The following is a 288,358-nucleotide window of genomic DNA, read 5'->3' as shown; positions in this document are numbered from 1 at the left end:
ATATTCAAAAACCTCTTCATATTTGCAGTCGTCGCCGAAAATATTGGGAAGGAACAACACAAAATTGTATTATGGATTTCGTTAATCTTGGTCGCACTTTTCATACGATTGAAATTCTGGCAATACACACTCATTTCTGTTCCTAACTGTGTTCGAAGTGAAGTATTGGCTGGATTGTGTCAGTCGGGAGATTTAAATTTTTAAAACTAATTACCTCTCGTTCAAATCGTGGATGACGTCGGGTTCTGCACAATCGTTGTCTTCCTCGAAGGAGTTCGTCATATAAAACTGATATACGGCTAATATAAAACTTGGAAGCACTATATTAACCTTATATTACAAAAAATCCTTTTCTTGCTATTAGCGGGTTTCGTGGCTACTTGGGTGCTTTGAAGAAATTTACATGGAATTTTAATGCGCTGTGTATTAGGCTGATGCAAAATTTGACATTTTTGCCCCACAGTACTCAAACGGTTTCAAATTGAGTCCTGATTAGCCTCCTAAAATGTGTTTATTAATTTATTTGATAAGACTCAACCGAATTAACTTTGCAGAGCCGAAGATTCTTGTTCACTATACAATACATCTTAAAACTATAGTCAATTGGTACAACACAATAAACATTTTATCTTCCGCTATCCAATAAGCCTCCTCCATCAGAACGGGAGCCACTTCCAGTGGTTTCATTGTATGGCAGATTCACCAACGGGAGTCAGAGCGCTTCCATTGCAGCAATGGATGCAAAACGAGGTCAGCACTCACACATTCATCATGAAACGGTTGCTTTCCAAAGTCGACGACGCATCGACTGAAAGAACTGCTGATGAAGAACAATGAGGAAGAGCACACAATGGTTGCTGCCGAGTAAACAGACGATCGTGTGACACACATTGAGAGTGGTCTGCTTCTGTCGACAGCCGAGTGAACACTGTCCTAATATGTGAAGTCATTTAATAAAATACTAACTTGGCCCAAACAATTTGAAGTTTATATGGAAATTACTATGAAAAAAAAAAGAAAAAAAAAAAAAAAAAAAAAAAAAAAAAAAAAACATGTTTTGTTCATATCTATCAATTCAACGATGCACTTAAAAAAAAAGTAGAAGGGTCTGTGCCTAGGGGCACGAACGGAAGCTTGACGTAGGACCGCTAGGGGACGGAATAAATGTGAAGAGCATTTAGTTCTTTTAATTGATCAATTATCTATTATCTCCGTTTTTGAATTGTAGGCGTACCAAATTTGTAGTATTTTTTTTTTCAAAGAGAAAGTTGATTAAGAGAATCAATCAAGATCACTTGCACCCCTGCTTCCAAGTTTGGTTACAAGATTACAACTCTGGAAAGCTTTTTGTACGGTCGTTGGGGGCTTGTGGTTCTGAATATGGACAAACAAGCACAGATAAATTCTATTCCAACTCTTTCAGTCCGCATCGTGCTCTCTTGCCGTGCGGATCTATTTGCTTTTTGCTGAAGGAAGTGTTACTACTACCTAAAGCTACAACAAATTTAAACAGCACTTTTCAGTGCTCAACCTGTAAAAATTTTCTACCTTGTTCCAACTCTTATTCCTCTTCGATCCTTGTTTGGACCCTACCCGAGGTAATCCTTCTTGGATATCGATTTGGAAAATTCCTCTTCGATCCTTCAGATTCTTATAGTAATCTGCTTGGAAGTCGAATTGGATAAAAATTTACTGCCGCCATGGCGCCTAAACGCAAAAGAAAGGGGCAAACTCTTGACCCCCCTTCTGATGAAATTAATTTGAGTAATCAATTTGATTTGCTCACGGATGATGAGAATGATCCATCATCCAAGAAAAATTCTAGTAAACTTTCCCGGCTTAATGCCAAGAAGGAAAAGATTCCCCCTATTGTGATAACCCCTACCGATTTCCATGCTCTTCGCATGGAACTTTTGAATTTCGTGAAAGTTAAGTTTTCACTACAAATTGGACGTCGGGGTGAATGCCGTGTATTGGCTGAAACCTTGGACGGATTTAAATGTCTTCTCAAGTATCTTACTGAGAAGAAGCACAAATTTTTTACTTACGACACCAAAACTGAACGTGTGTTCAAGGTTGTCATGAAAGGACTGCCCAGTGGTGAATCCCTGGATCAGATCAAAGATGAACTGGCAAAATTACTTGGAGTTGTGCCACTCCAAGTAATCAAAATGAAAATGAAATCCCGTCCTGGCGATTCGCGCAACGGGATTTCTAATGATTTTTATTTAGTTCACTTCAAGTCTAGTGAACTAAACAACCTTAAGGCCTTAGAAAAAGCTAGCCTTATGCTCCATGTCCGAGTGAAGTGGGAACACTTCAGGAAGACTGGAGGAAATTTCCAAAACCTCACCCAGTGCCGTAAGTGCCAGGGATGGGGTCACGGAACTAAAAATTGCTACATGCCAGCTAAATGCATGAATTGTGGTGATTCCTCTCACGCAAAGGACGACTGTCCTGTGAAGGAAGATCCTAAGAAATTTAAATGTTCAAATTGTGGTGAAAACCACAAATCCAATTTTTGGGAATGTAAGACTCGCAAAGCGATCCTACAATCTCGTTCTAACCGTCAGGTAGGAAACGCTCCACGTTTCCGACCAGGTACAAATTCCTCTGCTGTTAACAACGGTCAGCGAGGAACAAATTCTACATTCGTACCCGTAGGTACAAATATCACCCCTGCTTCAAATTTGTCATCTGTACCTACTCCCCTCGCTGCTAACAATGTTCAGCGAGTTAATGGAGCTACCTATGCTGCTATTGCAGCGGGTAGAAATCAAAATACTAACCAAAGTAATTCTAATGGAAATTTTGACAATTTTGACTTAGGAAGCATTACTGCCCCTAAAATGGAATTTTTACAGAAATCATTAATTGACATGATTTCTGATATGCTTAAATCTAACTCCATGTTTGATGCTATTCAAACTGGGGTAACATTTGCAAATAATATTGTCATGACTTTAAAATTCAGTAATGGATTTTAAAGCATTAAATATTGTAAATTGGAATGCTCGATCTCTTAAAGATAATGAAGACGAGCTATTTAACTTTTTAAGAGTTCATAACGTGCATATTGCCGTTATAACTGAAACGTTCCTTAAACCTGCCCATAAGGTTAAGAAGGACGCAAACTACTTGATTTATAGAAATGATCGTCTTGATGGACCCTGTGGTGGCGTTGCCATCATTATTCATAGACGAATCAAACATAAAATTCTTTCTTCATTTGAAACCAAAATTTTTTGAAACTTTGGGGGTTTCTGTTGAAACAAAATTTGGACAACTTACGTTTATAGCTGCCTATTTGCCATTCCAATGCGTAGGCCAGCAAAAGAATTTTCTCAAGGGTGACCTCCAGAAACTTACCCGTCATAGGTCTAAATTCTTCATTATTGGTGATTTTAATGCAAAACACCGCTCATGGAATAATGCTCAAAGCAATTCCAATGGTAATATTCTGTTTGATGATTGTTCTGCAGGTTATTACACTATTCAATATCCAAACAGCCCAACATGCTTTTCTTCTATAAGAAATCCCTCCACTATTGATTTGGTCTTAACTGATTCATGTCAACTTTGTAGCCAATTGGTTACCCATGCTGACTTCGGTTCTGATCACCTTCCAGTAACTTTTGAAATATCCCAAGAAATAATTTGTAATCCCAACAGCTCTACTTTCAATTACCATAGAGCTGATTGGGAGCAGTATCGAACATTTATGGAATATAACTTCGATCCAAACATTCCTTTGCAAACCAAAGATGAAATTAATTATGCTCTTGAATCTCTGACTACTTCTATAGTTGAAGCAAGAGCTGCCTCAGTACCAAAATGCGAGGTTAAATTCGATTCAATTATAATAGACGATGATCTTCAGCTCTTGATCCGTCTTAAAAATGTCCGTAGGAGACAATATCAAAGAACACGCGATCCTGCCATGAAAGTTATCTGGCGGGATTTGCAAAAACAAATTAAAAAGCGATTCTCTGCCCTGAGGAACAAAACTTTTGAAAATAATATTTCTAAATTAGACCCGAGTTCCAAACCCTTTTGGAAACTCACAAAAATTTTGAAAAAACCTCAAAAGCCTATTCCAGCGCTTAAAGAAGGTGGTAAAATTTTGATCACAAATTTGGAAAAAGCTCAGAAACTTGCTAAGCAATTCGAGAGTTCCCATAATTTCAGTTTGGGTCTTACTAGTCCTATTGAGAATCAGGTTGCTCGGGATTTTCGGAATATTTTCTCTCGGGAAAATATTTTTGATGATTCCTGGGGGACTGATTTGGACGAAGTAAGGTCTATAACTAAAAAATTTCAAAATATGAAAGCTCCAGGTGATGATGGAATTTTCTATATCCTCATCAAAAAACTCCCAGAGAGTAACTTGTCTTTCTTGGTAAAATTATTTAACAGATGTTTCCATTTGGCATACTTTCCTGATAAATGGAAAAATGCAAAAGTTGTTCCAATTTTGAAGCCGGATAAAAATCCAGCTGAAGCTTCTAGCTACCGTCCAATAAGTTTGCTTTCTTCAATAAGTAAACTTTTTGAAAAGATAATTTTGAATAGAATGATGCTTCACATCAATACGAACTCAATTTTTGCAGATGAGCAGTTTGGATTTCGCCATGGGCATTCAACTACTCATCAACTCTTAAGAGTTAACAATTTAATTCGTTCAAACAAATCTGAAGGCCACTCAACTGGAGTTGCTCTTCTAGACATAGAAAAAGCATTCGACAGTGTTTGGCATGAAGGTTTGATTGCTAAATTGAAAACGTTTAATTTTCCACTTTATATTATGAAATTAGTTCAAAATTATTTAACTGACAGAACTCTTCAAGTAAATTATCAAAATTCCAAATCTAATCGACTACCTGTTAGGGCAGGAGTTCCTCAGGGTAGCATTCTTGGGCCTATATTGTATAACATTTTCACTTCGGACCTCCCTGATTTGCCTCAGGGTTGCCACAAATCTTTGTTCGCTGATGACACAGGCATTTCCGCTAAAGGAAGAAGTCTTCGTGTTATTTGCAGCAGACTGCAGAAAAGTTTAGATATTTTCTCTTCTTATTTACAAAAATGGAAGATTTCTCCCAACGCTTCCAAAACTCAACTTATAATATTTCCACATAAGCCTAGAGCTTCGTTTTTGAAACCTAGTAGTAGTCACATAGTCACTATGAACGGAGTTCCAATTTCCTGGTCAAACCAAGTGAAATATCTTGGATTAATACTTGACCAAAAATTAACTTTTAAAGATCACATTGAGGGCATTCAAGCCAAATGTAACAAATATATAAAATGTTTGTATCCTCTTATAAACAGGAAATCCAAACTTTGCCTGACGAATAAACTTCTAATATTTAAACAAGTTTTTAGACCGGCCATGCTTTACGCTGTGCCAATATGGTCTAGTTGCTGCACTACCAGGAAAAAAGCACTTCAAAGGATTCAGAACAAAATTCTGAAAATGATTTTGAAGTTGCCTCCCTGGTACAGTACAACCGAAGTACATAGAATTTCGAATGTTGAGACTTTAGCACAAATGTCCAACAAAATAATTAATAATTTCAGGCAAAAATCGTTGCAATCCTCAATTGCAACGATTAATTCCCTTTATACTTAGATAAGATTTAGTTTTAGTTTTTAGTTTTAAGATATCAATTGTTATACTGACATGCAGGTTAAAAAACCTGTTTAAAATACTGAATTGCCAAGACATGAACAATGTAAAAACACTTAGATATATATCATAACAATTAAGGCTGGTACGTTACTGCAGTAACTGGAGCACCTAGGTTAAAATGAAATGTAATTTATTTTGAATTTGGAACAAATAAAGAGTTAAAAAAAAAAAAAAAAAAAAAAAAATTCCAACTCTTTACTGATGTAAGCTTGATGGCCCTGAAAAGGGCTGTTTTATTGAAAAGGACATCCATGGCCACTTACGCTTGGCGTGTTTAGTGTAGGTGACAGCATCACGGACCTCATTTTCCAGGAACACTTTCAGCACACCTCGTAGATCAGACCGGAAAAAAAACGTTTGACACCACCACGGCGAGCCAGACGACCGATGGCGGTTATCTCGAAGAACTTTGCGATGACGCTTGGCGCCTCCTTTTCCTCCTTTGTCACGACCAGTCAATTGTTGCTTGTTAGGTGTGAAGGAGTGGACTAGCCACCACCTTCCTACTGCTGCTATTGCTGTTCACCACGCCGTCCGAAGCGAAAATTCGCCGTGATATCACCTTGAAAGATATCGGCGCCGGTGGTTAGCGTGATTACCTCTCACCCCTGCAGGCCTGGGTCCAATCTCAGTCGGCGCCACCGGCATGTTCTAAGGCATAACATCTCTGATCACGCCTTTCTTCGGGAAGTAAAGCCGTTAGTCCCCGGTTGAGTTGATGGGTCGATTAGTAGGGTCCAGGTGTGGGAGCTGCCTCCCTGGCGTCGGTAGCATTGGAGCTCAGTACGGAAAACAAATCTCTCAATAGGTCCTATCTACATTGATCGATTATCTTCATCGACACTCTCTTTCGTAAAAAAAAACTCGGCTTCACAAATGTTTCCTGCCGTCTTCCTCCAAATAGATGCTAGATTGTTGCTTCTTCCACCGAAAATATCTGGCCGTGGCGATTCAAAGTTGATCAAAATAATTTATACCCCTGCTTCCAGTTTGATTACATGAGCATTTTGTGTGATCGTTGGTTCTGAATATGGACAAACAGGCAGATGAATTCGTTTCCTACTCTTTACTCTAATAAGCTTGGTGGCCCTGAAAAGAGCCGTTTTGTTGTCAAAGTTGGTGATGATTTAATCTTAGAAACCAAACAGAGTGCGTCTCTGTCACTTCAAAACGTAGATGACATCCATGGTCGCTTACGCTTGGCGTGTTTAGTGTAGGTGACAGCATCACGGATCTCACTTTTTAGGAACACCTTCAGCACACCTCGTAAATCAGACCGGAGATACGTCAGACACCGCCACGGCGAGCCAGACAACGGATGGTGGTTATCTCGAAGAATTTGCGTTTGGTTCTGAATATGGCGATGAGCGTGCAAAATATTACGCAATTCCATCCTCCCTATTCGCACGCGCCCGAGGATCAGAGGCGAATGCCACTTCAACTTGTTTCGTCTACTTACTACTCTCTGACGACTGTGCTGGGGAAGCAGCATATGCATGTAGGTAATTGGTGGATTTGTTAGTTAATTCGACGCTTTTGGACAATGCTGGACATTTACCAGTTTTTCAATAGTTTCTTGTTGAAAATCAACATTCGGAAGCACTGTTATCGATGCGTAGCCATATATCTGATCGATTGGTGATAAACTTATTGAAATTGGACCAGGGGCAGCTGAGTTATTAACGTTCAAAATCTTTCTTAATTTGTTACATGTTCCATTTTCGGTTTTCACAAAGTGTACCCCCATATAGAAATCAAAGACGTAGTCCTACGTCAAAATCAGCTTCAACTTCGTTCGAGACCGCTTTTCAATCAAACGGAAGAGACTTAAGTTATTGATGATTCGAGTCACTCAGGTCTTATGATTATGCTCAATCAACAGTTCAGCAGGCAACATTGGTATTTCTGGCGCTTGGAATAGAACATAAACAATATGGCTACTATGCCATACTGCTGAATACAGTGTTTCTCACAAAACAGCTGCTTTATCATGCCATAATATTATCAATGTCTTACACTATTAAGTATCGTAACATAGGTATTTGAATCCGATTTCACACGTCTTGCCACAAGCTATCTCACCTGTATAAAACATTCCCAATCGATAGAACTCTGCTCGATCTGGGTCGACAGTTTGATTACGACATCGTAGAATCAAATTGAATATGAAAAATCGACCCAGCAAAATGAAATTTGCTGATGTTTATATGTGCATCTGTGGACGCGTTTCATCTAGGCAAGCTTTTTTCGAGATTGCTTATCCGATCAATATCCTAAGTAGCAATTTGGGTTTTATGAGGGTTCTAAAGACCATGATTTAGACTTGTAGAACACTTTAAAACCACAATAAAACTTTAAATGTTACTTGGGTATGGATGATATCTCGTTTGAAAGGCCCCATTGCGCCATTGATCGCTATTGAATTTTTTCTCGATCTGACTTCCGATTCCGGAGATATGTCGGGCAGCATGATTTTTAAAAATCAACGGTACATCTCATCAACATGAAATTTGCATCAGTGGAAAGACCTCACCTATTACTACCAGTAGAAAAAAATTCATACCGATCTGACGTTTGGTGTAGTTTGTTACTATCGTAGGTGTGGGAGCTGCCTCCCTGGCATTGGTAGCATAGGTGCTCAGCACGGAAAACAATATCGACGGAAAACAAATCAAAGAAAAAGAAAATAGCTGGAATGTCTATACATGGCTGCAGCGAGACTTACCTTACCAACCAGACTAAGGCCTTGATGTATCCACTTTACTCGATCCATGGTCACATGACGCCAGCCTCGTCGTCTGCAAAGGGTCAGTAGGTCGCCTTCAACTTGGTCGATCCACTTTGCCCGCAGCGCGCCTCTTCTTGCTTGTTCCTGTTGCTTTCGAGAACCATTTTCACTTACGACGTGCCAGCCCACCGTAGTCGCCCAATTTTTGCAGTGTGGACGATGGATGGCTTTCCTAGAAGCTGATGCAATTCTTGGTTCATTCGCCTCCCCCACGTTCCGTCATCCATCTACACTTCACCGTACTAAGATGGTACGCAACACCTTCCGTTTGAAAACACGAGCATAGTCTATGTCTCGTGGCCGTAGAGGACCACTGGTCTAAACAGCGTCTTGTAGATAGTTCGCTTCATGCGGCGGCGAATTGTATTCGACCTGAGCGTCCTCCGGAGGGCAATGTAGGCACGATTCCCTGCCGTAATGCGTCTTTGAATTTCTCTGCTGGTATCATTTTCGGGGGTCACCAGTGAGCCCTAATACACGAACTCATCGACTACCTCGATTTCGTCACCGTCAATCTGATCTCGGGGTGGGAGGCTAACACTGTCTTCCCTAGAACCTCTTCCTTTCATGTATTTTGTCTTTGATGTGTTGATGGCAAGTGCAATCCACCTAGCTTCAGCCTTCAATCATATGTACGTTCCCGCCATCGTCTCAAAGTTCCGTGCCATGATGTCGATGTCATCGGCAAAGCCAAGAAGCTGGATGGACTTCCTGAAGATCGTGCCACTCGTGTCTATCCCAGCTCTTCTGATCACACATTCTAACGTGATGTTAAAGTAGACACGAAAGTTCATCACTTTGCCGTAAACCCCTTCGAGATTCAAAGGGACTCGAGAGTGTCCCTGATGCTCGAACAATGCACATCACTCGATCCGTTGTCGCCTTAACCTATCACGTCAGTTTATCCGGAAATCCGTACTCGTGCATAATCTGCCATAGCTGATCTTGATCGATTGTAAAATATAAACCTCGTTTTCATTTTAAGTAAGCAGGATATCACATTGGCGATCCTGCCAGGTATGTAAATCTTGAAGAAGCATGAAATTAGATATGTATTCCCTGGGATAAGTCATGTTTAATTGACTTGTAGCTCGTAATGTTCATGAACTAGATCCGTCGAATCAAAACAAAAAACCTCACACGCACTGAGTCTTCTATCTAGGAATAATATCAAAAAAGAGATTATACTGTGTAACAAAGGTTCTATTCACCTGCCCGGTGGATCAATATGGGTTTTTATATTGACGTTTGGTTGAACAACGGCCTTATGCGAAGTTGATGAAAATTTCCCATACGAATAGCTACAGAACTTCTTAACAATGCAATCTGGAAAAAGACTAATAGTCAATGAGCAAAAAATTTGGATTTCCCATACTAATTTCCATATAAACCAAATGAGTTCAAATTGTGGGAGGCTAATCAGGACCCAATTTAAAACCATCAGTCTAGTGTGTATTCGAATAACATTGGAAGGATTTCATCAAATATGTCCTTGGTAATTTGAACTGAATGTTAATAAACTTAGTATTTATAACCATCATTTACTCTCAATCCGAATTAAATCTCATAAAATTAATCAAACCCATGATAATTCACTCATAAATCTTCGCGCTTTCACACCATCAATCTTCTAATCCTTCTGCCTTCTGAATGTTATGCGTAAATGAGTTGTCTACGGTGCAGTATCACATCTATTTAATACGTGCTCAGCACAGCGAATAGACCCACAAGCCTTCATTCAAGGCCATACGGCAACTCGTTTGAGCTTTAACCTCCAGCGAGCCGCCGCAGAATCCTTGTGGAATTCCCTTCTTCGCTGCGATTCTACTATTTCTTTGAAAACGTGTACCAATCAACTAGTTGAGCAAAAGTTTGTTTCTTTGAAAAACTCGAACAGCTGGTACAATTTGGATCTTTTGCGTCTTAAACGGAAAAGGGACAAATTGTACAAAAAGTTTTGTAGATCTAATAATGACAATCATTGGGCTAGGTACACAATCGCGCGTAATAAGTATTCACAATCGATAAAGAAAACTCGTTGTGAATATGTTCAAAGGAAGATTGATCAGCATCAAAACAACAGCAAAGAGTTATGGAAAATTTTGAAATCTTTATTAAAACCTAGTAATTGCAAACCGCGGTCCATAACTTTTAATGGCACATTAGAACAGTCAGAACAAGTAATTGCAGCTAAGTTTAATGATTATTTCGTAGATAGCGTTTCATTGATTAATCAATCTATTGAATTGGTCGATGAACCTGACGAAATAAAACAGCCAGTTAATAGTAGTTGTAGATTTGAAGTTTTTCACCCAATCACATTAGATGAACTTAGAGTTATTTGTTTTTCATTAGGAAAATCGGCTGGAGTAGATAATGTTAATGCTAGAGTTATTCAAGATTGCTTTCATGTCATTGGCCACATCTTGCTGGACCTTATTAATGAATCATTACAAACTGGACATGTGCCACAAATTTGGAAGGAATCCTTAGTGGTCCCTATTCAAAAAGTTGCTGGAACGATTAAAGCCGAAGAGTTTCGTCCCATCAACATGTTGCACACATTAGAGAAAATTTTAGAACTTGTTGTTAAAGGCCAGCTGTTGGAGTATTTAAATAGTAATAGTTTGTTGATACCAGAACAATCGGGATATCGGGAAGGTCATTCTTGTGAAACCGCGTTGAATTTGGTATTAGCGAAGTGGAAAAATAACTTGGAGTGTAAAGATACGATTGTTGCTGTTTTTTTGGATCTTAAACGCGCTTTTGAAACAATTTCTAGGCCCTTATTGTTAAGATCAATCAAGCGCTTTGGAATTACGAGTACTGCATATAAATGGTTTGAAAGCTATTTGTCTGACAGAACTCAACGGACTGTTTTTAATGATTCTGTTTCCAGTCCCGTGGGGAATAACCTTGGAGTGCCCCAGGGAAGTGTATTAGGGCCCCTGTTATTTATTATGTATATTAATGACTTGCGACGTGTTTTACGATTTTGCGACATTAATCTTTTTGCAGATGATACTGTGTTATTCATTGCAGCTAAGGATTTAGATGATGCCGTTTTACACTTGAATGAAGATTTGCGTTCTCTAAGTAGATGGTTGAAGTATAAGCAGTTAAAATTGAATACAAGTAAAACTAAATTTATGGTAATTTCGCGAAATCGAGTAAATGAGAACGTCTCTGTTGTAATTGATGATGAGACTATTGATCGCGTTCGGGAGATTAAATATCTTGGCGTGATTATTGATGACACACTTAAGTTCAACTCTCACATTGACAATGTCATCAAGAAAATTGCCAAGAAGTATGGAATTCTATGTCGACTGAAAAACGATTTAACTATTGCCAGTAAAATACAGCTATACAAATCAATCATCTCTCCTCATCTTGACTTTTGCCCTTCCATTTTATTTCTGGCCAATGCAACACAAATATCGAGATTACAGCGCTTGCAGAATAAAATAATGCGTTTGATTTTGAGATGTAATAGATTCACTTCCTCAACTTTGATGTTAGACGCCTTACAATGGTTGTCGGTGAAGCAAAGAATTGTATATTTGACTATGGTGTTCATTTTTAAAGTAGTTAACGGTTTGCTGCCTCGATATTTGTGTGATCGAATTGAAAGAGGAAGTGACTTTCATAGATATAATACTAGAAACGCGGTTGAAATAAGAACACCACATTTCTTGACTTGTGCTTCACAAAATTCATTATATTATAAAGGAATAAATGTTTTCAATTCGATGCCTAGACATATCAAACGTTTAGCAACACTTACAGAATTTAAAAGACACTGCATTTCACACGTTAAAACTGTCTTTTGAACAGTTATCCAGTGATTTTTTTATGAATTGACAAATTATGTATCTTGACGAAGTTATCTCTAACGGATTATTTTATATGGATAGCTGTCATAACGACTTTTTAATAATTATTGTAGCACTGCAAAAACTATTTCTGTTCGCCACGAGGGTGATGATGGATTTTTAATATATGATTTTATAGTAGATTAATTAAAAAAAAAAAGTAGTCTACAAAGGTTTGAGCCTCGCGCGCGTATTACGGATATAGAGGACTGAATTTAACATTTGATAAAAAAAAATGCAATTTTGAAGCTTATTTGGAAGATACTTTGAGTTAGTAGTAAGTTTTCTGGCAAATGTTGGGGGTTCGTGAGCATTCCTGACATTGCTGAAAATTATGATAGCATCAAATTGCGGGGTTACTAGTGTAATAGGATGCTTTGTTGATTGTTCATTAACTCTTGATTGCTTGTAATACTTATGAATATTTTAGGTGGACAAAAAGGCGAACTAAGAGGTGGACGCCTGAGCTTTTCCACATTTATATCGCTGTGAAGCAACTGTAAACTTTAGAGGGAATCTATATCTGTAACTGAAACCAGTTCGATTTTGTTTGCCAACCTGGTTAAAATGTCATATTCAATTATCTTAAAGATAAATCGTCCAGCTCAAACCTTTGTAGGGGTAAGAGGTGGGACCATCATCATCATCATCATCATCAATTCCCAGCATCAGCTCCCATAAATCATATGCTTTATTAAACCAAACATCCATTCTCTCCTCTTTCCAGGTAAGCACTCGTCAACCGGACCAAGGAATCCGGCTTGTAGATGATGGTGACCCCTTTGTTCGATCCGGAACAAAAACAGGTAAAACCTCCAGACAAGGTTCTTCAATTTCACTTTCGTTCGACGATTGAATAACCGCACGTGGGTAAGATCAGTCTCTCGATTCTCGAGTAGGTAAGAGCAGCAATATGAAAAAAAATGAAGACCCAACCAGCTAAAAGTTTGACTCATCTTCGATTTTCCTTTGGCATTTTTGTTTTGTTCATTCAAATCTAGGGAGATGGGTTTTGCTTTAAGGGTCTCAGTGGAATGCAAACTCAAACGAGAAAGATAAATATGCAGCAATTTTCGATTCCACTTGGTTTGTTTTGGGCTTCTTCAAATCAATCATTTTGAGGATGATGATTGCTTTTACTTGCGCTGCTCGTTTTGAGTGAAGATGGGGTTTGAAACAAAAAACGGTGCTTGAGCAGATAAGTGCGTTATTATCGTGAGACTGTAGGCATTTAAAAAAATCGGATAAAATTTGGGGAGATGATGATGATGATGATGATGATGGTCCCACCTCTTACCCCTACAAAGGTTTGAGCTGGACGATGTATCTTTAAGATAATTAAATATGACAATTTAACCAGATTTGCAAACATAATCGAACTGGTCACAGTTACAGATATAAATTCTCTCTAGAGTTTACAGTTGCTTCACAGCGATATACATGTGGAAAAGCTCAGGCGTCCATCTTTTAGTTCGCCTTTTTGTACACCTAAAATATTCATAAGTATTACAAGCAATCAAGAGTTAATGAACAATCAACAAAGCATCCTATTACACTAGCGACGTCGCAATCTGATGCTATCATAATTTTAAGCAATGTCAGTAATGCTCACGAACCCCCAACATTTGCCAGAAAACTTATCACTAGCTCAAGGTATCTTCCAAATAAGCTTCAAAATTGCATTTTTTATCAAATGTTAAATTCAGTCCTCTATATCCGTAATTCGCGCGCGAGACTCAAATCTTTGTAGACTACTCTTTTTTTTTAATTAATCTACTATTAATTCAAATATTAAAAATCCATCATCACCATCGTGGTGTACAGAAATAATTTTTGCAGTGCTACAATAATTATTAAAAAGTCGTTATGACAGCTATCCATATAAAATAATCCATTAGAGATAACTTCGTCAAGATACATAATTTGGCAATTCATTATAAAAAAATCACTGGATAACTGTTCAAAAGACAGTTTTAACTTGTAAAATGCAGTGTCTTTTAAATTCTGTAAATGTTGCTGAACGATTTATTGTCAAGGCATCAAACTGAAAACATTTATTCCTTTAAAATATAATGAATTTTCTGAAGCACAAGTCAAAAAATGTGGTGCTCTTATTTCAACCGCGTTTCTAGTATTATATCTATGAAAATCACTTCCTCTTTCAATTCGATCACACAAATATCGAGGCAGCAAACCGTTAACTACTTTAAAAATGAACACCATAGTCAAATATGCAATCATTTGCTTCACCGACGACCATTGTAAGGCGTCTTGGATCAAAGTTGAGGAAGTGAATCTATTACATCTCAAAATGAAACGCATTATTTTATTCTGCAAGCGCTGTAATCTCGTTATTTGTGTTTCATTGGCCAGAAATAAAATGGAAGGGCAAAAGTGTAGATCAGGAGCGATGATTGATTTGTATAGCTGTATTTTACTGGCAATAGTTAAATCGTTTTTCAGTCGACATAGAATTCCATACTTCTTGACAATTTTCTTGATGACATTGTCAATGTGAGAGTTGAACTTAAGTTTGTCATCAATAATCACGCCAGATATTTAATCTCCCGAACGCGACCGATAGTCTCATCATCAATTACAACAGAGACGTTCTCATTTACTCGATTCCGCAAAATTACCATAAATTTAGTTTTACTTGTATTCAATTTTAACTGCTTATACTTCAACCATCTACTTAGAGAAAGCAAATCTTCATTCAAGTGTAAAACAGCATCATCTAAATCCTTAGCTGTAATGAATTAAACAGTATCATCTGCAAAAAGATTGATGTCGCAAAGTCGTAAAACACGTCGCAAGTCATTAATATACATAATAAATAAAAGGGGCCCTAATACACTTCCCTGGGGCACTCCAAGGTTATTCCCCACGGGACTGGAAACAGAATCATTAAAAACAGTCCGTTAAGTTCTGTCAGACAAATAGCTTTCAAACCATTTATATGCAGTACTCGTCTTTCCAAAGCGCTTGATTGATCTTAACAATAAGGGCCTAGAAATTGTTTCAAAAGCGCGTTTTAGATCCAAAAAAACAGCAACAATCGTATCTTTACACTCCAAGTTATTTTTCCACTTCGCTAATACCAAATTCAATGCGGTTTCACAAGAATGACCTTCCCGATATCCCGATTGTGCTGGTATCAACAAACTATTACTATTTAAATACTCCAACAGCTGGCCTTTAACAACAAGTTCTGAAATTTTCTCGAATGTGTGCAACATGTAGGTGGGACAAAACTCTTCGGCTTTAATCGTTCCAGCAACTTTTTGAATAGGGACCACCAAGGATTCCTTCCAAATTTGTGGCACATGTCCAGTTTGTAATGATTCAATAATAAGGTCCAGCAAGGTGTGGGCAATGACATGAAAGAAATCTTGAATAACTCTAGCATTAACATAATCTACTCCATCCAATTTTCCTAATGAAAAAAAAAATAACTCTAAGTTCATCTAATTGGGTGAAAACCTTCAAATCTACAACTACTATTAACTGGCTGTTTTATTCATCAGGTTCATGGACCAATTCAATTGATTGGTTAATCAATGAAACACTGTCGACAAAATAATCAACTTGTTCTTACTGTTCTAATGTGCCATTAAAATTTATGGACGACGGTTTGCAATTACTAGGTTTTAATAAAGATTTCAAAATTTTCCATAACTCTTTGCTGTAGTTTTCTTCTGGGGGGATCTTTTGATCACGAATCCACAATATTATGTTCAGTAAGCAAAATCGGTCGCTGCTAAGCCACCGAGCTCCTTTCATCACATCAAACCATGACGACTAACGATCTCTACACATTTAGATTTTTTTGCCGAGATGGGCACCACCGAGCAGCTCGGAATTTTATTTTGCTGGATTTCAGTGAAAAACTTGCCGTGTGTAAAACCTAGTAGCATGAAGCTATTTAAATGGAATCGATTTTTACCGGATGCCCATAATTTTTTTTTTTTGGTTTTATATAAACAGCAAACTTTGATAGAGCATGATTGATTCCAGCACTAAATGTCACGAGAAATACAATTACGTCATTTTTTAAAGACAGAAAACCGGAAAACGCCTCATTTGAAAAAAAAGATCAGGATGTGGAAAATGGTTTATTCTCCAATATTGCAATAGATTGTCAAATTTAATTCTATAATTAAGCTAAATTTTTGAAGTCCAAAATTTCAAATGTTTTTACTGTCTTAGAATTTTGAATATTAAACTGTTCATGGTGAGTGGGTAATAGAATACACTCAGAAATTCTAATAATTAGAAGAAAAAAATTGAATTCTTATGAAATCCTATTCCGTATAATATTTTTGAGATCCCGGGCAAAGATTTTTTTTAAATCACAAGATAAAATTTTCAAGATGTTGAGGCTAAGCCAGTTTTTAAAATTACTAAACTTTTCAAAACTTCAGACTTCAAAATTCTCAAATTAAAAAAAATAAGACCTTAGATATCAAAAACATTACACGCAAACCAACAATTTATTACATTACAATGAATGTTATTTCCATTTCCTATCATCCTTTTAGGCTATCTATATTCAGAAACATGGAGAAAGCAGTGAAAAAAGCGTAGGTCTGAAAGTCGCAACGTTCGTGGTTCGAGTCCTGTCGGCAACCTTTTTCCTATTTTTTCGACATAACTAATTTCACTCACAACTACACTCCACATTTTTCGGTCTCAAATTTTCTTGCATTGGACCGCAGCTAAGTATATCGCATCCTCGGTTCATGCAGTCTCCGCTCACATCCTCTGATGATGAATCCCACATAATTGTAAGCGAATATTACATCCCCCGGTTGGGTGTAAGATTATGAGCAGAAGTCCAGAGAATTCTGAAGCAACTCTGAAGGATTGATTGAATTAACCCTACTAAAAATTAAAAACTAAAAAAATACCCCTACTAAAAACTTAATTATGATATGGAAAAAAAACTGACACTACTCCTAATGATCACTTAGGGCCTCGACAGCGGCGCCGGTAGTGTAGTGGTAAGCGTGATTACCTCTCACCCCAGCAGGCCTGGGTTCAATCCCAGTCGACGCCACCGGGATGTTCTGAGGCATAACATCTCTGGCCTGGGAAGTAAAGCCGTTGGTTCCCGGTTCATGAGTTGATGGGTCTATAGGTAGGGTCCAGGTGTGGGCGTCGGTAGCATTGGTGCATTGGACCCTACCTATCGACCCATCAACTCGTATCATAGACCAGCAGAGACCAACGGCATTACGATCAGAGATGTTATGCCTCAGAACATCCCGGCGGCGCCGACTGGGATTGAACCTAGACCTGTTGGGGTGAGAGGTAATCACGCTTACCACTACACCACCGGCGCCGCTATTCTCAAATGTCATTTTGATCATATCAATAGTTTTCATGATGATCCACAATGATGATTATAAACAGTCGTCATCTGATTTACCGGTCAAAATTTAGCGTATTTGGTCCGATGGCGATCTTCTGCAAACAAGTGTCGATTGCGTAATTGTCGGGAAGGTACATACAAATTTAATTTTGACAATAGATCCGTTAAGTCAATGCGTTGCGAAATGATATTGTTTAATAAAGAAATCTCGACGTTCTTTCAATGTTTGAATGCTGATCAACAAGCAACTGCTTCATATGACGGGAGAGGAAAAGCCGTCCAACCTAACTTACGTAGCGCATGTAATAAAAACTGCTTTTGGATTTTCTTTCTTTCCCATATTTAACCCGTAAAGTACCAGGACGACTGTACTTTTTTAATCAGTTTGACCAATTTTTTTAAATTTTCATGCGAATCGGTTGTCTGGTGCAGCAAATGATATCAGATAGATGAAATATGATTAATAAGACTGAATTTAGATATTTCCATAATGTTTGGTTACGATATTATCGGCTCCGGGAGTCTCGGAAATCGGTTCTGTAGGACATAGTAATATCTCAGGCAAAAATATCTTGTGGCCTGTCAAATCATGTCAAATAGGTAGAACCAAGTGAATGAAGATGATTTGAGATGATTTTGGCCAGTTTGGCATCGGTTCCGGAACGCGGAGTTGTAAATTCCGGCGAACGGTTTGTTGGAATATAATTACATTGAGGTTATGATATCATATTACGCCAAAATGACAACCTATGATCAATGAAATCAGGTTGTACACACCAAATTTTGGAATCGAGTTCCAGCAAAACAAATTGCTGAATGGCTACCAGCAAAACTATTTCTTGCTGCTCATGTTCAGTAATTTGAGATATTTTGCTGGATGCTCAGTAACTTGTATGAAACGTCAAAATCATCACCGTTCACTCTCCCGCGTATTCTGTTTTTCTATTGACGAGAGCAACTAATCATGAATTACAGGTGAAATATAATTAAAGGGTGATACGGTCAAAATTTGGTCAAGGGAAAACGCGTGTAAATCGGTGAAATCGTTTATTTAAAAAATCAAATTAAATTTCTTTTTCAAGTTCAATTAGTATAAAATTCAGGAAAAATATTCAGTTAGGCTTCCGCTTTTCCAAATCCGAATTGCCGGGCCTTACGCTTGACCCCTGCCATCAGATTTTGTACAGCCACCTTGTCCACCTTCTTCGCCGCAGAAAGCCAGTTTGCCTTGAACTGCTGCTCGCCCTTAGCAGTTTTTTTGGTCTTCTTTAGGTTCCGCTTGACAATAGCCCAGTATTTCTCAATTGGGCGGAGCTCTGGCGTGTTGGGAGGGTTCTTGTCCTTGGGAACCACCTGCACGTTGTTGGCGGCGTACCACTCCATGGCCTTTTTACCGTAATGGCAAGATGCCAAATCCGGCCAAAACAGTACGGAACAACCGTGTTTCTTCAGGAAAGGCAGCAGACGTTTATTCAAACACTCTTTCACGTAAATTTCTTGGTTGACAGTCCCGGAAGCTATGAAAATCCTGCTTTTCAAGCCACAGGTACAGATGGCTTGCCAAACCAGATATTTCTTTGCGAACTTTGACAGTTTCATGTGCTTGAAAACATCTGCTACCTTTCCCCTTCCTTTTGCCGTATAAAACTCCTGTCCCGGAAGCTGCTTGTAGTCGGCTTTGACGTAGGTTTCGTCGTCCATTACCACGCAGTCAAACTTCGTCAGCATCGTCGTGTACAGCCTCCGGGATCGCGCTTTGGCCGTCGTATTTTGTTTATCATCGCGATTTGGAGTCACTACCTTCTTGTAAGTCGATAGTCCGGCTCGTTTTTTGGCTCGATGCACGGTTGTAGACGATACACCCAGCTTATTTGCGGCATCTCGGAGAGAGAGGTTAGGGTTTCGCTTGAAACTACCGGCAACTCTCTTTGTCGTCTCAGCGGCTTCCGGTTTTCGATTTCCCCCCGATCCAGACTTCCTGGCTGTCGACAAACGTTCCCCAAACACTTTAATTACATTTGTAACGGTTGATTTGGCAACTTTTAGCGATTTTTCCAACTTTGCGTGCGAGTAGCTCGGATTTTCGCGATGCGCGAGCAAAATTTTGATACGCTGCTCTTCTTGCTTGGACGGCATTTTGACAACTGAAGAGTGAATTCCAAAATCAAAATAGGAGCAACATTCTACACACACACACCTTCAAAATGAGGGGTGTTCAGGTTTTTTAAATGCAAAATTGAAAGAAATACGTCAAGTTGATATTGACCAAATTTTGACCGTATCACCCTTTAGAATATTCGCAAATGTATAGTGAACTCAATATTTATATGGATTACACCGATTCTCTGTATATCTGTAGCTGCAAAGCTCGCTGCAAAGATTGCCGGGTTGAACATCAAATGAGTTTAAAAACCATCGATAAATCCAACGAAATTATGAATCACTTTGGAATTAATTCAACGCCTAAAAGTGAATGATCAATGTGATTGATATGTGAAATGTTCATGCGTGTTATAAAATACCAAATACGATTGAGTTTTATATCAGTTTGAAAACCAATTCCAATCCAATTGTTTCGTATCAAATACCTGGTCTTTCAGCAATATCATTGCCACTCTAATTTGCTGGATATCCAGTACGTGTTGCTGAATTTCCAGTAAATAGCTGTCACGTTTATGTAGGGTCGATTTGCTGGTCGTTCAGCAAAAATATTTTGCTGGAAGAATTGCTCGTTTTACTTACTTGGTTTCCAGCGATATAAAAATAGTGTGTAGTGTATCTGATGACATATGGGCACATTGGCATCGGTTCCGGAAAATCCGTGGAATCCGGTTTCATACCCCATAGTAACATTCGTGGTATAATAATCATGTTGAATATCAAATCATGTTAGCATGATAAGATAAGGTCAATAAAGATTATTTGTAGTGATTCCTTTGGCATATGGCCACATTGACATCAGTTCCTGTGATCCTGAAACCCAGTTCTTTAGGCCATAGTCATATTTGAGGCAAATGAATCATACTGCACATCAAATCATAGGATATGGCCATGAACGATTATTTCAAATAATTGGCATCTGTTCCAATGCCTCCAATATCTGGTTCCGTAAATTCTGAATTATGACTTAGAATGATATATTTGAAGCTACTATATCGCGTGGTACGTAAAATCATGCATGTTCAAACGAGGTGAATATTATAAGGCAAACAAAACATAAGGATGAGGACAGTTGCCACCATCCAGAATCTGACCCTGGGGCTCCGGAAGTAATTATAAACTAACGGTCCTAGCTGCCCCGTAACGTGGGTAGATTACCTTTTCGTGGTACGTTACGGGATGTCAGATCTACCACCGATTCCTAGTCCTGACTACTTTAAACTAGGGGAACAGGATTTTTCAGTAATCCAAGGAACACATCTTAGTCCTTGTTACTTTTTATGCCTTGTTGATAGTGACAAGACTCGGCTTTGTCCACCGAGGATGATCTTGAAACAAGGAAAAAATGAGTTAGCTAGTTTTCATCTATGTGATTCCTAATCTTCTATTCGTTGTTCCCTAGTTTGAAGTGGTTATGGCTAAGGTTCTGATGTATGGTCATTACCACATTTGTTGCTAAGGAATCCAATTTTGACTGACAAAGGGGCGCTTTGAAGGGTATTCCAACATGTTATTGGATTGGAAATTTATGTTTTGCTGTGTATAAATAGTGAGACCTTTCGGATCCTAGTCGGATCCTTGCGATAATTGCAAGAATGACAACTGTAAAAAAATCGAATACTTCATCATCTCTCAATAGTGATGGAGTAATAGGACATTCACTAAAGTCTAAAGGGATATACTACAATACATCAAATTCTGAAAAAAGTAAGAGGTTGTATCCAAGACCCGACCGTAGGTTTGACGCAGGATTACGAAAGGTAGTTATGATGGCATAGCAAAAGTATAGTAAATATTAAATTGATTTCTTAATTCGTTATCACTGAAAATTTTCGATAGGTTGAAATTCGGAAGCAATTTGAGTGTTCCGTTTGTGAGGTGTTCTGTCGATGTTCATGTAGTACAAGCCAATACTGGACGATATGTCTTGGATTCAAGCTCTTACTCTTTAGTTTACTCTTTTATTAGTCATTTGTGGTCCTGAAAAAGACCGATGGGTTGGAAGATTGGAAGCTAGTTAAGAACAATACTGTAGAAACTTTTCATCGATGTTTTTGGAAATGATAGCGGTGCGGAAATTAAATATGTAAGGGAAATGGATGTAATGTCGGCATAAATGTCCCTAACTTGGGCCCATATAGCAATCGAGTAAATTTTCAATAACGACCAAAAATATCCATTAGTACCGTCCCAATGACGCGTTCATCTAGATAAAATTGAAAATAGCAAATTTTAAGCGATGAGCCCAATCTTCGATCCATAACCTTAGAGCCATTTCCCCATATTAGGGAAAACATATCAATCACAGAATATGAGCCTACCGGACGGTACCTACGTTTATTCTTTTGATGCAAATTTTAAGCCCCTTCTATTAAGAGAATTCGGCTAGGTTATTTTTCGGCATAATGCTCTTAATAGGAGGGGCTTAAAATTTGCACCTAAAGGCATGAACATCGGTACCGTCTGGCATGCTCAGTGTTGGGGAAACCATTTTTCCCATCACGGAAACGCCTCGTTTTCTGATGACAAAATTACGATTTACGTGCACAAAACGCACTAAATTTTTGTTTTATTCAATAGATTACGGTCATTGCGAGAATTTGTATGTAGGTACACAGTTCGAAAAAGTAGTGTAAATTTCTGTTCAATATGATGCACATAAATGGAGCGTTACATATCATATACGCTTACATTATATATCATTTAAAGTTCTGACGCGTTTCATGCAATGTAGCAAATATTGTATGCAAAAGCCCATCTTTGTAAACAATATTGTTTGCAAGTTGCTCGGTAGCGTGAAATGAAATTCAAGTCTACGTAGATTGAATGTTTAAATCACAATTAAAATTCAGAATTTTCATCTGTGTACCACTTCAATACTTGACGCATTTGACCACAAACATTTGGTTGCTGGGTACATTATCAAAGAGCTTTGGGAGTGATGTGGCTGGCAGAAAGTCGAGCGAACGTTCAATGAAAATTAACTCTAAAACAACAATAATTTATGGTGATCCTAAAAAGGACCGTCTTGTCGTAATGGTTGAGTAATGCTGAGCTATTTGGGTGTTCAACGCGGATGAGGCTGACGAGCTGTATGTTGTTTGAAGTAAGGGTGACGCGCTTGGCATAGATGACCCACAGCGACTCACGAAGAAACTGATTTCGATCCATAGCGGTGCGGCTTCTTCCTCCTTGTGTTGCTTATGTGCTCCTGTGTACTGGAGAACAATGTTAACGCCACACGCTGAAAGCACTGCTGCTGATGCTACTGCTGCTGATGCTGCTGCTGATACTGCTGACACCGACGACCGGACACGACCACACACGGTGATTGAATGAGCACCGTTCAGTGAGAAAGGATCGAATTCGATTTTTAAATCTGTGTTAGGGAATGCGCTGTTTGCAGGCAAAAGGTGATAATTTTGATCACCATTGCAACAGATGGACATTTGTGAATTTTTCAATAGAAACCTATTGAAAATTAATAAAGTGTTCAGTTTAGCAGATTGGTAGATACATTTCTAATCGATTGGCTTGCTTAGAATTGAAATTCATCTGCTATTGACAGAGTTATTTGTGGTCAAAACCTGACCTCTTTTCGTAATGCAGTCGATTTTGGTTTTTTGAAATTGCACCCCCAATATGTTGCCGAAAGACGTAATCCTACGTCAAAACGTCATTGAATATTGGAGAAAATTAAGCATACTACCTGCTCTATGTATTATTGTAAATATCAGCAAACCTGGGAAGCTCACTCATCAGTATAAGAACAACCAAAGGATGTCCGCAAGGAGGCGTGTTATCACCTCTATTGTGGTCTTTAATAGTTGATGATCTTCTCAAAAATTTAATAGCCCAAGGCTTCGAAATAATCGGCTTCGCAGTCTTCGCATATAGTCATAATTGTACGTGGCAAATATGATTGTATTATCGCTAACAGCATGCAAATTGCTTAAAATTTTGTCTCATCGTGGTGTGATAAGGAAGGATTAAACATAAATCATTCTAAAACTATTATCGTGCCATTTACGCGAAGGAAGAAATTTTCATTAGACAACATAAGATTGAAAGGCACACTTTTGGAACTTTCTAATGCTGTCAAATATCTTGGAGTAATCCTTGATAGTAAACTTAATTGGAACATGCATCTAGAGCAGGCAATAAACAAAGCTACTTATGCTCTATGGATATGAAAAAGAACATTCGGTAAACAATGGGGACTGAAACCTAAAATGATCCATTGGATTTACTCGGAAATTGTGATACGCAGGATTACTTATGGTGCATTGGTCTGGTGGCCAAAAACAAAAGAGAGTGTTGCTCAGAGAAAGTTAGAAAAACTCCAAAGGTTAGCAACTCTCACAATAACAGGTGCAATGAGAAGTACACCATCGAAGGCATTGGAGGCTTTGCTTTGCATGCTACCATTGCATCAATTTGTAAATTAGAAGCCGAAAAGTGTGCTCTAAGGATTACAAGGTCAGTGGAAGTCTTTAAAGGAGACCTTAGAGGACATCTTAGGAACTGTTAGTATCAACTCTCTAGTAAGGAACACCGAAGACTGGATGGAGAAAAGATACAAATTCAATCGACTTTTTCAAGTATTTGACCCTGGGCGTAATTCATGGCAAATTGGTGGCCCGGTTCTTCGTCCAGGATCGATTGTTTTTTATACAGATGGTTCAAGATTGAACAATCAAGTGGGAGCAGGAGTAACTGGTCCAAGGATTGACATATCGGTTCCTATGGGCACATGGCCACCTGTGTTCCAAGCTGAAATCCAAGAAATTTTAGAGTGTTCCATTACATGTTTGCGTAGAAACTATAAGAGTTCAAATATATGCGTCATGATCGACAGTCAAGCTGGTTTAAATGCTTTAAAGTCGGTGACATATACATCAAAACTTGTCTGGGAGTGTGTTCAATCCCTTCAAAAATTGTCTAGTCATAATCAAGCCAACTTATGTTGGGTTCCTGGTCATTGCGGGATTGACGGAAATGAAAGAGCTGATGCACTAGCAAGACTCGGATCTTCGCATAAGTTCATAGGGCCAGAGCCCTTTTGGTGCTTATCGGCTGCATCTCTTAGAATGGAGCTTAAAGCGTGGGAATCTTCAAAAGTGGAGGAAAACTGGAAGAACACTTCCATTGCTAGGCAGTCGAAGCGATTCATTAATCCAAACATTTCTGTGACCCACAAAATCCTGGAACTTTCTAAGAAAGATCTTAGTATAAAGGGTGATACGGTCAAAATTTGGTCAATATCAACTTGACGTATTTCTTTCAATTTTGCATTTAAAAAACCTGAACACCCCTCATTTTGAAGGTGTGTGTGTGTAGAATGTTGCTCCTATTTTGATTTTGGAATTCACTCTTCAGTTGTCAAAATGCCGTCCAAGCAAGAAGAGCAGCGTATCAAAATTTTGCTCGCGCATCGCGAAAATCCGAGCTACTCACACGCAAAGTTGGCAAAATCGCTAAAAGTTGCCAAATCAACCGTTACAAATGTAATTAAAGTGTTTGGGGAACGTTTGTCGACAGCCAGGAAGTCTGGATCGGGGGGAAATCGAAAACCGGAAGCCGCTGAGAAGACAAAGAGAGTTGCCGGTAGTTTCAAGCGAAACCCTAACCTCTCTCTCCGAGATGCCGCAAATAAGCTGGGTGTATCGTCTACAACCGTGCATCGAGCCAAAAAACGAGCCGGACTATCGACTTACAAGAAGGTAGTGACTCCAAATCGCGATGATAAACAAAATACGACGGCCAAAGCGCGATCCCGGAGGCTGTACACGACGATGCTGACGAAGTTTGACTGCGTGGTAATGGACGACGAAACCTACGTCAAAGCCGACTACAAGCAGCTTCCGGGACAGGAGTTTTATACGGCAAAAGGAAGGGGAAAGGTAGCAGATGTTTTCAAGCACATGAAACTGTCAAAGTTCGCAAAGAAATATCTGGTTTGGCAAGCCATCTGTACCTGTGGCTTGAAAAGCAGGATTTTCATAGCTTCCGGGACTGTCAACCAAGAAATTTACGTGAAAGAGTGTTTGAATAAACGTCTGCTGCCTTTCCTGAAGAAACACGGTTGTTCCGTACTGTTTTGGCCGGATTTGGCATCTTGCCATTACGGTAAAAAGGCCATGGAGTGGTACGCCGCCAACAACGTGCAGGTGGTTCCCAAGGACAAGAACCCTCCCAACACGCCAGAGCTCCGCCCAATTGAGAAATACTGGGCTATTGTCAAGCGGAACCTAAAGAAGACCAAAAAAACTGCTAAGGGCGAGCAGCAGTTCAAGGCAAACTGGCTTTCTGCGGCGAAGAAGGTGGACAAGGTGGCTGTACAAAATCTGATGGCAGGGGTCAAGCGTAAGGCCCGGCAATTCGGATTTGGAAAAGCGGAAGCCTAACTGAGTATTTTTCCTGAATTTTATACTAATTGAACTTGAAAAAGAAATTTAATTTGATTTTTTAAATAAACGATTTCACCGATTTACACGCGTTTTCCCTTGACCAAATTTTGACCGTATCACCCTTTATATACAGGTCTTATAACAGGTCATTGTCCGAGCCGTTATCACTTGAAGCTGATTGAAAAACTTCAAGATGATGTATGTCGCTTCTGTGGCATAGAAAAGGAAGACTCGGAACATTTGCTATGCAATTGTCCGGTAATTTTCAATAAAAGGCGTAAGTTCTAAGCACTCATGTTCAACCGGTTTGTGTTTTGGGCCGGAAATGCTCCATATCGTTTTGCTATGAAATGGCGGTATTATTAAAATAATTTCAAATATGTGTTTCGGGATTTGTCTAAAGTAAACCTCTATTTAGAGTAATAATAACACAGACCATTAGAAATATAGTTGAAAAGTCGTGGGATGGGTCTAAAAGTGTTATAAAAGACACATCAGCGTTGTAAAGCGTCACCGTGAATTCTTATGCGACCGTTATAGCCACTGAACTTCTCGTTATCGGTAGATACTGAAGTTCGAGACCATAACCTTATCAGAATGTATTACAGGTAAATGAACTTCCAATTTAAGCTATCGGAGTGTCGTTCCTCTTCTACGTTCCTTCCTTCCTCAATGTTGACATTGTATATTAAATAGAAAACAAACTGATACCACGATGAAGGTTCCCATCCAAAGCACCTCTTCCGCCGGTTGTCATGATATGGCTGTTCGATCGTCAAACCAACTTCATTACAGTGGAAGTTGGCGTGGAGGATAAAATGAGGCCGACCTTGTATTATTTCCCACTGGATGTAGCATAAATATGCACACGCTATGCTATGCCATAAACAGCACTTGGTAGGAGGTGCCATATGCGTACTCAAATATCGATTGCCACTCTGTTATGGATGCGCGGATGGTTCTCATAAATTAGCACGCATTCTGGGTTTCAGCACGACCGCCGTCGATCGATTTCAATTGCGATTAATGGGTTATTTATAAATATGAGCTTCCTGCATGGCAGCACAGGGTTAACGAGACTGTTTATTTAAAAGAAGTTTAATCGTTATTCATCTAAATAAATTTCCAGAAAATTCACGCCGATATGATGACCGGGGTCTTCCGTAGTTCAGTTGGTAAAGGCGCAGTCTTTAAAGCAATATCATACTGGAAGCCGCTGGGTTGCATTCCCGGTCCGGCCTAGGAATGCAAAAATGGTACTGGCTTAGAAAGCTCTCAATAACCAACTGTGGAAGTGCTCAAAGAACACTAAGATGAGAGCTGGCATAACGTCCCAGTAGGGACGTAATAAAGCCAAAGAAGGTGTTGAACGGAATTTCATTCAATGTAGAAGTGCAAAGCTTTCAACAATCTAATTTGGTTCTGTCATTGACCATTTGCAACCTCTAAAAACCAGACATGAATTACCAACGGACGAAATAGAGGTCCACTTGTTTACCAAAGCTCCCGTCAGACACGCGCCTATCATGTTAATTTGATAGACGACGTGTTCGGTGACAACAATAGCACTGGCATTCGAATATGTACCGACACGTGCACGACAGCATAGACGTTTATAGCGAGCTGTTGGCGTTGTTGAGCTGAACGCCGAAGCTGTGAAGTGTGATTAATCAATCATTTTGGTGTGCGTACACATTCGATGGTCATTTACGGCCCGAGCTGTCATTTCGTCGAGAGTACCAGAGGAGATGCGATCGAAGGCGATAATCATTTGAGACATGTCTGACTAATTAATTTGAAATTGAACCTCGAATGTATCAATTAGGCGATGTATGGATTCTAAATATGTGTACAATGTGCATTACCATAAATGCCATTAAATGCCAGACCAGCTAGAAGACGACATGCTGAGTTCTTCACGTTCTTTTGTGCTTTCATTTTTTCATTCCATTTATTTAAATTTGACAGTAGTTTTACTTACCTTAAAATGTCACGACATTTTTACCCCATACTTTATTTTTGGTCGATTTAATGGTTAAAATATCAAAATTGACAGCAAAAAAAAATCTTCCTGTGATATCACATTGAAAAATATTTCTGCTATCAGTGAGAGCAAACTGAAAACTCAATTTGATATCAATTTTTCCTGTTGATAACAAAACAAGCATTCAATTTGATGGCAATGAAAACAAACCCGCAACAACAGCTCTAGACTAATCTAGAACCACACTACCCTTCATACTGGCGACATCGCTCTGACGAGACAACGAAACCCTACCCCCAAGCTCCTCCCCTTTTCCTATCCTTTGACAATGTACCCCTCTAACCTCGGGTAAGCCACGAGTATTCGGCCCAACTCCTACTAGACATAGAATTAAGTGAATTTTGTTACAAGCAAAGAACAATGAATTATCGGCTCCGTAAAGCTAACGTGATTGAGCCTTGCAAATAAACGAACTAGATAAAAATCAAACCTGCAACAACATATTTTTGAGGAGCAAATGTACAGCAAAATGAAAACAACATTTGGTATCAAATTTGTCAATTGCGTAAACTGAAATCAAATTATGATTTCAGTTTGATGTTGACATCAAAACTTGATTTCAATTAGCTGTCATTTTGATGCTGGACTTATCTCGGGTAGCTGTCATAACGAGTTTTAATAATTATTGTAGAATAAGCAGAGAACTAACAGATGATGTTTGTGACTAACATTCAACAACTGGAGATCTGCCGAATGCAGGTCAAATAGGGAATGGGAAGGAATGTGTGGACGTGATACTCACTGTGAAGGGATCTGTAGCGGGGATCGTTTTGGTAAACTAATGTTGATAATGACGTACCTTAACCACGTATGGATATGAAGCATAAATAGATAAAAAGGAAAGATCTTACCGAAGAAATCAAGCTGCCTCGTAGTGTTTTCATATACTGTCCTCAAATCATCCCTCTTCTTGACGTAATAGTACCAGCCGTAGACGGTCCACGCGGATCAACATGAACTGGTCCAGACTCTTGTTCTTGACCTCCGCAGCTCCAACTCCATACTGCGTGTACAATTTGGAACGCAGGTTCAACACACTATTAAAAGCACTTTTATGGAAAATGCAAGGGGTAATCTCAAGCGGTAAAACTCTGCACACTGTGCCGAAACACATCACGGCACACTGCTCGGCACGCTAGGGCACAAATTGACAAGAATGACACAGAATATATTATAAAAAAAACTTCAAGGGACAGCCCTATGGGGTTGTACGCAATAGTGACGTAGGACTACGTGGTCTTATACAATAAATCTTATTTGTTAACTGCAGTAGGAACTTGTGTTTTGTGTAGGAATAGGAATTTAAGCGGGGTTCTCTCTGTGTATACTCTTTAGTATGACACGCTTCACATGGATGGCCCACAGCGACTCACGAAGAGCTACTGATTCCAATCAATAGCTGTGCGGCTTCTTCCTCCTTCTATGGATGGTCATGTGGGCTGCATCTCGCTGCTTGCAGGCAGCCTTTCGTTGTGTACTGGAGAACACCACCACTCGCCCCGCGGTGATTGAATATGCACCGGATGGAATTCAACTTTGAAATCTGTGTTAGGGAAATCGCTTTTCACAGGCAATCGGTGATTATTTTAATTATCATAGCAACAGTTGCACATTCGTGCAATTTTCAATAGTGACAATTTGAAAAATGATAAAGTCTTAATTTTAAAAGATTCGTAGTAAAAATTCCTATCGATTGGCGTATTTAGAATTAAAATCCATCATCTCTGGATCAAAATCAAACCACTTTCATGCCGCGACCGACTTTGATTTTTGAAATTGCACCCTCAATGTTTCCTTAAAGTACATGGTATGTTAGATTTAAACATATCTAGATAGAGCTGGAATAAGGCGTAACAGCTTTTGTAAACAATGACTCCTCTTGATGATTTTTAGGAAGTCAAGGCAAGCCCACGTAAACCAACATTACCGTCGGTTAGAGGAAGTCTTACCCTTCCTGATGGTGATGTTGATTTGCGTGAGCGATCCTTGACTTTCAAGACATCATCGAAAGAAGTCATTGTTTACAAAAGCTGTTACGCCCTAATTCCAGCTCTATCTTGAAATGGGAACTGACATCCGATTGATGACCTTGAAAAATGTCCAAAAAATACTCTTTTGCAAATTTAAGGTGGTCCTGAAAAGGACCGTTTTGTCTTGATGGTTGAGTAATGCTAAGCTATTAGGGTGTTAAACACAGATGAGGCTGTTGAGCTGTATGTTGTTTGGAATGAGGGTGACGCACTTACATAGATGACCCACAGCGACTCACGAAGAGCTACTGATTCCGATCAATAGCAGTGTGGCTTCTTCCTCCTTCTATGGATGCTCATGTGGGCTCTAGCTAGCTGCTTGCAGGCAGCCTTTCGTTGTGTACTAGAAAACAATGTTCAACGCCACGTGCCAAAAACCCTGATGCTGACGACCGGACACCACCACACACGGTGATGGAACTGAATCCGATCAACGGTTGAGGCCAGCCTTTATAGCTAGCTGCTTGCGGGGAGCCTTTCGGTGTGTACTGGAGAACACCACCACTCATCACACGGTTATTGAATAAACACCGTTTGATGAGACCAGATGGAATTCAACTTTGAAATCTGTGTTAGGGAAATCGCTTTTTGCAGGCAATCGGTGATAATTTTAACTATCGTAACAACAGTTGCACATCCGTGAAATTTTCAATAGTGAAATTTTGAAAAATGATAAAGTCTTAACATTAACAGATACGTAGGAATATTTCTGATCGATTAGTGAAATTGGTCCAGGGGCAGCTAAGTTATTAACTTTCAAAATCTTTCATAATTTTGTTACATGTTCCATTTTCGGTTTTCACAAAGTGTACCTCCATAAAGAAATTGCAGACGTAGTCCTACGTCAAAAGGCATCACTGTTTTTGCTGACGATTTTTCAATAGTTGCTAAGGTTTCGCCCTTTGTTGACAGTCGCTGATCTTCGCTTCAGGATGAATTTAATAAATTTAATAAATAAAAATCAGACTAGACGATCGTATCCCGGAAGTCAAACCTATAAGACTGCTCGGATCTCTCCTGCAGCCAGTACTTCGTCTAATTCCCTGCAAGAGTTGTTAACCAACAACAACAATAACTAGATCACCCTCAGGGTCATCCACTTTTGTAACCAATGCGATTGCAATAATTGCTTGCCGTTTCCGTTAGCACCAATATCGGAAATCACGGTTTACATGGGTCAATTCCACAAGCACGGTGGTCAAATACATAGCGTCATACACATCATCCTCCTCGGATGAGCGATCTTCATAGCCACCGGTAGTTCATCCTGTTTATGATACCCTATTGTGCAGTCTTCGACATATTAGATAGGCTTTCTTTAAACATTGTTTTATGTTTTATTCGTCTAACAATACAGGTATACCTCAATATAAAGTAACTGTTACTTTTGACTTCCACAAATAACAGTTCACTTATTCAAATAGCTGGAGGATTGTCTCATTGTTGGATTGTTCAAATAGATGGAGGATTGTCTCATATCTTCGATTGTGTTATTACATTGCTTGATTTAATGGTTGTAAGCTCGAAATCAGCGATGGAAGTAAAAAGTGACAGTTACGTTCGATCAAGATATACCATAGACGAGTGCACGGATGGATTTGAGTTCACTCACTCGATTAAAAGTGACACAACAGCGGGCTCTGTTTACTAAAAATGAACACATGAATAATGCTCGTATAACATTTGAAAATGGATTATCAATTTTTCTAAACAACATGCAAGGTCCTTTTCACGAGAACCGAAGTATGCTTACGTAAACCAAGAGCACTATCGGGAAGGGGAGAATTTCTCCTACCCGATGGTGTTGTTAGTTTTCGTGGGCGTATTCGGTTCGCGCGAAAAGGGCTTAACAAGTTTTGTGTACAAAAGTTGATAGGCCCGTTTCAAATGTTACGCGAGTATTATTCATGTGTTCATTTTTAGTAAACAGGGCCCCGCTGTTGTGTCACTTTTTGTCGAGCGAGTGAACTCAAATCCATCCGTGCACTCGTCTATTTCAACAACCTAAACCCGATCCTTAACCCCTTCGAACGTTCCCCTTGGCATACAACAGAATCATATTCGACACCTCAAAATTGTTTACCTCGAGGAAATCGATAAACTTTTTCTTCAAATCCCCCGCTAATCTTTATGTAGCCATCTTCCGCTTGCAGCCGATTGAACAGTTCCACCTCCATCTCGCAGTTGTTATCCTTGGTGTACTGTTTCATAGTCAACGCCACGGATGAAGAACCACAACCAGCTTTCCGGAATCCATCCAATGGAGTATAACTTAGGAACCGGCATGTACAGGGCTTCAATCAGTCTTCTTGGAATAAATTTGGTTTGGTTTGCTTAATCTGGTGAAATTTTCGTGCAGCAGCAGTGATTTTGGGCTGCATACATGAGTTTATTTTTATCACGCTTCGTTTGCTTGCACAATCACAAAAGTGAAGGTTAAGGGTTGCCATGGGATACTTGATTGACACGATTCGGCACAGCGTTTGGCATAACTTTTGGCACAGCGAAAACTATCGGCACAGATTGACGTGCGCAGAGTTCTAGATAGAGCTGGAATTAGGGCGTAACAGCCTTTGTAAACAATGACTTCTCTCGTCGATTCCTCGGAATTCAAGGCACGCCTACACAAACCATCATATCCATCGGGTATGAGAAGTCTTGCTCTACTCGATAGTGATGTCGATTTGCCAGGGAGAGCCATGGATTCCGATAAATCATCAAGAGAAGTTGTTTACAAAAGCTGTTACGCCCTAATTCCAGCTCTATCTAGAGTTAATTCCCCCTTGGGGAAACGTTAAATTAGAGGAGAACAAATATGCAGGAAAAAATAAAACGTCTATTTTCAACCACAGCCTACTGCGATCTTTTTCTAGATCGTTGATGGAATTCTCAACTTTTAATAATTATTGTAGCACTTCAAAAACTATTTTGTTTGCCACCATGGTGATGATGAATTTTTTAAATTTGATTTAATCGTAGTTGTTATTAAAAAAATATTGTGAATAGTCTACAAATGTTTGTGCCTCGCGTGCGTATTACGGATATAGAGGATTGAATTGGACATTTGATTAAAAAAATGCAACATTTAAGCTTATTTGGAAGATGCTTTGAATTAGTAGTAAGTTTTTTGGCTGAGCATTCCTGACATTGCTGAAAATTATGATAGCATCAGATTGCGGAGTTGCTAGTGTTATAGAATGATTTTTTGATTATTCATGAACTCTTTTTCGCTGGGAATGCTTGTAAATATTTGAGGTGGACAAAAGGGTTGACAAAGAGGTGAACGCCCAAGCTTTTTCACAGTTGTATCGCTGTGAAGCAACTGGAAATTGTTGAGGGAATTTATATCTGTATATGTAACCAATCCGATTTGTTTGCTTATCTGGTTAAGATATCATACTTAATTATCTTAAAGATAAATCGTCCAACCTTTGTAGTGCTAAACCTTTGTAGTGGTAAAAGGTGGGACCATCATCATCAAAAGTCTCGTTACCACCTCTGATCCTGACTAAGGCATTATCAAGACAAAGAAATCATCAAAAAAAAATACTTAAGTTGTTCATCTCCATTCTACCTATCTGATGTCATCCCAAGAATCCTGTGCATATTCACCGTTCAGCACACTCTTGTGTTTATCGTAATGGGTTTTCTCAATCGACCGAAAGAGCATCCACACCGCGGTTCATCCCACATGCTTCCAATCCTACCTACAGTCCGACATTGTGTGCACCGTATACTTTATTCGCTCTCCTTTTGCCCTTAACCGACGCCAAACAAGGGACGGCCACCAACGTGACAACCATCCCGCGAATACATGATAGCTCTACGACGTGAAAGAAAAAAAAATGCACGCAGCAAAATGAAACAGTGCCCACAAAGTGGTCAATAAACATTATTTATAATAGAATTTCGCTATCCATGCATACATTGTCGTTGGCTGCAACCCATACCACCCAGTGTGTAGCAACAATATTTTCCCGATTCGAACAGATCATTGATATTTTCGGATTTCAGACAGAATCGAGCAGATGATTCAATACGCTACCAAACTGGCGGCACTGGACGGAGAGTTCTCAATTTTAGTCGAGACATGAACACTTTAGGGAGGAGTTTGTTGAATACACGGCCGTTCAAACTACCTTAGATAGAGAGAAACTTCTACTCAAATGAAAGAGTAATTTCTAAAAACGTAGGCTACTAAGCGCTGAGAAGAAGTTACTCTCTTACTCTGAGCGAGATTGAACAGTCATGTAGGCACATAGATGACAGTGCTGGTTGTATTCAGGAAAATTTAATCATGGCTGAGTTCCTGCACTTAATGTGATTTATGAGTAAGCTAAACTCAAATTCGGTCGTTCTCATTCGCCGTATAAGCTTAGCTTAGTGGGAGAACTACTTTTACTCAGTTTTTTTTTTCTGGGGAAAATCCTAAAAACCGAATTTACTCAGTGCTGACGGTGGGCTACTTCGGCCCTATCGATTCTTCCCGTACAACTGAGTTAATGTGCCAAGAAATTAAAGCAAGTAAAACTTTACGATCGCATAGAGGAGTTAAATTAAAATACATAAAAGCACATCTCAATAGTTCAAGAGGATGTCACATTCAATTCTTATTAATAAGAGCAGTTATTAATGCGTAAAACATATGCTTTAGAAAATAGATTTTTTTTTAAATTAAGGGGAAATGGATGTAATGTCTGCCTAAATGTCCCTAATTGGGGCCCATACATAAATTCTGAAATCGACTAAATTTTCAATAGCGGCCAAAAATATCCATTAGTACCGTCTCAATGACGCGTTCATCTAGATAAAATTGATAAATACTAGATTTTTAGTGACGGGCCCAATCTTAGATCCATAGGCCAACATTAGAGCAATTTCCCCTATATGTATTATACAGGATTCATGCTCCCTAACTTTATAGAACGACGAGATTAGCGATTAAAAAAGTAGGTGAACAAACGTTACGAATTTCTGTAAATAGCCCAAATGTTGACAACTTTCCAAAGTTAAATCAAGCAACGTCCACGACTACTGAGGCTTACTCAGTGAACGGGTTTTTTACTCAGTGCTGAATGTACCATACAACAGATTAAAATATACTTTCTCACTGAAGTAGTCTCAGTGGCTGTGCGTTGCCCGAATTTTGAGTTCCCATTCCAATTGCGCACGGTCGTTCAGCGTCACAGCGAGTATAATACTAAACGATCGTGCACACGGCCAATGAGAGTAACTCAAACTTGAGTCGAACTTTACTCAAGATTACAAATACAGAAATTACTCTGTGAATGACTAAAATTATATTCGATTTTCCAGGAATAACTTTTTGAATATGAAGGAAAATCAATGGATATTTCACTCAGTATTAGCTTTCGGATCTATTAGCATACTCCTACACTGAGTAAAATGTTTAATGATATTCCTCATATTCAACTAGTTTTTCCAGGAGAAGTGAGGGAAATTTTACTCTATCACTGAGTCACGGCCTATAAGATCAACCAAAATTTGGGTTTAACTAGTGTACTCATAAATCGCGTAAAGTGCAGTAGATAAGTAAATTTGCCTCATGTTTATCCAGGTTTTTTTTTCAGGTTTTCCTGGGAAAAAAATCCCGAATATGAGAAAAGTAAAGATTGGATGCTCTCAGTCTATTGATACAACTTAGATTGAGTATAATTTCCGGCAGATTTTTGAGGTTTTCCACAGGAAAACATGGGGCAAGTTTACTCATCGCTAAGTTCCTGTACTTTCGACGATGAACTCAAATTTGGGTTGATCTAATTGGCCGTATAGAACTTTGTAATTTTGCGATGAATTCGTCTCAATAACTGCGTTACTCTCATCGGCCGTGCACGACATGGATCGCAGTCGCTGAATTCCAATCAAAGAGCTCTGGTGGTAGAAACATGAAACAGCCTTTCAACTTGGCAAGCACTCAAACCATCAGTTGGTTGCTCGATTCCCAATTTTAAGATGCGGTCACTGAAAACGAATCCCACTCAGATAATGAGTCACTTTTACTCATTCGTATGGAGAAATTTCTAGAAGCGTAGGTTACTTATGCGCTGGGAAGTAAAGCCGTTGGTCCCCGGTTCATGAGTTGATGGGTCGAAAGGTAGGGTCCAGGTGTGGGAGCTGTCTTCTTGGCATTGGTAGCATTGGTACTCAGTAGGGAAAACAAAATCGACGGAAAACAAATCAAGGGAATAAAAAATCAACATTCAATGTTTTAAAATCGTAAATTTAAGATGAAATTTTCAAAATTCAAAATCCTGTTCCTAGGTATTTCATTCAAAATTAAGTTCGAAACATGTTGAATTGATTATCTTTCGGTAGGTGAATAATGATTATTTGACAATAACAGGAGCGGCGATCATATACATGCCTGTAAAACCAAATACAAAGTGCGTCGGACAGCACAAAATGATTCTCATCTGTGTTAAATAAAACAACATGGCATAGGGCTGTATTTAAATTAGCATACACTGTAGTACCATTTTGCTGCAGTATGCCATGAAAATTGCATAACGTATACTGACAAATCTCGCGTCACTTTTCAAAAGGTCCTAAGTAACAAATGTAGACAAATCGATTTTAGCGATACAAACTATTGCTCTTATATCATTGTATGTGATACAAAAACATCCATCCAAATTTACTTTCATTTATTTAAGATAATCATTGATCAAAAATTGTCCAATGTACAGCTTGACATGATTGTTACTTCGGTCATTCGGCCTAACATGATTGGTGCACATTTCCCAATGGCGGGGCCAATCTAAAGTTAGGTACTCTACTCTGAAATCTGTGAAAGGGAATCTAGTATCATGTAGACAAAACGTCCAATGTAACACTCATTGATTATGTCATTGAGAAAAATCGTCCAATGTAACATGTCCGATGTACAACTCGACTTGTCAAAACGTCCTATGTTGTAACATGAAATTCAAAGTAAAATTGTGATTTTACCGTTTCTTATGAATTTTCAACGTTATTAATCACTGACTACATTAAAAATAGTATTGCAAAATGTATTGTTTTTATACAGTTACAATAATAATCTGTCGAACTTCAACTTCAATTTTCTCAAAATGGTGGATATGTTACATTGGTCTATTTGAAAAGTGACGCGAGAAATCAATACGTTACAAGCCGAAACGTTTCATTTGCAGGGCTGTTACAACAGGAGTGGATTTCGCAAATTTCGAGGATTTCGCGAATTTCGCGGATTTTGCGATTTTCGCAGATGTGTTGTGGATTTGAACTTTCAGTCGCGAAAATCTCGAAAACATTAAATGATGCCGCGAAAATCACGAAGGGACTGATGTGCTGTCACAAAAATTATGGAATTCATGTAACCTTTCCGTCCCGGATTATTGGATCACATCATTCGAGCAGTTTAAAATGACGTTTCCTACCACTCGAACTTTAACGTGGAACAATAACCTCGAGAAAATAGAGTCTTATTTGTAAAATGCTTGAAAAATCTGAAATTGATTGTTTCATTTCCGTAAAATCGCTGGTAGAAGGTCGTCCCAAAACTGCTCGACAATATGATTAAATTAATCATATTATCGAGCAGTTTTGGGACGACCTTCTACCAGCGATTTTACGGAAATGAAACAATCAATTTCAGATTTTGTTCATTTGGCTCTCAATTTTTTACAGGTTCAAACCAAACACCCTGCAAATAATCGAGACATGATCTCAATTCCAAAAGTCACACCAGATTTACACGTTTGTCCAATGTCAGACATTTTCATTGTTTTTTATTTCCAATATGAACATAACATTTTTCGTTATTAAATCATAAACGAATCGTATATATGTGAGTAATTGCCATGTATACCGGATATTCTAGGTTCTCTAAATCGTACTGGAGTTCAGTTGATTTGTTCTACTATACCAACCAGGACTGCAATAACGTCTGTAGCATCGAAATATGTCCAAACAGATTCAAAGTGTCTATGTGGATCGTGTCCGGCCTATTGCTACGTATACAAGATGTTATAGGTTCTGAAATCATTCTGGAGATCAGATTATTTTTCTACTAGATCACCCAAGACTAATTCAAAATCTGTAGTATTGAAATATGCCCAAACGAATTTGCAGTGGCTATGTGGATCATGCAAACCTATTTCCGTGTATGCCAAATGTTCTAGGATTTCCAAATCGATATTTCGATACTACCAATATTATCCCAGTTTTTGTTGATCTAGTAAAACAGATCATCTGAACTGCAGGACGATTTGAAGAACCTAGATCGTCTGATATACGTGGAAATAATTAAACATTATCCATATAGACACTAAGGAACTGTTTGGATATATGTCGATACTACAGACTTTATCCCAGTCATGGTTGATCTAGTAGAATAGATCATCTGAAATCCAGAACGATTTGGAGAACTTAAAATATCTGGTATACAATAGTTCATACATGATCCACATAGACACTGTGCATCTGTCTGGAAATATTTCGATGCTAAAGACATTGTCTCAATCTCGGTTGATGTAGTAGATCAAATTATCTGAACTCCAGGATGATTTGAAGAACCTTGAACATCTGGATTACTCGGAAATAGATCATGCATGATCCACATTGACACTTTGTATCTGATTGTACATTTTGCGATACTACAGACATTATTGCAGTCTTGGTTGATCTAGTAGAACAAATCAACTGATGTCCTGGACGATTTGGAAAACCTATAATTTCCGGTATACATAGTAATAAGTCGTGCATGATCCACAAAGCCACGTATATACGATTCGGTTATGATTTGGCAACGAAAAAGTGCTAGGTTCATATTAGAATAAAAAAATATCATGAAAATGTCTCACCATTGGACGAACCCCAAGGAATATCCGTGTAAATACAGAACCGCGGCGTGAACAACAAGTGTCACTTATGAAATTCTGGTAATCTCCCGATTATGTGCAGGGTGTTTGGTTTGAATCGGTAAAAAATTGAGAAAAATTAAGCCAAATTAACTAGGGTAACTGATGATGGTTGGACCTATTTAGGCCGGTTTCACACGACGTCAACATTCATGTCGTATTTTTTTTATGAATTCAACATATAATTATGAAAAATGCGTGATTAGGGGAAAGATCTACCTTTCTTGTTTCTAATAATAACATAAAAAGTTAAATATTATGAACAAATGATTTTATAAAACGTTTTTATTCAGCAAAGAATTATGATGTTGGTTGGACCTATACTGATCTTGGTTGGACCTAAAAAATGATGATGGACCTATTTTTGCAAATGCTAGTTTAGCCCATATTTGTTCAAAAACTTTGTTTAGAGCTTATTGGTATCATGGAAAAACCCTTTTTATGCAGTTTTTATGAATCAGCTATTAAAAAAAAAATCAAGAAATTTGAGTTTAACTTCGTTTTTAAAAAAGTTCACTTTCCACGCGTTAGCTATTCATAATGTCTAATTTTCTCGGAAATCATTGACCCGATTTGGAAATTTTTTAACGTCAAAATATAGGTATTTCGGTCTCATTGAAAGCTATCAAATATTTTTGGAGTCGGTCAACTGGTTCCGGAAATATGGCCGGAACAAGTTCCAGGGTATATGGAACATGGACCTAAATTTGACATGGAAGGAATAAAACCTATCATGCGACACTTCACATTACTTCCAAATTCGATAACAAGATCAATAACAATATTGAGTGCCTTGGACCACATTGGCCACTTCCGGGCATGTTCTGGGTGCCCCTGGGAAATTTAGAAGCTTAAAATGACAGAATATCAGAGCTTAATTCCGGTTTTATAGTTCTTTTTCTCCTAGAAGTTTTTTTTTTTGGAAATAAGTTTCAGTTAGCAATTTTTTTCACACACAGAAGGTGTATGAGAAATGCTTAGTGTAAATTCATATTAACAGATTCTTTCGGCGCTTTCGTGGTAGTTCGGAAATCCGTGGTTACCCTTTCAGCCAACCTGACGATGGAATTCCTCCTTTAAATTTACGCAAGGTCTGTAGCAGCTTCCAAGATCTTTTTGGTCGTCTTGGGACTGCCAGAAGCAGCGCACATACAAACCCAATCCGCTAGCTGGTTCTCCGAATCAACACTCAACACTATTTCCCATCCATATTTCTTGCCGCGGATTCTCTTAATTTTTGCGTGAAGTGTCGTTTTCGGAATATTGTACCTTTTCTGTGCCTGATACGCGGTAAGTGATTTATTTCTTACTAAAAGAACAGCCTCTTGAAGATTTTCGACCGTATAACTCTTTGAATGGCTAAAGAACATTTTTTCAATCGAAGAAACTGATCACTCGGCCAAAACGAAATCGAATTTCAAATCAGCTGCGACTGAAGGATGTAAACAAACCGAAGCGCACCTAGTGGCCGTCTTAGGAAACACATAGGTCCAACCATCATCATGCGTAGGTCCAACCATGATCATATTTATCTATTCGAATTTCGTCAATTATTCAAACATTTTAGTGAATTCAATGGATAAATGGCATACTAACGTGTTGTTTACACCTTAAAGCAGTATTTTACTGCATGAAAATAAAGATAAATGTAAAAAATATTCCTTTTTTGTATGTTTGAAAGTAAGGCATGATGACGAGCGTGGAAAGTGCACTGTTTTGAAAACACATTGAAACTCAATTGACCACTTTGTCAAGCAGTTTTGGCGTGACTTTCTACCAGCGATTTCACAAAACTGGACCAAGAGATCGAAGTGTGCTGTGCTCGTGAACGGACGCGATTTTTGAGTTCCTCTCGTCATTTTTTTCAATTTTGTTCAATGTGAAATGATTCTACATTTTGACTCGAGTAATTTTCAACTACGAACTTGCAGTGGCGGATGCGCGGGTCGGATGCGCGGTTTATCAAGTGTTGAAATAATGAAATTCCGAATTTGGGCCGAACGCGAGCGAAGGGTGCAAAACGCGTTCCGCTGGTCAGCCGGCAGCAAGAAAGAAGCACTCGCAGCAGTAGCACCACCGGGTGAAAAACTGCAGCCGGAATCAGAGGACTAACGCTGGAGGAGCACGAGGATATTTCCAGCTTCCCGTCGGCGCAGTGGAGCTCCCTGGATCAAGCAGGAAGAAGAGAAGTCTTTTACCCACGGCCAATAGTGTGTTGATGTATCTGTGTGCAATGTGAACACCATCAACACATCTCAAACTGCCTTTAGGTTCAATTGGCTAAACTTGGTGAGTTCGTTCCTTTTTGTTCATTTTATCTTTTCAATCCAGTAACGCTGGTAGATCACCTTTTCGTGTTGTGTTACTGGAACAAGATTTTCACCGAACTCTAGTCCTGAACAGGAGGGGCCTTATTACGGGTGTCACTACACGGTGATAAGGAAGTAATACTCAGAATAAGAGCCGTGAATGAAATGGGAATCACTTCTCCGTGACTACCAGTGTCAAGTTTTCACCGTGAAGTGACATCCGTAATAAGCCCCGAGTTTTCAGTGAGCAGGGGAACACACTTTGGACCTTGTTATTTTTAATGTCTTGCTAATAGTGACAAGACTCGAGTATGTAGTTGTTGGTGCTACCATGGTGATTGTATTTGGTGAGCTTGTTCCAGTTAAAAACAACCCGTTTGTTTCCTGCCGGGATAACCTTAATCGCGCGTGATCTATTTTGCGAGTGCAAGAACATAGTTGAGTCTTGTGGGAGGGAAGACGTTAGGATTTATCCCAGGCTACTATTGCAGAAAATCGTAATTGATAGATGTTGGGCGGAACGCGTCGGAATGTTTAGAAGGGAGGGCGCACGCTTGATCCAGTTTGCTTTCGGGAACGTGATTTAACTTGTTCTGATTCATATTACGAACACGCTCAAATTCTGAGCACTTGTGTTTTTGTATGGGACGGATTTTGAAAATTTTTCTTTTAAGATGTCCATATTACGATAAGTCGTGAGTTTAAATACATTCTGAGCGGATCAGCAATATTTTAGGTAAAAAGGTGTTTTTCAAAGGATGATTTTAACGCACTGTTCGGAATTTGAATCAATACGGTAAATCGCGCGATGATCGAGACGTTTCCGTCGGATAAGATTATTTTGCGGCCGAGTGTCTAGGAAGCTATGGAAACCGAAATGGCTCTTCGTGAGTTGCCCCAATAGAACCCTTGCTTTTGGTTTGAATCAGTACAAATTCGTTCTATTATATAAAAAAAAAGAAGTATACATATTCATTTTCTTCCGAACTAAATAAACCACCATCACACTTTGTGAGTGGCCCCAACAGTATCCTTGCTGTTGGTCTAAATCGGGTCAAATCGGTTCTAATAATTATTTTATATTCAATCAAGTAAACCACCATCACACTTTGTGAGTGGCCCCAACAGCATCCTTGCTGTTGGTTTAAATCGGTTCAAACCGCTTATAATTAATTATTTTGGTCATTGATAAAATAAAATAAACCATCATCACACTTTGTGAGTGGCCCCAACAGTATCCTTATTGTTGGTTTAAATCGGTATACACACATCTAATAATGATCTACATCTCTAGACAGCCGGCTGTTTAGAGCATAAATCGAAAACACTTATAAATAACTACACAAAACAAAAGATCGCATCACTTATCAAGGTGAATCCTGATCCAACGAACCTAACCCACTAACAAAACCTCCTTCCTGTGACTTTTGTGGGATGCAGAGGTAAACACGGTCCCAAAACAACAAAAGTCACACACTAACATTCCTTCCCTCTCCCACCTGATTGCAAGGACGTGGCCGGTGACGTTATTGATCTTTAAAGGTAGGAGTCACTGGAACATGTACACTGAGAATGGCAGGTTACTCCCAAGCCCCATTCAGTTGATTCTTTGTACAATTTCACTGGTTCAGATCAATCACGGAGTGCAACTATCGATACGTGCAGTCAGACTAAGCTAAGCTAAGCTAAGCGATTTCACAAAACTGGACCAACTAATTTCTATTTTTTTTATGAAACGCACAAATGTTGGCTACTTTTCTCGAGGTTCTAGAAGAAAAAATCTCAAAATAATGTCTCATTTCAAAGTTCGAGTGGTAGTAAACGTCATTTTATCTGCGCGAATGAAGTGGTTAATTGTTTTGAAGTTTTTTCAATGAAACACCCATGAAAATTGAAGAAAAAGAGTTTTTTATGATAGTAAAGTGATCTTTGAAAAAAAAAAAATAGCGAAGATTGACTAAACTAGCGATTGAAAAAAAAAATAGGTCCAACCATCATCAGTTTTTGGATCGGTCCAACCAAAATCAATTACCCTACAACATTTAGGACAGCCAAATACGTAAGAGACGCAAAGGTAAATTTTAAAGAAAATTTGCATTTCAAATGAAAATGCATTATTATTTTTTAAATAATGTTTCATCAAATCTAGGCCGGTATTATTCAATAGAATCTCATAATGTTAGGGTGTTTTAGTATGTTCACTAATTACTTAGAGTTGATACTATATATATATTACTAGCTGAGTGTGCCCGGTCTTGCTCGGGATTCAATATTAGCTTGAGTTTATGCGCCGATTTAAAAAAAAAGCATGCTATATTGTACGTAGTCTCCCCCCCCCCTATTATCTAAGGGGCTACCCCCTATTATTATCTCCTTATACCCCCACACTCGCCCCCACATGCCTAATTTGGTTCCATTTGCTTGATTAGTTCTCGAGTTATGCAGAAATTTCTGTTTCATTTGTATGGGAGCCCCCCTTACAGAAGGGAGAGGGGTCTCGAACCATCATAAGAACCTTCCACGGCCCCAAAAACCCCTGTATACAAATTTTCACGCCAATCGGTTCAGTAGTTTCCGAGTCTATAAGGGTCAGACAGACAGACAGACAGACAGAAATTCATTTTTATATATATAGAGATAGAAGAAGAAGATTATCATGGATGATTTCTACGTGGTATTTAAGTATTTAATATCTTCTAGATATTTTTAACGGATTTTTTGAATATTATTCCTTGGATTTCATGGACTTATTTCCCTTGACTTCGTGGAGATGTTTCTCAGAGTCCAAATTCTAGTCAAAACCCCGAATTAATTGTAATAAGACGTCTATGAAAGGTTTCGTAAAAAAAACATGGGGCTCTAGGATCAGTTTCATGAATTGACCACTTTTACGGATGTTCCGGATCTTTCGGTGAACCATCCCGTGGTCCCTAGGGCTCATATTCCGGTCACAACTCCGAATTCATTCTGATAATACGTTTATGAGTGGTTTCGAAAAATCAGCGGAGCTCTAGGATCAGTTTCATGAATTTACCACACGGGAAAAAATCCGATCTCCGAAATGAAACAAATGACTCATGATTTCATGAACGCAGCGTGTTTCCATGTTATGAAAATACACCATGAATAATATTCATGATATCATGAGCAACTTTTCCGTAACGCAGCAAACATTCTCAAAATCATGAATCAACCGAGTTGAAATCATGAGCTAAATTCCCAAAAAATGTAAAAAGAATAAAATAAAGCATCAGACTGGATTCGAACCAAGAACCTTGAGATCATTAAAATCAAAATTTGACCAGTAGAATATCAGTACTTGTATAAAATGGAAGACAAAAGGCTTATAAGAGATACCTATGTAGTGCGGTTTATGAAAACGGTTTGCCAAGTATGTGTAACGCTTGTAGCGGTCTTGATTCCACTGCATTATGAAATCATGAATTTCCATGACGAAATCATGAATCATGGTTACGATTTCATGGGATGGCGAGGTTTTTCATTTCATGATTTTTTATTCATGAAAATCGAATCGGATTTGTTTCCGTGCACTTTTACGGATGTTCCGGATCTTGCAATGAACCATCCCGTGGTCCCCAGGGCCCATATTCCAGTTAGAACTCCGAATACATTCTGATAAGACATCTATGAGTGGATCAGTTTGATGAATTGACCACTTTTCAGGATGTTCCGGATCTTCCCGTGACCCATGCCGTGGTGCCCAAGGTTCATATTCTGGTCAACACTCAGAATTTATTTTGATAAGACGTTTATGAGTGGTTTAGAAACATCCGCCTAGCTCTAGGATCAGTTTCATGAATTGACAACTTTTACGGATGTTCCGGATATTATAGTGGATCATTCCGTAGTCCCCAGTGTAAATTTTTTGGTCATAGCTCCGAATTAATTCTGATAAGACGTTTATGAGTGGTTTCGAAAAATCCGTGGAGCTCTATGATCAGTTTCATAAATTGACCACTTTTACGGATGTTCCAGATCTTCCGATGAACCATCCCGTGGTCCCCAGGGCCCATATTCCAGTCACAACTCCGAATACATTCTGATAAGACGTTTATGAGTGGTTTAAAAAAACACTGCGGAGCTCTAGGATCAGTTTAATAAATTGACCACTGTTACGGATGTTCCAAATCTTCCGATGAACCATCCCGTGGTGCCCAGAGTCCATATTCCGAACACAACTCCGAATAATTCTGATAAGACGTTTATGAGTGGTTTCGAAAAATCCGTACAGCTCTAGGATTAGTTTCATGAATTGGCCACTTTTACGGATATTCCGGATCTTCCACAGGATCAGACTTGTGTCCTACCGGAAACCAAATCGTTCCAAAAGGTGGCCAACTTTCTGCTTAACAACTTCTCAAAAGCCATCAGGAAGTTATCTCTTCAAATCGCCGTACAATCAGTGTTTGGTCCCAATTGCTCTAATCCCATATGCTACGTGTATTTGTTAATGCCGGATCGACCGTACTATAGGAATCCAGTGGCAACCGTACTGTAGGAATCCGGCAAGAACGAATCCATACTATAGGAATCTTGAATGTACGTCATTTTTAAAAATAAGGCACAAGTCATTCCTTTATTTAACGTCGGTCTCTGTTCCGCAATCTAATGCCAATCACCGACGGACATCGATTGCCATCCATTGACGGCAATCGAATGTGCAGGAAGGCAGCTTCCACACCTGCGTAGGATACCGCACCCATTCAAACACACATGGGCCGGGACCAACGGCTTTACTTCCCTTCCGAAGGAAGACGTGACCAGAGATTTTTATGCCTCAGAAAAATCCCACCGACCTCGGCTGGGATTGAACCCAGACCAATTGGGGTGTTAGAAAGCAGTCACGCTTACCACTACACCACCGGCGCCGGCAAGGCACAAGTCAAAAAGGTCAAATTTTAGCACAAATTTGAAGGATTGCCCAATCAAAGTTTCATGGAAATTGGAGAAGGTTGTGACTGATAGAATCGTCAGTTTGCGTGGAAAGGCTCTATGTAGACTGAAAATCACAGAGGGTCACGTGGTGTATTTTGGATCACTACGGTTAAATTCTCCAAAAATGTTAAAAGGAACCTCCCATGGATATTCACGCCTCTTCAAATCGATCATAACATTCAAGGTCAATCCAATTTGAAAGAATCAAAACCCACTCGGTCAAATATGACAGTCATCCATATTCATAAACATCTAAATCTTCTATCCCCGACGAAAGCAAAGCTGTCAAAAACCTTAAACCGATAATGATATCCATTTCCGACCGTTTAACGATCACCATGTCATCAAAGTTGTAATCCGTAAGCATGCGTGCACCGTTTCTGGTGCTGATGTGCGGGGGTGCAAAAAAGCGCTGTGCCATCAGCTGATCCACCTTGATCGATCGGCTACCTACATACGAAACTCTACGATTAGCGATCTCCGGTCATCTGTGAGTTGTTTCGAAAGCAAATTACTACCAACCTCCACAAGCACACTGTTACGGTTACGGTCGGTTCTGAGACTTGACCGCGATCCCGGGGCAACTATGTATAGAAACTAGTGCCATGCAAGTCCTAAGGAGGTTGATAATTAGCAACGCTTTGTTTTATTAGTTTGTTTTCAAGCAGATTTGAGTGGCACTCGAGGCAACGTTGCATCGGTTATGAGACACTTTGTGACGAAACAGGTGTAATTATATGCTCGTCGGTAGGGAGTTCCAATGTATCGACTGTTATGTTTTTTTTTCGAGAGTCTAAATTTGCAATTGATTCAAGGTTCAAGCTGGTTGCTAGTTGAGCTACGATGCTTATATGATTAGACAATCATGAAGTTCGTGACAGCTGAAGAACCAACCATCTCCGGTTTATGATGATGATGATGATGAAGCAGGCAAAGGGTTTCTTCTCCGTAGAACATCGGTAATGGCTCTCGAAGGTTACCCGCACAATAGTTGTTGAGAAGATATGTTTGCCGTAGGCGATGGTGGGCTTGGGACAGCTTCTTCACATATTCCATTGACGTATTCATATCTGAGAGAGGTCGTCAATAGTGGGTCAGCAGCTGCGATGCGGATTCCTGTGCCATAGATCGTGACTAATTATGACAAAGCTACCCACTTGCTGTGCTGGTGCTTGAGGAGCGATAGATCAGCTTGCATCTCATCCGATCTTCAATGGACCACATGGTATGAAGGCAACATGCCCAAAGATCATGGTCATTTTCAATCGGAAAAAATTGGACCAATTCAGGCCGATGATCCCACAAACGGCTGTTGCCCCAATGCAAACCGTCCATCGTCGTCCCAAAGACCCACAATCAGCGGTCTTTCCTCCGCGTGACCCACAAACCTATCCGAAAGACATTATCACTCACTGACAATCGCACCCCTCTTTCACACCGTTTAAGAAGCGATTATGTAACGCGCTCCGCAGCACTGGCCCCACTTGTTGGCCACTTCCATTTAAAAAGAGCTCCCTACGTGCGACCGTTTACCATGTTCGGAACATAAAATTCAATTTTACAACCACACAGACACACACACACACACAACACCCCTAAGCCGACGACCGTAGACCATTTGAGGCTGCTCCACAGCTAAATGTTTGTCTTTGACCAAACCCGGTCTGGTGCCGTTTGGGTGGCTGGTTGGGAATAGAGCCGACTCGCCGGCGGCCCTCAGCTGACTGAGGAGACCCCCAGCTGATTGCGATGACAACCAAGCACACAGCAGCACCAATACAAACAAACAATTACGATCGCTTGCCCGGTCGGTCGGCGTCGTCGCGGTGTGGCAAGGTGGAAAGGGAATTGTCGCCTTTTACGGTTGCAAAGTGCACACACAATTCATTCATTGGTTTGCATAACCTGAGTGCGGGTTTCGATGAGGGATCAACTTTGTCACCGAAGGCATAAAAAGAAAAAAAAAAAAGCGTGTGGATTTAATGTGAACTGATTTTGACACTCTTAGGAGGAGAAGGTAGCTACTTTGCGAGTTACGCATGGAATTGTTGCTAGTTTTCCGTAGAAAATTGTTTTATAGGTATTACGTTGTTTTTCCTTTAAATTCTACTACTATTGTATCACTTTCACTTTCACTATTTACTTTCACTATCACTTAAAAAAGAACTATAACAGATACGTATTTCGTTTACTATTTGCAAATTTCTTCAATGTCTAGTCAAAGACTTAAATACGTATATTTTATAGTTTCTTTAAGTGATAGTGAAAATAAACAGTGAAAGTGAATAGTGAAAGTTTAAGAGATACAGTAGTAGTAGAATTCAAAGGAAAAAGTACATAATAAGGTATACAATTATTCTACTTAAACGCTCATCAATCAATTTAGATGTATCTGGTTGCTAAACAAAAAGCCGACCGGCTAAGGTCCCTCAGAAGTTAGAACATTGTTGCAAATTGAGGATACCATCAGTACTGGGAGGCTTTAAAAATTAGATGATTTTGATAATCTCTGAAAATTTAAATATAAGCTATTATTTTTTTTTCAAGTGGGTTTAAGTTAGTTTAGTCGTTAGACGAAAAATATTCAATAAATATAGATTCCCTGAAAATAAAAGTACGACGCTGTATCCAAGACACGACCGTAGATTTGACGTAGGATTACGAAAAGTAGTTTTGATGTCACAGCAAAAGTATAGCAAATTTTAAATTGACTTTTTTAAGCGTTATCACTGAAAAAGTTCGATAGGTTGAAATTCTGAAGCAATTTGAGAGTTCTGTTTTTGAGGTACTCTGTCGGTGTCCATGTAGTCAATCCTGAACAATGTGTCTTGGATACAAGCTCTTACTTGAACTCTTTACTTTACTCTTTTATTCGTGGTCCTGAAAAGGACCGAAGGGTTGAAAGCTTGGATGCCAGTTTAGAACAATGCTGTGGAATTATACCCTCGATGTTTTTGGAGATGATAACGGTGCTCATTAGACTGAGGCAATATTTGAAATTTTTGCTCCACAGTGTTCAAACGGTTACAAATCGGGTCCTAATTAGCCTTGGAAAGTTTAAACTCATTTGATAAGAAACTGACTTGGCACAAACCATTTGAAGTTTATATTGAAATTACTATGGGAAAACCAAACTTTTTGTTCATTGTCTTCTAGCCTTTTTTCTATATTGTACTGTTAACAAGTTCTATTACTATTCTTCGTGTTTCAGCCAAACGTCAAATTAAATAGTTATTAATTGTTTAAGAGATTGATAATCTTATGGCAAGATTAAGCAACTGTATTGTGGGCAACACTGTATTCTGCAGTGTAACATAGTAGCCATGAGTTTTGTCCTCTATTCTACGCGCCATAAACACCAATGTTGCCTGCTGAACAGTTGATTGAGCATAATCATAAGATATCAGAGACTTGAATCATTATTAATTTTTGTTCCTTACATTTGATTGAAAAGTGGTCTTCAACAAAGTTGTAGCTGAGAAAATATTCAACAAGCTCAGCTACCATTTTCTAAAGTAGAGTGAACTGGTTAATTTCGAGATTGATATGAACCGAAATTATGGTTTCCCCATAGTAATTTCCATATAAAATTTTGGGAGGATAATCAGGACCCAATTTGGAACCGTTTGAACACTGTGGAGCGAAAATTTCAAATTTTGCATCAGTCTAGTGCTCATGCGTTGCACCTGGATCAATTGGTGTACATTTTGGTGAAGGGCGATGGCATAGTAGGTTGTGTTGTGTTACCAAATACTGCGACATGGCTATATAAATATACTCACAAACAATTTCTCAAATTCACTTACTTCGCACTACAATTGTAGAAATTTGAAGAGATTGAAGTGCCTTATAATTTGGGTAATCGGAAATTAAATCTGTGTTAGGGAAAACACATCAATCAGAATCTGAGCATACCGGACGGTACCTACGTTTATGCTTTTTTATGCAAATTTTAAGCTCCTCGTATTAAGAACATTGATGATTATTTCAATTACCGTAGTAACAGTTACACATTCGTGCAATTTTCAATAATGTCCTTTTGAAAATTGATATGCTTAATTTTAACATTTCCTATAAGGAATTAAAATTCATCATCTCTGGATCAAAATCAGACCACTTTCATGCCGCGACCGATTTTGGTTTTTGAAATTGCACCCCCAATGTTGTTTTAAAAATACATCGTATGTTATACTTATGGGAATTAACATCCGATTAATGACCTTGACAAGTTTTGCGTCACTTTACAAATAGACCAATCTACATTGATCGATTCTCTTCATCAACTCTCTCTCTCTCTCTCTCGTTTAAAACTTAGCTGCATTCATATGTCGGGATAATTTTTGTACATAGTCTATTAAAAGAAACTATTATTAAGTTTATTAGAGATAATGACAGCTGAACATGTTTTTGGAGCCGAGGTATTTACGAAAGAGAGAGAGAGAGAGTCGATGAATAGAATCGATCAATGTATATTGGTCTATTTGAAAGGTAACGCGAGAAGTGTCCAGAAAATACTCTTTAACAAATTTTCGGTGGTCCTGAAAATGACCGTTTTGTCGTGATGGTTGAGTAATGCTGAGCTATTAAGGTGTTAAACACAGATAAGGCAGGCGAGCTGTATTTTGTTTGGAACAGTGACGCGCTTGGCATAGATGGCCAACAACGGCTCATAACAAGAAACTGAAAACCGATCAGTAGCGGTGCAACGTCTTTCTCATTCTTCGGCGAAAGGACCGCTCAGTGGGCTGCAGCTCACACAGGTCGTGTACTGGAGAACAATCTACAACGCCACGTGCCTAAAGCACTGCTGCTGCTGCTGATGATGATGATGATCACTGGACATCACCACTCACCACACGCGGTGATTGAATAAACACCGTTCGGTGAGACCGGAGTGAATTCGATTTTTAAAGCTGTGTTAGGGAAAGCGCTTTTCGCAGTCAATCGGTGATAATTTTCATTATTATAGCAAAATTCGAGAAATTTTCAATAGTGATCTTTTGAAAATTGATGTAAAGTTCATTTTAGCAGATTCGTAGATGACATTCCAATCAATTGGGTTGTTTAGAATTCATATCCATCCGCTATTGACAGAGTTATAAGTGGTCAAAACCTGACCACTTTTCGTAACGCGGTCGATTTTAGTTTATTGAAATTGCACCCCCAATATGTTCCCGAAAGACGTAATCCTACGTCAAAATAACAATACCATTACCATAGACAAACTGACATAACACAATTGATATTTCTCACTGTAAAACATCGCCGCTAAAACATTACCGCCATCTGTTGGGGACACTGTGGTGGGTAGTACACTGAACAGATGGCGGTAGTGTGTAAACGTGAAACGCAAGGGAATTGACTATGCGCGCCACAGGTGACTGTACTACCAACTATGATACTTTTAAACTTATCGTTAAATGCTTGTTTGATGAACAATTTGCGAGGAGTTATGTCTATTTGTCTGTGCAATTATTATAAAATAAAATACAATTCCATCAAAATCTATTGCAAACAATCGATCTTATTGTATGTATATCATCCAACTAAATTTAAAATATTGTTATTACATTAGATCTACAATGCGTCCCATATAGTAAGAGTTTACAACAATAGAAAAACAATAAGTTATTATTTGTACGGTAATACCCCGTTCACATTACAGTGTATATCACGTGATATACGCTGTCTTGCAATGAGCACTCATACATCTAGTTTTGTTTTATTGTGCATTTCCCCATTTCTCATTGATTCTATTGTTGAAACAATACATTTTTCTACAACTCCTTCTGACAAGTTTCGTGTTTCTGAACAACACTTCTTTGATTTAGGTAGAGGTTTACAACACTTGAAATTGTTACCCATGGTCAAAAAATAACTTGCTTTTTAACTTGAAACACTAAGAGAGATGAACTGAATGGACCTGACCTGATGAAGGACTTCCCAATATGTAGCAGAATAATTACAATGTTGACATTATGCCTATCTTTATTAGGTTCAATTGATTATAGCAAACTTTTTAAGTGTGAGTGTAAGAAACCTCCACGGGGTGCCTCTTTAAGTAGTTGTGATATCGCGGGATACCTGACGCGGTCTTCTTATTCGCAGGGTGGCCAGACCTACCGATTTATCGATAGTTCTACCGATTTTTCGGGGATCCTGTCGATTCACAGACGAAAGGTTCAAAACTACCGATTTTTTTCTTTCCTACCGAGAATCACAGATTTTTAGATTAGAATTAGAAAAATTGATTTCTACACGTTTAAAGCAGAAGAACTTAAGGACAGTGTATTGTTCTGGAGCAGTCACACCCCCGCTCAAAAAAGTTTCAAGTATCGGGAAAGCCTTCTTAAGTCGACCTACCGATAACTACCGATAAAAGTTTTAAGGAGCTACCGATAATGAAAAAAAATATCTGGCCACTCTGCATAGACGTTGGACTTTAGTGTTGGAGAGATTTTACTAGGAGATCTCTATGGGATGAGCTCCTTAGGCACAATATGGTAAACGTCAGAGAAGTACCTACTCGGAAAAAAAATCCGTTCCCGAAAACGGGAACGGACCGTGAACTTAAAATCACGGCCAACTATCCAGAACAAAATTTTCTCAAATATACACCGTGAACTATGGTTCACGGCTGTGGTTCACGAATATGGGAACTCTTTTTTTCCCGTGTAGAGAATTTATCTCAAATGTAATTAATGTAATATTAGTTTACCAGGTTATATTTTTTGCCTGTGTTATGACATACACAATTCTACCTAGGTATACAACTAATAGAGAACTGAAAAAAGGAACGTTATGGGTTTGTTGACTATTTGGGTATATTGGAGAGTATTTTCTTATAAACTTGTTTCTCTTCCGCTGTGTATTAAATAGAAACGGATAAGTCTGACAGCTACCATATCTGAGAATAAATTGTTTGATTTTAATATACAAGCATGGAAAGAAAAACATCTCGTTGCTGGACATCACGACTAACATTTGAAAATGGTCTAAAATGTTGAAAACTATTATTACTACAGCACTTTCCCGATTTTGTCAGCCCGAGGATGTTGCTGAACTTTTTGGTTTTTAAGCATTTCGCTCCAAATGACTTTTGTCGCAACAATAACAGAGGTAACTCAAATAAACCTCAATTATTGCGACACTGCACAGCTGAATCGAGTCCCTCCCTTATAAAGGTAACTAGGTGACGGATAGAGCTGGGATGGCTGCAATACAAGTTATGGGTAGATACCCCATTCAAAAAGAAGGTTTCGTGATCGTTAAAATTAACGGAATATTCATATGCAGTTGCCACGCACCCGATGGACGATGGAGCAGTTCCACGAGACGCTGGTTGGACTTACCGAAGAGCTGATCGGACGAAGACTTCAATGTTTAGGTAGTGGACTGGGGAAACAGATGTACCAACGTAAGAGGGCACATTCTACTGGAAGCTCTGGCGAAGCTGGAAGTTAGGCTGTTCAATAAAGGAACCACCAGCACTTTTCGCAGAGATGGCCGGGAATCCATTATCAACGTCACTTAATGCGGACTGCAGTCCGTCGCTGATGGAAAAAATGAATTGCAGAGTGTGTGAAGGATATACCCATAGTGACCTTCAGGCAATCCGATATGGCATCGGTCAACGGAATCCTGTGGCAGTACAGAGGACGAGAACTTGCGACCTGAAGTGGAAGACAAGTTGACAGAATTGTTAGGGAGAGCATGTGACACGACCATGCCGAGGAAACTGGAGTTAATAACAGACGGCTTCCAGCTTACTGCTACACCGAGGCAATTAACACCCTCCGCGCTAGTTGTCTCAGAGCCAGAAGACGTATTTAGAGAGCAAGATCAGACGCAGACAAAGTGGAACGTAGAATAATGTTCCGAGCACATAAACGAGCGATAAAGCAGAGCAAGTCAAACTGTCAACTGGAGCTGGGTCGAGACGCTGCTGCATGCTTGGCATACACAGTTTTGGTCACGAACTGCTCATTTACTAATAACTTTGCACACATTTGACGGAACATAGCTATTTTTTAAGCAGTAGATAGAACTGAGTGTAAGCTTGTTATAGATACATATGTAAAACAAAGTAGATTTTAATTCTAATAATAAATTGTATTTGCTTTGGCGTTGTAAAAATGAGGTGAGAAATGGTTACTGAACATCTCGGAAATTAAGTGTTAAATTGATTGGTGTGGATTCAAATGTTAAGCTTTACCTAATCTTCGCATATCTATAGTAAACTGTGAGCCTAATCTATCAATTACTTTAAAGACAAATAAATTTCAACATCTGAGTGAAAAGTTATTACCAAATGAGCAGTTGGTGTGTACAACTGTGCATGCCAAGCATGGCTGCTGCCAACAACGCACACCGTGTGATGATGACGAAGATCAGATGTCAAGTCATGCCTGCTGAAATGTGCCTAGAGAGCTTAATGCTGGGTTTGGACTAGGCAAGTCAAATGATCAACTCAGTTGAATTCAATTGGCTTGAAAAGTTGAGCACGGTTCAACTTTTTTCAATTCAAGTGAGTTGATCAAGTCAGTTGAATGGCATGGTTTACACGTTCAATTCGCGTTGAATTCAACTGACTTGATCAATTGACTTGCCCTGTCTAAACCCAGCTTAAAAGTCATCGTGGAAGGACTTTTCTCGGAGCACGATCCAACGACCTGGCCACCTAAATCGTACGGAGATGGAGAGCGAGATAACGACGAAGTCACCAACGAGAAACTCGTAGCAGTGCCTGCTGGATACACTCGGAAAACTCTTGAAGAAAATCATCCTAAACAGGCTGACGAAATGCACGGAGAGTGAGCAAGGATTGTCGGAGAGGCAGTTCGGATTTAGAAAAGGAAGAGCAAAAGTGGATGCAATTCGGACAGTTGTCGAGAGAGCCGAGAAGACATCGAAACAGAAGTGGAGAGGATATCGATACTACGTCGTGATAACGATCGACGTCAAGAATGCGTTCAACAGCTCCAGTTGGGAGGCCGACGCTTTTTCCAGAACCGGGTTCCGATCTACGAGCCAAATATGGAATAGAGATCGATTAGGATCACGGAAGGAATTTCACAACGGAACGTGATATAAAATGGCGGTCTAACGGTCGATTGTTCCAATTTTGACATGTCATCTCTTTATAAATTCAGCCTCTTTAGTATTGATCAGTAAGTTCAAAGCGCTGCAGCGGTCAGAAATTACCATTGGGGAGCACGCAATAAACTAGAACTGCGTGTTGAAATGCCTGGGAGTGATGGTCGACGACCGTTTGGCTTCAATAGCCACGTAGAGTACGCCTCCCGAGTAGCACATTTCCTTTGGTTTGTTTTTTCCGTCGATCTTGTTTTCCGTGCTGAGCACCAATGCTACCGACGTGCCAGGAAGGCAGCTCCCACACCTGGACCCTACCTATCGACCCATCAACTCATGAACCGGGGTCCAACTTCCCATCCGAAGGAAGGCGTGATCAGAGATGTTATGCCTCAGAACATCCCGGCGGCGCCGACTGGGATTGAACCCAGGCCTGCTGGAGTGAGAGGTAATCACGCCTACCACTACACCACCGGCGCCGTTTAGTAGCACATTTCCGTCACAATAAGTTGCAGCAACTTGTTTATGACTGATATAAGTTGTATTTGTGACAAGCGTGCTACTAGGGCTACGAAAAGGCAACGAAGGCCATCAACGTGGAAGCCAGAATCACACCGAACATCTCAGGACCAAGCAGTAGCAAGAGACGGCTCCTGGCTAGTGTATTTACGTTGATACTGAGATATGGAGGCTCAACCTTGGTTGCAGCGCTGAAAGCCAAGCGAAATTTAAGGAAACCGAACAGTACACACCGGCTCAACAAACCGTCTGCAAACTTTTCGAGACATTTGGTATACCATTTGTTGTAAGAATAGTAAATATTTATCAGTAATTCCATTAATAGTGGATACATAATGGTTAAACTTGATTTCAAAGCCTAAAATTTCAGATGGTGCTGACAAAAACGGGAAAGAACTGTATTATAATTAATTTGCATTAACTTGAGAATGGCTAAAAATAGGAAAAAAGTTAATGTATAAAAAGGTATTGAAAATTATACGCAAACTCAAATAAATTATTATTTTACTGATATTCAATACAGCAATTTTCACAAACTAAACAAATTAACAAAAAATAAATAAAATAAAAAATATAGATTTTTTTCAGAGCAAGTTACCAGCCTACACCAAGTCAAGAAAATTTCTTCAGTTTTCTAGATTTTTTTTTATTTTGATATAATGGGGGGTGTTTACGTTTTACGTTTTTTTAGTATGGATTTACTAAGTTTTTTATTCCAGTATATTTTTTCCTTAAAGATAATTTAACTACCTACAACATATTTTCAGATGTCATCTTGGTCAGATCAATAGTTTTCATGTTATGATTTTTTGAAAAAATATAAACTTTTTTTTTAATATGCCTTTTTTTAAAGTTACTATGAAGAAAAAAAATCATATTTAAATGAAACTTGCAACCATTGGTAGCAGCAAACATATGAGTAATGTTTCATTCAAATTGGAAACAGTCATGTCCAACCGGTATGCGTTTTGGGCTGGAAATGCTCAATACGCCCTTTCAAATGCCGTCAAAAAACTTTTGTTTTGCCCCAACCACAGATATTAACATTTGAAAAGGGTATATTTTTAGAAGAAAATCGTCAATAGCTCTTGATCGGCAAAAGATATGGACAAGCTCTATGTAGCAAAAATGTGCACCTTCTAAAGATCTAAATGTTATTTAAAGACACTTTTGCTGAGAAATTTGAAATAAGGAAGCTAGAGGAAAACAACTGTGTTTAATTTTTTTTAGATACCCTAACTCAATTCAAGAAAATAGCTCTAAATCGGTCAATTTAAGAGATACCAAAAAGTTCATTCAAACAAAGTTGCTTTAAATTAGCTCAGCTATAACGTTGCCGAAAAAATGTATACCTTTTTTTCTTCAAACATAAAGTTAGATTATTGATTTCAGTGATAAGAAAAACCACCCTGGAATTCATTGTCTTTCAAATGAGGGCCTAACTATAAAGAACAACTTTGTAGAAGAGACTTTTAGTCTAAAGCTTAAATTTCAGTCTCAAAACATATCTTTCCACCTAAATCTGCATTCTGGACCACTGTGCAGTGTAGAAAAACGTGAAAGTCTACTTCCCAATGATACACATAATATCAAAATTGGACGATTAATCAATGTTTAGTTAATTTAGTTTAAGATACTTTATCCTGAACGTTTGGATCGAAGTGTGCTCTGCTTTTGTAAGGATGTGAAAAATGTCCTAGTGTCAAATATTAGGCTTCATTTTTTTTCTGTGATTGATTTTTTCATCGCGTTCTAGCCCGAAACAATGTGCCACTCGATAACATAGTTCTAGAAAAGAACTTTAGTGCAAAGAAAGTACAAGTGATCGGGTGAAATGCATTTCACAGTGTTTTTTTTATCAGCATCCTTTTCGTCAAAGCTGCTACGAGGTGATTGGCAAGCTAGCCCGATGATTCTGATTGGAGGCGGATTGTGCAAGAGTTTCTTTGAAGATCCGATGGAATGGTTTGATGTGTTGAGCTAGAACTAGGAGATGCAACAGTCTTCCAAGTTTTTGCTTCACGGGCAAACCATCTTTCATTTGGTGAGATCGTTCTGTGAGATTGTCTGAGACATAATTTCGAAGAGCCGTTTTCGTGATGTATTTTGATGAGAAATCAAATTTCAAGTGCGCTATTGTCAAAGGTTGGAAACGAGTGGGTATGGCCAAGTTCCAACATAGATTTGCCAATTGGTTCATTCGGCAAGAGAGTCGTCCTACTGTTTTTTTTTCTTGTTTTAAACGTTTGATGTTTTGTACTTGAAAGTTCTCTTTTTGTGATCATGATTTGCCTGAAGAATTTTTAACTTGTTTGGTAATAACCCGGAAAAGTCTTGGAAGTGCCTTTGGTTCAACAGTAGTGCAGCAGGACATTAAGAGAACAAAATTAATGAAACTGGCTGAAATCTTCCCTTATTTTTGTTCTATTACTCTCTACTAAAATCTAGCTCTCACCTGTTCGTGTTCAGCGTTGGAAAATATTGCGAGGTTTTATGAAGCACACAAAAGGAAAAGTTCGCGAGTCATGGCCCTTATTACCGATGTCACTTTACGGTGAAGTGACTACTTGTCACTCACGGTGAAGTGATGCCTTTTTGATTTACAAGACAATCACTTCACCGTGAGTGACAACTGGTCACTTCATTTCGTTTTCACCGTGAAGTGATACCCGTAGTAAGGGAAGATAGAACTAGGGTTCCTTCCTCCATTTCCTTTCTCCTACGGCCTTTTATTCCATTTTCCCTTTTCAGAAAGCGAGTAATGGTGCTATAACCATAAGCCATATGGGCTAGGACAAGAGTTAGTGCTCATGTCCCAACCACTCGAGGAAAATTGAGCATCACTTAACTTTTTTAGATAAGATGCTCCCAACGACCAATCATTTATAAATAACAATACAGCGGAACGTACGGTACGAGATGTCCACGTTTCATCCATTTATTGGATTCTGAAGCATCGTATTTTAATCTTTGATTTTAACAGGCCCGATGTTTCTGAATCATCTTGCCCCTTAAATGCTGCACAGTAGGCCTGACCGTTTTGATATATTTTGCGCATCTCTGATGTTAAAAATATACCAAATAGACTAGAAAAAGAATGGAGGTATATCTATCATTTTTCAGGATGCTTTCATGAACTGGTGTTGGTGTTAGATTAAATTAGATTAGATATTTTATCCTGAAAGTTTGAACTTTTTAATTGTTTGCTTTAAGATTAGATAATACTCGATGGACATATAAGTATAAGCGACATATAAATTTAAATTGTTTCGATTGATGGTGAAAATGTTGAAAAGCTCTGCTAGCAAAGCTTAATGTCCAATTTTTTTAACCTGAAACTAGCTTTCAATCTTACCATATAAGGGGAAAATCCGAATATCTTGTTTAAAATATAATGTTTATTTTTCGTAATCAAAACCTTTGAAGCATTCAAATAAGGAGAAATCTGATTGAATTACATTGATTGATTGATTTATTTATTTATTTCGTCAACCAACGTAGACTAGTACATATTCAAATACAGTTTTGTTTCTTAAATTTATTTATTTATTTCGTCAACTTTGGACGAAAGATTAAAAGTATATTTTTTTCTTTAATAAAAATTAAGAAGTGTCAGCTTTCCTATTTTTTATGAGTTATAATGCCTTATGGAGTAAAAATATTGTTTTAGTTTATGACGAGACATTGTAAAGTCAATGGTTTCGCAGTATTGATTGTAAGAGGCCATCATGCGGTTTAATGGCCCACATTTTGCATAATTTGTGCGATGATGTTTTATGGCAAATAAATTTCGATTTCGGAGTTGCTGAGTAGGTGCATGGAAATTTAATTTTGATAAAAGTTCTGTGGAGTCAATGCGCTGCGAAACGATATCGTTTACGAATGAAACCATTGCATATTCACGACGCTCTTTTAATGTTTGTATGTTTATAAGCATGCAGCCTGCTTCATATGATGCAAGAGGAAATGATGTCCAACCTAATTTACGAAGAGCGTAAAATTGAAATTGTTTTTGTACGGATTCTAATCTTTCTTCGTGCGTGATTGAAAAAGGAGACCATACAATGCTGTAATATTCCAGTATTGACCTCACATAGGCAATATATAGTGTTTTAATTGTGTATTGGTCCTGAAAGTTATAGCAAAAGCGCTTGATAAAGCCTAGCATGTTATTTGCCCTGTGAATAATCGTATTAACCAACAAATTTTCACAAAGAGACGAACCAGCTACAGGCTGAAAATCTCTATAATAAAGCAAACAAAAAAACAAATTTTCACTTCCGAAGAACCCAATATTTAGTACACTTACCCTACATCGATTACATTTTCCTAATTTATCCGCCATACTACGATATCTTCGATCGTCCCTTCAATATCGAGTTCATGCAGGGCAGTTTTCCGGGTGTTGCATAAAAACTGATCTGAAAATTAAGATGATTATCTCCAGCTATTTTCAAAACCTCAAGCTTGATTGTTGCTGTTTGATTGATTAAGTGAATGTTCATAATTTACTGACTGCATTTCATATCACTTGCATGAGTATATGGAAAAAAAATCGCAGTTATTGCCCAGACGACGTCCCCAATCAACAACTGCATCATGCACTACAATTACACTACAATTAGTGCCCTAGCCAGCTCACGCAGAGCCAGCGCGTGGAAAACTCAACCCATTTCACACCGTAAAGCCATCCCCCTCGCAGTCAGTGGTCCAAAATTTCAGTTCGTCTAATTTTCATTAAGGTGTACTGTGTCGGTAGTCAAGCACAAAAAAAAAGACTGACAGCGGCAATAAAACCAAATGAAAAATTCGCATTACAATTTCAATTCAACGTTAAGCATCAACAACAAAAAAAAAAAGACAAAAACCAGAACTGAAACGAAAGCGAAAACAAAAGTGAAAATTAATAGTTAGGTAGGTACACTGCACTGCTGACTGCTGACTGCTCTCCGCGCAGCAGCGGGGCGCGTTTTTCACGGCGAGTCACTGTCGCACCACTCTGCCTGTTGTTGAAGTTCAATCTGCATCCATCCATCAACCAACGGCTCCAGCTGCGAAAGTAGACGCATAGTTTGGTGGAAACAATCTCGTTTTATATTAGTCAGAGCCATTATTGTGCACGGAGGCAACCCCCGGGTAGCTTCGGCCACCTTAAGTGAAAGATGTTAAACAATGCCGGTGGCGGCGGCGGTGGCGGCGGCGGCGGCGGCGCTGATGCTGATGGTGGTCTGCAATGATGCGGCAAATTGAATGTTGTGCATTTGAAATCTATGTTTGGTGGCTGCAAACGATGAACGGGCGGGGATTTTAAATTAATCAAATGGTAACGGATTAAATCGGCATTGCATTGGCAGGTTTTCACTATTGTAGTTCAACTTTGAATGAAAAAAAAATGCGTTTCTTTCTGTACTATGTAGGAGAAGCACAACATTGATCACCATCTTTTGATGTTTTTAAATATGAGTTTGTCATTCAATGTTACACTCCAATCATTTACAATATTTTAATATATTCATTTTTCCTCCAGTTTACTTCCTTCATTGACTCTATTAATTTCAACATAATTTTCTTTTTCGCATGATCCACTTGCTCACCAAAAAATCTACCATCTTCAGCATCTATATCCATTCATCGGAAAGATAGCCGTAGCCCATAATTTTCCACTTTCCTTCATTTCACCACGCGGGTAGGTTGTAGCGTAATATCTGGTTTATGCTTCCACCGACTGCCACAAAAACCCTGTATCATCTTTTCAGGTTATTATGTAGAGACCCATTCAAGCGTAGGATTCACGAGCTGCGGAAACGATGCCGACGTTAATGTCAGTCTGTGTCACCGTTTGAACTTTCGCAGTCTCCGCTCGTGAACTTTCGTTTTCTCCGCTCGAATTGCCTCTCAAAAGTCCCATTTAAATTTACCTGAATTCCATGCTAAATAGCCAACTTATTGCGATACAACACAAACGACTTTGACCCGTGCCATTACAATTATCTATACCGAAGTTCGGTCATAAGTGTTTCTAATTTCGAGCCGAAATTAACACAAATGTTTGATCATCCCTTCATCGATCAGTTCGAAACACAGGCGATTTAAATTTTCCGGAGGGTAATTTTCCACCGAAATCAAATTTCGTTCGCACCTTGAGCTCTCCTAATAATCGCGGTCTCTCTAAATGCGCGTAATCACTCAATCTGATCGTTGCGAAAATTGGCCTCTGGGGAATTTAATCGTTACATATCGCGTAAGCTTTGGCCCTCCCTCCTTCTCTTTGTCGCTAGCCGCTGGCAAACTAACTAACTTGGCGTACCAACGTCAAATGAGTCCAATCATCATCGTCTTCGTCGTAGCTTGATGCTGCGATTGTTGCCCATTCCCAGGGCTAAGTAATTTCATCACTTCCGTTGAGTAGTCGGCTTAGACATAAGCTCAAGTTGAGTGCCGGTGGTCCGATGGCGTTCAGATTCCGAAAAAATTAGCGATTCACCACAATGAAGAAAGTGGAGATTATGTGCCAGTATGCTAAAAAATTAAGACCGATAAAAGTAGTCTAATTATTCAGGCCAATACATCATTACTCATCATATAAATCCTATATTTCATAGGCCTGCAGATTGGGACATGCATAGCCATCCCTACAGTGCTCTGCAGTGCTGCGGTGGTTAGGGTTATTTAACCGGTTTTACCGGTAATACTGTGCCATTCTGCAATACTGAAATACCTGCTTTTTACCTTCTGATAATCGGTTATTTCGGTAATTATATATTCAATGGTTGATTTTGTTGAACCTTTTTGAAAATGTTTGTGAGCTTCCAAAAGGGTTTAGAACTAGGGTCCTTTTTCGAAAATTTATTTTCAAAAGTTTTGTTCCTCAGGGAAGAGAATCGCTTTTTAATTTGTTTTTTGCAAATCCCGCCAGATAACTTTCATGACAGGATCGTGTGTTCTTTGATATTGCATCCTACGGACATTTTTCAAAAGGATCAAGAGCTGAAAATCGTCGTCTATTATAATTTAATCGAATTTAACCTCGCAATTTGGTACTGAGGCAGTTCTTGCTTCAACTGTAGCAGTCGTCAGAGATTCAAGAGCATAATAAACATCATCTTTGGTTTGTAAAACTGTTGGGATTAGAAATTATTTTTTGGGATAATTCAAAAGCTACTGGAAGGTGATCAGAACCGAAGCATGAATCAGTTAAGACCAAATCAATAGTTGAGGGATGTCTTGCTGAAGAAAATCATTGTGGGCTGTTTGGATATTGAATAGTGTAATAACTTGCAGAACAATCATCAAGCAGAACATTCCCATTAGAATTGCTTTGAGCAATATTACATGAGCAGTGTTTTGCATTAAAATCACCAATAATAAAGAATTTAGACCAAGGTTGCAAATACTCATTTCAGCTTAAACAATGTTTTTCTAATTTATGAAATAATTAGATGCCATGATCAAATTTTGAATTGGTAGGATACAAGAAGAGGTTGCAAAGAATGTGTTTGACATATTAAACCTGTTTATTTCACTTCATGAGAGTCACAATCAGCGATTTTTCACTAACTCACTCACTCACTCACTCACTCACTCAGCGATCAGAAAATCGCTGATTGTGACTCATAGAAAGCAAAATTTACAGGTTTTATTTTTCAAACGCATACTTTGTAACGTCTTCTTGTATGTTACAAGTTAAACATGCCATCATACCATCTTTTGGTTTTATTATTCCGAAAAACATTATTTTAGCTGAAATGAGTATTTGCAACCTTGATTTAGACCTATGACGGGTAAGTTTCTGAAGGTCACCCTTGATAAAATTAGTTTGCTGGCCTACGCAGTGGAATGGCAAAAAGGCAGCGTAAGTTGTTCAAACTTCTATAGGATAGGAAACTCCATTGATGAACATTGTTAGCAGCAAGTATAGATGAAGGATTTGAAGCTTGTGAGTTGTTTGTTAGGGGCCTCATAGCCTAGTCAGTAAAGGCACGGTATTACCAAGTCGGAGGCGGCGGGTTCGATTCCCGGTCCGGTCGAGGGAATCTTTCGGGTTGGAAATTTTCTCGACTTCCCTGGGCATAGAGTATCATTGTGCTTGCCACACAATACACAAATTCATGCATTGGTATTGGCATCGAAAGCTCTCAATTAATAACTGTGGAAGTGCATTTAGAACACTAAGTTGAGAGCACGCAATAAGCTTGAAATGCGAACAAGAAGAAGAAGAAGAAGAAGAAGTAGAGTTGGGTACGAATGTAGAACTTGTTCCTCGATGACCCTTGTTAACAACAGTGGAATTTGTACCTGGTTGGAAACGTGGAGCGTTTCCTACCTGTCGCTTGGAACGAGATTGTAGGATTGCTTTGCGAGTCTTACATTCCCAAAAATTGGATTTGTGGTTTTCACCACAATTTGAACATTTAAATTTCTTAGGATCTTCCTTCACAGGACAGTCATCCTTTGCGTGAGAAGAATCACCACAATTCATGCATTTAGCTGGCATGTAGCAATTTGTTGTTCCATGACCCCATCCTTGGCACTTACGGCACTGGGTGAGGTTTTGAAAATTCCCTTCAGTCTTCCTGAAGTGTTCCCACTTCACTCGGACATGGAGCATAAGACTAGCTTTTTCCAAGGCCTTAAGGTGATACTCTAAGGAAGCCTTAGCGTGAAACTTTAAAGGCACAAATGTCAGCTTCCACAAAACATACAAATATAGAATTGCTACTCCTTGTTTGCTGTGCAACTACAAACAGAGAGTAGCAATTTCAAATTTGTATGTTTTGTGGACGCTGACATTTGTGCCTTTGAAGTTTCACGCTAAGGCTTCCTGAGAGTATGCCAGGGGCCAGATTCGACTTAACCCAAAACATTTATTCAACACCTCCAATCACATGCCAATTGGTGAGAATTTGTCTAAAGTTGTTGGAGCTTCTATAAAATCTTCGGACTTACGGGATCATTTTCTTGAAATACTTGGAACAGTAAGGATTGTTAAGCTAATGGAACTTACTATCGACTTATCAATGCTATCTGGATTTCTCAGAAATTCATTCAACTTTCCTGAAGTTTTTTGGACTTGTCAAAAGTTCTCTGGACTTCCCAGGAATTCTCAGAACTTGAAAGACTTTCTTAAATTCGCTGAACTTCCAGAAGTTCTCTGGACTTCCCTAAAATTCTCTGGACTTTCCAGAAGTTCTCTGGTTTTTCCTGAAATTCGCTGGACTATCCAGAAGATCTCTGGACTTCCCAGAAGTTCTCTGGACTTCCAGAGGTTATCTATTTCCCACAAGTTCTCAGTACTTTGCCCTAGCTGCACATTTGTCATTTAACTGTTGTGGTTACATGTATGCACCTTATTTCAGTCACAATCAAGTTGCAGCAACCTATTCTGATGGATGTGTGTTGCTTGGGTGCAGAAGTTCACTGAAGATCCCAGCAATTCTCTACTTTTCAGACGTTTTCAGTTCTCTGCACTTCCCAGAAGTTCTTTGTAAGTCCCAAAAATTATCTGGACTTCCCAGTAGTTCTCTGGGCTTCCCAGAAGTTTTCTGGACTTTCCAGAAGTTCTATGCACTTCCTAGAAGTTCTCTTTACTTCCCAAAAGTTCTCTGGACTTCCAAAAAGCTCTCTGGACTTCCAAAAAGTTCTCTTTACTTCCCAGAGGTTCTCTGAACTTCGTGAAGTTCTCTGGACTTCCCATAAGTTCAGTGGACTTTTCATAAGTTTGCTGGACTTCCCAGACGTTCTGTGGAGTTCCTAGAAGTTCTCTGAACTTCCCAGAAGTTCTTTGGGCTTCCCAGAAGTTCTATGGACTTCCAAAAAGTTCTCTGGACTTTCAAAAAGTTCTCTGGACTTCCCAGAATTTCCTTTCTTCCAGAAGTTATCTGGACTTCCATGAACTATTTTGCACTTCTCAGAAGTTCTCTGGACTTCTCAGAAACTCTCTGGACTTCCAAAAAGTTCTCTGGACTTCCCAGAAGTTCTCTGCTTCCCAGAAGTTCTCTACTTCCCAGAAGTTCTCTACTTCCCATAAGTTCTCTACTTCCCAGTTCTCTGGAAGTCCCAAACATTCTCTGAACTTTCCAGAAGTTCTCTAGGCTTTCCAGAAGTTTTGTAGACATTGCAGAAGTTTTCTGGACTTCTCAGAAGTTATTTTTACTTCCCACAAGTTCTCTGAACTTTGTGAAGTTCTCTGGACTTCCCTGAATTTCAGTGAACTTTCCAGAGGTTTTCTGGACTTCTCAGAAGTTCTCTGGACTTTCGAGACGTTCTATGGACTTCCCAGAAAATCTGGATTTCCCAGAAGTTCTCTGCACTTCCCCGAAGTTCTTTGTAAGTCCCAAAAATTATTTGGACTTCCCAGTAGTTCTCTGTGCTTCCCAGAAGTTTTCTGGACTTCCCATAAGTTCAGTGGACTGTTCAGAAGTTTTCTGGACTTCCCAGAAGTTCTCTGGACTTCCAAAAAGTTCTCTGGACTTCCAAAAAGTTCTCTGGACTTCCAAAAATTCTCTGGACTTCCCAGATGTTCTCTGCTTCTCAGAAATTCTCTACTTCCCAGAAGTTCCCTACTTCCGACTTCTCTGGAAGTCCCAAAAATTCTCTGGACTTTCCAGAAGTTCTCTAGGCTTCCCAGAAGTTTTGTGGACATTCCAGAAATTTTGTGGACATTCCATAAATTTTGTGGACTTCCCACAAGTTCTCAGGACTTTGCCTCTAGCAGCACATTTGTCATTTAACTGTTGTGGTTACTTGTATGCACCTTATTTCAGTTGCAATCAAGTTGCAGCAACCTATTTTGATTGATGTGTGTTACTTTGGTGCAGCAGTTCGCTGAAGATCCCAGCAATTATTTACTTTTCAGACGTTTTTCGCTCTTCTCACAAGTTTTCTGGACTTCCCAGAAGTTCTCTGCACTTCCCAAAAGTTCTTTGGAAGTCCCAAAAATTATCTGGACTTCCCAGATGTTCTCTGGGCTTCCCAGAAGTTTTCTGGACTTTGCAGAAGTTTTCTGGACTTTGCAAATGTTTTCTGGATTTCCCAGAAGTTCTCTGAACTTCGTGAAGTTTTCTGGACTTCCCATAAGTTTAATGGAGTTTCCAGAAGTTTTCTGGACTTCCCAGACGTTCTGTAGACTTTCCAGAAGTTCTTTGGGCTTCCCAGAAGTTTTCTGGACATATTACAAGTTCTCTGGACTTTCAAAAAGTTCTCTGGACTTTCAAAAAGTTCTCTAGACTTCCCAGAAGTTCTCTACTTCCCAGAAGTTTTCTGGACTTCCCAGAAGTTCTCTGCACTTTCCAGAAGTTCTCTGGACTTCCAAAAGTTCTCTGGGCTTCCCAGAAGTTCTCTGCTTCCCAGAAGTTCTCTGAATATCCCACTAATCTTCATAATTCTCTGCTTCCCACTTCCCAGAAGTTCGCTGAAGATCCCACCAATTATCTACTTTTCAGACGTTTTTCGCTCCAGAAGTTCAGTGGACTTTCGAGGGGTTTTCTGGACTTCCCAGAAGTTCTCTGAACTTTCCAGACGTTCTCTGGACTTCCCAGAAGTTTTTTTGACTTCCAAAAAGTTTTCTGGGCTTCCCAGAAGTTTTGTGGACATCCCAGAAGTTTTGTTTATTACCCAGAAGTTCTCTGGACTTCGTGAAGTTCTACGAACTTCCCAGAAATTATTTGGACCTCCCAGCAGTTCTCTGGACTCTATATGTTCTCAGCATTTCTCTTACGCTACAGTGATTTTCCTAATATTCATGAATCCTCACTGACGTTCCCGTCTTTTTTCTGGAATTCTCGTAACTTCCTTGTAGTTGCCTTAATTTTACAGGAATTCTCGGATCTTTTTTAAAGTTCTCTGGACTACTGTGAAATTCCCTAATATTTTCTGATTTTTTCATAAATTCTTTGAAGTTCTTTGGACTTCCCTGAAATTATCAGGACTTCTCTAAGGTAATCCAAATAATGTTCGCGGTTCCAAGATTGTCAGTGAAGTTCTGGATGTTTTATTTAAATTTATAGGAACAATTTCTCCAAGATCTTGCAACTACCCTGAAAGAATAGATAATAAAAATGAAGCTTCCGTGAAGTTATTGTAACCACCCTAAAGATCTGAACTATCCCTTCTTCTCTCTTCAAAATCTCTAGGCTTCCGTGAACTTTTCTGGACTTCCCTGTAGTTTTAAGAACTTGTCTCATGTCCTGGAAATCATCCTGGAATTTATGGAATATTCCTGAAAAATCTTAACACTTAACTTAACAAATAAGATTGCACAGAGAATCACATAGATGGCGCTTATCCATTAGCCTATCCAACTTCAAAGGACATGCAGAAAGTAAATTAGAAGTAAATCTAAATCTTGGACACTATTGTGGTTTCAAGCATGAAATTTGCTTCTCCTTGTTAGATCGCAGCAACCAATAAGTATGTTTTTTTTCTGGTAGGTGATCTTGTAAAGAATTGGCCCCCTAACAACGCTAAAATAAACATACCATCTCCAACATAGCTCAATAGTAAAAACAACCCTAAACATGACCACAACAACAACAACCAAGAAATCATCAAAATGGCACGACAATTTCTATACGGTTTAGAGGTGAAATAGTTGCGAATGGAGCGCCCTCCCAACCTTCCCCACCTACCCCCCCTTCCCCCGCACCAATAAATATAAATATCCATTAAGTATAAAATTTCTTTAATTAGTTAATTTATATAGGGGAAATGGATGTAATGTCGGCCTAAATGCCCCTAATTTGGGCCCATACATAAATTCAGCAATCGACTTAATTTTTAATAGCGTCCAAAAATATCCATTAGCACCGTCCCAATGACGCGTTCATCTAGATAAAATTGATAAATAGCAGATTTTTAGCGATGGTCCCAAGAAAAATGCTTTTGTCGTAGTCATGTTCCATTTATCAAAGCATTTTTTTCAACCGAAAAATTACAAAACTCCTGGAATAAATCGAGGAAAGACCAAAAAACTGAAATCGACATTTGTTTTGTATGGCTCTCACGAAAAAAAAAATGCTGATCAAACCGAGAATATACCTCACCATTGGTTACTAGGCTATTGAGAGGCCCCGATCCGAACACCTTCCGCATTTTCACCATTCCAAGTTGCTCTAATCTCTTCCATCGCACTGGAATTCACCCCGGTCAATGTGTCAACAGAGGCCCGCAGCTACCGCACGAAATACGACTTTCAATTGCAATATCTCCGCTCCGGCCTGTCTGGTTCGCAGTCAACGATCCCTGCGAGCAGACAAATTGCACCAGAACCAGACGAGGTCATATTCGGAGCAATTATGCACACCACCTCAGTCGCTCGATCAACCGACCGACGGCGATTGGGCTCTGGTGCAACCGTGTCGTCGAGAAAAAGATTAGACCTCACGATCAAACAACTATCAGCGCAACTCTGACTGCCCGAGTCGAATGCAATAGGTAGGTATACCTCTAGGTAGGTACGGTGGGTACTCGTTTGGAGATTTATTGCCTCACTTCCGCTCAGTGACCGCATTCGTGCCAGTAGCAGCAGCAGCAGGCCACGGGGATTTGACATTTTGCGCCTACTCTTTGATTCGGATACCTATAGCGAATTTCAGCACATGCAGCGTAATTTGGTCACCTCATTTACGGTGCTAAACGACGCGTCAACGGCACCTAGCGCCGTTGAATTATTCATGCGATGATCTAACTCAGAGCAGGAGGAGATTTGCATGTTGTCGGTTCCTAGTTTGTTTTTATTCCGACGACGACGACGACGACGACTACGGAAGAAAGCATCAACTCGGTTTTGGGGTAATTGAAATGTGGTTCAATTACCGAAAAAATAAGACTGCCTCAAAACAGCGGGGGTGTTTCATATAAAGACAAACGTATCGTTTCGATAGCTTATCAGTAGTTTGTGTTTCCTCAACCCGGGTAGAGAGTCCACTTGGCATTGTTTCAATATGATGTTCAGATTGGTGAGTTTTTTTGTTTGGCAAGCGGTTTACAGAAGTTGCAGGATTCTAGAATGTTGGTTTTCTTTTTCAGACGATTTTGGCTTGTCTGGCAATTAGCAGTGCCACAGCAGAGCCTGGTCTAGAACATGCCTCGTTCGGATATGGAGCACACATGTTCGGTGGGATCAACCCCGAACTGTACACCACAGCCAGAGCCATAGCACCGCTACAGTACGGATCCAGTGGGCCGATGGTGTATGCAGGTCAGCTGTATGCGAGTCCAATGCACAAAACCTTCAGACCAATGGGCAGTGCTCCGCTGCAGTACGCAGCCTCCCTACCGGTAAGCTACGCCGCTCCGGCTTCTCTAGCTTACAGCAGCCCGTATGCTTCCCATCCCCATGCTCATATGAGCTACGGAGGGCACACTTCGCTGGCAGCTAGCTATGCGGCTGCTGCTCCGCCTACGACTCCATTTCACAACCCATCCCAATACGCTTCGTACGCAGCCGCTCCTGTACACACCGGACACGTTCTGGGCTCCACCGGTGCATCCTCACCATCATCACTCGATTATGCCGCTGCTCTCGCCAACAGTCAAGCTTACGGAGGGAGTTCTGCCTATGCACAGCAGCAGCATTTTCAGCAACAATATCATCAGCAGCAGCAGCAGCAACAGCAACAGCATCAACAACAACATCAACAACAACAGTCCTACCAGCAACTTCTGGATGCCGCATATGGCCGGTCTGCCTCTGAGCTCTACAGTCGAGGAGTACCATTTGCATATCCCAGCCAGGTGGCGGCGAGTAGTGCGGGCCAGGAGGTTGCTCGCCAAGTGGCCGTTCAACTTTCTTCGGGTTACCACCAACAACCGGCGGCATCGGCTTTCGGGGAAGCACGCGCGCACGCTCGGTCAGATAGTCAGTAGGATCCGTTGGTTGGAGAAGTACCTGCACGTGGTCCACTACCACCGGAAGCACTAGCTGATGGCCTTGAAGAGAGCCAGAGTAGCGTTAGTCATGTGTCTATAATTATTTATTTTTACACTAAAATAAATCAATTTAAGTTATATTAGGGAATGTAATAAAGCATGTGTACAAATAAGTATCCTAAAAGTGGAAGAATCATACATTATTCAATACTGCGAAATATCCGAATCAGAATTTCAAGGTCGCTACAGTAGATTTCACTCACTCATGAGTTGTGGGCACATTTAGTGATGCAAAGGGCCAACCGTGTTCGTTGTTTTGCACTAAAAGTCGCTGCCGTTAGTTCGTAGTATTCGATTGCTATTTTCTTTGTTTATCGAGTTCGTTTATTTGGAAGGCTCAATCGCATTAGCTTTACGGAGCCGATAATTCATTGTTCACTGTTTGTAACAAAATTCACTTAATTCTATGTCTAGTAGTAGTTGGGCCGAATACTCGCGGCTTACTCGAGGTTAGAAGGGTGCATTGTCGAAGGATATGATCAGGGGAGGAGCTTAGGGGTGGGTTTTTGTTGTCTCAGAGCGTTGTCGCCAGTATGAATGGTAGGTCGGTTCTAGATTCGTCTGGAGTTCGACCGGCTATGGTGGGTGACCAGTGTAATTTTCTGTAACGGTTATAATTTTCGGGCTGCCATCATTGAAGACATGTTTATGAATGGACAGACTTGTCATTTTAATTGCAGACAATGACAAATTTTTGGGTAGTTCTAAAAGATTTGCTAATACCTAAACCTTTTTTTCCAATTTGAATGATGTATACTTTAATCATTAGTTTAGTTATATAGTTATATTTTAACAATCTTATTCGAAAGATCTGTTGAATATCTGACTGGCATCACTATAAATTAGTTTCATGTAAGTCAGGCAAATTTTTGTTTTCCTTGACCTGTTTTCCATCGAGCTTGTTTTCCGTACTGAGTGCCAATGCTACTGACGCCAGTGAGGCAGCTCTCACACCTGGACCCTACTTATCGATTCATCAATTCATGGACCGGGGTCCAACGGTTTTACTTTTCACACAATCATACTTATGCAAAAATGGAACAGGCATCGAAAGCTGTCAGTTAATAACTATGGAAATGCATCTAGAACACTAAGTTGAGAGCAGGCAATGTTAGCGATATGCAATAAGCTTGAAATGCAAATAAGAAGAAGGAAGATATGTGTCCCCAATAAAGAAACAACAACAACAACAACTTATTTAAGTCGAAGTTTAAGTTAAGATGAAAATCTCCTCGATGATGAGATATCTTTAGATTCATTTTCTTCAGCCTTCGGTCAGGATGGGTTTTTATTTTTTCAGTCCTTCGATGATGGAAAGTCTTTGGTTGTATACTATAATGATTTAATTTTTCAGCCGTCGTTCTTTATGATATTTTGAATTAAGTTATTTAAGTTTATTATCAGCTCGACGATGGTCGAACCAAAGAGGTACCTCTAAAACCAGAAGGTCCCGAAGAAACGTGCTCAACTGTTTGGCTCTACTCTGGTACACTCTTCGGTCCCAAGCTAATCGATACACCCCTAGAAACATAGGAAAATCCACGAACCCCTCATTTTATCTGTCAAATTTTCATAGCGAATCAGTGGAACCTCTTTAGATTCAGTTTTTTTTTCAACCTTCGTCCAGGTTGAGTTTATTGATTAAAATTTATTTTCAGCCCTGCGATGATGGGAAATCTTTAGATTTCTAATCACCCGTATTCTCGTTTTCGTTCTAGCCGTGTTTAATTGCGTTTATCTCTTTAATTGAGGCTTTAATCTCAATTCGAGGGGTTGGGGGGGGGGGGTTGAAATCTTTAATCGCGTTTATCTCTAAATCGCGATTTGAGGGTTGTTCAGGAATTCGAAATCTTGAATCACATTTATCTTTTTAGTTAAGGCCTAAATCACGGTTTTTAAATCGAGTAGAAGAGTGGAAGTTTTTGTGCTTGATTTTTTTTTAAAATCTTGGCTTTTATTCAATATGTATACATATTTTTAAGCGGTGAACTGGGAAGAGCGAATGATTTTAAGCTTAAGAAACATATAGGGCGGAATCTTTACCAAATAACGTCTCAAAAGTTAATTGAGGAGCTCGGCTAGCTTGATGGCTGTCACTTTTGCTAACTGAATAGAACGTTCGTTTAAGACGTGTTGATCGGAAATCTCAAATCCTTCTCAAGATCAGTTATTGTCGTCGTCTGTGAGATCGCCGCCGGGACCGAAATATTGTAACAGCAAGTTGAACGGGAACTCGTAATTTATTTGTGATATAAGGGGCTCGGTGACTTAGTGGCAACGGATTTTGCTTGTTGAGCAGAAAATTATGGGTTCAATCTCAAACCGCTTCACATTATAGAGTTTTAGTGTGAATCGTATTTATTCTTAATATGCGACACAGCGTTCGGTTGGAGGAACGAGTACATAACATAAATAATATTCGAGTTTGAAGACGTGTTGATCGGAAATCTATAACATATCCTTCTCAAAAGTAGTTTTTATCGGAGTAACAGCGCCCCGTAACGTGGCTGGTAAACGGCTGGACAATGCGTACCATTGATACTTCCCGTATCTGCAGGTATAAAATAGACCCCACTAGCGGTCCTTAGCCTCTTGTCAAGTTACTCCTATCCCTACCTCACCGCGGTGCCTACTGGGGTACGAGTAACCATAGGGAAGATCGGGTAACCAACCCTGGTGGGATCTTGGTCGTATGCTGACAGGGAAGGGGACTCATCTCTCCGGAGAGTGCAATCTTCGAGCGTCTGTTCATCATGGAGGTGTGGCTCAAAACGAAGTCTGTTCTCCATGTTAGGAGCGGCTGATCAACGTCCTGGTGCCAACAGAAACGGACTAACGATTAGAAACTCGGAACATGGAACTGCAAGTCTCTCAATGTCTTGCAAAGTACCCGCATTATTTCGGATTTATTGAGTGGTGGCCAATCGATAGCAGGGTGCAGGGATAGCAGAGCGTAATTGGGTGGTGGCCAATCGATAGCAGAATGTGCAAATTGAGGATAAAAGGCCGTTTCTTCAATGTCAGCATAATCAACCTGCACAGCCCTCACGTAGCAAGTGACAATGACGATAAAGACTCTTTTTACGCGCAGCTGGAACGGGAATACGACAGCTGCCCAAGCCATGACGTCAAAATCGTCATCGGTGATCTTAACGCTCAGGTCGGCCAGGAGGAGCAATTCAGACCGGTTATAGTAAAGTTCAGCGCTCACCAGCTAACGAACGCCAACGGCCTTAGACTCATCGATTTCGCCGCCTCTAAGAACATGGCCATACGTAGTACCTACTTTCAGCATAGCCTCCCATATCGGTACACCTGGAGATCACCGCAGCGGACAGAATCGCAAATCGACCACGTTTAGATCGACGGAAGGCACTTCTCGGACATTATCGACGTCAGGACCTATCGCGGCGCGAATATCGATTCGAACCACTACCTTCTAATGGTCAAGGTGCGCCAAAAACTTTCCGTTGCCAACAGGGCAAAATCAGAAATCAATTGATATTTTTCCGCTCTCATGCGCTCGCAATATTGGAACAAAATATCATGCTTGTTATTGATTTTACAAGCTCCTTTGATATTGCGAGACTAGTCAAAACATGCAAAAATCAAGCTGAGAGTTGACTCGACACAAAAATGATTCCATTCCACATCGTTTTCTTAGAAAGAGAAAGCATAGTTTGCTATCTCTTTTTAATCTTCACCGATGGCAGACGCGAAGGGACTGCTGCAAGCCGTTATGGAAGATTTGGTTGCATTCGGGTGTAAAGCAAAAATCATTAAAGTCAATCTCACCACAGTTTGGTGAGATTTGCAGTTGGTGAGTTTTGTTAGCTTGATATTCCGAGCTGCGATATCGCAGCTTGCAAAATCAACCGCAGTTGTTTGATTGTTGATTTTTGCTTACGAAAATCAAGCGTGATCTTAGGCGTTGGTGAGCTTTGATTTTTTTTTTTTTAATATTTTCCCAACACTGGTTGCCAACAACATTCGGTACCGACGCCCGCCACGGTACAATCTGCAGTGACTGAAGCTGCCCGAAGTCGCAACTGAGTACGTGCAATGAGGACTGCTCTCTTGAGGACTGCTGGAGCAACGTGAAAGCAGTCATTAAGAGCGCTGCTGAAGGCGCCGTTGGGTTCGTGAAGCGGAATCGACGGAAGACGAAGAGTGTCAGACGGTTTTGGACGAGAAGAACGCAGTGCGGGCGGTGATGCTGCAGCATGGAACCCGTCATAATGTGGAGCGATATAAACAGAAGCGAAGACAGAAAACCCATCTTTTCCGGGATAAGAAACGCCGCCTGGAAGAGCTGGAGTGCGAAGAAATGGAGCAGCTGTATCGTTCTCAAGAAACACGCAAGTTTTACAAGAAACTCAACGCATCCCACCAAGGCTTTGTGCCGCGAGCCGAAATGTGCCGGGATAAGGAAGGGGGTATCTTAACGGATGAACGTGAGGTGATTGAAAGGTGGAAGCAGCACTACGATGAACATCTGAACGGCGCAGAGGCGGAGGACCAAGGCGCCAGTAGGAATGGCTTCGTCGATACAGCGGATGAGGGAGACATGCCAGCTCCCACGATAGGTGAAGTTTAGGATGCTATCCGACAGCTTAAGAACAACAAAGCAGCTGGGAAAGATGGTATCGGAGCGGATCTTATCAAAATGGACCCGGATAAGTTGGCCACTTGTCTGCACCGACTGATAGTCACGATCTGGGATACAGAACAGCTACCGGAGGAGTGGAAAGAGGGAGTAATATGTGCCTAGTATATAAAAAAGGCAACAAACTAGAATGTGAGAACTATCGAGCGATCAATATTCTTAACGCGGCCTTTGTTGATAAGCGGACAATGGACCAAATCTTTACGTTGCGGCAGATCCTCCAAAAGTGTCGTGAATATCAAGTCCCTACGCACCACCTATTCATCGATTTCAATGCCGCTTATGATTTTCCCGGGAAGCTGACCAGACTGATCAGGGCTACGATGAATGGTGTACAGTGCTGCGTGAAGATATCGGGTGCGTTATCGAACTCGTTTGAAACTCGCAAAGGACTTCGACAAGGCGATGGTCTTTCCTGCCTCCTGTTCAACATTGCGCTAGAAGGTGTTATGAAACGTGCGGGCTTCAACATGCGGGGCACGATCTTCAATAAGCCCAGCCAGTTCATCTGCTTCGCTGACGACGTGGACATTGTCGGAAGAACGTTTCAGGCCGTGGTGGAGCAGTACACCAGGCTGAAACGTGAAGCAGACAAGGTTGGATTAAAGGTTAATACGTCGAAGACAAAGTATCTGTTAGCTGGAGGAACCGCGCGGGATAGGGCTCGCATCGACGGAGATGAGTTCGAGGTGGTGGATGAATTTGTGTACCTCGGATCATTGGTGACGTCGGATAACAACTGCAGCAGAGAAATTCGTCGGCGTATTATTGCCGGAAGTCTTGCTTACTACGGACTCCACAAAACCCTGAGGTCGGGTAAACTTCACCTCCATACTGAATGTACCATGTACAAGACGCTGATAAGACCGGTAGTTCTATACGGGCACGAGACGTGGACGATGCTCGAAGAGGACCTGCAAGCACTGGGTTTTTTTTTTTCGAACGACGAGTGCTTAGGACCATCTTTGGCGGGGTATGTGAAAACGGTGTATAAAGGCGAAGGATGAACCACGATCTGGCGCAACTCTATGGCGAACCCAGTATCCAGAAAGTTGCGAAAGCTGGACGGGTACGATGGGCGGGACACGTTTCAAGAATGCCGGACAACAATCCCGCAAAAATGGTGTTTTCCTCGAATCCGGCCGGTACAAGACGAAGAGGAGCACAGCGAGCAAGGTGGTTAGACCAAGTGGAGCAGGATCTTGGAAGTGTTGGACGGTCAAGAAATTGGAGACAAGCAGCCACGGACCGAGTGAATTGGCGTAACATTGTGATGCAGGTGCAATCCTGAGGGATTTTGCACCAGGATAAGTAAGTAAGCGCCCCGTAACGTGGATAGATCACCTTTTCGTGGTACGTTACGAGATGTAAAATCTACCACCGATTCCTAGTCCTGACCAGGCATGGAAAATCATTTGCATTCATTTTGTGCATTCATTTTGTGCATTCATTCACATTCATTTGTCCCTAACTTTTTTCATCAACATAATTACGCACGGAATGTACGGAAGTTTTGTAGGCTTTAGTATTAACTACAACTTTTGCTAACAACTCAAATCCGTTTCTCTTATGCACGACGTACCAGAGCGAACAGAAGCCACTACTGTTTTTCAGTGAATGTATTTTGTAGTTGTAGCTAATAATAAAACCTACAAAAGCTCAATACATCATTTTGAAGAATGCGGTTGATGAAAAAAGTAGAGGCAAATGAATATAAATGAATGCATGAAATGAATGTAAATGATTTTCCATGCCTGGTCCTGACTACTTCAAACTAGGCGAACAAGATTTTTCAGTAATCAAAGGAACACAGCTTAGTCCTTGTCATTTTTTATGCCTTGTTGATAGTGACTTACAGAGCAGAAGAACTTAGGTTCAATCCCATGCTCCTTCGCGCTATTGAATCGTTAGGACATCAATTCAGCATATCGCTTACCAAAACGAATCCTGCTGCAATCCCAACCCTTTTATCCATCGTCCCAGTGATTTCTCGTAGAAGCGCAGAGGTGTTCTCGGCTTTCATTAAAGCGAGGATTATGTCAACATATTCCTACACATTCCTTTCTTGACCAGCATGCGAACGTGATTGGCGCTGGTATTGCCTAGATTTAGATCATTTAGATAAGTATTTGCACATTGAGTATCATTGCTAGTCCCAAGCAACGTCTATTGGTTCACTGTGTAATTACAGCTGATCTGGCAATAACGGTGTTGTATCCACGCATGAAATTGTGGAAATCGAAAAACAAATTTTAGCCAAATGGCTTTAAAATGCATGAAACGTCGGGATTTTTGTCAAAAATCGACTTTCTGGGACCTAGGATTTTTCATGAATTGTATGCGAGATTTTAAATATTGATGGATTGGCTTCTAAAACTGTTCACAGCTGTCTCCCAAACTACTTGTATATCGATTTAAATCACAATTTGTCTCTAATACGAGATGCTTCACTAGGGTGGTTCAATTATTTTTCATTAGGGTGGTGCACCAAAATCAACCCGAACAGGAACCGATAGCTAATCCATAACAAATGAATATCTTAATGTGGTATGATACCAGATTTTAGTATGCTTGTGGTATAAAACCTTGTTTTGATATTATTCAGTTATCGAAATATTTTGTAAAATATCAAATGAATACCAAAATAACAAAAATGTGTTATTTCTGTTTGTAGACAATTACACCTAAAAGAGTTATAAAATTGGTATTAGAAGACCTTCAAAATAACAAACTATGGTATTCTGGCATCTAAAAAAGCGTCTGTTATCCGTTTGTTATTGTAATAACTAAATTATTTATTAGTTCGTTATTCGTAGAATATTTTTGAGGTATTATTTTTGGTATTTTACCTCTTACGTCAGCCTCACTAATACCATATTTAGGTTGCCAGTTATGCTATTTTCATACCTGAATTTGGTATTAATAAGTTATTTTTTCCTGCTCGAGAAACTACATGAAAAGTCATAAATTTTGACCAAAATCTAAAAGTAATTTTGAAAATTTCACTGTATTGCAAACATTCCACTGTTAATGGAGCGTTTACACTTGTGCTGATTCACGTACTGGTGAGCCTGTCGTTTGCAAACCCATAATGTAAATAGTTTTTCGGTGCTGATTAACATTGGCGCATCTATTTCTGACACTAACTTGTTAGGATTCCCCAAATTTTGGTTAATCAGCATTATGAGCCAGCACAGGCCTCCCTTAGCTCAGTTGGTAAAGGCGCAGCTACAAAGCAAAACCATGCTGGAGGTGGTTGGGTTCAATTTCCGGTCCGGTCTAGGAATTTTTCGGGTTGGAAAATGTCGCGACTTCCCTGGGCATAGAAGTATGATTGGACTTGCCTTGCCACACAATTAAACCAATGCAAAAATGGTACAGGCATCGAAAAGCTCTCAATTAATAACTGTGGAAATGCATCTAGAACACTAAGTTGAGAGCACACAATAAGCTAATATGCGATGTGCAATAAGCTTGAAATGCGAAGAAGAAGAAAAAGAACCAGCACATATGTAAACAGGCCATAAACCATGGCCCACTTAGTAATGGAACAAACATTTTTTTGCTTATTACAGCGCTCCTAGTGGACGTTTTCGGAAGCTTTTGATGTCTATTTGTTGACAACATCAATAACAATAACAGTGTATTTTTTAAGTTCATAAAACGCTCTTGTTTTGGAGACAGTCACCATGCAAGATTTACCCGGAAAATCCATCGTGGTCCGCCTCCAAGCTGGCAAAAGTGTTGGATTTTTCTCCGTGCATTCAGATCGTTAAATTCAAAATCAATCTATCAAATTTGATGATAAGATCCATGTTTCCGGGATTTGATTGAGCAATGGCTGCAAAAGCGAAGAATGACATTTCAATAGTTTCGTAGGTATAGTTGTATATCTTTGAAAAGAATCTAGTTTCTAAAAATTTCATCAAAATAAGCATTGTAACATTTTCAGAAGACATTTTTATTTCATATTCATTTCATTTCAAAATCGTATTTACATCATCTATACCATATGCATGTAATCAACAGTGATTAAAAATTCCACGATCTAAAGTACTACCGGAAATACTCTAAACCTGGTGACATTCAATGAAAGCATTGCGCAGTATTCAAAACCCCACATTTTCCGCCACGTCGCGTCCCCAATCCAATATGTCAATCTTAGGCCTCCATCTTCCTCATGCCCTTGCGAGCCCAGCGAGTCGCATCTTTGTGGATGTGGAAGAAATTTGCCCCTGAGCATCTAATTTGCAATTTCACGGTCCTGCGAATGTCGTCGTTAGGTATTTACCACAACAAATCACGATGGCAGCTAGGCGCAGCCATCATGCCATTTGTCGTCGCCAATCGTCATCATCATTAAGCAGCTCCACCAGCAACAACAACAACAGCAGTAATGTTTGTAGGACCAAACGTGTTACATAAGTCATAATTGCGTCTCTAGATTTCAGGCAATGTCTCAAATTTCTTGCACAGATTTATGACTTCATCCAATCGAATTCAGAATGCCTAATTGAAGTGATCTCTTCGGGTTAGTTTCTCAACTAGCGGCAGTAATTGAGTAGTAGTAACAACCTTCGCATTTTCATACCAACAATGGTACTAAGCCATTGCCGATGGAACAAGATCGGATTAAACAGCGAGTCTGGGTAACGACCATTAACCTATCCGATTGGGTATCGTAAAACATTTCCCCCGTATGCCAAAACCATTAATTTTCGTTCGACCAAAGTCTGGATCTTTGGTCCAAACAGTATGGAATTAACCGCTTCGCCAAGTACAAAGGAAAAGTGCACTCTTGCGCTGCATTCGATTTTATTTCTAACGATTATGCTACTCGCTGCTGCACTGCATTGGGGCTTATGCGATGTATTGGATTCGACGGTGGTCCAAGAAACTTTCACTTCCAACTCATGCATTTCAATACGAAAAGGTTCCACCAATCCAATCCATTCGGTGACGGTAGTAGCAATTTCATTTGTCACATTTCTTTCCCTTATGGACGGCTATGGGATTGAATGCTCTTGTGGCATTATCAACTATTTGACTGTAATCGCTGCCCGTCGGACTGTTGCTGGATTGCCGCGGGAAGAGACAACAAAGATGACAGATGCTTGTTTTCTACCAGCGATTACTGAACGTCCGATTCCGTGATTGATGAGGCAAACGAGTGGCGTCTTTGTACGTTGTCGTCGGAAAGTGATAAGAGAAATTGTGTATTTTGTTGCTCTGCTTGAGATGAGCCTTCCCGTTGCGACGGATTTGTTATCGATGAAAGGACAATCAGACCACCGAAACAAGCACAATCTTAATAATTTGCTTGACTTTCCCCGGAATTGAAATATGGCTAATATAGAGTTTATGAGCTTCAATATAGGTAATATCGATCGCTTAGATTCGCTCGAAGCGAACGCAGAGAAGCTTGATAACGTTTTACGACACCCTACCTTTTCAACAACCGCTCACAGCGATTCCCTCCTTTATTTATGACTTTATGACACTTCGCTGCGCTTCTTGCACTCATAAATCTCTATCGGTATCTCCACGAAGATTTCCCACGATTATTATACTAGATTTAGACTGCTTTTTCCCACTTTGCTTATGTTTTTGAAAAGTCTTATCGATCGGCTCTTCGGTAATTATTAGATAATGTTTGTGACTGATCAAAGCAGCGGCTCTCTCGTTCGCCCAAATCCAGCTCGGCATTATCATTTTTTAAGGTTGACAACCACCTGATAGTTGAATAACGCTGTCCTATTGTTTATAATATAGGCAGCGAAAATCCGCTTTATAAATTCATGACACGCATCCGCACACTACTGTGCTCATTTAACTATACTGACCGAAGAACCGATGCATCACGTAACTCACTGATAGGTACCTTCTATCGGCAACTGAAGCAAAACAAAAACTCCAAGTCAACTGGGAAAGCAACGAAAAACAAGTCAGTCAGTGGGACACGAAATGGGGCTTTTGCATAAAACGGATACCGTGCGATCTCGATTTTGGCAACACAGCTGCTTCATCTATGTTGACAATATTACCAACCGGTGAAAACTAACGATTTTAAATTGGCTCACTACTTGACTAGCCTATTGGTCCAAGCAAATCGATTAACGTACCCTATTCTAGTTGAAATTCTAGTACTACACTATGTTTGTTTTGATTCGCTATGAAAGTTTGACAGATAAAATGAGGGGTTAGTGGATTTTCCTATGTTTCGACGGATGCATCCATTAGCTTAGGACCGAAGATAGTACCAGAGCTGAGTCAAAAAGTTGAGCACGTTTCTTCGGGACCTACTAGTCTTAGAGTTACCTCTATGATATTACTGTGTTACCTAACTTATAACAAATATGAAAATTTACATATTCTAGTCAATCTATAGCAAACGCAAATGTTTAAATTTATCTACTGCTTACTTCTCTATCCATTCCAATCGACAGAATTGTCCAAAATTGTTTGAAAGTCTCTTTTTCTTCGGCAACCCTTCCATTTGAACTGTATCCCAGCTGTTCTATTGTCGGCAACTCGTAAACAGCCACATTTTTGAGTGCGTATATATCATTTAAAAAAAATCTGGCATAACAGGATTGCTCAGCCGTCAAAATGTAATCAGATTAAATCTGAAGGACTTAGGAGCCATGTGAATACATTCAGCGAAGTGTTTTGATGGAGAAATACAGTGAAATTAACGTTTAAATTTTGGTTGCCGAAAACAGTCAATAGGTGCCGAAGCCGACATTTACCCTATCTAATGTTAAGTTCATTAGAATATGTTAAATTAGACGACCATTTCCTATAGCCGCACCACAATTTAACACACTTAGCAATGTTTTCGGTACAATCAATATAAATAACGATGTGCGCCTGTTAGTATTAGTGAAACATAACACATAGTTGTTAACGGAATGCTTTAAATAAAACAGCAGAAAAGATTGTCTTCCATTTAATTCCACTTAATTACTGTTGGTATCCATATTTTATTTTGATCATGTCGTTTGTTGACATGTCAATCACACGTATTTTCAATAAATTGAGTGTCAATTTTCTATGACCGTGTAGCAGGCATCAAAATTATCCCTATCAATTATCATTTTCATATCTATCTTTATCACCTATCTCTATCCCTATCACAATTACTTCTATCAATGATGCTACGAGTGATAGAAAAAAAATGATAGATAGATGATAAAGGGTATTATCCCTATCATTGATAGGAGTGAGAGTGATATTATCAGCAGAGAACCTATCAATGATGGAGATGTTACTATCCATCCCTATCTTTTGAGAGAACGTTCGTGATATTATCATTATCAATTAAACGGCGTATATTATCTCCATCACATTCATTTATCTTATCTTGCATACTGAAAAACCTGGCATAGTGGGAAAAATGGTTTGTATCAGAAAAGAATCTGCCAAACTTGTTCAACAAACTATACAAAACAAATGGATATTTTAGGAATGGTGGTGATATCTAGCGACCGGAAAACGATGTCCGACGCCATTTTGAAATCCAATATGGTGGCTTTTGGTTAAGGTTACAAAATGGTGAGTTGATAACCTGGAAGGAGCGAATACCTAGCCCTGGTCCTCACAAGTTCCTACTTCACGCCTCCTCGAGTCATATGATAACAAAAGACTACCAGCTGAAACATGGACACAGCTGGGTGGCGTAGCCTGGGCAATGTTGCCAGTCCGGCAATAGCAAAGTGAAGAGGTGCGACGCGAACATTGGCGCGGTAACCATAGTACGGTGATAGAGGAAATGCTTCACCAAACCTGGGCGTCTGTTCATCATGGAGGTGCGGCTCAAAACGGCGTCTGTTCTCCATGTTAGGAGCGGCTGAACACCGTCCTAGTGCCAGCGTGGGACTCTAAACAGAGCTGTGCACGATGGTCCCCCGGCGAGACAGGGGGTTGGGGCAGGCCCAACAAGCCACCCTGAAAAAAAAAACAAAGTTGCAAATACTGAAGAAAGAAATACGGATCGGAACAATCGACACAGACCTACGCGACGAAATAAGGACTACGATTGGAAACTCGGAACATGGAACTGCAAATCGCTCGGCTTCCCGGGTTGCGATAGGTTAATCTATGACGAACTTCAACCACGCAAATTCGAAGTCGTAGAACTGCAGGAACTTTGCTGGACGGGACAAAAGGTATGGAAAAGCGGGCATCGTGCGGCTACTTTCTACCAGAGCTGTGGCACTCCCAACGAGCTGGGAACCGGCTTTGTAGTGCTGGGTAAGATGCGCCAACGCGTGATTGGTTGGCAGCCGATCAACGCGAGGATGTGCAAGTTGAGGATTAAGGGCCGTTTCTTCAACTACAGCATCATCAACGTGCACTGCCCACACGAAGGGAGACCCGACGACGAGAAAGAAGCGTTCTATGCGCAGCTGGAGCAGGTGTACGACGGCTGTTCGCAACGGGACGTCAAAATCGTCATCGGCGACATGAACGCTCAGGTAGGACGGGAGGCAATGTATAGACCGGCAATCGGGCCAAACAGCCTGCATGCCGTAACGAACGACAACGGCCAACGATGCGTGAACTTTGCAGCCTATGGTATGGTAGTTCGAAGTACCTATTTTCCCCCGCAAGGATATCCACAAAGCCACCTGGAGATCACCTGACCAGCATACAGAAAACCAAATCGATCACGTTTTAATCGACGGGAAATTCTTCTCCGACATTATCAACGTCCACACGTACCGCAGTGCGAACATAGATTCGGACCACTACCTAGTTGCAGTATGCATGCGCTCAAAACTCTCGACGTTGCATAACACCCGTCGAAGTCAAACGCCGTGACCCAACATTGAGCAACTACGGGACGCCGGAGTTGCCCAGGACTACGCGCAGCAGCTGGAAGTTGCACTACCCACGGAAGAGCAGCTTGGCGCAGCTTCTCTTGAAGATGGCTGGAGGGACATCCGTTCAGTCATAGGTAGTACTGCTGCAGCGGCACTAGGTACTGCAATCCCGGACCGAAGAAATTACTGGTTTGACGGCGAATGCAAACTGTTAGTAGAGAAGAAGAATGCAGCACGGGCGAGAATGCTGCAACACCGCACGAGATTGAATGTGGAGCGATACAGACAAAACTCGGTTTTCCGAAGGAAGAAGCGTCAGCAGGAAGACCGAGATCGCGAGACGATGGAAAATCTGTACCGCGTAAGCGACTCACGGAAGTTCTATGAGAAACTAAATAGTTCGCGCAAAGGCTACGTGCCGCAAGCCGATATGTGCAAGGACTTGGACGGTAACCTTCTCACGAACGAGTGTGAGGTGATTGAGAGGTGGAAGCAGTACTATGACGAGCACCTCAACGATGAAGCAGCAGAAAACGAAGGTGGCACGGCAACATACCTTGGAGCACGCGCAGAAGACGACAGGCTACCGGCCCCTGATTTTCAAGAAGTTGAGGAGGAGATCGGTCGGTTGAAGAACAACAAAGCAACTGGTGTAGATCAACTACCAAGTGAGCTATTAAAATACGGTGGTGAAGCACTGGCTAGAGCGCTGCACTGGGTAATTGCCAAGATTTGGGAGGAGGAGATATTACCGGAGGAGTGGATGGAAGGTGTCGTATGCCCAATCTACAAAAAGGGCGACAAGTTGGATTGCTGCAACTACCGCGCGATCACACTGCTGAGCGCCGCCTACAAGGTACTCTCCCAAATTCTATGCCGCCGTCTGTCACCATATGCAAGAGAGTTCGTGGGGCAATACCAGGCGGGATTCATGGGTGCCCGCGCTACCACGGACTAAATTTTCGCGATTCGGCAGGTTCTGCAGAAATGCCGTGAATACAACGTGCCCACACATCATTTGTTCATCGATTTCAAATCCACATACGACACAATCGATCAAGATCAGCTATGGCATATTATGCACGAATACGGATTTCCGGACAAACTGACGCGATTGGTCAAGGCGACGATGGATCGAGTGATGTGCGTTGTTCGAGTATCGGGGACACTCTCGAGTCCCTTTGAATCTCGAAGGGGGTTACGGCAAGGTGATGGACTTTCGTGCCTGCTGTTCAACATCACGTTAGAAGGTGTGATCAGAAGAGCTGGGATAGACACGAGCGGCACGATATTCAGGAAGTCCATCCAGCTCCTTGGCTTTGCCGATGACATTGACATTATGGCAAGGCACTTTGAGATGATGGCGGAAACGTACATCAGACTGAAGGCTGAAGCTAGGTGGATTGGACTTGCCATCAACGCATCGAAGACAAAATACATGAAAGGAAGAGGTTCTAGGGAAGACAATGTTAGCCTCCCACCCCGAATTCAGATTGACGGTGACGAAATCGAGGTGGTCGATGAGTTCGTGTATTTGGGCTCACTGGTGACCGCCGAAAATGATACCAGCAGAGAAATTCAAAGACGCATTATGGCAGGGAATCGTGCCTACTTTAGACTCCGGAGGACGCTCCGGTCGAATAAAATTCGCCGCCGCACGAAGTTGACTGTCTACAAGACGCTGATTAGACCGGTGGTCCTTTACGGCCACGAGACCTGGACTATGCTCGTGGAGGACCAACGCGCCCTTGGTGTTTTCGAACGGAAGGTGTACCATCTACGATGGAGTGCAGATGGATGACGGAACGTAGAGGAGGTGAATGAACCACGAATTGCATCAGCAACTGGGAGAACCATCCATCGTCCACATTGCAAAAATTGGGCGACTACGGTGGGCTGGGCACGTCGTAAGAATGCCGCACGACGACCAAGTGAAAATGGTTCTAGAAAGCGACCCAACAGGAACAAGAAGAAGCGGCAAGGTGGATCGACCAAGTAGAAGGTGACCTGCGGACCCTTCGCAGACTACGAGGCTGGCGAACTGTGGCCATGGATCGAGTAGAATGGAGACGACTTCTTCGGACAGCAGAGGACAACTAGGCCTTAGCCTGATTGGTAAGGTAAGTAAGGCTTTTGGTTATACAAAATCCAGAAAACATTGTCAAATACCCTTCTATATGGGATTTTTTTGGAATCATGGTGACGTCTAGAGACCGGAAATCGATGCCCGACGCCATTTTGAAATCCAAGATGGTGGCTTCTGGTTGTATTAAAGTCTGGGAAACATTATCAAATACTTGTAAATAAGGGTATTTTAGGAATCGTGGTGACTTTTAGAGACCGGAAAACCGCTTCTGGTTATAATAAAATCTGGGAAACATTATCAAATACCCTTCAATATGGGTATTTTGCCTGACGCCATTTTGAAACCCAATATGGTTGCTTCTGGTTGTATTAAAGTCTGGGAAACATTATCAAACACATTCAGATATGGATATGTTTGCAATAGTGGTGACGTATAGGGACCGGAAATTGATGCCCGACGCCATTTTCAAATCCAAGATGGCGGGATGGCGGCTTTCGGTTATACAAAATCTATAAATCATGGTCCCTTCAATATGTGTATTTTTTTAATCGTGGTGACGTATAGAGACCGAAAATCAACGTCCGACTCCATTGTGAAAGCCTCTGGTAATCCTAAAATCTGGGAAACATTATCAAATACCCTTCAATATGGGTATTTTTGGAATTGTGGTGACGTCTAGAGACCGAAAATTAATGCCCGACGCCATTTTAAAATCCAAGATGTCGGCTTCTGGTTGTATTAAAGTCCCACATTGTTTATACAAGGAAGCCGCCATATTGGATTTAAAAATGGCGTCGGACATCGACGTCCGGTCTCTAGACGTCACCCCGATTCCAAAAATACTCATATAAGGGTATTTCATAATGTCTCCCAGATTGTTTATACCCGGAAGCCGCCATCTTGGATTTCAGAAAAGGCGTCGAAAATTGATTTCCGGTCTCTAGACGTCACCACGATTCCTAAAATACCCATATTGAAGTGTATTTGACAATGTCTCCCAGATTGTTTTTATAATGAAGGGAATTTGACAATGTTTCCCAGACTTTAATATAACCAGAAGCCGCCATCTTGGATTTCAAAATGGCGTCGGGCATCGATGTTCGGTCTCTAGACGTCACACAGTGGTGCCAATGTTATCAAAACACGCGCTTTTTTATTTACACTGAAATGGTTGATTAAAGGTACTAGGTGTCTTCTGAGAAGTTTCTTGAGTTACAACACTCCTTCTTATGGTAAAATAAAATTAAAGATTAATCCACTTTAAAGTGAGATGCAATTTTTTTTTTTTTTTAATATGATGAGATACAAAATAATTATGCTCCAAAGATGTAGAGAACATTACTGTGAACAACGTTGTTGAAGACTATAACTTTCTAGCACTTATAACTGCTGAGATATAAAGGTTTTTTTTTGTGGAGACATCGTTCAAATCATATCGTTCTAAATTTCTTACTTTTTTTCAGGTGTGTTGCCAAAATAAACAATGTGTTTACACACTGAGCGAAAATTTACAATTTTTCGTTACGTTTCAACGCTAAACCATTGATACACAGGTGTCCACTTTCTTTAATGAACAGTGCTTATGTGTTCTGAAAATTCTAATTTATCAAAACCGAATGAATATAGATTCATGAATTTGGATGAAGGTTGATTAATGTCGTTAAATGTTGATTAATATTTAATTAAAGTTGATGAATGTTGCTTACTCTTGATGAATGTTGTTTAATGTTGAAGAAAGTTTATGACTGTTTACTATTGATGATGAATCATGATGAATTTGTATCGATGTTGATGAATACATATGAATTTTGATGAATGGCGTCGACATTGAATGACAATGACATTGAAGTAAATTGAATACCTTCCAAAAATTCAAATTTATCAAAATCGAATGAATTTGGATGAATGTTGATTAATATGGCAAAATTTTTATGCATTTTGATGAATTTTGATGCATGTTGACTAATGTATACACGCGAAAAAATTGATTTTTGTTTCAGGGCCTAATGTATTTTGTTATTGATTCAAACATATTGTATCACTATTTCAATAAAACATATTGTTGAATCATTAAAATGGTTTCTAGAATCAACAAACAGATTATTGACTCTACAACCGGTTTGTTGTTTAAAAAATATTTTGTTTTGAATTAACCAAATAATATATTTGAATCGATACCAAATATATATTAGGCCGTGAGCCAACAATATATCCATTTAAATTTAAAAATCATTTCTCTGCGTGAATGAATGTTTTTTTTTCTGTTGACTATTGTTGATGAAACATGATGAATTTTTATGAATTTTGATGAATTTTGATGTATATTTATGAATTGTGATGAATTTTAATAAATGATACTGAATTTTGAATTATTAATTCTAGGTATTTGATACTTTCAACAAATACAAATTTATCAAAATCGAATGAATGTTGATTTATGAATTTGGTTGAAGGTTGATGAATGTCGCTAATTATTGTATTGATTAATTTTGATGAATGTTGATCAATGTTGATTAATGTTGTTTAAAGTTGAATAAAGTTTATGACTTTCTACTATTGGTGATATGATCAAGATGAATTTTTATGAATATTGATGAATGTTGATGGATATATATGAATTTTGAAGAATTTCAATGAATGATACTTTCAGAAAATACAAATTTATCGAAATCGAATGAATATTGATTTATGAATTTGGATTAAAGTTGATGAATGTTGATGTTGAATGTTGAACATTGATTAACGTTGTTGGTTATCGGCTCTTACCTCCTTCGATTGGCAGTGGATATCATCCGCCGACTCCAACACTGCTTGGGGGGCGAGACCGGTTGGTTAATTACCGCCTGTGTTCTGGTTGGCTGCTGGTAGTTTTCCTTGGGGGAGTGAGGTGCGGGGATACTGGACGTAATGGCGATTGGATTTCCTCTGGTCTCTTCGGAACCATCCGGTTGATGTTTCTCCCAAATTAGTACACTGGGCAATCACTTGGTTTGGCAAACTCGCGACACAAGTATAAAACTACATTTATTCCCTTTACTACATTTACTACACAGAACAACAACTTAACTCTAACAATTTAAAATGTTCGTCCCCGATGGGAGCATCGACCGTCTTCAACGGCTACCGAAACCAACTAAATTCAAACTCGCTATCTGGTCATCGCTTGACCCATGATCGCGTAGACCAAATCTCCCTCTCGCGCTGTACAAATCTCCGTCCATTCGGTCCATCCTCGCTTCGAACAGTTTTCGCTCGTCTCATCTGCCGCTCTCGATGCCGACCGACCGTAGGTAGCTGGATGATGATGTTGGCTGCTATCCCTTACGTCTGCGCTGCGGAGACCGGACAATAGACCCATCTCGACTCGTAGTCCATTCCCTTTGTTGCCTGCAGATCAGCTGTAGCAGCGACGGTGGTTAACAGCCAGGGATGTAGTGCTCTGGGTGGTTCAGTATCGGACATCCTCACCCACCCAGAAATTCGTAAAAATTTCTGAAAAGAAATAAGAAAACCTCTTCGGAAGGATGGGAGATTGGAAGGGATTTGGATTGGGATTTACAGCGCGACATTCTGGGTGACGTGTTCTTCTTCATCGGTTGGAATAGGAAGAATACAAATCCTTTCCACCGGACGCCTCAGCTCACCGGTGGCAGTCTTAACGGTCACGACTCTGGTAATGTTGTCATCGCCAGGGTGTAGAGCAATGATTCTTCCCATCTTCCAACGGATCGGAGGGAGGTTTTCATCCTTGATGATAACTAGTTTTCCTGGTTCTATGGGAATTGCAGGCTTCCATCTTTTGGTTCTGGCCTGCAGTTGGCTCAAATATTCCCGTCGCCAACGGACCCAGAAATGCTGCAGTTTCTGCTGGATCACTTGGAACTGATTCAGGCGGTTCACCGGGACGGTGAGATGTTCGACATCAGGAAGAGCTTGAAGCGACGAGCCCACAAGGAAGTGCGCCGGTGTCAACGGCTCCAAGTCATCTGGGTCATCCGACATTGGGGTTAACGGACGGGAATTCAGGCAGGCCTCAACCTGCGTTAGCAGCGTGGTATAATCTTCCAATGAAAATACCGCTTCTCCGATAACATTCAGCAAGTGTTTCTTGGCCGACCGGACAGCTGCCTCCCAGAGGCCTCCGAAGTGTGGAGCACTCGGGGGATTGAAGTGCCATTGAATACTGTCCGTGGCGAGCTCGGTAGCGATTCGTTCGTTGTGTTCTCGATCCTTCAGCAAACGGAAGAGTTCGGTCAATTGGTTCCTAGCGCCGACGAAATTTGTGCCATTATCTGAATAGATATCTGAGCATTTTCCTCGCCGCGACACAAATCGTCGCAACGCTTGCATGAATCGCTCTGTTGAAAGGTCAGAAACGAGTTCCAAGTGTACTGCCTTTGTACCGAGACAGATAAACACTGCCACGTAGGCCTTCACGGCCGCGCGTCTCGGAGCTGGTCGTATATAGACGGGGCCAAAGTAGTCCACGCCTGTTTTCGTAAACGGTCGGGATACTGTTACACGAGGTGATGGCAACTCTCCCATGAATTGCTGGACAGTAGACGGTTTAGTACGGTAGCATCTCAAGCACCGATGTGCTACCTCTCTTGCTACGTTCCTCCCACCAAGAGGCCAGAATTGCAGCCGAATCGCTCCCAATAGTAGTTGGGGTCCGGCATGTAACAGTCGCTCATGAAAATGTTTCATTATCATACGGGTTAACTGATGACGTGCTGGTAATACTGCGGGATGTTTGGTACCTTCCAGTTCATCGGAATTCTTCAGACGACCTCCTACTCTGATGATTCCATCCTTGCAGATGAACGGATGAAACCACCTCAACGGTGACTTCCTCGATACGTACTCTCCTTTCGATAAAACCCTCCATTCTTCTGCGAAGACTTCTCGTTGGACGTTCCGCAGAATAGCATTTTCAGCAGCCTTCAGCTCCGCTGTGGTTAGGAATCCGTTTGGAGAACGATTTGCTGCTGGGATTTGTAGAAGATTCATCAGCCGTAGCCAATAAGCTGTTCGTCGAATCAGGTCAGCGTACGATCCAAATTTGCTGAGGTACATTTCATTGAATTCCGCTACGGATGATCCGGTACACGCAACTACGGCGCGGCGCCTTTCTTCCTCTCCTGCTTCTAGGTTTTCTTCAACAGCACCAGGCCATGATTCTGGAGCTTGCTTCAACCAATACGGACCTTCCCACCAGAGTTCGTTGTGGACGATGTCTTCAGGTGACACTCCACGTGATATTAGGTCCGCTGGGTTGTCTGTACCGGGTACGTGTCTCCATTGCCATCCTTCCGTTAGCGTTTGAATTTTTGCCACCCTGTTGGCAACGAACGTGGTCCAAGTTGCTGGTGTAGATTCGATCCAACGCAGCACACATGTGGAATCCGTCCAGAAGTACGTCTGAGCCGCCAACCGAATAGAGTTTTTGACCTTCTCGTATAGCTGGGACAATAAGAGCACACCACAGAGCTCTAATCGAGGGATAGACTGACAACGGAGTGGAGCCACCTTGGATCGGGATGATAAGAGTCGAACCTTGATTGCTCCGCTGGAATCCTGACTTCGTAGGTAGATGCAACCACCATACGCCCTTTCAGAAGCATCCGAGAAGCAGTGCATCTCCACGGCCGTGGCATAGGGTATGATAACACAACGATCGACACGAATTTGGTTCAGAAGTGGAAGTTTTTCGTGGAATTTCCGCCAGTTCTCACCCACCGTTGGAGGTACTGGTTGATCCCAATCCAACCGGTTACCGTTTCTGTCCTCTAGCGTCCACAGGTGCTGCATCAAGATTTTGGCAGATGCTGTCGTAGCTCCGATCAGGCCAAGAGGATCAAATAACGTAGCGATGAGTGATAGGATACGGCGCTTCGTTAGTGGGATATGAGGATCTAACTGCGGGACTTCGAACTGGAATCGTAGGGTATCGGTGTTGGGCATCCATGTCAGGCCCAACGTTTTGACCGATTGGTTCGGATCTAGGTTGATTCCGGTACTATTGGGAATAGCCAGATTCTCCGTGGGTACGCCTTCCAAAACTGCGGGAATATTGCAGGACCATTTCCTGAGCTTGAAACCACCGCTTTCCATAATCTCCGTTAGTTGGGATCTGAGGGAGATAGCTGTTTCTAGCTCATCCGTGCCAGTGATTACGTCGTCCATGTAGACGTCCTCACGAATTGCCTTTGCTGCGAGCGGGAAACGGGTTTCTTCGTCAGCTGCCAGCTGCTGAAGAGTACGAGTTGCTAGAAAGGGAGCGGGTTTGGTTCCATACGTGACGGTTTCTAGCTCGTATACCGTAACGTCCTCGTCGGGTGAAAACCGGAAGAGTATCGACTGTAGTGGTCGATCCACTGACGAAGTAAGGATCTGCCGAAACATTTTCTCAACATCCGATACGAGGAGAATCTGCTTTGTCCGGCTCCGTAGAATGATTGCTCTCATATCCTCCTGCACAACTGGTCCCACCAGAAGCACATCGTTCAAGGACACTCCGGATGATGTCTTGCATGAGGCGTCGAAGACAACCCTGACCTTGGTGGTGGTACTCGCCTCCTTGACCACCGGATGATGAGGTAGATAACACCGTTTGGTTGACTCCGTTGCGACGTCTTCGACCCTTCGCATGTGCCCCAATTTCAGGTATTCATCCATGAACGCGACGTACTGTTCCCGTAAATTGGAATCCCTTGCCAACCGTCGTTCTGTTCCAAGAAGACGTCGGAATGCGATGTCCCGTGACTCGCCAAGAGTTGGAAGAACCTCTTCATTTTTTGGTAAGGGAACAGTGTACCGACCGTCCGAACCTCTTTGGACCCCACGTTGGAACAGCTCCTCACAGAGTTTTTCTTCTGGAGAAAAGGAATTGGAGAATTCTACTTCTTCGCATAACCAGAACCGTTCCATCAGCTTCTCCAGTTCCATAGTGGCTGAGAAATGGCAGCTGATTTGAGTGGATCTTCTTGGTGTTGAGCAGCCACCATTGGCTACCCATCCGAATACCGATTCCGCGAGGTTTGGGAGATGGTTCTCGATAGAAAGTCTTCGCCCAGTTTCGAAGAACTCGAAGAAATTCTCGATGCCTAGGATGATGTCGACTCCCTTGGATTGGAAGAAAGCTGGATCCGCCAATTGGATTCCATCCGGTAACTTCCATCCTTCCATGTTGATTGGGGTTGTGGGCAAATTCACGGTAACCTTGGGTAATACTAGGAAGCTCATATCCCGCGAATATTCCGAAACTCGCGAGCGAACCATCATTTGAACCTGGTACTTGGCTTTGCTGGTTGTCTGCCCTATACCAAGAACTGAAATGTCGACCCTTTCTCTGGATAATTTCATTCGTTGGCTCAGTCGCTCCGAAACGAAGTTACTTTCAGCGCCAGAGTCCAGAAGAGCTCTAGCGTTGAACCTTGTACCAAAGTCGTCCTCGACGATGACCACCGCAGTCGCTAGTAGGACTGGCGATGAAATCTTCTGAGCCACATTGCATGTCGTGGTGTTCGTGGTCGCCCCGCTAGCCGGTTGATTCGAATTGGAGCTCTTGGAACCTTGAGAGTTTGAGAGATTATTCCTCCCAGCAGCTGCTGCGGCCATGGTAGCGCCCTTCTCCGGTTGGAAGCACACTAGGGTATGGTGCCGACGATTACACTTCCGACAGGAGAACTTGGATTGGCAATCCTTTGCCTGATGACCGGATCGGAAGCAATTTCGGCAGAGTCCGTTGGATTTCAATAGTGAGTCCCTGTCCGCCACGGATAGTCGTTGGAATGCGGAGCATTGATATAGAAGGTGGTTGTCCTCACAAGCCACACATCTTCCCCCGCTCGATTGAACGGAATTGTAACTGGCCTTCAGCGCTGGAAATTTGGGTTTTGGAGCCGTTTGTTGGTTGTGGACGCCCTTGGAGTCTGCTTGCCTTGGAGGGAGTGATTCCAGTACTTGGATCCGCTTACGAAGGAATTCCGTGAGCTCCTCCAGCGAATCTTGTTCCTTGGAGGCCGAACATTCTTCCCAGGCACGACGGGTGTATGGATCCAACCGCATGGTGATGAGATTTACCAGCAACAGGTTCTTGTAGTCCGCTGGTTCGATGATCTGATCGAGGGTTTGAATGTTACGTTCGAAGCTTTCAACAAAGTTGCGCAGTTCGGATACGGATTCCTTACTTAGGGTCGGAAGCTTCAATAATGATTGGACTTGCTTCTTCTTCAGCAACTTGTTGTTGTTATATCGCTTCAATAGCGTGTCCCAAGCGATCTGGTAATTCGCCTTGGTGATCTTCAACGAGTCGATCAGGCTTTTCGGCTCCCCTTGAAGACACCCTTTAAGGTAATGCAGCTTCTCCACCTCGGGCAAGTCGGTTCTCCAATGAATCAACGAGGTGAATAGATCCCGAAAACTCAACCAATCGTCGATGTCCCCGCTGAACGTCTGGAGATTGATTTGTGGTAATCGGACATGATCAACCACACCTTGCATTTTCGGCTCATGGGTAGACTTTTCCAGTTCAGACGGTTCCCGAAGCAGCTTACTCTTGTCCAATAGGAAAGTTTTGGATTCATAGTACCGATCGCTCAACTGTTTGCGAAGCTTTGCATAATAACCCTCTTCATCCTCAAAATCATCCTGAGATTTTAGCTCAACCAAGTTCTCGCTAAATCTCTCCCACAATTCTTCAATTTTTGATAACCGAACTTCTACCTGAGTGGCGGTTGTTTCATCAGAGAACTTCTGAATGAAAGACGAAATGTCATCGAACGAAGATTTCAAATCGTCCAATTGAATCTTCAGCTGCTTCAGGGTTGCTGATCCTTTCCGGGTGATGGGCGGCATGATGATGTGATGTCGAGCAATCGGTAAAAGAAGTAGTGGTGTAGTATACCGCGTATAGTCTCCGCTTCGGCGGACATATACTGCTCGCTTTTACTGACCTGACAGAACAGGTAACTGTTCTACTGCAAATCCAAGTTGAACCAAAAGTAGCAAAAGGTCCGGTGACGTCACATCAATCTTGCCTCGGTAGGGATCGCTCAGTTCAGGTTGAAGTTCAAAGAAGAGGAGAAAGCGGGGGTGTAATATCCAACGAAAGCCTGGCCTCGGCTGGGCATATACTGTGGCAACCTACCTGGAGGTACCAACAGCAGTACCAATACAAATTGCCCAAATTCGGTGGATTCGGCGGATCGGTGGATAATGCGACTCCAGAACGTAGGTGTGTATAGGTTGTAGTACGAAGAGGAAAATCGATATGTAGCAATCGTATGGCTAGCTTCGGTAGGACATATACCGTAGAACTAACCTGGAGGACTAACGGCTTCACCAACCGAAACGAAAAACCAGTCGAGGATGCAAATTGGGATTATCAGCAGACTTGCTCTAACGAGCAGTTCAAATTGCAGGGCTTGCGTGGCGTTAATTGAAGAGGTTTTTACGGGAATTCCAATTAAAATGGTGTATTTCTGTATAGCCTAGCTCGGCAGTAACATATACAAAAAGGTTCACTCACCGGGGAGGGAGTAAATGGCCGCTCCCTCTTCTGCCACCGTTCACAGCAATCGTCCTTCAGGTCCAACGGCTTATGCGGAATGCACAACCGTTTCGTAGTCGAACTGTCCGTTGATAGCCGGCTGGATAGCCGTCCTCAGCTCTCGGTACCACCGAATAGAGCTCCGTTCATGTAACGAATCCAATAGCATGCGTCGAAAGGTTTGCGTTAGAATCATGCAGTCAATGCTTCGGCTAGACATACACCGAACTTGTGAATATTTACCTGGGCAAGCAGATATTCCTGCTGATTCGGTACTCCAGCTCAGCAAGGGATAGCCAGGGGTTGATCCAAAATCGGCCGATGTTGACTGCATGCAACGAAAGTCCTCCAAAGATTCACAGCATCCACCAGCATGTATTCGCACTCCAAATCCAATAATCCAAAATGGGTTCGATTTTCCATCCAGTTTCCTGATCGGTGATGGCGCAATGTGTCTCCGAACAAAGCTGACAATTGTCCTATTATCACCGACTGGCAATGGCGATCCACCAAAGGAGCCTGGGATCCGCGATGGCGATGTGTCGATTGTGCACTTGCCTCGCGATGGCGATTTTCCGCGGGTGCGATAGCGCTCACAGTTCGGCGCTGTTGGTTTCGGCGTGGCGCACAATTATTCCGTCCAACTGGTCCCCGGGTTAGGGATCCGGCTCGAAGGACCAAATGTTGGTTATCGGCTCTTACCTCCTTCGATTGGCAGTGGATATCATCCGCCGACTCCAACACTGCTTGGGGGGCGAGACCGGTTGGTTAATTACCGCCTGTGTTCTGGTTGGCTGCTGGTAGTTTTCCTTGGGGGAGTGAGGTGCGGGGATACTGGACGTAATGGCGATTGGATTTCCTCTGGTCTCTTCGGAACCATCCGGTTGATGTTTCTCCCAAATTAGTACACTGGGCAATCACTTGGTTTGGCAAACTCGCGACACAAGTATAAAACTACATTTATTCCCTTTACTACATTTACTACACAGAACAACAACTTAACTCTAACAATTTAAAATGTTCGTCCCCGATGGGAGCATCGACCGTCTTCAACGGCTACCGAAACCAACTAAATTCAAACTCGCTATCTGGTCATCGCTTGACCCATGATCGCGTAGACCAAATCTCCCTCTCGCGCTGTACAAATCTCCGTCCATTCGGTCCATCCTCGCTTCGAACAGTTTTCGCTCGTCTCATCTGCCGCTCTCGATGCCGACCGACCGTAGGTAGCTGGATGATGATGTTGGCTGCTATCCCTTACGTCTGCGCTGCGGAGACCGGACAATAGACCCATCTCGACTCGTAGTCCATTCCCTTTGTTGCCTGCAGATCAGCTGTAGCAGCGACGGTGGTTAACAGCCAGGGATGTAGTGCTCTGGGTGGTTCAGTATCGGACAAACGTTGTTTAATGTTGAATAAAGTTTATGATTGTGTACTATTGGTGCTGAATCATGATAAATGTTGATGAATTTTTATAGATGTTGAAGAATTTTGAAGAATGACGTTGACTTTGAATGTTGATGAATGATAAGTTTTAAATTTTTAATTCAATTAATACATTCAGAAAATTCAAATTAATCAAAATCGAACGAATTAGGATTCATGAATTTGGATGCATTTTGATGAATGTTGATTAATATTGATGAATATCGATGAATATTGACTAATGTCGATGAAAGTTTTGACTGATGTTTTGATGAAACATGATGAATTTTTATGAACCGAAATCCGTACACCTAAGAAATGAATCAAAATCCGTACATGTCATACGAAACGCCTACTTTTTGTCGATGCTGTACGGATTTCGGTCCCCCACGGTACTCTTGATGAATGTTGTTTAATGTTGAAGAAAGTTTATGACTGTTTCCTATCGTTGATGAATCATGATAAATTTGTATGAATGTTGATGAATATTTATGAACTTTGATGAATGACGTTGACATTGAATGTTGATGCATGATTATGAATTTAAAATTTTGAATTCAACTGAATACTTTCTGAAAATTTAAATTTATCAAAATCGAATGAAGGAAGATTCATGAATTTGGATGATGGTTGATGAATGTCGCTATATGTTTATGAATTTTGATTAATTTCGATGAATATTGATGAATGTTGACTAATGTCGATGAAAGTTTTGGATTGTTGACTATTGTTGATTAATCATGATTAATTTTGATGAACGTTGATGAATATTTATGAATTTTTATGAATGTCGATGAATATTGATGAATCAATGCTGAACTCTTTCGATGCTTTCAGAAATTTCAAGTTTATCAAATAATTTTGAAAATATTTGAAATTCTGTGAAGAAGTGTCATTATCTCAATATAATACTGAATGCACCTTTTCATTTTTCAAGACAAGGACTCATTTGAACTCATTTTGAAAATCCATGGATATCTACTATGTTTTCTAAAACTAAAAAGATTCAGTAATTGAATTCCATGAACTCAAATACAGCTCCCGGAACTTCTTTACAATCCACTGTTCCCGGCAATTTGACCAGGATTTCAGAACATCATGTTGAACTCCTTCAATATTCCCATCTACAAAACTTCTTAAATTCCACGAAATTTCTGAAAATTTAGCCGAGCTTCTATGAAGTTCCCTGAACTTCTACATAACTCCTTACTCTTCAAAGAAGTTTTCCGAAGTTGCTTGTATCTAATTTGCTCATCTTCTACAAAGATAGCTGAACAACTATAAATTCGTTGCTCTTCTATGAAACTTCCCGAACTTTATAGGATTTTGTTTATTTTCTGTTCCCTGCTCGTAAAAAATTTAAATTCTGTTTAATTTCCTAAACCATTCTTTTTTTAAAGAAGTACTGAAGACAAAAGAAGGTCCCGGAATTTGAATAGAGTGTCCTGCAATTGAACAAAATTTCACTAACTTCAATGAAGTTTCCCAAACTTGTACATGTTCCCCAATTGTACGAAGTTTTCCAAAAAAAATGAAACCCTCCGAATTTCAAGGGCGTCCACGATGAAATTGCCACACTATGAAATTGCTCTAACTTTTTAACCGTTGGGTAGAATTTAATGAAAATTTGGGTGGATTTAGTTCATAGTGCATTATTTACATCCTGCAAGTTTTAAAGTCCTGTGATCAAAACTCACGGAAATGGAGTCGAAAGAACAGCTCGTGCGTGATAAAATATTGCGCATTCATCACGAGAACAAGGATCTCTCGCATCGTTCCATCGCTAAAACGTTGGGAATCGCGAATTCCACGGTGTCGCGAGTGATTAAGCGGTTCGATTAAGCATTGCTAAGATTTCACTTCAACATCTCCACTAAAGTTTAATAAATCTCAATGAAGGAAATGAAAAATGTCAAAACTTCAACGAGCTTCCCTGATTTTTAATAAAGTATGATGAAGTTCTACTAAATAGTTTGCATCTCTACGAAGTTCATTGAAGTTTTACAAAGTTCACTAGATTTCTATGAAGCTCACTGAGCTTTTGCAATCAAAAACTGAACTCCTATATAATTTGAAACACTTCTTTAAAATGTCCAGAACTTCTACGTAGTTATAAAAAGTTTACTAAGGTGCTATGACATGTTTGTAGATTTATAAGATTTCTTGAAGTTTTATAACATTCCCTAAACTTTTAAACAAATAGGGGAACATATCTACGAAGATCCCTGAAATAAATCATATAAGTCATAGCTTCTTTAAATTTTCATTGATTTCTAAGAGGTCCCTATACGTCGGTAAAAACTCAGTTTAAAAAATCTGAAAGAGTGTTCATCTTTCGCCACCCGTAATTTTTAAATGTAGAAAACATTGTGTCGATCCCCTCCCCCCCCCCCCCATGCTACCGATGGTTTATGGATTATGTATTGTCAGCTAGGGCCAAGGCCCTCCCCCCTCCCCTAGCCGAACATCTTAGTTAAGTCTATCTCTGCTTTAATTGCTGTTAGTCAACTTTTCGAATTGGTGATCTTCGACCCAATCTTCAATAAGTATAGTATATGCAATACATCCCCCATACACAGATTTGATTCATGCCCATTCTGCCTGTTTCTGTAGCAGTCAATTGGACAACAGTTCAAGAAAGATAAAAGTGTGAAAGTAGTGTAAATGTTAAGTTTAAAATATGCCTGACAACAATACCAATGTCAACACATTAACGACAGGCTTGTTTGTCGTTGTCATAGCAACCACATTTTCAATTTTGATAGCATTCGAACAGCTTGAACTAAAGGTAGACCGATAGTAGTGAAATTCTAAAATTTCCCATAGTAATTTGCCAGAATTTTCAAACAAACGTAATCTCTAAACCTTCATCAATCTTTATCATTTTTTACACAGGGTTATATTTTGGGGGTATGAATCAAAGTGGAGAGTGTTCTATTAGATTGCAAACACTGCCTTCAAAACGAAGCACCTAATAATCATCGATCGTCTCGTTCACAAGTAAGAAAAAATATATCATGTTCGTGTGAAACCTCCTGAAAGGATAATAAGATAATTTTGTGTCAAGAATCTAGACCATAGGGGAATTTACGTATTCTCGTCAATCTAAGCAGCTTCCGCACTACTATTAGCATTTTCTCAGTGTCACGCACACATATGACGTGTCTGTTTGTTTACATTCATCTGCTGCTAGCTATTCTATCCATTCCAATCAACAAAACTGTCCAAAACGGTTTGAAACCGTTTTTAAGGCGCTCCAAACTTCTCAGGTGAGTGTGACTATTGTCGGCAGCCTCTTTTACTTCGGCAACCTTTCCGTTTAAACTGCGTGTTAACCAGCTGTTCTATTATCGGCAACTCGAAATCAGCCGTATTTTGATGTGCTTATGTTTCTTTTGAAGAAACACCTAGCATAACAGGTTTGCTCAGTCATAAAAATGTATTAGGATTGAAGCTGAAAGACTAAGGAATCGTTTAAATACATTCAGCGAAGTGTTTAAGTGAGAAAATACATCGAAATTAACGTTTAAATTGTGGTTGCCGAAAACAGTCAATGGCTGCCGAAGCCATCATTTACCCTATTAGATTTACTGTTTCCAAAGCTTGTGGTTATCTAGGTTATATCATAAGAATGGCTATGGAGATTCCATTGAAGTGTATTACTTGAAAAGCCTTTATTGTTTTTCAGTACGCTCAACGTTGGAATATTGCTCTGTGGTGTGGAATGGGTGTCAATAAGATTGAGGCAGTTCAACGAAGGTTTGTGCGGTTCGTTCTCCGTTGTCTACCATGGGACAATCCACATCAGTTTCCCAGTTAGGAAAATCATGCTCAGTTCATTGGCCTCACCACACTGCACGTACGGAGAGATCTATCACGTGTCATATAGATTTCCGACATCTTGATGGCAAACACCTACTGTCCAATGCTTCTTAGTCACATCAACATTCATGGGAATGCCGCGCACTTCACAACAGCGCTTTGCTCACAAACCATTTCGCCGCACGAACTATGGAGTCAATAGAGATGTCGTAGGGTATCTTCTGGATTTGACCTTCCACACATTGGAATGAGGACTAACTTTATACATTTGTTAAGAAACTATCACTTGAAGCAGATTGTATCTGTGGATATAGGATAAGTGTACCATTTATGGCACTAGTGGTTTTCTAATTGGGCACATGGCCTAAAACATAAAAATTTTCATTAAATTCAAAATTTATTTCACAGGATGTTAGTTTCAATGCTATTCTGCATGCATTGAAAAAAATGGAAAAACTTATTTTGAACAAGATTTTGGCCAACTGGGGGCACTAGTGCTATAACTGGCACACTTCCTTACGCTCAAATTAAGGCTAAAAAACTACAATATCGTAAAGCTTCAAGAGCACAAGACAGACGGGACTACTAGTCAAACGACACTGAAAATTCTACTCAATGTTTGCTGCAGATAATCAAGTGCGGAAGATGCGATTCATGCTCCTAAAAATACGAAGTGGTGTAGCAAAGATAATTTCGATGAACCTTATCCTTAAAAACAAAATACGATTACAACTTAATCTAACTCCAATATTTTGTATCTTCTTCACAGGTACGTCACCATTTTAAAATACTTCATCCCAAACAAGCACTAGAGTCTACAAGATCTATAAAATCAGTAAGTACTGCTAAAAATTAAAACCCCAGACACGTGTCCGCCGAAACATAACCCATTAATCACCCGAAGAAACTGAGGACAATTAAATCGTTCACTCCCAAGCTCGGCAACAAGTTTCGTAAGCAAAAATCAAACCTTTCCACTGACTTCCCTTAAAATGGCATGCACGCTTGTCAAAAACGTGCATCTGGTGGAGTTTTGCACGAGTCACGCACACTCCCAAACGTGACCGTCATCGTAGTCGAAGCCTACTACTAGATTATCATCCACACTAGCGTTCCAGTGCAATCGATCGATCACCAAGGCAGCACCGAACAAAGCCAGAAAAAAACGGCGAAAACTTGTCGCCAAGCCGATGCCATATTTATTTATCAACATCGTCGGCATCGTGACGCAACACCGACAATCAAAGTGGCTAACCGTGCGCGATTTATTTGCACCGCTTGTCGGCGATGGTCGTCGCATGCGATCTGTGAATTAGCAATGTCAACAGCAACAACAGTGTGTTTACCGTGACGTTTGCCTCACGGTTGGCGATCGATCACAAGTTTCGATTTTGGGTTTTTAGATCATGATTTAGACCTGTAGTTTGCTTGAAAAACCTCGATAAAACTTGCAATGGTAGTTGGGATGTGACGGACGACAGATTGGTAAAAGAATATTCAAGACAGAAGGAAGGTTCGTCGTTTGTTGCCAAAAACAGTCTCGAGCCGGACGCACAGCACTGAGCTGGCTTGATTGGAATACAATAATGGACGAAGAAAAGAGTATCATTTGAGCGAGTTCCATTGTTCTGATACTTTGATGGCCGGAAATACGCCAAATGGTGGTCCTATTCACGGGTTAGGTGGAACTACTCTCCCTAAGAACTGTATACGTTTAACATGCTGGTCTGCTTGAAAACAAAAAACAATCGCAACAGTAGGTTACTTTGATTACAAAATGACGGTGTGTCAGCGGCTACTTCAAACTTTTTTCACACTTGTCAAAATTTTGGGCAATCGATTTGATCTTTGGCAAGGGGCAAGACATCTTAAATATGTTTCAAAATATCATAAACTATTTAAATATTTTCAAAAAATAATACATGTTATACTTTTTTGTGCTGAACAATTTTTGTTCTAAGGATATTTTTGTTTTCAAGGGTAAGTCAAGAAAAATAGAATATCAAACATATTTTGATATATTCAGCCTTGGTGTCCCTGATGGGACCACAATAGGAACCCATAGGCCCAACATAGATGCCGTTACCCCTAGTAGTTGCGTAACAACAATTCCTGTTTATCAAAGAAAAACCTGTGCTACTGGCGACAGCAACCGCTTCAAACGTGACAATGCGCTAAAGTTTGACAGCTGATAAGCGGTGAAGCAGGGTACGAAATCTCCCGACAGTCACGTTCCATGCCTTACGATGATAGAGGCAAAGGAGCCTCGACAAATTATTACCCTAAGCCCAGGTGGTCTGATATTGAAAGCATCACAAAGAAGTGTTTCCTCTATAACTACAGGAAAAAAAATATCTACGTTACTTTGTACAGAATAAGCAAGAGTAAAACAAAGCGCTTCAACTTCAGACAAGTGGAAAAATCCCTTCGCCTAGATTGTTTTGTTTTTTTTTTTTTTTTGTAGTTAGCTGATATATCTGCTAAAACACACCACGCTAGCCAACGTTACAGGTTTGTTTATGTTCCGGAGTTTTCGCTGTGAACCGAGTGCTTCAAAAGCTAGAACCTTGTTCGGCCTGTGCGAAGAATTACGTAAACCGTTTGCTATGTTTGCCGGAATGTAAATATAATCCATCTGACGGGATTAGTCATGGTGCCGTAGAGTTGGATTAAGATGGATAAAATATGGATTTTGAAGTGTTGAATGATAATGAAGCAAGGGTCAATGAAATGATTAAAATTTCAGAGTCAAAGACTTATCAGTTAACAACTGGATTTTGTATTCAACATTCCGTGAATCGTCAAGCTGGTTTTCGCAAAAACCCTTTCCCCCTTTTCAAAACCACATTAAATTGTCAACTAATTTTCCATTTCGTAATTTTCCATCACAGTCAAAACAACAACAAAATCTCTTATATGGAAATACTAAACCGCAGAGAGCTCACTTTTTTAGAAGAGTTTGAAGAGTAAAAATAGAAACGTGGAAAAACATATCCACCACATGCAGACGTGGGCAGTGATAATAATAGAAGAGGCAATAAAATAAAAACCTACTGCGAAGAGAAGCAAAACCACGCACACACACACACGCGAATCAATGTGGAGGAGGGGACACCAGCAGAAATGCATCGCGGAATATTTTCAATAATAGTGGAGGCCCTTCTGTTACCGAGTTTACGATCTGCTGGCCACAGCTGTCGTCTACTCTTCTCTGCTCTCCGCTGGTGCACGGCCGATGAAATCGACTTAAAATTGGTTGCTGTTTCACTCACTGTTTTCGCTAAAAACCTAGGTTACTCATGATTGAGTAAAATTTTCCTCGTTTTTCCTCAATAATCTGTTCGAATATGAGGAAAATCGACGAAACTTTTACTCAGTCTAGGAGCATACTAATAGACTGAGTGAAACCTGCCTCGTTTTTCCGCATATTCCTGGAAAATAGATGAAAATTTAACTCAGTGAACTTGAGTGAACTAAAATCAAATTTGAGTTGGTTTAATCGGTCTTGCGTTGGGTGATTACTTCGATGGGTGGAAAACTCGGAGAGAGAAGTGGAGAAGAGCGGAAAAGTGAGAGTAAGCGCTGTCGCGCGCTCCAGCGGGGTTTCCATATTCTCTCATCGATTTTTCCACTCAGCTCTTCGTTGGAGAAGCTGCGATCAAAACAAACATCAAGGGGGAGAGCTAAAATGGGAGAAATTGACCGATTTCTCTCAGCGCATGATCTTTGCAGCAAGAGTGGCTCAGCTGATCGTTGTTCTGTGATCGTAGTAATAGAGTTGTTTACAGTAAATTAATGGGGAAATTCAAAACTATCAACTATTTGTTTTAAAACTATCCGGTTGTCAGAACAATGTCAATTTTACAATTGATAAAAACCTGATTCCACCACGTAAACATAAATGAAGCATCAATTAAATTAAGTCCCTTGGTCTTAATTCAATAAATTTTAAATGTTGGATTTTTGTTGATCATTTCAAACCAAAATCTCATTCAGTAAAATTCACATGAAGCCTGAAATGGACTTGATAAATTTAAATTGATCTGCATTTGATATTTTAAGATAGATTCACAGAACATTGTAGATAAGCTTCAATGCTTTGATAGTCTCGAAAGTCTCGAAAGTTGGGCCAGCCTGGTCAGTATTTAACAAGGCAGAGGATTTCGAAGATGAGCTTCCCTGTACACAATAATATAATACAAAAGAAATGTGTATTGTTTGCTCTTCGCAAATTAGGTGGGAAAAAATTCCTCTTGCATCTTATGAAGCCCGCTGCATGATCATCAGCATCCAAACATTAAAAGAGCGGCGTGTGTTTGCAATGTTCTCATTTGTAAACTATATCGTTTTGCATAGTATTGATTCAGACGAACTCAAATTTGGACCTTAAACGCGAAACTTGCAGCAGCCATTGGGTGAAAAATAAAATTGTAAGGTATATTTCATACCCCGCTTTTTAACATCACTTAAATCCGTATTCTTGCATATTTTTTCATAGCTGGATTCGATCGATTGTATCTTATGCTAATTTATGAAATTAATAAATAAATTATGTTTGGACCAGTTTCCTTTACGGTATTTCTCCATTTCTGGTGCGCCCAGCATATGCATGTACGTTATTGGTGGATTTGTTAGTTATTTCGACGCTTTTGGACAATGCTTGACTTTTACCACTTTTTCAATAGTTTCTTTTTAAAAATCAACATTCGAAATTGCGTAGAAATGTTTCTGATCGATTGGTGATAAAATTATTGAAATTGGTCCAGGGGCAGTTGAGTTATTAACGTTCAAAATCTTTCATAATTTCGTTACATGTTCCATTTTCGGTTTTCACAAAGTGTACCCCCATATAGAAATCACAGACGTAGTCCTACGGCAAAAACTCGTTTCCATCGCCGAAAAGAGCAGGACAAGCCTGTCGGTCACAATGTTTGTACTGATGGCGACGACGATAGATGGAAGGTTGATGCATAACGTGATAGTGTGGCGGGAGGTGTTCAATTGAGGCGGTGCAGCTGTTCTAAAAACCCTATTCACTCAAGTGAGCTTATGCCCACGATTCATTTTTTTTAGGAACCGCAGCTCATCAGCTCACTGATATCACAAGTTTTAACCTAAGAGGAAGAGGTGACAATTGGCTTCTTCCTCTTTTATTTCTATCTCTATCTCTATCTTTATCCATCTCTATTTCTATCTTACGCACATGAAATCGGCCAATCAGTTGGTTCACGTTTGACAGAAAAGTGGATCATTTTCGCCCCCGTATTGTCACCTCTTCTCTTAGGTCTTAACCATTCAATGTGTCACTTATAGCAGAACTTTTTTAAAAAAAGGGCCCATTACTTCACTTTCTTCTAATGTTAAGGTGAGCGATACTTCACGCGCGAAGAGATTTTGCGAAGGTAAGAGAGGAAGAAAAGTATTAGTTGCCTCACTCATGCCAACGCAGATTTTGCTCCGCTCCGCTAATGCACGCTAAGACCTGAATACACCATTATTCTTCCAGCATATGTGCTCTCACCTCTTCTCCAATCCAGTGCTGCAGCGTTTTCTTTTGTCAGCTCGGGGAAATACTTCCCAAATTGTTTTTCCAGTGCAGTGTTGACAAAAATCAGACCCCCTTCACTCTTTGGACTTTTTAGAGACAGATAACAGCGCCAAACGGTTTGTGACGAGACAACGTTGAACTGCAGCGTCGGAAGAAAACACGCACACCAACATTTATACATGTACGAACCCACACAACTGAGCGGACGGTACAGCGCTATTCAAAACACGAAGCGGTGTCATCACTCATTGTCTTCATTCAGCTTCGGCTACTTCCGTTTGCGTTTGCTTTCAAAGCGTTGACAAATACTTCCTACGTTATAAAATAGGAAAGTAATGATTATTCCAATGTAATTTTCTGAATAGAATGCGTGCTGCATTGGCCAAAGAAGACGGCATATTTAATTACGTTTAGCAATGATTTCGATACTTTGCATTTCCAGTGACTGGGGTGTTGGAATAATTCTTTAGAGAAAGTGAATGCTTTTCCCTTGTTTACTTCTATGCTTATTAAGATTCTTTTGAGCACCAGCTCCCCAAATCATCAATTACTATTAGAGATTTGCATCTTACTGATACCGGTGGTATATTGGAAACTCTTTCGCTCGAAAGCAAAACATATTACAAGCACATCTTGATGCGCGCTTGGATGTGTGATTGTTTTCTCAAGTGTTTCTGTTGCGTATAAAGTGGTAATAATTGAAAATCGGAACAATCACAAACAAGTAAAAATTTTGCTATCGCAATATAATGATGATGACTTCGAGGATGATATCGTCCTCTTTCCTCGGCTGATCATCAACGTCCGCATTGACATCTATCATGCTGACACCTGTCAGTTATTGAGCCCAGGTGGTGAAGTTGGCGGGGAACTCCCAACAGTTTCAATGTGCCTTCAACAGATGGCACTGTGATCACATACGGGTGGTAATTATATGCCTTGTATGAGAAATTGATTGGTGGGATATCTTATTATTTAGATATCTTTGCTAAAATCAAGATCATAAAATCAAAATGAGCTATCTTTCAAGATCAATATCAGCTAAAATCAAAGGCACCAATATCACAAGTCAAAATCACCACGAAAATCACACGTGATTTTTGACCAATATCAGCCGTGATTTTTCATTCCCAAAATCAACCAGCATCAATATCAACCAAGATCAAAATCATCGAAAATCATAGGATTAGAAGATATGGTAAACTCTAGAGTTTGGGGCGTTTCAAAATTCAAGTCAAACAGCGTATATGCATCTAAACCCATGCAATAGGGGTATCTACGGGATGGGCTCGATAAGTGTAAGTGGAAAATTGACATCCTCCGCCATTTTGTAATCCAAGATGGTGGACCAAAATCCAATATGGCAGCGATCGGACAGCGTATATTAGACTGATGCAAAATTTGAAATTTTCGCTCCACAGTGTTCAAACGGTTTCAAATCGGGTCCTGATTAGCATCCGAAAGTTTAAATTCATTTGATAAGAACCTGACTTGGCACAAACCATTTGAAGTTTACATGGAAATTACTATGGAAAAACCAAACTTTTTGTTCATTGTATCCTAGCCTTTTCCATATTGTACTGTTAACAAGTTCTATTGCTTTTATCATGGGAAATTTTTATCAGCTACAACTTTGCATTTAACGCTATTACAGTTACTTGTACCGAGCAAATCTTAATAAGATATTCACTCTACGGTTGTTTGCTTAAATTCATCTAAATCATTTAGAAATGTTGATGTCAAAACCGCATAAGAATTATTGTCATCCCAAGCAACATTGCAAGTTTTATTGAGGTTTTATAGCATACTATAAGTCTAAATCATGGTTTACAGAACCCTCATAAAACCCAAATTGTTACTTGGGATGAGTGCTTGATCATTGAAAAATGACAAGAAAGCTAATGATAGGTAGTCTCGTCTCGTGATAGTGAGAGGACCTGTTTTCTCATCGTCTTATGACGGTCGTTATATTTACCATTTCTGGTTCTGACAACATCTAAAACGTCTAGAGCTATGGGGAAGTTTAAAGATCTTTAATGGTAAGTAACGATAGCTTCAGGACACTTCCAATGATTTCGGAAAATTCACTTCTGTGAAGACCAACTACATGAACTTTTCAGTAAACGGTTTCGAAAACTTCAGGACAGCTCTATGAAGATCAGAAAAAAAAGTGGGAATTTGAGGTAAATTTCGAGTGCTGTAGGGCAGTTCCAGTAATTTTAAGAAAACGGTAAATGTATGGATGATCCAAAGAACTACAGAGTACTTATAACCAAATTCGGGAACTTCACAGAATACCCAGATATTCACAGAAGTTCATAGATATTCAGGGATGTTAAAGGATCTTCAGAGCACCCGCTTCTATTTCTGAGCAATTCCAGGAACATGATCAGGAGAATTTCAAAAACTTCAGAACACTCCCAATAACTTCACAGAACTTGTAGGAAACTTTATAAAAGTTCTGAGCAATGAATGGAAATTTCGAGAAATCTAGGAATGTTTCATATACAAACTGTGGGAACAGAAGGGAAGATCCAGATCCTTTAAAATTTTCTGGAACCTTCGTGAAGCATCAAGAATTTTAAGGTGGTTTTATTAGCTTAATGAAAATTTCAGTATCTTTTAAGAACTTTTGAGAACTTCACGAAAGTCAACAGAATTTCAGAAAAGTTGAAAAATCTTGAGGAAAATTTGCCAAAACTTTAAAGATGTTCCAAATATTCAGTGAAGCTTAGTCTAGAAGGCTTCGGATTATTTCTATTTCAGGAAAGTTCACCGACTAAATTCCGAGAATTTCAGGGAAGTCCAGAGGTCTCTAGGGAACCTAACAAATTATCCTTAAAATTTCGGAAACTTCACAAAAATTCAAATAATTCACTTCCATTTATTTTAGTTCCAAGAACTTCAGGGGAACATGTCAAGGTAGTAGGTTGATGGAAACTAACGATTTTCAATTGGCTCACTACTTGACAAGCCTATTAATCCCAAGCAAATCGATTAACGTACCCCATTCTAGTCAAAATTCTAGTACTACACGATGTTTGTTTTGATTCGCTATGAAAGTTTGACAGAAAAAATGAGGGGTTCGTGGATTTTCCTATTTTTTGAGGAGTGCATCGATTCCCAAGTAACAATTTGGGTTTTATGAGAGTTCTGATTTAGACTTGTAAAGTGATTTAAACCCTCAATAAAACTTGCAATGTTACTTGGGTTAGCTTGAGACCGAAGATAGTACCAGAGCTGAGCCAAAAAGTTGAGCACGTTTCTTCGGGACCATCTGGTCTTAGAGTTACCTCTATGGTAGTACTGAGAACATCTGATAAGTTTTAAGATCTGTAAGGTTAAGTAACGATAGCTTCTGGACACTCCCAATGTGAAGACAAATATTATAAATTAATTTAAAATATTTGGTGAAGACCAACTACATACGCTTTTTAGAGAACTTAGAAGTGGTTCTGAAAATTTTTGGGCAGTTCTATGAAAATCAGAAAATTTGCTGGAATTTCAGGTAAATTTCGATAGCTTAAAGGCAGGTCCAGTAATTTCAGGAAGACATAAATTTTATGGATGGTCCAAAGAACCACAGCAATCTTGTAAAAAAAACTCTGGAATTTCACAAAAGACCCTGATATTCACAGAAATCCAATGATATTAAGGGATGTGAAAAGAACTTTAAGGAAGCCCCATCTATTTCAGGAATATTCCAGGAACATGATCAGGAGAATTTTAAAAACATTATGGAAGTTCCATAAACTTCAGAACACTCCCATTGACATCACAAAACTTGTAGGAAAATTTATGACAGTTCTGATAAATTAATAGAAATTTCGAGAAATTTAAGAATGTTTCATAAACAAACTATGGGAACATAAGGGAAGATTTGGATCTTATTGAAATTGCCGAATCTTTTTAGAACTTCAGAGAACTTCATGAAAATGAGCAGAACTTCAGATTTAGTTTATTTGAGTTGAAAGATCTTGAGGAAACTTCCCAAAACTTTATAGATATTCCACGTTTTCAGTGAAGCTTGGGCTAGAGGTATTTAGGGTTTTCAAAGATCTTGAGGAGGATCGCAATAATTTCAGGAAAATACCTTTAATAAGTTTCGAGAATTTTTGGGAAGTCCAGAGATCTCCAGGGAACTTAAGAAAACATCTTAAATATTTCGGAAATTTCACAGAAGTTCAAATAACAGAACACTTCCATTTATTTCAAGACAGTTCCTGTGAATTGAGAGATGCTTCGCAAACATCAAAACCGATCAGAGAAAGTTTAATTATTTTGAAATAAATTCTGATGAATGTGGGCGTCTATAGTCGAATACCTGCATAAAGACGTTACTTACCCTTGACAGATCCGCGTAATTCATCGTCGTATATCGTCGAATATAAGTACGAGACACTAAAGAAATCTGCACATCGTGGAAAAAATACGCGTATCTTTCAAGGATAAGCAACTAAGGAAGTGAAATTTAGTGGAAATTACTAATCCTTCTCTCTTTCTTTATATTATGAAATAAATTGCTGAATCTATTTAGGAGTTCCGAGAAACTCAAGGATTTTCGGAAGAATCAGCAATGTTGTGAAAGATTAGATTTTATATGAAAGAAATACGTCAAGTTGATATTGACCAAATTTTGACCGTATCACCCTTTAGCCATGATTTTTGTCCTCTATTCTACGCGTCATAAACACCAAAGTTGCCTGCTGAACAGTTGATTTAGCATAATCAGAAGACATCAGTCATAATTTTTGTTCCTTACATTTGATCGAAAAGTAGTCTTCAACAAACTTGCAGCTGAGAAAATTTTCAACAAGCTCAGTTTTCATTTTCTAAAGTAGAGTGATCTGGTGAATTTTGAGATAGATATGAACCGAAATTATGGTTTCCCCATAGTAGTTTCGAAATAAACTTCAAATGGTTTGTGCCAAGTCAGGCTTTTACTAAATGAGTTCAAATTTTAGGAGGATAATCAGGACCCAATTTGGGACCGTTTTAGCACTGTGGAGTGAAAATTTCAAATTTTGCATCAGTCTAGCGTATATGCATCTAAATCCTTGCAATATGGGTATCTACAAAATTTGAACAATTAGTGGAAGTGGATAATTGACATCTGCCGCCATGTTGGAATCCAAGATGGCGGACCAAAATCCAATAAGGTGGCCCCCCGACAGGGAATATGCATCTAAAACCCGTGCAATATAGGTATCTACGGAATGCGCTCGATGAGTAGAAGCGGAAAATCAACGTTCGCGGCAATTAATAGGGTGAAAATGTGAGACGTGATGGATTTTATGATGACACGTGAGGAATTTTACTTTCATGTTTTATTTAGTGTTGCGCTAGAAAAGAGTATTTATAAAGGATTCAAAAGCCCATTCCATAGATACCCAGATTGCATGGGTTAAGATTCATACACACTGTCCGTAGGCCGCCATATTAAATGCTGGTCCGTCATTTTGGATTCTCCACTTCTACTCATCGAGGCCATTCCATATATGGTATGGGTTTAAATGCATATACACTGTCTGTAGGCCGCCATATTGGATTTTGGACAACCATCTTGGATTTCAAAATGGCGGTGGATGTCGATTTTCCACTTCTACTCATTGAGCCCATTCAATAGATACTAGAGATGGTCGGGTACGGGTATTTTTACCCGAAACCCGACCCGTACCCGTACACGACGGGTTCGGGTCGGGTCCGGGTATTCAAAAAAATAAATTTTCGGGTTCGAGTCGGGTACGGGTATCTAAAAAATTTATATGTAGGGTTCGGGTCGGGTACGGGTTCTTGAAAATTCAATGAATCGGGTACGGGTCAGGTTCGGGTATTGAAATTTCCATACCCGACCATCTCTAGTCTGAACTTGGTGTGTCTCGAATGGCAGAATTTGTAGCAGAAGATTTCGATATGGCTAAATTTTGGTGAAAGCAAAGTAAACCTACCTGCGTATCTCAAAGCTTGCTTTGTGCCCTAATAAAAAATAACCATAAAAGAAAACTTAACGACGTGTTCGGGGTATCATCCAAACCATTTGTGGGATAGTTTACCTATCCGGAATACAGTTCGTTTATGGTACTTGTTTATCAGGGTGGTTACTTGCTATTCCAGCTTCATCCACTTCAGATGAGCGAACTTTTTCAGTAACAGGAGCAACATTAGACGCTAGAAGAACAAACCTCTCACCGGAAACTTTCTACTTCTTCTTCTTCTTCTTCTTCTTCTTCTTTCCTTTATTTAACGTCGGTCTCTGTTCCGCAATCTAGTGCCAATCACTGACGGACATCGATTGCCATCCATTGACGACAATCGAATGTGCAGGAAGGCAGCTTCCACACCTGCGTAGGATATCGCACTCATTCATCACACATGGGCCGGGACCAACGGCTTTACTTGCCTTCCGAAGGAAGACGTGACCAGAGATTTTTATGCCTCAGAAAAATCCCACCGACCTCGGCTGGGATTGAACCCAGACCCATTGGGGTAGGAAAGCAGTCATGCTTACCAGTACACGACCGGCGCCGGCTTACCGGAAACTTTGAGAACATTGACATTCGTTTACATGAATAAGCGTTTTTGGCCTACCGGTAATTAATGTTTACTCTCATATTTACTCCTTTATTCTGTAAAATACTGAAGACGATCGATGACTCGAAAATAAATATGTTGTTAAATAGTTTTAAATTTTGAATAGCATTTCGAAAATTTCAGTTTTAGCTGGATATTTTGGATCGGGTTCGTGTCGGGTACGGACGGGTATTGAGATTTATGATTTGTCGGGTTCGGGTCGGGTACGGGTTGTTGAAAATTGAAATTTCCATACCCGACCATCTCTTATAGATACCCATATTGCATGGGTTTAAATGCATATACACTGTCCGGAGGCCGCCATATTGGATCTTGGTTCACCATCTTGGATTCCAAAATGGCGATGGATGTCGGTTTTTTACTTTGACTGTAATACCAAGCTATTGATTTTCCGTTTGGTTATTTTGTTACCTCAAGATCAGCTAAGGTTAAAATAAGTCTTGATTTTCAGCTTTGTGATTTTGCTACTCTCAAGAGCGGAGACGAACCAGCGTTCGGCTGAAAGTCTCTTTAATAAATATAACTAACTAAGTAACTACTTTGAAGATCAGCTAAGGTAAAATCAGCCTGGATTTTCGGTTTGTGATTTTGCTGATCTCAAGAGCAGTGATTTTCGACCGTTACTGATTTTGGATTTATTTTTAATTTTTTCCATCACTGATCCAGTGAATCAAGATCGGCATATATTTCTAATTTAAGATCCGAATTCAGCTTGTCCGCTCCTTTGTCAGTCATACTGTTCAATACTAACCTTTTGGGGCCAGTGTTTTTATTATTTTCACCACACACTTAGAAATAACTAATTTTACACGTGACGGAATCCATCTTTGACCTAAAGGATCAGACGTAAACAAATATTTCATGTATAATTAAGTGCTCCGAGACTGAAAAGTTCGTTACTCTACGAAAAGTACGTTTGATTGAGTTGAATTGTGCGTCTGTTATGACTCAATTTTATGTCAAAATTGACGCTCGTATATGTCAGTCTCAGAGCACCTAAATTTACATTGTTTTTTTCTAACTGTGCACGAATGCTTGGAACTGAACAAGATTGAACAGACAAAAATTTTGAATTTTAACTATCGCGAAAAATCTCCCTTCGTTTAATTTTGAGCTAAAGGTGGCATAAACAACGAAATCGTTTACAAGCTTGCATACAATAGTGCTAATTTATGCCATATTGCGCTTAAATTTATACTAAATATCGCGTAAATTCTAGACATATCTATAGTTAATTTTATTTGCACTATATCTCGCAGAAATTAACATGAATTTTTCAAACGGTGTGGTTTGTTTGCCCAAATATCAGCTATTTAGGTAAGGGAGACGCTTCTTCCAGCCTTCCTCATTAAAATTAGTAATAATCGATTCAAATTTTGAACGCCAAGCGTACGGAATGAAATCTTTCAGGATGCTAATCACCAAACAGCGGGATAGGGAGGGTACTAATTTTATATTTGCTCTCATTTTAATTCACAATAATTTCAATATATATTTAGTTTTATTCTAATCGTCCCTATCTTATCTGATCGTGTCTATACCTTCTCGGTCCGGACCATTGTCTGTCACCGAAACAAAAGTGCTTGCAAACTATAGCCCGCATGCGAGTAGATGACGCCGATATCGATCTAGGCGTTCATTCAGGACGACGCTACTCAGTAGACTGATGCAAAATTTGAAATTTTTGCTCCACTGTGTTCAAACGGTTTCAAATCGGGTCCTGATTAGCCTCCGAAAGTTTAAACTCATTTGATAAGAAACTGACTTGGCACAAACCATTTGAAGTTTATATGGAAATTACTATGGGAAAACAAAACTTTTTGTTCATTGTCTTTTGGCCTTTTTACATATTTTACTGTTAACAATTTCTATTGCTATTCTTATGGGAATTTTTATCAGCTACAACTTTGCAGAAAATCGTTTTTCAGCCAAACGTCAAATTAAATAGTTATTAATTGTTTCAGAGCTTGATAATCTTATGGCAAGATTAAACAACTGTATTGTGGGCAACACTGTATTCTGCAGTGTGACATAGTAGCCATGATTTTGGTCCTCTATTCTACGCGCCATAAACACCAATGTTGCCTGCTGAACAGTTGAATGAGCATAATCATAAGACACCAGTGACTTAAATCATTGATAACTTTTGTTCCTTACATTTGATCGAAAAGTGGTTTTTAACAAAGTTGTAGCTGAGAAAATTTTCAACCAGCTTAGCTATCATTTTTTAAAGTAGAGTGAACTGGTGAATTTTGAGATAGGTATGAACCGAAATTATGGTTTCTCCATAGTAATTCCGATATAAACTTCAAATGGTTTGTGCCAAGTCAGTTTCTCACTAAATGAGTTCAAATTTTGGGAGGCTAATCAGGGCCCGATTTAGAACCATTTGAGCACTGTGGAGTGAAAATTTCAAATTTTGCATCAGTCTACTACTCAGTCATCGGTCGCATGTGCACACGGACAATATAAAAAAGAGCTCTTTGTACTTACATGCCTGTTGTCGTACTTCTTACTGCTGCGCGCATTGCCTACTGCAAGGGTTTTCACCTAGCAGGGCGAAGATTATCCCGGGAGAATGCTGTTTGTTGATCTCGTTCGGTTTGGGTGACGGCGCGGCCCCTTCTGACCGAGGTGACGATTGGCCAGGGTATTTGCGCAAAGGAGGACTCAACGGAAGAATGCGGCGACGTTTGGTCGAATGGTTTCCTAAACTGGCGACTGACAGCCGTCGAACGGCTGTTCGACTATGATTAAGACAAGCACATTTTCCTACACGCACAGAGTTTTTTACCTTTCTTCTTTCACACAACTGTAACAATCCTAGCTACAAAAAAGGTACCTTACTGATTTTTGGCTATCAGTCTAACTGAAAAGAATCACGGTAAATTAGCACTTGAAAGATTTTAAAATTTTAAAACTGACCCTACTTCGACCACCGTGGTTACAGGCAAGGCCACACTTCCGACACTTAATCGAGTTTCCAGGCAAATGGACGAGAAAGTCTCGAGTCCTCAGATAAATACATTTAGAGCGTTTAATTACAGGAAAAGCGTCACACCCGAACGCTTTTGGAAAAGTCGTCGATTATGGTTCGTTAGATTGAAATGCATCTCACTCTTACAAGTTTCATCATATCTCGCCTTCCCGCTTTCCCATCAAATTCAAGGACACGAAGTGAAAATGACCTTTGGACCAAGATCCGAATGTCTAATCTTATGACCGTTAAAAAAAGAGCATTTCTCTCCTTGATCTCGCGAGTCGCATGCGTCCAAGGTGTTGCTTATTTAAAGGTGCAGTTTGTTCGACAAATTTTCTAGCAGTCATGTAAAACAATTCAAATGATGATTTACTGTTTTAAAGTTATATTGCAAATTATCCATTTAAAAGCTATCCTTATTTCCTAATAATTCAGTTCAAATAATATACTATATACAAACAAGAAAAGTAACGTATGCTTCACGTACCTGTTACAGGGTGTTCAGAGCTCCAGATTTAATAGAGTTAGCAATTTTTATAACTGAATCCAGTACTTTCAACAACTGTTCTGGCAGAGTCTTGCTGGCAAGGGCATATGGATGAATCATGCAATGAACAACAGTGGCGTGTGGAGCAAGCTCTTTAACCTTTTTTCTGAAACCCTGATGTATTACCAAGCATTGCTGGAGCGCCATCGGTACAAACTCCACCGACTTTTTCCCACGCTAAGCCACCCGATTCAAAACATGTTTTGATTTTGTCCATGATATCATCACTTTTGGTAGTAGTTTCCAAATCACTACAGAAAAGAAACTCTTCCTTTAAATCGCCAAAGTAAACTTACTTCAGAAATATCAACAGTTGCGCACAGGAGTTGTCATTCGTATATTCGTCGAGCTGGATTGCAAATAGAGGGGATTGCTTGATTTCTTCCAAAATTTGCACTTTAACATCTTCGGACATATTTCCAATGCTACTTCATTTGACGCCTGTACTACTGCGGTGTTCAGTTGTTGGATTCTGCCTATAGCCAAGGTTGCAAAGACTCATTTCAGCTAAAACAATGTTTTTCTAAATTATGAAATAATTAGATGCCATGATCAAATTTTGAATTGGTAGGATACAAGAAGAGGTTGCAAAGAATGTGTTTGACATATTAAACCTGTTTATTTCACTTCATGAGAGTCACAATCAGCGATTTTTCACAAACTCACTCACTCACTCACTCACTCACTCAGCGATCAGCAAATCGCTGATTGTGACTCATAGAAAGCAAAATTTACAGGTTTTATGTTTCCAACGCATACTTTGTAACCTCTTCTTGTAAGTTACAAGTAAAACATGCCATCAAACCATCTTTTGGTTTTATTATTCCGAAAAACATTATTTTAGCTGAAATGAGTCTTTGCAACCTTGCCTATAGCATCGAATCTTGGTCGTTTAAGGCGTTGGAAACATGTCTCATCCTTTGCGATATGCTCAGAATATTTCGTGTTCAAATGCCGTTTCAATTTTGATGACTTCATAGCTTCCACACTCAACACAACGCAGCACAATATACACTATGGCTTATCGGCACCATTAACGAGTATAGCCATGAGTTAGTATCGTATATATTGATCGGAATACTTTCGTTTCTTCTCCATGTCTGCGGTGGTCTGCAATTAACAATTTAATCTTAGTTCTTTTATGTTACCCTTTTCTATTTTGACTTTACCGATTAAAATTGATAGCATTTGTAAGGATAATCATCAGACTTATTTCTGACAAGAATAAAAAAAAATACCTTCTTGAAAATGGGACGATCAACAACAGAGCGATTTTCGAACATTATAATTTATTTTCGAAGTCCAATGGCCAGCCTTTTTTGCTATGTTAGCGGAAATGGATGTAATGTCGGCCTACATGCCCCTAAATTCAGCAATCGTCTAAATTTTCAATAGTAACCAAAAATATCCATTTGTACCGTCCCAATGACACGTTCATCTAGATAAAACTGATAAATATTGCGCCCTCTGTATACAATCCATGAAAACCATACAAATAATAAATACAATCAATGTTTTTCATTGCAAAATCTCAATTTTTCAAAATTATTATAATTTTTCTAAAAAGTATTTTTAATTACTTTTCATTTGATATTTTGATCTATAAAGTCGGACCAGTGGTTCAAAGGTTATGATTTTTTGAAAAAAGTAATTCTTGAAAAAAATCTATTTTTTGACCACTTTAACATGGTCACCCTAATGACAAAAAAAATACGGGTCTAATTATGTTGCGATAATTTACGAAACTACAATTTTTTACGAAATTCCAAGAACCACGATTGCTATGGAATGGCAAATATACTTATTACACAAACAAATAAAATCCAACTGCTACCCAACCCTATCAACAAACCTCCCCCTCAGAGCCGGAGCAGTATAGATCTATCGATCGCGACCTCTCACTCCGTGGAAAAGCAACCAGCTACGCTCTCACTCTCCTGCTGCTCGCGAAAACGTTCTCCCTCTCTTTCGCATCGCTCTCTTCGAAGCCCAGTCTCCAGTCAGCAGAAAAAGGGGGAGCATGCACATTGCTCAAATGAAGCGACTGGAATTAGTCAAATTCGAAATACGAACACGCATGGATCGTTGCTAACCGACCGACCTCCCGTTGACGACCGACGGCCGCCCATAGTTTGTTTAGTGAAGGTTGTTTGGCTTTGCGCCCGCGTGCGCCCGTCCGCGTTCCGCGTTCTTTCCCCCGGTTGTTGTGGTCATGTGGCGGTGTTGCAGTTAGTGAGCTGCTCGGGACCAACTGTTACCATTAATTCGAAATTTCCGTTTTTTCCTGGACCGTAAAAAGGTGTAATTTTGAAAGTTCAGTCGGCTTCGGCTTGCTATGTTTGCATTCAAAATTGTCAACGTCAGCGTTTGACGCCTACTTGGTGTTGTTTTGAAATTAGTGGGAGTACGAGGGCGAGTTCGAATAGAGTGCATCATTTGCATCCGTACACTGAGTGAATCGGAAAGGTGGAACCGTGGATCGTTATCGAATGATTTTTAATGGTTGTTGGTGCTTGAGTGGAATAGGAGGAAGCGAAAATTAACGAATTGTCAACCAACGACAAGAAAAACAAAGCGAAAAGGAAGCATAAAGCGGAAAACTACACCGACAAACGTGGAAAAGTGGGAATACAACATAGGGTAACGACAGTTGGAAGTGAATAACAAGAAAACGGCAGGCACAAGTCATCAAAGATAGTGGATAGCAGATCGAGTGAAGTATGTATTAGAAAATTAAGTAAAATCAAGCGGCAAGCCAGTGCGACGACGACGACGACGACGACGAATGTGTTTTGTGTGTTTTGTGATGCAGAAGCAATAAGGCGAACGAGCGATGAAAGTTGGGCAAAAAGAGTGACACGACGGGTGACGAATGATGATGGGTGGAAATGAGTTTGGCTAAATTAGAGGTGCAAGAATGGCTGAGAAGAATATTAAGTGACAGTCGTATAGACACTGAAGCAAATTTACCGTTTGATTTGCGATACCTCCCGGGAGAAAAAAAATTCGCGAAGGTTATTGCGTGCAACTTTGTTTGGATACCGTGACAACAGCCTACTACTGTGTGTGTGTGTGATCGAAAAGTAGTTTTCTGTGTCATTCTAAGCTGGTTTGTGGTCGCTAGATGGCGCCCACCGCCACTAACCACTTCCAGGGAAGCAGCAAGTGTGCTGAATGGAAAACTTGCTGCCGACAGGAAAAATTAAAATGCAAATTGAAAACTGAAAACTGTGGGAAATAAACACGCAGTTAGAGGCGGATGATCGCTCCACTGTAAACACGGCGGTGGAGTTTATGCTCAAAAAAAACTAAGGAGGAAAACGGTCGACCAGTAAAAGCCGCCCCCGTACCATCGCTACTTGCGATTACAAGACGGAAGATGTCGATAACGAAGATGTGTTGCAAAATGGGCGGATGAGAGCTGGATAAATTATAGATATTAACGGAGATCGTTGCAAATGATAGATTCATTCCGGTGAGGAGCAAGGCGGAATTGAAGGTGGCGAATGATACTAGAATTATGCATAATGGTTTCATCGGCACGGATGGGGTGTCATTTCAAGAAGGTCATGGTGCTTTTGAATGGTTGTTTTGGAACTCATCCGCGGTTGATGGTGTACCAGTATATTTTTTTCAGTGTAAATTTCAACTAAGGGAAACCTTATTGAGGCAATGCCGATCGATCGGTAACGTTAATTCAGATGCTAAGGAATATAAGAATCCGATCTAACATTGTAAATGCGAACTAGAGTGAAATTCGACACCTCTTTGAGTCGAAAATTTGTTATGTTCCTGTAAGTTTCTATGGAGCAGAAAAGTTAAATATAACTATGATTTCGACATGAACGAATCAATCATACGTTTGGTTCGATACTCTAGGTCAAAATCTACACAACAAGGTCTATAAGGAAAATCGCATAATATGAATATTTACATATATTCTTCTAAAAAACAAAAGAAGTGCTCCTTGCAAATCCATTTGTTTTGCCTTCATCCTTATGCCGAAGTGAGTCCAATGACGTGTCAATGTTTTTGGGTGGAACTGAAGCTCATATGACGGCATCGGGATCAAGAAGCAGCGTTATATTTTTAACAATAGATTTGTGGCTCTTTAATTTGATCAATTTTGATCAATTTTGATTTAAAAAAAATAAATTGTCTGTTAAACCCCGTTCGGAAATGAATGAGAGCTTAAGTGCGGGTCGTGCTTGGTATGACGGAAATTAGATCTTAACCCGACTTGGCGCCCGTTTTTCCCAATAAAAACCAACTCAACGCCCACCAATTTACATTTCTCAATCAGCTGCACTGCTCTGCTACAACAGTTAATTGGGAAATCCTATCAAGCGGTTCCAACCCATGGGCGTGAAAGTCCTCCCGACTCCAGCTCAAATCATAAAAGCTGCTCTGCGGATTGAGAAGGTCGTCCAGCGCAACGTTGTGTTGTAGTTCAACACTTGTCCTGCAAACAATCGTCAAGTTGTGCCGTGAGACCAATCCCGAGCGATAATGGCTTTTCGGTGGCTATGCAAAACCGCGCTCAAGTGTGCAAAAATGTCATCGCGACTATTTATAATCTTGCTGCTGGCTGGCAGATGAGGCCGCTGCTGTTGCTGGCAGAAACTGGTTTCTGCTGTTGAGTGGGATTTTCGCTGCAGTTTCGCGATTCCCTAGATGGCAGCTAGTCTTTCGTATTGGAAGGTATGTAGCGGGCTTTATCAAGGTGAGCGTGACGAAACACGTACTGAACGGACTGTGGCCGTATAAGATGGGGCGGGGTAAACAAATAAACAGCGAGAAGCTAAGAAATAAGTTGGTCAGTAATGGTAAAGCCATTTTTTTCCCCTTTTATGCATAGAAATGGTGATTGAATTGGTGTTGATTTTGTGACTGATGGCGAGTAAATGGTCGCTAATCAACACTGTTTGTTTGAGTGCGGTGAAGGAAATCGAAAGAGCTGAAGGAATGTGTCGAAACTTCCCAAACTGGAAGTCTACCATGAGCAGCTCTTCAATAACATGATTAGAGGACAATTTCTCAAAACTATGACAAAAAGCTACATAAATTTGAAAATAATAATAGGTTCAAAGATCTGTTCACTATAGTACTCGTTAGTGTAAGAAAGGAGAAAAACATATGTCATTTAAAAATTCAATTGTTTGTTAGTTGATAAATACCATAGTTGTTGTTATTTCTGAATGATTTTACTAATACCTTGAAATTTCAAAAGCACAAATATCAAGTCCCAACAAATATACTACAACGAAACCGGAATTCATCGTTTGGTGCAGTGCAGCAAACAGGGAGTTCCGATTGCATGAGCGATGCCACAAAAGTGTCCGAGATGTGTGATCTAGAAAACTTCAAGTGATAGGGCAGATCAGCCATCATTACGGTCATTTTTTTAACTTATCAAGGAATCACTTTAATATTTTATTGAATAGTGCATAAGCTAAGTGAGTGTCTACGAGTCATGCAGAATTTTGAATAATTTGTATGAACAACTGTCAAAAACCATCCTACCCAAGGAAGGAACACTTCTTCCACAGAAAGGTAGTCAGAAAATACTCATGGAAGTTCTCAGACCTGTTCTTTAGAAAGTTCTCGAAAGCTCTATTGGAAACGATTAGAAATTTTCGTTTCAAAATGCAATACTTCATCTAGCGTTTACTCTAAACACTTCCATTTTACTCTTCGATGATGCTAAGAAAGTATCGAGACCTTTGCCAAGCGCACTCCTTAAAAAATCTTGAAGCTTTCTATAGGAGGATCTCAGAACTTCCTCTAAGAAAATGCCTGTGGACCCCACATGAAGTTTCAAGAACAACCTTTGGAAGAAGTTACCAGAATTTGCCTTGAAGAGTTCTCAACACTACCTCAAGGAATTTTGCAGATCTTATGCTTGAAAGTTTCCGAAAGAAAGGTCTTTAAATATATCTTTGGATATAACTACCCTTAGAAAAGTGCTTCCTAGGGGGTGAAAGCTCCATGAGCTATTCCTACGATTTTTTTTCGAATTAATGCTGGGAAAGTTACCTGACCATCTCCTAAGAAGATAGGTAAACGTACCCAATGAAGTTTCATGAAATAAGCCAGGAATTTGTATGATTTTCCACGACGAAGACTTTAGATAATTGTCTTAGAAGTTCTCAGAACTTCTCCTAAACTGTTACCCCTCGAAAGATTCAAGAACTTCCCCTTAGAATCATCTGGTTCGGGAAACATCATCGTTCTCTTATGAATAAATCACAAAACAGTACTAATGATAATTAGACCAATTTAAGTACATAAATTTAACATATTTTGTTTTTAATAACCAACATTAACAGCAACAACAACACATATTTGCAAAAACATTGATTTTGTCGTTAAACAATGCACGAGAGCATGGCATGACATTCCACCAAGTCACCCACTGGAAAACATCAATTTCATGAAGTTGATTCTAGGTAACTTTGAAGTTTTGAAAAAAACCTCATTTTCATGTCCGTGCAACGAATCTTCAAAATGAGGTTTTTCTACTAAAAAACAAGCTTAAGTTGATTTGAAAAATCTTATGGTTGGAACGGGAATCGACCTAACACCGCATGGCAAAATTTCACGGTTGTAGGACAAAAAAGGCCTCCCTTAGCTTAGTCGTCAAAGGCACAGCTACACAGCAAGACCATGCTGGAGGTGGCTGGGTTCGATTCACGGTCCGATCTAGGAATTTTTCTGGTTGGAAAATTTCTCGACTGCCCTGGGCATAGAGCATGATTGTACTTGCCATACAATTTTGCTAATGCAAAAAAGGGTAGCAGACATCGAAAGCTCTCAATTAATAACTGTGAAAGTGCATCTTGAACACTAAGTTGAGAGCACGCAATAAGCTATTTTGCGATAAGCAATAAGCTTGAAAAGCGAAAAAGAAGAAGGACGAAAGGTCGTAGGACAAAAGGTCGAAGAGCAAAAGATCTAAAGGACAAAAAGTCCAAGGGACAAAAGATCGAATGGACAAAAGTTCGAATGGACAACAGGTCGAATTGAACTTAGATGGACAAAAGGTCAAAATGAGCAAAAGGTCGAATGGGAAAGAGGTCGAATGGGTAAAAGGTTGAAATGGACCAAAGATCGAATGGACAAAAGGTTGAAAGGACAAATGGTCAAAATGGATAAACTGGTTAAATTGCAGAAGGATAAAATCTTCTTTAAGGTGATTCATTGTAGAGTCCACAAATGGCCGCCAAGTAGGCTATACATGCACTTCCACTTCAATTTTTCAATTACATAAATGTCGGAAATCGGTGCCCCATTTCACCTGAAATTGCTACTTGAAGTATATTGCAATGCAGCAAACGTGGAGTAACAATTTGAATGTTGCACGTGTCGTAGAAACTGATAGTTGTGCACTTAATGTTTCGAAGTGGTTCCGAGAATAAATATGTCACAGCGATTCACCTTAAATCGTGAGCAGTTCTTTGGAAAATTAGGAAAGTAAATTGTTACTGTGTATGCGGGACATTTCGCCGAAGGACGTTTAGCCGAAGGTCATTTCACCGAATGGGTCATTTCGCCGAAGGTCATTTTGCCGACGAGCCAGCCATTTTAAACGGGTTTGAACTTTTCTCAAAGCTCAGTAAAGTTGAAAATTAGTCTTGAAAAGAGAATGAGAAGGATCGGTTTTTTTTTTCAACCTGGCAAGCTATTCAAATGTAATGCTTCCTTCTTTTGAACATGAGCAGTCCTTTTGAGTTGTATTGATTTCAGAAATTTTCAAATAATAGATATTTTTATTAATAGAATGTTTCCTTTTTTAAACATGACCAGTTCTTCTTCCGAGTTGTACTGATTTTATTTTTTCTAAATAATCAATATATTATGTCAGCATTTCTATCTATTTATGTTTCTAATCCAATACATATTCGAATTCTTATTCCTTTTTTAGCAATAGCATTAACAAACATCAATAGGGTTGCTTAACATGGGAATATATTTAATTTAAATGCGTTCCAAATTCATTTTAATTGTATTTATTGTATTTTCAATTCCGGGTAATAAGAAAGCGGACTCGTTGGCTAAGGTGGGCGCTATGGAAGACGATGTTTTTGAGCGACAAATAGCCTTAAATGAATTTTTCTCCATTTCTCGTCAGCAAGTCCTAAACAGTTGGCAACAAAAATGGAATGATGGTGAATTGGGAAGATGGTTACATTCTATTCTCCCTCAGATGTCGAACAAACCATGGTTCAAAGGGTTGGATATGAGCCGCGACTTTATACGCGTTATATCAAGGCTTATGTCCAATCACTGCTCGTTAGACTCGCACTTCTATCGAATTGGGCTCCCAGGCAGCAATTTATGTGCGTGTGGCAGTGGTTATCACGATATCGAGCATGTTGTTTGGTCATGTACCTTACACCGTGTTGCCAGATCTAAATTATCTACATCCCTCAGGGCCCGAGGAAAACAACCCGCGATACCCGTTAGAGATGTCTTGGTGAGCCGAGATCTCGACTATTTGAATTTAATTTATGCGTTTTTAAAACGGATAGATCTGAGGATTTAGTAGTTAGTGTCATCTTGTGTTCTCCCAAGTTGTTAGCTGCCCATCGGTCTACCCCTATGTTTGTCTTTTTCATCAGAGTGTCGCTTAGCACATTGCTCTCCAAACCATGTGTTCACAATCCCCACCCTGCCATCCATTTGTTACAATTTGTTGCCCCTAAACCTCGAGATAGCCGCGAGTAATCGGCCCCCACTTTACTAACGTTAGTTTTAAATAATTTTGTAATCTATATCGGCTCCGCAAAGCTACAGCAAATGAGCCTGATAAAAAAAATAAACGAATTATAAAAAAAAATTGTATTTAATTGTATTCATGATTAAAATTTATCGACATGACCCATTCGGCGAAATGTCCTTCGGCGAAATGTCCTTCGGCGAAACGTCCCTTGGCGAAGTGACACAGTCCCGGTTACTGTGTGTTTCACAGCAATATATGAGACAAATAACTGCCTTTCTCTAGCATATATTCCTTCCTCCTAAATCATGAACAGTGCTTAGGAAGTATTTTTTAAGTTCTTTTAAACCTTGAGCGAAAATTTTCTAAACAATATTTCGTCAATTTTGAAATTGTTTTTTTTTTAACTGTTGTCCACTGTGACGTTTTGTCCATTTCGACCATTTCGACCATTTGACCTTTAAACCATTTTGACATTTCGACCATTTGTCCACTCGAACTTTTATCGAATCGATCTTTTGTCCATTCGACCTTTTGTCCCTCTAAGTTCAATCTGACCTTTTGTCCATTCGATCATTTGTCTATTTCGACCATTTGTCCACTCGAACCATGCAAAAATTTTACTCAATCTTTTGTCCTTTCAACCTTTTGTCATTCGACCTCATTTGTCCAGTGGCGTCGCGTCCACGTGTGCAACCTGTGCACGACACAGGTGTAAATGATTTAAAAAAAAATGCTGCTGTACTTCTTTACTCTGACCACAAATGACCATGATTACACTATTTTATAATGTGGCTCAATTAAATCTTCGACCTAGGTTTGCTTCAAAAGGATTCAATTCAGTTCGGATGGTCTGCATAATCCCTACTGCATTGATTTCTAAGCATGTCGATATCACTACCATGACTCGTTCAATAGTGCACCTAAAAGTGAGCTTTTTTGGGAGCCGGGTGGTAAGTTTGGGGATGGTCAAATGCCTGATGTAAGCCAAGCAGACCTTCTATCACAAATTTTCCACAATACATGGCGGTTTTCACCACTAGTTGTAATTGAAAATTTTAGTAGTCACGCGTCAAACCGGAGCAACACGGAAACAGCAGTCTGGTACGTCTGGTGCCTAAAGCGTGCATTTCTCGCTGTGCACTTGGATATCTGATTGCAGGCCAAGAGAGTAATGGAGAAAGAGAGTGCAAAAGCGCGCTCTCACTGTCTTGTCAGTTGTAAATCTCTCAATTCCGGAGAACTTTGAGATTGGGGCATAATTTCGTTTGTAAACAAACACAAATTTGCCGATTTCTCGCGAATTAAAGTTCTATCTCAAAATCCAACAACACAAACAAGTAGAGAAATGGTTCCTCTATCATTTGGTATAGTTTGTTCGCGAGACTGTTCTTCAAATCGTGAGAAATTGGCGATTAACGTGTTTGTTTACAAAAGCAATTACGCCCAAATCTCAAAGTTCTCCGGAATTACCGATGGTTGTGCCGTTGCACCTGTCAAAACTTATGAGCTTCCCCTGTTTCATTCTGATAGTGTTGTTCTGATGAATAAAGAGTTGATTAATTCAAGTTTGCTACCCATGGGACTTCATGAATTTTCTCTAAATTTTGACACTGTTTTGTATCAAAAAACGTTTCCGAAAGTGTTTGACGGTTATTTTTCAATACACTTTAGTCGAAAGAGTTAGCCTTGTGATAAAAAGGAGAATTAGTTAAGTTTTGCAATTCCTCCTACTGCGGTTAGTGCGAAAAGGGCCATACAAGTTTTGTTTACACAAGATGATAGGCCCTTCAAATGTTACGCTAGGTAGTGAATAATATAGTAATTGAGAATATCTCCCTGGAATTGATGGAGCATTGAAAAATAAAACAGAAACTAATATGTGGTGGAAAGCTACAACGAACAAAGTTTGGTGCACAGGTAAACAAATGAGGCACGCGATTTGTCCCTCTAAGTTCAATTCGAACTTTTTCCATTTGACCTTTTGCCCCTTCGACCTTTTGTAATAGATTCACGGGAGGCAGACCTGCGAAATTTTCGGATTTTAAGTGAAGATCATTGGACATCGACATTCTGAACCAGTCCGGAAGATCTTTGGTACAGGTATTTGGTTCATTCGTGGGGCTCATTTGAGCTCGGATATAATTAAATTCGGAGACCATCCTAAGAAACATTGCAGACACGTCCAGTTCTTGTAAATTTCAGGGTGAGAAAAAATAAAAACTACAGAATTAAATGCGAGACCTGTAGAGAAGAAGTTTGATGAGATACAGAGAACTTAAAGAGTAGGTAGAATTTAATTGGTTTGTCGGATGAACTTCTAGGGTGTGTTCAAAGGGCTTATTGAGTCGCTTGTGAGGCAAGCCCTGAGAATTTTGAGACCAAAATCCCTTCCTGAGGCTTCTACATACAGCTTCTCTAGACTTGATCTAAAAGTATTCTAACCATGTCTTTATAGCCTTGGGCTTACCTAGGTTTTCTACCAAGGAGGAATTCCAGACAAATATAAACAAACTGCATACTCGACCTTCTCCGGTTGCCATGAAACATTGAGTAACAATTGCTACAGTTAATCATCCAAATGATTGCATTAATTTATTTTTGATTCATCATTTGGAGTAGAAATGCTCCAAGGTCTCCGATTTTTTCTAGGTCCTAAAAACCTGCTTCACTTTTCATTATTGTTGGATTTATTTTTGATCGAATGTTTTCTGATATTGTAACAAAAATTCTACGTAATGATTTTCCATTTCAGTCCTTGTAGGGGCCTCCCTTAGCTTAGTCGGTAAAGGCAAATTTCTCGACTGCCCTGGGCATAGAGTATGATTGTACTTGCCACACAATTATACTCATACAAAAATGGTACAATCATCGAAAGCTCTCAATTAATAACTGAGGAAGTGCATCTAGAACACTAAGTTGAGAGCATGCAATAAGCTAGTGCACGATAAGCAATAAGCTTGAAATTCAAAGAAGAAGAAGAAGTCCTTGTAGTTGACGATGGAAATCTTCTAGATTTGCCTTCAAATTCCTCAGCATTCCTTATCCCAGATCCTCTGAGATAGCATTCCAGCATGAAGGAACTACGTGGACATGACCGGGCAATAATGAACAGGCCGAGACTTAACGAACAAAAGAATGTTTTATTAAAGCAAACTTGAATTTCTCACATAGAGCTCTTGAATTGGAATGACAGCGAAAAATAACGACTACTTTGATTTCACCCCCTCTCGCTTGGATAGTCCCAGCATCGTCCGAAGCTCCTCAAATCGTCCGACGTCCAACGATTTAGTGAAGAAGTCAGCCAACTGGTTGTTGCTGGCCTGGCAATCGACTCCACCAATAGCTTACAAGCAGCGACATGATCACCAAGAAAATGGTGCTTAATGTCGATGTGTTTGACTCTCTTACTCTCCAAGTGCTTGGTCATACCAATGCATCCACAGTTGTCCTCGTATATGGTGATTGGTTCAATGCTCAGCTCACCGAGATCGCCTAGAACACCGGCTAGCCATATCGCTTGAAGAAGTTGCAACTGTTGTTTGCTTCTTGCTTGACCACGCAACAGTACATCCGAAAACATCCGCTTACTGATTTCCGGTCGTCAGTATCGGTGGCCCAGTCTGAATCAGCAAACCCGACGAGTGGCGCCGCTTGATTGTCTCGAGTCATGCCATCGATCGTTTTAAGTATCGTACAACCCGTTTCAGAGCTGTCCAATGTTGTTGTCCAGGTTGAAGTTGGAATCACCCCACATATCCGATAGGAAAGCAAATGTCCGGCCTTGTGGACATCATCACGTACATTAGGCTTCCCAATAATTCACGGTACGGTTCTTGAACACCTTCGGCCATTTAACGATCCAATTTCAATCCTTTCTCCATTGGCGTCCTTGGTGCATTGCACTCCGCCATGCCGTACTTTTCTGCAAGAAGGCTGGTTTCTTGAGACAGCATCATTCTACCATTTGGATGATCGTACACCGTATCTTCATCCCAAGAAAGTGAGGCAACTCTCCACAATCGGTCATTTCAAACATCGCGGACAGTTCGCGTTTCAGCTTTATTATGGTGGTCAGCTGCATACCTGCTATCAAGAGATCATCGACATACAGCACGATGAAAACAGCGTCTTTCCCCCTCTTGTCGATACGGGTGTATAGGCAATAGTCGACGTGTAAAACCTAGCTTCAGCAGCGCTTGATTGAAGGTTTCCTTCCAACGCCGAGGAGACTGCTTCAGACCATACAACGATTTCTGTAGCTGGCACACCAGCCCAGGGTCTGCCTTGACGCCATCCGGAACAGCCATGAAGATTCTCTCTTGTAGCTCACCATGAAGGAACGCCGTCTTGACGTCCATCTGATGGAACTGGAATCCCCTTTGTACGCCTACGGCCAGCACAATTCGAATCGTCGTCAACTAGGCAACGGGCCCATATGTTTCATTGTAGTCCAGGCCAACCTTCTGCAAGAAACCTTTGACTACCAGTCTTGCCTTGCATCGCACATGGTCATCCTCTTTCACGCAAAAGATCCACTTCGATTGCAAGGGCTTGACACCGGCAGGGCATTCCACCGTCGTCCACACCTTATTCTCCTCAAGAGATTTTAGCTCGTCTCTAACTGCGGTCATCCAGAGCTGTCGATCTTCTCGATCTTCGATTTCGGCGTACGATGAACTTGCTTTGACATCCTCTAGACTTGCATCTGAGACCCACTGAACTGAAGATCTTCTGGAATTTGTCAGGAAATCATCCGGACGTACGATACAAGTTCACTGGATTTACTTGGTCGAATGGTCTCTGGATAATACCTTCAAAAGTTCATTGCACTCTTTGCTGGTTCTTGCCCAAGTAACAATTTTGGTTTTATCATAGTCTTGTGAATCATGATTTGGATTTGAAGAGTGGTTTAAAATCACGTTAAAATTTTTGTTTATTTATTTATTTATTTATTTATTCATCTGACTTTTTGTCGTCTTAATTAATGTGATGGGGAAAAGCCAATTTAAATGGCGTAAAAACCCCATATTTTTTCACAATACAGTACAAACATTACAAAACAAGCACATCCGTGAACATAGCATAAGGTGAACATGGCTTCAAATATCAACTGTAGTCAAAAACATAAAAAAATTATAATTCTATCAGCTCCATTGGACATCCATCATCCGAAGCAACCCTCGTCGGCAGTAATGAATCGAGAAAAAAAAGGATACAGGTAGCATAATCGTTACAATTTAGAAGTAATGGAATATTACTCACCTTTCACAATAACGAATCCCACTCGATCCATTAATGCAATTCAGTCAGTCTACGCTTAAATGTTGCCACAGTAGAGTTGAAGTCGAAGAGGATGTAGACTTCGTTGAACCTAGTCGACATAAAGCGGACAGGATCATGAAGGGCAGTAACAAGGAGTTGCGGGGCTCAAGCAGCAAAAAGTTCCGTTGGCGAAGTAATCGTTCAGGAACGTAAAGGTTAAGTTGACCTAGTAACTCCGGTGCGTCAGTTTCTCCTGTGAGAAGTTTAGCTACAAATACCGCTTGGGCATCATTCCGTCTCTGCTCAAGCGTCTGCAGTCCCAATAATCTGCATCGATCTCCATATTGTGGTAGGTTTAACGGATCTCGCCACGGAAGGCGTCGTAGGGCATATCTCACAAATTTTCTCTGAATTGCTTCGATCCTATCAGTCCAGGTTGACTGGTACGGGCACCATACTACAGAGTTGGATTCCAGAATCGATCGCACCAGTGCGCAGTACAGAGACCGGAGGCAGAGAGGATCGGTAAATTCGCAGGATTTTTTGAACATAAATTCCAGCTGTCGGTTGGCTCTACAGATAATATCGTTGTAGTGCGATCGGAAGGTCAGCGCTGAATCCAGAATGACACCAAGATCACGAACTTGAAGACAACGCTCAAGGGACAGCTTGAGCTTGAGCTTGAGCTTGAGCTTGATTGACCGCCCACGGTTGCTACTCTGTTACTGCCAGATCAGCTGTAATTACACAGAGAACCAATAGACGATGCTTGGGACTAGCAATCATCCTCAATGTGTAAAAACTGGTGATCTTAAATTAGGCAATACCAACGCCGGCCGCGCCCGAACACAGGTCAAGAAAGGAATGGGAAGGATTGTGTTGACATGACACTCGCTTTGATGGAAGCCGAGAACATCTCTGCACTTCCACGAGGAATCACTGGGATGTTGGATAAGAGGGTTTGGTTTGCAGCAGGGTTCGTTTTGGTAAACGATAAGCTGAATTGATGTCCTAACGATCATATAACGCGAAGGAGCTTGGGACTAAACCCACGGTCTTCTGCTCAGTAAGCAAAAACGTTTGCCACTAGGCAGACGAGCACCTTTTTAATCAACGAGTTGCCATGTAGTCATATTAACAAATAAAACGATTGACGAATCTTGAATGTGGATGGGCCTGAGATTAGACCTATGATGTTCTGCTCAGTAAGCAAAACGGTTGCTCTAAGGCCACCGAGCCCCTCATATCACATAATACCGTTGCTCAAATTTGTGTATCCATTCAAACCCGGAACCAACGACAACAACGAGTTTCGCAAAATACACGATACACAAGCGATTTTACCATAAATCTCTTTGATATGTAAGGACCTGGGACCGCATTTTTCTGCTCAGTAAGCAGGCCACTGTAACCGACGATCTTTCAAATCCGAAAACTAAAAGTTTCGAAAAAGTACTTAGGCCTTCATTAAGTTCCACTTTCACGTGGCGTTCAATGACAGGGTCCTATCCAGGATTACATCTGAAAAATCCAAATTTGGCCAACGCCCACCCTAAACCTAAACCTGTTCTAATCCACCTGAAATGACTAACGAATGGAAGACTTTGACTACCCAGCCATGCAATAGTCTCATTCCGTGCCTTATGGCAACTTGATGATTCTATTGCGCTCATCTTTTGGCACCACCCAGGGGAGACTTGGTCCTGTACCCAATGCTTAACTTATCTCCATTCCACTCAGCTACTCGCAATTTCTTGTGATATAGTGGGCGCAATATTATTATATGAGACAATTCAATGCAGACGTCTTTCCAAATTTGGCAGATCGACAGGTAATCGGTGAGTTATCACGATAGTTGCTATTCAACAACTCGACAACGTCCCATCGTCAACGCCGGCTATGAGAATTTCCCATTGCAGACGCCAACGTTATCGCCTGGTACCTTATAGCACGATGCTAGGAGGCGAACCGGAAGAATCGATGAGCTACCTCTCCCCCTTGAAGACAACGCTCAAAGGACTGACCATTAATTGAATAATCATACGTAATCGGGTTGAGCTTGCGATGAAACGATATAACGTTACATTTGTGGAGGCTCAACGTCAGCATATTCCGGGTGCACCAATCAGCAAAACTATTCAGCAGCAAGTGTAGAGCATAGTAGTCCTCGATACCTTTAATGATCATGTATATTTTGACGTCATCAGCGTAAAACACACGGCAGCCAGATGGTAGTACGAGAGAAAGCTCGTTGATGAAGAGTGAGAATAACAAAGGACCCTGGTTGCTACCCTGTAGCACGCCAGATAAGTTTGAAAATTGTTCCGATTTCCGATTCAAATCCGATATTAACGGTGAGGCTACGATCCGTAAGGTATGATCCAAACCAGCTAACAAGATCTGCAGAGACACCAATTCTTCCTTGACGTTTCAGTATTATTCCGTGGTCAACTCTATCGAAAGCTGATTTCAAATCAGTGTATGCGGTGTCGATCTGAGCACCAGCATCAACCGTGCTGATCCGTAGAAATATAATTCTTGCAGGAGTCGAAAAGTACATCATTTATTACGATCTCGAAAACATTCGAACAAGCACAGAACGAAGTTATTCCTCTGTAATTCTCGATGTTCTGTCGATCCCCCTTTTTAAACACGGGGAACATGACCGATATTTTCCAGCTTGTGGGAAAACTACGCTTCCGTAATGATGTATTGAAAAGTGTCGTAAGAGGGAAAATCAACTCTTCGCCGCATTTTTTCAGGATGCATGACGGTATGCCATCTGGACTGGACACAGAGTATTTCAATTTGTTTATTGCGGAGTCCACCTGATTCGACGTGATCGCAAAGCTTCTCAGATAACAGTCCCCACTAGGTGTCTCTCTACAAGCTTCTGTCATTTGACGTGCAGACGACGTAGAATCATTAAATGCCCTTCTAAAGTGAGTGGCAAACAAATTGCACTTTTCCAAAGCGAAACGGGTCCTTCCGTTTAGAGTCGACAAATTTCCAAAAATGTCGTGGATGTCTGCGTAGATTTTCCTGAGTTCGTTTGCAGTGGCGTTTGTACAGATAACGGTTATACGTGCGATAATTGTTACTAGCACGTGAGAAATGTTGCTTGGAAAAAGGACAACGAGACTGGCAGTAGGTTCGGAGGGCTTTGGATCTTAGACGTTTGAGTCGTCGTAAATGTATATTTCCCCAAAGTGGTTTCGAAGATGGCCTGCGCAGTGGAACAATTTGATTTGTTACTTGGGATGGGCTTATGATTGAAATGCACTGACGCTGCTGTAAGAGTCTGCTAGACTAGCTTTAGTTTATAAAGCACTGGAACTTACCTTGGGGATTGCTAGACCTCCTTGAAGGTTTTCTGGATACGCCTCGGAGTGTTTGACTGCACACCAGATCACTTATATTGATGTAATGGAAAATGGAAATTTAAGGTACCCAGCATTGTTATCCCAATCCAGAACATACAATGTAAAATGAGACAACGAAACCCCACCCCACGCTCCTCCCCTGATCCTATCATTCAACGATGTACCCATCTATCCTCGGGTAACCGCGAGTATTCGGCCCAAATCCTACTAGACATAGAAATAAGTGAATTTTGTTAAAACAATGAACAATGAATAATCGGCTCCGTAAAGCTAACGCGGTTGAGCCTTCCAATTAAACAAACTAGATAAAAACACAATTGTTTATAATTAGTTTTTTTGAACACCTGAGTGTTCGACAACAACTTGAACTGAGATCCCAGTAACATGGCCGTTTCTGAGATTCATCGCAACATTTTCCGAGAATCAGCCAGCCAACGTCGCTTTCGTTGCTTGTATGACCGTTTTAGTCATTCGGTAGACCATATTTATTATACACGGAATCCGTAATCATGAATCCAACACTTAGATAGGTGCTAGGGAAAAAAGCGACACGAAAATTACACGGATAAGTGGCCGGCAGATCTACCTCCATCAATGCACTCTTATTTGCCATTGCTGACAAAGCACAAAACTCCGGATAAAACCCAACCAATTAACGTAATCACCGTCGCACCGCCGAGCCGTTTACTCCATAATAAGTCCCGAATAATGAACGCCCAACTAAAAAAAAAAAGAAGCCTGAGCGACAACCTTCGCGAATGGCTAACCACACTGCACCACTGTTACTACCGTTAAATAACGATGACAAAGTGAAAACCATTCGGGGCCCGGTGACGTCATTAGAGCCCAATTAGAATAACTTCAGTCCGAGTTTAATGTGAAACTGATCCCAGCGATCAGATATGTCCGTCAAAACCGAGAAATAAGAAAACCACTCATTGGATAATTGTTTAAACAATCGAATTGAAATTCTTTCACTTTCATTCAAGAGCCCCGCGGAAAAGAGAAGCAAAGAAAAGCGAAAAGCAGCGGCATCAAACAAAAAGTAAAATCAAACTGTGCAATCAAAGTGAAAAATTAAACAACCAACCGACAGAGGAGCCCAAACAGAAAAAAAACATAAATCGCTAAAATCAAAGTGGAGGAACTCAGTGAAGGTGAAAATGAAGCAGACAGAAGAAACGCACAATCGAAGAGCACAGTGAAATTGGATTAAAAGCCTATCGATCGCACTTCTGCTCTCCTACACACTCACACGCACAAAACACACTCGTCTCTTCTGGTGGCGACACTTGGCTTGCGCTTGTAAGTATAACCTTTTTTTTTTGTATCTAAATAATCAACACTTGTTTTGAAAGTCATTTCTGGTGCCAACGAATCCCAAACAATCAAATGCAAATGACAGTGCGTCTGCATTTATTGAAATCTGGTTGTCACACCATTTGCGAGCGTTGTCAAAGTCGACATCTATGTAGGATTATGTTGCAAGCGGGTTTCGAATCTTTTTGGTTTCTTTTGTTTACATTTACATCGACTGACAACACCTGTAATGCAGCGAGTGCGGGTTTCGTCAACCTTCTTGTGTCACACGAATGTGGCAGGAGTGGCAACTTTTAATTGCATCTATTATCGTTGCTATTATTGTAGCTATTGTGTTTCTTTGCCATCTTGTGGTGTGCGCATCAAGTGCACGGACGATGAGATCGACTCAAAGTTGAGTGGGTTTTTACTCAAAATCGCAACAGCTTGGGTCACTTAAGTGACTGAGTAAAATTTTCCTCGAATATGAGGAAAATCGACGAAAGTTTTACTCGGTCTAGACTGAGTAGAACCTCTTTCGATTTTCCTCATATTCGAAAGGTTTTTCCTGGAAAATCGAGGAAAAGTTTACTCAGTCCATGAGTAACCTACGTTTTTGTGAAATTTGAGTTGGTTTAATCGGTCGTGTGTATGTGGCTGAAGGGAAAATTTTCCTATTTAAATCCGTACGCAACTTGTGGATGTGGAGCAGTACACTGTTGCTATTGTTTTGATTCGATCGGTTGTTTGAATAACACGTGTGACTGTTTCGAAACAATGGGCAATGGGTGAACTGGTTTCCTTGTTTGATTTAGAAACACACCCGTGGACACGTTGTGGAAAATTTTGCATGAAATCATTCGAAGGGATAACTTAATGTATTTTATCGATTGTTATGGTGGCTTAAATTATGCACTTCGATCCACAGATTATTTGGTTACAACGTGGAGAGCACTGGATCTTTTTTTTAACTATAGCCACTTTAACACTAATGGGTCATTCATGAATTGTCCGCAGAAGAAATTTGAATTGGATGTTAACCACTACGCCAGGACAAAGGACGGCCTCAGCACTTGACCTTTAACTCTGGGAGCTACTATAAGGAAATGCTCTCTATCCTAAATAAATCCCATTCCAGACGAGAGATAAGCGAACTAGGGAAAGTGATCATTTTATGGTGAAAAAAAGCACCACAAATCGTCACTAGTTGAAACAGTTAATAACTAGTTAACAAAGTTAATAATTATATAAAGATTAAAGCCTAAACTTATCAATAACTTGAATCAGAGGCGTTGCGTGCCGTATTTTTTTTTTTCATTGCAAAACTCAACTTAAATTTATTCTCGATTTTATCACAACTGAAGTGAAGTGCAACAAAGAATATACGCCAATGAAGTCCTCTGGGTAGCCAACTTGAATCAATTAACACTTCATTCATCAGAACAACACTATTTGAATGAACCACATAATGCGCTTTACTTTTGACAGGGGCAACCGGCAACCATTATAGTCGCTATATTTATAGTCTGGCCGATAGAATTTCGATCTATCAAAAAGCGGAACCAATTCAATTTATTGTAGACCAACAATTGAAAAGAAACTATCATTTTTTATAAAGAAAACGTTGATTATTCTTTCCTCGCCAATCACAAATTACCAGCATCATCGGATAGAGGAAACTTTCCCCAACCCAAAGATGGTGTTAGTTTGCGTAGGCGAGCCTTGAGTCACGAGGAAACGGTTTCCGAAGTTTTGTTCACAATAGCTGATGTGCTCTTTTCTGTCGTTGGTCGTGATTTACTCGATTCGTTCCGCTATTTGACAGTTCAATTGGTTCCCGCAATTCTATCCGCCAGACTATGAATATAGCGACTATAGCAACCAGCGTTGCCAGGTCATTTTCAGAAAAATCTGGGCCAGGTAAAATATAAAATCTGGAAAAATCTGGAATGCTCCAAAAAATCATCTTTTTAACATAATGCAAAGTAATGTGCCAATCTTATTAATAAAATTTTTAAATAAATTAAATAAAGCAAATAACTTGTAAGCATTGCTAAAATCATCCAAAATTTGAAAAGTATTGACATGGTGTGCCCAAAAACTTCAAATATCCATTACGCAGCATTTCAAAAATTGAGTTAAATGTGGGTTAAAAACAGCAGAAAATATGGTTAGGATTGTTTTTCAAACTTTAACTTTTTTAAAAAGAATGAGAAACAAAGAATCAAGGAAATTTGATGGGATGGATTTTTTTTAACTAATAGTCGATGTAGTCCTTACTATTTGACGCAGTTCCAGAATATAAAGATTGTATTATTTCTTAACGATTCTAATATTACCCTGAGGTTGATCAGATATACAATTTACTTCTTGACATCATACAACACACAACTCCCTATAGACCTGTAGGCAATTTTATTTTGAAGCAAAATTCACCTGGTTGAAGTGGGCCTTACATCGTGGTACTCACACAAAATTTAGCTAAACTACGGGTAACTCCACTATTTGCATGACCATTACGAATAATTTTAGGCCAAAGAATAATTTTATTATATTACTAAAATGAAAGTCTGATAGCATCAGGATCTTGAAATGATTATAAATTCCAGAATTTCTATCTTTCCTGGGTCCCAGATCATGAACAATTTTGTTGGTCTGAATTTACTTGGAACTCTTCACAGGATATTTTCGCCCTTTTTTTAGTTCCATTTGAATGATCCTAGAATTTCACCATACTTATTTTCTGGATTCTTCTAAAATAATCTTGATAATATCCAAACTTGTCCAGTAACATTCTAAGAGTTCATAGCATTACTTCTTGTAATCTCTTACAAATTACTCTCCCATTCCACAATTCCCTCAAACTGCTAATAATTCCGAAGAATTGGCATAATTTTGTGTCCAATATTTTTAATAATTTCCTTGGTGCACTCTTCAGAATAACCGACACACTCTTCGCATAATTCCTTTTGAACTGCTTTGTAGGTAAAGTCCGAATTATTTTGAAATCCTCTTCAGTATTTCCTAAGTACTCAAGTACTTTGTCAAAATGGCCTTGGAAGTCTCCCAGAAATTACGCATAATTCAGTTAAAATATCTTAAAATTTTATTAAAATGCATCTCCATAGAAACATTGGACAGAGTTCAATTGAAATTATTCTAACGATCAGCATAGTCTTTAAGTTTCATCATAAAATTTTTTCTATGATTTCTCTTCCGGATTGTATTTCCTATATTCACAGAATTTCTATGCAATTGTCATCAGACTTGACGAGACAATTGACACCGTCTTCAACCAGAGGTTGCACAGACTGAATATTTAACACTAGACAACGGACAACACACCACACTCAGTGGACCAGTAGGGAAATTTTCAGGTTGCCAAAATTTGCACCGGCTGGAGCGGAAATCGAACCCTCACTTCGTAGCACCCACAATATGCCTGAACGACCACGAGGCCCAAATAGATGGATGGAACACTACTCAGAATTAGCTTGAAGTTCTCCTTTGATTTCACAAGGAATTCGCCTCACACTTCACTGTGATTTTTTTTTCAGAATTACCTTAAAATTCCAATATTGTCCAACGTTGATGGCCTTTAATAATTAAATGAGTTAGTTTGGATTTTTTAGAGGGTAAATCAATTGCAGTGATATTTGTTTGTACATGTTTAAGCAATCTGGGAAAATCTGGAACATATTTAAAAAATCTGGAAATATACGTGGTCTGTCTGTGTATCTGGCAAGACGACTAAAAATCTGGAAAATCCAGATAAATCTGGAATACTGGCAACGCTGATAGCAACCATCGTAACTTGAGAGATTTGCAATTGGCAAGAGAGTGAGAGCGAGTAATATGTTCTCTTCCTACGTGGGAAGGCGGGAAAAATATACATTTTGAGAAAGCTTTTGCGCTCTCTTTCTCTATTACTATTAGCGAATTCGTTTATTATTCAGTTCCAACCTGGATCGGGTATCAGGATTGAGTCTGCTTGTTTTCTGACAAACGTCAGTTTGCTCGTTTGTTTTTAAAACCTAGCTCAGGTTGAGGTTCGCACTGACAAAAAGTTCGGTTTCGCATTGGGTTGGAACTGGTTCAAACCCCGATAATAAACGAATTCGCTATATGTTTGTCGATGCGTCGTCGACTTTGCAAAGCAACCGTTTCGTGATGAATGTATGAGTGCTGACCACTTTTTGCGTCCATTGCTACAATGGAAGCGCTCTGATCCTCGTTGGCGAATCTGCCATACAAGTAAACCACTGGAAGCGGCTTCCGTTCTGGAAGAGGAGGCTTATTGGATAGCGGAAGATAAAATGTTTATTGTGTTGTACCTTTTGAGATGTATTGTATAGTGAACAAGAATACTCGGCTCTGTAAAGTCAATTCGGTTGAGCCTTATCAAATAAATTCTTAGTTAAACTCACACATTCAAGCTGGTCTGCAAGTATTAGTATAGTCCAAAGCGTACCATACTGCTGTTTCCATGTTGCTCCCGTTTAGCGCGTGCTTGCTTGAAAGTTTCAATTGGGTTCTTTAATTTTGAAAAATATATCGGTTTTTGTATATCATCTGAAAGAGCTTCGTTTTCTGAGCAGAGCGATATTTTTTTCGAACCCACACACTTTCATCTCGATTTTTAAATCAAGATTTAAAGCAAAATTATAACTTCACTGTTTGGCACTAGACTGACAAACTGACAGCTCGCTCCCATACAAAGTGACACCGAGGGGCGCTAATAAGGTGATTTTTGCAAATGTAAGCGTACTTATTTAAAATAGTTCCAGTGTACCAAAATTAATGAAATTTTGGGTTTGAGTTCCATTTTTAATGCAGATTACGAATATGCATTTACCTCAATACCATTAAAGAACCCAATTAAGACTAGTGGCAGAAACCGCCATGTATTGCGGACAATTTGTGGCATGTTACTAGCATGATGTAATGTTATCTCCAGGAAATAGTAAGTCTGGTAATCACTTAGCTCACAACAGGCATTTGACCATTCATAAACTTGCCACCCGCCACCAAAAAAAGCTCGCTTTTAGGTGCACTATCTAACGAGTTTTGTTATGACAATGATATTAAATGTTTAGAAATCACCTTCTTGAACCAAGGCCGAAGATTTGATTTAGCCACTCTATAAAATAGCGTATTCATGGTCACTTGTGGCTTGGAGTATTATATTATACTCCGAGTATAGAAGTATAGCTATAATGTGACCATGAAATCTATAAAAATGTCGTGCACAGTTGGCACATGTCAGGGTGGCCAGCAAACCGGGAATACCGGGAAATATCCGGGAATTTGAAATGTAACCGGGTGAATCGGGAAAACCCCGGGGTTCCACGAGAGAACCGGGAAAAATAAATTAACCTTACCATAGGAACAAATTGCACAGTGGTCCAGAGTGCAGATTTAGGTGGAATGATATGTTTTGAGCCTGAAATTGAAACTTTAGACTAAAAGTTTCTTCTACAAAGTTGTTTCTTAGAGTTAGGACCTCATATTTATGACAATGAATTCTAGGGTGGTTCTTATTATCATTAAAATCAAAATCTAACTTTTTTGTTTGAATAAATTAAGGTATACATTCTTCGGCAAATTTATAGCTGAACTTGTTCCTATTTAATAAATTCGAATTGAGATACAAAAAAGTTGTTTTCTACAAAGTTGCTTCAAAGATGCTTGATTTATAGCTCAGCTATAAATTTGCCGAAGAATGTATACCTTAATTTATTCAAACAAAAAAGTTAGATTTTTGATTCTAATGATAATAAGAACCACCCTAGAATTCATTGTCATAAAAATAAGGGCCTAACTATAAGGAACAACTTTGTAGAAGAGACTTTTAGTCTAAAGTTTCAATTTCAGGCTCAAAACATATCATTCCACCTAAATCTGCATTCTGGACCACTGTGCATTGAAACAGAGTGATCCTTGCTCTATTTACTGCATCATTTTTTTGAGTTTCCCGTCTTATTGTTTTTAGAATTAAATCACTCATGCAAATTGATTTTTGTCGTTTCAATTTCAGATGTAAAGTGCATGGTCCTAAAAACAATATTAAAGATGCTGAACTTTGGAAACAAATATTTGTAAAAACCAAAACTGAATTATTCTTTTCCGGGGTTTTAATTTTTCGTTGTTCAAAATTCTCATGATATGAATTCCAGAATTAACTTGGAATTCTGCTCTGAACTATCATGGAATTCTTCTGAAATTAACCAGAAAACACTCCGTGTGATAATGTGTGTGTAATAATTTTTCGAATTTCCTTGCAACTCCTCCTAAGAATTTAATTGGAATCGTTCTTAAAATTCCCTTGAGCCTATCTATCTATATAATTTTGTTTTAACTCTATTCAAAACAGCAGAAATCTTTCGAAATTTCTTTAGAAACCCCTTGGAGCATTTTAAAGAATTTCTTTCTAATTATCAGCAAAGTTTTTGCAATCAATTTCGTTGGAGTCTGTGATGAATGTTTCGCACTAGGATTGAAATTATTGCCAGAACACTCTTAGACCTTTCTTTCTGGTTGAATTCTGATCGTAATTCTCTTGGAATTTTTCTTAAAATTCATCGGTCATTTTCCTTCCTTGTTTTTCACAACTCCTTTATGAATCTTCTAAAATTACCTTACAACTTAATTTAGAATCTGCATTCTTCTCCACAGAAATTCCTCCGAATTCATCTAACAATTTTTAAGGATTTCATGTCAGAATAATTCTGGAATTCTGCTCAGAACATCTCCTTCGAAAACTATGTGGGAATTCTTCACAATATTTGTTTGAAATCAACGCTTTGAATTATTTTAAATTTTACTAAAAATTCCATCTTTGTCTGCTAGATTCTATGGATTGCTGTGTAATTTGTTATAACCCTTAAAATGTTTCCAAGTCTCAGAGCGTGACAATTATGACTCCACGACTCATAAGTATGAAACTTTTTTTTTTTTAAATCTGTGATCTTGAATTTTTTTCAAAATCTCACATTTTAATTATTTTTTCTCCAAATCTTGCATCACAAAGATTGCTATTAATTACAAATAAAAAAAAAACAGTTCTAGTTTCAGACAATTCCGTTTTTTTGTTGAATATTAACAACCGGGAATTTGTTTAAGATTTGAGCTGGGAAAACCGGGAAAAATCGGGAATTTCAAAATGAAAATTCACTGGCCACCCTGACATGTGGACGCGACGCCACTGACTTGAACTGACTTTTTAAAGAGTTCAGAGTAATGTACAGGGTGTCTGATAATAATCGGCACATTTTTTTAAAGATTGCGCATCTACAACTTCAATTGTCATACCGGAAGGCAAATTCGGTCCCTTTCAGTTTCTGGAAAAAAATAAGGTTAGTTCTTTGCTGAAGAAATTACCTGAAGGCCGCCATCGGTCAATGCTGATCACTGAGTAGACTTTTTTTAATTATAATTAATATCGAGTGATACATTTCTGAGGATCGAGAAATCGTATCCAGAAGTCATCAGCCCACTTCTGTTATGTTTAAGCTGGAATAACCTACCACCTTCGACTTTCATTAAAAGGGAGTAAAAGTCAACCATTGAGAGTATCAGAAGCATCTAAGTGACACTGTAGTACCAACAATCAATACGAAACTAACGATTTTAAATTGTCTCACTACTTGACTAGCCTATTGGTCCCAAGCAAACGATTAACGTACCCCATTCTAGTCGAAATTCTAGTACTACGCAATGTTTGTTTTTACTATGCTTCGAGGGGGGAATCGACAAGCTTGGGACCAAAGAGAGTACCAGAGCTGAGCCAAAAAGTTGAGCACGTTATTTCGGGACCTTCTAGTCTTAGAGTTACCTCTATGGTAGTACCCTGGGCACGCCAACATTCCGGTAACATCGATTAGATTGTTTTGCAAGATTCAGGTCCAGCTAATTGTGCGTTAAAGACAATCAGCTTAACGACTTTTTCCGAACATTTTCTCGAAATGGCGAATGGCAAATTGATGAAATACAAATGGCAAACAAGCTTGCCAGATTGTAATAAAAAAAAATCTCTATTTGGCCTACTCTTGAGTCGGATCACGAATTATTTGGTTATATCGTATCTACAAAAGTTTGGAATTCAAATTATGTTCGTATAGAACAGAGGAGAACAGTGTCTCTGTGCTAAACTTCAGCACCGAGCACAGTAATAATTCACTTTATCACTTCATTAACTAAAACTAGTCCTTATGACACAAATTTATTACTCAAAAACTATAATTTACACAATGTTATAATTTGAACTAATTTTAAATCACTTCTTCAAGTCTGCCGTTTTGTTTTGATTCACTGGTTCTCTTATGATTGATAATGGTGACGATGATGAGATGTCCATCCAAAAAGAGACCGAAACCGCAGGACAGTTCCCTTTTTATAGAGGGTTCCTCCATTTTGCGAAGGTAGGCCGGATAGAGCGAGATCGACGGTGCACTTTTCCGCTGGGCGCCATCATCGACGAACTGAATGGTTGATGCTATCGGTTGATGCGGACTCATTCACAGGTGGCGCGCTGATGCCCTTTTCGTGCGATGTACGAACAAATTATTTCAAAGCTTGAGGTCCTGGGAGGAGGTTTGGGCCTTTGGAAATGGTCTAAAATCTTCACATAATACATCAGGTTCCGTACAATATCCTCAGATACCAAAGTGGCGGTGTGCCTCCATGTCCTCTTGAAATCATTAATGCCATTTGCTTTCCTCTTTGTTTCGAATAGTTTCCGCTTAACCAGTACTTTTCTATTGGGCGAAGTTCTGGACAGTTTGGCGGATTGGCTGTTTTTGGCACGTATTTGACCTCTTGTGCATTATACCATTCCAGGACGGATTTTGCATAGTGACAAGAAGCCAAATCAGAGCTGGAGTGTCGTGGCTTCTGCTGAATGGTAGCCTTTGGATTTCCAGCCGCAACTACATACACTGAAACAAATCGACATGTACCGTTTATTGGATCCATCTTATAACATAGCAATGTCAGCATATTTATTCATTCTATGTGATGATTGATAGATTCCATTGGATTATCACTTAAAAACTATGACTGCGATATGGAATGATTTCTATCGTAATTTCACATATTTAGTACTTGATAATACTTTGCTTCGAACGTGGTTAGCGAAGGTAAGAAGTATATGAATATTGTCTGATATATTTCATGGTGAAAAACTGTTGATATGTCATGGGTGGGAACAGACATCTAGAAACTAATGGAAAATCATATAAGTTTGCACTATAAGAAAATTCAATAAAATATACCTGTTTTTATGATGAATATTGCTCACTAAAATACTCGCTAAAATATATATCTTATAAGATAATCATGTATATTTTATTGGAGTTGCTTTTACTGATTTTTGACGTTTGTTGATATGTCGCGTGTAAATAGACATGTAGAAACTATTGGACTGTTTTTTTTTAAATTGCAGTATAGGAAAACATGTATATCTCATTGTAATAGCTTGCTTTGATTTTTGAGGTTTGAATATTGTAAAAAGATCTATCCCAATCATTAAATAGTCATATAGATTTGTCTTTTAAGAAATCCAACAGCAAGCATTTGTTTTTGCATGTTTTTCTGGGATGAATATCGCTCCCAATAAAATACATCTTACATGATTGTTCTTTATAAATTATTGAAACAATTTTCAACGATGTTAACGTACACTCATTCATATGATAATTGGTTCCAGAAAAGAATGTATTGAGATTGAAAAAAAATGATTCTACTGTAATATTTACTTTGCTATGATTTTAATTGTAAGCCTTCTACACGGCTAATTCAGATTCCAGCCCTAAGTAGTACTCGAACTTCATGAGCCAGTTCTATCAAATCATATAATTTAGTCGTTGATTTATTGCACACAGGTGCATTAAGAAAGATTTGAACAAACCACACCACCGCCGAAACGGAACATAAATTTGTCAGTGCTATTTGTCTTCACTCTAGCAAAACGAGCATAAAGTTGCACTACATTCCATGTCGGGAGAGCTGTTCTTACTTCATGCTATTTGAACGAGCTCAATCTTGAAGTCAGCCGTGGCCCAGTGGAATCGAGCACAGACACCGAAAGCATCACACCTCAACAGATCTTGATCGAATCCCAAATCAGCTACAATAAAAAAAGGCACAACTGTGAAAGCTCCCACTGCCTGATGTTTATTTTTCGAATTTATTTTTAGAAATCGATTAAATATATGTGTCAAAAGAAGAAGTAAATTTCATGTTATTTTCACATAAACTTTACTTCGATTGATTTATGACACATATATTATATTGTGGTGAAAAGTATAGCTTATGCTTATGGGTTTCAAATCCATTTCAGTTAATTATTGTAATTTAATCGATTTTCATTTATCATATGACGATCATATAAAAGATACCAAATTATCAGCATTGTAAATGTATCAGATATTCATATAGAATTTACTTGACACATTTTCAATCATATCATTTTCAATGGATTATCTTATAGCGCAAATTTATTAGACTTCCACATAACAAGAATATGCCAAATTCGTTCAGTGTATGGCCTCCCAAACCAAATACCTTTCAAGGAAATTCAAAAGCTTCTTTGTCCGGAAACACTCGGCAACTTTGTATTGCAGTACAAAAAGCCAAACCCGGAAGCTGTTGAAAGTCTTCGAGCACGTATGTTTTGTCATGATACAAGAAATGTTTTGCATAAGCTGGGTGAAAAGCTCCTTAGCATGACTTTTTGCAGTGACATTTTGCCTATCATTACGATTGGGCACCTTTGCGAGCCACATTACGAATTGAAAGGGTTGGATGTTTCTGGTTCACGCTTCCAAGCTTCCGATACACAGTTAAACCATAGAGGTAACTAAACGGTTAATGGTTAAATGGTTAAACGCTGGTCAAACGATTTTCACACACTACACATGGTACTCTTTGGCAGTTTTAGCTTTTTGGCGTACCGACAATGTTGGATTTTACTGCCGTTCGTACAAAATGCGTTTGTGTAGTTCCACTTGATTCGATGCCATTTTACCAAACTGAACAAGATCGTAAACATGGTACAACGAAATAAAGAGAAGATAGCTTCAGCTGTCATATGAGTGAAAAGTTTCTGCGATTCGTGAAATATTTCAAAATCTGCACTGAAAGAAAAGTTTCCAGAATTTAACGTGGACGGACTTTAATATCAAAGAATAAATCCTAGGAAATTCCAAGGAGAGCTCCTAAATCAAAAGATATTTTGTTGGTTTTCAACCAGTTCCCAAATTTATTTTCAAGAATCACGCCGAACCCACCATTCTGGTACTACAAATGTGTGCTATACAAATGTGTGCTATACAAATGTGTGCCATACAAATGGGTGCTATACAAATGTAGTAGTACTGGAAATAAGTAGGATAAACATCAATTACGTTAGTAGTAGTAGCAAATTAGGTTTAGAGTAATAAATTATTCCAAATCGAACTATCAAAAAAACCAGACCTACAGTGTATCCCAAGTGAATAGTGAATAAATCCACATCCAAGGTTGTAAAGTGTTTCCTTTAAAAAGAAGAAGTGACTCCTAGTGGCGGTTAGGCGAAAACCTTAAAGTTCTGTGCAAGAATCAACTGGAGTGTCAACCGAAGCTCACACCCCGCTCAGCATAGTTACAGTGCACATTGGATTTCTCCGTAGACATATTTTTTAACGGAAATCACGAGCCTGCTCCAACACATTTTAATGCAAAATCATGGAATTTTTAAAAGAACTCCAAGAGAATTATTTATGATATTGTATAGCAAATCTGTGTAAAATGACAGATGTAGATTTTCAAGTTAAGCTCTGAGTTAATTCTAAGGGATATTATGGTAACAAACTAAGCAATTACTGAAAATAAATCAAGGGAATTTTCTAAATTTTGAGTCGAATGCCAAGACAATTTTAATATGACTTCAAAGACAATTCTGTAGGTTGTTCCAACGGAGTTTTAAAGAGAAATACCAGTAGAAATGTCATCGAATTTTCTGGTGAACATTCTTTAAATATTATTGAGACAATTCCATGGAAATACAAAAGAGAATCTCAAGATATTTCAAAGGGAATTAATATAAAAAAAGCTCTGAAGAAATTTTCGGAAGATTCTTATGATATTATCTTGATTATTTAAAAGAAAATTCTGTGAACAGTTTCAACGGAATTATCAATTTAATATGATCATATGAGCATTTTATTATGTGTTATACTGCCGGTAATCACAAGTCAGTCCCATCTGCATTTTTATAAATTTTGAGTTAGCATCATTATTCAGTTTATCTTTCTATGTTTTTTGAGAAAAGTTGGTTTGTTCAAGAAAAATGAAAAACAATACCAAGTCAAATTGTCCCACAGCGAAAAGTAGCTGCAAGTCAGTCCAATTAGAAAAAAATATGTTAGAAATGTTAGAGAACACATCGCATCATGAGATTTGTGTCAAGATAGATTTTGTCCACTTCCCCAAGGGTATCTGGAACATGTCTGGATGTGGCCAATATAGTTCTTACGATACTCAGTTTGACCGCCAATGGATAGGGCCTTTAATCTAATTTCCGTCCTACCAAACACAACCCGCGTTTTACCTCTCTTTTTTGAACGGGCTTGAACAAAAAAAAATTTCTGTCAATGATGACTTATAAATTTATTCTCCTTTCCATACGTTGGATTTGATAAAGAGTCACAAATTGTTGAAATATTGTTCAAAATCTAATACTACTTCTTGATTCTAAATTCGTCCTACGAGTTTCAATTCCGTTTCAACGTATTGAAATACCATTGGATTTTCTTCGTCCTACGGATGAAGGTAGAAGAAGTGGGTTCGCTAGGCGTATCTTCTTTTGTTCTGAGAACAATGAGTATAAATATTCATACAATGCATTCTAAGAGGCTTTGTGTTGTAGCTTATGAACTAACGCTTCGGTACAAACGTTTAACGTTTGATGCATTTTTTAAAAATTCAAAAGCAGTTCTTTTCGACGCATTACTTTAGATTGCAAACAACTCGCGTTATTTTGTGTAAAATATTAAAAGGAATCGAATAGTGCGAGCTTTTTGCGATCTGAAATAATGCGTCGGAAAAAACTGCTTGGAATTTCCAAAAAGCATCAAAGAAAATTGAACCTTAATGATTTGTGAATGGTGAAATAATTGTTATTATTGATCTTTTCTGATCGATAGAACAGAAATAGGCGATTACGATACCCGGGGGATACCCGGAACATGTTCGGGTGTGGCCAACACGGTTCTGATCCCTTATCATGACTCTTATTGATCTTATTTTTGAATTCTCATGTGAATTGATTTATCGTATGGAGGGTTTGGCACGTTTATGAAAAGCTCTGGTTTGATGAAGACCCACACTCACCGGAATTGCTCTGGAACCAGTGGAACAAATCCAGAAACAATCAATAACGTTCTATGGGATCATTGTTTCTTTCTACTGTTCAATACTGTGATATACTAATGCAGCATCGTCATGGAATTGTGACTGACTTGCGGTTATTTGTCTCATTGATGTTAAATGTAATCGCTCGACAGTCCCACTCAGATTTTGGCCATAAAATAAAAATTTCGCGATATTTTCCCAGTATTTTTATGTAAACATAGGTGCATTCTATAACATTGTAGGTTTATTTTTAAATTTATCCTTCCAAAATAAGTGTCAAATCAGAAAACTTGAAAAATCTTTTTTTACAGATGGGACTGACTTGCGATTATGAGCAGTATAGTAACTTTAAAATGTCATTTATTCGTGTTCTTTACCAGGGATAAAATTTGGACTTGTGGCCTTTAACGTGAGATGAATGTATGCTAACCACTTCGCCGCCCAAACAACCCAACAAACATTGAAAGCTGAATAAGAGCCTGTTCAGGCAAAAGTTTGCTTCTTCAGCTACAGAATTGCTTATTCAGCTTTTAATCAACTCAAATTGCTCTACGAACATCATTAGTCGAGATAGGTGGATGCGGCCTAACAACAGAAAGAACGGGAACATCACTTGCGGTGACATGTTTCAAGAAAAATGTGAAAACAGTTCACATTAATTGATTGTAAAGGGTGTCCACCGTTAAATTGCACCACTTTTAAAAAGCTGTAACATTTTACCCTTTGGGTTAATTTTAATGAAATTTTGGATGAGATGGCTTCAACGTGTATTGTTTACACTGCGTGAGTTTCATTGTGACATTTTTAGTAGTTTTAAAAATGGAGTCGAAGGAACAGCTCGTGCGCGATTTGGAGAACGTTTAACTGTCGATCGGAAGCAATTGAGTACAAGAAAAAGTGCGTTGAAGATCACAAGCGAGTGGTTGCTGCCTTCAAACGCAAACCCAACGGAATATCGGGATATCGCGAAAAAAAAACTGCTCCTAACAACAACGATTGTACAGAAAGTCAACAAACGAGCAGGACAACGTTCATTTAAGGTTCAGAAAGCACCAAACCGCAATGAACGACAGAATAGGACAGCTAGAACGCGGGCACGTAAGCTGTACACACAAATGTTTTCAAAACCACACTGCTGTATCATGGACGATGAAACATACGTAAAAGTGGACTTCAAACTCCGGGAAACCAGTATGGAAAACGGAAAACGGAGCAAGCCTTTCGTAACATCTACAACCGTAAATGGCCAAGTCTAAGGCCTGTACTCGAAAAAAATGCACCAGACAAAAGTGTTCGCCAAAAATTTATTTTAAGTCGGATTTTCTTGAAACTTTCAGGGAATGAACTAATACATATGGATTATGTTTCGGCATAATTACTTTATTCAATTTCCTTTCCATCGCTGAAAGCCCGCACCTTTCCCTTAAGACCCCTCATTACATTTTGTGCAATGGTGGATTTTCGAACTTTGGCCTTCATTATGCCCCAAAATCTTTCCACCGGACGAATCTCTGGTGAATTTGGGGGGTTGGCGGTTTTTGGTACAAAAACAACGTTATTGTCTCTGTACCAATCCAATGTCGATCGCGCGTAATGGCATGATGCCAGGTCCGGCCAAAATAATGTCTCGCCTCCGTGAGACCGCAGGAAGCGCAACAGACGCTTCTGGAGGCACTCGGTGCGGTAAATTTCGCTGTTGATGGTACCCATTGTGATGTACGGTTTACTCAGTTAACCGCATTGGCATATGGCCTGCCAGAGCAAGTAATTTTTGGCGAATTTGTCCACTTTCTTCTTCCTTATGTCTTCCGGAACATCAAACCGTGATTTGGCAACATAGAACTCCAGCCCCGGTATCTGATTTGCGTCTGCCTTGATGTAGGTTTCGTCATCCATAACCACACACATCTGTTTCGTTAACCACTCTCGATACAGCTTCCTTGGGCGGGATTTGGCCGTCGTGTTTTGTTGATCACGCCGGTTCGGTGCCTTCCGGACCTTGAATACACAAAGCCCAGCTCGTTTCATGGTTTGCTGAACGAACCAGGCGGAACACTTTGCCTTCAGAGCCACGTCACGAATCGAAAGGTTCGGATTACGCTTGAAATAATCCAACACCTTCCGGGCCTTCACAGGGTCAGCTGTCTTCGATTTTCTTCCACTTCCAGCTCGCCGCTCGGTCGTCTGGGACTCCTTAAACGATTTTACCATTGAGACACAGTTGTATGGGTGATTCCCAGTTGTCTTCCGATCCATCTCATGGTCGCAGTTGGATTTTCCATGACGGCGTGCAAAATTCTCCGGCGATTTTCTTCTTGTTTCGATGACATCTCAATAGCCACTGAACCGATTGTTATGAAATTTTGCACATGTTAACAGTTCATTCCAAACTAGTTATACCCAGATTTTCATCATTTTTTACCCACGGATAAAAAAGTTACACACGGATAAAAATGGTGCATTTTTTTCGAGTACAAGCCTTACATGAATATGTGCCCGAAGAAACGACTGCTTCTGTTTCTCAAATCACGAACGCTCCTAAAAAATTTTAGCCGGATCTAGCCTTTTGTCTTGTGGAGTGTTACAAGACGAATGGGGTCTATTTTGCGCCGAAGGATCTCAATCCCCCAAACACACCGGAGTTGCAGCCTATCGAAAGATACTGGGCTATAATGAAGCACGAACTCCGAAAGCATCCGCTACAGTCACTACGGAGCAGGAAATGTTGAAATCATGGTAGAAAGCAGAAAAAATTTTCGATTCAACCATTGTACAAAACCTTATGGGTGGAATTATGAAGAAAGTTCGGGCTTTTGGATTTGGTAAAAGAAATAGAGTGAAATTAAGATACTTACACCAAGCTTATTAATAGTATTACATTCCCTGAAAATTTCATGACAATCGGTTGAAAGACTTATTTTTGGCGAGTACTTCTAAATGATACCATTTAACTGTGGACACTAGAGTGATGCAAAATTTGAAATTTTCGCTCCACAATACTTAAACGATTTCAAATCAGATCCTCACTAACCTCTCAAAATTTGAACCCATTTGGTGAGAAACTGAGATGGCACAAACCATTTGAAGTTTGTATGGGAATTACTATGGTAAAACTAAGATTTTTGTTCGTGTCTATCTAATAATTCACCATATCGGTCTGCTTCAAAAGCTTTCCACTGTGCTTGTAGGAAATTTTCCCAGCTACAACTTTGCTCAAGACCACTTTTTTATTAAATGCAAGGATCGAATGTTATCAATGGTTCAATGCGCTGATGTCTTATGATTATGCTCAATCAACTGCTCAGCAGGCAACATTGGTGTTTCTGGGGCGAATAGGACACAATAATCATGGCTACTATGTCACACTGCAAAATACAGTGTTGCCTACAGAGCAGCTGGTTGATCTTGTCATAAGTACCAATCTCTTAAATAATTAATAACTTTTTACTGTCTCGTTTTACATAGAAACGATTTTCAGCAAAGTTGTAGCTGAGAGGCTATCGAACTGTTTCGCAGCTCAATATGGGAAAAGGCTAGAAGACAATTAACAAAAAGTTGAGATTTCCCATAGTAATTTACATGTAAACTTCAAATGGCTTGTGCGAAGTCTGTTTCTAACCAAATGAGTTGTAACTTTGGGAGGCTAATTAGGACCCGATTTGAAACCATTTAAGCACTGTGGAGCGAAAAAGTCAAATTTTGCATCAGTCTAGTGGACACCCTTTAATATTTCTATTGTCTTCTCTGAGAGAGATTAAAATAGTGGATCGATTTGACAGACTCGTTTTTATTGGAAAAGGCCAAACCGATTTGAATCCAACTGGAGCACATTTCGTTCCGGAGAGATAATCAAATTTGTGTGATAGCACATGTTACCGATAGGTGGATTAATCAGTTTTCTTTTCATAAACAAAGAAGATCAAACCATTGTCTTTTTTCTTGAACACCCAACTAAACAGAAAACCAACCAAAAGAACAGCTACAATACACACACACATGATGCTCACTTCCAATACACTGCCTAAACGCTCCGGTGATCACTACTGGCTGGCTTGGCCAGGAAGAGCGCACTTTGCTTCCTTCTGTTTTTGTTCTCGTTTCCTAATGAAACTATCTTTTACTGAATCGCGCGAACGTTAGCTGCTCGCTCAAGAACGGTAGCGTACAACTTTTAATTACAGCTAACTTTGGAACGCGGGGTTCCAGTCTTCTAGCCTCGCATCATCACAGCGAAGCACGGTACGGTACCGCGTTCCAAGTGGATGACCATATTGGAGCCCCTTGCTGTTGGAGCATTTTATCGAAGCACTGGAATCGCTCACGCGAACCCGCATTACCATCATCATCATCACTCATCAGGCGAATTGTGACTCTCGGAAGCATCAAAAGTAAAAAGAATGCGCACCACACGCGGCTTAAGAGTGCGACAGAGCTATTCATTAGAAAGACGGAATGAGGGTCAGGTCGACTCTCTACCGTCATCGCAGTAGTGGGTGTAAATGAAGAGATTCTGAGTTAGACCATTGAAGTCAAGGGTGCTTGCAAGTGGACCACAATCGATTGGAATACCGTTAGATACGTGGGATTCGCGTCGGATGACTCATTTTGATGCGTAAAATTTTCCCTGGAACCACATTTCCAATTCAGGCTGAATCGCAATTGGACATACTGTGACTGCAACTCGCTTTCTGGTGTCCAATTTCGGATGTAACGAATCCAATCGAAGGTACGTCACTTGCCCTACTTTTCTCCCAGTTAGTACTTCGCTTAATCTCCCCGTATACAGTCATTAAAATTTAAAACAACTCATTTCACGCTTCAGCTCGAACTTAATCCGGGAATCCACACTAATCGACAGCTGGTACTTGTTTATCCCATCTGCACCAGCAGTCAGTGGTTTCGTCACCCATCAATCCCCATCACGCCTACATCCTACGTGATCTTCTCACCACAGTGTATGGTAATGAAACGATTTTGATTAAAAATAATTGAAAACAATCACCATTGCTCGGCAAAGGGGGACAACACTGCAAAACGGGCCATGAGCGGCTGTTTGGAAAAACTCGAACCTAATCTGGAACAAGAGCGTGAAAAGCGAGAGTCGCTATATGGGCGGAAAGTAGGCTAACGTCTCTCTTTTTATCGCGAGCACGTTGTTGGATTCTTGTTCCTGGAACGCGAGGCCACGTCTATGCACATGCAACCCATGCAGTCACATTGCATTTCATTTTCCACATGTTGAGGGATATCAGGTTTAACGGCTCTAGCCTTGAAAAAAAAAAAATAAAACCTAGCAGCAGGATAGATACTGTGAATCAGAAACCATTTGGTTGCAACCCAGCGAGTGAGTGTGGCGACTCTGCAGCGCTAATTAGTGCAGTTGAGCTGATGGGAGCGGGAGGGGGAAAAGGGAACCGAGGTGTTCAAGTGGGTGGATCAGCGCGAACTAGTATTGGAAATGATTTGGAAAGTGTTGCAGCTGGACGGAGTTTCTGGTGTAAGATTTGTGTTTGTGTAGACACAATCGATTGAGTATTAATAATATTGTAAACAGTGGCTGCTGTGAAAGAAGTATCTGTCAGCAAAAGAAGGAATTCCATCTCAATTTTGAAATCAAGATTTGAAGAAAAAACTACAAGCCCTGTGGGGTTGTACGCAATGGTGACGTAGGACTACGTGGTCTTATATAATAAATCTTATTTGTTTACTGCAGCAAGAGCTTGTATTTTGTGTAGGAATAGGAATTTGAGCGCGGTTCTCTCTGTTTATACTCTTTAGTATGACGCGCTTGACATAGATGGCCCACAGTGACTCACGAAGAGCTACTGATTCCGATCAATAGCGGTGCGGCTTCTTCTTTCTTCTATGGATGCCCATGTGGGCTGCAGCTCGCTGCTTGCAAGCAGCCTTTCGTTGTGTACTGGAGAACACCATCACTCACCACGCGGACCGGATGGAATTCAACTTTGAAATCTGTGTTAGGGAAAATCGCTTTACGCAGACAATCGGTGATAATTTTAATTATCATAGCAACAGTTGCACGTTCGTGCAATTTTCAATAGTGACATTTGGAAAAATGATAAAGTCTTGAATTTAACAGGTGCGTTGAAATATTTCTGATCGAATGGTGATAAAACTATTGAAATTGGTTCAGGGGCAGCTGAGTTATTAACGGTCAAAATCTTCCATAATTTTGTTACATGTTTCATTTTCGGTTTCCACAAAGTGTACCCCCATATAGAAATCACAGACGTAGCCTGCGTCAAAAAATCTCTTCGCTTTTTTAGCATTAGCATTAGCATCGAACAAGTTGCATTATATCGTGGGTGGTACGAATTCAAAATTATTAAGAGCAAGACGGATATCTATTACTGAACAGATAGTAAGTAGGACATAATTAATCTCTCCCAGATAAAGACATATCCCGCTCCAACAGTTAAGGATTATCCTGGCCACGTCCTTACAACTGGTAGGGATAGGAAAGGCATGTTATTCCAACATTTACTTCAGAGAGATGCAGAGAACTCTACGACCCCTCATAAATGTAATAATCCAGCGGATCGGGTCGATTGCATCAAGAGGGATCGATCTGTCTTCAACCGAGATATTATACGGTTGTGTTTATGTTTGACACCTGTGGATGTTGCTTCTTCTTATTTGTGAAATGTCGATGCATGCTAAGATATATGTGAATCAACAATATTCAATACACTTTGATAATCGAGCAGAAAAGCATCAGAGCTTTAGCTGCTGCTGTCATGACAACGCAACTTTGCTTTATGTTCTCAGGCTGTATTCCAATTGGTGAATTTTCACTTAAATTTGACACTTCAAAAAGAAATTAAGATGTTCGAAAATCCCTCTGTTGTTGATCTTCCTATTTTCGAGAAGGTATTTTTAAAAATTGATTCCTGGTCGGTCAGCAATAAGTCTGGTACAATAGCAGATTTATTTTAAAATTTTCCTTCTGTCATATTTAAGTGAAAAATCACCAAATGAAACACATCCTCAGTGCAAATACGATGAAAGAGCTCATATAGATCAGTGCACGGTCCCTAACCTCAGAATTTGGTCTTGTTGTATCCCTTTCATTTAACACCAGAGTAAAAGTGATGGCAACAGATAGCTACGAATGTAAACCGAAACAAACCACCCGAAATTGTCAAATTTGACATCTACGTGCACTGATCTATCACAAATCTTGCTTTCGGTGCTGGATACGTGATTGACAAGAGAAAGTACGAGCTTTCATTAGATTTTGTTGTTGAATGAAAACTGTTACCCTTTTTTACCACTCCGAACACGATGCCTCCGGGAAAATGTGTAGCGGAAAATTGGCAATGTTTAAAAAATCATTGCTCTACAATTTAGCAATAAATTTTAAATCTATTGATACCGAATAAACTTTTAATGTATGTGGTTTGAGATGGTGCCAATAAATTTGAAATTTTTCAATAAATGGCTGAGCTATGCAACATTGCAAGTTTGACGTTACACATTTTAACGAGGCTTCGGGTTCCGAGTGTTAATGACATATAAATGCCAATATCGCCAATAAGGACCAATGTACCCATTTAGCTAAACCAGGATTAAGGCTTGAGCGGAGGTCAAGAAATTGGCCTTAAGCCGCTTGATTACAGTAGACGCTAGCTAAGTGGAAAACCTTGGACTGAAACAAATACTCAGTTAATAGATATTTATCTGTCAAAATTTGATTTCAATTTGTTGACATGAGTGCCCACTGATGTATTTTAAATATTTTTTTTATCTGGTTTGAAAAATGATTTGCATTTTAGTTAGCGATTGTCTTTTGGTTGGTGAAAAGTCGACACAACTCAGCGAACGTTGAATAAGGCTTGTACTCGAAAAAATGCACCATTTTTATCCGTGGGTAAAAGTTGATGAAAATCTCGGTATAACTAGTTTGGAGTGAATTGTTTACATGTGCAAAATTTCATAACAATCGGTTCAGTGGCTATTGAGGTGTCATCGAAACAAGAAGAAAATCGCCGGAGAGTTTTGCGCGCCGTCATGGAAAATCCGACTGCAACCATGAGATGGATCGGAAGACAACTGGGAATCACCCATACAACTGTGTCTCGGGTGGTAAAATCGTTTAAGGAGTCCCAGACGACCGAGTGGTGGGCTGGAAGTGGAAGAAAATCGAAGACAGCTGACCCTGTGAAGGCCCGGAAGGTGTTGGATTATTTCAAGCGTAATCCGAACCTTTCGATTCACGACGCGGCTCTGAAGGCAAAGTGTTACGCCTGGTTCGTTCAGCAAACCATGAAACGAGCTGGGCTTCGTGTATTCAAGGTCCGGAAGGCACCGAACTGGCGTGATCAACAAAACACGGCGGCCTAATCCCGCGCAAGGAAGCTGTATCGAGAGTGGTTAACGAAACCGATGTGTGTGGTTATGGATGACGAAACCTACATCAAGGCAGACGCAAATCAGATACTGGGGCTGAAGTTCTACGTTGCCAAATCACGGTTTGATGTTCCGGAAGACATAAGGATGAAGAAAGTGGACAAATTCGCCAAAAAATACTTGCTCTGGCAGGCCATATGCCAATGCGGTAAACTGAGTAAACCGTACATTGCCCTTCCTGTGGTCCCACGGAGGCGAGACATTATTTTGGCTGGACCTGGCATCATGCCATTACGCGCGATCGACGTTGGATTGGAACAGAGACAATAACGTTGTTTTTGTACCAAAAACCGCCAACCCCCCAAATTCACCAGAGATTCGTCCGGTGGAAAGATTTTGGGCCATAATGAAGGCCGAAGTTCGAAATTCGTCCAAGGTGTTTAAAAACGAGCTGGAGTTGAAGAAAGAATGGATGAATGTGACCAAAAAGGTCGGCTCCACCATTGCACAAAATGTAATGAGGGGTCTTGAGGGAATGGTGCGGGCTTTCAGCGATGGAAAAGAAATTAAATAAAGTAATTATGCTGAAACATAATCCATATGTATTAGTTCATTCCCTGAAAGTTTCAAGAAAATCCGACTTAAAATAAATTGTTGGCGAACACTTTTGTCTGGTGCATTTTTTTCGAGTACAGACCTTATACTTAATGGAATAATTTTACTTCTGTTTTTTTTTTTCAAACCTGTTTAGTTTGCATATGAAGCATATAATTTGAAGTATGTCACTAAATACATAAATTATGTACTTAAGACATTTCTCTGATGAAAAAGAATTAAAAAAAACCTGCAAAACTGATAGATTTAAAGCTTTGTTCAAAAACCAGGATTTTTTATAGAAGAAACCAGGAAAACCGCGTAAAAACTAGGAATTTAAAATCAGAAATTCACCTGCCACCCTGCCGTTTACCGCACCTTACAGCACGTAAATAAACTGAAATTAAAAATTATCACTCGTGATGCCACAAATCTTTGGTCCGGGAGAAAAAATCAAACAACAAACAGCCGAAAAGTATGAAAGCGAACGCCCGCACAAAACAGAGAGCAAACTTAAAACACAACCGTATCCAAAGGGGTTCGAAACTGCACTCCAAGCTTAATAATCAATTCACTTTTTGACACAAAACTTGCAACTTGACAGTCCGCACCCATACGATGCTAAGATGGTGGTTTTTTGCTAATTTAACCGAACTTATTTATAATAGGTCCAGTGCTCCAAAATTGATGAAATTTTTGATTTCGATTCCATTTGTAATGCAAATTACGAATATACGATTATAAGAACCCAATTTACAAGAGACTTCTTAGAAGAAATTTCATTGTTATTATAAAGGGTATTCTCTGAGAAAATAGTATTGAAGAAAATGAACGACAATTTTATGCAAGTTCTTATCAGAATAATTGCAGGGTGTCCATCCAATCGGGAAAACCGGTAAATCCGGGGAAAAACCTGGAATTCGGATTTACCGGGAAAACTGCAGGAAACCCCAAATTGCACCGGGAAAGATCATATATACTCATCCCAAGTAACAATTTTGATTTTATATTAGTCTTGTAGGCCATAATTTGGTCTTGAAGAATCTTTTAAACCTTTAAACTTGTAATGTTACTTGGAATCAATCAACTTTATAGCACATACATACATCATTATATTCCCTTGCTTATAACTTTCATATTATTCGTTTTTCTCACTCGCAGTCTGTTCGCGCCCGGATCAAGCGGTGATTTTATCGTTGTTTCTACTAAGATAGCTAAATTTAAAGAATTTTATATGGTTTCATTGGAATGCATATGGTGTCATTGCTTGAATTCTTTGCTACAGTGTTCCGAGTGAAGTAGTTCTAGTATTTAAAGGCTCAGCGAGACATATCATGTTACGAAGCCACTTCAAGATAGAGAAGCAGATTCATGCCGTCTCGGACTCCTTGCAAACTCCGATCATGCTTGGCATGCAAATGTTCCATACCGGACATAGTGATAAATTAAACATTAATTTCTGCACTTTGTGCTAACCAGATACCAAAATTAGGACATCTTTGAATACCGAGGTTAGTCTGTAAAACATAAAGATCTGAATCCATACCTCGTACTCTAAAATCATGAGTTCAAATCTCACCCGGATAAAGCACGAATAATCCGAGAGTGTGAAGCATTCTCAAATCATCTTCTTGGAATCATGTAAATATTCTTTTAAGATTATTTCAAAAATCATAACTGGAATTTCCTTGCATTTATCTTCTCAATTCCAATCCACAATTGAGAATATCATATTTTGACCTTACTACATATTACATACTGTATTCATTATGGTCAATAGTTAAGCGCAATAATAAAATATGCGTCAAGTAAGGATTTCGGTTCTATCATGCGATAAAACTTGTGATGGTACTTGGGGTATTTTACCATATTTAACTGTTTCAATTAAACTGGGAAAACTAGGTTAGACAGCTGGAAAAATCCGAAAAACAGGTTTTGAATTTTGTTTCCATTGTCTATGATCTCGAGATATCACAAATTTTCTGAGGTTTCGAAAAAAATAAACTCTAGTTCCGATATCTCTTCGTCATCTTATAAGTTTTCCAAGCCTAATATGTTGTAAAATGGTGTAGGAAACTTTCCAAGCGCTAGAGATTTTTTCAAAGACCTGAATTTCGATAAATCTTTGAAGCCGGAAACTTTAGTATCGACAACCATCGAAAAATCATGTAGTAGAATCTTCTTCTTTTTTTCAGAAGTTCTTTTCCAAGCCCATCAAATAGTATTTTCTACAAGTCCGTAATCAACAAATTTCCAATCTTAGATTTTAGTTAAATTCTATGTTTAAAATCATTTTCATATATTTTAGAAACATTAAATTTTTTTCGGACTGTAAATTTTCGAGAAAATGTTCGTCGTTCCAGAATAATGATAATTATTGATACAATCTAGAACACTTTTCTAGCTTCCAGAGATATGAAAATTTGTCTATTTTTGAAGTTTTACAGAAGTTTCTATATTCGAAATCTTTAAAATTGCTTGTCTTAACTTTGACAAATTTGTCAATTTTTTCTCAATTTCAAGAATTCCTAATAAAGTTCTATGTTCAATCTTTCACATGCCGAAATTCAACCAATTCGCGATCTGGCTCTAAGTTTTCAACAGTTCGTTTCCAAAAAAATCGTGGCAGAAAAATGAGTACTATGTGAGGAAATTGAGGTTTCAAATTAACCTATTGATTATCCAATTAATACTGATTTTACGATTTTACTTGATTCAATCAATAAGAAAAGGGTCGCCATGCTCATTACTACGACGCTGGCTCAACCGGATCGACCCCTCGGTGCAACATAATTAGTCTTCGAATTGAAACTTGCATTACCCTGCATGCAATTAAAATTCCATAACTACTATGAACGAGTTCAAGATCAACCCGACCCCATCAAAACCGAACCAATAGACCAGACGCATACAATGTTCAGTGTTCACTCATATGTCAATGACCAACTCAGCCGATGAGCTACTCACTCAGCCAATCAATCAATCACCCACCAAATCACATTAGTGGAAAAATAATCAATTTTTCAACGAGACCGCTCAACGCCTGTCCAATTTCAAAGTGCCCCCTCCCGGGTACGCACAACATCTTCAACTCAGTCGGTCAGTCATCTACATTGAGAACGACGATGATGGCACGGTGCGGAGCTATGCGAGCAACATTTTTATAACCGTCGTCATTTTCGCGCCACTACTGCTGCTGTTCGAGTTTGAAATGTTTCACTTAAAGCAGGAAAACCAGAACGATCGAACGAATGGACGAGCAAAAGCCCTGAGCTGCGTCAGCGGTAATTTTAGTACATGCCACGGAACGATGAAGCGCGGCCAAGGAAGCTCGAATTTACTGTGGATCATCAAAAGTTGATCGTCCATCAGCGTGCTATAGGATGTGCTAGTTTACTGCCGCTGATGGCCGTGTAAAACGAGCAAGGCTAATCAAAAAGTGCCCGCCATCATAAAAGTCGCTGGCTGGTGCGGCAACAATCTAGCATTTTGCACATGTACAAGCACAATGTCGTACTTTGTTCTTGTTGAAGGTTTGAGTCCATAACAAAAGCGGTGAAGTTCCATTGCATGTGCACTGTCGATCTATTTTGCATTTAAAATTCCTATCACAGGCATTGCAAATAAATGTAAAATTTTAGTACACCTAAGTTTGCTTAAGGTTAAGGCTCCCTTAGCTCAGTCGGTTTGAATCCCGGTCTGCTCTAGGAATGTTTCAGTTGGATTGTACTTGCCACACAATTATGTATACTAATGCAAAAATGGTACACGCATCGAAAGCGCTTAATAAATAACTGTGGAAGTGCATCTAGAACAATAATTTGTGAGCACGTAATAAGCTAATATGCGATAAGCAATTAGCTTGAAATGCGAAGAAGAAGAAGAAGAAGAAGAAGAAGAAGAAGTTAGTATCTCAATCAAATTAAACACATTACAACTTAAATCAAAGTGTACTAAAACTTGTTCTAAAATGAGCCCCCCATGTTCTGTTCTAAGCTCAAAAATTCCATTCAAAAACTTCAAGATCAATTACCAACCTTCTCCAGCATCTGCACCCTTGAAAACTACCTGTTTCAATTCAATTAATAAAGACTCTATCATTTCAAATAACCCAACCGCGAGAGCTAATCTCGAAACAACAGCTACTTTAAACCGCAAATCAACAGAAAACGCCCCTCTCCGCCGCTCCCCCCGTTGACTGACTCCGGTGCTCTTTCTTTTGTGCAATGCAATCTGCACGCTCACTATTTTTCACCATTATTTTTATGGTAATTTAATTTAACCATTTCCAACTACATTATTTTGGCTAGACGCGATCTGGAGTTTATGAAACTCATATACGTTTACTTTAAGAATATTAACATTAGATTGTAAGTTTTATTAACCTTGTGTTTAGTTTGTATTTTGTACGTGTGGGTTTTTTTTATGTTTGTTTTCAAGATGAATAGAAATTAGTTCATGTTTTAGGATTAATTAAATATTTGTATCGTAAACCACATTTCAAACCTCCCTCTCCCTTTTCCCATCCAAAAAAAATGTAAATCCCCACTAACCTCGAGACAACCGCGAGTATCCGGTCCAGCTCCTTTAACTTTAAATATAAGAAATCAATAATGTATAACAAAAATGATAACTCGGCTCTGTAAAGTTTATTCGATTGAGCCTGTACAAATACAGTAATTAATTTCCAACTACACACTCTCTTCGCTGCTGCTCACCCGTCCTTCCTTCCTTCCTGCCTACATTCATTAAATCTCGCGAGCCCCGTGCCCGTGCCTAAGCATCCTATCGGCACTCACTCATCATTAAATGCTACAACAAGTAGAGATAGCTAGGTACTCATTGTTGCTGTTGTTGTAGTAGTAGAAGTTGGTGCAATACGGGATGTGGCCTAGACTTAATTGCTTCGAGGCCCCTCTTTCTTTCTACTGGTTATTCATAAAACTAAAAAAAAAAACAACAACAACAACAAAAGCTTGCCTACAGAGTTACCTTTTGGCTTATTGTTGTAGGCAGTGGGTTCATTCATCGCGATGCCGCGCTGAGAAGAATGAATGCGACGACTGGAACTGGAGAAACGGAAGTGTGGCGGTTTCCATCAACTTTTCGCCGCCGGAGAGAGGAACTGCGCTACGTGAGTCATGGGTTGAGTTTTTCGTTTCTGGCTTTTTTGTCGGTTGTAAGAGGGAAGACTGATTGGTTTGAAGAGCTAATTTTGATGAGGACACTTGTGGAGATGAAGTTTGTGGTAGGCTTTAGTGAAAAATGCCGTTGAAATTATAATTAGGATAGAATACTACTTCCGCACAAGCGCCTATTTTGTCATATCGCACAGAAACATCAAATTTATCAATTATTTCAACGTGAACAAATCAATCATACCTTTGGTACGATAATTTAGATTAAAAGTTACAAAACAAAGTTTACAAGAACGCATAATATGAATATTTACATAATTTTTTTCATAAACCAAGGAAGCACTCCTTGCGAAACAATTGTTTTCTGTCTTCATTCGTATAGCAAGGTGAATCCAATGACGTTCCAATGTGTTTGGACGGAATTGAAACTCGTATGACGGAATTGGAATCAAGAAGCAGTGTTAGATTTTAACAAGATCTCAACAATGTTGTGACTCTTTATTAAATCTAACTTCAACAAATCTAAATCTTTCTCTAGCTAAATAACAATCCCAAATAACAAATAACTTTAACATATAATTTCCAGGATTATAGTATGAAAATTATATTTTCATATTTTGTACTTATTAGATACAGGAAGAGGTTGAAAAGCTAGTGTTTGACACATAATTCGTGCAATAGTCACAATCAGCGATTTTACGACTCGCAAGCGCTCACTCTGAGTGAACGCTCACGAATCATAAAATCGCTAATTGTGACACTCTGAAAGCGAAATTGACAGTGAAACCGGTCAAACATATACTTTACAACCTTTTCTTTTAACTTACAAGCACATAACATCATAATAACATCTAAAGATTTTATAATTCCGAAAAACATTTTTTTATGACTAGTGAGTGGAAGCAACCCTGGTTTTGGTAAAACAATAACAACATCAATTAACGGAATCGTTTTCAAGTCATAACAATCCTTTTTAAGTAAACAGCTTTAAAATCAAATCCAATAAATGTTGAAGATTAACAATTACTTAATTTATGTAAATCTAAGATCTCAAAATTTTCTAATTCTTGAAGTTTCGTATTCCATGTACAAATACAAGATATTGAAAATTTTCAAGTGCCAGGATTTGGGAAACAAATAATTTATTCATTTCATGTTTGTAATTAATTTTATGAAAAATTAGAGATTTTCACTGAAGCACCATTAACTTCATAACAATTGCGGGAACAAAAAGGAAGTTAACATCCTGAAATTATGGGGATCTTACTGGAAGCTTTAAGAGCCTCAAAGTGGATCTATTAGTTTCCTAAAATCTACAAGAACTTTAAAGAAGTTCCTAGAATTTCATTTAAGAAGTTCCTAGAGTTAATTTTATGAAGATCCTAGAATATCATAGAACTTCACCGGTTTCAAGAGAACTTCAGAAACATAAAGAACTTGTGGAAAATTTTAATAATTTCTTAGTATCTTAAAAAAGCTAAACCTATTTTTTTTTTTTTTTTATAATGCGTTTATTTTTCCAGGCTCATTTGCCGTAGCTTTGCGGAGCCGATATTCATCGTTTGGGTACAAAATTACTTAAAACTAACGTTAGTAAAGCGGGGGCCGATTACTCGCGGCTTTCTCGAGGTTAGGGGTAACAAATTGTAACAAACGGGTGGCAGGGTAGGGATTGAGAACACAAGGTTTTTTAGAGCAATGTGCTCTTGATCTAGAACTAAGCGACATACTGGAGAAAAAGACAAACATGGGGGTACACCGATGGAGACCTAGCAACTTGAGAGAACACAAGATGACACTAACTACTAAATCCTCAGATCGATCCGTTTTAAAAACACATAAATTAAATTAAAATAATCGAGATCTCGGCTCGCCAAGATGTCTCTAACGGGCCGCATAGGTTGTTTTCCTCGGGCCCTGAGGGATGCAGATAACTCGGATCTAGCAACACAATGTAGGGTGCATGACCAAAGCACGTGGTCGATATCGTGATAGCCACTACCACAAGCGCACAAATTGCTGCCTGCGAGCCCGATTCGGAAGAAATGCGAGTCTAACGAGTAGTGATTGGACATGAGCCTTGATATGACACGTATAAAGTCACGGCTCATGTCCAATCCTTTGAACCATGGCTTGTTCGATACCTGTGGGAGAATAGAATGTAACCATCTTCCCAGATCACTCTCATTCCATTTTTGTTGCCAGTTGGTGAGGACGTGCTGACGGGTAATTGAGAAAAATTCCGCAAAGGCGATTTGTCGATCAAAAATATCGCCTTCCATAGCGCCCACCTTAGCTAGCGAGTCCGCTTTCTCATTGCCCGGAATTGAGCAATGAGATGGGACCCAAACTAAGGTGATAGTATAGGAGCAGTTAGATAAAGTACTCAATTTAGCTCGGATTTCGGTCAGGAAATACGAGGAGTGCTTCATCGGCCTCATTGATCGAATAGCCTCCAACGAGCTAAGGCTATCAGTAAAAATAAAATAGTGATCAGATGGTAGTGAGGCAATTTGCTCTACTGCGTAAAATATGGCTGCTAGTTCCGCAACGTATACGGAACAGGGTTTTTGCAGTTGATATGAGGCGCTATGAAATTCGTTGAATACTCCAAATCCAGTGGAAGCGTTTATAGTTGACCCATCTGTGAAAAAACTCTTATTGTTACTAACATGGTGGTACTTGTTTGCAAAAATTAAGGGAACAACCATCGACCGATGGTGATCTGGTATTCCACGGATTTCTTGCAACATGGTCAGATCAAAATTTACAGAGGAACTATAAAAGTCTTGGAGGCAAACACGAGAGGAATTGAATAAAGAAGGGCCAATCTCCAGCGTCATGTAATCGTAATAGAGACTCATGAATCTTGTTTGAGGATTTCTGTCGAGCAGCTTCTCAAAGTTTTCTATTACCAATGGGTTCATTACTTCACAACGGATGAGGAACCGGAAAGACAGCTCAGCGAAACGATCTGTCAGTGGGAGAACACCCGCGAGTACTTCGAGGCTCATCGTATGCGTCGAGTGCATACAGCCAAGCGCGATTCGGAGGCAACGGTATTGAACTCGTTGCAGCTTCAAGATATGTGTTTTCGCCGCGGATTGAAAGCAGAAGCTACCGTACTCTAGAACCGACAAGATGGTTGTTCGATACAACCTGATCAGATCTTCCGGGTGTGCTCCCCACCAAGTTCCGGTAATTGTACGAAGAAAATTGATTCTTTGTTGGCATTTTTGTTTCACATACGCAATATGTTTTCCCCACGTGCTTTTGGAATCGAACCAGACACCTAAATACTTGAAAGATATACTTTGAGTGATTGTTCTACCCTTTAGTTGAAGCTGTAACTGTGCAGGATGATGCTTCCTAGAAAAAACAACCAACTCAGTTTTCTCCGGAGAGAATTCGATACCCAGCTTCATAGCCCAAGTAGACAAATTGTCTATGGTATCTTGCAATGGTCCTTGCAGGTCCGGTGCACTTGGCCCTATAACGGACACAACGCCGTCATCTGCAAGCTGCCTTAGCGAGCAATTTTCATCAAGACAACCATCAATGTCTTTTACGTAAAAATTATAAAGAAGGGGGCTTAAACATGAGCCCTGGGGGAGACCCATATAACTAATTCGTGAAGTTGTCGAGTTTCCATGAGAAAAGCTCATATATTTCTCAGACAACAAGTTGCTCAAATAGTTGTTCATAATTGGTGAAAGCCCACTATCGTGGAGTTTATCCGAAAGGACATCGATACAAACAGAATCAAAAGCCCCCTTAATGTCCAAGAAAACTGAACCCATTTGCTGTTTTTGCGCATAGGCCAGTTGAATTTCAGTTGAAAGCAACGCAAGACAGTCGCTCGTTCCTTTGCCTCTCCGAAATCCAAATTGCGTATCTGAAAGTAAACCATTCGACTCGACCCATTTGTCTAGACGAAAAAGAATCATTTTTTCCAACAATTTCCGTATACAGGACAGCATCGCGATGGGACGGTACGAGTTATAATCCGACGCGGGTTTACCGGGTTTTCGAATGGCGATAACTCTTACTTCCCTCCAATCATCCGGAACAATGTTGTGCTCCAAAAATTGATTGAATAAGTTCAACAAGCGTCTCTTCGTGACGTCTGGGAGATTTTTGAGCAAGTTGAACTTGATTCTATCCATTCCTGGAGCTGAGTTGTTACATGAAAGGAGAGCAAGTGAGAATTCCACCATCGAAAACGGGGAATCTATTTCGTTATTACCCGACGGACGATCACGAACGTTGGTTTGAACCGGTACCGAATCCGGGCAAACTTTCCGCGCGAAGCTGAAAATCCATCTGTCCGAGTACTCCTTGTCTTCATTAATCGGTAATGACGCGTTTCGCATTCTCCTGCCGACATTCCAGAGTGTTCTCATGGAAGTCTCTCGCGACAAACCATCGACGAACCGACGCCAGTATCCGCGTTTTTTTGCTTTAATTAAGTCTTTAAAGGTTTTCTCGAGGTCGGTGTACCGCTCGAAATCCCCGACCTTACCGTGTTTGCGGAAGCGTTTAAACGCGGCGGACTTCTCGCTGTTCGCGTCGGTGCAATCCTTATCCCACCACGGGGTGGGAGGTCGCTTGCGGACGGAAACACCCGGAACACGTTTCGTCTGTGCTCGCAGCGCAGAATCGATGATGACACGCGCGAGAAAGGAGTACTCGTCCAGCGGAGGAAGTACGTCAACCGATTGACTGGCATCAAGAACCGCGGACGCGAATTTTCGCCAGTCAATGTTTTTCGTAAGATCGTACGCGATGTCGACCGAGCGAGTAGAAGATGAACCATTGGTAATAGAAATTTTGATTGGCAAATGGTCACTACCGTAGGGATCTTGAATTACTTTCCACGAGCAATCCAACGATAGTGAACTCGAACAAAGTGAGAGGTCTAATCTGCTTATTTTTGCTGGAGGTTTGGCTACTCGTGTTGCTTCCCCGGTGTTCAGAATTGTCATTTTGAAGAAGTCGCACATGTCGTATATCAAGGTTGAGCGGTTGTCGTCGTACAGTTCCCCCCAGCCTGTACCGTGAGAGTTAAAATCTCCCAAGATCAACCGTGGCTCCGGCATAGCCGTGCAGATATCCGCGAAACTTTGACGAGAGATCGCGGTTTTCGGTGGAAGATATACTGAGGCAATACTGAGGCATTTACCTCGAATATTAACCTGACATGCAACTACTTCAATGCCTGTCACTGAAGGCAGATCGATTCTATAGAAGGAATGGAGCTTGTTGATCCCCAGAAGCACCCCTCCATACGAATCTGCGCGGTCAAGGCGTATAATGTTGAAATCGTGGAAAGCAAGATCGTTGTCTGAAGAGAGCCATGTTTCACAAAGGGCAAATGCATCAGAAAGTGAGTTGTTAACTAAAAATTTAAATGTGTCAAGTTTTGGCATAAGACTTCTACAGTTCCACTGAAGAACAGAGATCATATCCCCGACCTCATTCGGAGAATTATCCATCAAAGGATATGATCGATGCAAGGAAGGACCACCTAGAAGCTAGTTGCTTCAAAAGAGTTTTCACCATTGGCAGCACTAAATTAATAATGCTCCTCGTTGAGTCAGAGACATTGAATATACTGAAGAAGCTATCCACAATACCAGAAAACGTGAACATGGGAGCATGTTCTTGCTGATTATTCAGCTGATTTTCTGGCCGAAAAACTGGAACATCTGGGGTTTTAGATGATCCTGGAAGTGACGGAAAGTTCTTGTCATAATTACAAGGTTTATAACCCGGTGGAATGGGTTTCGGTGAATTTCCGTTACTTCTTGATTTTTCCAAGGTGGAAGGGTGGTCCGTACGAGTGGCCTTACGAGTGGCCTTACGAGGCTTTTCGGTGGTGTGTTTTTTTGCTCGTTTTCTCGTATTGCCTTTAAAGACAAACGGACTATCCTCACCGACCTCTGAGTCAGAGTCTAGATCATCAACTGGCAAAATGGAGAACGTGTTACTGCTTTTTGGTGTGGTCTGAGAAGATGAAGCGGTATTCTTCAAGAGTTCTGCTAGAGTTCTCTTGGAGCGAGCTTGCAGAGACCGCTTAAGTTTTTCTCCCTGCTGTTTATACCTCGGGCAGTCAGTCAGGGTATGTAGGCTTTCCTTGCAGTACACGCATTTTGGAGGAGCACCGCAAGGGCCCTCTTGATGTTGCTCGCCACACTGATCGCAGCGTGGTTTGTTCGAGCAGTAGTCCGATGTATGACCAAGTTGTTTACATTTCGAGCAGTTCATTACCCGAGGTACAAACAGACGTACAGGCAGCCGAACCTTGCCAATAGCGACGTAGTGAGGTAACGCTGAACCCGAAAAGGTCACACGAAACGAGTTTGACAAGGAATACGTTTTTTTGGAGCCTACTACGGATACTGACTGCATTTGAAGGCAGTCCAATATCTTCACCTTCGGCAGGGCACGGTTTTTAAAGATTCCGAAGGAATCGGGACCCAAGAAATCATCACTAGTCAAACTCGCTTCGGTGACCACTCCTTCAATTTCTACCTCACTACTGGGTATGTAGACTCGGTATTCCAATGAAAAAAGCTCGCACGCAACAATTTGGTTAGCCTGCTTCCGGTCATCAACGGTAACGCGCAGTTTTATTGGTGTTACCTTGAAAATATCGGTAACGGCCGAAAAATGTGTTGTTAGATCCTTAGAGATCCTCGGAATGTTCAAAGGTTTTTGTTTGGGCCGGAAAAAAACAACCCATGGGCCTTTCGAGGCTTCTGGGTAAGCCTTTAGGCGGGGGAGCGCAGAGGTTTTCGGGGGCAATGGTGTGGGGGGTGCAGGTGGACGAGGAGGAGATGGTGGGGGAGAGGGTTGTGGGCGATATCTTTTCTTGGGATATGCTCCAGTATTTTTGCTGGAGAGCGAGTCAACTGGAACGTCAAGGGTTTCCATTTCCACAACTTCCTCGAGACTTTCGTGTGAGGTGGAATTAAGAGTTTCGTCGTCTGAGATGGCAAGCGACCATCCCCCGCCTTTATCATTTTCATCCATTGCGGTTAAATATCGCCGCAATGGTGTTTTTGGTAAATATTTTACAAATAATTACAGTAATTTCAAATAATATCAAAAATAGAAAAACAAAAATGCAAAAATAAACAAAAAAAAAATGATATAGTTTTACTCTACTAAAGAGTAATATGAAAGAAACAAAAAAAAAACCAAGAAAAAAAAATAGAAAAAAAAAATATATATATACTGAAAAAAAAATTTGGATCACCCTAACTATACTCTACTTAAAAATAGTACGAGAAAAAAAAATCAAGAAAAAAAAAATTATAGATATATACTATTTACAAGATTTTGGATCACCCTAATTATGACCCAGCCTAATCTAATACTGGACCATGCGGGAAGATGCGATACTGGTGAAAACAAAGCGACACGGTATACCTATTGCAGTGAGGCGGCAGATGACTGGTGCGATGCTATTGTATTCCCCAACGGCTGTTGGGTCGATAGCCTTGCAGCTGGTATGCCTCTTTCGCCTCGGTAGGCAATTTAACGTGCTTTCGTTGTTGCTATCAATGGGCCGATAGTGGTGATGATTTTACAGATGTTGATGTTAAAGCTGGACCGTAATCAAAGCGCTCGGCGTATGATTAACGGCTTCCTCACTCGCGCACTAGTTGTCTTAACACTATGCCAACTAACTTTGGCGAGAAAAAACCCTCGCGTGGGGAAAAACTCAATAACTCAAAAACTAGTGTCGTACAACGAGACCGATGCGACTTGACCGGCTCAGCGTGCGAGACGGAATGAAAAGCTAAACCTAGAGATCCTTCGGGAATATGAGAGATCTAAAGGGCAGTTCCCGTTACGCTACTACTACAGACTTTTTGAGCTGCTTTAAAATCTCAGAGTTTAGAATTATCTGGGGAGAATCACCCGGGTGCAAGAGATATCATTCACTGGGGTGAATCTCTGCTTGCCTCCTCGGAGATTTTTCCTTGTACCACTGGAGAGATTTTTAAACACAGCACTAGAGAGTGAGAATGTTGACAGTTCACTTTTTGTCTGTTTATACACTCACTTCCGTGAGAGAGATGGCAGCGCAAATGCGTTATTGTTTCTCCAAAGATTCCGGCAGAGCTTGAAGTGAGTGTGTGAAAACATTAATAAAATGACTGCAAAACGTATACAAAGGCAAGGGCGTAGCCAGATTTTGAGCTAGGGAGGGTTGAAAAAAGTTTACTATGGGAAATTTGGCCGAATTTCATTTCACCGAACGCCATTTCACCGAAATCATTTGTGTTGCTGAGTTTAGTGCGGTTTGAGGACGGTACCGAAAAGGTGGTTGTGAATGTTGTGCTTTGCAGGGCTAATGGAAAAACATTAATAGTGGTCACGGTATTCAACTTGAAGCGGCATCTCCTCAATATTCATCGGGTGTTCTGGTGTGGCTAGATCGCTGCTCCTCTTTCCATTTTCGCTGCAGCTGCTGACGGCATTCCAAGTGCCTTCCTCTCGACACATTTCATTGACGACATTCTCCACGTTAAGGACGGGCATCTCCGTTCACAAAACTGCCTCGAACCTTGGACAGTCGAAGACCACATGCTCCGGCGTTTCATCCACGTTGCCACACTCCGAACAGAGGGGTGACACTGCGTGTCCGAACCGATGCAGATACTTCCTGAATCAACTGCGGCCGGACAAGAACTGCGTTAGGTGTAATGTGACGTCTCCGTGATTTCTGTTCACCCAGGTCGAAAAAAATCTGTATTAGTCTACGTGGTTATCTTTAATAGCGAGACTTTCAGCCAAAGGCTGGTTTATCTCTTTATTAGTCTACGTGTCCATCTACCGTTCTCTGCGGTGTTCCACTCCTGTTGCCACTTAGCCAACGACTCCGCTCTCACTCTTCCGACTTCCCTCCACCTCTAGCACTCACTGTCATCCACTTTGAGGTTATGGCCCCCGACGGTGATATCTTACCACTGTATCGCTTTACAGGTACTGTCCAATATAACTTCCGTTTTATGATGGACTCTGCAGCTTCGCTCCTTACATCCAGTTACCAATCATGTGGATCGCCAGCACTTCCACCTCTTCTAGCGTCTCGCCTGTTACGGTCAAGGCGATGTCGTCCGCAAAGCCAACGATCTCAACTCCTTTGGGCAGTTTCAGCGTTAGCACGCCGTTGTACATCCCGGTGCAGAGCGTTGGACCAAGGATGGAGCCTTGTGGAACTCCCGCTGTGATCCTAATCGATCTCTGTCCCATGTCTGTCTGTCGACTAAACTGAAGCAAATTTCTATAATGGTGCGCTGATGCACTTCCCGTATTCGCGTTTCCAAAATGTGAACACCAAATTTTAAAATAATTGACTACTGTACGTTAATAGGGGCCTCATAGCCTAGTCAGTAAAGGCACGGTATTACCAAGCCGGAGGCGGTGGGTTCGATTCCCGGTCCGGTCGAGGCAATCTTTCGGGTTGGAAATTTTCTCGACTTCCCTGAGCATAGAGTATCATTGTGCTTGCCACACAATATACAAATTCATGCATTGGTATTGGCATCGAAAGCTCTCAATTAATAACTGTGGAAGTGCATTTAGAACACTAAGTTGAGAGCACGCAATAAGCTAATATGCGCTAAGCAATAAGCTTGAAATGCGAACAAGAAGAGAAGGCGTTAATAGAAAAAGTAACCTTTAAAAAATCTTTGAATGCAACAAACCTAAGAGGAAGAGAAGACAATACGGGGGCGAAATCAAATTACTTTTCTGTCAAACGCGAACCAGCTCGTGATTGGCCGATTTGAAATGCGTAAGATAGAGATAGAGATAGAAATAGAGATAAAAGAGTAAGAAGCCAGTTGTCTCCCCTTCCTCTTAGCAACAAACTAACAACCAAAGTCTTCATTCTTCATTCTCCCCGGTGAAGTAAACGAACTCTCTACGGTGCTCCCTAGTGATCACTCATACGCTCCGGTGGAGGTGCGAGGTCAGAAACTGTATTTGTTTGCGAAGTGGGAGAAGCGATAGAAACTGAAAACAAAATAAAGATCTCTCGGGTGAGCTCTCTTTTGTCATAGTGCGAGGTGTCTTTTCAACTCATCACCATGCTCACACTGGGGAGAATGGCATCCCTGAGCGGGAGTTTAGAAAAATTTAGAATAGTTCCATGATGTGCTGCGAAAAAATCGAGAACCCTTATGGTTAAGATGTTCTGAGAACTTCAGGGATGTACAGAAACCTTCTGAGAATTAATGCAAACTTATGAAACACTTCATGAACTTCACTGGAAGTCCAGAGAATTTCAGGAAAGTTTAAAGGTGTTTGCGAGAAATCCATTAATTTCAGAGCAAGACCAACATCTACAATATAATTAAGAGCTCACAAAATCAAAGGAAGTTCAAATAATTATCAGAAACCTTAAAGAAATGTCGAGAACCTCAGGGAATTTTCGGAAACTTCAGCAAAGCTCTGGGTGAAATTTTGGAAGGCAATAAAAATTATATGAACATCCGGAAATGTGTATTTTAAGGCTTAGCGTCCTTTTTCGTGTTACACTTTGCAATTTCACAAGTAAAAATAGTAAGGTTTATGTGAATGCACGTAGCTGTAACTACTACTTGTTGTTTGCTGCGGAGAAGCAAGCAATCTCTGAAATTTGCAGATATACAAACCTCGTAGATCATGAGTTGTGGGCTCTTTAAATTGCGAGGTGTGATGGAAAAATAGACTCTATAAGAAAACACCTTAAGGGTGTTATAGCATTGACACTTCATGAACATAGAAAAAAATGTAAAAATTTAGCTATGTTGATTATGGAACATCAAAAAAGATCAAGCACCGATATCTTCAAGATATTCCAGAGAACTTCTGAGAAATTTAGATATGCAGCCGTTCCATAGCAAAATGATATAGTGGTTCTCAGAATTCCGTAAAAATTTGAAGTTTTGTTCCTTATCGCAAAATATTAGACCCATATTTTTTTGATGTTGTCCTTAGGGCGACCATTTCCATGTTAGAGTGGTCCAAAAATCTATTTTTTCACAAATGACTTTTTTTTAATTCATAGCTTTTGGCCGGTTTCAAAGATCAAAATATCAAATGAAAAGGAATACTTTTAACGAAAAATATAATTAAATTAAAAAAAATCTGGTTTTCACGGTTTGTAGATAGAGGTCGCAATTTGTTTTTTATATTTTTCCTTGAACTTAATGTTCTGCAAAAATGAACACTTTATTAATTTTCAATAGGTCACTATTGAAACTACACAAATGTCCAACTATTTCAATGGTGATCAAAATTATCGCCAATTGCCTGCAAAAAGCGCTTTCCCTAACACAGATTTAAAAATCGAATTCCATGTGGTCGAACGGTTTCAATTCAATCACCGTGTGTGGTGGTTTCCGGTCAATCATCGGTGTCAGCAGCACCAGTGCTTTCGGCGTGAGGGCGTTGAACATTGTTCTCCAGTACACAACGAAAGGCAGCCTGCAAGCAGCGAGCTGCAGAGCCCACATGAGCATCCATAGAAGGACGAAGAAGCCGCACCGCTATGGATCGAAATCAATTTCTTCGTGAGCCGCTGTGGGTCTTCTACATATGCCAAGCGCGTCACCCTTGCTCCAAACAACATATAGCTCGCCAGCCTCATCCGTGTTGAACACCCTAATAGCTCAGCATTACTCAACCATCACGACAAAACGGTCCTTTTTCAGGACCACCATATGAATGATAAAGAGTCTTTTTTGGATCTTCAAGCTGAACATTGCATTAGGTCCTAAGTAACATTGATCGGCTCGCTTCGTTGACTTTCTCTTTCGTTAATAACTTGAGCACATAACCGTTTCTTTATGTGTTTGCTGTAATAGATGCTAGATAAAAGCTTATTTAATCGATCAGTGTGCTGAAAATACCTGAGAATGGCATTACATGGCCGTGGGGATACAAAGAGAAAATTGACGAAAAGAATCTGTCAATGTTACTTAGGACCTAATGCAAAGTTCAGCTTGATTTGTCAAGGTCATCAATCGAATGTCAGTTCCCATATGTTAAAATCTAACATACCATATATTTTTTAAGGCAACATTGGCAGTTCAATTTCAGAATCCAAAGTCGGTCGCGTCATGAAAGTGGTCTTATTTTGATCCAGAGATGATGAATTTTAATTCTGAATAGGCAAATCGATAGAAAATTTTTCTACGAATCTGTTAAAATTAAGGATTTATCATTTTTCATAATGTCATCATTGAAAATTGCACAAATGTGCAGGTGTTGCTATGATCATAAAATGGTCACCGATTGCCTGCAAAAAGCGCTTTCCCTAACACAGATTTCAAAATTGAATTCCATTCGGTCTCAACAAACGCTGTTCATTCATTCACCACGTGTGGTGAGTGGTGGTGTTCTCTAGTACACAACGAAAGGCTCCCCGCAAGCAGCTAGCTATCAAGGCTGCCCTCAACCGCTAACCGGATTCAGTTGCTCGTCGTGATTCTGTGATTGATGTGTTTTTCCTAATACATATTTCATTTCCGCACCGCTATCATCTCCAAGAACATCGAGGACAGATTCTTTGTTCTAACCTAGTTCCCAAGCTTCCAACCCATCGGTCCTTTTCAGGACCACAAATGACTGATAAAATAGTTAGCTAAAGAGTAAGAGCTTGTATCCAAGACACGTTCAGGATTGGCTTGTACTACATGGACATCGACAGAGCACCTCACAAACAGAACTCTCAAATTGCTTCCGAATTTCAACCTATCGAACTTTTTCTCTGATAATGAGTTAAGAAATCAATTTAATATATACTATTCTTTTGCTGTGACATCAAAACTACCTTTCGTAATCCTACGTCAAATCTACGGTCGTGTCTTGGATACAACCTCTTACTTTTTTTTCGTCAATTTATCAATTAAATAATAAATATACATAAATAACACAATTGTTATACGTCAATCTAAAGCTTTCAACCTCTATTTTGATAGAAAAATATTGCATTGTAATAAAATTGTATAAAATTTTAGAAAGATCGTCTTCCATTAATAGGAACACTGTTCCAGTAGTTGTGGTAGTTGCTAACTTTGGTTCCTATAATAGTGGAATGCGTTGGTTTCTTATGGGTTCCACTATTATAGGAACACTACTGAAACTATAGGTGCAAAGGAGTGAAAATTTTAAGGCAAATTAATTATTTTCCGTCACTTTTGGGCATACTTTAAGTTTGAAATATGCAAATATGCTTTATTTTGGGAGAGCTACCGATGAAAAAAAAACTTATCCGGATCCTCCTCACTATTCCAGCACACCTCCATACCGCAACTATAGGTACACCACTATTACTGGAACACCTACCCTATCAAATTTTGGGTTTTCACTCAATACTCCCATCCGACTAGACTACGATGCGTATCCATCGATTTATAGCGACTGTAACTGTGAATAGGAATTTCAGGGAAGCTCAGTTGCATTGGTTTCAGAATTCACGGCAGTACAACATGCTTCATGAGAACTGCAAAAACTGTAGGTAAGTTTCAAGAACTTCAAGAAAGAACAGAAATCCTCAGAGCAGTTCCGTTAACATTGAAGAAATTAAATAAGTTTCGAGAATTTCAGCGAATTTTTAAAATTTTAGAGAAGATCCATGATCGATAGGAAGATTGCGGAAACTTTAGGAAGTCCGAAAAAGTTCAGGAAAGTTTCAAAATTTACTGAGCATCAGGCTAGCTTCTCCAACTGCAAAAGAACTTCAAGTATTTATGAAGACCTCTGAATAGTCCATGCCATAATCAGAGGAGATTTATCATGAGAATTTACTTGAGGTTCTTCTAGAAATTCATTTCGAGCGCAGTATTCCTCCAAACTTGGTTAGAACTATCCTCCGAATTTCAAAGATTCGATTATCTTTGAATTTTCCTCAGAATTACCATAAAATTCTCCTCTGTAAAAACGCTTTGGAAAAATTCTCAGAATTTTCATTGAATTCATATCATATTTCCTTTTGAATCATACTCCTTCCTTTGGAATTCTACTCACATTGATAGTCTTCTAATAATTAACTTGCATTGCTTAGATTTCTCCTCATAATTTGTTTAGAAAACTCTCCTGGAATTCTTTTCCGAATTCCTTTGAAAATCTCCTGGAGTTGTTCACAGATTTCATTGTAATGCTCCTTTTAGCATCCCCTTACCCCCAAAAATGTTCAACGGCTTATGCTCTGGATTCGATTTCTCCCACAAACTTCGTGAAATTATACTCAGAATGGCCTTGGAATTTTCCTCTGAAGTTCACAGGAGTTCTGCTCCTTAGAAATTCCCATGAGCATTCAATAAAATTTACTTTGAATTCAATTCAGGGTGTTCTTGAAATACTACTCTAAACTATCCCAGGCTTCACATGAAATCTAAAATTCATCAGAAAGCAGATTACATTGGCAGTTTTAATAACATCAGGAATGTATATAGACTATTTAAAAAGTTATGAATTATTGTCGCTAATTTAAAGAAAGTTCCATGAACGTCCGAAAAATATTCCGTTATTTCGTTTTAATTTCAAGCAAATTGCGGGTGCTTAAGTTCCACAAATTTCCGGAAAAAATCATTGAAAACTTCACAGAAGTACAGAGATTTTCAGAAACATTTCGAAACTTTAATAACAGTCTATGGAACTAATTGGAACATCCGAGGGCATCAGGATCTTTCATGAACATTAGCAAAATGCGGGAGCATTTCTCAGAAGTTTGGTAAGCTTCAAAAATATGGGAAATTTCAGTGGCATTGGTTTGAGAAAATCTGCGGGAAATTTTAAGAAGTTCCCAGGTTTTTACCCAGACCTTTATAGATGTTAAGAAAATTATTGTGGTCTTCACATAAGTTCAGAAGTTGATGGAAGCTTAATCATTTAAAAAAGTTCATCTCCGGGAAAGGATTGCAAATTCGAACGGTTGCTGGCAATGATTTGGTCGCCAGAAGATGACGTATTGTAGTTTGATCTGGCTTACGCGAAGAATTTCGACAGCTAATAGAGGGTGACGGGACATTTGGTTTCTTTATTAAACTTTTGTTTTGACGTAGGCTACGCCCTACGGGAAGGTACAGGGGGTAAATTGAAAATCTAAAATTGCGACCATCTCGAAAAGGTGTTAGGTTTTGAATGCTTATATCTTTATCATTTATAGATGAAATTAAAATCCAAATACACCAATCGATAGCAGTCAACTCTACAAATCTGCTAAAATGAATGCTTTTTCCAAATTTCATTAAAAAACTTTTGAAAAAATTCAAATTAAAAGTGATAATGTTGTCACTGTTTTCATGAAATAAACGTTTTCCCTAACCCAGGTATTATAATCGAATACCACATGATTGCGCATCTTTCTGCTTGAACCTGTAACGTTATACAAAAGCGCTGCTGTCACGCCTTCTTATTTTCGCATCGGATCCATAATCCGTAACTTTGATCCATACTATAAAAACATTTAACAGATGGAGAACCTGTATACGAGCGTTTGCTCTGATTTAAAAAATTTAATAACTGATTCCCCATAATTTTCAATTAATGTTGTACTAAGCACCTACTTATTGGAAATCAAACGTTTGATTTGAGAAAAGTCACTTCTCAACAGATAACCGTAGGCTTGTACACAACCCCACTATTTTTTTTTTTTTTGCTCAGCAAGCTCCATTTTTGGGCTTAGGATGGTCCTCAAATAAATTGTCATTCGAAAATTAACTATCTTATTTTTGATAATAAACGCACATGTTCTTCGGCAAAGTTTGATTTCAAGCTTATTTACATAAAGTTAGCAATTTTATTTTCTAATAATGTGAATTGATAGCTGTAACAATTACGAGACACCACTGGTCCACCATTGGTCCTGGATAAGAAATTAACAAGACAAAAGTCCTAGTGCTTCTGCTTTAAACTTAAAACGTTTGGAGTCTTCGGTGAATTTTTGTTTTGCTCAAAAAGTTCAATGTCCATCCAAGGTCCTCAAATAAACTGATATTTAAAAAAGTTATTGTTTTTCTTTTTCAAAATACAGACACATGATTTTCAGCAAAGCTATAGCTAAGATGATTTTAATCCTCGTTGTTGAAGACATATTTTTTCTATCTCTTAACGTTCTGATTTAACCAATTCGATCCCACGTGTTCATATATGATCTTTACACGAAATTATCTGTCAGAAATAATTGAGTAAAGATAATCAACAATACTTCGAACGATACAAAATTGAACTTTCATGGAAATTTTGATGATCTGGATCTCCAAAATCTCATGTAATAATAAACTTACATAAACTTAAACAGTTTTCTACAAATATCGAGCCAAAATATTGTATCAGTATGATCAAAAAGGCAACTCTAAATACAAGAGACACAAGCAGGGCTATGGTAATACTAGTTATCCAGATCATCTTGGAGATTCGATCTTCAAGTTATATTGGTAAAATACAAGTGTTCCAATCGAATTGTTACTCCCGTAGAGCTTCATTAAGCCCAATAGTATTCTGTAGGATACATATTTATGTTGACAAAATTTCGCTGGTTTTACAAATCATTCTGAAGTTTAGCTCTTCAAGTTCTACGATGTAACAACAGATTTTGTTTTACTCAACCTGCATCATAGAGCTCCACAACATCATGTGAGTCATAACGGTGTTAACAAGATCTGAACTCCAGGACAATTTGGAGAATGGAACATCCATTCTCCAAATTGTCCTGGATTCAGATCTTGAAGTTCTACAGAATCTCAAAGTCTGAGCTTCAAGATGATTTGGAAAATCTAAGATGTTGTTCAACACATCTTTGCCTCTCATAATGTAATTAGGTCAAAAGTAGCTCTATGGATTCAAATAATAAGTCAGGACATTGGTAGAACCTGTAGAACTACAAGATGTGAACGTCAGGATTATTTGAAGGCCTCGAGTTATTTTGTCAACTATATAGCCTCCAAGATATTACAGCGAGGCTCTACGAATGCTAAAATTTAGTCAGGACATCTTAAAATATCTCGTTGAACATCAAGATTTGAACTCCAGGATGACTTAGTGAATCTTAGATTTATGTTAACATAAATATATGTCTCCCTTGATGTAATGGGGTCTTACAAAGCTCTATGGAGTCGTACATTGTGTCAGTACATCGAAGCAAAAACTATATTGAGCATGTACCTAGAACCTAACGATCAATTATTCAGGATGATTTGAAGATATTAGTGTGCCTCGTATATGATGGTTTAAATTTTAAATAGTGTATTTAGGGTAAACAATAAATTTTGAATATACATCTGTGAATAACATCTCTTTTGAGCCTCTGTTGATCCTTTAAAGATAAAGATCTGAGCTTCAGAATAATTTGGATGGCCTGAATGACCCTAATTTTTTTTTTCGAATATTTTTCTTTTATATAAAATAAGCCTATAGGACGGAAATGGGTATGAGCAATAGTGAAAATTTATCATCATTTTTTTAATAACAAAGTTAGTTTTTCAATGTCAATTAGTTTGAGGACCACCCAAGTTTTCCAACCGGCAACAGAAGGAACTATTTAGGAAACAACAGAAAAATCTAGAATTCTGCAATTTGTTCCAGTTTAAAGATATCAAGTATTATCCAAAGGTCCTAATCATGAAAATATTTCAATATCCTGAAATCATGATATATTTTAGGTTCGTGATCAGGAAATTTTCACAGACTCAGAATCCCAGAAAATGTTCTAAAACGATTTATAGATTCACTCTAGCATTATGGCATTTTCAGGGCTGGTAGCAGGTCACTTTTTAGTGACTTGGTCACTATTAAGTCAGTCACTAAAAAGTATCTTTTTAAAAGTCACTAAAGTCACTACACGCAAACCAAAAATCTATTACAATGAATGTTAGTTCCGTTTCCTATCATCCTCTGTTCATGAACATCGCAACGAATGTTAGAAATTGATCTTACAGGCGATGTAATGGTTTTTTGTCTTTTTCATTTCGTGTTCTATCTACGCTTTCGACTATACCAGTAAGCTTGTAGAACGACGCACATTGTAGAACATTGTAGAACGACGCACACACTTGCCTCGAATCTCTCCAGCAGAAAAAGCATATGAAGTCGAGTATGCGAGAAAATGAGCGCTTCATCTTTGCTTTTAGGCTATCCATATTCAGGAGCATGGAGAGAGCAGTGGAGAAAGCACAGGTCTGATAATCGAAGCGTTCGTGGTTCGAGCCCAGTCGGCAATCGGATTCCTATTTTTTTCGACATAACTAATTTATCTCACTAATACACTCTACATTTTTCGGTCTCCAATTTTCTTGCATTGGACCGCAGCTAAGTATATCGCATCCTCGGTTCCACTAAAATCCTCTGATGATGAATCCCACATAATTGTAAACGAATCTTACATCCCTCGGTTGGGTGTATTTTCCTAAAAATAGTCACTAAATACTCTGTCTTTTTCCCATCAATATAGGGTGTGAAAAATATCATTAAAATTTTTATTTAGAGTACTTTGCACTAAGGAAGTCTACAGTAGTTATGACGAAACATGCATATCTGTCAAAAAATACCGGACAAATTAAAGAAATTTTAGGACACCGGAAACAAACTTGAAAAAGTTTTGAATTTCGAGAACAAATCGGGGAAATTAAACTTCCTTTTCTCGAAAATAAATTCTGCAACTTGGAAACTTTTCAAGGATATTGCTCTGTGCTGGATCAATAAAAAATCCAAAGGAAATTTGACGTGAATGTCAGAGGAATTCTACGGATAATACCAAGATATTTCAGAGAAGAATGCCAAACCACACACTACGAAAGTCTCTTGCAAATTTAGGTGCTCTGAGGGTCGATTTGTTCACCTCCGCTTAAATCTTAAAACTGTTTTAAGCAAGCTAAGCTGCTAAGCCAGCATTTTTCTGTTGTCTGATATTTATCACTCACACGCTTATAGCCAACGCAAAACAAACACATGTGGTGTAAGCGACAGCTGTAAAACATGCAATACAGTCGCAAAGTTTGTATGTGTTGTTCAAGTTAGTTATGGGCTATAAATTTATAGACCAGTTAGGAGGGTACTGTCAAATTTGTGAAATCCCATAGTGGAAACATTTGATGTCAGTCCCGTGGTTTTAAGGCTTAAGCGGAGGTGAATAAAATCGGCCTTGAGACTGACACATACGAGCTTCACTTTTGATATTAAATGATTAAAAACGCAAAATTCAGCTCCAAAACAATTTCTGGAAGAATTCCAAGATAATTGAGAGTTGAGTTCTAGGTGCATTGTAACGAGAGTTCTGAAAAAAATTCTATGAGGATTGGATGAGGATTGGATGAGGATTCTTGGTCCAAATTCAAATAACTCTTTAAAATAAGTTCTGATAAATTATTACAGTAAATCTGGTGAGCTCCAAAGTTGGAGACTCAGCGAATAGTAAAGGAATTTTGGGGCGATTTCTGAGGCTGATTCCAAGAGAATCTTAAAGAACTCGAATGAAATTCCAAGTAGAATTCCAATAAAATCAAAATGGAACTGCGATAAGAGTTTCAAGGGTATTCTGAGATGGATTTTTGTTGAGAATCTAAACTCTAAAGAGAATACGAATTCAGATCATTCAGAACAGAAATTTAAGGCACTAGCACCATCATGCGCCGGAATTTTGTATGGAACGAGTGACCACTGGGCCTCCCTCAGCTCAATCGGTAAAGGCGTGACTACAAAGCAAGTCCATACTGAAGGTTGTTGGGTTCGATTCCCGGTTTTCGGGTTAGAAAATTTCTCGACTTCCCTAGTGCATCTAGAACACTTCTAGAAGTTGAGAGCTCGCAATAGCTAATATACGCAATAAGCTTGAAATGCGAATAAGAAGAAGATTAAGAACAAGAGTGACCACTGAATGGTCTGACGATGGACTGACTCCCCGAAAATGTGCTTCCATGATTCCCCAAATAGAGACATCCAGAGGGTTTGCCTCTGGCGAAGAAGCTGACCATAACTCCTTAGGAATGAAATCTGGCAATTTGTGGTGCACCATGCTTGGATAATGCTCCATGGGACGGGGCAGAATCCTGCTGGAAAATCCGAGCAGAATCCTGCTCGAATAATCCAGAAGAAGTTTACACTGAAGCAAAAAAGTGCGTCAGTTATTTGGGCCTACTCTGTATATACGGAATCATTGGAAAATGTATATTTTTTAAATTTAATCTCGTGCTACTTTTTCACGAAAATGTTAATGCTGAAAAAGTTTCTTGGTCGGCAAAGTCTGTCATAAGAACTACGCGATAAACTAGCCTACGGTTAAAAATCCCGATAATGAAGGGAAAAAAACTACCATTACATTTCTCATTTAAAAAATCGTAAAACCAGAGAATGTAAGAAGCCCATACCAACATTTAATGTATTTGCCGTTTGTTTTGCGAGTGCAGTTTCAGCTCAGCTCTTAAAATAAATAAGCTTTCATCAACAAGTATCACAAGCACACATGATGAAACCGCACCGATTCAGTTTTCCCAACTGATTAATCAAATAAAAAATCAATCCACCGAATTTCTCCAATTTGACCATTCCCATGCAATGCGATCCGGCGGCGCTCCCTCCCAATTGCGGATCATCACTCGGAAGATCGCGATTAAACTATCAAATCGATGCGGTTTTCCCTTTTCTTTCCCTCACTCTCTCTCTCTCGCTCTCTGTCTGCTCCACACTTGCCAATTTCGGCGGTACCCCAAGCGGAGAAGCAAACCTGCCACGAAATTAGCTATAATTGGCCAATTTTGGATGCTAAAGTTTTTCTTCTTCTTCTTACCGATCCCAACTCCGCTGGAGCTCCGATTCCAAACATCCAGTTCACTGGGAAACGCTCTGCTATGGATGCGAGCTACCTTCGCCGGCTGAGGGTGTGGGAAAATTCGATACACCGGTAGTCACGCAAATACCAGAAGAAAAAAACAATCTGTGAAACACGGAGCTTAGGAATTGCACAGGAAGTTGACTCACCAGAAAGAGATTCAATTACCTACACCGAGAGAGGGTCTGAGGAAGAACTTTGCTCCGTGGGTTTCCTCTGACGCGATGAAAAGCGAAAGTGCACTCTTTAAAAACCGCCTGTCTGTTATTATGCAAACGAGCGAAGGAGGGCGACCGCAGCTTTCGTGGGAAGTTTCAGCGCCTTTGCGAGGGATGTAAATCGAAGCGAAGAAGATAATCCGAATCGGAGAGCCCTTCTCGAAATCCGGGTCTACCAACGATCACCACCGTCACCAAGGTCGTAATCTATTACGCCACACATGCACGGCAGTTCGAAAGTGAATAATGATCCGAATTTTCGATCATAACCGCACATAATACCCATCTCGGAACTGACAAACTAATTTGATTACACACCTATTCGAGATTGCCCGGTGCTCGGAAAGGCAACGGAACCGCTGCTCATAAAACGATTATGTCTTGACATCGATCGCTTGTCCGATATCATCATCAGCAGCAGCACCGTCGACGCGGCAGCTGCAGGAAGAAAGAGAGAAAAGCCGATAATACCGATCTTAGCCGACTCGTCTATTTCTCGCTGGATCTTAAGCCCAAACCGGTAATCAGCTGAATAAATAATGCCAGTGTGTGGCCATGGCTTTGATGGCGATCGAGGTGATCTTTTGAACTCCCCAAATCGCGCCATCTTCGTCGTCGACGTCGACGTAATAGGCCACGCTCCGCGTTCCGACTTGATTAATGGTTTGATTTTCGGGTAAGTTTCGCCCCTGTCGGCGATGGCGATTGCGATTTCCCGGGGGGTAGTTTAATTGAAAAAATGATTCATTACTTGTGTTTGCTACCTAGCGCTAGAGCTGACTGGACAAAGCTCGTTTACTTACACCGGTTGTTTCAACATTGTTTGTGAGGAAATATTTTGACGGGCACCAAACCAAGCAAAGGTGACGGGAAAGAAAGTGCGATCCAAGGGTCACGTACGGTGGACTCTGTTTGTACATGTGACATTATGCGATTGTTGAAAGCGGAGGGTGGTGACAAGCCGGTACTGCGTTGTGCATGTCGTAAAGACCCTTACTTAAAAGGTGCCTTGCGTAAGGTTTGTGCACTACGAAACTACCCGATAAGAGTGGTACCAAACTACCTACTGCTGGAAAGTGACATCCGGGTTGAGTAGGTTTGGAATTTCAACGAGGGAGTCATCACGAAGTCAATTTCGGGTTTGTATAGATAATCAGGGTGGCGACCCATTCGGGAAAAGCGATAAATGCGGGGAAAATGTGGGATATAGTCGGGAATTCCAATACAAAATCGTAACATCAGAAAATGTACATGAGTAAGGTATTCTTTGTAACATGAGTTCTTTGTAAATTCTATTAAGTAACCGAAGTGTCAGCTAATTCCGACAGAAATTCCGGGTAGAGGTACATATCTTTTTGAGCTTGCTTGAGGTTTTTTTTTCAATAGATTAAATCAAAAACAAGTAATAGGGGAAATGTCAGCTTCGGCAATTGACCCAAGAGTGTTAAAGTGACTATAAAAAAAAAAGCTTTGGCAACGGTGAACAAAGTCCTAGAGCACTCAAATTTGGCCAATAGATGCTCAGAAACACAATGTATCTACATGCCAAAACTGAGCTCTCAAGGACGTTGTTTACCCTCCTGACGATAATAGTTTAAGGTATTGCCGAAGCCGTCATTTACCCTAACTCATAATATTATCATAACACAATTTGTTATTTTTATGTTAATTACAAAAAAAAATACTTTTCAAAATACCATAACAGTGTTCACTCGGCTGTCGACTGAAGCAGGCCACTCTCGATGTGTGATCGTCTGTTTACTCGGCAGCAACCACTGTGTGGTCCTCCTCATTGTTCTTCATCAGCAGTTCTTTCGGTCGATGCGTCGTCGACTTTGGAAAGCAACCGTTTAGAGAGTGATGAGTGTGTGAGAGATGACGACGTTTTGCGTCCATTGCTGCAATGGAAGCGCTCTATCCCCCGTTGGCGATACTGCCATACAATGAAACCACTAGAAGCGGCTCCCGTTCTGATGGCGGAGGCTTTTTGGATAGCGGAAGATAAAGTGTTTGTCGTGTTGCATCTTTTGACTATAGCTTTAAGATGTTTTGTATAATGAACAAGAATCGTCGGCTCTGTAACGAGTGCGAGCCAGATGGAAATAGATTGGTGATGGATATAGAGAAAGACGATTAAACGTCAAAAATGTCTATAGCAGACATAGGGGAAATGGATGTAATGTCGACCTAAATGCCCCTAATTTGGGCCCATACACAGCAAAAAATAAATTTGGATATTACATCCAAGAGGATGCACTTCAATCATGTCGAAAATCTCATGTAATTTGTATGGCCATTGAAATAAACAAATGCAGTAAAAGCAGCGTAATGTCAGTTCATGCATTGTATTAATGATAATTTTGTACTTTTTTGCAAGTAATATTACACCATATTTTCGACACGATTGAAGTGCATCCACTTTGATGTGATATTAAAATTAATTTTTTGCTGTGTACATAAATTCAGCAATCGACTAAATTTTCAAAAGCGACCAAAAATAACCATTAATACCGTCTCAATGCACGTTCATCTAGATAAAATTGATAAATAGCAAATTTTTAGCGATGGGCCCAATCTTAGATCCATAGGCAAACATTAGAGCCGTTTCCCCTAGCTACTTAATTTGGAAAAAAAAGTAGTTTTCCTTGAATCGATCTTGAAGTTTGATCGCATCAATCATGCAGAAACCTAAACCAATTAATCGTTAATATTTCTTGAACTCGCTATCGCTGGCTGGCTTAATAATATCGGGCCTCTTAAGATAGTCCGGAGTATCTGATGATGATGATATTGGGCTACCACTCATTGTAGCACGGAAACTAGTCCAAGAGCTGTGGGCTCTCCTCACTGCTGAACTTGACCAAGCTTAATAACCTCTGATTGTCATCAGAAAATCGCTGTATGAAGTGCCAACAACGAATGGATGGATTGATAGGCAATTCGACAGTTAAGAATTTCCTTCCAACAACTTGATCAGTCAATTGGTAAGAAAACGAGCCATCCAACAGGAAGAAGCCTCAATGAATAGGGAGAAGAGCCCGCCCTCTATCCACGAAATGTTAACAACAGGGAGTTAACATCTTCACTCTCCCCATCCAAATCGCTTCAATTGGGCGCCCGGATGGTAAAATGTAAAATCAGATAATCAATAGCATAACGTCTACAAAAATATGCGAGTCGATTGAAATCTGCCGAAAATAGATGAGGGCTAAGTTGATAAAAAAAATATAAGAAATTCAGTCAAGTATTGAATTGATGCAAATTGTCGAAACTTTAAAAAATAGCATAAAAGATAAAGTAAAACGTGGTTTCTTAAATTATGAAAAGAAATATCAAGGTCTTTTTTTAATTAAATAAATGTGCCATGCGTAGACCCCTCGCAATTCTCTTTTCAAAACGTAAGCCGACACTGTATCAAGTTCACTCGTGTAAATGTTCAATTTCACTAGTCCGCAAATATCAAAACAATTACAAAACTGTCCAGTTTTCTGTACAATTTCCCAAGACGCATGTTTTAGGGTCAATAAAAGTTCAAAAATCTTCCAAAGGCAAGTCCTGGGATGTATAGAAACCAAGTTGTGCAAAATTTGGATGAAAACTACTGCCATCTTCTTGAGACAAATTATGCGATTTCTTGGTGCATTGGTAATTTCCGAAAACTTCCGGGGAGATCTATAGGAACCTCAGACAAGAGACTATTGAAGAAAAGTTTCCTTCACCTCTGGACTTCTTGATAGAAGTTCTACAATCTTCTGGAGGCAAACTCTGGGATCTTCTGAAAAGAAGAATTAATTTTAAGAACCTCAGAAGCCAAATTTAAAAATATATCCAAAGAAAGCTTCGGGAAGTTCCGGAAACTCCCGAAGACAAATTGCGAAACAGGGTTCTGCATTTTCGAAACAATGAAAAGAAAATGAACTCTCCGCAGAATCGCTTCATTTCGAGCAATATCATTTTCGTGAACATTCCTCTTTTCAAACATGACAGGACTATCACTTGTTTCGTTCGTCAAGTGCTTCAGTTCATTTCATTCGAAGCAAAGACTTGTTTCAATTGACGCAATGAATGACTCGAAACCTGCTTCCTTCGTTTTTTTTTTCACTTTCACTTCAATTCGGGGCTCATTCGACTTGTCACGACCTGACGACGCAGACATCAAAATATAGTATCCGGATCAGGGCTCTACATTTTCGAAGCTCTAAAATGAACTCGTGTTTTTTTTTCTCTCATACATACGTGTTCGACGCTTCATTTCTATAACGCCTAGCTAGACTATCAGCAAGAAATGATAGTGAAAAAGAAGCACGCTTAGAAGGAAACGCTGGCTGTGGAACTTCTCGTCGTTGCTTTGCTCATCGCTTTCAATGTAACTAACGTCGATTTTCTAGTTAAACGAACCTCATTATGGCTTTCAATCCCCTTTCACGAACACCGCTCTTTCAATTTGTTTAAAATGCGTTATGTCCCGTTTTTGATCATTTTTTTTAGATAAATATATGGATGGAAGATAAATTAAAAATATTACGTGTAATCTTCACGTGTTTTCACGTGAGAAATGCTTTAAATGTCTTATTTCATTTTCCGTCATATACGTCATGAAACCTCTGTTGATGTGTTTCATGAAAGAGAAAACTATCAAAGTCGAGCGCTCTTTGCTCATCCGTTTCACCGAAGCTTGAAAGGAAGACCAATGGAGCGACGGGAGAAAGAGAGACAAGCGATTGAACATTATTTGTTTGTGCACGCCGACTGAGGTTCTAGAATGCTGCGAAGCTGTTCGACTTTAACAGAAAAAGTAAGCCAGCAGTCTCTTCGTCGCATCGATTTGGTCGATTGAAGCTGATATTGTGACGCCCTGATCCGGATAGTATCCGCACAATATCGGTTGCCCCGATAGGGATGGCATCCGGATTATATGTAGTAATAACACCGACAAACCGACATGACACTTAATTCTGACTTATGCCCGAAAATCGTAAATGGCCGATTTAAATGTGCAGTGATCCGAACTGTCAAAACCATAGATTTTTTTTTATCTAGATAAAAATAATTTGTACAGAATAGATCAGACACAAACCAATTCATAACTTTTGCATGCGGATTGATGGCTTAGATAAATATTTCCCGCGAACACGGAGCCAGATGTCAGTAGTGTGCTTTGGTCAGAAATTTTATTGATTTAGCTGTGGTCATTCATGTCGGTTTGTCGGTGGTAATAATATATTATTTTATATTAAACGAAAATTAAATTAACGAGACCATTCTGGAGTCCAAGATGGCAGCCATGGGGGTCAGGGAAAGTATCAAATACCCTACAATATGGGTATTTTCCGAACGGGGACGACGCGAAAGTGTCAAATACCCTACAAGACACACCAATAAATTATTAATTTTAATGGTGATGTAAACATCCATGCATGCTAAAATTGAAGCATGTAAACTTCCTTTTTACGTAAACTAGCAACTTGCAAGAAATATTGCTTACAGAAATGGATGGTTGGATATAATATTTAGAATATTTCATGAAATGACTCATAAATTTACACGTTCTGTAATGTGAATTTGTATGGTATGTGACGCTCCATTTATGTGCATCATAGTGACAGAAATTTACACTACTTTTTCGAACTGTGTAGGCTATTTTCGGAACGGGGATGCCGCGTAGATGCTGAAAATCGATACCCGACGCCATTTTGGAATTCAAGATAGTGGCCATTGGTTTTATGAAGTGTCAAATACCCTAAGATATGGGTAAATACGGGAACGGGAACAACGCGTAGATGCCGAAAATCTATAGTCGACGCCATTTTGGAATCCAAGATGGTGGCCATCAGGATTCAGAGAGTGTCAACTATCCTACAATATGGGTATTTTCGGAACGGAGACGACGCGTAGATGCTGAAAATCGAAATTCGACGCCATTTTGGAATCCAAGATGGTGGCCATCAAGTTTCATAAAACGTGTCACCGTACCGTAAAATATGAGTATTTTCGGAACGGAGACAACGCGTGGCTGCCGAAAATCGATATCCAATGCTATGTTGGACTCCAATATGGTGGCCATAGGGTTTCAGAAAAAGTGTCAAATACCCTACAATATGGTTATTTTCGGAACAGGGACAACGCGGCTGCCGAAAATCGATATCAGATACCACTTTGTAAACCAATATGGCGGCCATCAGGGTTCAGAAAGTGTGAAATGCCCTACAGTATGGGTATTTTCGGAATGGGAACAACGTGTGGATGCCGAAAATCGATATCCGATGCCATTTTGGAATCCAATATGGTGGCCATGGGGTTACACAAAAAGTGTCAAATACCCTAAGATCTGGGTATTTTCGGAACGAGGATGACGCGTAGATGCTGAAAATCGATATTCGATTCAATTTTTAGGCTATTTGACACAATTTGAAGATGGCGTCGGACATCGATTTCTGGCTTCTAGATGTCAGCCCGATTCCAAAAAAAAACCCACATTTATCGGTATTTGACAGTATTTCACGTGACGGAATCCGTCTTTGACATAAAAGATGAGACGTAAACAAACATGACATATAATATTAAGTACTCCGTGACTGAAAAGTTCGTTGCGCGACGAAAAGTATGTTTGATTGAACTATTTTTCACGTCTGTTATGACTCAAATTTATGTCAAAATCGACGCTCGTATACACACTAAGATTTTATTTTCGTGTTCGGTCAATTTTACCGAAATCAGAACAGCTGAACGTTCGGTAAAACTTTGACCTTCATTTTAAAGGCTATTGAATTTGAAAATAATGTCAAAACATGCTCAACCTTGTTTTAATGATCAAATCTTGTCATTTTTGTGGAGATTTAGTTTCAAAGTAGCTGAAAAGCAATTGAATTGAATTGCATAAATTTTACCGAACAGTTCAGCTATTCAGATTTCGGTAAAAATTACCGAAGTTGGCGATGATTTCTAAGTGCACCTAAATTTACAAGATTTTTTTCTAAGTGTGCATATTTTAGGATATTTTTCCGCAAATCGGAAGCCACCGTGTTGGATTACAAAATGACGTCGGATATCGATTTCCAGCTTCTAGATGTTACCGTTTGTATGGGTATTTGATAGAATTTACAACTTTTTCTCAAACCAGACACTTAGAAATTTTTACAGAAATCTGTAAAATTTTACCGAAATCTTAACAGCTGAACGTTCGGTAAACAGTTTCGCAGATTTCCTGTAATTTTTCACAAATATCTGTGAATTTTTTACAGATATCTGAAAATAATTACTGGAAAAATTTCTTACCGAACGTTCAGCTGTTGAGATTTCGGTAAAATTTTACAGAAATCTGTAAAATAATCTTAGTGTGCAGAAGCCGCCATCGTGGATTTCAAAATGGCGTCGGATATTGATTTCCAATCTCCAGACGTCACCCCGATTCCAAAAATGCCCATATTGATGGAACGGCAACAACATTTCCCATTTATTCTGAAATAGGAAGCCGCCATATCAAGAACAACATGTGAAAAGGGCATACAAGCTTATTGTAAACAAACCTTCTTATGCCCTTTTCTCACCACCCATATGACACTAACGCAAACCATCAACATCACCGGGTAGGTGAAACTTTCCCGTTCTCGAAGATGTGGTTAGTTTACGTGGGCGAACCTCGGTTGGCGAGAAAAGGGTTTGTAAAGATTTGTTTACAAAAAGTTTGTATGCCCTTTTCACATGTGGTTCTTGGTATTGGATTTCAAAATGGTATCGGATATTGATTTCCGGCTTCTAGACGCCATCCCGATTCTAAAAATACCTGTATTGATGGGTATTTGACAGTATTTTCCACTTAATCTGAGATCGGAAGCCGCCATCATGGATTTCGAAATGGCGTCGCAAATCAATTTTCGATCTGTGTACATCATACCGATTACAAAAATACCAGTTGAATATTGATGTGTATTTGATTGTATTTCCACTTTTCCGTAAATCGGAAGCCACCATCTTCGATTTCAAAATGGCGTCGGATATCGATTTTCATCCTCTAGACATCATTCCGATTCCAAAAATACCTTTATTGATAAGTATTTGACAGCATTGCCCACTTTTTCTTAAACTGGAAGCCGCCATCATGGATTTCAAAATGGCGTCGCATATCAATTTTCGATCTCTAGTCATCCCGATTAAAAAAATACCCAAAAATACGCTTAAATGAACCGAGTGAACAATCAACAAAAGAACAGCTTCGCTTCGATGCAAAAATTAAGTTCATTTGACAATGAAAGAAGCAATGAACATTAGTCAAGCCAAAACAAACAGCATGGAAACTGATCGAAAGTGGTTCTTTTGATGTTGACGGGGATCATCTGCTCGAAGGGAAGACAGAATGACTTTCAATGGAAAGTGATGGTTGACAGCTTCATCGTCGCTTGACGATTTTCGATTGAAAGTGACTTTGTGGGGCCCTGCTTAGAGGTTTTGCTTAGGGATCGTCCGAATGCAAGTTCAGTAAACTTCCGAGGTCGGTAGCGTGTTTATGGAGAACACTATATCAAGATAGAGCTGGAATTAGGGCGTAAAAGCTTTTGTAAACAATGATTTCTTTCGATGATGTCTTGAAAGTCAAGGCTCGCCCTAGCAAATCAACATCACCATCAGGTAGGGTAAGACTTCCGCTACCCGACGGTAATGTTGATTTGCGTCAGCACGCCTTGAATTCCTAGAAATCATCGAGAGAAGTCATTGTTTAAAAAAGCTGTTACGCCCTAATTCCAGCTCTATCTAGATATGTTTTAGTAACTCAAGAATGGACTGCTCCGGTGGTGTAGTGGTAACCGTGATTGCCCGTGCACTCTTAATCCCAGTTGGTGCCGCCGGGATTTTCTGAGGCATAAAATCTCTGAACACGCCTTCCTCCTTCGGAAGAGAAGTAAAGCCGTTGGTCCGTGGTCCATATTGTCTTACTATTTGCTGCTGAATGCTGTCTGCAGACCCCTCGCAATTGTCCCTTGCGACAAAACGAAAAACTGACACTGAAACAAATTATCCTATCTTAACTCGATGTTTAATTAGTTCGCAAATTTGATGATTTTTACTTTAAAAAATTTTGCAATTTTCGTTTCAACTACCGAGGACACGAGGTTCAAAGATCTTCCTAAGGAAAGTTTAAGGATCTTCCGAAATCTTGTTCTAGGATCTTCCAAAAGAACAATTCTTGAGCCAAATTTCAACTGAAACTGAACTAAATTCACCTGTGACAAATCACAGTTTCGCTAGCAGCTGTCGGCACAATTCCTGAAGAGGCGAGCTTAAAGGTTTTCGAAAGGCAAGTTTTAGGACCTTTCAAAGCCTAGTTCGGGAGACTTCTCAATGTTCTGGAATTTATAAAAGTCAGATTTTAGGAACTTCCAAACAGAAGATGTTGAAGGTTAAAAAAAACAACTTCAGCAAACTTTTTGAGGAAAACGCTAGGAACTTCCGGGAGTAAGTTTTTGGAACCCTTAGAAGCCGGGATCATCGAAAGGGATGTTTTTAAATGTCTCGGATGCAGTTTTACAAACTGTGGTAGACATGTTCTGAACATCCACAGGTAATTTCTAAAAATGTTTGGCAGCAAGCCTTTCGAAGGCAAGTTCTTGGATATTTTAGGAACTTCCTAAAACAAGTCTACCCAAGTAGGAATTTAACAGTTTGTTGGCTTTCACTCTGATTTATTGTGGTTTTATAACGGCAATAAGCATTTTTTTAGTTTAAATAAAGCATTAACAGTGCAAAATATTTTTGATTAGTAGTTCAGCTGAATACTGATTTAAAAACCTTTTAAAATCTGACGAGAAAATTATAAAGTGTCTGGTTTTAAAAACGAATTTCATGCAGCACTCTATCCCTTTATAAAACTGTTAAGTAAATCAATTGGTATTTGTTTTATTGATATCACGACAAAATTCTCAATAAAGGTGTTTTATCATTATGAAAGCAATTGAAACTGTTCGATTTCAAACGGGATCAAAAAGCATACATTGATGCGTTTTGGTGTCAATGAAGTGTATCACAAAACCTCCTACTGTTGACAAATAAAACTAAAAAGATGGATCCGCCTGGAGTCAGAGAAAAACATAATCGAGTGGGGCTTTCAAACGCAGAGTCACAAGGAAATGCCAAAGGATAATCGAGTAATAATTCTAGCAATGCTGTCGACGGAAGAAAAAACGAATCCTATTCCAAAACTTTCTCGGAGGGCAGCTCCGACAAAATTGGTCAACAACAACAGAGCCCTGGAAGCCGTCAAATTAGACTTAAAATTGATGGGAATACACAGCATATTGTCAATGGCAGCCTTCTCCAGAAATAACGTTGTGATGATGATCCGAATAGCATCAGTGCCAAACTGTGACTGCGGAAAACTGGAAAACTTTTCGGGAACGATTGAGCTTCCACCTGTTCGAAGTTAAGTAGACTTACTTCCTGAGTAACTGCTTCCAATAGATGAATTGCCCTTATCAAGGATGTCACGCAACTTGTTGATCAAACGCTGGAGTAGAACCACCGACGAACCGACATGCCACTGGAGCATTTCGTTTGTTCGCAATTCGATTTCTCAAATGAGCGATTCGATCTGTCAAACGGGCTACCAGATATGTCAAACAAGATGAGACGCAAACCAAGTCAATATAAATGTTCGTCTCCTTGCTCACGTTCTGACCCGATCGGATGACTAGATGGGCAATAATTTGAATGCTGCTTCTATGAGCTGTCACTTCGGTTCGACGGTGGTAGAACATCGTTGCAATCATCGCACAACAAAACTATCGAAAGATAAACAAATTTTGACGTTTTACTTCGTCCAGGCATCTTTGCCACCATTAATGCCGTCATAAAACTAAACGGAATAGGATCAAGCAAAATGGTTTCAGATAAAAACAATTCAGTCTGCCAATTATCTTCATAAAAGCCGCATTCAAATGTTTTACATTTGTTAGCGATTTAATGAAAGCAAAACAGCTTTTTCACAAATGACTTATGGAAAATTAATGTTTATGCCATCGCCATATTGTTATTATTCCATTTGCTTTTTTTTTAATCTTCGTTTTTCAGGATGTTTTTCCTTTAAAATAACTTTATTCTCATCAATTCATCAATGAGCAGTAACAGAAGTTACGAAAATCATCAAATTGTCTCGGCTGTGAGCAATGATTAACATAACATATGTATACCTATATTTTGTTGCCTAAATTAAAAATAATTAGTCAAATCAACGTTTTCCGAACGGCGGGCTTATTTCTTCGATTTTCTGAAGCACATTTCACATTAGATTTAATCTGTCACCTAAAAATAGACCACAATATGATTTTCAATAATTTGAGTAATTCTTTCGCTTTAATTATGAGGATTTTTGACGGATTCATTTTTGAACTATGAATTTGGCAAGATCGGACGATATTTATGTATCCCTTTTAATCTTGATTGATGCTTTATTTTCAGTGCGCTTAGCAAGCGTCAAAGGCAAATGGCACAAGTATTGGTGCTAAATGACTTTTATTGAACTTTTGATAACGATTTCAAATGGTTCTCAAAGCATTTTTCATATAACCTTTTTGCAGCAAGTCATTCTTGAAATTTCTCAATAATGCACTCTTTAGAACCTTCTTCAGAGTGGACCAACTAGACACATTATTTTTTTAAAGAGGTTTTGTTGGATGTAATTAAGGCAAAGCTATCTTGATCAGGGTTTTATGAATGTTGTTTTATAGAAGCCTTGTAGTGTTAGTTGGGTACAGATGACAAGTTTTAAGAATTTCGAGGGTAAGTTGTGGGACGTTTTAAAGAAACTACTTAAGATAAAATCTGCGCAAGTCTAAGGACAATTTCTAGGACCTTTAAATGCCAAGTTCTGAGTTCCCCTGAAGAAATTTTTTCAAATCTGCTGGGTGTAACTTCACTGTTTCATAAAAGTTTGGAGTCACTTCAGAGTGTACAGAATCACTTAAAAAAATTCGGTATCACTTCGGAAAGCACTGTTAATTGGATTGGAGTTCTAGCGATGCAATAGTAGCTCGAGTAGCAGAGAGGTATTCACTATCAGTATGAACCAGACAAACTTGGATGCAGAAAAAACAGACTTAAATGCAGATCTCAAACTTCACCAACATGGCTGTTTTCAGAGCTGTAGGAAACCGATTAGAAATATCTTATTTTAATTCACTCCGTAGGTCTCCTTCCATCTGGTTGATCCAACCCTAACGAATCACAATCCAATATTTTCCCAAACATTACGCTGGATGTATCTGAGACGGCCCCCTCCAAATTGGGAACCCTGGCTTTAGCCCACATCGTCCTACCAATACGGTACTGAAATCAAGCCTAGATACGACAATGCTGACAATATTTCGTCAATATGATATCCACCAAGATAGAGAAGGTAGCTTTGAACAGACCTGCTGTATTATTTTTTGCATCGATTTTAACCATGACCAATATTCGGCGTTCAACTTACTTGATCTGCGAATTGAACAACGTCCAGAAATTTGATCAAAATCAGTTTGCTTTCAAGTCACTTCAACGATGACTACCAGATAGAAGGAGATAGTAGGTCAACTTACAGTCGCCGTGGAAACCACTAATGACGACTAAAATGTTAAGATCAGAAATTTGAAGTTCTGAATAACGTTGGATGTCAACCATACACTAATCACCGACAGAAAATCAACTCAATTAGTTGGAGAACAGCCGATAAATAGCGATGGGGAATTACAAGGAGAATTATAGTTGTTCAATTGTTTTCTTCAAAATTAAATTATTCTAATAAAATTAAAAAAATTTAATACTTTCCTACCTAATTTTAAAATCCATTCAAACTGCCGTTAGCATCTCTCGCTAACCCCCGCACTGGGCATCCACCTTCGGAAGCAAAGTGCCGACCGCGGGCAAGGTTTACTCTCCACAATCCACCATCACTATGCACCGCCTTTTTCCAAACAAATCGACACAGAGCAAAATGCAAAGTGATGTCATTGAATATTAATCGATTCGTCAAGTGTTCATTCACTCCTCCACCATTTGTGTTTGTGCATATACATATGATGATTCGTACTTGCGGAAGATCACTTCCCACCTTCAACCAGTCAGTCATTCACTGTACTTGCCAAGCAGAGAGGCTTTTAACTTGTAACGACGACGATGTAAGACGCAACCTGAATATTGATGATCTCGGATGTTTGTACCCCCCCCCCCCTCCCAGCCTGGATCAGGGCAGAAGGGGACCGAGAATCGTACGTATGTACGCATTTGCTGACATGGAAGTAACTAGTCGGTGATTGTTTGTGACATCAATTTACGGTTCTTTGCCGGGAGGGGAATGATACCGACACCATCGACGCAACTGCGATGAAGGTCACTTCAATTTGCCACAATTTGGGCCTGGGAGATGTTTTCGCAGTGTGATGGTTAGAAATAATAATGAAGAAAATTCCACTGCATATTTGTTTATGAGACAGTCGGCACACCAAATGGACGGACTCACTCCATAAATTGTGTTTCATTTTTAATGAACCTGAACACACTCTGAGCAGCGTCGTGCGTCGTCGCCGTCGCCGCCATCTTCACCGACAGGTATGGTGCGCAGGAAGAGCCCGTTTGAAAGCCAATTATTTTCCAATTAGCTCTCGCTTTTCAATTTTGATGGCACTTTTGCGTCGCCCTCGTTTTTTTTTTTATTCATGTCTCCCCCCCTCCCATTCCCATTGAAGAGCAGAACATCACTAGCGAGAGTCTACATCGATGGTACCACCCCGCCGGGAACACCGGTGGCAGATCTTTGATGTGCTCTAGTTTTTTTTTTATTGTCCCGTCAGTTGTGCCATCCCATTTTACTGATCAAATTTAGGGGAAACGAGCATACAGCTCAGAATCAGGAAAATTAGTGTCGTTTTTGAAGTGACAGCTCCATCAAAGGCTATTACACGTTTTGGATAAAAGCAGATGCAAGTGAGTCACTGTCAGCTTTCTGGACTGGAACTAATACGTGCTTTCCGGGAATTCTTCCATTGCCCGGGCAGGTGTCTGGTACGCATTCCAGTTACCATTGAACGAGGGAGAAAGAGAGTCAGAGTGTATGCACAATTTACATAATCTAATTTGCTGCAAATCAATTGCTCCAGTGGACCGACGAGGGACGATATGGTGGCGGCAACAGTCACACCATTGGATAACGAATCGAATCCACCATTGCTGGATTAAGGTATAAGGTACCGGCAATTATCTGCGCCATCCGAAAAAAAAATAAATAACTGTAATAATACAGTACCCTCGTGCGTTGGCTGTTGGCTGATATGCAATGCAACCTCAGCGAGCGTCGATTGCTTCTGGGTCACAAAAAAAGGAGGCAGTTTTGCGACTAATTAGTTTTCAATTGGTTGCAACCGGTCGGCGGTGGCGCTTGCAGGGAGTGTGCGAATGAATTACGTCACGAGGAGTGCAGTTTGTGTGAACTACGGGTTTGTTTGTGTTTTTGTTTTAGATTCAAGCTCACGTGGCGCATCCCGGGGGCTAATAAAAAGAACTGTGCAATTGCAATTAACTGTGCGAGGTAGCGGTTTTTCCAACCACTCTTGATCGTGGCAGTCTTGGCACAATGAGTGCATTTGTTCGGGATGCTTCTGTTTTGAAAGCACCACAGCTGTATCGGTCTTGCCAATCTGCCTGTGTAATTTGTGACTCAATTGCCTGTGAATGATCAGATTATTTAGACGGTGGAAAGATTTTACAAATATAACAGATTTCTTTATTACAAATACAGAACGGTCATGATTTATACACAGATAAAAATATTTAGTCATTTTCAACTACAAACTGGAGGAGGTTTTTGAAAAACATAATACTTTCACGTAAAATTAATGTGGTATTGCTGTATGTTTTACAGATGAAATTATTGCTGTGCAGTAAATTAAACGCTTTATGTCACTATAGAGACAAAAAATTTGTTGATATTATAATGCTACTTAGAGGCATTATAAAAAAGATAATTGATTTAGGATTGTGTCTTTCGGCAAAATCGACCGCGTTGCGAAAAGTGGTCAGGTTTTGACCACTTATAACTCTATCAGTAGCGGATGGATTTTAAGTCTAATCCGATTATGGAAAATGTAACGAAATTATGAAAGATTTTGAACGTTAATAACTCAGCTGCCCCTGGACCAATTTCAATAATTTTATCACAAATCGATGAGAAATATTTCTACGCATCGATGGCAAAGCTTCCAGCTGTTGATTTTCATCAAAAAACTATTGAAAAGTGATAAATTTCATTATCTAAAAGCGTCGAAATAACTAACAAATCCACCAATTACGTACATGCATATGCTCCTTCCCCAAAAAATTCGTGTTTAGCGTCTTTCTGCTAAAGGCTAAGCGGCCTTTCAACCTGTCGCAGACACAAGTTCAACCCCTGTCCAGCAGCAGACGGGCCGAGACTTTTGCGAGTGTCCAATCATTGAACCGAAGAATGTGAGATTGTCCAGTCCGATTTGCTGATCTAGTTTCCTACACGTCATCATCGTCTTCCAAAGGATTTAAGTCTGTGCTAACCAAGGTTTTTCAAAAGAGTTAAATTTCTGAACATGCCCCAACTAAAATTCATATCAAAAGATTCTTTTCAGGGCAATCATAGTCATAGTAAGGAGTATAAACAAAGAGAACTTATATAAGACCACGTAGTCCTACTTTGCCGTTGCGTACAATCCCATAGAGCTGTCCCTTGTAGTTTTTCCCTTTCCAGGCACATTTCCGAAGCATTATTTGTTGCCCATTGTGGTCATCATATAATGCCAATGTAAGATTTAATTACATCCAGTGTTTATGAGAACTGCTTAATGCTAATGAAATGCTCGTTAGAATTTAGTACTAAATTAGTCATAAGCCTTAAGAGGCGTCGGACTATAAACAACAAAAAAGGTGCTGTGAAATTCCATCTTTTCAATGTTAAAACATGTAAATTAATCTTGTTAAAGAGGGGCAAATTTTTTCTATGTTGCATGTTACGGCAGGCAGAATGAAAAATTATACGTTTCGGACACCGGGTTTTGAGCAGTACATAAACAAATCTTTTCGATTTAGTGCAGCTTTCATTTCAGTGTATTAGGAATAGATTAACAAATCATAGGTTAGTTTACTTACACTTACGGTGTTCTACGTGTGCAAATGATATGCTTGAAATCTATGTGTGTTACTTGTGTGTAACAAATTTTAGGGTATTACAATTGCGTGTAAATAGGTTTTAAGTGTACAACTTACTGTTTCTGTATGTGCTTTTAATTAGGCAAACTTCACTACTAGTAACAAATTGAATCGTTTAGGGTTTAATAAATTTTAGAATAACAAATGTTTGCAGGAGTAGCCTCTATTTCGCTTGTTGCTTCGCTATCCGTTCTGTTGTTCCTCGTCGGAAGTAGTTTGTCCCCTTCTTTCCTTACTGTCACCTGTCATACGTTGAGCTGACCGTTGACAGCCGTCATCGGAGTTCAGCTGGGGCGACAACGCGGAACGCCAACCTGAAGCAGTGCACCCAGTGGCAACATCCTCTCCCCCCCCCCGTAACACTGGCCACCGGTCCCAGTTTTACCCCCTGACTCAACCTCCAATACAGCCAACTTGGATACTGGCCTACGTAATATCCCCCTCGCATTTAGTACAACAGCTTGCCAAACTCTTTCATCCTTCGCTGTCACGACCTCCTTAACGCGTCCACGAATCCAACCGTTCCTGCGGGTGTCGTCGACAGGGCGTCACAATATCAGCTTCAATCGACCAAATCGATGCGACGAAGAGACTGCTGGCTTTCTTTTTCTGTTAAAGTCGAACAGCTTCGCAGCATTCTAGAACCTCAGTCGGCGTGCACAAACAAATGTTCAATCGCTTGTCTCTCTTTCTCCCGTCACTCCATTGGTCTTCCTTTCAAGCTTCGGTGAAACGGATGAGCTAAAGAGCGCTCGACTTTGATAGTTTTCTCTTTCATGAAACACATCAACAGAGGTTTCATGACGTATATGACGGAAAATGAAATAAAACATTTAAAGCATTTCTCACGTCAAAACACTTGAAGATTACACGTCATATTTCTAATTTATCTTCCATCCATATATTTATCTAAAAAAATGATCGAAAACGGGACATAACGCATTTTAAACAAATTGAAAGAGCGGTGATAAAGTGTTCGTGAAAGGGGATTGAAAGCCATAATGAAGTTCGTTTAACTAGAAAATCGACGTTATTTACATTGAAAGCGATGAGCAAAGCAACGACGAGAAGTTCCACAGCCAGCCTTTCCTTCCAAGCGTCCTTCTTTTTTATTTTCGTTTCTTGCTGATAGTCTAGCTAGGCGTTATAGAAATGAAGCGTCGAACACGTATGTATGAGAGAAACAAAACTCGAGTTCATTTTAGAGCTTCGAAATTGTAGAGCCCTGGTCGTCGACAATCAGGACCAGGTTTCCTTCAGCTACGGGTTTGACATCGCCGAACCATTTCATCCGCCTCGTCAGCATTGGGAGGTATTCCCGTACCCACCGTTTCCAAAAAACGTCCAATTGGTGTTGAATCTGGTTCCAGGAGTTTCTCACTGCAGAAGCTGGATCACTAAAGGCTACAGTAGGTTGGCGTACGCCTCTTGAGCATCCCATCAGGAAGTGGTTCGGTGGCTTCACCTTCTTCAGCATCCAGTGGCAGGTACGTGAGCGGTCGACTGTTAACGATACCCTCGGCTTCAACGACCAGCGTTTCCAATCCTTCGTCGTCCAATTTTCGATCGTTGTTGTAAGCGATCTGCATGGCCGTCTTTATCGATCGCACCATTCTTTCCCAAGCACCGCCCATGTGAGGTGCTCCTGGTGGTATGAAGATCCATTTGGTATCTGTGTTTGTGAAAGTTGCTGCCAGTCCGTCGTGAATTTCCTTAATCTGCTTTCGTAACAGATTCTCTGCACCCTGGAAATTGGTGCCGTTATCTGTATAAATCTTCGCTGGCGTTCCACGGCGGCAAACGAAACGGCGAATGCACTTCACGCAGGACGGTGTGGAAAGGCTGTATGCAACCTCCACATGGACAGCACGAGTTGTCAAGCAGGTGAACAAGCAGATGCAGCGTTTTGCAGTAGTCCTTCCTACTTTCACAGACAGCGGGCCGAATAGATCAATTCCAACGTACGTGAACGGTCGGGTAAAGGACGACAGGCGAGCCATAGGGAGTGGTGCCATTTGCGGTACCTTCGGTGTTGCCTTCGCCAACTTGCACCATTGACAAGCAGCCGCTAATTGCTTCACTACCGTCCTCAGCCGAGAGATATAGTAGAACTGACGAACTTCATTCACCACTGTTTCGGAGTTCCTGTGGCGAAAAGCTCGGTGAAAATCATCCACAATCAAACTGGTTACTGGATGTTTCCTCGGGAGAATTACTGGAAACTTGGCATCAAACGTAGTATGTGGCGCAGCTCCAGTTCTTCCACCGACCCGTAGAACTCTGTATTGATCCACTGTTGGCGTCAACTGGTACAAGACGCTCGTTTTGTGTAGCTCCATATTTCTTCCCAGTATCAAGTTCATCTCCTCAGGATACTCCTCCCACTGCACCATTTGCATCAATGTGTTCTTCGCTTTCTTCAGCTTATCCTGGCTCAGATACGATGATTGTGTTTCTTCTCCTCGTCTTCTACGCCTGCAATTGTCCACAAAACGGTGCACGTACGCAACTGTTCCTAATAGCCGGCTCCACCTCGAAAATCGACAGAAATCTACTATGGTAGCTGGAATTGTTGAACCTTGTATCACAAAACAGGGCCGTAGTTCCTCTTTGGGTTGCACTAGTTCCTTGGTTTGCTTCGGCCATTCGTTCTCAGGGAGACGAAGGTATTCCGGGCCTCTGAACCACACGTCAGTGACTTCAGGACACGGGTTCTTTCCCCATTTTGTCGCCGCATCCGCAGGGTTAAGTTTGCTGGGGACCCATCGCCATTCTGCTATGTCCGTTGTTGATAGTAGCTCTCCAATCCGACACGCCACGTATTGTTTGTAGCGGCGGTGGTCAGCTCGCAGCCAAGCCAATACAGTCGCGGAATCACTCCACAGAAATCGTCGCTTCACTTCGACGTTGTGACCCTCCTGTACAAAAGACATCAAGCGACTTCCCAGGACTGCTGCTTTTAGTTCCAAGCGTGGAATTGAGAGTGGCTTGAGCGGTGTGACCTTCGTCTTGGCAGCAACTATTGTGCATTCGGCTTTACCTTCAGCGTTGACCACTCTAAAGTAAGCTACAGCGGAGAATGCAGCTTCGCTTGCATCAACGAAGATGTGAAGTTGAAGTTGATCGTATGTTTGCGTGGTCGCTTTCTTGAAGTAACAGCGAGGGATTCGTAAGTCACCAATCTTACGAAACAGTCCAGTCCACCTGATCCATCGGTCGAATATTGCTTCCGGCAACTTTTCGTCCCACTGCAGGCCAGCTCGCCATTGATCCTGAAGAAGTATTTTGCCGTGAACGAGGAACACGCTCAGAAGTCCCAATAGATCGAAGATCCCCATCAGACATTTCAGCATCTGCCATGATCCATTAACATGAACAATAATGAACAACTCTATTACAATAAAAATTGTTGTCACATTAAATATTGGTGTGTTTTCATTGTGGGTTACTTCACGAACAATAAAAATAAATCTGATTGAAGCATGCAGACTATGAGAGGGACAGCAACACTGCCAATGTAATCAAGATAGGCGCTGCTCGTATGGCTCTGGCTTTGACAGTTCGTTTGGCTCAAAACCAGCCAATCTGCGTCCGCTCATCTCTTATCCTAGACCCTCTCTAAAGCTGGGTTAAGATGGTTCACTTCAGCGTTCAACTCACTTGAACTGCGAAATGAACGTCCAGAAATCTGACCGATATCGGACTTGCTCTATTCGTTGTCAAGTCAATTGAACGCCTACGACCAGATCGGTTTGAGTTGAATTCAACTCACCTGCCTCATCTAAATCCCGCTTAATGCAGACCTTTTCCGTGCAGTCAATAATCATACAATATAATAATAAAAAAATCCACCACTTGAAGATGTCAGGAAGTAACTCTCAGGTGGAAGCATATTTCATGGGCGATTCTCTCCAGTAGAATGCATTAACTTATCAACGACGCTCAACCACCAAGGAGACGTGACCTAGGGAGATCGAGCGCAGGGGAGCTGGCCTCCATTTCTCACAAGTTCCGGATCGAATCTTAATCCATAACCAGTAAAAAAAAGGACTCACCCGTAACAGACGTACCATCCCCTTCCCTTCCCGGGGCGATGTTTTAATTTTTCGATTTATTTTTAAAGTCGATAAAGTAGATCTGTCAAGCCAACACAGACACTCTAAAGTACACTGTTATTTTTTTTAATCAATAAATTCGCCAAGCAACAGTAAAATAACAATAATATATAATGTTATTGAATAAAATATATATGGGGAAATCACGAAAATTTCATTGTTCAGATACTTAACAACCCCCCTTTTTTATTGTAAATTTTCCATTCATCATGAAATTTACTGTTTTGTACAACATAAATCAAGGTAAATTTATTGTAGACGTAACAATATAAATCATTTTAAAGACAATAATTTTCGTCTTATTGTTACATTGTTTTTTAATGTATTTTTGTTGTTATTTTTTTTTCGGGCAGCCGTAAAAATGTAATCAGATTGATTCTGAACGAATAATAAATCGTACAAATACATTCAGCGATGCGTTTTGGTTAAGAAAATATAGCGAAATCAACCTTTAAATTTTGGCTGCCGAAAACGGTCATCAGGTTGGGAAGCTGTCATTTACCCTATATTGAACATAATGTGAACTGCAATCATTTTCTTTTTTTTTTGCTGAATATCAACAACTGGGAATTTTTTTAGATATATCTGGGAAAACCGGGAAAAACCATTAAATTCAAAATGAACATGCACTGGTCACCCTAATTATGGTTTATACCAAAATTTGTTTTAAATCAGTCGTTTTTTGAACGTTGTTCAAAATGCATATTTCAAAGGGCTTTTTCACTGCACCACCAATGTAGAGGGTGCCAGGCTAGTTCGAGAGGAAACGTCAAACAAACAGTGTGTTTACATCAGAATACGGGTTTTTACAACGCAAATTATAGCGATTTCATTTTAACATCTTGTCAATTTCCATCGGTAATTGTCTTCTTTTACGATTGTCCACGGATTTGAACTGATTTGTATCTCAACTATTCCCACACAAGAAATCCGGAAGATCATAACCACAAAGGCATTATTCTAAGTTTCCACTGTTGATCAAGTTTTTGAGCATCTCAGATGAATCAATTTAACAGGAAAAGTGAAACAGTGTTCCGCTTCCTATGTCGCACGGCAAAATTTTCTGCGTACAACACTCATTTTAACGTTCTCTTATTCACCACCAGAGGTTGAATCGATCGCTTAGTTTCTATTAAAAAGGCTTATACCATAGAGGTAACTCTAAGACCACTGGGTCCCGAAGAAAATCATTATTATTTTTGGCTCACTCAGTACCAGAACAACGGTCCCAAGCAGTCCCAAGCTATTTCACTCACCCCTGCATGTTCTGCATGAATCCACACACCCCTGATGTTATCTGTCAAACTTTCATAGCGAACCAAAACAAACATAGTGTAGTAATAGAATTTCGACTAGAATAGGGTACGTTAATCGTTTGCTTGGGACCAATAGGCTACTAAAGTGGTGAGCCAATTTAAAATCGTTAGTTTCGTATTGATTGTTGCTTATACTGTCAACCGTTCAATTGAACCGTCCGCAGCATTGTTTTTCTTGTCACACTTTTCATACCGTCACTCCGCGTGGTGATCAAGTGTGCTACACAGTAACCGCAAAATACCCAATAATGACTATAAAAGACCCGATATTGACTACAAAGTAAGCATTTTCAAGCAGGGTTACTTCCACTCACTTGCTATAAAAAAGTGTTTTTCGGAATTATGAAATCAGGAAATAGTATAATGCTAATTAGTGCTTGTAAGTTACAAGAAGAGGTCATGAAGTATATGGTTGACACATAAAATCTGTCAATATTGCTTTCAGTGCGTCACAATCAGCGATTTTACGACTCGTGAGCGCTCACTCTGAGTGAACGCTCACGAATCATAAGATCGCTGATTGTGACGCTCTGAAAGCGGAATTGACAGGTTTTATCAGTCAAACACATACTTCACACCCTCTTCTTGTTACTTACAAGTACAACATATCATTATAACATCTAATGATTGCATAATTCCGAAAAATATTTTTTTTATAGCAAGTGAGTGAAAGCAACCCTGTTTTCAAGGGAGACTGGGACTACCCATTAAATGAGAAAAAAATGACCCATTTATGAGTATTTGTTACTCAAAAATGAATACTTACTACTTATTTTCGTAGTTGTAATTACTCATAAATGGGTAAAATTTTACTCATTTAATGGGTAGTCCCAGTTTTCCTCGAAAATGCTTACTTTGTAGTCATTATTGGGTATTTTTCGGTTACCGTGTATGCGCGCTGCAAATAGACGTCAACCGCAACGCACGGTGGGGTTGAATTCGTGTTTTACACAACCGTTAATTAACGACCCAACATGGTGTGCTTAGTACGAAATTGCGACAAAACTAAACAAGAAAGAAAATTGGTGTCAAAGAGAGAGTTGTGGAGCGCATTGAGAGGCATCTTTTGGTTAGACAAAACAATACACTTTATTACGATTTTTTATTAAATAATAAGGGAAAACCCATCGGAAAACACAAGTTGTAGACTCGTTTATCCCTCAAATGTGTCTAAATGCAGCTTACTTAAAGTAGAAATTACACTATTAAGTAGTAATTTACCCATTTACCAAGGTGTCCAATGGAGGCAAGAGTGTTCTGCTAAATGGCATAGTTTTCGAGTTAGAGCCAATTTATGGCAAGCATAGACCACAACAGAAAAAAGTTCAATAACTCAGTGATCTTTGAGATTTGATCATATGCGTAGAACAACTTTTTACTTCAAATATGAACTTCTATCGCCCCTTAACTTATTTGCACTAAGGAACCGAACAGCCTGTATATGTAACACATATACACTTGTCGCAAAACGGTGGAAGCAACTCCTATGCGAGTTATTCCGGTCGCAATCAAGTTGCCACAAATTTTCGAGTCTGAAGTGTGTTTTTTTGGGGGGTAGGTAACAAGGTACCATCAAAATGCCAAACGAAGTTTTATTCTTAACTCAAAGCTCAGTATTCGTCAAAAGCATTCGACCAAATGTACGGTTTCATCACAAATAAGACAAAAATGCTCTTTTCCCCCTAATATTTTACTGGAATTTATGAAAATTAAAATCATTCACATTTTCTCAAATTTGACAAACAAATGCCAAACAAGTTACCATAGTCCATAACAAAGTCCCTTACCTAAGGATTATAATGTCCAACTGCCAGTTAGCTAATTAATATGACTCATGAATTATTCGATGGGCAATGAGTCGTAAAGCTCCATTTGGCTAAAGTAATGAAAAGATAATGAGTTTATCTAACTAAATGCGTACCACATCATAGCTAAGTAGCCAAACAAATGAAAACATAACCTCAAATTAATTCGAAACCTTTCTTCCCATTATGTCCGCAACGCACGACTAGACTGCCTGGACAAATGGGCGGAAGATTAATATTTAAAAATTCACCACAAACGACTTTATCTATAGCAGCCGTTGCTCCACCGACGCAAAATTTTAAATAATTAATACCTTCATAGCTTTCGTTCGCAGGGGGCGCTCGCACAAACACACACACACCCAACGATAAACCCTTGAACATGTACCCGTAGCTAGAGATCTATGAGTTCTGCTTCCTCTTATTGCGGTTATTGGTATATTGTTGCTGCGGTTGGGTTTCTGGGAATGAGGAAAAATTTCTCCCTTTTGTTTCGAGTGCATTTCAATTCATTGTTGTTCGCGTTAGTTGAGCCGCTAGAAACGCGAGAATGTCACTTGCGTTTCACTATGCAGTACACGGCCAATGAGAACGAGCCAAAATTGAATTTAGTTTACTCCTAAATCACAAAAAGTGCAGGAACTCAACGATAGATTTGCCTTATGTTTGCCCAGGAAAAAAATCCCGAGTATGAGAAAAGTAAAAATTCGATTCACTCAGTGTATTAGTACTACTCCTAGACTGAGTAAAATTTTCGTCAATTTTTCTCATTTTCCGGCAGACTTTTGAGGTTTTCCGCAGACATGAAGCAAGCACTTTTTGCGATTATGAGTAAATTGAACTCAAATTTGGATTGGATCTCATTGGCCGTATACCGCTGCCACACAGTACTTCAAGTTGACAGCCGTCATTTCGTCTCAGCACCGTACGTTCGCTTTTGAAAGCCCACCAGGGAATACAATCGTCGTCATGGCGTAGGTAGGCACTAAATCATCCGGATCGCACGTGGTACCAACTGGTGCTGCTGGTTAGTATGCCTTACCATCGGCACAACGGGGACACCCCCACATTTGAGCTATTAAACAAGAATTGTTACCCGGTTTCACATGTTTCGGATTGGGGTTTTGTGATGGAAACATTTGGGTAATAAAACAGCCAGCCCTGTGCGGTTGAACAATCAGACCCTATGACCGCTTTTTTTTTCGAACGGGATGGACTAGGGGTAGAGTGGCCCTTAACCCGATGAAACTCGGATGACAATGCAGAAGGAGGGGTCATCTCCGCGTACGACAACGCATTGTTGTCGTGAAGTGCAATTATCCGCTGGCTGGCCATGTGCGTTGCCGTTATGAACGTGTTCAAATTTGGGACAAACTGGTCGTTTAGTACCCTACGTACAGCACCAGTCAGGCGACCGTCCATCCGTCCGTCAGCATCGTATAATTGACGGTTGTAGACCGCGCTGCAGCGGACGGCAGATGGCTTTCCGACGGACTTTCCAGATCAGCTGCCCGAATGTGTTGCGTACACCGTGCACATTGTACCGGTTTGTACTTGGCTTTTAAACTCTGACCAACAGCGGCGGCGACAACGACAGCAACAGTGGGATGGGTTGGTCCAGTTTCGCCGTTTAATATGCATTCCGGTCGAAGTGGGTTTCGAACTTTTATCGCCGCATCGTCATTTCATGGTGTTTCCAAGTTTCCCAAAACACGCCAACGTCATTTGCTCGGCATTAAACTATTATGGTAAATGATTTCACTAAAAAGCTCATAATAATAGGTTTGCCCGATCGCGAAGCGGCAGACGGAATGAAACGAACATAAGTGAATCTCCCTTCAATGTGCGTGCTTTCTCAAGCGATCATATTTTTCCGTTGCTACATTTTCTAAGATGAGATTTCTTTCAATTTCGAAAAGGGCAATTAAGACGCTCTGTGCAAGGTTCGGCCGTGGAAAGGGATGGAAATGAAAGCACGCTTCCCGTAGCCGAGCATTAACCTGTTCGATTGATCCATTACGACGGCGATCACTTCGCCCTTTTAAAGGTACCATTCTCGGCAACGACCGGACCAATGATGATGTAACTTTCGGAGACTACTTAATCCCCGTGAGCAAGCATCTGAGTGCAATTAGATTTCAGGAAAACCCACTTGAACGTCACTGACTTTCATTTTTTTTCCCTCACATTCATCTCCTAAAAGTATGCCCTAACTTCTTTCCCCGAACAAGAACGAAAGTGGTTTCGAAGTTCACACACTAACCCAAATCCGATCCGTGGCGGTGAAACCTCGTACTACAACCAACTGGAGCTATAAATTACCATGTTGTGGAGTACTTTAACGCTGCGATGCAACGTGTTATTAGCCGTCGGTTGTGGGTGTTGAGATAGATAAATTGTTCACACACAAACACACACACACACAAACGATCAGCAACCACCTTGCGAAACTATTTTGCATAAACGAGTGCCGATGCAGTTGTGCATCGTACAGCTACCCACCTATATTGAACAGCGATTAGGGAGGGGGGGAGGGGGTATGTTGCATTCACGTGTATGAGTGATCGTCGGATCCGGTTTATTATTATCAACACCATTCGTTGGACGAACGACTAGCATTGAGTTGGCAGCGATGGTTGGTGAGTGGACTCGGGGGCCTACATTGAGGAAGAAATTGATGATCATCATCCTATATACACTCTCGGCATCCAGGGTAATTAGAATGGTGGCTTGTAAAAGTGGTTTTGCGGGTGGTAACATGTGCCGCTTCCTATATTATCGTTACGCAGCGATGTACCACTACACCATCTTCTTGACGGACAACCTATAATCAATGGTGATTTATTGCGGTTGGGGGTGATTATGAGATGAGTGGAATCGAGGGAGATTAGGAAGCTGAAGATGATCTGAATTGAGGGCTTAAACATATGTTTCGACCGTTGGATGCGTGGGGTTTTAGATATATTATCGACACAGAAAACAAATGGCATGAACATGAAATGTAAGGGTGGATTGCTTACATCCTCTGTACATGTTTCTTGCAATGAATATAATGGCAGTACTTACAGAAACAATCTATTTCCAGATTCAATACTTTCGCATAATATCACTAGATGAATTTTCTAGCGGCTGTGCTAAAATTCCAAAATTATTAAAAAAAAACTTCCGACGATCACATTACAGAATCTGTTCGTGTGGTGAAACGTTTCAACTTCTGCATACTTTTTTATGCAAATCTGTTATAGAACCTTACATTTCCCGGATGGGTATAGTTACGCTGAAATCTCTTGGTTTTTCAAACGGAATAAAAGTGTTGAATCTTCTAAGCAAATATTTTTGTGCATGGTCATAGACTTCGATTTATGAATGAATTTATGAATTTTTTGAATCTATATATTACCTAGTTCAATGCAGAATAGAATATAGCAGAATTCACTCAAGATTCTTTCAAAGGCATTTCGATTTTAGACATGATGCTATCAAAGCCTAGCCACCAATAAATCAAATATAAGACATTCTCTTTGAAATTATCGCAGTGGGCCGCGCTTGAAAGCTGACGTGTTTTTCTTTTGCTGCGTACTTTTCGAAAGCGAATTCAACACTTTTTGGCTTTAAATTTGTTAATTTTTGTACTGAAATTAAGTTTAAGTCAAATCAAGTTGTAATCATTTAGCAATATATCGTGTTTTGCCTGAGTTTGCCTTGAGTGACTCGGTTGACCTTGAAGCTAACTTCCAAAATATACGACGCAGCTTCAGTTCCATTGTTCGGTATCGATTTTCATTGGCTCCCCGGGAGCCCGGTTCTCCGAGTTCGGATGTTACACTTTCGACGTGTAGTTCTATTGAGAGATCGATCCGGTTGGTGAATTATCCCGGGAACGTGTTGATAATGTGTCCGTCGCGAGTTTTGGTGGTGATTCGGTGGCCGACGTTGCCGTGAATCAGCAAGTTTTCGCTTGCAAAAGTGCTCGGCTCTCGCCGGAGATTGCGAGCAATATGAAAGATGCCTCGCTGGATACGCCCAAGACTGGATGGGTGGTAGTTGGTGGCCGTGAACTGTTCCTGGGGAAAGCACTAGACGCGAACCTCCTCCCAGATGACCATGGCAATGCAAGAACATTTGTGTTCGTTAAAGGAAGTATTACGACAAAGGTGCATCACGAAATGAAATGCAAAGCTTAGAGAAAATCAAAATTACGGAACCCATGGATTGGAGGATCAAATTAACATGGTGAGACCAGCCCGAATACATTTAACAATAGAAAAAAAACATAAACTAAATACGTGCCAGGTTTGAAATAGAATATTTATATCTGCAATTGAGCTATCATTTTCTAACTCCCGGACTAAAGCTGTCTACAATGACCATAAATGTGACATTGTAGAGAGAGTTCTTCCATAATAACACTGCCGGCCAGTGGGGGTTTGAGGGAATACACACACACACAAGACAAGTCTCTTTGAAATTCAAAATTCAAGACAAGATTTTAATGAGCTAAAGGCCTTTGAATTCCAAAGTAGCATTATGTTCATTCGCAACGAAATACTGAGCAAGATTGTAACGAATTTGAGGCAGGACGCTCTCAAATCTAAGACATTATAGTATACAATGTATTGCATTCAATTGGATTCAATTAATCTAAGGCATTGCTCGGTGAAATTCCTTTTATTATATTATCGAATTTGAAACAAATTTCTGAAGGGTTTTATGGTCGCTCGATTAGCAGTTTCCACTTTTTATTCAAGTGTATTGTGTATGTCACGAAGTGAGTGTCCGATTCCCGATCCAGCCGGTGAAATTTTTCGTCGTTTCTATCCAAGGCCCCTTCACGTGACTGAGTGGATATTTGTTCTCTCTTTTCACATGATTTATCAAATCCTCAATCCTGCCTTCATCGCCTTCATGCAAGTACACCTGATCTTTGCATTAACTACGGGCGGTCAATCATGTTCATGCTCATGTTTAGCCTCATAGCCATCAGGCTAGCTATAATTGAGTGGTTTGAAGATTTGAAGCTACGAAAAAGTACTTATTCCTTCACTAAGTTCTACTTTTACCCCATGTTCATTATTTCGGTTAGGTCTTTATGAACGACGGGAGCAGAATCTGCAAAGCCATCATATTTTTCGTAAATTTTTTATATTAGTTAATTAATTTGAATATTTTTCAATAACGTATTATAAGTCTGGTGGTGCGGACTCAACGAATCAAAATGGAACCAGCTTACTTTCATTTGATCTAGAAATGGACTTTGCGGTACATGCTTTCAAAATGAGCTTGGCTAAACTCACCGAACAATAAATCACGCGCAATCGAAGTCATCAAATAACGAGTTCGCTCTAATTCGATTTACGAACTCCCAGTTTGGTTCGTAAATGGAGGTTCCAGTTTACCCACTACCAGCCCTGCAGAAGACAGTCGATTATTTCCGCAATTTTCGCAAACAATGTTTCATAAATGAGTATGTTATCTTGCCTTCAGTATCGTTTCAAATTAAAGATAAAAATCTTCCATGTTGCAGAACCTGGAAAGCTTTTCAGGACCAAAAAAATGTTTTTTTTTTAATCTAATAGATTTTCAAAATTCCATATTTTTAGTATTTTTTCAATCCCATGATTTAAAAAATCATTTGTTTTCTTTTAATCGTAAACCTTTTTAAATAACGTATTTTGAAAAAAAGCATCATTGTCTTATGCTCCTAACAAATCTCGAAGCTTCAGAATCTTGTCAATTTTGTTAATCCCATTTTCCATAAACATTTTTTCGCACCGGGACCTCCAACAATTTTCCCTAGATCTCACTTGTATCAAGTTAAAGGTTTCCTAAAAAAAAGCTTGGTTCAATCTCTCATTATTGACCATTCGGCCTAATGACGCATTTAGCTCAATAGCGTTCAGCCTAGTGAGCATATAAGTATTGGTCAACTAAAAGTAAATTATATTATCAAGTCACTAGGCCAAACGCTATTGGCGTTGACTGTTAGACTGAATTCAAAAGAAGGAGAGATTGAATTATGAAGTTGTCTAAGAAATCTTTAACATAAACTTGATATATTTCATGCGATCACTACTAATTTGAGGATCGCTTACAGTTAACATCGATATTTCAGACGTACAGCGAATTTTCCAAAATTTAAGGACAACTGTATGATCAATTTCTTGAGTCACTGCATGTCTCAGGTCAATCAGACGGTGATTGAAAAATAACGTCCACTCTTGAGGGGATCGGGTCCAATAACGTGTGACAGTACGTGTAATAGATATAGAAAAATACGTGACAGCAGGAGGTGGGATAAAATATTCGAAAATTTTATTATTTGAATCACCCCTTAGAACTCTGTTCAAAAAAAGTATTAATAAATTTATTTTGTCTAAGGAGTAGTTCCACGTCAAATGACGAATCAATCAGACGTGACAAAATTAGAGCCATTTTCCCTATATTAGATATTTTCCAACAAAGTTTAACTCGAAAACGCTACCTCCAATCGAAATGACGTCTGGGATAAAGTTGTTACAAAAAAATAAGGCAATTTTAGACAAAAATATACCCGGTAAAAAAATTGAGGATTTTTGTTAATTTTGAAGTGTCGAACTAGAAAATTTCACAGAAGATAGCATTTACGTGTGGTTTTTAATAAAAAAAATCATTCATATTTAAGAGGATAATTTTGGTTATTTAAGATTGAAACCAAGTTTTGGATATATTTCTCCTATTTTGGCCACCTTTTATCGATATTTAACGTTGTTAACAAATTTTGAGATTCAGTTGCTTTGAATTTGTTGGTACAAATCATATTCATGGGTGTAAAGTTCGATTCAAAGTAAATGTGGACGCACGGTTTAATACACCACCGCGCCCCTGGTGGTTGGAACAAAAAACGTTTGACAGGCATTTGTTGATGTTTTGTTGACGAAGAAATTGGTGAAAAGTTTTTCTCGATTGACCGACGCATCCCGACATTTTTTTTTTCCTCTGTTCGGGACCTAACACTACTGCGACCAGTAAATTGATCTATTGTAGTAGGGGAATTTACGTATTCTCGTCAATCTAAGCAGCGTCCGCACTTCTATTAGCATTTTGTCAGCGTTACGCACATATATCACGTGTCTGTTTGTTAACATTCATCTGCGGCTTGCTTCTCTATCCATTCCAATCGACAGAATTTTTCAAACCGGTTTGAAAGCGATTTTACAACGCTCCAAACTTCTCAGGTGAGTGTGACTATTGTCGGCAGCCTCTTTTTCTTCGGCAACCTTCCCATTAGAACTGCGTGTTAACCAGCTGTTCTATTATCGGCAACTCGAAATCAGCCCCATTTTGTAGTGCGTATACTTCATTTGAAGAAAAATCTGGCATAATAGGATTGCTCGGTCGTACAAATATAATCAGATTGAAGCTGAAAGACTAAAGAATCGTTTGAATACATTCAGGGAAGTGTGTTGATGGGAAAACATAGTGAAATTATCGTTTAAATTTTGGTTGCCGAAAACAGTCAATGGGTGCCGAAGCCAACATTTACCCTATATCCCGTATCCTTAGTTTAGTGCATGTCGTATTACTCCATCACTATTGAGAAATGATGAAGTATTCGATTTTTTACAGTTGTCATTCTTGCATTTATCGCAAGGGTCCGAATCTAATTTAAAAGTCCCGCTCTTTATACCTTTCTGAGTGTTGAAACACCCTCCAAAGGCGCGCCCCTTTGCCAGTCAAAATTGGATTCCCTAGCAACAAAATTAAGGTATGACACCGATAGTGACCATGCATCAGAACCCTAGTCTTAACCACTTCAAACTAGGAAACAACGAATAGAAGATTAGGAATCACATTGATTAAGACTAACTAACTCATTTTTTCCTTGTTTCAAGATCATCCTCGGTAGACAAAGCCGAGTCTCGTCACTATAAACAAGGCATAAAAAGTAACAAGGACTAAGATGTGTTCCTTGGATTACTTAAAAATCCTGTTCCCCTAGTTTTAAATAGTCAGGACTAGGAATCGGTGGTAGATCTTACATCCCGTAACATACCACGAAAAGGTGATCTACCCACGTTACGGGGCAGCTCTAGTCTTAAACGAAGGATTATGTTCACTGCATTGCACTTTTAAACCACTGTGGGATGTCGTAAAAATTGCCTAATTTCCCAGCAATCACCACCGTATTATGCGTGTAGAGCTCGGAAAATTCTTCGCATACCGGGTCAAGTTGGACATTGAGCGTGTGTGTGTACTCATTAATCGCGGCAACAAGAAAGCCGACCCATCATCATACAGGCATTCCTAACGATCCACTGCTGGTGCGAACCCCCCCAATCAGTTAGTTTTCCGTGCTCTAGATAAGCGCCTAGCTCCAGTTCGCGTCCGTGCACTCACTTCTGTGCCGCATTGCTTCACCTTAGCCTCGCTGTGCTGCACTTCTTTGGTTAAATAACCAGCCATCCTTCGATCAGTGTGCAAACGGGCGGCTGCAGCACAGAAAATCGCAACCATACTTGTGCATGCATGACTGAATTCGGACCAAACATGCAAATATCCAGTGCAACTGGTAAAAGCGTCCTCGTTCCGGATGGATCCCGAGGGGGCCTGTAGCCAGTGATCGGTTTCGTTTGTTTACAAAATAAATCAATTCAGATCGTTCCACCACCGCCGACGCGCGTTTTTCGCTGTCGCTGAATAGGCCAATCCCTTTGGTGGCGGAACTCGAGCGAAGCTCAATGAACTCAGGAAGCAATTACTTACCTACCTACCGTCGAGAACGCGAACCAACCGAACCGAGAGCATTGCAAACACACATCACTACCCGAGCAGAGGTGGATAGCAACATATTACCAAATTATGGTTTTGATAGCATATATTATTTAAATTGAGGTCAAGTTCAAAATTTGATATCGTTTTAAAATTTCTAAAATTTTCATTGAAAACAAAAACCAATATTTCAAAAAGTACATGGGTCATTCCAGCTCAAGTGGGTACACCACCTGTGGTTGATGTCACCGATTTGAGCCAAACTTTGCCAAAACGTTTATTTTAGCATTCTGAACAAACATCTTTTTTGGTTTTGCTCTGAAGTGCCTAGATCCCTCTCCGCTGCAACCCTGGATTTTCGAGTTCTGTTTTTAATTTCATCTTTCAGAAGAGATTACTCCACAACCAAATAAGCTATGCGTGATCTTAGAACGTCAATTTGAAGGTTTTGTAATGTAGATTTTTATAAGTGTACCCAACTTTTTTTTATAGTAACTACAGTAAACAGGCTGAATACCGGCAGGTATCAAAATTGTCAAAAAATGGCCTATTTTCACCATGGGCGGGATTTTTTATTTCTTAATATTTTGGGCTCAAATTTGCACCACACTTTGGAAAACTCTTCTACTTGATATGTTTCCAAGGGCAAATAATTTGAACAAATAGTTTTTGAGATATGACCAGATGAGTGGTAGTTTTGAGCTTTTCTGGTGAAAAATCAATGCTATTCAATTTTTTTTTTTTTTTTTTCTTTGGAACAATAATATTTTTATGTTATTTTTTACATGTTCTTGCAGGACGTTCATTTTATGAAATCATAACCAGCTCATTTATTTACTTCTGTCCATAATTTAATTGGGGTCCTAAAAGGGAATAATACGTTCCTATGGGTTACAGCCAAAACTTTGTGCTTTAGAAGTACGATGATATCAGATAGATTAGCAGGTACATTAGACCTGTTCATTTTAAACGAAATGTTCGGAATGTAACTGGTCAACCGTGATTACTGTTTGTCACGTTAATTTGAACTTCTGTGTAAATGTTCAGCAAAATCGGTGATGATTTAGAGGTGCTTCTAGTTAATTTTATGTTTTTAAGGTAATTTACGGCTTACAATATTTGTATCTCGAGACTGAAACAACGAAAGCTGCTGTAACAACTTTCAAAGCAAAGTTTAATGTGTTATGTATCAACTTTGTAACCAAAGGTTGACTATTCGAAGTGATTTTATTGAAGTTTGACTTAGTTTCATGCTCGAAGATATCTTAAAAAGTGAAGAATTTTAAAGTATTTGTTCTACGAATTTTCCACCCATATGATATAAAATGTATAGTCTACGGCATAATGTTCCTCATATTGTTCTAGAAGTTTCGTTCAAACATAGTTTTCGTGTATATTTCATAGATTGAGAGATAAAAATCAGATAAGAGGCCGTTTAGCTAAAATTCACAAGACAACAGAGCCAATAAAAGTCAATTAGATTGACAGAACATAGTTGCATTGCTTTTCAATGACGACCGATGACTGTTTCATTGATATATGATTTTTTCATAAATATGAATCCTCAGTAGACGTGTTTTTTTTTATCAAAGGCAAGTGTCACTCGAGCCATTCAAATGTTCGTTATTTTATAAATTGCTGTTATGGTTCGAGTGACACCTGCCTTTGATAAAAAACACGTCTACTGAGGATTCATATTTATGAAAAAATCATATATCAATGAAACAGTCATCGGTCGTCATTGAAAAGCAATGCAACTATGTTCTGTCAATCTAATTGACTTTTATTGGTTCTGTTGTCTTGTGAATTTTAGCTAAAACGGCCTCTTTTCTGATTTTTATCTCTCAATCTATGAAATATACACGAAAACTATGTTGGAACGAAACTTCTAGAACAATATGAGGAACATTATGTTGTACACTACACATTTTTATATCATATGGGTGGAAAATTCGTAGAACAAATACTTTAAAATTCTTCACATTTTAAGATATCTTCGAGCATGAAACTAAGTCAAAATTCAATAAAATCACTTCGAATAGTCAACCTTTGGCCACAAAATTGGTAGATAACACATTAAGCTTTGCTATGAAAGCTGTTACAGCAGCTTTCGTTGTTTCAGTCTCGAGATACAAATATTATAAGCCGTAAATTACCTTGAAAACATAAAATTAACTAGAAGCACCTCTAAATCAACACCGATTTTGCTGAAAATTTGCACAAAAGTTCAAATTAACATGACGAACAGTAATCACGGTTGACCCGTTACATTCCGAACATTTTGTTTAAAATGAACAGGTCTAAGGTACATATATAAAATTTCAGTTGTGGATGATAGCTGCTACTTGAATCATACCCTTATTTGAGTAATTAATTTATTTTTGGGATACAATCTCACGAGCAAAAATGTTTTTTTTTTTTATTATAGTTATAAAGAAAAACAAATGTTGAACCTTTATTTTTCATTTGTTGAAATGTTCTTGCTCGTGAGATTGATATTTGGAATGAGGGTGACGCACTTGGCATAGATGGCCCACAGCGGCTCACGACGAGCTACTGAATCCGATCAATAGCGGTGCGGCTTCGTCCTCCTTCTTCGGTGAATCGAGGGCTCAGCGCCGAAAGCACTGCTGCCAGTGATGGAAATCAAGCGAGCATGATCCGATTTCCAGTTTTTCGTAAACTGTACAGATCGTTATCTGTACAAACTACGACCAACGATTAGTCCTCTTCCACCTTGAAAATACGTTATTGCGTAGGCAACTCACAGATAACAAATACATTGTTAGACTGAGTCAAGCTCAGAGAAGTGAGTTACCCTTTTCGCTCATTATATCCACAAATCGCAACATGTGCTTATTTCACGAGACGAGAGTGAGTTTTTCTCTGTGAGTAGCATTTTTTGGCAGTTTGGAGTTAAAGAGCAATAGCGAATTCGTTTATTCCCAGGTTGGTACCAGTTCCAACCCAGTGTAAACCCAAACTTTTTGTCAGCGCGAAAGTCGACCCGTGCCAGGTTATAAAAACATACGATCAAACTGACGTTTGCTAGAGAACAAGCCGATCCTAACTTTATACCAAATCCAGGTTGGAACGGTATAATAAACAAATTCGCTATAAGCAAGCATCAGGAGATAGGGGCTGACCATCGATAGGGGAGAACAGTCCATAATGCACCCCCGGGGTAAAATGGCGCCGTGCGGGTTTTCGTTGCTTTCCCATTACTAATTCTGGAAATATCATGTGCCAGAGTGCTAGTTCCAGCACTGAACTAGCAATGCTGATTGTTAAATTCACGAATTGATAATCGGAAAGCTATGAAAAACAGCGCAGGGCCATTTTACCCCAGGGGTGCGTTTTGAACCATCCTACCCTAACTTTTAACACGAAGGCTGAAACGGGGTGATGTGCGGATTCTATAGGTGAGGAGGATGCAAACACACACAGCAATGATGTTGTTATCGTCTTGCTCTCTTGAGATCTTGGTAACTCACTGTTCGAAATGCTCTCTGCGTATTAGTGTTAAGAGTCAGAGTTCATCGTTAGCTTATGATGATGCCAAAAAATCTTGTAGCAGGTGTGTGCGTATTCATTGATCGCTAGAAGCGATTTTTTGACATCACTGACTGCTGCTGCTGATGACAACCTGACACCACCATTCACCACACGTGGTGATTAAATAAACACCTTTCGGTGAGACTGGATATAATTTGATTTTGAAATCTGTGTTAAGGATTTTTTATCATCATAGCAACAGTTGCACATTCGTGCAATTTTCAATAGTGACCTTTTGAAAATTGATAAATTCTTAAATTAAACAGATTCGTAGAAAAATTTCCTATCGATTGGCGTATTAAGAATTACAATCCTTCATCTCTGGTTCAAAATCAGACCGCTTTCATGCCGCGACCGACTTTGGTTTTTGAAATTGCACCCATGTGCACAGTGGTTCTTGGCTGGCAAAACCTCGAAAATTAAAGTTGATATTTTTTTATTTCAATATGTTTTATCATTTTTACATGTTAAGAGTATCTTAAATTGAATGGTTTGTGCAGTTCTGTTGATTACATATTTTTTGTGGGTGTTATAGTGTAGCAGTATCAAATTTTTTTTTTTTTGGAAAAAAAATTGTAATGTTTCTTGTTACTGTTTTGCTCAAATATAGCAAAAAATAATGTGTTTATCAACTTGGTTGCTTCAGAAAAAATGTTCCTCGACTTATTTTACGTCAAATGGATGGTAAAAACGAGTGTCTGCACTGTTTTTAGTGACAGTTTCTTATAAATAATTAGCAAAATTATACTTTTTTCACATTTAAACTAAGCAAAACCTATGACGGACACATCCGCCCACTGTCTTTTAGTAACCAAATATAGCTAGAAATGTTAGCTTTTAGATAGGCTTTAATGTGTTTTGCGATTTTTTGCGAAATGAAGAAAAAACGATATTTCCAATGAAGTTTAATGTTTGAAAATCGGTTTGCTCCATTTTGAGATATTTACAATTTAAAAGAGCAATTTTTTCGAAGAAAATAGCCTTTAACTTTCTAATAAAAAAAGATTGTAACCTAGTTGGTTGAGCAAAACTATGCGTCATCAAAAGTTCTAAATTAATCAGAACAATGTTTTTACGAGAAATTAACGCATGAAAAGATATTAAAAGAAGCGCGATTTTAGTGGCCACCTGCTTTTTTAAAAAATCATAACTCATGAACCATGAGAGATGCAAATGTTGTGACTTGAACAAAGTTGCGTTGAATTGGATGTTCTACAACTGTTTAGAACACTGCTTTGGTCTATCTCAAATAATAAAAAAAGTTTGTGAATTAAAACAACAATTTTATGGACCACCCTAATTTTAAGAGCATAAAAAGATTGAACAAAAAATATGAAGCAACTTTCACTAAGAAACCATAAACCTAAAACTGACGGTTTGGGCGCAAACATTTTTGTCTTCCTATATACGGCTTTGGGACCTTTGTGCATTGATTTTGGTTCTACTATACACCTTTTTGTGACGTGTTGATTGTCAAGTTTTCTTCGTACAGCTAAAAAAAAACTATTTCAACTGTTTTTTGCCTATTTGCAACAATTTTGAAGTTTTGGCCTACTTTTGTTCTAAGTTGCCTCATGTCATGTTGCCTCATGGTATGTTAGATTTAGATTTATGGAAACTGACATCCGATTGATGACCTTGACAATTGTCTAGAAAATACTCTTGAACAAATTTATGGTAGTCCTGAAAAGAACCGTTTTGTCGTGATGGTTGAGTAATGCTATTAGGGTGTTCAACACAGATGAACTGGCGAGCTGTATGTTGTTTGGAACGAGGGTGACGCGCTCACGAAGAGCTATACTGAATCCGATCAGTAGCGGTGCGGCTTCTTCCTCCTTCTTCGATGAATGGACGTTCGTGTAGGCTGCAGCCGAGCAGCTCGCTGCTTGCGGGCAGCTCTTTTTGTGTACTGGAGAACAATGTTCAACGCCATGCACCGAAAGCACTGCTGCTGCTGCTGCTGCTGATGATGATGATGATGACGACCGACCGGACACCACCACACACGGTGATTGAATAAGCACCATTTTGCGAGAGCGGATGCAGTTCGATTTTGAAATCTGAGTTAGGGAAAGCGCTTTTTGCAGGTGATCATTTTGATCACCATTGCAACAGTTGGACATTTGCCTAATTTTCAATTTTGTTGCCGAAATTCGTAATCCTACGTAAAAAAAACAGTAATTTTGAGTAGTCAACAAATTTTTGAGCCTCGCGCGCGTATTACGGTCATAGAGGACTGAATTTAACATTTGATAAAACAAAAATTAAACATTGATGCTTATTTGGAAGATGCCTTGAATTAGTCGAAAGTTTTCTGGCTGAATGTCGGGAGTTCGTGAACATTCCTGACGTAGCTGAAAATTACGATGGCATCAGATTGCGGGGCTGCTAGTTTATTAGAATGGTGTGCTGATTATTCGTGAACATTTGATCGCTGGGAATGCTTGTGAATATTTGAGGTGAACAAAAAGATGAACGCCTAAGCTTTTCACATTTATATCGCTATGAAGTAACTGAAAATTTTTGAAGGAATTAATATCTGTAACTGTAACCAGTTCGTTTTTGATTGCTAATCTGGTTAAATGTTATACTTAATTATCTTAAAGATAAATCATTCAAACCTTTGTAGGGTTAAGCGGTGGGACCATCATCATCATCATCATTTATCTCATACCCAGTGTCAAATAAAGAGAACTAAATTGCGTATACGTCGTACATTCAGTTACACTTTCCTATACAGTCAACTCTCCATATCTCGATATTGAAGCGACCATCGAGATATGGAGAGATCTAGATATAGAACCAGAAAAGCCTACTAGAAACCTAATTCAAGTCAGTCCCTTAAATAACCTTCGACAAAATGAAAAAAAAAAAAACTGATCGCATATCGAGATATTTTACTATATTACAATCATTGGCAATCTTAAAGGGGGCACCAACCACACGGTTGTCAAATTATGTTATCATGAACGATTATATCAGAATATCAAAATAAGTTTCCGCTTTGTCATCACTTTCTGCTCGGGTACCCAGCTCTATGTTTTTGGTGTTGTTTGCTTTCGAACAACCCAGTGAACAAAGCGCTAGGCTTGATAGAAGAAAATAGGCATTGATTGGAAAATAACAAAACAAAATCCCAATAGGAGTGTGCTTGAGTTGTGGAGCCCATGTGTAGGAGGCGCAACAATCATGTTTGCCCCTTGGCGGTCGTTGTTGGTCGATGGAGATCTGGAATACATTCTGCCGTGGAATCCGTTATTGTGGGAGCTGTTAAAGCTGGAATCGAGAAGACGAAGGAAGGAGAGAGAAAGATGATGACCGTCTACGGAAACTGACCTCCTCCTGCTGCCGGATTGAACGATTGTATGTGGGTGGTTCGGTATTCCCTCGGGAAAGATACCACCACTACATTCGAAAGGGATCATATTTATTGCTTAATTAGCGTGTGGTTGCCAAAACCGATCCAATGGGAAACGAGCCACGCCGGGGTTGTTTCTGTCGAAAATTGATGTCATCGAGTGGAGTGAGTGGTCGATGTTGTAAATTTTGGGGTTATAATTTTTACACATCGCGCGTTTTCACGCGTCGCCGCTGATATTGATACCGTTGTTGGACCGTTGGTCATTCAAACCGAAATGTAACAACTCGAAACATTCTGTTTCGACATTAGTGTTGTAGTCTGGAGGACTGACAGTCAGAATATGATGATTCTGATTTACCAGGTACTCGGGCGTATTCTTTAGACTGATTTTGGCAGTTTGAGGCTTGAATATCGCGTGAAATCATAATCGAGCTATAACCACGTAAAGCTCCTTTTACCACGCAAACGTTATCGAACATTTAGTCGAACAAAAAATCATAACTTCAAATTGGTACAAATTGTGGCCAAACTAGCTAATCAGCCAAATGTTTACCAACGGTACAGTAAGTTATTCAACGCAGCCAAACGACGGTGGTGGGCCAACTTTTCGAAACCATTTTTGCAATTTCCTCGTCCATTCAAAGCCTCGCACGTGCTACTAGACCACACTACCAGAAGCCCCAGTGATCTACCGACCGAGTGGCTTACTGCTCAATGTGTCTAAGCCATCAGCCATCACATGTCTTCCACCTGATTGGTCACATAATCAACCGAATATTCCGCGCCACCCGCTCCCCGACTGTAGCACATCGAATTAATTCCCATTAAAATCATCTCCTCCGGCTGACTCTGCCCGCTGGCGCGTGATGAAAAATTTCACCCAGTTTCAACCGTCATGTATGCATTTAATACTAATCATCATCACCACCGCGTGTCTCGAGCGGAGACTCCTCGAACATTGACTGATCGATCAAATTTCACTGCTTCTCTCCATCATTTTTTCTCGTCAATTGAACACTGGCGTCTGGTGCCCGATGAGATTACGAAATTGCCGTCGCAGGCGTCGCATAAGCCACCCCCGAACGTCGCGTCAATTGCACAGTTGCCACTTTGGGTACCAGTCAGTCGTCCGTCATGCGATCATGGTGGAACGCGCGCAGATCGAACCGGATTATGATCGCGATTGCCAATCGATTGATTCCGTTGGATAAGCAGCTATTAAGCTGCAAGCATGAAGGGAAGCTGTGCGACGGTGCCGGTGATTCCAGTTCCAAGATTTAAGTTATGCAAACCGTATCGCAACGGCAATGAGTGTTTGGTTCTGCGGTTCTATGGAGATGCAATTTTGCGGTTTCCTTGAGCGAGATTTTCCCCGGCAAGATCGACCCAAATCGTGGTTATGGACTTGATCCGGCTGAATTAGCATCTAGACGGATATATGCTAATGCTTTGGTGGTTTCCTGTTGCTTTCGGAGAGTTATGAAACTGTGTCGTCGGTTGGATGCTGTGATGCGTGGTGGTTCGGAGGTTTGAAGAGAAAAAAAAACTCATTTGTTAATTAAGATCAGGAGAAAGATTTGACGAAAGGTCAGTTAGGACTTATGCAAGTCTATTGATCTCGGAACTTCTTTGCACTGCATGGTCTTTCAAATCCCTTGATTGTTTAAAATGTCTGAGACAAAGTTGTGGGAAACGGGATTTCCATTTCCGAAAAAAATACCCTCTGAAAAAAACATCGCAAATTTTCGTCAAAAATAAAAAAAAAAATAAACTTTTAACTTCAATAACATAAAAGTACATTTTAACGATTATTAAACTCATGTTTATTTGAAAGCTTATCATAAATTCTAACAGCTGTCCTTAAATTTGTGAAAATCAGCTCTACGAGCGCAATTTAAAAAGAACGATTTCTGAAATTTATGAGTCATCAAACATTTGTCGATTTTTGGTATGGCTTTGGGCTTATTTGGTTAAGTGTGTAAGTAGTTAGAGCTATTTTCGAAAAACACCTTTTCGCTTAAAATCAAATTTTCTTGATAGAAAATGAACCAAACTTTTTGAAATTTTTCGCATTTGTAGTCTTTTATATACCGCTTAATTTACTAAAATCGGATCACTTAAAAAAAAAGTTGAAAATCGAGCGTTTTACTCAAATTACTCAAACTTCAGACCGGCTTTGCCAATAAAGTCCAAAACTGTACCAATGATTTTTTTTTTACTCAATAATGTATTTGGTAGGAGGGATTTCAAGCTAAAATGACATTCGTGGTCAATTACGGAATTTCGCCTAAAATAAGTGCAAAAATGTGCACCCCGTTTTTTAAGCGTTCTGAAGAAAGCCCTACCTTAACTACCTTGAAAATTTACTCAAGCCCCTTTACAGGATTCTATTAGAATATTATCATGAATTTCCTTTGGAATGATTTCCCATCATAGAGATTATTTCAATAAGTTTGAGATTCTCTCTGGGAGTCCCTAAAAATGTCTTCGAAGCTTCCTTTCATAACTCTATTCAAAATTCACTTGAATTCTCTTAGATATTCACCTAAGAGTTGCCTTGAAATTCGAAATTCTCTAGAAAATCGATTCGTGATGCCCTTGGAATTCCCTTAACATTATTGCCAGAATTCCTTTGGAATTGTTCTCTCAACATTTGATCCTGGGATCCACTTTACAATCGACTTGTAATTCGTCCCGATGATTCAGTGGTTCATCTGATAACTCCGGTTGAGAAGGCTTCTGTAATTGGCCAACACTTCGTCAGCTCCCATAATCTCGGACAAAACATGATTAGTCCACATGAAGCTGATGTTGCTGAAAATGCACCCAACCTCAATTTAAATCCTAACAACTTCCCTGAAGTTTCAGTACTTTCAGCTGGCAAACTGTTGGACTATATCAAATCTTTCAAAAAGATGAAGGCCCCAGGTTTCGATAACATCTTAAATATATGAGTTCTAGATTCTAAGATTACCTGGCGCTTACGCAATGTTGCCTTTTAGGCTTTTAAAAGTGTATCATAAAATCTCCTCTGTTTACAAATTGAATTTTAAGGATGGATCCTCACAGTGAATAAAAACCAAAGTTATGACAAGGATATCTCGAAGGAAAAATTCAAACGATGCTAACGACCGAAGGGAAGTCGATTTCAGTAAAATTTAGTTCTTTAGAAGAACCAGCACGTCCGACAAAACGGGTACCACCAACGACTGAGCAACTGGTGGAGAAGAGTGAAGTGAGCGTGGTCCTCAAATTCATAAAACATTATTAAAACAGTCTGAAAACAGACCAGCCTTCTCCAGACCTTGCGAATAGATGAAGATCGGGATAACTTGCGTCAGTACCGACAGCAAACCACTGAAACTGTCAGTTAGCGGACACTAGTTGGTTTCCGATCCATAGCTGCGATTTTATTCGGTGAAAGGGTCATCACTTGGAAAAAAAAATCATTCAACCGTACATTCCTGCATCGTTTGATGGTGCACTTCCAGAACCATCCGGAAGAAGGGGATCGAGGTTACAGCAGCTGTGCGAAATGCGAAAGGTTGTGAACATTTTCTGAGTAACTGCTTCCAAGCCATCGGGAGAGAATCGCCTGGAAGAACGCTGAATCACACAGAGCAACTATCGAAAGATAAACAAACTTTGACGTTTAACATTTTGTAGGCAACATTGCCGCCATAAATGCTGCCATAAATCTGAACGGGTTAGGATCAAGCAAAATGGCTTTAGATAAATACAATTCAGTTTATAAGTGTTCTTCAAAAAAACCATTTCAAAACCTTATGAATTTGTTTAGGATTTCTTGAAAGCAAAATAACTTTTTCTCAAATGGCCCATGAAGATCAACTTTTATGGCGGAGATAATACAATTATTTTGTTTGTTTTTTACAATCTTCGATTTTCAATCTATATTTCCTTGGATATAACTTTATTTTGGTAAGTTTAGCAATGAGAAAATATTTAGAATGCAAAAATCATGAGAAACAAAAATCTCGGTTAAGCTTTATGATCGATCTGAAGAATATATTTTTTTTCTTCATGTAAAATAATTTGTAAAATCGATGTTTTCCGTGGGCGGACTCAAGTTTTTCGATGTTTTCACGTACATTTCACATCAAATTTTATATGGCACATAAAACTAGGCCAGTTCATGAGAACTATTTTATAATTTTGGAAATTCGACAGGATTTTAAAAGATCAGTCTTAATTATTTTTATAAGATCGGATGGTATTTATGAATCCTTTTTTATCTTCTTCTTCTTCTTATTCGCATTTCAAGCTTATAGCTTAGTGCATATTAGCTTATTGCGTGCTCTCAACTTAGTGTTCTAAATGCACTTCCACAGTTATTAATTGAGAGCTTTCGATGCCAATTACCAATGCATGAATTTGTATATTGTGTGGCAAGCACAATGATACTCTATGCCCTGAGAAGTCGAGAAAATTTCCAACCCGAAAGATTCCCTCGACCGGACCGGGAATCGAACCCGCCGCCTCCGGCTTGGTAAAACCGTGCCTTTACTGACTAGGCTATGAGGCCCCTTTTTATCTTGATTGTTGCTTTTCTAGTAAACTTAGCAAGTAGCTAGGGTAAATGGCTCGGATAATGGTTTTAATTGCTGGCAAATAGCTTTTATTGTAGCTTAAATACGGTTTTAAAATGGATCTCAACGTGTTTATCGTACAACCATTTAGCAGTGAATCAATCTTGAAGAGCTTCGAAAATATACCTTTCAGAACCTTCTCCAGGGTGGGTCAACTAGACAGATTGTAGCATCAATGAGGTTTTGGTGGATGCATCAATGGCAAAGCAGTCTTGACCAGGGTTTTATGAATGGTGTTTTATCGTAGCTTTGTAGTATTTCATAAAACTTAAAATGTTACTCGGGAAGCGTGATTCAGATGCAACGGTATTGAACCCGTTGCAGCTTCAGGATGTGGAAGCTACCGTACTCTAGAACCGACAAGATGGTTGTTCGGTTCAACCTGATCAGATCTTCCGGGTGTGCTCCCCACCAAGTTCCGGTAATTGTACGAAAAAATATAATCTTTTGCTGGCATTGTTGCTTCAAACACGCAATACGTTTTCCCCATGTGCTTATTGGAATCGAACCAGACACCTAAATACTTGAAACATATACTTTGACTGATTGTTCTTCCCTTTAGTTGAAGTTGTAACTGTGCAGGATGATGCTTCCTAGAAAAAACAACCATCTCTGTTTTCTCCGGAGAGAATTCATATATTTGGATTTCAATTTCATCTATCAATGACAAACTTATAAGTGTTCAAAACCTAACACCTTTTCGTGACGGTCGTAATTTTAAATTTTTGATTTACTTCCTGTACCTTCTCGTAAGACGTAGTCTACGTCAACAAATGTGGATCCCACAAATCAACCAAAATTATTGTTTTTCATGTTAAGTTGAGCTTCTGGACAAATGTTCATCGAAATCTGTGATGATTTAGAGATGCTTCAAATACATTTTGTGAATTTTAGATAATTTCAAGACCAACAATTGAAATGGCCTTAACTCCATTTTGTAAATAAACCTTGTAAGGCCATTATCTCGCGAACCGAAACCTTCATTCGCAAACCTAAACCACAATCGGGTTTGCCTTTGCGGACTTCGGTTCGCGAGAGAATGGCCTTACAAGGTTTGTTTACAAAATGGAGTTAAGGCCATTTCAATTGTTGGTCTTGATTTCTGTCTTAAAATATTTGTATCTCGAGCCTTAAAGCATGAAAACTGCTATAACAACTTGCATACTAAAGCTTAATACGTTATCTACCAAACTCTGTGTCGAGATAACGAAACGAATGTATCGATTTAGACTGATTGTATTGCTGTTTGACTTAGTTTCATGGTTAGAGTGGGATGCAAGCAATCAAAAGTAATACTACTGTAAGCCAGGTATTATGATTCAGTCAGGATAGCTTGCTATTCAAATGGAAGTGGCCCATAATTGTGGGTGACCCATAATACTGGGGTGATTGTACTTTGTTTTGTTAATCTGATTGCCGCTCTTCCTGACTGTATTGTGTAGTGGAACATCCTTTTAGGGTTTTATCAATTAATCTGTGAAAGACACATAAAAACTACGTTTGAATGAAGGAACATTATACCGTAATGTGCATATTCCAAGGGGTAGGTCACTTCGCACACCAATCTTGGGTCATCTTTATTGTCAGTGTGCCGCAAGTAAGCCGATTGTGCCGGTCATAGAGCAAGCTGTGATCGTTTGTAAAATACCCATCCCGCCAACCCGGTATTTCTGACAGCTTGAATGTAATGGTTTGAAAGCAAGGATAAATCGGATTGAGGATGACGCGGGAAATGGCGAGTGTGTGAAATTTTGGTGTTTTGCATTCATAAAGTCCTGTGTTTTAGAGTTTTATAATGCCATCAAAGGCAGAGCAGAAACCTAGCCTTTCGTGATGTAAAAAGCAACGGTCTATCAGCGGCTGAAAAGAGTTCGAACCGGTGGCGAACACTCGGAGGAACATTGTTGGGGACCGACTATGGAGGATAATTAATAGACTTCTGTAGTTTGTTTTGTGTGATTTGTAGCATTATTTGAATTAAGTTTACTAATGGGGTCTGATTTACTGCTTCTTTCTCTTGAGCCCACTCTAGAACCTATATTTCATATTGAGATCTATAATTGAACTGCTGGTCTGAGTTCCTTTGGTATATTCAATTGGGTTCTTTAAGGGTATTGAGGTAAATGCATATCAGAGCTGGTAAATATCACGACCGTCGTGTGACAATGAGAAAACAGACCCTCTCACTATCACGAGACGAAACTACCTATCATGAGATTTCTTGTCATTTTCCAATGCTCTAGCATTCATGAGAATAATTGTCATACGGCTTTGACATCAACATGTCTAACTGATGTAGATACATTAAGGCAAGCAACTGTTTGTAATCGGTAGAGTGAATATATTTTTAAGATTTCCGCTGTACAAGTAACAATAATATCAATAAATGAGCTAGTAATAGCGATGATAACAACACTGTCATGTTCTGTCGTTTTCTCATCCGATGATAGAGACAGAAGTATCTCTGTAAATATCGCATGAGATCTTTCATTGAAAATGACATTTGCCAGCCCTGGTGCATATTCGTAATCTGCTTAAAAAATGGAACCCAAACCCAAAATTTCATCAATTTTGGAACACTGGAACTATTTTAAATAAGTTCGATTACATGTGCAATAATCACCTTATTAGCGTCCCTCGGTGTCACTTTGTATGGGAGCGAGCTGTCAGTTTGTTAGTTTAGTGTCAAACAGTGAAGTTTTTTTGCTTTAAATCTTGATTTAAAAATCGAGATGAAAGTGTGTAGGTTCAAAAAAAATATCACTGCGCTCAGAAAACGAAGCTTTTTCAGATGATGTATAAAAACCGATATATTTTTAAAAATTAAAGAACCCAATTAGAGAATGTTCCTGAACATGCAGTCAAACAGCACGTAATGTTGTGAACCACTTCAATGACAGCACTGCTGGACAGCTTCCAATTTATTCACCACAATCCAATGCCTATGAGATTGTGTCGAAGGTTTGCCGAAGATCTGCCAAAGGTATCCCGAAGGTGTGCCGATGGATGTGCCCAAGCTGTGCCGAATGTAATTTCGGCACAATTTGCTGAGTGACTTACCCCATGGCATATTCTTATATAACAAAGGCAAAACAAATCGTAGGACAAATGCTGTAAAAAATGCTTTTTGGGGTATCTCTAATCATGAAACTAAGTCAAAATGCAATAAAATCACTCTAATGCGACCCATTCTTTCCACAGAGTAGGTAGATAACATTCTTAGCCTTAGTATGCAAGTTGTTACAGCAGTTTTCATGCTTTCAGTCTCGAGATACAAATTTCCTGAAAATCACAAAATTCATCGACTTTGATGAATACTTGTGCAGAAGCTTAACATGAGGAACAATAATTTCGGTTGGCCAGTCCGATCCCGAATTTTTTTGTAAAAATGAACTGATCTACTGCAACGAATGCAGCCATCGGTTTAAAAGTGGTTTGTATTACTAAACTAAAGGTTGAAGTCACGGAGTCAGCAATCAAGAATTTCGTCGTAGCTCTCATCAATGTGATGAATATTGGGGTTCGGATGACTGTAACAGACTACTCTTTCCAGCATTCAGCACTGCGATGCAAGTGTGAAAAAGTAAGCTGTTTTGTTCTGTCGTACCTTTGTCAGTTTTACCGCTGTCAGTATGCCCAAAAGTGTCAGATAGTCCAAAAATGTCAAAATCATGTGAGCTACGGTGCATCTATATGCGGTTGACAGGGATAGGGTCCCCCTGGTTGAACTCGAAATAATCCAAACACATTAAAAACGCTGCCATTTTTGGAGTAATTATTTTCAAAATTTCACTGAATCAAGCTAAAAGCGTATAGAATCACAGTAGGCATTGGTTGTCAGGATAAGTTCATTTGTTTACATCATGGCTTCACCGGAGCATGCACGTCGTGATTCGATCCTGCACACTCGAAACAAAATTCCCGGTCTATCCGCTCCTGGCAGTTTTCGATCAAATTCCTGGGCAGGAATTTTACACTTCGGTTGACCGGGAGATCAGAAGTCGAAATTCCCCAAAAAGTACCTTGTCTAGCAAGTAATCTGCAGTTGTGGGCTGAAAAGCGAAACTTTCGCTACTTCTGGGACAATGAACCAGCAAATTTACCAGGAGAAGTGCCTAAGGAAGATACTCCAATCGAACAAAGATCAACCAAACAGGCAAATCGACGTATGTTTTTTATGTAATGATTCAAGCATCATTTTATCGAAACTAATGAATTGCCCACGCATACTAACAACACCATCAGATAAGAGAATATTTCACCTTCGTGATTGAAAATTTCGAATTGATGATTGAAGCTTTTGTGTACAAAAGTACTCACGTCGATTTGACTATTTACTTGAGCTTTGTTCAATTGGAACAGATTTTGACAGTTAGATTTGAACTTCGTGGTGACATTCGGCCATACTTTTACTGAAGGGCTTCAGCTCGGTTATTTTTGATGAGTGAAATTAAAATCCATTTTATTCAGGCTGATGCCTAATTGCAAAATAATAGCTCACCCGAGTTCCCATGTTTGCGAGAGTCTTCAAACAACCCTGCCTGTCATCACCCCCGGAAGACTTTCGTCACCGCCATCGATACACGGTAATCCCCTTCATTTCTCGTTAAATGCCAGGAATGTCTTGCAAATTTAACCAAATCCCTGTAAAGCTGAGGAACTTCACGATCGACCCGAAAAACATGTCGCTCCGCGGTGGGTACCCCCGTACCAAGTTGTCCCACTTCCTACACATTTCACCATAAGCGAACGCAAATTAGAAAATGCCAATACTGGACCGGTGCGGTGTGATTCCTACCGGTGGCTATTTTGCTGACACAAGAACGGCGTCAAGCGTGCGTTCGCACGCTCACGCGCGCTTACAACAAGAAGTGAACCAGTTCTGTCTGTTGAAACTAGAGCGTTGAAAAAGTAAGCAAATAAATCTCGCTCTGAGTACACACCAAGTGCACACGTTTTATGGAACCGCTGAATCTTGACTTCAAAGCTATTACGTAACACGAGCGTCTATGTGAGTTACTATTCCCTAGCGAGCGAAATGCCATTTATATTAATTTCGAAAGCACCTTACTCGGTGGTAAAACCTAAGAATCTAGAGCACCATTCGAACTTTTTTTTTTATAGCCATCACACGAACTGAGATACATTTTCCTGGATGTTCAAATGTTTAACGATCCGGGTTCAAACGGTGACTAACGAATCGATATAATTACGAACCCGAAGCAGAGTGGTCTCGCCCTCTTCCGATTCCGCTTTGAGATGAGACAAGTGAACGCACTTACACGCCTGCTCAGACGATCAAACCAGCTGAAGAAGCTTGATAATTGATTTGTTTTATGAAAGGAAGCACCGATCGTAAATATCATTCAATTTTAACTCGGCTTCCTCATGTGGGAAACGGGAGCGAGAAGAGATGGATTGAAGTGCAGAGTAGCGCGCTGTCATCTTGATGGCGATGACGACGGTTCCCAGGATGGGTGCCGGCAGCTGCAAATTGTGATTTACTGAAGTATCAGAATTAGAAGTGTGGGATTATTGGCGTCATTCTGACGCGGTTGGTTTTGACATGGTGAAGTGGACACATTTGGTTACATTTGCGCGTCAATCTGCGGCGGAACTTCAAAAACCGCTTATAACACGATGCAGCCATAGAGGTAACTCTAAGACCAGAAGGTCCCGAAGAAACGTGCTCAACTTTTTGGCTCAGCTCTGGTACTATCTTCGGTCACAAGCTAATCGATGCACCCCTCGAAACATAGGAAAATCCACGATCCCCTCATTTCATCTGTCAAACTTTCATAGCGAATCAAAACAAACAAAGTTTAGTACTAGAATTTCGACTAGAATGGGGTACGTTAATCGATTTGCTTGGAACCAATAGGCTAGTCAAGTAGTGAGCCAATTTAAAATCGCTAGTTTCGTATTAATTGTTGATGCAGCTCCCTAGCCTGAACATGGCATTAAAATGGACTGTGAGGTACTAAAGAGTGGATATTTTTCACGGAAGTGGAGAAGTAAAGCCGTTGGTCCCCGGTTTATGAGTTGATGGGTCGATAGGTAGGGTCCAGGTGTGGGAGCTGTCTCCCTGGCGTCGGTAGCATTGGTGTTCAGCACGGAAAACGAGATCGACGGAAAACAAATCAAGGACAAAAAAAACATGGACAATAGGGTGGGTCAAGTTTGTATGGTGGATCCCAACCCCCTGTTCCCCACTGCTCTTCCAATGTGTATTGTGAGGTACACAGTAAAGGTGTCAAATTGGAACGAATTTGGTTATGATCTGGATTTGCGGTAGAGTAGAATTTTAAATTTTGTATGGGAAAATGCATGGCAAACGAAACGGACCTATTCATTTGCTTCCCAAAATTCAAATATTGGTAAAATTTCACCAAATCTTGGAAATAGATTTAAAATACTATGCAGAACAACTTTGCTCAAGAGTAAAAATTTATTAGAATTCTGAATATGACTGAATATTTGTGTTATAACGTTTGCATTAAAAAAATTGACTTTTTTCGGATGGTGATAAAAAATAAGCTTAGGCAGATAATTTCTTTTGATAAATTTCCCATGCAAATAAATTCAACGCCCTTTCGAGCGGCCTTTCGGCAGTTAACCGGAACATTCGCCATGGCGGACGAAAACATGCGTGTAGGCATGTTTTTGAGTTCTTTCTTCGTTTTATTTATCAATTCCTCCTCAGTTTTCGCGACAACATTGTTGGAGTAGATCTTACGCTTCAGGTTGGCCCAGAAATTCTCGATGGGACGCAGCTGGGAGACGTTGGGCGGGTTCGCCGACTTGGGTACCACATCGATATTCAGCCGCTCCATCTCCTCCAACGATCGCTTCGAGTAGTCTTCGCCCTTATGGTATTTCTTGATGAACGACGCAACTTCCGGCAGGCATTTCGTACTATAAATTTCCCCGTTCACGGCCAGTCCGGAGCAAAAGTAGAGCGGCGGCTTTGACATCCCCTTCTCGCTGATTGTCAGCCACAGCAGCACCTTCTTGGGGAACTTGGTGTGTGAAATGAACTTCACCTCGGAGCTCACTTCCTTCGTGGGGAAGATTGTTCGCCAGGTACTTTTTCACTGTTTGGCCGGTTGCACCGACCTCCCGGCCAAGCGCACGCAGCGATGTAGCCACTTTTCCCTCGGTCTTCCTCTTCAACATCCTTTGGAGCTTCTTGTCGCTCAGGGTCGTCGGCCGTCCAGAACCGGGCTTTCTTTCGATGCTCTGATTGTTGTCTAATAGTGCTAAGATGTTGTGGCACAAAGTGCCACACGATGTCCGTTTTTGACGTGGCGGGGTGCTGTTCTTTGAACGCGCACACTTCTGAACGGAGCTGCTTCACTGTTTTTGCCATCACGGTTAGAGTTCAACTGATAGAGCTGTCAAATTTTGTCTGCTGATTCATGGGTTACTATGATTGATGCTGCATAGCACTGACTATGTGCGGTGAAGGTAAATCCATGATTAATCGACAATTTTTGTCCATTTTTTTTAAATACAAACGTTATTTAAAAGTGAAATGGAATAATGTACATATTCTGCACTCAAAATAATCCTCACATCAATGCTACGTGAAAACACACATAGATTTTTTCCATCGCATTTTTCACGTAAGACTTACGTGATTCTCATATAGAGGCACTCAATTCAGTGAGCTTCATCGTCACTGGATTATCACGTAGAAGTTACGTGATTCTTCCGATAAAATGCATAGTGATTCGAACTGATTATTTAATTCCGATTCGATTTAAATAAAATGTATTATTTATTTCTTAATAGACATACAAAAATAGAAAACAGACTAAATTAATCTCTTTGTAAAATTTTAATTAATTATACTTACAACTCGAAATTATCTCAGTAAAGACCAAACCAATCTGGATTTCAATGGCATGTAAACATGCACAATGAACTAGCGCCAAATTGTATAGCACTATGATTATTTCCCCCATTATTTTTTTCAGACCTGAAAATCACTTAGGGTTTACGTGAAACGAACGTAGAATCTGTGTATGTTTAATTCACGTAAACGTCATTAAAAAATCTGACGATTTCGAATGGAGTTTCGGTTCACATATAAGTGGTATCATGTAGAGTTTACTTGGGCCACGTAAAATTGACAGCAAAGGAAAATGAGATGCACTACTTGATTTTTCACGTAACAACAACGTGTCGATTATTTTGAGTGTGGATATATGGACGACATTCTGGTTGGTTCGGTTTCGATAGAGTCAACCAAGAAGTTACGTCGTGATTTGGAGGAGTTGATGCTGAAAGGTGGATTTCCAATTCGAAATGGTGTTCCAACCCAGAAGATGTGCTAGAAGGAAATCGAGAGACCCTAGTGCCCATTCAGGACTTCAGCGCAAATGAAGTAATCAAGGCGTTGGGACTTCTGTGGGATCCAAAGAAAGACCTGTTCCTGTTCTTCACGTCATCTGAACCAACGGATAATGACAGGGCTGGTAGCGAGTCACTTTTTAGTGACTTGGTCACTTTTTTCAAGTCAGTCACTAAAAAGTCTCTTTTTTTAAGGCCCAGTCACTAAAGTCCCTTTTCTTGTAATAAGTCACTATTTTCAACTTTTTTTTAGAGTGAATTTTTTTTTTTCAAGATTGATTATTCTTTTCGTTGTGACGTTTAATCGTCTCTCTCTTTATATAGAGGATGTCTACTCATTTTTCTGGATAAAATTACCTGAGTTTTCCAAGTAAGTAAGTCCAAGATCTAATTCCATGTATAAGATATTGAAAATATTCAAAGTGCCAGAATTAGATAAAAAAAAATAAATGGTTTATTTAAAGTTCGTTATTAACTTTATGAAAGAATAGAGATCATCGCTGTAGGCCCATTAACTTTACAACAATTATAGGAACTTTGGAGAAGGAAATGCTGAGGATTTCAGTGAAACCTTTTAAACAAACTGCAGGAACGTAAGGGAAGTTACCACGCAAAAATATGGAAAACTTACTGGAAGCTGTAAGAACCTCAAAGCGGTTTCTTTTAGCATCCGAGACTTTTCAGGAACTTTTATGAAGTTCCTAGAATTTCAGAGAACTTCACCGGTATCAAACGAACTTGAGAAATTTAAGAAAACTTGAGGGGTATTGTGCAAATTTCTAAGAAGTTCTAAGCACCTCAGAAAAGCTGGATCTAGAAATCTTTGGGGAATTTCAGAGCTTAAGGGCAGTTCCCGTAACTAATCGTAAATAACTTGAGAGCTTTAGGGGAGCTTCGAGAACATCTAGACAGATCAGATAATCAAAGGGCAGTTCAAATAATTTCAAGGAAATTGTAGAAACCTTAAAGAAGTTTCGTGAAACTCAGAGAACTTCCGGAAACTTCTGCAAAGCTCCGAACGAATATCTGGAACGTGATCAAAATTATATGCACATCCGGAAAACGTGAAAATTTACATAGTTGAAGATGCTAATTTCAAATAACAGACTGTAGTGGTAATTTTTATACGATAGATGGAGTAGATGAAAGCATAGAGTTGATAGTTCCGTTAGAGCTCGGCAGTGTGAAGATTGTATATAGATATTAGACAAGCGAGCTAGGACAACTTTTAAGGAAGGCACAAATCGGTTTTTTCATCTCTCTTTACCAAACTCCCCCTTTGGAGAGGGATGGTGAGGGGTGTCCCCCCCCCCGCCACCACTGGCAAGGCAGTAGCAGCACCTACCCCACCCGTGTCCCCTCGAGATCGTCAAGTCGACGATGACAGGAGCACATATCGTGGTAGGGGTAAACAATAGTTGCAATTTCCAAACCTACGACTGGATGCCTTCCTTCAAATAACAACTGAAGTGCGGTAAAAAATCGGCAGAACTGTTTCAAACACACAGTTGGTACATGAGCGGGTCGGTCTTCATCTCTTTTTGCCAGTGGTGGCGGGGGGGGACACCCCTCACCATCCCTCTCCAAAGGGGGAGTTTGGTAAAGAGAGATGAAAAAACCGATTTGTGCCTTCCTTAAAAGTTGTCCTAGCTCGCTATTCTAATATCTATATGCAATCTTCACACTGCCGAGCTCTAACGGAACTATCAACTCTATGCTTTCATCTACTCCATCTATCGTATAAAAATTACCACTACAGTCTGTTATTTGAAATTAGCATCTTCAACTATGTAAATCGTTGACTTCACGTAGAAGTAATACTAAAAACATATAGTCAAAGTGAAAATTTAACTAAATTTATTAAAGAACATCAACGAAGAGAACTTTTAGCAAGCAGCGATATCTTCAAGAAATTTCAGAGAACTAAATTTAGATATTTCTAGACCGTTTAATGATATTCAGTGAAGTTCCGAGTACTTCGAGGACGATTAGATAGCTTCAGAATAATCCCATTAAATTCCAGAAATTAAGAAATTTAGAAAACTTCGGAAACTTCACAGAAGGACAGTGGTCTTCAGAAACATTACTTTATAGAAATATATGGAGCTTGATGAGATGAGATCCGCAAACTTGAAAATTAAAGCAATTCCCAGGTTTTAAGATAACTTCAAAGACGTTAATTTTTTTTTTTTCAGTCAGAAGTTTGCTGAAGCTTTTTTAGGACGATTTAATTAAATTCAGTGCAGTACAACAAGCTTCATGAGAACTGCAAAAACTTTAGAGAAGTTTTGGGAATTTCAGAATAGAACAGGGAACCTCAGAGCAATTCCGTCAACATTAGAGAAGTCACATAAATTTTATAGAAGTTTAGAGAACTTCAGTGAATTTTTAAACCTTTAAAGAAGACCCATGATCGTTAGAAAAATTGAAGAAACTTCAGAACTTGAGGAGAAGTATTGTGAACATCAGGCTAGTTTATCAAACTACAAAAGATCTTCAAGGCAGTTTCATTAACTTCAGGAAAAAATTGAGAATTTTCAAATGATTCTGAAGACCTGAAAATAGTTCATTCCATATTTAACGGAGATTTCCTCAATATCTCGATGAAGCTATCTTCAAAATTAAATTTTCTTTTAGTTTGTCTCGGAATTACTTTGAAATTCTCCACAGTTAGAAATTCTTTGGAAAGATTCTCCGAGTATTCATTGAATTCATTCCAGATTTCTTTTTGAATCTCACTCCTTCCCTTAGAATTCTACTTACATTGAAAGTCTCCTAACAATTAATTGGCATTTCTCCTCAGAAATTCTTTAGATTTCTTCTCATAATTTGTTTGGCAAACTGTTCTGAATTTATTTTCCGAATCCCTTTGAACATGTTCTGGAGTTATTCTCAGATTTAATTGTAATGCTCCTTTTAGTATTTTCATAAAGATTCCAAGGACTTCTGCTCCGGATTCGTTTTCTCCCACAAACTTTATGAAATTATCCTCAGAATGCCCTTGGAATTCTCCGGTGAAGTTCACAAGAGTTGTGCTCCTCAGAAATTCCTAAGATTTCTTGTAATTCTACTCAAAAATAAGGCTCCATAAGAAATCTAAAATTCCTCAGAACTACCTCGATTGCATTTGATGTCTTTCTGAATGATTTTTTTTTCCAGAGCTACCTTCGAATGAGGTCCTTAGAAATTATAAAAAAAATTCCTCGGGTCTTTAAAACTGTTCATGGAATTTGAATGCAGATTCTTGGAAATTTCTTGGTCTTAGGTCACTTTTTAGTCACTATGTTCACAACTATAGTCACTATTTGGTTACTTATTTATTCAACATGGTCACTAAAATCACTATTTCTGACAGCAGTGATTGCTACCCGCCCTGTAATGAATAAAAAGCCACATAGCGGCATGTCATGTCCAAATAGCGAAGTTGTTTGATCCATTGGGATTAGTGTCACCAGGGATCGTCGAAGCAAAGATGATCATGCAGTGCCAACCTTGGATGGAATGACCCTATGGAAGGTGAATTACTCCAGCGAGGGACAGAGTTCCAGACATCATTGAGCCACCTCAACAATGTCAAGATTCCAAAATGCGTCGTGGGTCCTGATACGGGAACAATGACTAGAGTTGTGTGCCGCTCTACTGCTGGTGGATTGTGGTCCGATAGTAAAATAGCCTTGGCTTGGATAAAGAAAGCTTTGGATCGGCCGAAATCAACAAACTGACCGAACACAACCGTTGGAGCTACGTCAACACGCATCAAAACCCGGCGGACATCGTATCCCGAGGAATGAAACCAACCCTGTTAAGCAAATGTCAGCTGTGGGAGAATCATCGGAAAGGTACCGAACAACAGCGTCACCTTGGCTAACGTGAACCAAGTAAAACCTGTTTATCGCGAATAAGTAATGGCAAGCAAAATCAATTCTCAGAGCAGTGCTAATTTTGGTTGAATATCCGAAATGATTATCACCAACATCCCGTGCTCTCTCTCCTATGGGTCATATTTTGGCCATTTCAGCAACGGATTTTCTTCGAAATAAACAACAGTAGAGTCACCCATAGCAAACCAGTTTATTATTCATCGACCCCAAAAAAGCGACCGCAGAATGGTGAACGAAGCGAATACGCAAACAAATTATCAAAGGATTGTTTACAACTTACCTCCAACTCAGACGATCACATCCAACATCCGGGAATTTCCAGCTCAGAACAAGACACCCAAAGAGCAATAATAATGATAACTGTTCATTTCGTCTGAATGTTTTTTTTTTTTCGGTAACGAGAGGATCAGACAAAAATAACACCCAAATCTTGAGTGCGTGGGATCTTGCGCGATCGAATTGACCGTTTTGTTGACCTTGCCGGCTGCCCGACGACGACGTGGAGGTGTCACTGTCTGAGCCGCCGTTTTGGGTTGGGACAAAATTAATCAGCTTACTTTGAGGAAAGTAAACCACTTACTCATTGATCGAAGTGGAAGAGGTACTAAATTTAAAGCTCGTCATCCCAAACCGGACAGCGATGAGCGATAAAGGTGCCCGATCAGAATGCCTGCTGATGATTCATACTTTGTTTATTGTTATTCTACTAATTTCAAGGTATCAGGCCCAAACTTGGAGATATTGAATGGCAAGTGTTCCATCTCATGGTCCCAGCCACAGTTAAATCCCAATACGGTGTTTACTCTTTACGCAGACAATCTAAAAAAGGTCCCACACAGACCTTCTACGTATACCTTGGACAAGGTTCTTCGTCTCGATCATGTTTGCGTGTCGTCAAACCAGCAAAACAAACGAAAGTGAAATCATTTTTATGCTCCTCCGCACGCCCCGGAACCGGTTCTCTTCGGGCTGGGCGAAGGCGAGAAAAAAATCCCCCGTTTCCGTCTTTTTGCACTTTCGTACCATGCCAATTGTGTCCCCTTATGGACCAATAGACCACGACTGATCAATTTGGCATTGAAAATTTGTGACTGAATTGATGCTTTTTGCCCGTCACCGGCCGGTGGGGTCTCAGCGGGAATTGATCTCTTTCGGGGAAATAACAAAAAAAAACACTCAAATCGAAGGGGAGGGGGGGACTGCATGCATGCAAATTTAATTATTATTTATGCCCACTTATGGAACCACGTCGGCGCTCGCCAAAGTCAGTCACCGCAGTCGCCATTGTTGCCAGCCCCAGGTCGCAGGCAGTAAAGTGAAATTTTGGTGTCCGAGAAAATGGTCACGGTGTTTAACGGCTTTGGATGTTATGCTCGCGTGAGTCTGTTGTGATCGTAATCGGTTTCGGAGGCTTTTCCGTTTTTGTAGGAGCAGCTAATTTCGGCAGTATGTATAATCGTTTCGTTTGAGATCTGGTTCAGATTGTCGACTAATTTGGAAGTCTCTGCAGCTGGTTTAACATTGTCCTAGGGGTGTGTCTCAGTGCTCGGCATTTGAAGAAAACAAAAAATCAATTAGATATGCAAATGGATTGGTTTTATGTACGGCGACAATTTGGGAGATAAGCAGCATGGATGGAGAGCGAACAACTTTCCCTTTTATGGCGAAAATTTAACATTAATGTGAAGCTTCGATTTCTGCAGGCTGGCAGTAGCCAGTTCGATTTTTGTTTAATTGATTTTTTTCCCGGGACCACTTGATGCCTCGTTAAATTTCTCAGTATAGTAACGTCCAGTTTTGGCAACCACTGGTTCTTTATATATTTATTTCCCACAAATTTTAATAAGTACAATCTGATAGGCTCATGGCGTCCAAAAAAACATGGATGATGTCTGCGTCGGATTCCGGCAGAATGTATATATTTAGCACCCGGAAGTCTTCAGTCACCCAAACAAATAGCTAGGCGATTTCAAATCTGTGTGCAAAAATGAGGTAATATTATTGTAAAATTAAAAACCTGAATTTATCCACCTGATTTGATTTCATTTGTCGTATGATGGGTTCTGGCCCTTGAATGGAACTGGAAAGTACCTTAGGTATACCCGGGATGTGTTCAGATGTGTCTAATGTGGTCCCGGTCACTTTAAATAACCACTTGTTTCTGAATTCTCATGTGATTTGAGGTGCCGCATGATGGGTTTTCGACCAAGTAAAAAACTGACCACTTCCCCCAGGAGACACGGAACGAGTCCGGATGTGGTAAATTTGGTCCTGGACGCTTAATATGACCTCCATTGATATTCTTTTTGATTTCTCTTGTGACTTGAGGTGCCGCATGATGGGTTTTAAACGATTAAGGCCGATTATAGACTCGCGATCTGTATTTACCGGAACATGTTCCAGCCATATCTCCGGTTCCAGTTGAAAGATTTCCAAGATTTCAATATCGTATCCTGATGAATGTGGGCGTCTTAGTGGAATACCTGTATAATGAGAGAGAGAAGGATTAGTATTTTCCATTTAATTCCACTACTTTATTTGCTTATCCGTGACAGATACGTGTATTTCGTCTACAATGTGCAGACTTCTTCAGTGTCTTGTACTAATACTCGAGTATCGTCGAGTATTAGTACAAGACACTGAAGAAGTCTGCACATTGTAGACGAAATACGCGTATCTGTCAAGGATAAGCAAATAAAGTAGTGGAATTAAATGGAAAATACTAATCCTTCTCTCTCTCATTATCAACAGTTGACCGCAGAGACGTCTCGTAACCTCACTTTTTACCTGTTCAACAACGTTGAAATTCTAATCTAGAGTCATAACTATACAGTTCGAAAAAGTAGTGTAAATTTCTGTTCAGTATGATGCACATAAATGGAGCGTCACATATCATATAAGTTTACATTATATATCATGTAAAGTTCTGAGACATTTCATGCAATGTAGCAAATATTATATACAAAATCCCATTGTTGTAAACAACATTGCTAACAAGTTGCTCGGTTGCGTGAAAGGAAATACAAGTTTAAGTGAATGAATGTTTACATCATTATTAAAATTCAGAATTTTTATCTATGTATACTCAAACTATTTGTATCGATTTTGTATTTTGTGAGTTGTTGAACAGGTAGATTGAGGTTAGGGCGACGCCACTGGTTGACCGATTCCAAAAACATTCAAAAACGTTCTATGGGGCCATGAAACCTTTCATTTGGTGGTTGTTGCATCCTATCCTCTATCCTCTATCATCTATCCTCTATCCTCTATCCTCAAAAACGTTCTATGGGGCCATGAAACCTTTCATTTGGTGGTTGTTGCATCCTATCCTCTATCCTCTATCCTCTATCCTCTATCCTCTATCCTCTATCCTCTATCCTCTATCCTCTATCCTCTATCCTCTATCCTCTATCCTCTATCCTCTATCCTCTATCCTCTATCCTCTATCCTCTATCCTCTATCCTCTATCCTCTATCCTCTATCCTCTATCCTCTATCCTCTATCCTCTATCCTCTATCCTCTATCCTCTATCCTCTATCCTCTATCCACTATCCTCTATCATCTATCCTCTATCCTATATCCTCCATCCAAGGTTGCAAAGACTCATTTCAGCTAAAACAATGTTTTCTAAATTATGAAATAATTAGATGCCATGATCAAATTTTGAATTGGTAGGATACAAGAAGAGGTTGCAAAGAATGTGTTTGACATATTAAACCTGTTTATTTCACTTCATGAGAGTCACAATCAGCGATTTTTCACAAACTCACTCACTCACTCACTCACTCACTCAGCGATCAGTAATTCGCTGATTGTGACTCATAGAAAGCAAAATTTACAGGTTTTATGTTTCCAACGCGTACTTTGTAACCTGTTCTTGTAAGTTACAAGTATAACATGCCATCATACCATCTTTTGGTTTTATTATTCCGAAAAACATTATTTTAGCTGAAATGAGTCTTTGCAACCTTGCCTCCATCCTCTATACTCTATCATCTATGCTCTATCCTCTATCCTCTATCCTCTATCCTCTATCCTATATCCTCTATCCTATATCCTCTATCCTATATCCTCTATCCTCTATTCTCTATCCTCTATCCTCTATCCTGTATCCTTATCCTCTATCTTCTATACTCTATCCTATATCCTCTATCCTCTATCCTCTATCCTCTATCCTCTATCCTCTATCCTTATCCCTCTATCCTCTATCCTCTATCCTCTATCCTCTATCCTCTATCCTCTATCCTCTATCCTCTATCCTCTATTCCCTATCCTCTATCCTCTATACTCTATCCTCTATCCTCTATCCTCTATCCTCTATCCTCTATCCTGTATCCTCTATCCTCTATCCTCTATCCTCTATCCTCTATCCTCAATCCTCTATCCTGTATCCTCTATCCTCTATCCTTTATCCTTTATCTTATTTATATATATTATATGCAGCAATTCCATAAAAACAAGTTAAAGTGTTAGCACCACAGGCGCAGTGGTAAGTGTGATTACCTCTCACCCCAGCAGACCTGGGTACAATCCCAGTTGACGCCGCTGGGATGTTCTGAGGCATAACATCTCTGATCACGCGAAGGGAAGTAAAACCGTTGGTCCCCGATTCATGAGTTGATGGGTCGATAGGTAGGGTCCAGGAGCTGCCTCCCTGGCGTCGGTAGCATTGGTGCTCAGCACGGAAAAAAAAGTTATAATGAGTCTCAGAATTTCGTGAAAATTGGAATAGTTCTTCCTTATCAATAAATATTAGACTCGTATTTTTGATTCCACCATTAGGGTGACCATTTCCTTGTTAGGGTAGTTAAAAAAATCTATATTTTTAAATGCCTTTTTTCCGCTGGGCTGATTTTTACGGTAGACCCCTTAAATTAAAGATTTTCAATGTAGTTTTAAGGAAAATTACAAAAAACTCAAATATTTGATTTTGTATGAAAAAAATACGTAAAAATGCTTTTTCTTGATTTTTACTGCGAGGCTCTTCAACAACTTCTAATTATAGTTTTTTTAATTGAAAGATCATATAATTGGACATAACTTATCTTAAACTGCAAGCAGATATTAGAGCAGTTGCTAGATGGGCTAACTCTAGCGGATTCGAAATGGCAGCAGAGAAATGCTCAATCTCCCATAGATGTAACCGTACATAGTCCAGATATAAGTATATCACTCCGACTACCCAACCGATGTTCTGTTTTCTCTGCAGAAACAACCGCATTGAAGATAGCCCTAGAATCAATATCCCGTTGAATACCGTCGCAGTAATTTTCACCGATTCCGCTAGTGCTCTGAAATCTATTGAAAGTGGAAAATCGCGACACTCTTGGATACAGTCTATAGATATGCATAAGAACCCCAACGTAACATTCTGCTGGATTCCTGGGCACAAGGGAATCACCGGCAACGAAGAAGCCGATAATCTTGCAGCTTCAGGTAGAACCAGTCAGCGACAAAGGACTAAAGTTCCCGGTGGCGATATTCGAAAACACATAGTGTCATCTATAAAATATGCCTGGAACACTACGAGGTGAAAGTAAACATAGAGAAATGGAACGACAGAAAAAAGCGGAAAGAACAAAGGATCTTATCCCGATTGAGAGTTGGACATACCAAACTCACACACGCTGATTACATAGGAAGTACCCGCAACCCCCATCAATGCGAAGTATGTCAGTGTCGCATAACAGTGGAACGTCTGCTCGTTTTCTACACAGTCTACGAAAACTGTTGGAAAACCATCAACTTACCTGGATACATACAAGAAATCCTATGCAATGATCCCAACGCTGAAGAAAAATTGTTGTTATTTCTGAGAGAAAGTCAACTAGTTGATAAAATATGACCACTTTGTGATTTACAATATTCGACCTCCAACTGAACGTAGTACCTTTTATATTTCATATCCATTAGAGGCGAATCAATTTGCTAAAATTTTCGGAGTTTCGGAGACACCATTTGAATTCCTTGTTTTATGTGTGTTAAAAATGAGCGAAAACCCAAAACTTGATAACTTCAAAAAAATCTAAATTAAAAACGAAGAAAAACACATCGCTGTTTTTTTTTTTAATGTTATTTAAAAAAGCCTAAATATACAAGGAAAAATATAAAAACATATTGCGCCCTCTGTCTACAAACCATAAAAAGCATAAAAACAAATACAATCAATGCTTTTTTTTTCAATTTATAATCCCGATTTTTTTAACATCATTATAATTTCCTAAAAAAATATTTTTAGTTACCTTTCATTTGATATTTTGATCTTTGATATCGGCCCAGTGGTTCAAGCTATAAATTTTCTGAAAAGTGATTTAAAAAAAATCGATTTTTTGTACCACTCATAGAAATGGTCACCCTAAGACAAAATTAAACAAATATACAGTGTAGCTCAAAACTGAGCGTACAGATGTCATCAAATTTTAGAAGAAAAAAAAACATCTTAAAAGCTCTAATTTAAAAAGATACGTTTCTATATTGTTGGCTGCTGAATCAGCATACATTTATCAATTATTGGTACAGTATTGGGCTTATTCGGTTGCGTTTATTACAAGTAAAAGATATTTAAGAAAAATGCTTTTTTCTTGAAATACCTTAATATCTTAAAATGCAAAGAACTAAACTTTTTGAAATTTTGCTCATTTTAAGGTATAACAAAGATCATTAATATTCCACTATATTTTTTTTTTAATTCGTCCACTCGTTGAAAATTGAGCATTTTACTAAAATATATCTAACTTCATACAGGTTCTTGCAATAAAGTCCAAAACTATAGCGAAAAATCAATAAATATCTGTTTAACCACCAGCCAAGATTTAAAAAAAAAATCTTTATCTTTACCTATACCATACTATCAAGCTGAACAATGCATTAGGTCCTAAGTAACATTTATCGATTATCTTCAACAACTTTCTCTTTTGTTAATAACTTGGGTACTGAACCGATTCTTATCATGTTTGTCATATAAAATGCTAGATAATAGCTTGTTTCATCGATCTTTGTACTTACCTTGAGGAAATGCAACGAAATTTCCATTTTCACATTCATAAACACCACGTACTTGGGGACTAGTACTAGTTTAAATTGCATCCTCGGACAAATCAGGAATGACTTAAATTTCAAATTTAAATTATCACCACGTACACCTGTGTACATGTCGAAGCAAAGCTCCACAGGGAATTTCTCCTGAACTTAACTTTTTCGTATTTCCTCATCACCAACGTTAGATTGCGGTCAGGATTCTCTGCTAGTAAATCGTACCCACGCAAATATTGAAAGTGATCCTCTTCCATATGCAACCTACGTACCTACTCTATCTTCCAATGATGATGATGATGATGATGATGATGATGATGATGGTCCCAGCTCTTACCCCTACAAAAGTTTGAGCTGGACGATTTATCTTTAAGATAATTAAATATGACATTTTAACCAGGTTAGCAAACAAAATCGAACTGGTTTCAGTTACAAATATAAATTCCCTCTAGAGTTTACAGTTGCTTCACAGCGATATAAATGTGGAAAAGCTCATGCATCCACTTCTTAGTTCGCCTTTTTGTTCACCTAAAATATTCATAAGAATTACAAGCAATCAAGAGTTAATGAACAATCAACAAAGCATCCTATTACACTAGCAACCCCGCAATCTGATGCTATCATAATTTTAAGCAATGTCAGGAATGCTCGCGAACTTCCAACATTTGCCAGAAAACTTACTACTAACTCAAGATATCTTCCAAATAAGCTTCAAAATCGCATTTTTTTTTTTTATCAAATGTTAAATTCAGTCCTTTATATCCGTAATACGTGCGCGAGGCTCAATCCTTTGTAGACTACTTTTTTTAAATCTACTTCTATTAAATCAAATATTAAAAATCCATCATCACCATCGTGGCGAACAGAAATAGTTTTTTGCAGTGCTGCAATAATTATTAAAATGTCGTTATGACAGCTATCCATATAAAATAATCCGTTAGAGATAACTTCATCAAGATACATAATTTGTCAATTTATAAAACAAAAATCACTGGATAACGGTTCAAAAGACAGTTTTAACATGTAAAATGCAGTGTTTTTTAAATTCCGTAAGTGTTGCTGAACGTTTGATATGTCTAGGCATCGAATTGAAAACATTTATTCCTTTAAAATAAAATGAATTTTGTGAAGCAACCGCGTTTCTAGTATTATATCTATAGAGTCACTTCCTCTTTCAATTCGATCACACAAATATCGAGGCAGCAAACTGTAAAAATGAACACCTTAGTCAAATACACAATTCTTTGCTTCACCGACAACCATTGTAAGGCGTCTAGTATCAAAGTTGAGGAAGTTAATTTATTACATCTCAAAATCAAACGCATTATTTTATTCTGCAAGCGCTGTAATCTCGATATTTGTGTTGCATTGGCCAGAAATAAAATGGAAGGCAAACATCTAGATGAGGAGAGACGATTGATTTGTATAGCTGTATTTTACTGGCAATAGTTAGATCGTTTTTCAGTCGACATAGTATTCCATACTTCTTGGCAATTTTCTTGATGACATTGTCAATGTGATAGTTGAACTTAAGTTTGTCATCAATAATCACGCCAAGATATTTAATCTCCCGAACGCGATCAATAGTCTCATTATCAATTACAACAGAGACGTTCTCATTTACTCGATACCGCAAAATAACCATAAATTTAGTTTTAGTTGTATTCAATTGCAACTGCTTATACTTAAACCATCTACTTATAGAACGCAAATCTTCATTCAAGTGTAAAACGGTATCATCTAAATACTTAGCTGCAATGAATAACACAGTATCATCTGCAAAAAGATTAATGTCGCAAAGTCGTAAAACACGTCGCAAGTCATTAATATACATAATAAATAACAGGGGCCCTAATACACTTCCCTGGGGCACTCCAAGGTTATTCCCCATGGGAATCATTAAAAACAGTCCGTTGAGTTCTGTCAGACAAATAGCTTTCAAACCATTTATATGCAGTACTCGTAATTCCAAAGCGCTTGATTGATCTTAACAATAAGGGCATAGAAATTGTTTCAAAAGCGCGTTTTAGATCCAAAAAAACAGCAATAATCGTATACACTCCAAGTTATTTTTCCACTTCGCTAATACCAAATTCAACGGGGTTTCACAAGAATGACCTTCCCGATTGTTCTGGTATCAACAAACTATTACTATTTAAATACTCCAACAGCTGGCCTTAAACAACAAGTTCTAAAATTTTCTCTAATGTGTGCAACATGTTGATGGGACGAAACTCTTTGGCTTTAATCGTTCCAGCAACTTTTTGAATAGGGACCACTAAGGATTCCTTCCAAATTTGTGGCTCATGTCCATTTTTCAATGATTCATTAATAAGGTCCAGCAAGATGTGGCCAATGACATGAAAGCAATCTTGAATAACTCTAGCATTAACATTATCTACTCCAGTCGATTTTCCTAATTAAAAGCAAATAACTCTAAGTTCATCTAATGTAATTGGGTGAAAACCTTCCAATCTACAACAACTTCTGGCTGTTTTATTTCGTCAGGTTCATCGACCAATTCAATGGATTGATTAATTAATGAAACACTGTCTACAAAATAATCATTAAACTTACTTGCATTACTTGTTCTTACTGTTCTAATGTGCCATTAAAAGTTATGGACCGCGGTTTGAAAGTACTGTTTTTTTTAATAAAGGTATCCAAATTTTCCATAACTCTTTGCTGTTGTTTTGATGCTGATCAATTTTCCTTTGAACATATTCACAACGAGTTTTCTTTATCGATTGTGAATACTTATTACGCGCGATTGTGTACCTATTCCAATGATTGTCATTATTTGATCTACATAACTTTTTGTACCATTTGTCCCTTTTCTGTTTAAGACGCAAAAGATCCAAATTGTACCAGCTGTTTCGAGTTCTTCAAAGAAACAAACTTTTGCTCAACTAGTTGATTAGTACACGTTTTCAAAGCGTTATTAAGAACAGCTGTAGATTCATCTAAGCTACCGGTCGCGAATGGAAAATCAACGCTCCTCTCAACAAGATTCGAAACAACTTGCTCCGAATATTTCTCCAGCACTTCAATTTGACATACATTTGTTCAGAGCGGAACAAATATTTCTAATGCATCGAAATTTAGTGCCAACAAGCCTTTTATATTTTTACACATTCCCTAGAATCTCTACTTGATACGAAGAATTTATCAAGGCCTGCTAGAAGCTCCATTTTTCCATGACATATTTTTTCAAGTCTCAGAAATCACGATTTTTTAGTTTGTTAAATCATCAAATGACCTATAGTTAATTAAATGCAGCTTTCAGATAGGACAAACATCTTTGCCGAAGAGAGTGCATATTTTTGATAGCTATTAAGTTAATCACCAATAATTATGATTTATTTGGACGAATCACCAAGTAAATAAATCAAAATAGAATTTTTTTTTTGATGGTTACATAGATTGATTGTGCTTATAAATATGAGTTTTTAGATCAAGCTCGTTCAAGAGCCCATCAAATTCAAAACCCAATTCCGAAAGTAATGTTAAGGGGTTTCTCAGATGTTTTAAAATTATGCAAGATATTTCGACGAATTACAATTGACAAAAAGTAATTTTAGAAATACTACATACTTTTAAGGTATAAATAACTCGATAAGATTTTTAAATAGCTTTCCCATTGTACTTTAGATTAGTTGCAATCTTTGATCGAGTTTGATCTAAACACACATATGTATGAGCTTCTAAAATCTGATTCACTCTTGGAAAAGTTCTATTTAAAAAAAAATTACTTGATTTATTTTCCTAATAAATTTAATTCATGGACCTTGTTTGTATAACATTGCAAAAATATAAAGATTTTATAAATATTCAAACAATTTACTATCTTTCCTCTAAGAAATGATGAATAACATAAAAGCTATCAGCAATAGGCATATACTATCTTGGTTGGAGTTGTTTACCATCATATTTCCTGTATGTTTTTCTTCTTCTTCTTCTTATTCTTCGCGTTTCAAGCTTATTTCTTATCGCATATTAGCTTATTGTTTGCTCTCATCTTAGTGTTCTAGATGCACTTCCACAGTTATGAATTGAGAGCTTTCAATACGTGGTACCACTTTTGCGTTACTACAATTGTGTGGCAAGTACAATCATACTCTATGCCCAGGGAAGTCGAGAAATTTTCCCGCCCGAAAAGTTCTTAGACCGGACCGGGAATCTAACCCACCCACCTACATCATGGCCTTGCTTTGTAGTTGCGCCTTTACCGACTGAGCTAAGGAAGCCCCCATTTCCTATATGTTAGCTGCACTTAATTAACTATTGGTCTTATATTGATATTCACGTTTGATGATTGAATGCCATTATCGTAATTTATGAAAAAATGCAAACCGTTGCAAATTTTTCTCATGTAGCACACGATTTTTTTTTTCTTTATTAGAGTAACTTTCAGCCAGTGGTGTCACTTACACGGAAAATAAAAATGACCCAACATTATATTTTTTTAACTTAAATTTGTGTAAAGCCTCTTATTCAAACTCGTTATTGTTGTCAAAAAAGAAACGAGCTATTCGACTCACTCATAACTATCATTCAATAAGGTACTAGTGAGCAATTGAGGTATGCTCCAATTTGAGTAAATTTAACTTAATTTTGAGTAGAAAAAATTGTGTGTAAGCATTTTTTTTGGCGACGTTGAACTCCAACTACTTTAAACTATTTACTCAAATTGAGCTTATTGAACGGAAGTTGAAAGATGGGTGAAAAGATCTTAACTTTATGTTGTTTAGAGACCCCATGGAATATGTTAAAAATATAAAAGCACTAAATTTCGATGCATAAGAAATATTTGTTCAACTATGACTATGAAAAGTCGGTTTTAAAAAAAAAACAATCTCATCGGGGTACCTCTAAATCGCGCTTTTGAGTGTAGCCACCATACAAACTTTTTTTGTAACATCCTTAAGTATCATTAGGAGGGTGAGCCCCCAGGTTTCCAGAGAAAGTATTATTTTGGACTACATTAATCTGCACCTAATGCATTTTAAAAAATTGCCATTTCCACCCATGGTGGGTTTTGCACTTCCATTTGTTAATAGAAACCTAATGATACTTTTTTTAACGCCACTCATTATCAAACTTTTGCTTTCAACGGCAACAACAGTGCGACCACAGCTGCATTCAATGAACAAAGAGTACCGAAACAATATATTTATCGAGTAAACCAATTGTCGATAGTGCTATCGACACCAAGAGATTAACGCTGCTGTTGATTGTACAACTGAGTTATCTTTCTCTATATCGTTAATAGAGCTTCGATTTATGTTCTGGGACTTCTTACGATTTTCATTCAGACAAATTTTCAAAATTCTTAGACAATTTAACCCAACATCATTTTGTTTTCGAGATTGCGGGACTGAAAAAAATATATATCAACATGAAACACTTTCAACATCTCGAACTAGTTATTGTTAAACATTCTGTAGCTTATAAATACTTTCAACATTCAACAAGATTCTGGGTGATCCAAAAAATGTCAAGGTATCAAGCTTAGATCAACTATTAAGATCATAGACTAAGAAGCATTTTCAAAATTCTGGGGCTTTTAAACATCATTGAACAACTTTGACACATTTATCGAGATCTCGAACTTGAAATGAATCGACATCGAACATTTACAACATTTTATAAATCAAAAAAAATTTCAGGACGTTAGTTGGAAAAACCATGGAAATCCCAGAATATTTAAAAATGTTGCCTTAAAATTGTTCAGCCTTATGAGCAAATCTTTTGAGATCTATATTTACTTTTATAGTTGGCATTGTGGATACATTTTTCATCACCATGAATTTGCCTTTAATTCAAGAAATCAATGCCCCTCTCTGGTCAAATTGAATCAAATCAAACTCCGAAACTGAACTGTTTAACCTCGCTGTCACTTAACGATATTAACTACCCATTAAGGTTTCCAGCTAGTTTTAATTTTGCATTGGCAAAATGTTTAAATGAAAAAGATGGAATTCCAAACCTTATATCTGCTTTATATTGCAAAAACGAGAATTAGCGGGCACATTGGTTATTTAGGTTGAACTCGTTAATTTCAAAAACAATTTTCAATAGTCTCAATAGTCTAAGGAGCGCAATGCAAGAATTAAAAATGTGTTTGGACTAATCTATAGTAATATTTACAAATACACTTTCTCCACCTTTGTCCGACATGCTACATCTTCGATTCATTTGTAAAAGTTAACACATTCTTTAAAAACCTATTGTGACAACCAGACTGCATTGAACAGCTTCAAACTCAAAATCATTCACACTTTCCAGTGTCGATCGTTGTTGCAGCACGTACCAGAAATGACTTTCAGGAAGTATCGAACCGCGGATCGATTCGCACTCAATCGATCCAACTTAGCCGAATTAACGCATAACCTTCAACGCAAATTCTTCTCTTTCCTCCTTCTCTAGCAATAGTGTTATCCATCAAACGAGTGCATGCATAGAGCTCCAGAGTCAGTGCGGTTTCGTGTTTGTTGTGTGTGCGTACTCAGCTGAGCTCCGACCGAATCAAAATAGCAACGACCAAAAATAAGCACCAAAATAAACAAAAGTATCGAAATTTCTTCACGCCCAACAGCATTTGAAACAAAACTCTCCAACGAATAGAGTCGAACTAATTTTAATCGAGAACCCCCCCCCCCCCCTTAACCCCTCTAACTAAATTTCTCAAACGATCAAAACCGACGACGCCCGGCTGGGGTGCACCAGCTAAACAAGTTTGGTGCATTGTTTTGAAAGTTCCTCCCTGCCCTCCCTCGGCCTGTGCTTGCACCCGACCACCGCTTAGGGAAAATAACACCAAACCTAGCATGAGAGAAAGAAACAAAAACGACTAATAGTGCTTTGTGATGAAGAAAATGATCGTAACAAAGGAAAGTGATATTAAAAGTGAAATTATCGGCGAAACGAGCCTACCCAGAAAAAGCGACCGTAATTAATTAAACAATAAACGCCGGTAACCATGTTCCTCTTCTCGGTGCACCCTCAGTCTGGTGAAATCGATCGAAAAATTCGTAACCACCCGGGTGCAGGCCAATAATTTCCTCGCGTAACAACTGGCCAAATCCGACAACCATCATGCTGGAACCGGAACTGTACGGTGGAAGTGGGGTGTCGGATCATCATCACCATTTTAAGAACCATCACCGGCACTACCACGGTCACCACCACCATCATCACCCGCACGGCAGCGGCGGCGGCGGTGGTGGATCGTCTTCCGGGGATCGGAAGTCCTCGTCTTCGTCGCGATCTTCACCGCGGGGACATTTGCATACCAGCAGCGGAGGGGAAAAGCTCAAGTACCAGAATGCGTTCAGTGCGACCGGTGTGGGGGGAGGATCGGACGGGTACTTTCGGTACTATCCCCACCAGCACAGTAGCTATTATGATTTGAGTGAAAAGTTGGACAGCTTGAATATCAAACCGGAAAGTGGGAGCGAATCGAGGAAGAATGATAGTAATAATAACAGCAACAAGAATACGAGTACGAGCAGTGTTTTAAGCAATGGAAGTGAGGGTGCGGGAAGCAGTGGCAGCGGCCGGAAGAAGACCACGGTGGTTTATGTGGGTGATGGGAGAAGTCGGGTGCGGAGGGTGGTTCGAACGCAGACGAGGCACATTACGGTGGTGAGCTACTCCGGGAGGAAGAAGGACACGGCCACGCACACCACACATCATGCGACGGTTTTGAGGTGAGTTTGAAGGGTTTACGTATTTTGAGGACGATCCTTTGGATGGATTTTTTTGATCGGGGTATCAGGGGTACTGTTTGGTAAATGTTTAGACATCTGTGAAAAATTATTCCGAACTGGTAAAGACTTAGAATAACGCCAAGCAGCTTGAAAAAGAATATCAAGCATGGCTATGACTTATTACTGTTATCAAAAAATGAAATCTTAATAAATTAGCAAATCCATAAAAAAAAAACCAAAAAACTTAAGATATTTCCATAGAACAATCTAAAAATATCTGCATTTTTCAATTTAAAAAAATAATAATAAATAAACAGCATTAAGGGGGCACCTGTTGAGATCTCTAAAAAGGGTATTTTTGATAATTTTTTTAGAACATTATAATAAATGCAATCTCATGAGGTTTTCAATATGTTATTAAGCAGCTTTATTTCCGAAAATTTTTAGCCTAAAATATTTTTTTTTTCATTGTTGGCATGCAGAGGTGCCATCCAGACAGATGCCGGCGATGTTTTTGTCGCTTGCGGGACAGCGCGTTGTCAGCACTGAAATTTGAGTTCTTCATTAAAATATCTAAAATCATACATAGGAATTTTTCGAAATTCGCAAAATTACCAAAATGGTGGCGTTGGAATATCCGAAAAATCCAATGTTAGATTTTAGATAGTTCATTTTTACATCGTGGACAGAAGAGCCAGAGGCAGAAGAGCAAAATAATTAAGTCTCCGAGATTCCTGTTTCACAAAGTAAAAAATGTGGTTTCGAGAAAAACGTGTTTATTTGAGTTATATTTAAGTGCGCTTAACAAAAGACTAACAGTGACTTACATTCATTCTGCTATTCCATACATAATACACATAACATTATAGAACAGCGTTTCTCAATCTATGAATCGCGACTAATCGGTGGGTCGCAGATCTTCATTTTTTTTTTTAACTATATGCTTATGCCGGCTTGAATTCAGAATTAATAATAAAGTATTTTAAAATATAAAAAAGTATATAAATTTTTATTAGTTTATTAAAAGTGCAATTATGGCGTATCTTGTGCCTTTCGAGGTTTTAATCTTTTTTTAAAGGTTTTAAACCTGATGGTGGAAGGAAATATAACTTCACTCCTCGATATCCAAATTTGACTTCACTTCCCGAAATCCAAATTGGATTGCGCTTTTCCTAGTAAAATTTTACTTCTTTTCTCGAAATCCAAATCCATTTGTGCTTTTTCTAGTAAAATTTTTCTTCGTTTCTCGGAAACCAAATTCGATTGTGCTTTTCCAAATAAAATTTACCTTGTTTCTCGTAATCCAAAATCGATTGCGCAATTCCAAGTAAAATTTAACATCAGCCAACTTCGTTTGCGCTTTTCCAAGTAAAATTTGACTTCACTTCTCGAAATCAAAATCCATTTGTGCTTTTGCAAGTAAAATGTGACTTCGCTTCTCGAAAGCCAAATTCATTTGCGCTTTTCCAAGTAAAATTTGTCTTCGCTTCTCGTGATCCAAATTAATTTGCAATTTTCCAAGAAAAATTTGATTGCAATTCTCCAAGTACTTACTTCGTTTCTCAAAATCCAAATTCATTTGCGCTTTTCCAAGTAAAATTTGACTGCGCTTCTCGTAATCCTAATTCGATTGCACAATTCCAAGTAAAATTTAACTTCACTTCCCGTAATACAAATTCAATTGCAATGTTCCAAATAAAATTTGAGTTCGCTTCTCATGATCCAAATTAATTTGAAATTTTCCAAGAAAAATTTGATTGCAATTTTCCAAGTAAAATTTAACTTCACTTCTTGTCAGCCAATTTCGTTTGTGCTTTTCCAAGTAAAATTTTACTTCGTTTCTCGAAATCCAAATTCGATTGCGCTTTTTCAAGTAAAATTTGACTTCGCTTCTCGAAATCCAAATCCATTTGTGCTTTTTCTAGTAAAATTTTACTTCGCTTCTCGTAATCCTAATTCGATTGCGCAATTCCAAGTAAAATTTGACTTCACTTCTCGTCAGTCAAATTCGTTTGTGCTTTTGCAAGTAAAATTTTACTTCGTTTCTCAAAATCCAAATCCATTTGTGCTTTTCCTAGTAAAATCTGTTTTCGCTTCTCAAAAACCAAATTCGATTGCACTTTTCCAAGTACAATTTGACTTCGCTTCTTGAAATTCAAATCCATTTGTCGATTGCGTAATTCCAAGTAAAATTTGACTTCGCTTCTCGAAATCCAAATCCATTTGCGCTCTTCCCAGTAAAATTTGACTTCTCTTCTCGAAATCCAAATTCGTTTGCGGGTTTCCAATAAAATGTGATTGCAATTTTCCAAGTAAAATTTGACATTGCTTCTCGTAATCCAAATCCATTTGTGCTTTTCCAAGTAAAATTTGACTTCGCTTCTCGAAAACCAATTCAACTGCGCTTTTCCAAGTAAAATTTGACTTCGTTTCTCGTAATTCAAATTCGATTGAGCCTTTCCAAGTAAAATTTGACTTCGCTTCTCAAAATCCAATTCCATTTGTGCTTTTCCAAATAAAATTTGACTTCACTTCTCGTCAGCCAAATTCGTTTGTGCTATTCGTTTCTCGAAATCCAAATTGGATTGCGCAATTCCAAATAAAATTTGACTTCGCTTCTCATGATCCACATTAATTTGCAATTTTTCAAGAAAAATTTGATTGCAATTTTTCAAGAAAAATTTGATTGCAATTCTCCAAGTAAAATTTGACTTCGCTTCTCGAAAACCTTATTCGATTGCGCTTTTCCAAGTAAAATTTGACTTCGCTTCTTGTGATCCAAATTAATTTTCAATTTCCAATAAAAAATTAAATGCAATTCTCCAAGAAAAGTTTGACTTCACTTCTCGAAATCCAAATCCATTTGCGCTTTTCCCAGTAAAATTTGACTTCCCTTCTCGAAATCCAAATTCGTTTGCGGGTTTCCAGTAAAACTTGATTGCAATTTTCCAAGTAAAATTTGACATTGCTTCTCGTAATCCAAATCCATTTGTGCTTTTCCAAGTAAAATTTGACTTCGCTTCTCGAAAACCAAATTCAACTGCGCTTTTCCAAGTAAAATCTGACTTCGTTTCTCGTAATAAAAATTCGATTGAGCCTTTCCAAGTATAATTTGACTTCGCTTCTCGAAATCCAAATCCATTTGTGCTTTTCCAAATAAAATTTTACTTTACTCCTCGTCAGCCAAATTCGTTTGTGCTATTCGTTTCTCGAAATCTAAATTCGATTGCGCAATTCCAAATAAAATTTGACTTCGCTTCTCGTGATCCAAATTAATTTGCAATTTTTCAAGAAAAATTTGATTGCAATTCTCCAAGAAAAGTTTGGCTTTACTTCTCGAAATCCAAATCCATTTGCGCTTTTTCCAGTAAAGTTTGACTTCACTTCTCGAAATCCAAATTCGTTTGCGGGTTTCCAAGTAAAATTTGATTGCAATTTTCCAAGTCAAATTTGACATTGATTCTCGTAATCCAAATCCATTTGTGCTTTTCCAAGTAAAATTTGACTTCGCTTCTCGAAAACCAAATTCAACTGCGCTTTTCCAAGTAAAATTTGACTTCGTTTCTCCAAATCCATTTGTGCTTTTCCAAATAAAATTTGACTTCACTCCTCGTCAGCCAAATTCGTTTGTGCTATTCGTTTCTCGAAATCCAAATTCGATTGCGTAATTCCAAATAAAATTTGACTTCGCTTTTCGTGATCCAAATTAATTTGCAATTTTTTCAAGAAAAATTTGATTGCAATTCTCCAAGTAAAATTTGACTACGCTTCTCGAAAACCAAATTCGATTGAGCCTTTCCAAGTAAAATTCGACTTCGCTTCTTGTGATCCAAATTTATTTGCAATTTCCAGAAAAATTTAATTGCAATCCTCCAAGAAAAGTTTGACTTCACTTCTCGAAATCCAAATCCATTTGCGCTTTTCCCAGTAAAATTTGACTTCACTTCTCGAAATCCAAATTCGTTTGCGAGTTTCCAAGTAAAAATTGATTGCAATTTTCCAAGTCAAATTTGACATTGCTTCTCGTAATCCAAATCCATTTGTGCTTTTACAAGTAAAATTTGACTTCGCTTCTCGAAAACCAAATTCAATTGCGCAATTCCAAATAAAATTTGACTTCGCTTCTCGTGATCCAAATTAATTTGCAATTTTCAAGAAAAATTTAATTGCAATTCTCCAAGAAAAGGTTGACTACGCTTCTTGAAATCCAAATCCATTTGCGCTTTTCCCAGTAAAATTTGACTTCACTTCTCGAAATCCAATTCGTTTGCGGGTTTCCAAGTAAAATTTGATTGCAATTTTCCAAGTAAAATTTGACATTGCTTCTCGTAATGCAAATCCATTTGTGGTTTTCCAAGTAAAATTTGACTTCGCTTCTCAAATACCAAATTCAACTGCGCTTTTCCAAGTAAAATTTGACTTCGTTTCTCGTAATCCAAATTCGATTGAGCCTTTCCAAGTAAAATTTGATTGCAATTTTCCAAGTAAAATTTGACATTGCTTCTCGTAATGCAAATCCATTTGTGGTTTTCCAAGTAAAATTTGACTTCGCTTCTCAAATACCAAATTCAACTGCGCTTTTCCAAGTAAAATTTGACTTCGTTTCTCGTAATCCAAATTCGATTGAGCCTTTCCAAGTAAAATTTGACTCCACTTCTCAAAATCCAAATCCATTTGTGCTATTCGTTTCTCGAAATCCAAATTCAATTGCACAATTCCAAATAAAATTTGACTTCGCTTCTCGTGATCCAAATTAATTTGCAATTTTTCAAGAAAAATTTGATTGCAATTCTCCATGTGAAATTTGACTTCGCTTCTCGAAAACCAAATTCAATTGCGCAATTCCAAATAAAATTTGACTTCGCTTCTCGTGATCCAAATTAATTTGCAATTTTCAAGAAAAATTTAATTGCAATTCTCCAAGAAAAGGTTGACTACGCTTCTTGAAATCCAAATCCATTTGCGCTTTTCCCAGTAAAATTTGACTTCACTTCTCGAAATCCAATTCGTTTGCGGGTTTCCAAGTAAAATTTGATTGCAATTTTCCAAGTAAAATTTGACATTGCTTCTCGTAATGCAAATCCATTTGTGGTTTTCCAAGTAAAATTTGACTTCGCTTCTCAAATACCAAATTCAACTGCGCTTTTCCAAGTAAAATTTGACTTCGTTTCTCGTAATCCAAATTCGATTGAGCCTTTCCAAGTAAAATTTGATTGCAATTTTCCAAGTAAAATTTGACATTGCTTCTCGTAATGCAAATCCATTTGTGGTTTTCCAAGTAAAATTTGACTTCGCTTCTCAAATACCAAATTCAACTGCGCTTTTCCAAGTAAAATTTGACTTCGTTTCTCGTAATCCAAATTCGATTGAGCCTTTCCAAGTAAAATTTGACTCCACTTCTCAAAATCCAAATCCATTTGTGCTATTCGTTTCTCGAAATCCAAATTCAATTGCACAATTCCAAATAAAATTTGACTTCGCTTCTCGTGATCCAAATTAATTTGCAATTTTTCAAGAAAAATTTGATTGCAATTCTCCATGTGAAATTTGACTTCGCTTCTCGAAAACCAAATTCGATTGCGCTTTTCCAAGTAAAATTTGACTTCGCTTCTTGTGATCCAAATTAATTTGCAATTTCCAAGAAAAATTTAATTGCAATTCTCCAAGAAAAGTTTGACTTCACTTCTTGAAATCCAAATCCATTTGCGCTTTTCCCAGTAAAATTTGACTTCACTTCTCGAAATCCAAATTCATTTGCGGGTTTCCAAGTAAAATTTGATTGCAATTTTCCAAGTAAAATTTGACATTGCTTCTCGTAATGCAAATCCATTTGTGGTTTTCCAAGTAAAATTTGACTTCGCTTCTCGAAAAACAAATTCAATTGTGCTTTCCCAAGTAAAATTTAACTTCGCTTCTCGTAATACAAATTCGATTGCAATGTTCCAAGTAAAATTTGACTTCGCTGCTCGAAATCCAAATTCAATTGCGCTATACCACATAAAATTTGACTTCGCTTCTCGTGATCCAAATTAATTTGCAATTTCCAAGAAAAATTTAATTGCAATTCTCCAAGAAAAGTTTGACTTCACTTCTCGAAATCCAAATCCATTTGCGCTTTGCCCAGTAAAATTTGACTTCACTTCTCGAAATCCAAATTCGTTTGCGGGTTTCCAAGTAAAATTTGATCGCGCTATTCCAAGTAAAATTTGACATTGCTGCTCATAATCCAAATCCATTTGTGCTTTTCCAAGTGAAATTTGACTTCGCTTCTCGAAAACCAAATTCAACTGCGCTTTTCCAAGTAAAATTTGACTTCGTTTCTCGTAATAAAAATTCGATTGAGCCTTTCCAAGTAAAATTGATCCAAATTAATTGACAATTTTCCATGAAAAATTTTATTGCAATTCTCCAAGTAAAATTTGACTTCGTTTCTCGTAATCAGCCATATTTGTTTGTGCTTTTCCAAATAAAATTTGACTTCGCTTCTCGTAATCAGCCATATTTGTTTGCGCAATTCCAAGTAAAATTTGACTTCGTCTCTCGTGATCCAAATTAATTTGCAATTTTTCAAGAAAAATTGGATTGCAATTGTCCAAGGCAAATTTGACTTCGCTTCTCGAAATCCAAATCCATTTGTGCTTTTCCAAGTGAAATTTGACTTCGTTTCTCGAAAACAAAATTCAGCTGCGCTTTTTCAAGTAAAATTTGACTTCGTTTCTCGTAATCCAAATTCGGTTGAGCCTTTCGAAGTAAAATTTGACTTCGCTTCTTGAAATCCAAATCCATTTGTGCTTTTCCAAATAAAATTTGACTTCGCTTCTCGTCAGCCAAATTCGTTTGTGCTATTCGTTTCTCAAAATCCAAATTCAATTGCGCAATTTCAAATAAAATTTGACTTCGCTTCTCGTGATTCAAATTAATTTGCAATTTTTCAAGAAAAATTTGATTGCAATTCTCCAAGAAAAGTTTGACTTGACTTCTCGAAATCCAAATCCATTTGCGCTTTTCCCAGTAAAATTTGACTTCACTTCTCGAAATCCAAATTCGTTTGCGGGTTTCCAAGTAAAATTTGATTGCAATTTTCCAAGTCAAATTTGACATTGCTTCTCGTAATCCAAATCCATTTGTGCTTTTCCAAGTAAAATTTGACTTCACTTCTCGAAATCCAAATTCGTTTGCGGGTTTCCAGTAAAATTTGATTGCAATTTTCCAAGTAAAATTTGACATTGCTTCTCGTAATCCAAATTCATTTGTGCTTTTCCAAATAAAATTTGACTTCGCTTCTCGAAAACCAAATTCAACTGCGCTTTTCCAAGTAAAATTTGACTTCGTTTCTCGTAATAAAAATTCGATTGAGCCTTTCCAAGAAAAGTTTGACTTCACTTCTCAAAATCCAAATCCATTTGTGCTTTTCCAAGTAAAATTTGACTTCACTTCTCGTCAGCCAAATTCGTTTGTGCTATTCGTTTCTCGAAATCCAAATTCGATTGCGTAATTCCAAATAAAATTTGACTTCGCTTCTCGTAATCCAAATTAATTTTCAATTTTTCAAGAAAAATTTGATTGCAATTCTCCTAGTAAAATTTTACTTCGCTTCTCGAAAACCAAATTCGATTGCGCTTTTCCAAGTAAAATTTGACTTCGCTTCTTGTGGTCCAAATTAATTTGCAATTTCCAAGAAAAATTTAATTGCAATTCTCCAAGAAAAGTTTGACTTCACTTCTCGAAATCCAAATCCATTTGCGCTTTTTTTGGTCTGCTGCTAAGTAGTTGTTGGCTACCCGTGACTACCCACAACCACAGCACTGTCAGACGCTGGATATTTGTTGGGCGATTTGTTAGCGCTTTCAAGACTTTCTTTTTGGGGCCTCCCTTAGCTCAGTCGGTAAAGGCGCAGCTAAAAAGCAAGACCATGCTGGAGGTGGCTGGGTTCGATTCCCGGTCCGGTCTAGGAATGTTTCGGGATGGAAAATTTCTCGACTTCCCTGGACATAGAGTATGATTGGGCTTGCTACAAAATTATACTAATGCAAAAATTGTACCAGGCATTGAAAGCTTTCAATTACTAACTGTGGAAGTGCATCTAGAACACTAAGTTGAGAGCACGCAATAAACTAATATGCGATAAGCAATAAGCTTGAAATGCGACGAAGAAGAAGAAGAAATCAAGACATGCGTTTCGTTTTTTGGGTCATTTTGGTGGATCTATTCCTTTTTGGCAAACTTTTGAAGTTTTAGGACTAATTTATCGATTCTTGGTCATTTTTGGCGATTCAAGAAACCTCGATTTTCACGTATTTGAAGCCTGTTTAACATAACTATAATTTTAACGGGGATAGATTAAAGGGTTTTACGGCTCTTTCAGTTTTTTAAGTGCAGCAAAAACGTTATACTGCTCCAACTCTCCGACGTTTCGGTGAAATATTTCATAAATAGTGAAATATATCACCAAAACGTCGGAGAGTTGAAGTAATACAACGTTTTTGCTGCACTTAAAAGACTGAAAGAGCCGTAGACTTCAAGCAAAGGCAGTCAAAAAAAGAAGTCAACCGACCGAAGTTCTTATTTTCCCCGAAAGATTTATCAGCTGTTTCTCGATTCCCGGGTAGCCAGAAATGGCTGGGAAATGGAAAAAATACTATCAGTATTATAACACAGTGTCCGATAAAGTTGATAGCTTTCGAGGACTGATTTTGAAACTTACTTTTTTACAATGTAGTTCATGTGCGACTAAATCAAAAAAAATGCTTTATAATACCACCCAGTTGAAAGACTCCGTCTATGTGATTTAGTTTCATGAAAGTGCAGACTTTTACTACAATGACTTTCCACGTATTCAAGCTATCATAAGAGTATTGGATGGAACAAAATTCAAGTGCAAGCACGAAATCACCACCAGAAAAACGATTCAACAACATAAACCAACGATCGTGTACGACTTAAAATGTACCTTGATTGTTAGTTTGTTTGTTTTCCAACGGATTGATAGACGTTTGATGCATTTTTCATGAAAAACCAGACAACCAGTTCGCACTCTGCATTACCAGCCGCCGTGTTAATCAGTCAAACCGATGGGGCTGCTTAATGCTGAAAGTGTTTAAACACGTTCCAGGTTGTTGATATTTGAACAGTTTTCACTACTTCGCCAACTTGTGGCTTAAATATTGACTTGCTGATGAGTCGACTTTGGTGCAGGCAATCCGACCACCGCATCGCTGCTGCCATCCGGAAAGGTCAAGTTTACTGCCATATTTTATGCATGAGCTGAGCATATCATACATGATTCAATTTTAAAAGAGTAGGTATGTAAAAGGTCCTAGTCAAGGAGGTTCGAATGAGCTTCGCGCAGTTGAATTGAACTCTTTTGTGATTGTATGAGCGTGTGTAAATGGTTTATTATCGATTGTAGCGAGTCGCATTTAGTGGCTGACCCTGGCAATGAAGTCTCTCGGTCTCCGGCGATGATCGTTCGCCACCGGTCGGCAGTGTGACCGACCTGTTTGCCTTGTGGGAGGCATAACAAATAGTTACACTTAATGAGCAATAAAAGCGTACGATTGTTTCCAATTTAAGGTGATAACTCAGGAACAAAACATCCAATATCCTTGAATCGATCACCTTTCTCCTTCCTACCGAAGTGAGCCGTTTCTGAGTGTGGGAATAATTTTTGTTCTGGGGTGTATTGCAGCGCAGATCCGCTGATCTTTCTTCCCGAAACGTGAAGTTTATAACCTTACTTTGAGAACGCATTCTCAGCCAAAGTCAGCGGTCGTTGAATCACGTTCGGATCGCGACAGGGCCGCCAGCGGCTACTGAATCCTGGCAGTAGCAGCAGCTGCTGCTTAATCTAAACGTCATGTAAGTGACCTTTTCGGAAAAACGGCTTCCAACCGGGCTTAGTAGTCAAGAGTAAAGTAGCATTTGCTAACTGCTAGTGCCTATCGTGAGAACTGTGCCGAGCAGATTCTATTTTTAGGCTTGCTAATCTCTACCACCATCCAGTTTTATACCTCTCTCAGTAGTGGTAGTTGTTGTTTCAGTAGTACTGCTACTGATGTTCGATTGTTGCTACAGACGACGAGAGTTAACTCTTTTTTGCTGCTGCCTCAACACTCAACAGTCATAAGGTGAGTTTATTTTATTTGCTGTTGTATTGCCAATTGCGGACAGACACTCGTTGGTCGCTGGTCGTCGTTGACTGTGCGGGTTGTATATTTTGCACTGAGAAAATATACACCGAAAGATGGCGTTGGCGAACTGTGCAGCGAGTCGTTTATTGCTACAGATTGATAAATAGTGAGAAAATTATTGTTTTTGAAATGGGCTGTTTGCCAATTCGTTGCCATTTTGTCTGGGCTGGGTGTATTTTCGATATGAATGAAGTCAGCAGCCAGCTGATAATGATGGGAAAAACTGAATAATGTAACTTTTTCGCGATACCAACCTGAGACTCTAGTGCCTTGATTGATGGGAATCTGTTTTGTCTGTTTGAAATTGTATTGGGAATTTTCGCTAATCAGGTTTTATATTTGACTATCTTTTCAGGTGAGCAATGACTTTTCAATCCTTTGTTTGAATACTGGCAGAAAATGGTAAGCAGTTCAAATTGAACATCTTTTTGAATCAAATTAAACTAATTTGCAGGCTGGATTAACATTTTTATGTCATGATTCAATCTTAAGTTACGACTTGTCTATTATTTGAAATTCACGGTAATTACAATGGGCATTTGGATCAGATCTGTGCGTTCGTTATTACAACTTCTAGCAAAGACAACATATCAAGAAGACTCTTCCACAATGCATTCTGCATGTGTTTGAACTGGATGACTCAAGATCTATTCATTTTCATGTTTTCAAATAGGGGAAATGGGTGTAATGTCGGCCTAAAAGCCCCTAATTTGAGCCCATACATAAATTCAGCAATTGACTAAATTTTCAATAGCGACCACTAATATCCATTAGTACCGTGCCAATGACGCGTTCATCTAGATAAAATTGATAAATAGCAGATTTTTAGCGATGGGCCCAATCTTAGATCGATAGGCTAACATTAGAGCAATTTCCCCTATGTATTGCTGTCATTCCTATTATTATTATCATTCCATAATACATACCAACTATGTATAGTTACCACACTAGGGGCAAAATCAGTAGGCCAACTGTGGGTAATACGGACAGTTGATTGTTTGACGGCATTTTGGAATACACAATTTGGTACGGGAGCTGTCAAATGGTAAGGTTGTACAGCACCAAAATAGTAAAATGCTTACAACATTGTTTACGATTCTGTGCCTGGTTCACTTCTAGATTTGTTGCTGAAATTAGTAAGTAAATTCTGATTTTAGGTCGTAGGTCTCTGCGCCGCACGGAGTGTTCCGCTCATTGTGTGGATCGCTTTCTCACAGATTAGTTGGAAAAGAGTGTGCGAAGTAAATGGGACTCTTTGTCGAGTGTTGTGAGATGCATGCACAAAGTTGCTTTGCTAACACTCTGAGGTGCTTTCCAGCCCTGAATACAACAAGCGCTAATGTCTTCTTTGAATGCTTTGCAGACTTTGCTTACCACGACTGCATACGAAGGAGATGAAGAAGGGCATAACAAAGAATAATTTTGTCTTTTTGCTGTGTTTCCCATTTGCAACCTTCTACACTGAGTGGCGCTCTTTGCGTCGGAGCCGTCGGAGCCATGGCTACACATTGAGCTTTCGTTATTTCTGGGCGTGTGTCTGTCTTCTCTTCCCCGCTGCTTTACACTTGCGCAGGGTGAAAGACAAGCAAACGTTGTGTTTGCTTGATTCGCACTTTGTATATTTCAGAAAATCAGTACATTACACGCATTGAGTGATCAGATGACAGCCCTGCTTTTGATAAAGTAGCCGTCACGAAGTTGAGCCGCCTTGGTCTACCTCCATGGATCGCTCACTGGTTGGAATCGTACTTATCATCCAGGAAGGCCTTGGTAAAGGTGCATGATGCTAGATCCGTTGCGTTCAAGTGTTCCTTAAGGGAGTCACCTTGGGACCTCTCATATTCGTTTTGTTCATAAACGACGTGTGTGACCACCTGAGCTTCTGTATTTAAGCTGTTATATGCAGATGATTTATAACTTTACCGTGTGATCAAGTCGATCGTTGATTGTTGAGCACTTCAAACCGATATCGAGCGACTGACATTGTGGTGTCAAACGAACAGAATGGTGGCGAACACAGCCAAGTGCAAAGTAATTACCTTCAGCCGTGGTCAATCACCGATAAGATTTGAGTACTCGATAAATCATTCGACGCTTGATAGAGTAAGCTCCATTAAGGATCTTGGGCTGATCTTAGACGGAAAACTGAGGTTCAATAATCACATATTCATGACATCCGGATTCCGGAAAATATTCTCCAGTTTTTTGGATTTGAAAATGGCGCTGAACATCGATTTTCGATCTCTAGACGTCATCCCGATTCCGAAAATATACATATTGAAGGGTATTTGGCAGTTTGTCCCACTTTTTCTGGAACCGGAAGCCGCTATCTTGGATTTCAAAATGGCTTCGTAAATCGATTTACGGGTTTTAGACGTCATCCTGATTCGGGAAATACCCATATTTAAGGGTATTTTGCAGTTTTTCCCACTTTTTTTTAGATCGACAGCCACCATTTTTGATTTTAAGATGGCGCTGGACATCAATTTTCGGTCTCTAGACGTAATCCCGATTCCGAAAATATACATATTGAAGGGTATTTGGCAGTATTTCCCACTTTTCCTGAAACCGGAAGCCAAAAATTGGATTTCAAAATGGCGTCGGAAATCGATTTACGGGTTTTAAACGTCATCCCGATTCCGAAAATATCCATATTCCATCCATATTGGTCTTGATCCACTGAACAACTTCGTCGAAAAAAAGCAACTTCCTAGATGACAAGGATTTCAAGATATCACAAAAACAAGGGCATCCTTAATTCATGCATACTAGCGCCGCGTAGTGAAAAATTCCGAACTTCTGTCCACCAACCTTTAGGTTTCTGATCCACTGAACAACTTTGCCGAAGATACTAACCTTCTATATGACCAGGATCGCGAGATATTCCATGTTGGTCCCTATTAGGTCAAATCCCACATGCTACGTGTACTCCATTTTCGCGATTCCCTCGCGTAAACAGAATCATTCGAGACCAACGTAAATGGAATTCGTGTAGACCGAGTTCGCGTTCTTGGGGGGAAGAGTATATCCCAACAAACAATTCGAGATTCGAGCTGATTAAGCTATTTTTTAGCTGAAGAAGCTTGGTTTTGCCTGAATAAGCTCTTAAATTTTGGTCAACTTGACTTGACCAAGAAATTGGAACTCCTTTCATAGTGACTATGTAACTACTACTAGGTTTCAAAAAGGAAGCTCTAGTTCAAACAAGAAGATGGTTGCAATGATTGCAAAGTGAAAAATCGTTTAAATTTATGCTGAAATTCGGTCATGCTATTTTTCAAAAAGTCGTATTTGATATTAAAAAAAATCTACGCACACCTTCGCGGTACATGACGAGATTGTGTCTGCCTCTCGGTGTTTGATTTAGAAAATGGTAGAGTGGCAAACCTTCGCTGGAACCCGGTTTGATTATGACAGCTGTGCTATGATGCTATGACATAGTCAGTGCTATGCTCGCATAATAGCGCAAAGGCTAGAACACACACTCACACACTTCGAACCAACAACTGTTGATTAACTAACGAGTTTGCTCTGGTACCGTCAGTACGTATCGTGACATATCTTGTGAGTTTCTGTCAGACCCACTATGACGGCGCGCGAACCGGATCAGTATTCAATCATGATCCGAACCTGACTGTGGTGGCTTTCAGAAGGGAACAATTTACACCACCGTCATCGATTGATCAACCGACTGACTCGTTGGAGATCTGTTTCAAATCACACTTGGAGGCTGAGACCGATCGGTTCGGTTGCTGTTGAAGGGGGCGAAGGGACGCATGCATCGGAAGTGGTTCACTGCCCAAGGATTTCGCATTAATACGGTAGAGCTTTTTTTTTTTGCTTCCAACAAAATCAAACCGGGCACCAGCCACATTGCAATCAAGCAATGACAAAACGTATTCAATCTATTGCGGGGCTATTTTAGCTTTGTGACTTGCTGTCAGGTGTTCATGTTTGTTTTGTAAGCTCCGATCTTTCGGCTGGTAGGGATTCTGCGGCTGATGCGTGATTTCGACCGAAAATTAATTTCTCACGCTGATGTTGCACAAAAACGATCGTTTGATGGCGTGTGTAGCCAGCACCACATTGTCGAGTTGAGCGATTCGTTAGAGCCTTAATGGGTGGTTATAAAAACAGGTGCCCATATGAACATGGTGGTGTTTCATCGCTTTTTACCACCTCTTAATGAGCAGGTTATTGCTCGCCCAAGTTTAATTCACTCGGTGACCTTTTCCGATGCTTGCTCAGAACGTGAACTAGGCAGTCGACAAAATATTTCCCAATCTCCGGCTACAATGCGGATCCCTGTTACTTGCCGTGAATCGATCATTAGCAGCCCAAGAGCGTTCCTGGAACGAAATCTCGTTCCAATTACCGTTTTAATTTTTGACATTTCAACCGCACTCATATCGTTTGCCAGTTTTTCCTCCCCTTCCAAACCAATTAACGTTAATGGCTAATTTCAATAAGCTGCGCTCTGGATGCGGTTGCTGGCGGGCGAGCGAGCGTTTCCACGGTATATTAAACCATTCGATATCGGACGTTGATGATGATAATCACTCTCGCCTCAGCCGAAGCCGGCAAATGGCACGGCAGTAGACGAGTGAGTTGTTGGGACTAGGGAGAGAGCGTGATCGTGATTACGGAAGATGGCTCGAACCGGTTGTGTGTTTTTTATTTTAGATTCGAGTAGCCGGCTTGGCCGGAGCAAAACAGTAGTAGGATTGCACCGAACTAGTTACAGGAAGGGGCGCGAACTGTATTGCAGGAACACAGTGAGTTGTGTTATGTTGACTATGAAGCATCACAAGTGCACGTTAAAAATATAATATACCGTATCGGGCGGGAGGGCGGTGAGCTGGACAGCCGAGCCGACGGTGGAGTCAAGGTCAAAACTAACAACAACGGCGATGAGTCAGCAGCTGTTTCAGCCAGTGGCTGCCGAGTTAGTGCATGAGTTTTGCTTTTATCACGTAACTCAAATGGCTATTAGATGGAAATTTACCTGAACTGACTGGAGGGGATTCAGCGTTAGGATGAATATTCAAAACATAATTTACACTTCCTTCATGTTACCTTTCTCATTGTCAGTATGTTTTCAATGGAGGCTTGGTCTATCATTCAATCTTAAAATCAAATTTGTTGTTAGATAAGCTTAGATAAATTAGCTACGCAAAGTTCTCAAAAAATGCTTTTGCTTACAATGGCAATCAATCGAAAAGGATAATTTAACGATTGCCAATCTTTGAAGGGGAAGGTGCATGCTCATACGGTAGGGTATGCATTTCAAATTATTTAAAAGCAACGCTGATGAGTTGGATAATCTCTTGTAAGCCGTAGATGTGTTTCTGCTTTATTACTTAGGTACGGTTTATGATTTCAAATTAATATCTTATTTTCTTCTGGATCTTCTTCTTCATTCAAATCTTTAATTTGAACTGGAACTTTACGCCTGCCCTCAAATTAGTGTTTTTGAGCACATCCAGTGTTGTTAATTTAGTGCATTCAGAATCTGTACCATTTTAGAATTCGTACGTTGTGCAGCGAGTGCAATGATACTCATTTCCCAGAAAAGTCAATACAATTTACAAGCTGAAAAAATTCTCGAACGAACTGGGAGTTGAATCACGTTCCTACGGCATGCACAGTTCCAAACATCTATGTAAATATCTACGATTTAATACGCGTATAAAAACGTATATTGGAACAAAATATCATGCTTGATATTGATTTTACAAGCTCCTTTGATATTGCGAGACGATTCACAACGTTGCAAAAATCAAGCTGAGAGTTGACTCGACACAAAAATGATTCCGTTGCACATCGTTTTCTTAGAAAGAGAAAGTTTAGTTTGCTATCTCTTTTTACTCTTCACCGGTGGCAGACACGAAGTGACTGCTGCCAGTCGTTATGGAAGTTTCGGTTACGTTCGGGTGTAAATAGCGTTGTCAGGTCATTTTCAGAAAAATCATGGCCAGTTAAAATATAAAATCTGGAATGCTCCCAACAATCCTGTTTTCAACATAATGCTATTGAAATCAAAGTGATGTGTCAATCTCCCGTAAAAATCGGAGAATTTATTGAAAGTACTAGAATGGTTATTAGACTGATGCAAATTTTGACATTTTCGCTCCACAGTGCTTAAACGGTTCCAAATCGGGTCCTGATAAGTCTCCGAATATTTGAACTCCTTTGATAAGAAACTGACCATTTGAAGTTTATATGGAAATTAGTATGGGAAATCCAAACTTTTTGTTCATTGTCTTCTTACCTTTTTCCATATTGCACTGTTCAAAAATTTAAAAGCTATACTTATGGAAAATTTTCTCAGCTACAACTTAGCAGAATATAGTTTTTGAGCCAAACGTCAAATAAAATTGTTATTAATTGTTTAAGAGATTGATAATCTAATAGCATGATCAAGCAGCTGTTTTGTGAGCAACACTGTTTTTTGCAGTGTGACATAGTAGCCATGATGTTTGTACTGTATTCTGAGCGCCAGAAACACCAATGTTGCCTGCTTAACAGTTGATTGAGCATAATCATAAGACATTAGTGGCTTGAATTATTGATAACTTTTGATGCTTACATCATATTGAAAAGTTGTTTTGAACAAAATTGTAGCTGAGAAAATTTGCTGCGAGCTCAGTTATCATTTTTTAAAGCAGAGCGATATGGTAAATTGTTACATGGATACGAACAAAACATTTGGTTTTCCCATAGTAATATCCATATAAACTTTAAATGGTTTGTGCCAAGTCAGTTTCTTATCGAATGAGTTCAAATTTTGGGAGGCTAGTCAGAACCCGATTTTGAACCGTATGAGCACTGTGGAGCGAAAATGTCAAAATTTGCATCAGTCTAATGGTTATGAATTACATGTTTAAATAAATTATATAAATTAAACAACTTATTAGCATTGCAAAATCATTGTTGCAATTCAAAAATTGAATTAAATATGGGTAAAATACTGCAGAATATATTTTTAGAATTGTTTTTTTAAACTGTAACTGTTTTTAAAAAGAATGAGAAGCAAAGAATTAAGCAAATTTGATGGGATTGATTTGTTTAAACTAATAGTCGATGTAATCCTTATATTTGATGCAGTACCAGAATATAAAGAATCTATTAGTTCTAAATAATTCTAATATTACCCTGAGGTTGATCAGATTTACAATTTAATTCTTGACATCACAACACCCAATAGACAATAGACAATTGATACTTTGATCAAAATTCACCTGGCTGAAGTGGGAATCAAAAGCTAACATCGTGGACTCACACAAAGTTTACCTAAACTACTTGTAACTCCACTATTCACGCATGACTATTACGAATAATTTTATTATATTACTAGAAGAAAAGTCTGATAGCGTCATTTTTGAAGTCTCAGGATCTTGAAATGATTATAAATTCCGGAATTTCTATTTGTCCTGGGTCCCAGATCTTGAATTTTTTTGTTATTCTGAATTTACCTGGAACTCTTCACAGGATATCTTCACCCTTTTTTTAGTTCCATTTGAATGATCCTAGAATTTATTCATACTTATTTACTTATTTTCTGGATTCCCCTAAAATAATCTCGATAATATCCAAACATTTCCAGTAACATTCTAAGAGTTCATAGCATTGCTTCTTGTAATCTCTTATAAATTACTCTGCAATTCCACATTTTCCTCAAACTGGTAATAATTCCCAAGAATTGGCATAATTTTGTGTCCATTTTTCCCTATGAAATTCTTAAAATACTCTTGAAAATTTCCTTTGTGCACTCTTCAGAATCATCTTTTCATTTCCTGCTTCTTGGATTTCCATCCGCTTCAATCTTCTTTTGATACCCGGTTTCACCTTCTTCATCCGTGTTTGTGCCTGTATTCACCTTTCTGTCTTCTTTCACCCCTTTTCTTTTTGCTTCGCGCTCTACTTTATCCTCTGCATGACCAACTTTTTCTCCATCTTCTTCTGCTTTCTTCGCACCATCTTCTGTCATCTTCATCAGCTTCCATTTTTGCCCTTAGGCAGCGGCAACTCTTTTCCTTCGGCTTCTTGATTTTCCTTCGTTCTTCGCTTGATCTTCTGCTCCGCTTTCTTCATCTTGTTCTCCATTATTGTCTTCTTCTGCTCCCACTTTGCATGTTTCTTCTCCATCATCCTCTGTTTTCTTCTGTTGTCTTTAACGTCCGCTGAATCCGCCTATCTCTTTATCTCGTTTTCACAATGTTTGATAGATATTAGCTTCATGCAGGTGTAACCGCAATGTAGTCCCATCGTGATTTTATTTAATGTACTGTGAACTTAACTAACCGTTCACCAATTCCAAGCGTTAGTTTTGTTGGCTGACCAAGTGTTTCTTTAAATATACTGTAAGTTGTATGCTATCTCGAAGACACAAACCACCACTGCGCCACCTATTTTTTTACCCGGTAGTTAATGCTCTATATTTATAATTTAAATCAATTGCGTCGTAGAGAGTTGAACAGATTCTGGGTATTATATTATTAAAACAATAAACGGCTTCGTTTAATCTCTCTGTAATCTACCAATAGGAGGAAATTGCGCAGTAAAATTTAGGCTGTACCCAATCTATCCGGCGTCATCTTGTTCAATTGTGTGGAGTGCTTTGAAGAGATAAGTCGAAGATATTTTGAAGTGGTTTAAAAATTGTTAAAAGGTGTTAATTTAAAAAAAGTAATAAACGGTTAATTAAACTCGAAGTAAGTCTTCGCGCGTTTATTAGTAGTATTTTTTTATGTTTTTAACAGATTTTTTTTAGTACATTGTCAAAAATTAGCGACCAAATTTTGTCGAGCGAAATAGTGTTCGTAAAGAACGTTTAATATCTGTGAATTATAAAACTACGAAATTCAGGTAAGCCTAATAAGTGTGCGAATAGTGAGCAAATTTATAAAATAAATAATCCGCGTTGAATAGGACAATTGTGCCCAAGCAACGTGGGCGGTTAGTGCGGGTTCGTACAGGAGGTTCGCCCAGGAGGCTAGTACCGTACTCAAGCAGTGCCTGAATTTTCGGATTGGCTTTCGGTTTGCTCTTTCGCCCAGTGTGCAGCGAAGACACCGACGTATATTTGTAACCGTTTGCCAGCGGTTGCTTGCGAATTCCGACCAGTTCACCATCCGTGAGACCCTGGCTGTGTAATATCTTCCGTTCGTCGTATCACAGTGTTTTCGCAAGGCAATAAGTCGCAAGGTGTCGACCGAGCTAAATTCTGGCTGGTAACTCCACGCACAGTGGGGACGCATTTACCCCGAAATATACACCGGCGCGCGAAACACGTGAGTAGACCCACTACGGCTAGAGCCCGAAGCCGCCAACTCGTTGGTGACGACCAACGGAACCAAAAGGTTTTCTCGATTGAGAATTGAGAATTGAGACGCGGGAGCTGCGAAGAAGTTAAAGGTCAGATCTGAACAGTTTGTTACTCACAATACACTTTAGTAATAGATTAATTTAAACGCTAAAAACCAGTAAAGTGTGACGTCACCTTAGGGCATTAGGTTTGCTTGAATTCGAAATAAATTTAGCTCTGAATTCGAACTTTACAATTTCAAATATCGGTTGAGCTTGATGAATTTAGTCGTTTTGAATTACGCGAGCGATTAATAAATAATAAATTACTTCTAGTTTAGTTGTAGCTCTCCACTTTATTTCGCGTCACGTAATAAAATTTTAATTAATAATTAGATTGGTTTAAGTTTATTATTTCCTAAACAATTCCCCTATGATAGATTATAGAGTTGTCTTTTTTTAGTATTTTTCTGATTTGATGTAAATATTGGTTGAATTTTGTTTGATTGCCGTACGACGTTTGGGTTCAAAAGTGAGACCTCTGATTCTTGGACAACTGTGTAACCTGCCCTGAGAAGGCAGTTTCATCCCGGGCAATACTACCTGAGTAACGGTCCTTCTTCTGAAGGTGGCGCATAAATCGTTTACTTTGTGGGAACAGAAAGGAGCGTTACACAGGAACTTCAGTAACCGCTTTTCACTGTCATCATCGTTGCATAGTGCCGTATAAAGACTAGTTGGATCGATCTCATGTTTCGCGCTGACTGCTTCAAATTTCCTGCAGTGCCGGACATCTATAACCGTTCCACAGCATTCGCATGTCGGTGGCGATGATTTCTTTAATAGAAATTCGTGTGTCAGTCTGGTATGGTCGTTGGTCGGCAGAACTTTTCTGAACGATCCACTTTTTCGTGTCACGTTTTATCCTGGAGGCTGGCCTGGAGGATGGCATAGCTAGCTCCAAAATATGAGTCAATGCAAAAATGGTGAAGAATGATGAGGTTAAGTTAGGTTTCCTTTATTAGGGAGGCTTTCAGCCTGGAGCTGGTTCGAGTCCGTAAAAATTGATGAAGGTTTAGAGCTCACGCAAATGATTTGAAGTTTTGTATGGAGATTTTGGTGATCTAAAAAGGGAAATTATTGATTTTCACTTACATTGCTGTTGCAAAGAACAAAACCAAGCACTATTCCTGATAGCAACTTTATTTGTTAATTGCTTCAAGCTAAAATCAGTTTCAACATAAGTATTGATGCCTTGTAACTGATATTATTTACTTATATTTAATAGTGCATTATTTTTACAAATTCTTCTTACGATCAATGCAGGTTTTACCGTAACAAATCGATCTTGAATGTTGATAGCATTTAAATGTACTAATTTAGGTAACTTTTAAGCATCAGACATTTCAGATCATTCAGATTATGTGTCACTAGTTTTAGAACACTTCAAGAGCCTTATATAGGAATAATTTTAGTTGTGATCATAGATTTAACGGAAATATAGGATTGTTTCTAATTCAAAACATTCAAATTTTGCTTATCATCTATACATTTGGATCATCTATTCATTCATTCAATCGTTAACAGCGAAAACGCGCGGGTCGGATTGCCTGTGCTGCGGCAGTGGCAACATTGCTTTGCCTAAACGTTGACAAAAACTAATATGTGGTTGTCATGACAATGAGCAAAAAGCCTGCTGTTGTTGTGCTTAAATTTGCGTTTTTGTTTTGCTCATACAGTGTATGTCAAAATTGATCGTACAGCAGTACTTAAAGTTTAGAAAAATTGCTCTAAAACTACAAGTTAAAAAGACACGTCTCTGAATTTTTGTCAGCTGACTCAGCATACATTATCAATTGGCTCAGTATTGGGCATATTTGGTTGAGTTTACAAAAAGTTAGAGCAACTCCTTTTTCTTGAAAAACCTTATTTTCTTAAAATAAAATGAACATAGATTCTTGAAATTTTGCTCATATTTAGTCGTAAAAAAGATAATTCATCTTCCACTAATTTTAATAAAATTCGTCCACTAGGTAAAAAGTTGAAAATTGAACGCCAGGCTTCTCTAATAAAGACAAAAATTATAGCAAAAAATCAATAAACATATGGTCAATCCCCAGCCACGATTTAAAGAAATACGTTTATTCAATATATTAAAAAATCGTGGAATCAATTTTGAGATACACTGTATTCATCTGTTAATTTACCCTATTTTGTAGTTTTTTCGCATTTCAATCTTTACTTACTACATACAATATTATTATATTACAATAATATTTGACGAACCAATAAAGTTAAATAATCAATCAGCCCGATTCTCTTCATCGATTTTATCTTTCGCGAATAACCCGACTGCAAATGAATTTCCCATTCAGTGTTTTGATTCAGGCGCAAGCTAACTATAGTCGCTATATTTATAGTCTGGCGGATAGAATTTCGATCCATAAAAAAAGCGGAACCAATTCAATATATTGTAGAGCGACAATTAAAGTGGTACTATCAAGTTTTATAAGCAAAACCTTAATTGTTCTTTCCTCGCCAATCGAACGCAAATTACCGGCATCATTGGATAGGGGAATTTTTACCCAAATATGGTGTTAGTTTGCGTAGGCGTGTCACGAGAAAACGGGTTCCGGAAGTTTTGTTCGCTAATGACAGCTCAATTGGTTCCCGAGATTCTCTCCGCCAGGCTATGAATATAGCGACTATACAGTAGGGTGCTTCATTCTGAAAAAAGTGATGAATTTCTGATGGGCCACCCTCCAGTTCGATTCATAGCCCCAAAATATGAACCTGTGCAAAAATTGGTAAAGATTGATGAAGGTTTAGAGGTCGCGCCAATGATTTGAAATTTGTATGGGAATTACTATGGAAGAATTTAAAAAATCGCTTATATCGCTATAACTTTGCTTCTACTTGTCCAAATGTCGAAAAAATTTAGTATGTTATTGCTATGGCAATAAACAAAAAGCCTACAGTTGCTACGCTCAGTTTTGCAGCGTATCAAGAATTATAAAAATGTGAAAAAATGGCAAAATAGGGTAAATTGACAGATGAATATGTACAAGGCAACAACGCCAATTTCATCGCAACAACAACAGGCTTGTTGATCATTGTCATGACAACCACATATTTTTTTTTTTCAACGTTTGGACAACTACAACCAAAGTTAGAGCAATGTAAACGAAAATCAATAATTTCCCATACTAATTCACCAAAATCTCCATACAAAATCCAAATCATTGGCGCGACCTCTAAACCTTCATCAATCTTTACCATTTTTTGCACAGGTTCATATTTTGGGGCTATAAATCGAACTGGAGGGTGGCCTATCAAAAATTCATCACTTTTTTCAAAATGAAACACCCTACTATACATCTATCATCATCTTCGGTTGAACTGCCCTGAGAGCTTAGCGAAAAATTCTTTTTTGTTGCCGTGGTAAATCAAAGAGATAGGTTCTTTTCAAATGTTACGCGGGAATACAAAATTACATTAAAAAAATGTGCCATCACTGCCTAAGGCACCCCGATTTGCTAAGCCAACGGGGCTTTTCGTTTTGAGTTCTCAGATTTGTTTCACGATGTACCAGTTCTAATAGCGATTTTTAAAAATAAGGGTGATGTATAGACCAAGATTTAAAGCGTCAGGTACAATATCTTCCTTGTAAATGTATTGACATGTGTAACGTCCACTTTAGATGTATAGATGTTTAGATGGATGGGCAAAAACAGCTAACATCATCTTCGGTTGAACTGCCCTGAGAGCTTAGCGAGAAATTCGTTTATGTTGCCGTGGTAAATCAAAGAGATAGGTTCTTTTCAAATGTTACGCGGGTCGAATTTTGATGTTCAATTTGATTCTACGATGTCGTAATCAAACTGTCGAGCCAGATCGCGCCGAGTTCTATCGATTGAGAATGTTTTATACAGGTGAGATAGCTTGTGTGGATGGCTATCGGGCGCAGACGGCAAGACGTGTGAAAATCGATTCTAATACCCATGTTACGCTAGTAACAAAGGTAATACAGATTTGCTTCTTAAAGTTTGTTGTTTTTACTACTCAATGGGATGAAACTCCAGATAGATAGGAGGGTTCATATTTTTTTTGGAATCACGTTAATGTTTTTTGTTTCATAAATACCAGTGCACCAGTAGTGGTCCGGAATGTCAACTTAGCGGGACTGAATTATTTACTCCGTTTCTATAATTTAGGGGGGTTAGTGTCTTGGTAGAAGTAGTTACTTCGTCGTAATCGCCCATTTCCGTTCTATCGTAGTGTCAGGGAAAACGCCATCTAGAAGTGATCGGTTGAAGATAGCCATGACGGGGGTGGCCAATGATGCTGCACATTTCTTGATGAATGACGGTGGAATACGCTCCGGACCTGGCCCTTTCGAAGCGTCAATAGAACAGAGGGCTTTGTGGACAGCATCATGACTGAAATTGAGCTGTTGCAGACGAATATGAAAGCTGGGTAAATTGTCAACTTCGTAGACGGTTTGGAAGAAGTCAGCGAAGAGGTTTGCAGAAATAGCAGCATCGAAGGAGCTTTGACTACACTGGAATTCGAACTGAACCTGTTCGAGTGTTTACAATGTACCCTCGAAAACGAACTTCATGCAAACCATCGTACTCGGCTTCTGCTAACTGTACGGCAGACCTATTAGCAGAAGTCTTAGAGCGAAAGTAATGTTTTCGTTGCTTCCGTAGACGATTACGCAGATTATGCAGTTATGGATTTCAACAAGAATGATGGAAATTAACAGAAGGCATACGAATCTTAGTCGGAACGGTATCCTAAATTATTTCATATAACTATGTTGTCATAAAAAACGGATACGGCGGCATCAACTTCGCGGTGCTTAAGTAATTATACCCAATCCAACGCACATATTCTCGCGTTAATAGCATTATAATCACTGCAAGCTGCTAGATACGAGAGTGCATGGATCTGGTCTAACGAACGGATGTCAAGTTTTAAAACTAACGGCTTGTGGTGACGGTCAGCTTTCAAAATAGCACATGGAGGTTCAAACAGTTCAATGCCATCTGAATCACTGACCAGGTCAAGAAGCGTACCATCCGTGTTGACTAGATCGTTGATTTGCTTAAGACCAGCAGACAAAATGGACTCCACCAGAGTGAGTTCCGGTTCGGATGCTGCATTGAGTGTCAAAAACCCTTTGATATCCTCGTCGAAATTTTTGTCTGCTGAGCAGAAAAACGTCGATTCCTGGTCGTTTCACATTGAAGAGATTTGCTTATCGTGAGTTTTCGAAACTGCGTTTGACAACTTGATCATATATGGAATAATGTGATATAGGGGCTCGGTGGTCTTAGAGCGACCGCTTTTGCTTACTGAGCAAAAATGAGTTTAATCTCAAGTCCCTCCACATTCAACATTCGTTCATCGCTTTATTTGTTAATATGAATGCATGGTAATAACAACAACTCGATCACAAGTGCTGTGTTGTAATATAAGAAGCTCGTTTGCCTAGTGGTAGGCGTCTTTGCTTACTGAGCAGAAGACTGTGGGTTCAGTCCCAAGCTCCTTTGCGTTATTGGATCGTTAAGACAGTAACTCAGCTTATCGTTTACTAAAACCAATCCTGCTGCAAACCCAAACCTTAACTGGCTAATAATGGTACGTCTACGACACTCCAAAACACCAAGAAATAACCTTAGAAAAGCCAAAATAACCAGAATCGCTAAAAGGGTCCTAAACATTGGTTATTTGAGGAATTTAAAATAAATTATTCAACCACCACCAAATGAATGATTCCGGTTGATGTGATATGAGAAAACTTGATATGTTGCGGTTAAAACCCATTGAAAAATCCATAGATTTACATCATGTTTCGGTACCTTCACGCATATTTGAATTATCCCGTAGGGAATATCCTCAACGTGCCTCAGGGAAGTGTATTATTGCGTTTTGGGAAACCTTACATAATTATTTGGGACCCCCTTAACTCAGTAGGTAAAGGCACAACGCACGGCGCAGTGGTAAGCGTGATTGCCTCTCACCCCAGAAGGCCTGGCTTTAATACCAGTTGGCGCCACCGGGATTTTCTGAGGCATAAAATCTATGATCAATCGATTACTCAGTACGGAAAACAAGATCGATGGGAAACAAATCAAGGAAAAAAATACCATGCTGGGTTCGATTTTCGGTCCGGTCTAGGAATTTTTAGTATTGGAAAATTTCTCGGCATCCCTGGATAAAGAGTATGATTGTACTTGCCACACAGTAATACTAATGCAAAAATATAGCAGGTTTAGAATCCTCTCAAATAACAACTGTGGAAGTACTCAAAAAAACTAAGTTGTGAGCCGACGTTTAGTCCCAGTGGATACGTAATAAAGCCAAAGAAGAAGAAGAACATAACTATTTCATAATTGAGAGCTTTCTTGGTCTATGACAATCAGAATCAAATCCACCAGATTTACCACCAGTCGCGTTACGTATTCAAGTATAGAGACCCACGCATCTAATTGTTATGAATATATTACGACCCCGTCACCATCGCCAAACAACGAAGCCAGCTTTCAAACGACAACTATGCTGAACTAATTGCTCAGTTGAACTAAACATCTCAACTCACGCCGTTATTACCAAAGCGCCCATTTTACGTCGTTAACACAGCTTCACATCCATCCATTTAATCTCAGTTACCTTCACGTGCAACATTTAACCGCCACAGTGTTCTTTGACACAAGCTAATTACGTCAAACACCGGCATCTGGCAAATGAAACAAGGCCATCGTCGCGCGGCCACCACCTTAACTGCAACACATTAACTGTAAAGATCTTAATGATAAACACTTAGCAGCAGAGAGCACGCCGAGTGTGTCCTTCCTGAGGGCCAAAACGCTCGTTCCTTGCAAGTTCACGTCGTAAAGCTTAGCGCGCGCCAACGATCGTCAAAATCTGGCCCGGGCGAACGATCAAACTCTCACCTGCAGCTAGTTTTACGAATGATTGCTAGTGGTAGCACCTAAACTATGATTATACCATGCGTGACGGATGATGCGTTGACCGGAGCGAAACCACGATGATGGTCGTGAAGGTCCCTCCAGAATGGATTTACATATAGAAACCAATTAATCGTGGCAAAGAAGCGACAACTTCGTCTGAGCGACGTGCCGACCTCGTCAGGGTTCTTTATGTGCTGCAAAAGCGTGCAAAAAACTGCCGACGTGCTACCGTGAACTTAATACACATTAGAATGCTAATTTAGATACTTGGGTTACATGAAGTTTAAATTGGTGGGTAGAGTCGTGGGGGGATCACGAACACCCGGTGTCGGTTTAGCTCGTGACTTCTTTCATTTTATACTGAATGGTTCATTAACGATTAAATATGTGAGGAAAGGTAGGTCATCTGCCTTAGGTTCAGCAAGTGTTAACTACTGTAGGCAATTGGTTGGAGCGTGGAATGGAACTGCATTTGTGACTAATAAGCAAGCTCCAACTTTGAAACCTGTCGAAATGGACCTAACTATGCCATTTCGGTACGCGAAAGGTGCAAAGCACCGACCCTCTCATCTTCTCAGAGCTACTCAAGAAAACAACTATCCTAATCAACGACCGGCGGCTACGACGTGCGCTATGCTACCTTCTATGCTACTGGGGATAGTGCGATGATGATAATGATGATGCCATACTCCACAAGCCGGCTAAAAGCTCATTTGCATAAACAAGCTATGAGCAACGCAGCTTGCCTTTCCCTCCATGTTGGTGTTGTTGAATCAGTTGTGTGTAGATTCGGTCTGCAGAACGCGCCCAGCAAACATATATACTTCTATGAACCACTCCAAGCCAGTCCGGATCCTCTCCATCGACTGCCTAAGTTGATGAAGATACGGCTCGTACGAGCTTAAAAAAAACATCGAAAATAATAACCGGTAGCTCCATCATCTCGCTGCTAGAGTGCTAATTGCACTTACGACCTGAATAAAGGTTCGCGAGCTGTCCACTACCATGATGATACCTAGGAGGTGGATCGTGCCAAATAGTAGACGTGCAAAAAGCTTCCAATTTTTGTTTTACCAACTAGCTACAGCACCAAACCAATTAGGTTTGATTTTTGCAATGATACGAAACGACGCGACCATTGTTGTTGTGGTTGATGATAGATGCTAATGAATCACCCCTCGCCATCGGCGTCATCTTCGTCGTCATCCGGCGAGCGATGATGATGGTACAATGCTAATGAGACTCATCCTTTCTTTCTTTCTGCTTCTTTCGTTACAGGTAAGCCCATGAGTGCTAAGTAACCCGAAGGCGATGGTGATGATTACAGCATAGTACACCTTTAGCTACATTTTGTAAGGTGCTTATTCTGATGGGGTCAATCTCGTCAATCTGCCATGCCTCTTGACATGCATGGAGGAAGAGGCCGAAGAAAATGAATTGATCGTAGTACGATCGATGCTTGGGTAAGGGCGTCCGATTGGTGTACACAGACGGTTTCGATTGGCGAATGCGTAACTGATTTGTGCTATTTTAAGGTTGTTACCTAATGGCAGGTTACTCCAATGAGGGTGCGATGATTAATCATGGTATTCAAATAATCTGTCCGGCAATCAGAAGACCCGACTATAGAAGTTGATTATGATGCTGGTTATATCTAACCCTCTACTGCCCAGTTATTTTTGACGTAGGACTACGTCTGTGATTTCTATACGGGGGTACACTTTGTGAAAACTGTAACAAAATAATGAAATATTTTAAACGTTAATAACTCAGCTGTCCCTGGACCAATTTCAATAATTTTATCACCAATCGATCAGAAATATTTCTACGCATCTTTTAAGTTTAAGACTTTATTATTTTTCAAAATGTCACGATCGAAAATTACACGAATGTGTAACTGTTAGAATTATTACCGATTGTCTGCGAAAAGCGATTTCCCTAACATAGATTTCAAAGTTGAATTTCATCCGGTCTCACCAAACGGTGTTTATTCAAGCACCGCGTGGTGAGTGTGGTACTCTTTAGCACACAACGGGCTGCCTGCAAGCCGCGAGATTCAGCCCATATGAGCATCCATAGAAGGTGGAAGAAGCCGCACAGCTATTGATTGAAATCAGTAGCTCTTCGTGAGTTGCTGTGGGCCACCCTAATAAAAATGTTATGGTTATTTTGCTTAACGACGTGTTCGGGGTATCATCCAAACCATTTGTGCAAAAGATCGACTTTTTGGGTTATCATTCGTTTATGGTATTTCTTTATTGGGGCATCTATGTCAAGCACGTCATACTAAAGAGTATAAACAGAGATAACCCCCCCCCCCCCCATTTCTTATTCCTACACAAAACACAAGCTCCTGCTGTAGTTAACAAATAAGATTTATTATATAAGAGCACGTAAGTCCTACGTCCCCATTGCAAACAACCATAGGGCTGTCCCTTGTTGTTTTTTTTTCTGCATGCCAAGGCAATATTAAATATAGATGGAAATTATTTTGATAAATTTAGCTTGTCTAGAGCAGCTTTTCCTAAAACATTATTTTCATTTTTATCACAAACGGTTGCACCCCTTTTGACCAAAATGTTGGCTCAAATTAAACAAAAAATCTGTTAGGCCTACATTTTATTTCGAAGGATGTTTTTTTTTTTCGAAGTTAAGAGCATTTTTACATTGAAAAGTTTTTTGTTTTACATAAAATCATATATTTTCAACATAACTTCACAGAACGATAGATAAATAGTGTATCTTTATAAACATTATTGGTATCACAATCGATAAAAAGGTAGATCTTTAAGCTTGTCTAGTCAGGGTGTCAACTACCTGAGGAAACCTGGAAAATCAGGGTATATCAGGGAGGTCATTTTTGAACCTTGAAGATCAAGGAATCTCATGGAGTTTAATTCAAATTCAGGGAAATATTTCTTTACAACAGAAACTTATTAATAATTATGACTGACTTCGGTAGTTTCAAACAACTGAATTACTCGGTGTAGTTTGAGAATGGTTTTTCTTTCAAATTTTAAATAGACTTGGGAACTTGTGGTTGTTCAATGCTTGATGTTGCATTTTTGTAAGTTGAGCAAAAGTTACTCAAATAAAAGGGTAGGGTTAACTACCCCATTTCCGGCCTATTAAGCACAACCCGCAATTAGTCTTTCTTAATCTAGCGCAGTTTTGCACCAAACGGAATGTTATTATTACTGATGGCTTCCAAATTTATTTACCTTTCCGTATGTACTGTAAGATTTGATAAAGAGAAAACAATCGTTGTGATATTATCAAAAGTCTAACACTGCTTTTTGACTCCAAACTCGGCCTACGGATTCTAAACTCGGCCTAACGCATTGAAACGCCATTGAAACGCCAATGAATTCACTTCAGCCTATCAGATGAAGACAAAATTTGATTGGTTCGGAGCATTTCTTTTATTTTTGGGAATAATGGGTGCAAACCTTCATATCACGCGTTCCCATTGACTTCGTTCCGTAGCTTATTAACTAAAGTATCGTACCACACGCATAATTGATTTGTTAACTCTGAAATCATGGATTTATTTGAAGTTTTCTGCTCGATAGGCCTAAAATGGGCGATTAGGCTGAAGTAGTTCTCTACACTATTTCGATGATGTTGAACCAAATATAAATTCAACTCCCACTTGGTTTGTCACATTCCTGAGTTCAACTGAGATTATTATCCATTTTTGTAGACGCTAGACGCTGTTAGTTATTGAAAAATTTAAGCTGCTAATGGGTATGTGCGTCTCTTAATAGATGGTACACCTAATTGCGTCTGGCAAAATTTAACCTTCAAGTAGATTGGTGCATCTGCTCGATCCAGCTGTGTCCAACAAAAATCAATCCCTTGAGCGCATTGAGTAAATGCAAGAATGGTAAAGAGTTAAGCTGGGTTGGACAAGGCAAGTCATTGATCAACTCAGTTGAATTCAATCGGCTTGAAGAGTTGAGCCTGGTTCAACTTTTTTCAATTCGAGTGAGTTGATCAAGTCAGTTGAATGGCATTGTTTTAACTGACTTGATCAATTGACTTGCCTTTTCTAAACCCATATTTATGAGAAGATGAATTTTTTTTCTAAGTACTTCTAGGCATTGTTCCTTATTGTGTTCTTAACAGCTTGATTAGCTCAGAGAACTAACTAAAAGATAATTTAGGATAATGGTCTTGCTTCGGAGGATTTTTTTTATTGCTTGGAGTAGCACTTTATGATTGAATTATGATTCAAATATACGTGGACAAGCATTGCCTTGAGAGTGTAGAGTGGCTTTATTGAGTATTCTAGGTCTTTATTGGAAACCTGGTTAGCTCGTAAAATTAGCATCCAAGTTTGCAATTTAGATGGAATTAACTTACAGAATGTTGGAGGTGAAATCGTTGTTTTTATGATTTCTCACTGGAGGAGTCCATCCGCGAATTAGCTTTTGATTAATCGTATTATCCGGAATAATTTTCTTGTGGAACTGGGACTCAAAATGTGCTCAAGGCAAAACAAATATAATGGGATTAAAAACAAATGTTTCACATGTAAAATGCAGAGGGACCAGTGAACCGGGAAAACCGGAAAAAGCTGGGAATATGAAGCCACCGAAAAAAAAACGAAACATAACGAATCTGGAAAAATAAACGTAGTAAGATCCTTGGAATGACTAGACTTTCAGGATACAGTCATTTTGAAGAACTAATAAGAGAACTTTAGTTTTCCTAAACAAATTTGAGCAGATTTTAGAATGAATTCTAAAGATAACACCGAGGTTTTTCAGAGAATATTTTCTAGGGAGCTTTAGGAAAATCTCTAAGAGAGTTTTTACTAGAACTCCCAATAGTGAAGAGGATTCCAGGATTCGTGGAAAATACAAAGGGAAGCGATCTAAGAGGGTAAAATTCCAAAATTATTCTGCGAAGATCTATAAGTAAATTGCGAGGATAATGCCAAGTGCATTTCGAATGGAATTTCTAGAGAATTTTAATGATCATGCAATTTCCAGAAGAATTTAGAGGAGAACTCCAAGATAATTCTGAGAAACATTTGAAGACAATTCTCAGCGAAAGGAAAATTGCAAGTTTTGCTCATAAAAGCTAATAGGCCTTTTCAATTGTTGGTCGAGAAGCTGAAGTGAATATCATGGGAACTCTACGAAGAATTTCAAGAAAATTGAAAAAAAAAATGAAGCTACAGTAATGTCTTAGAAAGAGTTTAAAACTGGAATAGAATCTAAGGCCGAATTCTAAGAATTTTTTTTCTAGACTGTTTAAAGACATTTTGAAGGGAATTCCAGAGAGAATTTCATATATATTTTAGAAGAATTTTGAAAAGAACTGCCTATCAAATAAAAGCCTGTTAAGTCTTAAGCGAACGTGTCACAGAACGAAATTCAAGATCCAACAAAGGTGCTGCTGCCTCAGAAATGACCCGTTTTACCTTCAGCTCAGACGCATTCAGTTTTATGATTAATTTAAATGTATATCGCTGAACCGAAAAATTTCCAAAATTCCGGGAGGAAACGGAAAAATACCGGAAAATTGCTAATCGAGTTTTGCTGGTCACCCCGAAGATAGAGGAGTTCTGGATGAATGTATAGTTGAGTTCGGAAGCAACAACTTCTAAGGGTGAGAAAATCGCCATGCGAAGGACCTCTTCTCGTATCAGTGAGTAAATCGAAACGGATGAAAACTTCAAGCGATTATGTAAGCCTTTTTGTAGATTTATATCGAAATGGTTGCAGTTTCCTTCACATGTCACTTTCAATCATAGTAGCATCCCGGTTACTGCTTGAACTGCATACCTGGTGTTTACCACGTTTAAAATGTGTGTATTTAAAAAACAAAAGTGCTGTTCCTTCCCGTTTTTGGAAACATGCGATTTCTGTCTTTTTTACATTCTATAAAATGTATCGAACGCTTTATACAATTTGAAACCGGTTTAGAGGTCCATGGGTTATTTATTTAAAAATGTCCAGAAAGCATTAATATATATCTGAGGAAAGTAATAGCTGATATGGGGTTGCGTTGCTTAAAAAACGGGTAGGCACTACACCTGGATTTTTTGAAAATTACTGGAAAATCAGGGAATATCAGAAAATTTTGTTTTCTTCATTGAGTCGGAACCCTGCTAGGATAAGCGAGCCAGCTATGGAACTATTGTTTTTGACCCTAGAGCCTAACTTAAATTTGAAATAAATTTTCATGGTTTAATTTATGTATGATGTATGGCAAAATATATGTTCTAACGTTAAATCGAAATAAATTTGGGAAAGAATGGTAAAAATGAAAATTTAAGATAGAATAAAATAAATAAATAAATAAAAATGAAAACAAATAAATATTAAAGTATGCAGTTCCTATCATAATGAAAACTCATTTGGATTTCAATTGTCACGACATAAGTCTGATATCATATTGTGTTTTCATTATGCAGTCAAGTGTGTTTTTTTAATGAGAGCAACTTAATTTCAAGTTCTGCTGTTAACGTCTTGTTCAAAATTTAATGTAAGCTCATCTGTAGTTGAACTAACGATTACTGTTTATTTGTTTTGATTAACACATGTTAGGTCATTCGTGATTTGTCCGGGGGAGATTTGAGCTCAAGACTTTCAGCGTGAGAAACATCCCAAGCAAAGTCTGAGATCAAATTGAAAACTAAATTTGGTGTTGTGATGTAGCTAATAATGATTACTCAGGTTGCTGTCGTTTTAGTCGTTTTAACGGTTAAAATATCAAAATTAAGAGCAGAAAATTCTTCCTGTGACATCAAATTGAAATCTAATTCTGCTATCCGTTAGAGCAAGCTGAAAACTCAATTTGATGTACATTTTTCCTGTTGATAAAACAAACTGCAACAACATTTTCAACATTTGTTGTTG

The 288,358-nt window shown here is 39.4% G+C and overlaps 4 protein-coding genes across 4 annotated transcripts; 2 read left to right on the top strand and 2 right to left on the bottom strand.

Moving 5' to 3' along the window:
• The first annotated feature begins 70,050 nt into the window (after positions 1 to 70,050).
• On the top strand, positions 70,051 to 71,181 carry LOC135710693 (mastermind-like domain-containing protein 1). Its single transcript, XM_065233339.1, has 2 exons — positions 70,051 to 70,105; positions 70,176 to 71,181. Exons 1-2 carry the CDS (start codon positions 70,091 to 70,093, stop codon positions 71,013 to 71,015), a joined length of 855 nt encoding a protein of 284 aa, XP_065089411.1. The 5' UTR covers positions 70,051 to 70,090; the 3' UTR covers positions 71,016 to 71,181.
• A 19,029-nt stretch (positions 71,182 to 90,210) lies between these two features.
• LOC135710677 (uncharacterized) lies at positions 90,211 to 95,514 on the bottom strand. The gene is made up of 2 exons (XM_065233326.1): positions 91,416 to 95,514; positions 90,211 to 91,145 (listed from the first exon to the last, which is right to left on the bottom strand). Exons 1-2 carry the CDS (start codon positions 95,512 to 95,514, stop codon positions 90,211 to 90,213), a joined length of 5,034 nt encoding a protein of 1,677 aa, XP_065089398.1.
• Positions 95,515 to 119,119: 23,605 nt separating this feature from the next.
• Positions 119,120 to 255,010, top strand: LOC135710675 (protein lozenge-like; the record flags this gene model as incomplete). The annotated part of the gene is made up of 2 exons (XM_065233322.1): positions 119,120 to 119,839; positions 253,728 to 255,010. A coding segment is annotated over exon 2 (614 nt), but the record flags the coding sequence as incomplete, so codon positions are not given.
• On the bottom strand, positions 201,921 to 203,861 carry LOC135710676 (uncharacterized). The gene has a single exon (XM_065233323.1). The coding sequence runs from the start codon at positions 203,859 to 203,861 to the stop codon at positions 201,921 to 201,923; it is 1,941 nt and encodes a 646-aa protein (XP_065089395.1).
• Positions 255,011 to 288,358: the final 33,348 nt, after the last annotated feature.

The sequence above is a fragment of the Ochlerotatus camptorhynchus genome, unplaced genomic scaffold, assembly GCF_037179485.1.
Source record: "Ochlerotatus camptorhynchus isolate MF236.1 unplaced genomic scaffold, CSIRO-AGI_Acam_v1.1 ptg000401l, whole genome shotgun sequence".
Lineage (NCBI taxonomy): Eukaryota > Metazoa > Arthropoda > Insecta > Diptera > Culicidae > Ochlerotatus > Ochlerotatus camptorhynchus.
This window is presented reverse-complemented; position numbering and strand designations above follow the sequence as displayed.

What these genes read in the sequence shown, in the direction of transcription:
- LOC135710677 (XM_065233326.1), bottom strand. Translation starts at nt 95,514, where the DNA reads ATGCCGCCCATCACCCGGAAAGGATCAGCAACCCTGAAGCAGCTGAAG. An exon ending in GAATTCCGATGAACTGGAAG is followed by an intron (nt 91,146 to 91,415) that starts GTACCAAACATC and finishes TTACGAAAACAG; the next exon opens with GCGTGGACTACTTTGGCCCC.
- LOC135710676 (XM_065233323.1), bottom strand. Translation starts at nt 203,861, where the DNA reads ATGGGGATCTTCGATCTATTGGGACTTCTGAGCGTGTTCCTCGTTCAC.